Source organism: Pipistrellus kuhlii, unplaced genomic scaffold (assembly GCF_014108245.1).
Source record: "Pipistrellus kuhlii isolate mPipKuh1 unplaced genomic scaffold, mPipKuh1.p scaffold_m20_p_1, whole genome shotgun sequence".
NCBI lineage: Eukaryota > Metazoa > Chordata > Mammalia > Chiroptera > Vespertilionidae > Pipistrellus > Pipistrellus kuhlii.
The window spans coordinates 116,521,309-116,734,223 of record NW_023425404.1 but is presented as its reverse complement, the minus strand read 5'-3'; the positions used below and the strand labels follow the sequence as shown (position 1 = coordinate 116,734,223).

The window sequence follows — 212,915 nt, the reverse complement described above, 5'->3', positions numbered from 1 at the left end:
CAAAGACCACCATGAATTTAGATTATAGTTAAAGTCCTTAAAATCCACGTTTGGGTTTGGTTTCATCCAAGCATGCAAAGTAACATTGTGTGGTATTTCACATGGGGAGGGAGATCTGCACTTTCCAAGAACCTGAGGTTTTATGTTCAGTATTGATTCACTTCACTCCCAAAAGACCTTATTAAATATGACCAGAGCCATCCCAGATGTGTAAGACTGTTCCTCGGAATCATTAATGGAAACATTGGAACATAACAGAGATTGGCGGAAGTAAATGAAGCTAACTGTGTTTATAGGAACAGCTTCTTTACAAAAATCTTTATTGGTGAATTCCAGGCAGGAAGAAAACTAATCAGGCTGATTTTTATTATTTTAATTCTAAAGAGTAAATGTTTAGTATTTTGCTTTTAAGAGGGAAACCTGCTGAGAGAGTCCCCGCAGTGAAGGACATAAGGGGAAGTCTGTGGTGTAACAAGTGAGCGGACCTTTGGGAGTGAACGTTCTCACCGATAGGTGGCAGGTGAGTCCTTGCAGACTTTACTGACACTCCAGGGAGAAGCCCTTTGTCAGCTGCCCTCCAGAGGAAAGGTAAGTGGCCTCTCCCAAGAATTCCTAGGGTGCCCTGGCCAGTGTGGTTCAGTGGGTTGAGCGTTATCCCATGCCTTATACCCCAAAAGGTTGCTAGTTTGATTCCCAGTCAGGGTATTTCCCAGGTTTCGGATTCGATCCCTGGTTGGGGGTGCTAGATGGAGGCAACTGGTTGATGACTCTCTCATATCCACGTTTCTCCCTCCCTCTCCTCTCTCTCTTTAAAAATAAAAATACCACTGTTGCCCTGATTGATTTGGCTCAGTGGATAGAGCATGAGCCTGTGGACCAAAGAATCCAGGTTTTGATTCTGGTCAGAGGCACGTACCTCTGTTGCGGGCCTGATCTGTGTCTCTCACATCGATGCTTCTCTCTGTGTGTCTCTCCCCCTTCCCTTCCACTCTCCTTAAAATCAATGGGAAAATACCTTCAGGTGAGAATTAACCAAACACACACGCTAAAAAATCAATTAAGCCCTAGCCAGTTTGGCTCAGTAGATAGTCAGCCTGCGGACTTAAGGGTCCCTGGTTCGATTCCGGTCAAGGGCATGTACCTTGGTTGCAGGCACATCCCAAGTGGAAGATGTGCATGAGGTAGCTGATTGATGTTTCTCATGGATGTTTCTAACTCTCTCTCCCTCTCTCTTCCTCTGTAAAAAGTCAATAAAATATATTTAAAGAAAAAAACATTAAAAATACCCAGGGTCAGACCTAGGTGACTGGGGGAATGCTCCAAGATCCCAGCCCTTCGTAGCTCTTCCTAAGGTTACTGCCAGGGCAGTCACCTTAAAGCATTGGTTTTCAGAAGATTATTATGAGAGATCTGGCAGGAAGACTGGGGGCACGGAAGGGGTGGGGCGAGGGTTTTTGATTTCTCATTAGGCTAGATGCAACCTGGGTCTGCCATGAGTATAGATATGTACACATATAATACCTTAATTTAAAAAAAAAAAAAAAAAGTGCAGAGCAGCCAGCAGTGGTGAGAAGACACTATTTGCCAAAGATGGAGCTTAACTCATCTTCACTTACAAGTTAAATTTTTGCTCAGAGTGTCAACACTGGTCACAAGACTCATTGTCTGCACAGAGCACTGTGACTGGGAACTGTAAACATTTATCTTCTCTCCAGCCTGTTAGGGTGAAATTTCAGCGTTCCCAATCAATTAGATTGCCTGAAGGACCAAACCCATCAAAGGCATCATGCTTATGCCACCTAGTGGTGAGTGTTCCCTGGCCTGTTCATTAAGGAGACTTCACTGAATAAAGGGGTCCAGGGCCGCTCTTGGAAGACGAGGGTGGTGTGCCCAGAGGTGACCTGGACCTGCTGCTGTGCTCCAGGTGATGAGCTGGGACTGACATCTGTGGAGTTTCTGACTTGGAAATGATATGCTGAGAACAAATAATTCATTCTATTCTAACAATAATGTATTCCATTCTCAAAACTATATTAGGAAGATATTTTTATGTTTGGCACCTAACTAAATTGAGGCTTGGGGGTTAAGTAATTGAGGCCATTTGTCTAGAAGCTGTGTAAACAACCAGCTGTCTGGAAACAAATGCATGTAGGTTTACATGTTTCCGATTAAAGGACATGTAGGACAAATCCTAGCAAAATACATAATTGTAAATTCCATTTGACAGGTACTCTCACAGAATACTTTCATCGATTTTTGTCACATCTATTCTAGCAGTTGACAAAAGGATATAGCTCTGACATGAACATTAACGGATTTTTTTACATGAATGATTAAGATGAAACTGAAACAACGAAGATACATGTCAGAATATCACTCGTTTATCCAGCATAGCATGTCTTCTTAGCTGAGTCAGGTAATGGTTGCTGAATACTGGAAGAATGTTTGCTTTTTAATACTGGAAGACTATTTCCTCAACTTCCTGTGCTAGTTGCAATGTAATGGGTCTAGACATGATACTGATTTTGTTTTTTTTTTAATATATTTTTATTGATTTCAGAGAGAAAAGGAGAGGGGGAGAGAGAGAAAAACAACAATGATGAGAGAGAATCATTGATCGGCTGCCTCCTGCATGTCCCATATTGGGAAACAAGCCTGCAACCCAGGCATTTGCCCTGACCAGGAATCAAACCATGACCTCCTGGTTCATAGATCTATGCTTAATCGCTGAGCCATGGCAGCTGGGGTAGATATAATACAGTTTTAAGTTTAATCTGCATTATTAACATTTTCTTCATCGCTTTCTTAAACCTAGACAGTCAACAAATCAAGCATTGATTTGTGGCATTGCCCACTTCCATGATGTAAATACTCCCATGTGGCCAGATTCAAGCAACTAGAGTGACATCACTACACTCAAAAGTTGGGAAGAAATGTCCTGTAGCACACAGTTATATTTCCACCAGATACAATAGAGGTAAATAACCCCAAAAACATAGTCAGATATGTAGTTGATCCTCATTGTTTGCAGATTCCATTGTTTATAAATCTATCTACTTGGTAAAATTTATTTGTAACCACAATATCAATCATTGCCATTTTTTCAGTCATTCATGGGTGTGTGCAGAGCAATGAAAATGTGAGTTGCCCCCTGCCCATTTTCTCAGCTAAGGTTAACCAGCAATGTTCTGCCTTCTTGTTATAGCTTTCAATGTGAACAAGTGTCCCATTTTTGAAGTCTGTTTATTGCAGCACTTTCTACATTTTTATGCTTTTGTTGGTGATTTCACGGCTTAAAGTACTCCTAACGTCAAGAGGGCTTGTGATGCACCTGGTGGAGAAAATGCCCGTGTTAGATAAGCTTCATTCAGGCATGAGTTATACTGCCATTGGCCATGAGTTCAGCTTTATGGCATCAACACACAAAATAAGATTATGTATTGATCAGTTGATTAAAATATGAACAGTCTTGCCAACTCCTAACCCTATATTTCTCCCAGGAACAGTGATTTTACCATTGTATTCCCTAATTCAGTATTCATAGCAATTTATAGAACACTAGAGGCCTGGTGCACAAAATTTGTGCACTGGGGGGTGGGCCCGCAGCCCACCCTGCCTCAAACAGTCCTGGAGCCCTCAGGGGATGTCCTACTGATGGCTTAAGCCCACTCCTTGCGGGTCTAAGCCATCAGTAGGCCTTCCTTTGCACGAGGCAATCTGGCAGATCAGGGGAAGGCACTTCCCCCATCACCCTGCTGCTGCTGCCACTGCTGGCCACCACAGCCATCAAGGTGTTTTCATCAATAAGAACTTCATTCCCTTCACCACGGAAAAATAACAACTTTCTTTAGGCATTTTCAGGGTGTCTCTTTCATAGGATATGACATTTCCTTTTATCCTCTTTTTTTTTTTTTTTTTTTTTAAACCTCTCCTGAGGATATTTTTCCATTGATTTTTAGAGAGTGTGGAAGAGAGAGGGAAAGACAGAAGCATCAATGTGAGGGGGACACTGCGATTGGTTGCCTCCTGCATGAGTCCCCATCTGGATCCTGGCCAGGAAGGAGCCTGCAACCTAGGTACATGCCCTTGACCAAAATTGAACCCAGACCCTGCAGTTGGCAGGCCAAGGCTCTATCCACTGACCAAAACCAGCTAGGGCAGGATATGACATTTCTTAGCCCTCCAGCAGCAAACCTTCGTTTTTTTCCTCCTGGAAAAACCTAGAGCACCTTTTTAGATGCTTATTAGGCACAACACTGCGAGTGGCGTACAGGGAGCTTAGCCAATGATCAGTCAAAAAAGGTGTTTCCTCTGCAGCTCATGTGCAGAGGTGGGACTGCTGGCAAGCGCCTACCCTCAGCCGTGAGCAGACCTCCTCCTTTTCCCTCTCCCTCTCCCTCCGATCCACTCTCTCTAAAAAGCAGTGAAAAAACATCCTCTGATGAGTACTAAAAAACAAAACAAAACACAGAATAACAGGCCTTCTCCTTGGAGATGCTGAATATGTAGGCCTGAAAGAGAAAATTCTTGGCTTTATGAAGACCCCTACATGAGTTTTATTAACAATATTTGTAAAATTAGCATTCAAATACATAATAGCAGATGCAAAAGTTCTGTTTAACTCAGTGAAGGGACTAGCAGGATGTTAATGCTGTTCAAAGGAGATTGCCAAAGATGAAAACCTGAAGTAAAACTGCTAAATTAGATAACATCTGGATAATGTCCTAAGAGACAATAAAACCATCACTTTTGAACTGGTGTGTTTTCTAGACAGAAATTAGTTACATCTTTAAAAGCCTAAAAATTATTTTCATCTTTTCACTTTGCTGATCATTATAGCTAACTTTCAGGGCTGTCAAACTATATGGAACTTATTTAATTGTAAATAGTGTGTCAGAGTTATGTGCTTCATAGAAAAGGAAATGATCATTCTGTGGGCCTCTAATGCCCCAATTATACTGAAGGGACTTGCTTTCAAGGTTTTATTCCAGGTCCGCAATTGGCCCAGGAGGCTGTGCACAGGCCCACCCTTGCCTCTCGGGGTCAGCTATTGGCTGCAGAGGCTGTGAGCGGGCTTGCCCTCCCCTCTCCCAGCCTGCACTCCTCCACAAGGCTGTGGGCCAGTTCCCCGTCCCTGTCCATGTCTGCTCAGGGCCTCACCTGTGCGTGCAACCACCTCCTGTTCAATCGTGACCCGTTATGGTGTCCCAGCCTAATTTGCATATTAGATAGATGTTAGATAGATAGACAGACAGATAGATGGATAACTGACATAAATAAGAATCAGGTATAGTAACTAAATAGGAACTGTGAGTTTTAAGCAAATTGCCTTGGTTTTTAACATAATTATTTGGTCATAGGCTTACAAAATTTAATTTTTAATAACCTCTTTTTTTAACAACTGGCTTGCATCATTCCTGACATTATAGCCATCTTTCCTAAGTCTGCTCCGGCAAACCACTAGCCACAAGGTAGCAGCATGTGAGCAAAGGTCTGCCTGACTCCAAAGTCTGGTCTCTTGTTTTCTGAAGCGACACGTGGAGACACCTAATTAATACAGAAAAACCTAGGAGTAATTTCTCACCAGACATTGGTGCAGCTCCAGGTGCAAGGTGGCACCATTCATGGGAAAAGAACCACCTACCTTCTTGTGGTTCTGGTCTGGCTGCAGGATTGGGAAGAACTTGTGGGAGAGTGTGCCATAAACCACGACAGGAGGTAGGCAATGTCGTTTAGATGATAAAGACCTTGTGTTTTGGGGTTTTTACTTGCTATAAAGTAACAAAGTCAGTGAAGCAAAGCACTCAAGAAAATGAGACCAAAACCAAAAAGGAAATAGACCATGAAAGCTAAAAACAATCAGGCCACAAATATGATAAATTCCATGTGCTTTCTGTGTTCATCCTATTTAGATTTTACATTTTGCAGATCTCTGTAATTGGAGGACAGAAGATAAAAAATGAGTGCAGTGACTGAAATGCGTGGAAATTTTTCAGCTATCTTGTATTCCATGACTTCCTGTTTGCTATGTTGACACCATAAGTAAAGCAAGTTGCAGCTCTGTTTTGGGACCTTTGTGACAGCCTTCAGCACATTGGAGCCTGTTGAAGTGGGCACGATGTGGTCATGTTCATGGAGTAAGAGAAGGCAGGCGATGGAGAAGGACATGGCGGGTGTGGGAGAGCTCCAGTAGGCTCGTTAGGGAAGTAGAAATTGCAAGCCTTGTCTCCACCCCACACCATCCCCACCCCCTACCCCCCACCCTCACACACACACACACACACACTGTATTATCAAAGCTGTGGATATAAATACACACCAAAGTCCCTGGTAAGCTTTGTGTTATAATATTATTCACAGTGCTTATGGCCCGTGCCATGCTGGTGTTCTGGTGCCTGTGAAGTGGCTCATCATCCAGCACAACCATTACTCCGAGAGCCTGAGAACCTGGAACATGAAAGAGCCTTGATCTCACACAGGAGGGCACTGAAGTCCAAGGTGTTGAGATAACCTCTCCGCAACCCGGGTATGTGCCCTTGACGAGAATCAAACCCAGAACCCTTCAGTCCGCACACCAGCACTCTATCCACTGAGCCAAACTGGCTAGGGCCTCTTAATCATTCTTGTGTCTTGTAGATCCCTAATCCTGTTGCCACAGAGCAACAATGATCATCTTTGATTATACCAGCTGCTTCTCAGCAGCTTCTCTGGAAAATGGCGGACAAAACACCAGGATCTCTATTTCCCATGCTTATTTCTTCTACCAGCTTCTCTTCCTTTGTGTAGGCAACATGTTTGCCAAGAGAAGAGTGTTAAGCAGGAGGCTCGGGGAAGGTGCAGCCTTGGATACTGGTCTAGAAACCTGTATAAGGACACTGCTTACAAATGCTGTAACGTTCGGGTAGGAGCCCAGTAATCATAATCTACTTGCTACTAACCACAGAGATAAATATGTTTGTAAAACACAGCAGCAGCCTCTTCATTGCTTATTGAGTTGCTCGTAGAGGAAGATCACCATGAGAGGCTTGTACCTTTATAACCTTGGTATTCAACCTCAAGTGCACATTAGCACCCAACTCATTGGGCACCCCCACAGACCCATCAGAATCCGAATCTTTGCAATGGAACCTGTCACTGGGAATTTTTTAGGAAACACTCCCCAGCTGATGGTGGATTTCTCCTTTGTTTGCAGGGTGGGTTGTGCTGCCCTAGATTTGCATTTGGGGAGAGCATGAGTGTACAGTAGCAGACCCCCCCCAAGCTGGGTGGCATATGCCTGACAGATGTGGCCAGGGCTCTCCTCTGCTCTGTTCACACCACCTGTTAAGCATGCTTCCTGTGTTCTGAAGGTGCCACGCATTCCCCTCTTATCATACCCACAGCCTGTGAAGGACTCCCAGGGCTGTGTCTGCAGCCCAGATCTGCTGTTGAAATTTAGACTCCTGTTTCCAGCTGCTGACTGCATCTCTGCCCACATAACCATCCAGTACCTCAGACTCAGTTTGTCCCACAATGTAATCGTCACATATCATCCTATGGACCTCTCTGTCCCTCCAAGCCCAATTCTCCTAGTTTTCTCCCACATCCGCTGCCCCAGTAAATAGCCTTACCGTACACAAGTTCCCTCTGCACATTTCCCTGTCCAGGAGCCTCGGGTCACCCTACAAACCAATGTCAACCTCACCACCAAGTCCTACCAGTCCCACCTGCTGTCAGGAAACATGATGAATGTTTCCTGTGTCTGGCTGGCCAGGGCTATCTGAGCAAAATACTGGCAGCCTTGGTTTAAGGATGAGTTCATGGGAACCATTTCTTGAAAGACAGATAGTGACTATTCCAAGAAGATTAGCAGGTTTACCTGCCATGGAGCCATTCACTTGCCATTCCTTTATCCTCATTTACAGTCATTGTAATGAACAGGAACCACCATCCCCTAGAGCTGTGGTCAGCAAACTGCAGCTGGTGAGCCACATGCAACTCTTTGGCCCCTTGAGTGTGGCTCTTCCACAAAATAGAACAGCCTGGGTGAGTCTATTTTGAAGAAATGGCATTAGAATTTTAAGTTTTAAAAATTTGGCTCTCAAAAGAAATTTCAGATGGAAAACCAAAATGGCGGCATAGGTGAGCAACTAATCTGCCCCCTCGCACAACAATTTCAAAACTACAACTAAAAGACAAAACGTCTATCACGCAAAACCACGGGGAAGCTGGCTGAAAGAAAAAGGAGCACAAGCGCTAAAAAGCTGAAAAGCCTAGGTAGAGAGGTGTGCGAATCGGGCTGGTGGCGGGTGACTTGGTGCTCAGCTTTTTTTCACCAGAAGGGAAACAAGCTCCCGATCACTTTGAAATCCAGTTTCTGGGGTCACATGGGCGACCCAGACGCCTACGGGGAGGAGCTGGTCTGTCGGCCATCAGGTCTGAAAGTGAGGGTGACTTTTGCAGAGGTGTGCCCAGCAATCATTGTTTACTCCACTGGAGCGCGGGGACTTGGAAACGCTGAAAGGCAGAGATGGCTGATGGCAGCCATCGCTGTTTTCCATGCCCCAGCCTAGTGACATTCTTAGACCCCGCCCCACCCTGAGGCCCTGCCCTGCACATTCTACAAACCCACCCAGGCTCCACATAGCTGCTTTTGCAAAAGTAGCGAAAATGCTGAGAAAAGGAAGGAGATCTCAAACAAAAGAAACGGAGGAGAACAAAAGACTAGATATAGAGTTCAAAACCACGGTTATAAGGTTTTTCAAGAATTTCCTAGAAAAGGCTGATAAATTTAACGAGACCCTTGAGGATATGAAAAAAGAAATTAAACCAACTAGAAATTAAACATACGCTGACTGAAATAAAAAATACTATACAGAAACCCAACAACAGACCAGAAGAACACTAGAATAAAGTCAAAGATTTGGAACACAAAGAGGCAATGGACACTCTTCCGGAGAAGCAAGAAGAGAAGAGATTAAGTTTGCTCAGCTCTGCTTCTGTTATCTGCTATCACAAGATAGGTCCACATTCCAATGTCCAATTTAGAATTAAGGAAAATTTTTGTGGTTTAGACCTTTAAAAGGACTGCCTACACCTGGAACAGTGCTGTCATGAGTGTGGATTCCACCTGCGTGTGGTGCTCTCGCGGCCATCCTGGCCAGTTCAATAAATCCTTGCCTGCTTTTTTTTTAAATCAATTGGCAGCCTCTGGTGGTCTTATTTTGACTCCAGAGTTTGACCCCACAACAGCATGAATTAAGAGAAGGACTTAATCATTAAGGGAGATTTGGGAGGCAGGTGAAACAAGATGCGATATTATGATTTATAATAAGAAATATATTTGGTCTTCATCCCTGAACCTGGTACAGAGCTCCTGATTGTTATGCCCAGACTTCGTGATCCCCCAGGACCACCAGGGAGCCGAGTCCGATGCAATAAACAAAAGAGCCTGTACCATGCTAGCAATGGGCTCCTCCCACTCATGCCGGCAGCATGGCGGAAGAGAGCGAATTTCCCCTGGTCCAGGGGTTTTGAGGGCTAGGGATAACTCCGCCCTATGGGGCGGAGTCGGGAGCTCATCCTCGCCCCGCCCTGCCCTCTCACTGATCCCTTGGAATTTCCTAAGTGATGATGTTACAGAATTTATCAGGTGACCGAAAAATACACAGGAGTACCCAGAGATACAGGAAAAATCCATTTATTTCCAAATGAACTAGTACCGTGACTCAGGGGAGCCTGTTTCCAAATCCTGAGCAAACCAATATGGAAAAAGCTTTCTCTTTATCCCTTTGGTTTCTTTGTCCCCCATATAAGGACCAGACTTCCACACCTTTTGCGGGCTTTGTGAAAAGCCCCGTGTGTTGGGATGAGGGCCATGAGACCACACCTAAAGACCTGGCCTGGCACCAGTACTGATAACCCCCTCCGGAGGTTGTATATGGTTCATGGTTTATGGTCTCTGTAAAATGTAGTATTTAGGTAAACAAGTGTTGCAAGACCAGATGATTAAGGAAGGGGCAGTGACTAGACTATAGACTAACAGAAATGTGCATTAGGAATATTGATAAACTAGGTACAGAGTGAGACTGCTGGTCTCTGCCTCCCCTCCTCTCCCCCATCCCCCCAGAAAAAGTCTTATTTTCCTCATCAGTGAGGGAGTGTGATTGAGGTCTCTGATATTCACAACAAACCCCTTTAAGCCACACCAGTTTATGTTAATGAGGTGACTTTTGGAAAACAACTGAGGGTGGGGCTGGTTGCCAGGGGAGCCAACCATGAAATTGGAGAATTGGAACTTTTATTACCACTCCTCTGACCTCAGCAGACAGCAGAGGTAATGGAGGTTGAATCGGTGGCCATTGGCCAATGATTTAATCATATCTATGAATGAAGGCTCCATAAAAACCCAAAAGGATGGGGTTCAGAGAACTTCTGGGTTGATGAACACGTGGAGATTTGGAAAGAGTTGTGTTCTGGGGCAAGCACGGCGGTCCCTCACCCTTTTCCCTATGCCAGTGGTTGGCAAACTCTTTAGTCAACAGAGCCAAAGATTAACTGTACAACAATTGAAATTTCTTTTGAGGGCCAAATTTTTTAAACTTTAACTTTTTCTAATGCCACTTCTTCAAAATAGACTCTCCCAGGCTGTGGTATTTTGTGGAAGAGCCACACTCAAGGGGCCAAAGAGCCACTGTGTCTCATGAGCTGCAGTTTGCCCACCATGGCCCTATGCCATGTTCTACCCCTCTCTTCCATATGGCTTTTATATATATGTGTGTGTGTTATATCCTTTTATAATAAACCAGTGATCTGATAAGTAAAATGTTCCTCTGAGCTCAGTGAGCCATTTAGCAAATTAATGGAACCCAAGGAGGTGGTACAAAGCCTCAGATTTATAGCCAATTGGTCAGAAGCACAGGTAACAACCTGGACTTGCGATTGGCATCTGAAGTGGGGGCAGTCTTATGGAACCCAGCCCTTAACCTGTGAGATTTGATACTATTTCCAGATAGGTAGTGTTGGAATTGAGTTAAACCAAAGGGCCCAGCTAGTGTTGGAGAATAGCTTGGTGGTATTGGAAAACCCACAGCTCCTGTGTTGGGTAAGAACTGAGTAAGAAAACAGAACTGCAAAAGACAGAGTGTAATAACCCCGCGAAGGGTTATGTTTACAGACTTTTCATATGTGTTGTTATTTTTTGAGTCTCACAACTTCTCTATCATATACTAAAGCAGGTGCTGTTATTCTATTTTGGCATCCAAAGATACTAAAATTGAGTGAATTTGCCCAAACAGTGCTAAAGACCCTGATTTAAACAAAAACCCAGATGCTTTGCCCATAAGTTTGGTATTGTCCCCACTGCACCCTGCCTCACAGAGATTCTTTCCAATCAGCATAACAACAGCTAGCATTGAGCACTTCTGATGGATCTCTAGCAGGTTTCTAAGCATTTCCCATGGATCAACTCATTTAATCCTCACCATAACCTGTGAGATCAGTCCTTCTGTCATTTCACAGACAAGGAAACTAAAGGCAGTGTAACTTTCCTATGTTCTCTGCCACTCTGAAATCCATATGAAATAGTGCTATTTTCATATGGACAGCTAAAACTGTGTTTCCCAGAATGCTAACAATAGATAGTGTAACAAAATTATAAATTCCTTCAAGAAAACTGGAGATAGTAACTGAGGTCTTAAGTGATCCTATGAGCCCTAGACAGATAACTCGATACCTATTCCCCAAGGTGGGATATTTTCAAGTCCTATGATGTTAGTCAGACTTTAAGGGCCAGAGAAGGCAGGAAAATAGGTTAATGTGAGCTCAAATGTCCAGTAGTGGAAATTTTCACATTTGATATCAGGAGATACACAAAAGGGGAGTAAGTGATGATGAGTATAAAAGAACTACTTGGAAACAGAGAATAGCTCAAATTGCATTGGAGATCAACTACATTTTATATTGAAAGAGGCCAGAAAGACAGGTTTTCATTTTCTTGTGTGAGAGAAGAGGAAAAGTATTTCTTGGGGAGGAGGTTTGCCTTTTACTGGATTGGAGAGTAAAAGAAAGCTGGAGAGCAGCATCTTCAGAAAAGGAACAACCCAGCAGAAATGATTCATGGCCACGTAACATTTAGGTTCATATGAAAGATTGTTGTTTTTTAAAAGATTATCCTATATAATAAAAGTCTAATATGCTACGTGTCTGGTTGTCCAGCCAGCCATTCAACCAAAGCACAATATGCTAATGATATGCTAAGTCTGCTAAACCACTCGCTATGATGTGTACTGACCATCAGGGGGCAGACACTCCAACCTGTAGGTTAGCTTGCTGCTGGAGTCCAGCAGATAGGGACTGAGCTAGATGGGCTGGACATGCCCTGGAGCACTACTACGGTCCGTCCCCAGCTGGCCAACCTCCTGCATCTCTCCCTGGCCCCAATCGTGCACCAGTGGGTTCCCTCTGCCTGGCTTGTGCCCTCTCGCAATCCAAGACTCCTCGGAGGATATCAGAGAGCTGGTTTTGGCCCAATCCCGCACACTAGGCTGAGGGACCCCGCTAGTCATTGAATTCGTACACTGGGCCTCTAGTTATTCTATAAAACCAAAGCTTGTTCCTCTCAAGTCATTACTGTAATGAGATAGAATATTAATAGTCAAGAATGGCATTGTAAACTGCAACCAAGTTTTAAGTACTGTGAGCACCAGCTGTCCTTTAATATGAACTACAACTACAATCATTTCTTCTTTACTAGTAAACTTAACATTGTCATTGGACAAACAGTATAAAATTTGGACCTTAAAGATAATCTTATGGCTGAAAAAGGCATATTTATTTCCAGAGACTTCTTTACTGAATCAGTGATATGAGCTATTCAACTAAAATTGTAGTGCAGGGAAAGTGAAAATCAAGAGGGAAAGAGGAAATTTAATTGCTTCTGTTAACATAAGAAACATTCAAACTTGTAAATAATTTTTGTGAGTTTATTTGAGCCAAACTGTCAACAATTACTAGGAAGCAGAATCTCAGCAGATTGAGACAATGCTCTGGAGAATGATAGTTTTTCACCTTGTTTTATATATTGCAGTCAAAAAAGGAGACATAGCCCTTACTGATTTGGCTCAGTGGATAGAGCATTGGCCTGTGGACTGAAGGGTCCTGGGTTTGATTCCAGTCAAGGGCATGTATCTTGGTTGCAGGTACATCCCCAGTAGTGGGTGTGTAGCAGGCAGCTGGTCGATGTTTTTCTCTCATCAATGTTTCTGATTCTCTATCCCTCTCTCCCTCTGTGTAAAAAAAATCATATATGTGTGTGTGTGTGTGTGTGTGTGTGTGTGTGTGTGTGAGACATAAGTAGATTACACAAAATCCATTGGTGATCGATTAGGAAGGCAGGAGAAAACAAAGTGGGGGTGGGAGGAGATACCTCTGGGATTGGATAAAAAGTTAAATGATAGACACATGCTGCTTTGATTTTTAAAAAACCTTTCTTATTGAGAGTATTACAGATGTTCTCCCTCTCCCCCCTTGCCCCGCCTGCCCCCATTGCTCTCCTCCATCCTGTTTCCACCCTGCCCCTTCACAACCCTACTGTCTGTGTATATAGGGAAGATCTTTGCTTAATCTCTTCCTGCCCCACCCTCACCCCCTTTTCTCTAAGATTTGTCAAACTGTTCTATGCTTTCATGCCTCTGATTCTATTTTACTTACCAGTTTATTTTGTTCATTAGATTTCTTATTCATTTATTTTGATTTTTAGATTCAATTATTGATAGATATGTATTTGTTGCCACTTTAATATTCATATATTTTAACTCTCTTCCACCTTTTTCTCTTTCTCCTCTTCCTCTTCCTCCTCCTCCTCCTCCAATATCCTTCAACATTTCATGTAATACTAGTTTGGTTGTGATGAACTCCTGTAACTTTTTCTTGTCTGGGAAGCTCTTTATCTGAACTTCAATTCTAAATGACAGCTTTGCTAGCTAGAGTAATCTTGGTTGTAGATCCTTACTATTCATCACTTTGAATAATTCTTGCCACTCCTTTCAGGCCTGCAAAGTTTTTGTTGAGAAATCAGCCGATAGTCATATGGATGCTCTTTTTTAGTACTAACTGCTTTTCTCGTGGTGCTTTCAAAATTTTCTCTTTGTCTAACCCTTGACATTTTAATTATTATGTGTCTTGGTATGGGCCTCTTTGGGTTCCCCTTCTTTATGACTCTCTAGGCTTCCTGGACTTGTAAATCTATTTCTTTCTCCAGGTAGAAGAAGTTTTCTGCCACTATTTCTTCAAATAGTTTTTAATATCTTGCTCTCTCTTTCTTCCTTTTGGCATCCCCATAATGCAAATGTTGGTACACTTTAAGTTGTCCCAGAGGATCCTTACACTATCTTCATGTTTTTGCTCTTTTTACTCTTATGATTGGGTGTTGTGTGTGTGTGTTTTTTATTTTTTTTTTAATTTTTTTTTGTGGGGGGAGATGGGGTAGTTTCTTTCTCATATTCCAAATTGTTTTGATTTGATTCTCAGAATCCTCTACTCTACTGTTGAATTCCTTTAAATTATTCTTTATTTCAGTTAATGTATGCTTAATTTCTAACTAGTCTTTTTTCATGTCTTTGACACTCTCACTAAGATCTTTGAAAGTCTCACTAAATCCCTTGAAGCTCTCTTTGAGTCCCTTGAAGCTATCATTAAGATCTTTGAGCAACCTTATAACAATTGTTTTGAACTCTGTATCCAGCAGTTTGCTCTATTTCATTTCATTGATTTCTCTTTCTGAAGATTTCTTCCATTCTTTCATTTGACAAGTTTCTTTGTCTCTGCATTTTAGATGCTTCCCTGTGTTTCTATACACTAGGTAGAGCTGCTATGTCTCCTGGAACTGGTAGAATGGCCTTGTGTAAAAGGGGTCCTGTAGGACCCAGTAGTTTAGCCTCCCTAGTCACTTGAGTTGGGCACTCAAAATGCATCCCTGTGTGGGCTGTATGCCCAGTCTTATTGTAATTGAGCCTTGATTGCTATTGGTGTAACTGAGAAAAGTTGACGCCAATTGTCTATAAGGACCATCTGTGACTACAGTGCAAGACTTGCTGTGCAGGAAACACCTCTATGGAGCAAGATTTGCTTCTGTGGGGCTTTCACACTCACTGAGTCTGCCCCTTGGGGTGTCACTTATAGATATGTACAGTTGTAATCTGGTATGGTCAGAAGCTGTCTACCTCCTGGGAGGTACAAGTCAGTCACTGCCTAGGGCCACCTAGCAGGAGCTACAGAGAGATTTGCAGATGGCTGCTTTTTAGAATTGGGCTTGAACGTGCCCATGTGAGGTCAAGCTGTGAAGCAAGGCAGGCTGGTGTAAGTGCCAGGTTTTGGACCTCTTAATAGCTTTGGGACTCCCTGGACAAGCTTCAGGTGTTTTTTTTAATCTGAAGTCTGAGCCAGGACAGGCCATTTATATGGGAAAATCACTGCAAACAGCTTGGGTGGGGCTGCAAGTTGGGTGGGGCATGATCTCAGGGAATCACCAAGACTGAGTGGATAATGTGATGGAATCTCAGATATGGCTGCCAGTCAGTTCTGCAACTGAGGGAGGTCCCAGCATAGGAACAATGATCCCAGAGAGCAGCTTTGTCTAGGAGAAAGCCACACGTGAATTCCTGCCCTGATGCTAGACAATCCAGTTCCTCCTTATATGTCCCTGGTTCCCCAAAAGCTGCCTCCCATTGCTGGAGCTCAGAAGGAGCAGGACTCTGTAAGTTTGTGTGCTGGCCTTTTAAGAAGTAACTGCCTGGGACTCCAGCCGCTTCCATGTCACCCAGCCACTGTCTGTCCCTGCTGGTTTTTATAGCCCAAATTACGGGACTGGCACCCCTTGCTCCTCACATGAAGCAGCGGAGATATTGATGGGGAACATAAAACATATTTTGGGAAGGTAGCAATCTGAATCTGTCCCATTAACCTGCCTTCTAACACATACTCTTGCTAGCCAATTACTAACTCCATTTGTGAAAGACTGTAGGAAGTTAGCAGCCTAACTCTGTACCTAGTTAATCAGTATCCCTAATGCACATTCCTGTTAGTCCATAATTAAATCACTGCCCCTTTCTTAATTATCTGGTCTTGCAAGACCTATTTACCTAAATGCTCCCAAACTACAGGGTGCCATAAATCACGGATGCAACAGCTTAACTAGAGGAAGGTGACTGGCGCCATCCAGGATAGACATTAGATAGAATCTAAATTAAGCATTCTAACTGACTCAGGAAGGGCTGTGAAAATCCACCACAGAAGCTTGGTAGTTAGGAAACAAAGAAACTCAGAAATACCCTGTTTCCCCGAAAATAAGACAGTGTCTTATATTAATTTTTGCTCCCAAAGATGCACTAGGTCTTATTTTCAGGGGATGTCTTATTTTTCCATAAAGAAGAATATGGTACACATTTATTGTTAAATTAAAATAAAGGAAATTTATTACCTGTATACGGTATGATAGTACGGTAGTTGTCAACACAAACCAGAAAAACTGTGAATCCTACAATATCAAGAATTTACTCATTTATTCAATGACAATCATGTCATCATCTTCTGAAACATCATCATAACAACCAATTCCTGAATTTCCTGGTGAATTTCTTGTGACTCCATTTCTTTCAGAATCAGTGGACCAAATCTCTCATGTTTAGCCTAGGGGGGGGGGGGGGGCCTTATTTTCTGGGGATGCCTTATATTTCACTCAGAAGGAAACCTGTAAGTAGGTCTTATTTTCGGGAAAACACGGTATATAAGGAGAAAAATCTCATTGTCTAAGTTGTTCAGGATCTGGATCTTTGAGTCCCTTGAAACAGCAGCACTGCTTTGAAGAAAGGCTTCCTTCCCTGAACCTCTGAGTGTTCAACTGTCTCTTCTTCTGAGCCAATTCTATAACAATATCCCTCCGGATTGAAAAACACCCCACACGTGGGTTTCAGACCAGCCTGTTCTGTGCCTCTGCCCCTCCTACTAGTCTCGATGTACTTTCTTCTATCCTTCTCTAGTTGAAGGACTTCCATTCAGTCAGATTTCAGATGGTCTGAATGATGGTTGTTCTGTATTTTAGTTGTAATTCTGATGTAGTTATGGGAAGTGGCGAGTACTGGTGCCTTCTTCTCTAGGGATGATGCCCAATAGTCAGGGTGGGGTCCTTTGGCCAGGTCTCTGCTAAGAGAGCAGAGTGATTGGTCCACATCCACAGTGACTGATCCATATAGGAGCCAATCAGAGTTGCTGTTTTTATTCTTTAACTAGAACTGGGAAAGATAGGGCTAAATGTACAATATATGAAACTCAAATGTTGTTGTTATTATTAGTCATATTCCTTTCATTATTTGAACCACCCCAGCAACTTTCACTGAAGTTTCCATTTGGCTAAAGCCATTAGGCCACAATAAGCAAAAATAAACTAACATACAGAGAAGAGCTGAGAGGAGAGTCCTGGAGAGGTTCAACACTCAAGTTCTGATTGATTCCAATGCTCAACTGAATCACTGTCATTCCCATCATGTTATTATTCAGCCCCTTTCTTCCATTATTGTCCCCAAACCCTTCCAAAATATTTCCCTTTGTTTTCAGGTAGTTTAAGCTTCTCTGTCACTAGTATTTAATAGAACCTAGAAATAAAGCATCCTATAGGCCAGAAGTAGCCCAACAAACTGAGAAGTCCTCCTCCTAGTGAAACAGGAATTTTTAGGGGTGAAAAAGACAAATTTAGGAAATTTTGGAAATTAAGGGGACCATGGAGGAAGCACAGAGCTGCAGAGCAGTAAAATATATATTTCCATAGAATAGGGGAGTTGAAAAGCTGCAACAGGTACATTTCCACAGAGTGCGGGAACTGGGAACAGCAAGAGATCTATACAAAATAAAGGGAGAAGAAAAGAAGAAGAAGAAGAAGAAGAAGAAGAAGAAGAAGAAGAAGAAGAAGAAGAAGAAGAAGAAGGAGGAGGAGGAGGAGGAGGAGGAGGAGGAGGAGGAGGAGGAGGAGGAGGAGGAGGAGGAGGAGGAGAAGGAGGAGGAGACGAAGAAGAAAGCTCAAAGGAATAGGAAAATAGTAAGGAAGAAGTGGGGGAGAACTTCACACGTCCCATGTGAGGTTCGACCTTTGAGCCCAGGAGTTACTACAGTAACCTGTCCAAGGAAATAGTGACCAAATCAGAGGGGATATCAAGGCATCAAGACCTGCAGCCTTTATAAGCCACAGGGAAAAGGAACTCAGTAGGACTCTTTCTCCCACCCCACGAGGGAGTCTGTGATGTGAGAATCTTTCCCTCTCCTCATGTGGGACTCTACCTGTTCTTCAATAAAATTTCTACCTTTGCTATTCCACCTTCTGTCTGCGGATTCATTCTTTGATTCCCACAGACAAAGAGCCTGGGCACCAGTCTGCCCTGGGGAATACCACGGGTTCCAGTCCAAAAGTTACATTTCACTAGTTATAACCACTGTGTGATTTGTCAGGTCCAACCATAGGCAATTTACAAAGCTTTCTCCGTCAGGCCTCACCTCATGGGGGCAGCTGTTCTCCCCACCCCAGATTTGATGCCCTGCTCTCCCCTGTGCCCCTGGGTCCTTGAAATGGCAGGAACCTCTGTAGTAAGATCATCCCCGTGTCAGTGCTGACAGCTTAACTTTCCCCTAGTGCCATTCCATGTGGAAAATGGAACACGGGGAACTGGCACTTTCCCTGTCAAGCCTCTTGCTATACTATTGCAGTAAGTGATTAAAGACATGACTTATTTTCAGTTTGGCTTGTGGCCTTAATTGAGTACCTCCATACCCGGCAGCTCAGCTCTTCCTAGTCAGTGAAAATGGGATGTCTGCTTGCATTAAATTATGCAAATGCATCACATCACAGACATTTGAAGGCATTTTTGTGCTTAAGGTAAATACACTGGAATACATACTTCTAGAAGTTTTTAACTTGACTACTATAGAAATATATGGAAATTCTCATCATAAAATTCTAAATCACTCATGCTACCCAATGATTACACTCATAAGTCACCATAATAGCAATCAGTCACCACCACAGAACAACAGTTCTCATTTTACTGGATTGTAGGTACTCTCCATTCTATAAATGAAAACTAAAGAGCATTTTAAATATATATATGTGTGTGTGTGTGTGTGTGTGTGTGTGTGTGTGTGTGTGTATATATATATATATATATATACAATATATATATATATATATATATATATATATATATATATTTCATTGATTTTTATTTTTTTTTACAAAGAGGAAGGGAGATGGGTAGAGAACTAGATGAGCTAGAAACATCGACCAGCTGCCTCCTGCACACCCCCTACTGGGGATGTGCCTGCAACCAATGTACATACCCTTGACTGGAATCGAACCTGGGACCTTTCAGTTTGCAGGCCAATGCTCTACCCACTGATCTAAACCGGTTTCGGCTAAAGAGCATTCTTGACTTCCTCTGCCTTGGAATTATAGCATTTTCCCAGGATGGATCAGAAAAGGAATTTTGTGAGTGGTAATCAAAATCATTCTCTTATTTGCTTCAAAAAACCAGTCTCTGCTCTTGATATTAAGGAGGGAAGGAGAGAGAACAAAGATTTCTATCTAAGCTAAAAGAAATAAATTATCTGATTAACAGAAAGTGAGTTTTTAAATTAATTTTCTTGTCTTTTAAATCTCATTTTTTATTCATTTACTAGTAACTGTGAATGAAAGGAGCCACATGCCAACCTGCCAAGCTCAGGGAAGGCCTTCGTGGCAGTCTTGCAAACTCAAAGACCTAAAATAATAAGAAAAGATGGTTTGAAAATTAAATATTTAAACTACAAATAGGTTATAGTGGGTAGTCAAGTCCTAGGCTGATATTTTCCCTGACAAAGTAAACTTGCCTAGGGCTAAATCCATTTGTAACTGGTTTTATGATTGCATGTTGCCTTAACATGCACCATAAAATAAGCCCAAAGGACAGAAAATAAGCATACGACCAATATACTTGACCCAAACTTCTATGTCAATGTCAATCACAGCTGTCATTTTAAGAATAGAGAAAGGTAAATAGATAAGGGCTAAGGTGACAAGGAGAGCCTGGGACGTTGCAGGAGAACAGAGGGAAGGAAGATAGGAACCAAGGCTAGGATAAGGTTGGCTTCCAATCTATTTGCCAGGTCTTAGCTTCAGTTCCCAAATTGCATTTCTTTTGTTAGGGGCAAAAATAGAATATTGGGGACTAGTTATGGTTATGGGAAATATTAATCATGCTCTGTTAACTGTGATTGCCTTATTCTGGTTAAAGAAAAGACATTCTATCCTGGCTGGAAGTTGTATGCCTCCCAACCCCCCACCTGGGAATCAACCTTGGAATGGAGTCCATTCTCATTTAAGAAATGCCTATTATCATGGAAAGATTAACGACCTTGTTGCCAAACAATGGAGTCCCACCCCAGCCTGCATTGCCTACTTCCCATGCCTGTAATCCGTACTTTCCCATCTACTCTTTGCATTATCCTATATAAGTAGATGGTTTATGGGGGGGGGGGGGTTGCAGGGCAGATTTTTGTGGATGACCTGCTGCTCTCCCATACTGCCAGCATTATTGGAATAAACACTCATATATGATTCAACCCTGTATCTGCTTAATTGGCTCAAGTAGTGACAGGCAGCACGGACGTCTTAATTGTCCAATTACACTTTGGTTATTTTTCCTTCATGCCTAAGACTCTAGATAGATTTTGGAAGATGTAGAACTGAACTGACTACCATATAATATTTAGAACTTTTCAACTGTATCTTATTTATTTTAAATGAATAAAAACATAAATCCTTATATTTATGATAACACAAATGGACCTTGAGGGTATTAAGCTAAGTGAAGTAAGCCAGACAAAGACAAATACCTCATGGTATCACTTTTATGTGGAATCTATAAGAAAAACAAAACAAAACCACAAACTCATAGAAATAAAAGTAGTTGCCAGAGGCTGGGGAATAGAGAGAGGTTAATAAAAAGTATAAACTTTTTAGCTATATGGTGAATAAAGTCTGAGGATCTAATGTATAGCATGATGACTATAGTTGATAATACTGTACTATGCAATTGAAATTTCCTAAGAGAGTGGAACTTACCTGTACTCACAAAAAAAAAGGGGGGGGGGGAGGTAAGGTTATAAATGTGTTAAGTAAATGGTAAGAATCCTTTTACCAAAAGAGTTCTAAATTTGTTCTTGGAGCCGAAACCGGTTTGGCTCAGTGGATAGTGTCAGCCTGGGGACTGAAGGGTCCCAGGTTCTATTCTGCTCAAGGGCATATGCCTTGGTTGTGGGCACATCCCCAGTGAAGGTGTGCAGGAAGCAGCTGGTCGATGTTTCTCTCTCATCAATGTTTCTAACTCTCTATCCATTTCCCTTACTCTCTGTAAAAAAATCAATAAAATATATTTTTAAAATTTAAACTTGTTCTTGGAGACATTAACTGTTGGACAATGCATCTGTGAAGAGTTGGGACTCTTGGTTTTCAGGAACAGCATAGTAACTATATATTTTTTTCATTTGAGGATAACTGGGATAATTAGAAAAATGCCTCAGTATGACTTAATATTTTTTCTCCCTGACCACTGAGGCCTGTAACGTTGACCTTCCCTAGGAATTCAGGATTCCAGAAACCCTTGGTGGATTAGGTCACCACATTCTCAATGAGATTACTCAGAGCATGATTATTCCTTATCAGTTTTCTTTGATAGAGTCACTCCTGATTGCTTCAGTGTGTGGATCTGCAGATGAAAATCCTGCCAGTGCACTCTGTCATCTCTTCAGATGTTCCTGCACTGATGATTAAGATGTTAAGAGAGTGCTGACACCATCTGGCTTTCCTGGTCCAAGCATAATCAGCCCCGAGGTAGTGTTTAAGTTGTTTAAATGATTATGAATAGGAAATTCACATTCTTACTTCAGGCTGAGCAGTCCAAGGTCCCCCAAATCCTGTAGACTCAGCATTTGATTCTGGGGAAAGTGCTCCAATCACTTTACCCATAAAACTTCTGACCTCCAGAAGGCAGAGCTCTCATCCTCCCTTCTCCTAATAATTTACAAGTTCGCTGAGGACATAAATGTACATATTTGAGATATTAACTGTGCAAGTAGACAAGATGTATGTCTTTGATGTCTACATATGAAGCTGTCCCATACTGAACGGTGACTGAATTTAGGTTAATTCCCATGGAAAAACTAAAGGGAAAAAGCAGTATAGGTTTCACTTAGAATGGAAGCTCTGGACCCCTGGAAGATTGTGGGAATGCTTCTTTTTTAGAGTTTTCCAAGAACTTACAGTTGTGCGTCTTACAGAATGAGCATCTTTGAAAGACAAATTCTGACTGTTAGAGAAAAAGATGCTTTGGGATTACTGTTAGATAACCTCGACGCCAGCTGCTTGTGTGTGGAAGGGACAGAGAAGGGACACCTCTTGTTAAATAATTTTGCAGCCGTATGGGGCAGAACCCAGAGATGTCGGGAAGGTCAGGCACAGATTAATCCAACGGCCTGGGTCTCAGAGTCACATCTAGGTGCCTTTGAAAATAAATAAATGGATGTCCTTTCTATAACTTTGTAACCTGAGATCCATACCCATCTAGGATATCTTAAGACTTGATGGGCAGCCGAAACCAGTTTGGCTGAGTGGATAGAGCGTCTGTCTGCGAACTGAAAGGTCCCAGGTTCAATTCTGGTCAAGGGCATGTACATTGGTTGCGGGCACATGTACATGTGCAGGAGGCAGCTGGTCGATGTTTCTCTCTCATCGATGTTTCTAGCTCTCTAACCCTCTCCCTTCCTCTCTGTGAAAAATCAATAAAATATTTTTTAAAAAAAAGACTTGATGGGCAAAGTAATGATCAAGAGACAGGCAACAGACTGAGATATTCACCAAATTATAATTTTTAAGTACCAAGATTTCATTTTTGGTACTATTTAAAAATTATTTTCCCCCCAGAATATTTGTTTACAGTCATGGGATTTTAAGATGCCCTTGACTAGTAGATGAAGCAGGAGAATGTGTGTTTCTCTTGGTGTCCTGGACAGCCCTGGGATTGCCTGCCTGGCCACCCTCTTGGAAATTGCTCTCTCATAGCATCATATAAAAAGGTCAAGGAGATGTGCTACTGGCAGCCACATATGTAGAACATAGCACTATCCCCTTGATTAGTCCAAAAGATTCTCTAAGGGGTAGGTGTACATGATCGGTGGATTTCCTGCTTCCATTCTTCCCAGCCCCATCACATAGCAGCTATGAAGCTCAGGTAGAATTGACTGGAGACGTAGACCCTGATTTGGCCAAAGAAATAAACATAAGTTCACCTCTCCTTGCCTAGTAATTAGTTGAGGAATGCACATGTGGTCTAAGTTGGTCTAATCAGAATGAAATTAAACACTCTTTTGTTCAAAAGTAATTCAAGTTAAGGAAACACAGAGAGTCCCAATCAAGATGAACCCAAAAAAAACCACAGCTAGGCACATAATAATTAAAATGGCAAACGTTAAAGACAAAGAAAGAATCTTAAAGGCTGCAAGAGAGAGATAGAAAGCTCCCATTAGACTGTTAGTTGACTTCTCAATAGAAACACTTCATGCCAGAAGGGAATGGCATATAATATACAAAGTAATGAAAACCAAAGGACTGAACCCAAGACTATCATTCAAAATTGAAGATGAAATAAAGAGCTTCACACACACACACAAAGAATAAAAGAATTTATCACTACCAAACCAGCACCACAAGAAAAGATAAAGGGATTGTAGAAAGAAGAAGAAATAAAGAGAAGAATAAAGAATAAGAATGTCAATAAATAAGTACCTATCAATAATAACCATAAATGTAAATGACTTAAATGCTCCAATCAAAATAAAAGGGTAGCTGAATGGGTAAGAAAACATGACCCATATATATGCTGTCTATAAGAGAACTACCCCAGAACAAAAGACTCACACAAAATGAAAGTGAAGGGATAGAAAAAAATTTGTAAAGGCAAATGGAAATGGAAAACAAAACAAAACAAACCAAACAAACAAACAAAAAACTGGAGTAGCAATACTCATATTTAACAAAATAGGCTTCAAAGTGGAGGCCATAACAAAAGATAATGGGAATAAAGGGATCATACCTCAATATAATAAAGGTCATATATCACAAACTATAGCCCACATCATACTCAACGGGAAAAAACAAAAACCATTTCCCCTAAGAACAGGAATAAGACAGAGATGTCTGCTTTCACCATTCTTGTTCAATATAGTACTGGAAGTCCTACCCATAGCAATCAGACAAGAAGAAAAAATAAAGAATCCAAATTGGAAAGGAGGAAAAAACTCATTATTCAAAGATGACATGCTATTGTACCTAGCAAACCCTAAAGACCCCATAAAAAAACTAGATTTAATAAATGAATTCAGCAAAAAATGAATTCAGTTTACAAAATTAACACCCAGAAATCTATGACATTTTTACTCACCAGTAATGAACTAGAGAAAGAGAAATGAAAAAAAAACAAAAACACCAATCCTGTTTACTATTACAAAAAAAATTCAGATACTTAGGAATAAACTTAACCTAGGAGGTAAAAGACCTGTACTTAGAAAAGTACATGGCATTGGAAAAAAAGAGATAGAGGAAGATATAAACAAGTGGAAGAATACCATGTTCATGGATTTGTAGAACCAACATCATTAAAATGTCCATAATACCCAAAGCAATCTATAGATTCATAGCAATCTCTATTAAAATACCAATGGCAAGAGAAACCAATATGCGGCATAGGTAAACACCTGAACTTGCTTCCTTGCACAACAACTTCAAAACTAAAACTAAAAGACAAAACAGACATCATCCAGAACCACAGGAAGGCTGGCTGAGTGGAAATTCTACAACTAGAAGGGAGGAGAACAGCACACTGAGACTCAAGGGAGCTGCGGAAGTAAAGGCAGAGGTATGGAGGCGCACATGGAGAGGGCTGGCAACTGAGTATGTGGCTGGCTTTTTTCAATCTGGAGGGAGACACAGCTCCCAACTGCTCTGAACTCCAGTTCTGGGCGAGACTCTGGGGACCCAAACTCATACGGGGAGAAACTGGACTGTCTGGCAGCAAGTAGAACTCAAGGATGGCTTTCTCTCAGAAGTGCTTGCAGTGATTACCAAGGGACACTGAGACCTGGGGGCCTCTTAGGCCAGGGCTGATGGGAAGCCATTGCTATTTGCTCTGCCCTAAGACTCTGCCACATCCAAGCTGTGCTCAGAAGCTTTTGCTATAAATGGCCTGGTACTTTGAAATCTAAATTTACCTAACAAACTGCAGCTGAATCAGAGAGACCCAGAACAAACACAAGAAAGCCCAAGTCTCTACAGCAGCTTGCATTGCTTCACAGCTGTGCCTCATCTGGGCACCTCCAAATCCCAAACAAAGAAGAGGAATCTGCAGATCTCTCCATAGCTCCTGCTGGGTGGCCTCAGGCAGAGGCTAAATTAGCACCTCCTTGGAGATCCAAGAGCCAGTGTACCCAGTGGTCAGAGTAGGACCATCCAGATTACAACTCCTCAGATCGATAAGGGACACACTCAGGGAGCAGACTCAGTGAGCACCAAAGACCCACTGAAGCAAGTCTTGCCTCATAAGTGTCTCCAGCACAGAAGTTCTCCCATTGTAGACACATCTGATCCTCACAGCCAATTGGCCTGGAGATCAATTCCTCCCAGTGAAACCAACAACAATCAAGACTTAACTTCAATAAAACTGTGCACACAGCCCACAAAGGGATGTGCCCAGAGTGTCCACCTCAGGTGACTGGGGAGGCTGAGCTACTGGGCCCTATAGGACACTTAGCACACAAAGCCATTTCATCAACTCAGGCAAGCAGCCAAAATGTGGAGACAAAGAAATAGGTCACAAATGACAGAAATGGAGGAAAACAAACTATAGAGTTTTATATAGAGTTCAAAACCATGGTTATAAGGTTTTTCAAGAATTTCCTAGAAAAGGAAAAAATAAATGAGACCTATGAAGATATGAAAAAGGATCAACTAGAAATTAAGAATACACTGACTAAAATAAAGAATAATACAGAGATCCAATAGCAGACTAGAGGACCGCAAGAATTAAGTCAAAGATTTGAAATACAAAGAAGCAAAAAAACTCAACCAGAAAAACAAAAAGAAAAAAGCATTTAAAAATATGAAGATAGATAAAAAATATCCTTGGGGAGGATCCAAGATGGCTGCACAGGTAAACACCTAACTGCAGCCGCACACAACAATTTCAATGGAATACAACTAAAATATAAAATGGACATTGCCCAGAGCTGCAGGTAGTCGACTGACTGAAAATTCTACAACAAGAAGGAAAGAGAAAACCAGAAGGAAAATCAGAGGAGCTGAAAAAGCCTAAGGTACAGAGAGGACAGAGCCGGAGAGGAGGAGAAGGCTGGGTCCTGCCTGGCGTTCCCTAGCAGGAGGGAAATAAAAGCCCCAGACTGGGCTGAACCCCAGAACCGGCAGCACTGAGCCCCAGTTCTGGGCCAGACCCTGGGGACCCAGGCTCAGGCAGGGGGAGACGGGGCTGTGAGGCAGAGTCCCAGGGGAGCGGCAAGGGGCAGAGCCCCCAGAGTCGCTCACATTGCGCGCAGAGGACAGTCTGTTGACTCTGATGCTAGACTCCCCTAGTGGGAAGGAGAAAAAAGATCCAGACTTGGAGGAACGCGATGTTGAGCAGGAGTCGCTGCCGGACACCCGCCAGCCAGGCGACGGCAAGGAGCTGAGCGATGGGGCCCCCGGGGGCAGGGGGATGCCGCTGGGCCCTCGACCACTGATCGCGGGCCACAGAGCCGAGGCCGGGGGCTGCTTCTTGGGTGCCTACCCCGGTAACAGGCTGAAGCCGTGCAGGAGGCCAGGGAGAACAAAGGGGTGCCGCAGGCCAGCCTGCTGAGCTTCCAGGACGAGAAGGAAGAAACCGAAGAAGTTTTTAATGTGAAGAAATCAAGTTATAGCAAAAGATAGTAAAATTACTTAAGAAAGAATACAAAGAAGATCTTGAAAAATCAAAGACTAAGACAGAACTCAACTCAGCAGCCAACATTGCAACATAAATGCGTTTAAAAAAAAAAAAAAGACAGAATGTTAGAGCGGAGGTGGCCAGGCCCAGAGTGGCCAGGCACAAGGCAGTGGCAGCTGGGCCTGGAGCAGCAGCAGCCAGGCCCCAGAGCAGCAGCAGCCAGAACCAGAGCAGTAGCAGCCAGGCGTGGAGCAGCCAGACCTGGGGCAGTGGCAGCCAGGCCTGAGGTGGAGGTGGCCAAGCCCAGGGTGGCCAGGCCAGGAGTGGCCGGGTTGGGAGCAGCCAGGGTCAGAGCAGCAGCCAAGCCCAGAGCATCCAGGCCGGGAGCGGCCAGGCCCTGAATGGCCGGGCCCAGAGCAGCCGGGCTCAGAGCAGCCAGGTCGGGAGCAAACAGGCCCAGAGCAGCAGCAACCAAGCTCGGAGCAGCCAGGTCGGGAGCCGCCAGGCCTGGAGCAGCAGCAGCCAGGCCAGGAGCTTCCAGGCCCGGAGCGGCCGGGTCCGGAGCAGCTGGGCCCAGAGCAGCCGGGTCGGGAGCAGCCAGGCCCAGAGCAGCAGCAACCAAGCCCGGAGCAGCCAGGTCGGGAGCAGCCAGGCCCGGAGTGGCCGGGCCTGAAGCAGCCGGGCCCAGAGCATCCCGGTTGGGAGCGGCCAGGTCTGGAGCAGCAGCAGCTAGGCCAGGAGCTTCCAGGCCCAGAGTGGCCAGGCCTGAAGCAGCCGGGCTCAGAGCAGCCAGGTCGGGAGCGGCCAGGCCCGGAGCGGCCGGGCCCGGAGCAGCAGCTTCCAGGCCCTGAGCAGCAGTGGCCAGACCTGGAGCAAGTGGTTGTGGAGCGGACCAGAGCAACAGAGGCCAAGCCCGGAGCAGCCAGGCCTGGAACAGCTCGCTTCTCGCCTGCCCACACCCCAGGGCTGCTTCTCAGACATGGCTGGAAACTTTTGGGGGAACTTGAGGGTCTGCTGAATCAAGTGATGAAGGCTTAGATCTGGATGTGTTGAGTTAGTATAGCGCTGGGATGTTGATCTGTGAGTGCCTTGTGTGGGGCCTGGATGAGGTTGGTTGATCTATTTGGAAATGTCTTTTGTGTGAAGTGTATACTTGGGCATGTGGAGGTATTATTGATTTGAGAAAATGCTAAGTAACTGATTTACTATCTGAAAAATTTAACCTTCTGAAAGTTTAAGGTCTCTTGCCAAAAAGAGGTTTTAAAGCTAACACCTTAATTTTAATGGAGAAAGGGGAGGACAAGCCCTTCCCACCCAGAACAGGTAATTCAATTCCAACCAGCAGCTATCTTTAAACAATGTGTTCATTTACATTTGAATGGCTATAACTTTTGATAGCCTAAGGGCAAGTTTACATGTAAACAAGTTTGCTTCTCAATTCCCAGGGCAGAAAAAAACAAGGTTTAAAATTATTAGATTTTAAAATTTATTCTTAGAAGTGTAAAAGTTTATTATTAAAACAACAACAACAACAACAAAGTAGATTGAAAAACCTGATGAACAATATTAGCTGTTGATTGTAGTAGAGTCGGAGATACGGGAGGGGAGTGGACTGACAGTTCTCAGGGAAATGGGGAGTGGTGATGCGGAAAGAGACTGAATATAAACTGCACCTATGGATGAGGACAATGGGGGCTGTGGAGGGGGTGGAGGGTGGAGTGGGAACCTGGTGGAGGGGGGAAGAAATGAGGAACCTTTGTAATAATATGAACAATAAAGATTTTTTTTTTAAATGAAGATAGTGTAAGGAGTCTCTGAGACAACTTCAAATTTACAACATCCAAATTATGGGGTGCCAGAAGAAGAGAGAGAGCAAGATACTGAAAACCTATTTGAAGAAATAATGACAGAAAACTTCCCCCACCTGGTGAAAGAAATAGACTTACAAGTCCAGGAAGTGCACAGAACCCCAAACAAAAGGAATCCAAAGAGGACCACACCAAGCCACATCATAATTAAAATGCCAAGAGCAAAAGACAAAGAGGTAATATTAAAAGCAGTAAGAGAAAAACAGTTAGTTACCTACAAGGGAGCACCCATACAATTGTCAGCTGATTTCTCAACAGAAACTATGCAGGCCAGACAGGAGCAGCAATAAATATTCAAAGTGATGAATGGCAAGAACTTACAACCAAGATTACTCTACCCAACAAAGCTATCATTCAGAACTGAAGGTCAGATAAAGAGCTTTATAGATAAGCAAAAGCTAAAGGAGTTCATCACTGCCAAACCAGTATTACATGAAATGCTGAAAGGTATTCTTGAAAAAGATGATGAAGAAGAAAAAGGTAAAGATAAAGATTATGAACAACAAATACATATCTATCAACAAGTGAATCTATTAATCAAGTGAATAAAAAATCTGATGAACAGAATAAACTGGTGAATATAATAGAATCAGGGGCATAGAAAGAGAATGGACTGACAATTCTCTGGGTGAAAGAGGTGTGGGAGGTATGGGAAGAGATTGGACAGAAATCGTACACCTATGGATGAGGACAGTGTGGGTTAGGAGTAAGGGCATGGGGTGGGGTGGGAACCAGATGAAGGGGAGCTATGGGGGGTGGGGGGGGAGAGGAACAATTGTAATAATCTTAACAATAAAGATTTATTTTTAAAAAAAATACTAAGGAAATCAGAAATAAAATAAAATACCAATGGCATATTTCGCAGACCTAGAACAAACACTCCTAAAATTTATATGGCACAAAACAAACAAACAAACAAACAAACAAACAAAACCAAATTGCTGTAGCAATCTTGAGAAAGAACAAAGTTGAAGGAATCACAATACCAGACAAGAAGCAATATTACAAAGCCACTGTACTCAAACCTGCCGGGTACTGGCACAAGAACAGGCAAATAGATCAATGGAACAGAACAGAGAACCCAGAAATCTACCCAAGCCATTATGTTTAATTAATATATCTTTAAAAAATATATTTTATTAACTTTTTACAGAGAGGAAGGGAGAGGGATAGAGAGTTAGAAATATTGATGAGAAACATGTACTAAAATGCAGGATTAAATTTTCTAAGAGAATTTAAAAGTAAATATAAGTAAATTTACAAGTAATATATATATATATATATATATATATATATATATATATATATATATCTTGTAGCCATATATTTGCAGATATAGCTTCTAGGGCCGTGGTAGGCAAACTGTGGCTTGCAAGCCACATGCGGCTCTTTGGTCCCTTGAGTGTGGCTCTTCCACAATATACCACTGCATAGGTGAGTCTATTTTTAAGAATTGGCATTAGAAATTTAAGTTTAAAAAAATTTGGCTCTCAAAAGAAATTTCAATCGTTGTACTGTTGATATTTGACTCTGTTGACTAATGAGTTTGCTGACCACTGTAGGGCAAAGGAAATTATTTTGATGGGGCAACATCAAAATAAAAAGCTCTGTCTTGCAAAAGAAATCATCAACAAGAAGAAAAGAGAGCCCACATCATGCGAGAAGATCTTTGCCAATGATACATCTGATAGGGGGTTAATTTCCAAAATATTTAAGGAACTCATACAACTTAACCAAAGGGAGACAAACAATCCTATTAAAAAATGGTCAAAGAGCCTAAATAAACACTTCTTTAAAGTGGGCAGAAGAGCAAAAGACATATGGAAAAAATGCTCAAAGTTACTAAAAATAGAGACATGCAAATTCAAACAACAGTGAAGTATCACCTCGAACCTATCAGAATGGCCATCATCAGCAAATCAACAAATAAGAGGTGTGGTAAGGAGGTGAAGAAAAGGGAATCTTAGTATACTGCTGATAGGAATACAGACTCATTCAGCCATTATGGAAAATAGTATGGAGTTTCTTTCTTTTCTTTTCTTTTTAAATGTATTTTATTGATTTTTTACAGAGAGGAAGGGAGAAGGATAGTTAGAAACATCAATGAGAGAGAAACATTGATCAGCTGCCTCCTGCACACCCCCCACCGGGGATGTGCCCTCAACCAAGGCACATACCCTTGACCAGAACCAAACCCGGGACCCTTCATTCTGCAGGCCGACAGTCTATCCACTGAGCAAAACTAGTTTTGGCTGGAGTTTCTTAAAAAATTAAAAATGGAACTGCCATTTGACCAGTGATCCCATTTCTATGAATATATCCTAAGAAATAAGAAATACCAATCAGAAAGAATGTATGCACCCTATGTAATAGCAGCACAATTTACAATAGCTAACATTTGGAAATAGCCTACGTGCCCAATAGCAAATGAGTGAATAATAAAGCTGTGGTACATTTACACAACAGAACACTACATAGCTATAAAAAGAAAGAACTCTTACCATTTGACCATGGAGTGGGATGCCCCCCAAATCTCAGGACTTCAGCAAGATCCTGGTGGATATCTAGGCCCACTATAAGGAACTGGCTCTGAAGAACTGAGAGGATCTAGACAAATACTGGTCCCACTAGTTTAAGCAGAGCTCCACAGGGGTCACCACGCAGACTGCTGAAATAGAAGCTGCTGAGATGATACTCACAGAGCTGCGACATACAGTCCAGTCCTTGGAGATTGACCTGGACTCAATGAGAAATCTGAAAGCCAGTTTGTAGAACAACCTGAGGGAGGTGGAGATGTGCATGGAATCTATAGATGGCCATGCAGATAGAACAGCTCAGTGAGAGCCTGCTAAGGCTGGAGTCAGAGCTGGCCCAGAGCTGGGCAGAGCGGCAGCTCAGGCCCTGCTGAACATCAAGGTCAAGCTGGAGGCTGAGATTGCCTCCTGCCTCCACCTGTTAGAAGAAGGGGAGGACTTCTAGCTTGGTGCCACCTTGGACAAGAACCATTCAATACAATCCATCCAAAAGACCGCCACCTGCAGGATGGTGAACAGCAAAATGGTGTCTGAGGTCAATGACACCGAAGTTCTGAGGCATTAAAGGCAGCAGACATGGGGCACCCTTCCTTGGGGCAGGAGGACAATAAAATTGTCGGAGGTCATTGAACATCAAAAAATATGTATCTGAGAGTATCAAAATCTGGGATCTGATATGGTTGGAAAAGCCAAATTTCCACTTCAGATCAGCAGAGGAAATCTTGCCGGAGAGATAGACAGGATTTGAGGGAGGCATGATTCCCCTTCTAAACGCAGAGATAGTGGGTCTGGTTGCAGGAGTGGTGGGAGCAAAGGACAGAGCACCTGGTCTTCCCATCCCACATCATTATTTTGAATTCCCCTGTGGCAGAAGCAGAGATGGAAGCATGACCATTAACTTAGATCTGGGAATGGATAAAATAAGCTATCTGAAAGAAAGTTCCAGATTGAAAGACTGTGCTAGACATTTTATCTGGCTTTGGTTATAAGCCTATGACATTGACTCTATTCTTGTTACGCTCCAGTAGAGTTTGTTTCTGTAACTTCAACCTCATGCTGTGATGTTGGACATTTCCTGTTCATCATTCTTTTAAATTGGATCTAGTTCCATATGACTCACAGCTTTTGGCTTCTACTCCTTTTTTGTTCTTGATTTGCTTGACCCAGGTCATGATGCTTCCATAAATATAAATGGGTAAATGAAAGAACTCAAAGGAAACTCTCTTAAAAGGAGGCCTAAATTAATCTTATTTCCTTTTCCATACATTTATAAGAGCTAAGGGAGCAAGAAGAGTTTCTTCCCTGATGCTTAATTTTTCCATCATTTCTGTTTCTTCAGTATCCTAAGCAATTGGTATTAAAATTATTCCCAAGTGTTCTGGGGTTCTGTGAGATAGGAAGCTAGGACAGGATCTTACAATCCTTACTGACTTATATAGGGCCTTGTGTGATGGCTTTTTCTAAAATTACTTCATTAAAAAAAAAAAAAATTTGAAGACAATTGTCCTAGGCAGCAGCAATAGGATTCATTCTTAGCTAGCAATTGTACTGTTATGCTTTTTTAAAAAAGTATCAGAAGGAGAGAACTGGGGCCCTGGCTGGTGTGACTCAATTGGCTGGGTGTCATCCTATGCACTGAGAGGTTGCCTGTTCAATTCCCCATCAGGGCACATGCCAAGGTTGTGGGCTAGATCCCTGTGAGGGGGCATGCAGGAAGCAGTGATCTATGTTTCACTCTCACATTCATGTTTCTCTCTCTCTCTCTCTCTCTCTCTCTCTCTCTCTCTCTCTCTCTCTCTCTCTCTCTCTCCCCCCCCGCTTCTTTCTCTCCCATTCCCCTCCTCTATCTCTACAAACCAATTCCTTTTTTTTAAATGAGAGAACTGGGTAGAGAGGGGAAGTGGAGGGTGACCATAAAGGAGGGTATTGTGTTGCAGGTAGAATGGGGCTCACACCCAGAAGGATAAAAGATGTGGGGAGCCTGCACTGTCTTCTGGGGTAGAAGCAAGATCTGCACATTGGCTCCCAGGTAAGGATTTGGGAGAGCAGGAGTTACTAAAATTGAGCCACTTAAGGGATTTTAAATTTAACCTCAGCAACTGCCCTCAAAGCTGTGACTGAGAAATGGGGAAAAAACATACAAAGAAAGACATACACAACGCTCGTGCACACACACACACACACACACACACACACACACTCACACACATACACACACACACACACACACACACACACACACACACGGACTCATGCACATGCACATGCACACTGCTGTCATTTCTAGTCTGATGGATTCATGTCATCATGGAAAGATGACATCACCTGGTCCAACTCCCTCAGTCGCAGATTTAATGAAAGGTTAGACAGAGTCTGGCTTCACTTTCCATACATTCAGCTGTGAACAACAGTGGTGGGCAACCAGCCCAAGTTCAAGCCCTTTAGAAACAGATTTTCTACTCCAGAGACAGGATTATTTGAGGACCTTCAAAAACAATACATCAGGAACTTGAGATAGCTGGTGAAATCTTTCCCATACTATTTGCCCCACATATGGATTCCCTGGCATAATCTGTTTAAAGCTTTCACTACCAAATGTCTTTGGGGAGTTATGAGCACTGAAAAAATACATATATCTATGTTTCTATTTTTAATTTGAATTTGTGTTAACTACTCCCTATTCTCTTCTTCATTGGAGAAGGTGGATGAATTCTACTAAGCAAAAATTTTCTGTTGGATAATAGTTAGATTTGATCCATCTTTACTTTTCCAGTTTTTTAAATATTTTTTGTTGATTTTTTTTTTTTTTTTTCCGAGAGAGGAAGGGAGTTGGGGAGAGAAAGAGAAACATCAATGCAAGAGCAGAGCATGGATTGGTTGCCTCTTGCATGCCTTGCGCTGGGATTTGAACCTGAAACCCAGGCTCTTTCCAGTTTCTCTAATGGTTCCTCTTGCACATATCTACATCCTTAAAGGCTGAAGTACTAGAGAATAAGTTCTTAATAACTGTGTATGTTGTTTTAGTTCATGCAGTGTCATTCAATATTTGGAAGTTATTTCTCAAGTTCCAATTATGTGATAAGTACTAAACAAAGTCCTGGGAATCAGAGGCAAATGTGACAGGTTTCTGTCTGCAAAGCTCACACATGCAAGCAGTCATAGCATCAAGTGTAAGGGATGCTTCTCAAGTCTGTGATTCTCCCACCCTGTTGGAACCATGGAAGGAAAAGCAGTGTTCCTATGTGTGGGCTGTTCATGGTGTAAGTTGGTGTGGCCACACTGATGTTCATGGTTCATCTGGAAAGGTTTCAAGACACTCTGTGGAACATAGTGGTTAGCACAAGATGTACAGAGATGTATTGAGTTCTGGTATTAATAGATATTGTACCGCTATGTAAAAATAAATGGGATGGCAAAGGACAAGTTATCCCCATGCGCTGTACTTACTTGCCTTAGGGAAGAAGGGCCAGGAGGATGCTCTGAAGATCCCAGGCTGGGGAAGAGATCTATGAGAGAGCTGAGCCCATGTAGGGGTTGATGTAGCAACATCTTGCTTATTCAGATGATATCTTGAGAGCCTACTTGGCCCTCCCTAACCTTCCATAAGAACAGAAAAAGTATCAGGGAGCCGAAGCCAAGGGCAGCCAACTCTGGCATAAGAACGTCATTGCCATTATTGCATTCTTCTCCCACCAAATCCTTCCCCCAGGAGAAATGTCTAGCCTTTGAGAACCTTCACCTGTGGAGCCAGGGTTATGAAATTAGAATTGGGCCAATGCTTTTCATTTGCAATACTTTTCCTTTTGTTCACATCCTCATAATAGCCTTTTATTTTCCGAGAGCTTGGTGTTAAAGAATGCTGCATTTGAGTCAGCCACTTGGGGTACAAAAGAGAAGTGAAGTGGAATGTCTGTGGATTGTTCACACAAGCTCCCAGAAGTCACCTCTAATGCATTACAACTCTGCGGAACGCCACAATAGAGGAGGGAGTGCAGAATGTGCTACGTGATAGCGCGCGCTGTCACAGTTATTTAAAAAGAAGCAAAGTGTGATTGGAGCTATCAGTACAACAGGTAATTTAGAATATTTGATGAAAGTAAACCTTCTTCCCTCGTCTCTAATTACCGACCACACAAAGGATTTACTCTACTCACAGGCAGACATAGAGAACACTCTCTACCTTGTAAAAGAGAAAGGAATAAAAAATATATGGCTCATGGATGCTGCAGGTAAGACTCTGATATCCTTTCCTTTCAGCAGAAAGAAAGGTATTATACCCACATTTTTATACAGGCAGAAGCTACTATTTAAATTTCCTACTTCCTCACAATGACTGGAGGTAGAGACCTGGCTAGACCTTTTTAATGGTTGGAAGAATCATTCAAGTTGTATAAAGGTAAGGCATGTAGCAGCCACTGGCCTGGGAGGAAGGTCTAGTAGGACCTTTTGTCTTTGTCTTGGCAAAATTGTCTTCCTGGGGATCCTATCTACTGAAGGCGCTTAGCGACATTTGGCTGACTCATAACTTCCCTTTCCTGCAGAAGTTCAAGTTAAGGAGACCTGTGGAGAGGCCTGGGGTTTATGGGAGGAAAGACCCCACAAAGCAATAAAGATCTGAAAGATCTCTGAATAAAATGACCATGAGAAGTGAAAGAAATTCTCAGTGAGTAGGCCACTGCCCTGGGTCAGAAGGGGAAATCAAGGCAGGAGTAGTTCTGTCCGTGTAGTGGCAGAACCTTTCCTGGGGCAGGCTGACAACCCAGGCAATGGGGTTGTCCAGGAGAGCCCGAAATGTAGACCGTTCCTGTCAATGCCAGGGGCGGAGAACAGAATTCCCTCAATGCACCTGTGGGAGCAGAGCGGACTGTTCTGAAGTAACCACCTTCTAGGTGATGTTGAAACCTTCTCCAGCTCCATGTCTGAACACCCTTTCAGCAAGATGGGGTGGGGCTGGCGAGTCTGGGGCCCCAGATTCCTAGCCATAGTGGGGAACAGAAGGGCTTAGAGAGAGGGACAGGTTAGACCTTTTCCTGTTTATCATGTCATGTAGGGTGGACACGGAGCATGGGGACACTCTGGGGCTCTGGCCTTATTTTGTAAAGCTGAGCTTAAATAAAAGTCTTACGGGACTCTAGAGACATAGGGGGTGGGATGGCATACTGTCTTGATGGAATTCAAAGATGAAAATTCAAATGCCAGGAGTAGGAAGGGGCCAGTGCAGGCTCAAGCCCATCCCTTCTTTGTTAGCGCAGGCCTAAGGCCAGGGACCTGCTTTGGGCGCCATTGTCAGGCATTCTGCTGCCTCCATGACACTGTCTGTCTGACCAGGCTTTTGCCAATAATGTTGGCCTTTCAAATCCCCACCAGGGACTCATTTGAGACCTTGTACAGCTGCGACCAACTGTAGCCACTTATGGGGTGACTGGACTGAAGGATCTGAGGAGACTGGAGCTGAAGAGCCAAAATGCATCTTCATGGTTGTGTCCAGAAGCCAATTGCACAGTGAGCCAAGGACCCACATACTCACCAAAGACCTGGTTATGATTCCCAGTCCCGTCCTGTCAGAAACCAAGGTTGAGAATCCAGAACAGCAGGGAAATAAATCTAGGCTAGAAGATCAGCAGGAAGGAAGCAGTATCAGGTTCTGAGATCCAGGATCAAAGCCAGCAGTAAGACGTCAGACAAGGGTAAGCTAAGAAGCAGGCAGCTCAAAGCCAGGATTAAATGACCCTGACTGAGCAATCCAAATTCAAGGTGTCACGTCAGAGCCAGGACTGCTCAGGCGGGAGACAGGTGGTAAGTGGGAACCAGCATTTTAAACAAATATATCTTTATTGATTTCAGAGAGGAAGGGAGATATCAGAGATAGAAGCATCAATGATAAGAGAGAATCATTGATTGGCTATCTCCTACTGCATGCCCCCCACTGGGGAACAATACTGCAACTTGGGCATGTGCCCCTGACCAGAATGGAACCCGGGACCCTTTAGTCTGCTGGCTGGCACTCTATCCACTGAACCAAACCAGCTAGGGCGGGAACCAGCATTTTTGTCTACCCCAAGCTGCTCAGTGTCCTTACTTATACTTATCTAAGAATGAAGGATGCTTCACCAGAAATTTGAAAGAAAACTGAAAGTTCAGCTTCTCTGAAACCCACATATACTCTCTTTGTCCTTTCCTTCAGGCTTATCTGGGTTGAAAGCGCCAGAAGGACTTGTCAGTACCAGGCTGTTCTTCTCTGCTAAAGCTGCAGCAACCAGAGGCTCTGGGCTACAGTAGAAGGACCCTTAGGATAGCCAAACAAAAGCCTGAGCTTCACATAGTCAACTTGACCTTCACTATCTAGTATACTGTATGATAGGTAGGTCTGGTTCTAAGAATTCCAAAAAGTAGAATCACACCTGTCATCATTTATTTTACACTATTCAAAGGGAGAGAAAGAAGGGAGAAGGCTATGAGCAGGGCAACTACATGCTAGATTGAATGTGGAAAAAGTGAAAGTAAGAAAGGGCTTTATGTGAAATAATGGGAAGTAGACCATTCGATCCAAAATTGATTGTTAAGCTTAACACTGAGGGGGCATTTAGCTTGATTCTTAATAGCCCAAATTAGCTATTCTCGTAAGCCCCAAATATGCACAAGGGTAGGGTAATGGTATGCATTCAGATGTTGAAAGAAAAATAGAACCAATTTATCAACTAAATATAGAAAGTTGTGTGACATCATCAAAAAAGATCCTCTCTTAAAGCAATGTAAGAATTAAAAAACTAACTTCTTTTAATGAAAGAGTCACAGACATACACATACCTACACAGGAAGGAGCCCTCTTAAATACCCACACTTCCTAAAAGCTTCTAACTTGCTTAAATTTGTATTAAAAACTCAAAATATCTCATAATAATTTTCAAACACCACTGGCTCTATGAACAGATCCTTGGTGGATGTTGGAGGATGATATGATGACATACTGCAGTCAGCAGAGAGTGGGAGTGGAGTGCCCTTCAGGTTTTGAATTTCTTCACATTTAGCAAGCACTTTATCTTATCACTCTATCCAAATGTTTCCCCAAGAGTAGCTGTGGGTTTCAGTAGTTTTCTTAAGGAATTGTGTGTAGCTAAACACACAGCCTTTCATGTTATTCTCTTTTGGAAAACATAATGTTCTTAGAGTTTTCTCCTGAAATATATATATATATATGAAAATTCTGGAGTCATGCTTGCTCTCTGAAATATACAATACTTTTGTGAGTTCACTTTTTACAAATAATAAATAATTTTACATGAACAAAAAAGTGCCTGGCTGGCATGGCTCAGTGGTTGAGCAACGACCTACGAACCAGGAGGTCATGGTTTGCTTCCAGGTCAGGGAACATGCCTGAGTGGCAGGTTTGATCCACAGTGTAGGAAGTGCAGGAGGCAGCCAATCAATGATTCTCTCTCATCATTTATGTTTCTGTCTCTCTCTACTTTTTCTCCCTTCTTCTCTGAAATCAATAAAAATATATTTCCTTAAAAAAGAATAAAAATCAAGTTATAGCATAAGGTATGAAATGGGTACTAGTTGAAAAATATGTGTGTAAAGTTACACTTAGTTGTATAAAGAATTTACTTAAAATCTCATCATGAATAGTGAATGCACTTATAACTTTAAAATCATAGCACTAATGCCCTAGCAGGAGTGGATCAGTTGGTTGGAGTATCATCCCATGCACTGCAAGATCCAGGATTGATTCCTGATCAGGGTACATACCTAGTTGCAGGTTTTATCCCTGGTCAGGGCACAGACAAAGGCAGCCAGTTGATGTGTCTCCCTCACATTGATCCTCTCTCTCATCCTTCCTCCCTCTCTAAAATTAAAACAATAACAACAAAAAACCATAGCACCACATCAATAATCCATATGATTAAGAAATCTTTTCTAAGCTATTCACCATTGATTATCATAGCCATGAAATAATTCATTTTACTGGAAAAAGGACTACACTTTCAAGCAACTTTTAAATGGTTGGTTAAAATGTCAGAAATATTGGTCTCACTGAAAAAGGTTACTTTAGACTTTAAGATGTCATCTTCACATTCAGAATTTTCCAAAAATACTCTAGATCTTTGACCTGCTGTCTGGTCCTGCCTCCATCATTATCATCATCATTACTATTGTTATTATCAATATTATTAGTAGTAGTATTAGATTTACTTAGTTTTAGAGAAGGGGGGGGGGAGAATGCGAGATGTTGTTCCACTTATTCATGCATTCATTGGTTGATTCTTGTATGTGTCTTGACTGGGATCCAACTGGTAACCTTGGCATATCAGGAGGATACTCCAGCCAGGGCTGCCCCGTTTATTCTTGAACTCTTACCCCATGTTGCACTGCTGTCCAGCCCAGCTGGTCTCCTCACTGCAGCTGGGATCACATGCTAAATCTCAGACCTCCATCTCAGATCTCAAATCCCAAGGCTTTATGGTTCAATCGCCCTTCCTTTTTCTCTCCAAAGCCCCAAAGCAAACCAACCTCTTAGAGCCAGTTCCTGTCCTACCCCTTCCAGAACTTCCTCTGTGCTTCCCAATGGGCCTGCCCACCATGGCATGATACTTTGTAACATAATTTATCTCAATTATTTGTCCTGTCACCATAACAAGATTACGCTCCCAGAGCGCAAACCATGTTTTATTCTTTCTGAAACTCCAGCATTTGACTTGGTTGGAAGACCTGAGTTAAAATCCCAGCTCTGTCATTTCATTCATGACTTCCCTGAACTAGCATTTCTTGGGCACCTATGTATGTCAGGACTGTGCTCTGATGGGAGGCTAAAAGATGAATCAGGTATGGCTACCACTTTCAAGGCACCACAGACTAAATCGTGTCCCCCATCAATTTATACAATATATTGAAGCCCTATCATCCAATATGACTGTGTTTGGAGATGCTGGCTCTAAGAAAGAGATTAAGGTTAAATGATATCATAAAGGTGGGACCCTGATCCAGCAGAGACACGGGAGCTCACACATGCTCCTTCCCACTGAAGAAAGGCCATGTGAGATTGAAGCAAGAAGGGGACCACCTACAAGTCAGGAAAAGAGCTCTCACCAGAAACTAACCCTGATGGCACTTTGATCTTGGATTTCCAGCCTCCACAACCATGGGAAAATGAATTTCAGTCGTTTAAGCCACTTCTGTTATGGCAGGCTGAGCAGACTAATACATAAGGAGATCAGGGTTTAGTAGAAAGGGAAGACGAGTTGTTAGGCAGGCTGTTTGTGTGCAGGACACATCCCAGCCTACATCAGTTGGTAGGGCTTCCCTTATAGCTCCTGGTGACAGAGAAGCAAGCAAGAATAAGCCTTTCCTCCAGGCTTCACAGAGACAGCTGAGGAACTGGGCCACTGTTCTGGGTCCAACACCCTGGTAGCATCTGTGTACAGGTTGAAGGGCTGATTGAGATGATGCATGACATGGAAGTGTGAAGCTAATTAAGAATGTGCTGGTCTGGCCCTGATTGGTTTGACTCAGTGGATAGAGCATTGGCCTGTGGACTGAAGGGTCCCAGGTTCGATTCCAGTCAAGGAGATGTACTTTAATTGTGGGCACATCCCCAGTAGAAGGTGTGCAGGAGGCGGCTGATCGATGTTTCTCTCTCATCAATGTTTCTAACTCTCTATCCTTCTCTCTTTCTCTCTGAAAAAAACAAAAACAAAATCAATAAAATATATATATATATTAAAAAGAATGTGCTGGTCTGTTTAGATATTTGGCAAGGAAACAACAAAGTGCTGATGGTGGAGATGAAGACCTAGGAGTCCCTGACCTGGAGGAGCACTTGCCTTAACATCACAGAACATGGAGTGAACAGGGGTAACTGGCCCACTGTGATCCCTTCCCTCTGGTTATCCATCCTCCCCTGAACATCAGGGCTTTATGACTGGTATTCACTGGAGTGGACTGCTCTGCCTTGGCATGATTCAGCTTTTCGCTTAGCCTCTGTTTTGTTATTTTTCTTTTGATTTTATTACTCTCTCCTCTGCTGAGTAAACAACCATCTCCTTATATCTCCAATTCAAATTCCCCCCAAAGAGAACCTAATTTGGTCTTCAAACCTTCTTTTGGGAGATGCTTTCATGCAGGGTGGCTGGATGGCCTGCAGCTGTAGGCAGGCTGCCCTTGGTCTCGTTGGCAGTGACTCCTGTCTCCAAGCTGGTGGTGAGAATTCAGGCTCCCAGACAAGCCTCCCTGCCTCTGTGGGTAGAATGCTCTCAGTTGCAAGTAAGACAGTATCCAAACACAAAGAACCAAAACACCAGAAGATTCTCTTTCTCCCACAGAAGAAGCCAACAGATGGCAGTTCTACAGCTCAGAGGCTTTGTGACCTCTGAGGACCAATCTGTTCACATATGTCCCCTCTGCCAGGTGTCTGGACTGTATTGCCCCAGGTCAATGAAGAGCATCTTAAAGTTCCCCTGACAGCCCCCAGGGGGCGCCCTTAGTGTCACTAACAAAACAGGATCTAAAAAGAAGAAAGAGAAGAGAAGAGAGAGGGGAGGGGAGGGGAGGGGAGGGGAGGGGAGGGGAGGGGAGGGGAGGGGAGGGGAGAGGAAAAGAAAAACTGAATCTAAGTGCCACCTCAGAGTCGGGGAGAGTTGACAAGAGTGAGTAGTTGGCATTTGCCATGTCCACAGAGGCAAGTGGGTTCTGATGCAGGTGGCACATTGCGTAGACAAGTGTCTGCTCTAACAAGAAAGCAGGCAACTGCCACATTGTGCTGCAGTGCTGCAAGAATTTGCTAAGACGTTATTTTGGATAAATTATGTAACCTCTTTGAGGTTCAGATTCCAAAATGGAAAATAAGAATAATACCTACGTCACAGAGCTGTTGTAGAGATTAATATGAAATAAGCTATTTAGAAGTCTCTATTTTGATACCTGCCATGCACATTTGTTTCATCTTCCCCATCACCTGCAGAGAAAACATATACTTGTTAATAAAATAGTGCTTACCTTGAACACACCCTCTTGAATTTTATTATATATGTATTTTTAAAAATCCACTTGGCATGGAAAATAAAAGTAAACATTAAAAACTGAAAGGCTGGCATGCTAGGAATTAGCTTAAAATGCAATCGTGCCTTATTGTATTGACAAGAAAGCTCAGTAACCACATTTATGCATCCACATGTCCCCAGATCATCTGATTAACCATTATCACTCTCCCTCAGGCACAGAACCTCTGAATATCTCCCATTTCTTCCTCTAAACTTGCTCATTGCTAAATGTTAAGGGATTTTTGTTGTTTTAAAAATTTGCGTGTGTGTGTGTGTGTGTGTGTGTGTGTGTGTGTTCTTTTTCCTCCAGTTTCTTTTTCCTCTTTGGGACAGCCTGAAGTCATTTCTCACATGAAATAGATTACACTAAATGACAGTTTTGCATCCAGACTGTTTCTTAAGAGAGGTTCAAACACTGTAGTTAAACTCATTTCTTCCACCTGCATTCTTGACAACATAATCTGTGGGTACTTCTTCAGTGGATTCAATTTCTTCACATTTGATTTTGAAACTCTTTATCAAATTATCCTCATTACATCTCCTCCTGGTTGTACTCATGGATCTGTTCCCTGCCAATTATGCAAGAAACATTAGGTTTCCTCCTTTCTCCTCTGACATGCCATCAGAGCCACTTGCTCTCTCACCCAGGATCCAAGAAGTCTTTCTTTTATTCCAAACTCATTGCAAAGCCCACCTCCTCCAGGAAACTCATACCAGCAATGCTGTTATATCATATCTGTCCCACTGAACAAGACCATTTGAACGTTTATTCTTCAACAGGGCTACACACACACACACACACACACACACACACACACACACACACCAATGGACTGTGACAAAACGACAGACTTTGACTGGAAAATAAGTGTTGCCATGCTAGATATCATTCCTATTCTGTGTTGTCTATACATCTGATTGTGCTTGACAATCTCTGAAGTGCTTCTTTGGCACCACTTGAGGTATGAACAGGACAGCCTTATAGCAACCACATGGTATGGGTAGGGTAGCTAATATTGTCCCATTTTATAGCTAAGATAACTGACACTCCATAGGGTTAAGAGACTTGCAAAGGCCACATAGCTAGTAGGGGCTGAGTCTTGAATGCCTTTGACCTCCCACTGGGAGTGAGTAACACTCCCAAATACTTACTGTCCTCCTCTTCTGTCTCTAATCTCCCTCTGCTTCACGCTTAGAAGGACCTGTCATTGGATTTATGGCTCACCTGAGTAATCCAGGATGATCTCATCTTGAAATCCTGAAGTTAATTGCAACTGCAGAGATTTTCCCCCCAAATAAGGGCACATTTACAGGGGGATAGAACATAGACATATCTTTTGGAGACCACTATCAACTCCCCTCAGATGTGAATTATGGAAATGGTATGACATGGTTGCTGGCTTCAAGAAGATTGTGATGGGGTTGAGGAGATAAGGCATACTGTTCAGAGACTGTTCTACGGGGTTCACTTACATTCCTCCATGTCTTGAAAGCAAGGCACTGACTGTTCTTTGTTATCTTTACAAGGATAATTATATAGCAAACAGCCTTGGAAGAGAGAGATGGTGTCCCTCTTCAGACACATTTACTTCCCATTATTAAAAATTTGATTCACCTCGCCTTGAGCACTGTTGATGGGAATGTAAATGGTGCAGCTGCTATGGAAAACATTATGGCAATTCCTAAAAATATTAAAAATATAATTACCACATGACCAGCAATGCCACTTCTGTCTATTTACCCAAAATAATTGAAAGCAGGGTTACAGACATATATTTATACAACTATGCTCATGGAAGAATCCTATATAATAAAGATGTAATATGCAACTTAACGACTGATCATGGATCAGCAGGAGGTGGGGCATCGAGCTACAAGCAGGCAGCAGAGAGCTACAGAAGGGGGCAGGGCAGCAAGCTATGGGTGGGAGCAGGAAGGAGGAGGATGAAGTGGGAGGAGCTACAGGAGGGTGGGGCAACGGGGTGAGAGCTACTGGAAGGTGGCATTGAGCTACTGCTTCACAGATTTGTGTGCAGGGCTACTAGTTATTCATAATTGCCAAGAGGTGGAAGCAACCCAAGTGCCCATTGATGGATGAATGGATAAACAAAATGCAGTATTTACATACAATAGAATCATATTGTTCAACCTTAAAAGGGAAGAAAATTCTGACACATGCTACAACATACATGAACCTTGAGGACACTCTGCTAGGGGAAATAAGCCAATCACAAAAGGACAAATACTCTATGATTAAATTTATATAAAGTACTTAGAGTAGTCAAAATTGATAGGGCCAGAAAGTAGAACAGTGGTTCTTGGGGCTGGGGGGAAGGAAAAATAGGAATTGCTTATCCATATAGTTTCAGTTTTTCTATTTTTTTAAATCTTTTTATTTTTAAATATATTTTTATTTATTTCAGAGAGGAAGTGGAAGGGAGAAAGAGATAGAAACATCAATGATGAGAAAGAATCACCGATTGGCCACATCCTGTACACTTCACATTGGGGATCGAACCCACAACTCAGGCATGTGCCCTTGACTGGAATCAAACCCGGGACCCATTCAGTCCACAGGCTGAAGCTCTATCCGCTGAGCTATGCTGGCCACACTAGTTTCAGTTTTTCAAGATGAAAAAACTGTAAAGATTGGTTACATGACAACATGAATATACTTAACACTACTGAATTACAGACTTAGAAATAGTTAAGATGGTAAATTTTATGTGTATTTTACTGTCACTTTTTAGAAAGCAAAAAATATCATAGTCTAAATAAAAGAAGATCAATTATACAACTATGGTCCTATATCTGTAACAGCAGATGAGTCAGGTAGATAAGAAATTCCCAAGGGAATTTTAGCACACTGATAGCTACTCTAAAGTACTCTCTTTCCCTAAGTAAATCTTGGATCTAAGAGTCTGAAAGATGCCACTTGGTTCCAATCCCCCAAATTTTGGAAGTAAACCAAGAAAAGAAGCAAATATTTTAGAAGCATAGTGAGTTTCTATACATGACAATAGGATTTAGGATTATCTCCAGGTCACTTGCAAACTTTGTCCTCCTTCAAATTATTAATAATTACAAACATTTACTAGTATATTATATTAGAGGCCTGGTGCACAAATTCGTGCATGGGTAGGATCCAGCCAGTCCGCCCTGATCAGGGCTGATTGGAGCTGGCAGGGGGGATGGGATGCGGGAGGTTGTCCAGCCAGGGGGAGGGGCTGAGAGAGGTTGGCTGGCTGCCGCTGCCCCTGATTGGGCCAGTTGGCTGGACACAGTGAGTGTCATAGCAATGGATGTTCTGGTCATTCCAGTCGTTCTGGTTACTTGGCTTTCATATATATAGACTAGAGGCCTGGTGCACATATTCATGCACCAATAGAGTCCCTCGGCCTGGCCTGCACCTTCTCATACTCTGGGAGCCCTTGGGGGATGTCAGATAGCCAGTTTTGGCCTGATTCCCACAGGCCCGATCCAGACAGGAGGAAGCCTGATCTTGTCCCCTGGTGGTCAGTGTGCATCATAGAGACCAGTTGACTGGTCATTCAGTCATTTGGTCAGTGGGTTGCTTAGGCTTTTATACATATTCTAGAGGCCCATTGCATGAAGAGATTCGTGCAATAGGCCTTCCTTTCCTTGGCTTCCAGCGCCGGTTTTCCTCTGGCACATGGAACCCAGGCCTTTGCTCTGGCCAGAGTCTGCCACCTTTGCTGCAAACTCCAGCCAGAGTCTGCCTTCTTCATCTTCGCTGCCAATTCAGGCCAGAGCCCACTGTCTTCATCTTCATTGCAGACTCCAGTGGGAGTTTGCCATCTTCATCTTTGCTGCAGACTCTGGAGTCTGCAGTCTTCATCTTTACTGTAGCTAGAGTGTCGCTCCTGTAGATCCCTTCACCCTCCCACTCTCCCTCTCATAGCAGGTGTCCTGCCCTGCCCAGCCACTTGGAGCCTGGAGCAGCTGGGTGGCCACCATCTTTGTCCTATTTTGCATATTCTCTCCTGATTGGCTGGTGGGCGTAGCAGAGTGATGACTAATTTGCATATTTCTCTTTTATTAGTGTAAATATAGATAATACCTCAATCAAGTATGGAACAGACATCTGGAACAACTCTTCCATTCCAGGGAACAGATGTCCTCTCTCGTTGTTTTCTAGTGTTTAATTGGTTTTTGATGCTTTCATTTTATTTCTCTGAGATTATTTTTCTTATTGTTTTTGAGATATCCTTAGTCAAAGTTTCTTAAAAATTCAAATTAATGTATGTCTGCTATGTTTTCTTTGTATTTTAGAAATCTTTTATATTAAGAGAGAGAGGAAGAGGAAGAGAGAAAGAAAAGTATTGATGTTAGCAAAACACCTATCTACTACCTCCTCCTATCTCCCCTACTGGGAATTGAGCCTGAAACCCAGGCATGTGCCCTGACTAGAAATTGAATGGGAAACATTTGGGTGCATAGGACAATGCCCAACCGAGCCAAACCAGCCAGGGTTGCATTTTAGATATCTTTTAGAGACCCCTTCAGGTAGGCCATAGTGACTGATCTAATAGACTCAGTCAGGATCCTACTGGCTACTCAACCAGGTTACCGTTAACCCAATTCTTCATGTTTGCGGGAATAAGCTGCAGGAAATTCAGTGATCTATATTTGTCTTTATTCTAAAGTTTGAAGCCAGAGGCCACATGCAACTTCCTACCTCATAAATAGTTGCAATTGTGAAAAGCAGTATTGTATTACTTCAGGTTTTGGCCCCATTTTGCACTTCCTATGTTCAGAACCTCAACTGGCTTAACATCAGTCAGTCATAAAAAGCTGATGGACTTTGAAATTGCTCTGTAATTTTTGTCGTTAGCTACTTCTATTGCATTGCACTTTAAGGGCATAACGTCCCTTGTTGGGGGAAACGTCATAAAATGTTCCTAATACTTTGGGGGGGAGGGGAGTCAAGTGATTTTTAAAAGTCTAATTTCCCTCATGGCGTAATTTTTGATAATTATCTTTCCATTGCCTCTGTAAAACATTCTGAGACCTTGAACACCACTCAATACTGGAAAGCAAAGGAAGGGCTGCCTGTGTACAGATGGCAACAACAAATAGGAATCTGAACTTCACTTGCCTCTTATGTGGCAATTCATGGAGTACCTGTTTTTCCTCCTCCATTTACGGGAAGACATCGTTTTAACCTAAAGTGCCACGGATTTTTGCTTGGAGGTCTAGGTCAAGAACTTCACTTGGGGAAGCCCCACTGGGCTGCTTGAAACTGCCCAATCCCCTAGTCTAATTCCTCAGCGTCTGGACAGCATCCCCATTTCCCCCCAACAGGGTTGTTGTGGTCTGAGCCAACTGTCTTCGTCCAGCGAAAACAGGGGCTGCTCCAGAGCTTTTCTGTCAAGAGTTTAAAGATTTCGAGCCTGATTGGAACAGGTGGAAAGGCTGGAAGCCCAGTTTTGACTTTTTGATTTGCTACTGTATTGGAAATTTAGCTATAGATATATGGAATTTTTAAAAAAGTGTGCATGGGGGGGGGGACAATGAAAAGATATGTACACATATAATACCTTAATAAAATAAAATAAAATAAACCTGTGTATGGTGGGTGGTGCATGGGGAATGCTTCTGGAAATCTCTTGGCACGCCCGCTCCTGAGTCAAAAATCTCTGCAGTGGTTCAAAGCGCTCGCCAACATGTATCGATGTGAAATCGCATGGCCTGTGATCCAGAAAAATGAAGACTCGCAGGATTTGACATCTGCAGGTTGCGGCATTCAAAGACCAACAGGGGGCTGAGGTGCGGGACTGGCTTGGGTTCCAGGGCTCGTGCCTGGCGCCCCGCCTCCGATTCTCATCTCACAGCCCGCCGACCTCCCCCTCACCCGTTCCCGCGGTCCCCCCCTTCGCCCTCTGCCCCGGTGTCGGCCCAGAGCTGCGCGCGAACCCCAGGCCCGCCCCCGGCGCGGTGGGCGGGGCCCGGCCGGGCAGGGCGGGCGCGGTGGGCGGGGCCTGGCCGGGCGGGGCGAGGCGGCGCGCGCTGGGCTCGGGCTCCGGCGGGAGGCGGGCGGCACTAGAGGGAGCTGCTCGCGCCGCCGCGGCCGCCGCGCTGGCCCCCACGCTCGCTCGCGGCCCCTGGCGCCGCCTCCGCAGCCCGCGCCGCCGCGATGGCGGAGGACAGCGAGTCTGCAGCCAGCCAGCAGAGCCTGGAGCTGGACGACCAGGACACTTGCGGCATAGACGGGGACAATGAGGAGGAGGCCGAGCACGCCAAAGGGTAGGCGCGCGGGGGCCTCGGGCTCCGCTCGGCGGACCCGGGGCTTGGGGCGCGGGCGGTGCCGCTTCGCTCAGAGGGGGCGGGGGTCCCCGCGTGGGTGCGCCCGGCCCGAGGCCGCGGCGAGGGCGGGTCGCGCGGCCGGCGGCGCCGGGGCGCGGGGGAGGCGAGGCCCGCGGTGGGCGGGGAGGCCGGGGCCCGGCGCGGGTCGCGGCGACGCCGCTGTCACCTGCCACGCGGCCCCCGGCCCTCGCGCGTTCCCGCCGCCGGCCCGGCCCGGTGTGTGTGTGTGTGTGTGTGTGTGTGTGTGTGTGTGTGTATGTGTGTGTGACCGAGGGAGGTGCGGCCCCGTCCCTCTATGGCGGTCCGGTTGCCGGAGTCATCGTCGTTCTCTCTTCGCTCCGGATCCTCTCCCGAAGCCCTTCCAGACCCTCCACCCCTCCTCCAGCCGCCGCCGCCGGAATAAAAGGGGACCTGCCGGCCTGCGAGTGGTGCGGACCGGCCCCCGCGCCCCTGGCAGAAAGTTGTGTTTCCCCCGAGGCTCTCGCCCCGCGCCCCGCCGGGCAGGGGGCGCCGTGGGTCCCGGCCTGGCCGCCCGCAGGGCTGCCTCGCCGAGCGCGCCCGCAGACCTGGCTGCTCAGCTCCCCGGAGCAGGTCTCTCCCCGGAACTGGAGTCGGTCTTGGGGTCGGTTCTCCTCAGACCCAGCTTGTGGACAGGCTCGGTGCGTTTTCACACCTGCCCGGGTTTCTCCTGCCTCTTCACAGGGTCGCTTTCCTCCTCCCCACAAACTCGCTTTGCTCTCCGTGGGAGAGAGGATTGCTTCCGGTTAAGGGTGGTGTGGAAGTTCTCTTTTTAGCGGCGGGGGATCATTTTAAATAAAGACTGGCGTCCTTAAATGATGGGGTGTTTGCACTACCCTTTCCCCCTGCTGGATTCAAGCTATGCGCAGGCACGGAGGAACTCTTTCGTGCTGCCCCTTATAAGATTTTGTAAACTGGTGACCGATGAAGAAGCGGGTCAGCTTAAAACCATGATATGGGAGCCCGTAGTCGCAGATGGCTTATTTATTCAGTGCATGCAGAGGATTCTTTAAATGATTGGTGATGTAAAGTGTAAAGCATTTGCATTCTATTTAACGTCTGCTTGAAGATTTATTTAAGACAGGATCTTTCACTGAGCTTTAATGTGTTCTAAATTATTAAAAGGGATCAAGAAAAGGAAAAGCTGACTAGCTATATATCCTATTTGCGGATTGCTTTTTTAAAACTTATTATATTTGCAGTGAATACTTCAGTGGCAACTGCAAGTACCCTATGCTATAATTCAAGTCTAGAATGCTTTTTTAAAAGGGGGGAAAGGAAATTCTACAGACATCTGAGACTGAGTTTTGTTTACACAATGATAGAAATTTGCCTATGATAGATATCTTAGCATACACGTTTTTGAAACAACAGCAATTGCCAGAAATGGGCCCACATGCAAATGTGGTAGATTGTCCCAAAACTTCAGCACCTGTCCATTATCTTTCTGGATTAAACCTAGGACTTTCCTTTCCCTCCTATAATTTCTGCTTATTATTCTTTTCCTTTGAAAGTTTGTTTTCTACCTCGTTGCTTATTACACAGTAAAAAATATCATCTCTATGCCTGTTGATTGGGGCCTGTCCCTAGCAGCCTTGCTCGGCTCTGTGAAGTTCCCAAATTAGCGCCCAAAATCATCTCCATGCCCTCTTCAGTTTTTAGTTTTGTACATTAGCTCATTAAATATATGTCAGCATGCTGACTCAGAATTTAGGAACACCCAGTGGACTGAAATGTTTTAACCCAGAGCAGATAATGTAGCTCTTAGCCGGAGAGATTGATATCATGGTATATAGTTTATTAAGATTATAAAGAGATTAATAAAAATCCAAGTTGCTGAGCTTGTTGGGCTGTTTTGTTTTGTTTTTAATTTAGATAAATATCTGCCAAATTTGAGGGGGAGTTAATTATGGGGTTGTTTTTTGTTTTTGTTTTTGTTTTTGGCTTATGCATTGATAGTATGACTCAATAGAAACTTAGGTGTTTTTTTTTTAAATAGCTCATGTTTATAAATATAAACATTTGAGACTCGCTTTTTCTATTTTTGGCTTCTTTATTCTCCACCAATTTAGATTAAGTGACAAGTAAAGAGCCTTTGGAGAAATGAATAGGTTTTACCTCTAGGTATAAGTCAGTACACAAAGCGGTGATTTACTAATTAGTACTGTTGTCGCCTGAAACAAGTAATTTACCCCCACAATTGAATATAATATATTTACTAGTTGTTTCAGACATATTAAGTTAAAACTAGAGCCTCAGATAAAAAGGAAATTATCACATTAGATTATTTTGTTCCCAATATATATATATTACTGTATATGCTTTTCATAGGATTTTCTTTATGAATTAAAAAGATTATTTTATTTTGGAGTAATGGTGGAAGTTCAGGAATGAAATATGATTTATGTTCAATTAAAGGCAATGATTTGTGTATTATACTTGCATCTCTTTTTATATCTTACTTTTCATGAAAAAATGTGTTCTTTGTTTAGTTTTTTTTGGCTCATCAAAGTACAAAAGGGGCATATCACTATAAAAATTCTACAAAATTCTAAAAATCATGGACAAAGGGATTGCTCATTTTAAACAGACTATCTATTGCTGAAGAAGTATAGTTTTATTATTTTCAAATAATATGCAGCAATTAAAACTAGACTAACAGAAGGGTAACTAGAATAACTCTTTAAGTAACTTGCTTTAACAATTTACAACTAGGGGAAGTAAATAGGTCTTTGTAAAGGTCATGATGAACTTGAAAACTCTCAAGCAAATTAAAAGTTCTAAGGTAATCTTGTTTAAAATACTGTTATTTCCTTAGCAAGGGCTTTCTATAGGAAAAAACTAACTTCCGTTATCTTCCTTATCCTTGCATTATTGGTATGCGTCTTCTCCATTTGTCAAATGCATTGGGCCATGGTCATTCTCTCTTATTCAGCCCACCATCCCAGGAATTACATGGTGTGTATGTAATTCTGTGATTAAACATAGTTATTGCCCAGTCACAGTGGCCCCAAATAAAAATTAGCATTTAAGTTGGTAACAAAGCCAAAACTCCTTGCTTTACCAACACTGACTTTCAGAATGTACGTTTCCAGACACATTGATGTTTTTCATCTTTTTTCCATGCACAGAGCTTCTCCTCAATATTCACACTGCAGTAGGCAACCAATCGATGTGTTTCCCTCACATCAGTGTGTCTCTCTGTCTTTCCCTCTCTCTTCCATTCTCTCTAAAAAGCAATGGAAAAAACATCTTCGGGTGAGGATTAAAACAAAAAACAGTAAAGCAAATTCAGGGTCGGGGTACATGCCCTGACCAGAATCCAACCTGGGATCCTTCAGTACGAAAGCTGAGGGACACTCTATCCACTGAGCCAAATGGGCAGCTTTACTGTTTTTATTGCTTTTCCTCTGTTCCTTGTAAACCACACCCCTCTTTTTTGAGGACTTTTTCTCATTTTTTTATTAGAATGTGTAGGTAATTTTCTGAATTCTTGTATGTTTAAAGATGCCTTTCTTTTGCTCTCACAAATTACATGGTGTGTATGTAATTCTGTGATAATTTTCCTTCAATCTCCATAAACATTGTTCTGTTATTTTTTAGCCTTTCGTAGCACAGATGTTTTTCTGCCAATCTGCTTCTCTTTCTTATATAGGAAACCTTATTCTTTTTCTTTGCTTTGATTTGTGTTTAAGTCTAGCAGCCTCTAGGATTTTCTCTCTTTCTACAACCCAAGGGTTTCCACACCCTTTTACCTTCTAGAATTGCTCTTTTCCTTAATAAGTAAACAAAATGGCTCGGGGTCATACATATTGGTGGGGATTTCTTGGGGACTGAGGTTTTCTTGGTCCTCTAGCACATCCATGCTCTTGCTAGGTCCCCCATCACTAGCTCCATGTTTTGGGCCCTTTTAGTATTTCTCCTTAGACATTACCCTGTCTAAATATAGTTAGCTGTCTTTCATTCCCTCCCCAAGAATTACTAATATAAGCTACTTGCTTTTGCACATCATTTACTGATGGTTTTGTAAATGAGGGGGAAGGTCTGATTATAGCATAGGCAGGAAACAACTTCAAATTCAACGTCAGACATCATTGTCCACTAAAGGGAATTTATTACTGCCCCCGATGGACCATCTTTTCCTGCAGTGTTCTGGGAAGTCCTCTCTCCCTCTGAGAGCAGTCTCTTAATTGTCCAAAATTAATTAACTACCTCCACTGCTCTTTTCTCAAAAAAAAAAAAAAAAAAAAAAAAAAAAGCCCCACAAAAAAACTTGAAGTGATCTGCTGTGCAGTACATTGTTACTTCTGTGCATTGTTGAGATTGACTGTGAGAAATTCTTCTCCACCTCTTTTCGAAATTCAGGGTCCAGCTCCACTGTCCTTTCTATGAAAACTCCCTTAGTCATTATAACCCAAGGTCCTCTCGCCTTTACTGAATGTATCCTTCACATGGCACCTTTCCACCAGTCACGTTCCCCTGCCCCCATCTCCCCAGTCATCTTCTAAGGCAGATCATTGTCTTACTGCAAACTAATCTGTGACTCTTAGAGATAAGTGATTTGTCCAGGGTCACATGGTTGGTAATTGGGCAACAGAGTTTTTTTGTGATTGTTATTTAATATGTATGTGTAACATCATCTACAAATGGACTCAATTTAAAGATTTTATTTTATTTATATTTTAATTTTTTTTGGGGGGGGGGCTTTAATCCTCACTCGGGGATTTTTCCCCCCATTGATTTTAGAGATAGGGGAAGAAAAAGGGGAAGAGAGAAACATCAATGTGAGAGAGACCCAGGTGCATGCCCTTGACCAGGAATCAAACCCTAGACCCTTTGGTGTTCGGGCCGATTATTGAACCACTGAGTCACATCAACCAGGGCAAGGTGTTTTATTTTAAACTAGAGGCCCAGTGCATGAAATTCATGCATGGGGGTGGGATCCCTCAGCCTGACCTGTACCCTCTCCAATCTAGGAGCTCTCAGGGGATGTCCTGCTGATGGCTTAGGTCCACTTCCTATGGTTCTCTGCTCTCTGCGGGGCCTGCCTATCCACACCATGGCGATGGACAAGCAGGTCCTGCTGGGTGCTGCCTGTGGTTGCACTTGCCTGCTCCCAGGTTGCCACGGCAACAGCCAAGCAGGCCCTGCTGTCTGCTGTCAAGCACACCCCTGGACCCACTCCCAGGCCCACCTGGAGTTGCCTGTCTGGCCCTGCCTGGCTCCCCGGGCCCGGCAGCAGCTGTGGCCACTGCAGGTCTGGCCCTGCCTTCTTCTCTGTCCCTTGAAGCAGCCTCGGTGGCTGCTGACCAGGCCTTCCCCCAGTGCAGGTGCGTGGAGGCCCCGGCCGTCCCACCCCCAACACTGTGTGCGTAGCCTTCTCCTGTCTGGTTGACTGGTTATGGCATCCCAGTCAATTGGCATATTTCTCTATTATGTAGAGAATATGTACTAGAGGCCCGGTGCACGAATTCGTGCACCTGTGGTGTCCCCCGGCCTGGCCTGCAGGATTAGGCCAAAACCAGCTCTCCAACATCCCCCAAGGGGTCATGGATTGCAAGAGGGGGCCGCCAAGCTGAAGGACCCCACTGGTACACAGTTGGGGCCCGGGAGGGACCATGGGAAGGCTCCAGGACATGTCTGGCCCGTCTCGCTCAGTCCTGATCGGCCATACCCCAGCAGCAAGCTAACCTACTGGTTGGAGCATCTGCCCCCTGGTGGTCAATGAACTTCATAGAGAGCGGTTGAGTGGCCTTAGCATATCATTAGCTTATTGTGCTTTGATTGGTTGAATGGCCAACCAGATGACTGGACTCTTGCATATTAGGCTTTTATTATCTATCTATCTACCTATCTATCTATTAGGCTTTTATTATCTATCTATCTACCTATCTATCTATTAGGCTTTTATTATCTATCTATATCTATCTATTAGGCTTTTATTATCTATATCTATCTATCTACCTACCTATCTATCTATCTAAAATAGTCAGGATTGTAACATCCACAATGACCGAAGGCTTGGCCATGCCAGGCTAGGGAGCTGAGGGAGTGTGAGTTGATCAATCAGGGGTAGTGGTGATTGGCGAGCTGCTGAAAGTCAGACCTCTTGGTCCCTCCTCCCAGCCCTCAGACTCCAATCAATCAGTGGTGGAGGCAGGGCGGAACTGGGAACTGGCTTCCTTAGTAGTCCTCTAGGTTCAATCTCAAGAAGACAGGCCAGGCACCAATGAACCAGCACTGCCGGCTTCCTGGAACTTGGCCTCGGGCACTGTGACTGCTTCCCCTCCCTAGATGCTCCACAAGGTCACTTGAGCTCACACCACTCCAGACCAAGTGTGATCACTGCACATAGAAAAAATATAAAAAATTAAAAACCAATAACCAAGAGCCCACCTCTATAAACTCATGGGAGTCTCTGAGCACTGGGCACCCAACTATTTTAGGGGTTTCAGGTGAGTGGGGGACACAGAGGGGTCAGGAAACCTCCTGGAGGCTGGGCAGTAGGTCTGATCGAGGATCCATCCATCCTGCCAACAGCCACCTCCGCGGAGAATGGGAGAACAAAGGGAGGGGGCGGTCTGCAAACCCCAGAGGGAATCCAGGGCCCCAGGTACTCTGCTCCACCTGCTGACACTGTGGCTATGAGGGCACTGCAGCAGCCAACCAGCCTGTCCCATCCCCAACCCCCACCCCACCTGCTGGTTGCAGACACAGGAAGCACCTCTTCTGAGGGGAGATGCCCACCAAGTATACAGAAGACACTCAGCCAGGAGCCCCTACAGGTTGTGTTTGCACCTTCATGCTGTCCTCCTCCTCCCCCACCACAATGCTGATTCAGAAACACCCACATGCTGACCACCCACACAGAAAACAGTGTGTGACAAACATGTCCCCCAGATGCCTGAATCCGCTTCAAAAGGATGAAGCTACAGACCCGGAGTGGGAAGAGGGACTGAGACAGAAGGTCTGGGAAAAGCAGGGCTGCCCCACCCTGCTCCTCGGCCCCTCCGTGTGTACAGCACCGGCATCGCCACCCTTGGGCGGAGGCCTATGCAGGAGTGAAGAACTGTGGCTGTGCCTGTGGCTGCGCTCGGCCTCCTGCCCTCGTGGATAAGCAGGAAACATATTTATGTGCCAGAACCTAAAACCATCTTTATCGGTAACAGAGCAAATAATGCAAGACCTACACGTGTTTCTAAACAGGACTCTGTCTGGCTGCATGTGAACCCAGAGGCTGCAAAGGCTTCTCTCTCAAACAAAGGCAACCTGGAGAGGTCTAACGGGAAAGGAGACACAAATAAAACAAAATAGCAACAAGCTCTGAAGCTGCTGCCACTGCTGTCAAATCCTCCTCACAGAGGTGATGTCAGAGCCTGTCTCCCCATGCGTGGGACAGCCGAGCTGCTGGCACCTGCCTTATCTACCCATGGCTACTTTCAACCTCCTGCCAGCTCCTGGACGCTGGTGGGCTTGTGGATTGAGGCTTCTGTGTTAAAGCAACCCTGTTGGTGTAGCTTAGACACGTGTGTTTTGTTTTTTTTTTTTTTTATAAGAAAAATCAAAGACTTAAATTAACCCATAACATCCCTTCCCGAATGTGTTTTTAACTGTTCTGAGATCACGCTCCCAGCCTTGGTGACTCTCACTTGCCTGATGCAAAGACTGACCCAGGTTTCATGGAGACTGAACCCTCAGCCTAGAGCAGGCCGGGAGAGAAAAGCAGAGTCTGATCACAGCCCCATGGCAGTCGGTGCTGCGTCAGCATGGCGGAAGTCAGGCCTGCAGTTAATTAACATAGGGTCAATTAACATTAAGTGAACTTAGGGCTAATTCATATCTCTTTGAGAGGAGTTGAGAATATAAAGTACAGAGTATATCAATTATTTCACATAAAACTCTTTTCAACTAAGATAATTTTATTTATTTAAAATGTATCTTTATTGTTGAAAGTAGTACAGATATCCCTTTGTTTTAGATTTTTTTTTTCCTTCCCATTGATCTTCTCCACCCTGCACCCACCCCTTCCCTACCTTCGCCAGATTATTGTCTGTGTCCATGGGCTATTCCTATCTAATACATAAAAATCTAGAAAGATTTAGAGAAAATAAAAGATATGCCAGGTAAATATTGAACAGAAGAGCTGAAGTTGCTGCATGAATTCTAGTTACAGGCTTGAAGCCAAAATACATGAGATAAAGTTAGACATTATGATATAATAAAAGGTTCCTTTCACTAAAGAGTTAAGTGAAACTTTGTTCTTGATGACTTATACACAGAACAGTGTGAGGGTTCAGAATGAGGCTCACCAAGATGTGTCTCAGTGGTATGCAGATTTTTGAGCGAAGGACAATTTTAGCTTCAGGCTCAAGTGAAAATTCTGCCCCTCTCTTTACCTAAAAAAATTGAATTAGAGGCTTTGCCTAGAATAACACATTATCCTATATAATAAAAGGCTAATATACAAATCAACTGAACAGCAGAATGACTGGTAGCTATGACACGCACTGACCACCAGGGGGCAGATGTTCAATGCAGTAGCTGTTCCCTGGTGGTCAGTGTGCTCCCACAGGGGAGCACCGCTCAGCCAGAAGCCGGACTCATTGCTGACTAGCGCAGCAGTGGTGGTGGCAGCCTCTCCCGCCTCCGTGGCAATGCTAAGGATGTCTGACTGATGGCTTAGGCCTGTCAGACATCCCCTGAGGGCTCCCGGACTACGAGAAGGTGAAGTCTGGGCTGAGGGGCCCCCTCCTCCAAGTGCACAAATTTTGTGCACCTGGCCTCTAGTATAGGATAAATAGTTTACCTCAAAATAAAGTATGGTAGATCTGTATTAGATTTAGAATTGGGACCAGCAATCCACAACTTCAGGGTCTACCTATCTCTCTAGCGTTTTTCTGTTAACTGCTGATTGCCTGAAGACTGTTCCTTGGTTCACATTCTGCAGAAAGGACCTCATTGGTTTCTGGGCAGCAAGGCATGGTCCAGTCAGCTGTGTTGGAGGGCAGGAAGGTGGAGGGAGGGGACTTTCGTGTGGTACAACAAGGCCATTTAGGCCACACCTGTAGTGAGGTCTGTAGTCAAAGTAGTTATCACAGAAGGAGATAGTAAACAATGCTGTCATCTCAGAACATGAGCGTTTGTCTACCTGTCTACTTACAGGTAGACTGTGGGCACAGAGACTCCTCTCTTGGCAGTAGCTGGTACATTGCAATCTCCCATTCTTGCAGCATCTTATACTTTGCACATTGGTGGCTTAATAAAGATTTGTTGTATGTATTCCAGGGGTTCATTGTCCTTGTTGACAAATTGATTTCTAATTTTAAAAAATTTCTCTCTGGGTGCATTAGGAATATATGAAGGATTTTCTTTTTCTAATTGAAATTACTTGGACTGTAGAGTTTTGGATTGTATATTTCCTATAATGTATAGGACCCAGCATGGTAAAATAATAGTTTTATAAACTCCTGGTTTGTGCTTCCTACTTTGTGTATCCAGTTTTTCTTAATGAGTCACTAGAGGCCCAGTGCATGAATTTGTGCACAGGCCCGGTGCGGGGGATGGGTCACAGGTGGCTGGCTGGCCAGCCCCGCCCTCTGGTCAACCTCCTGGTCGAACTCCCAGACGTAGGGACAATTTGCATATTAGCCTTTTATTATATAGGATTACAACAGATGGGGAGACTGAGGCTTATTCAAGTTTAAATAATCTATGCAGACCACATCTCAGATTCAAACTTAGATCTTGGGCCTTTCACTGACTGTAAATTCTTGCCTTTGTAATAAACTACATGGTCTCATTGACCATAAATAAAATAGAGTAGTTTGTTTGATAATGTTTCAAGGTTATCTCCCCATAAGTCCTAGATTGCCAACTTGAGTGCCTCTGGAGCAAAATTCATCAGTGTAATGGGTACACTAATGTCAATGAATTTAAAATAAATGAATAAGTTTTCTTGTTTTAAAAAATATTGCAGCTTGACCCAGCGGTTGTCAGCTGTCCAGGCTAGTGTGATGCCTTGGATGGTGTAAAAAAGAAAAAGAAAAAAATATTGCAGCTTGATTAGAGAACCGTTTTAAGTGTCCCTTCGGGTCTCTTAAAGCAGTGTTTTTCAACCTTTTTTGGGCAAAGGCACACTTGTTTCATGAAAAAAATCACGAGGCACACCATTAGAAAATGTTAAAAAATTTAACTCTGTGCCTATATTGACTATATATAAAGTAATTCTCTTGAATAGGAATCAAATAAACACAAAGAAAGTATTTTATAATTACTTTATTATGAAATATTAAGTAAACAAAATAGTGAAAAATTATAAAATTCTTATCTTGTCTGCACCTACGGCACACCAGGCAACATCGTGTGCCGCGGAACAGCGGTTGAAAAACGCTGTCTTAAAGGACTACTTTTAATTATAGCATCAGTACAATTTGCGGTGAGATCTCCTTTCTTTCCCGGGTGTCTCATCTCCTTTTTGGATCAGGTTTAGTAGCTGCCCAAGTGTAGTAGCCTCATGCATATCAGCATCGTTTTCCTGGTGTCTCCTTCCCCCAGCACTGCAATCATGTAGGCCTCTACAGTGCCAGTTTCCTGTAAGAAGCAAATGGGCGGGGGAATGTGGTGTTGAGCATATCTGAATGACAGCACTTCTAGAGGAAACCTGTGCAGCAAGCAGGTACCCAGCTCTCATGTCCAGCCTGTTTAGCACTTGAGATGGGTGGGTAATGCTTTTCTTTTAAAATTTTTATTTTTCAATTACAGCTAACATTCAATAGCCTATGTAATAAAAGAGTAATATGAAGATTGACCATCACTCCAACACAAGATGGCTGACCCATGTGATCAAAGATCCTGTCCCCATGTGAACACAGATGGCCACCACAAGATGGCCAGTAGGGTAGGGCAGTTGGGAGGCACCAGGCCTGCAAGGGAGGGTAGTTGGAGGCAATCAACCCTGCAGGGGAGGGCTGTTAGGGGTGGCCAGGCCTGCAGAGGAGGGAAGTTGGAAACAAACAGGCTGTCAGGGGAGCAGTTAGACATCAATCAGGCTGGCAGGAGAGTGGTTAGGCAGAAGTGATTAGGGGCAATCAGGAAGGCAGGCAGGCGAGCAGTTGGGAGCCAGCAGTAATGGATTGTGAGAGGGATGTCCGACTGCCCATCTCACAATTTAACATCCGTCGAGGTGTCCCATATTGGAGAGAGTGCAGGCTGGAATGAGGGACACTCCCCTACCCCATGCATGAATTTCATAGTTATTTTATATTATTTTCAGGTGTACACCATGGTGGTTAGACAATTATATAATTTACAAAGTGGTTCCCCCCAATATTTTCAGTACCCAGCTAGTACCATACATAGTAGTTATTACATTATTGTTGAGTGCTTTTGAGTCCCTATAACTTAGTGGCCTGTCATGCTCTTCCAGCTGCAGAAGAAATTGCAGGGCACTCAGTGGGGTCCCTTATTGACTTGGGATTTAATTTTATAGTTTGTTTTATTAGCACATTGGGCTCTGTTACTGGCTTCATATACACACATCAGGGAAATATGGGCTCCTTTATTCTCACAGCTGTGTTCACTCAGTGTTCAAGTTCATGTAGTTCCTTCTGAGATAAAGGTGGTGATTTATTTAATATGATAATTTCCCACTGCATCTTCTTTCTCTTTTTTTTATGATGGGGTGCGGAGAGAGTAATAATTGTGTTTCACTACCCTCTGGGAATTGATTAACATTTTATGGAAAATGAAGAAAGAACCAGTGAATGAATTTTGTTTTCCCAAATGTAATTGTTTTTTAAAATCTTTTTGCAAAAGCACATCATTTTAAATATAGAGTGTTAGACTGTATCCTCAAGGAAAAAGACAATGCCGTGTCTATTCATATGTACATTTTCCTTTTTCACATATTTACAAAACTGCAGATACACCATTCCTATTGTCTTGGAAGTTCGTATTTGTCATTCGGTATACCTTGAACAATTTTCCAAGGCATTGCAAAGCCCTCTTCTGATCATGTGAAATTGCTGGCCAGTCCATCTGTGGCTCTATAGAGAGGATCATCATTTGCTTAGGTAGCTATTGTTGGGCCCCTTCTCCAAAGCAACCCCGTTTTCCCCTGGAACATGGAGTGTCTTTCTCCTCCTTCCCACTGGCTAGAGTGTGCATGCATTGGGAAGTCACTGTGGACCCAGGAGCCCAGCCATTTCCTGGGATGGCCAAGAGCAAGGTAGAGAGAGCCTGGCTCATCTTCTTTTTGCAGAATCCCCCATGAGGGAAACTGATACTTTTCTATGAAACAATTAAAATTAAGCTCCTGTGTCAGATGTTGCTGTTATTTTGGGACTCTACTACTCACAGCCCGACCTGTATGCTAAATAATATTACATCTGAATATTAGCTTTGGCTTTATCGACACCTTAATTTTTAAATTATTTTTGAATAGGTAGTATGAGCATATGGTACAAAATTCAAAAGGCACAAAAGGGTATCCAGTATAAAGTAACTCTCTCTCACCACTGAGTTTCCCTCCCATAGCAGCTATTTTTTAAAAAAAATATATTTCACTGATTTTTTACAGAGAGGAAAGGAGAGGGATAGAGAGTCAGAAACATCAATGAGAGAGAAACATTGATCATCTGCCTCCTGCACACCCCCTACTGGGGATATGCATGCAACCAAGGTACATGCCCTTGACTAGAATTGAACCTGTGACCCTTCAGTCCACAGGCCAACGCTCCATCCACTGAGCCAAACCCGTTAGGGCCATATGCAGCTATTCTTGCCAGTTTTTGGCTTGTCTTCTGGTGGTGGTCTCTACATAACCAGGGTCACATGTGCAAGCGCACTTGTGCTTGCACATGCATTCAATGTTCCATTGCTGCTCTTCAGTTTTTCACTTAAAGTGTATATTGGAAGTCATTATCTATATATCAAACCGTATAGACAGACCTCATTTTTAAAAGCTGAATATTATATTGTTGAATAGTTGTACCATTATTTTTAATCTGCCCGTTTTCACATTATGAAGTTACTTCCAATTTTTTTGTCCTAATAAAACAGTGCTGAAATTAATATCCTTGAATGTATATCACTTCTCCAGAATATTTCTTTTTAAATTTCAGAATATTTATTAATATCTTATTTATTTTTAATCCTCACCCAAGGATTTTTTCCATTGATTTTTAGAGAGTGGAGAGAGAAGGGAAAGAGGGGGAGAGGGAGGAAGAGATAAAGACATCCATTGATTGCTTCCCACAGGCACCCTGATTGCGGCCCAGGATCCAATCTGCAACCAAAGTATGTGTCCTTGACTGGGAATTGAACCGAAGACCCTTTGATCTGAGGTTGTACGCTTTAATCACTGAGCACAACTGGCCAGGGCCCATTTCTTAATATTTTAAAATCTTTTCCAGCTAACAAGTTTTAGGGAGGCAGTGCAATATGTTGAAATGAGTAGTAAGGCTGGAGGCAGGAACCTCTGCCACTAACCTTCAGTCTGATTTTAGAATAGTCACTTAACCTCTCTTTATACATGTCTTCATTAGTGAATTGAAGAGTTTGCCTCTCAAAGTCCTATGATTTAACTAGAGGGTCCTATGATTTAACTAGAGGCCCTATGCATGAAAATTCGTGCAAGAGTAGGCCTTCCTTTCCCTGGTTGTTGGCACCAGCTTCCCTCTGGCACCCGGGCTTCCCTCCTCCAGCTGCCTGCAGGCACCCAGGACCTGGGTTGCTTCCCTCTTCAGCTGCCTACAGATACCTTGGGACCCTGGTGGGCTTCCCTCGGGCCACCTGCAGGCACCCAGGACCCAGACTGGCTTCCCTCTGGCCCTGGTTTCATCAGGAGGGACATCCAGAATGACATCTGCTCTAGTTAGCATATTACCCTTTTATTATTATAGACTAGAGGGCCAGTGCACGGATTTGTGCATGGGTTGGGTCCAGCCAGCCTGGCCCCAGATAGGGAAGATTGGGGCTGGGCCTGTCAGGAGGAGGAGATGGTGGGAGGGTGGTCAGCTGGCCCACTCCAATTGGGGCCCGATCAGAGCTAGGCTGGCTGGGGGAAGGGGCTGGCTAGGAGAAGGGGTGATTGGATGGCAGGCTGTGCCCCTGATTGGGATTGCGGGGGGACGATTTGGGGTGGGACTGGCCATGGGGAGGGACTGTGGGCAGTGGGCCGGCCATCCCTGCCCCCAAATGGGGTAGGGGTTGCCAACTGGGGGCCAGCAGCCTTGAGGGAGGGGCCATGGATGGTTGGCCAGCTGGCCCTGCCTCTGATCAGGGTGGGGGAGCCGATCTGGGGTGGGGCTGGGTGGGAGAAGGGGCTGCAAGGTTGGCCAACCAGTCCCTACCCCCTGATCTGGCCAGTTCTCTGGCCACAGTGGGCATATAGCGACTGGTTGTTATGGTCATTATGGCCATTACGGTTGCTGGCTTTTTATATATATAGATAAGTACATACTTTGTCCTGGGCCCAATGCCTATCCTCAGGGATAACAGAGGCTGTGAAGAAACTGGGTTGAACAGTCAGTACACAAGCCCATGGGTGGACCATACACCTTGTGCCTCAGGTGCCCATCATGCCCCATTGCTCTTCTGGGATTAATTTTCTGCTGTCACAGCCCAGGGGTAAGAGGGAAAAGATAAATGTTGGCAAGAGAGATCCCAGTCCTGCCTTCTCTCTTGGCTTGTCCCAAGTTTAAGCTATCCCTTGAAGGCATCATCAGCCCATTTCTCTGAGTTCTGGTATGTTTCTGTCGTTGTCTCTTTACCGTCCCAAAATAGACAGTGACCTTTAACCCCTTCTGGATTTGCAAGGTCATATCCTTTTATTTTGGAAAACTCCAGATTCACCTCTAAGATTGTCATTGAAAAGTACTCTCTGCACAACCTCACCTTTGCCTGTCACCCTTTACTTTGCTTGTTTTCTTTCTTCTGACCTTTGTTCTTGGTCACATGTTATAGACTTACCTCTCAGTCCCTCTCATGCATTATCCTGTTTTCTCTCTTCTTATTATTCTCTACTTCCTCTGAGCCATCTGTCCCTAGAATCCCTTAGCCTGCATATGCTATGGATCTGTTCTGAGTTAGTAATTGACCATTATCTTATTGCTTATTGCAGTCTCAAAGATTTAACTGCCTGAGATGGCATTGTTCCTTCTATACCATTCATAGCTTGCCCCTTATCTCCTTCACAGGATTTTTCGGGGGTGAGGGAGAAAGCATTTTTTGTTTTTGCTACATTACATTCTGTAACTAAAAGGATTTTTATTTAAATGTGGAACATTTCTTTAATGAAAGAATTGACTAGATCCATGATAAGCATTGGGATATACAAAAGAGGAAGGAGGGAGGGAGGAGACAAATTAATTGGTTGCTTCCCAATCGATGAAATGAAAATTAGATATACAAGAAACTTAGAAAAACATTTGTGAGTATGAGTGATTAAAGGTTGTAGGAAATAGGGTAATTTTATACTGGATTATCATGAAGGATATACTCTGCCAATTCCCTCAAACTTTTATTTTTTTAATTGAGTTTTCTAATCGTTTTGTTCATCATTTCACCTTTAGAAAGCAGTTTTACTAAAGAGGCAAATAAGTAAGCCTTTAAGAAATTAGTTAGTTAAATAATTGAACAATTCATATTTAGTCTTTCAATTATATATGTGCTGATTTTAAAGATTCATAACAAATCTCTGGCATTTAAAATAAGTCCTCCTCTATTTTGATCTAGGACAATCTGCAAAGACAGGTCTTCACAAACTAAACTTCACACTAGATTAGTTTCTGGCCAATGAGTCTTGATCATATTTTATTATGATTTAACATTAACTCACTAGAATTGGGCTTTTAGGGTGCATTCATTTGTTTGTTGGTAATGGAATAATCAAGGAAGGAGAAGTCTAATGAGATATAACATATCCCATATTTAGATTATTATAAGAGTGGAAAGAATTGAAAACTTGGAAACAGCTCAGTATCTCAGAGGGGGATTACCGTGTTTCCCCGAAAATAAGACCTAGCGCATGGAAAGATAAGACATGCCCTGAAAATAAGATCTAGCGTAACTTTGGGAGAAAAAATTAATATAAGACACCGTCTTATTTTCAGGGAAACAGGGTAGTTAACAAAGTGTAGATCAGAAGCCAGCCAATAGAGTCATCCAGGTTCTACTCCAGCCAAGCCAGAATTGAATCCAGGCCTTCTGGTTCAGCCACTGTCCTGAGGCACCCTCTGTTCCTGACATCCATGTAAATATTGAAGTTGTTGGCATGACCACTGCCCAATGCTTCAGTCTCAGTAGCTGCACCTGCCGCTTTGCTGATCTTTATAATGATAAAGGTCATTATCAGGTTCCAGCCCTCACTGGCCATAAACTATAGGGCATCTTTGAGCTCTGAGCCTTCCAATGGCTTTTCTAGGACTTTCTGCTTTGACCAGAGATGTGGCTTCTAAGAGATTCTGACAGATGTTTTCTATATCAAGATCAGAAGGAGAAGGGCCATGCTGAGAAAGGGGTGAAGCTACCCAACCTACGAAACAGTTGAAATCTTACTTTAGGTCAGGCCATACTGAAGCAGGTGCTGGCAGCTGGCAGCTTTGCTTCTTACTCTGGGTTGTGCATTACTCTGGGTTTGGGAAGAAGAAGGTTGAAGAAGTTATTACTAGAATTGCAAAGATGAGCCAGTGACAGAAACTCTAATTTCTTCAAGAACCTGAACTGCAAGTAGAATCCATTATTGAATTGAGTGACTACCTGATCAACTTGTGTAAGATGGGTGCCCCTGACCCAGCATGAGGACAGGCTTGTGGCCGGTACATGGGAGAAATTGTGCCTTGGCCAGATCCCCACAGCTGTATGTATGTGAATTCTCTTCTGTGGTGCACCTTTGAGTTACCTCTGCCGTTTTAAATCTTTTTTAAACAATAGTTTATTGATTTTGAGAGAGAGGGGGGGGAAGGGAGAGAAGCATCAATGTGGGAGCACAATATTGATTGGCTGTCTCCTGCACACCCCCCACTGGGGATCAAGCTCACAATCTGGGTATGTGCCCTGACATGCAGCCAACTGGACCACACTGGGCTGGCCAGGGCTAGGCTGAAGGTCTGTGCAAGTTAGTAAGAGACAGTTAGGCGAATCAAAAGTGTTCAAAGATACTAAACAGTTTACAAAAGAAGACCTAAAAATTGCCAATAAATATCTAAAACAATGTTCAGCCAGTAGAAATACATAAACAAGAGTATAATGTAGCAATTACATGGATTCTGAAACCAGGCTGGCTGGATTCAAGTCCTGGCTCTGCCGTTATTAGCCATGTGACTTCTATAAGTTACTTAATCTCTCTATATTTCAGTTTCCTCTTTTATAAAATGGAAATAATAAGGGACTGAGCTCACAAAGTTGTGCCAGTTTATAATATTGTTGTCTGTAAGGTGCTTAGAACAGTGCCTTATAATAGTGTGTTTAATGTTAGCTGCTGTGATGATGACAGCAATGATGGTGACTGTGGCAATACCAGATTGTTCTCCAAAGTGGTTACATCAATTTACATTTCACCAGCAGTATATGAATGTTCCCTTTCTTCACATTTTCCCAATAGTATTAGACTTCAAAATGTTTGGCAGATCAGTGGATAAAAAGTAGAATCTGAGATTGTTTCCTTTTTCTTATTGAGATTGAGCATCTGTTCGTAAGTTTATTAGCTGTTAGGGTTTCCTCTTTTGTGAGTTGCTTATTCATATCCTCAGCACATTATTTTGTCAGTCTTTTGTCTTCTTATTGATTTTTACATTGATTTTTCATTCATCTGGCAAATATCTAGTGAAGACCTTTTATATGTCAAAACCTATTTTAGGTGATAAGAATACAAAGAAAAATGCTGTTCTAGTTAGAGAAGATAAATGAATAAATAATACATTTTTAGCTAGCAATAAGCTATACAATATGAAGTAAAATAGATTATTCATAATAATATCTAACTCAGTGGTTTCTGTATGTCAACTATTAATACTGATGTATTAATTTACTTTATACTCACAATATTTGTAACACTATTGAAAACTTCATCTTTTTAAAAAATATATATATTTTATTGATTTTTTTAGAGAGGAAGGGAGAGGGATAGAGAGCTAGAAACATCGATGAGAGAGAAACCTCGACCAGTGCCTCCTGCTGGAGATGTGCCTGAAACCAATGTACATGCCCTTGACCGGAATCGTACCTGGGACCTTTCAGTCCGCAGACCAACGCTCTATCCATTGAGCCAAACCGGTTTCGGCTTAAAACTTCATCTTTTTACAGATATGGAAACGGGCTCAGAGAGGTTAAGTAATATCCTGTAAGTCACACAGCTAGGAAGTAGTGGAGTCAGGATTCAAAACCAGGTGGTCAAACTCTAGATAATGCCTACAGTCTTGGTTAGGATATTATGTTCCTCTGTCTGCTGTACTGGAGGTAAAATGTGAAGGGCAAAGAGCTTTTTATATATTCTGACTATTAAAACTTTAACATTTATACTAATAAAAGCGTAATATGCTAATTAGATCAGATAGACCAGATGTTTTCTGGATGTCTTTCCAGACAAAGTCTCGGAGGGTAAAGCAGCTGCAGTGGCTGTGAGGGCCGAGGGCAAGGCAGCCATGACAGCTGGCAGTGGCAGCAGCAGCGAGGTGTTGGGGGTGGCGCCTTCCCCTGATTGGCCTGCTCACCTCCTGCAGAGGGAAGTCAGACTGCGGCTTAGTCAGTAGGACATCCCCTGAGGACTCCTGGACTGTGAGAGGGGGCAGTCCGGGCTGAAGGATTTCTCCCCCCTCCCCCCACCCACCAAATGCACAAATTTTAGGGGGGGTTAGGGGCAATCAGGTCGGCAGGGAGAGCAGTTTGGGGTGATTAGGCAGGCAGGCAGAGGCAGTTAGGGGTGATCAGGCAGGCAAGTGGAGGTGGTTAGGGGCAATCAGGCAGGCAGGCAGGCAGAAGAGGTTAGGGCCAATTAGGCAGGCAAAGGCAGTTAGGGGTGATCAGGCAGCAAGGCAGGTAAGTGGTTAGGAGCCAGTAGTACAAACTGACAGTCAGACATCCCCCAAGGGGTCCTGGGTTGGAGATGGAGCAGGCCGGGCTGAGGGATTCTCCCCCCTCTCATGCACGAATTTTATGCACCACACCTTTACTGTGCTTTATAAGAATCTTGCCTCATATTTTCATTTTAAAATTTGGTTTATGATCACTTTGATACAAAATGTTTAACTTTGATGTAGTTAACAATGATGTAGGTTATCCTCTTTTAGCCTATGGTTTTGTACTTTTGGGTCCTTGTTTAAGGAATTCTTTCCATCACTGACATTATAAAGTTATTGTCTTATTCTTTCAGTTACCCATTCAATAGATATTTACTTCAGCATCTACAATACTATAGGCCAGACATTGTTCTGGGCACTGGATAAATATTAACTGAGCCAACTAAAGTTTCAAGGTTTTGTTTTCCAAGTTTGGGTTTATAACTCATTTGGAATTTGTTTTTGTCATTTGTGGGAAATGGCAAAATAATTAAATTTTTCTCTATATAGGAAATCTGTGCTGTTTTGCTGATCTATTTATCTCTTCTTGAGCTTTGTTGTAATTTTAATAGTATTTTAGTTGCGATTAGAGGGTTTGTGATTATTAGACTAGTGACCTGTTGCAGGAATATTCCTGTAAGACTTCTGGGCTGCCACGGCTACCTCTCCCGCGCCCCCGCCACCTCTCCCGTTGTGGGGGGCAGGGTGGGGCAGAAGGGGCACGCCCTGCCCCCCCCATCCACCCCACCATGCTCATGACCACCACCAAAACCAGCTCCATGGTTGCGCGTGCCACTGCCACCACCGCTGCGCACCTTGCACCGCTGCCTCTGGGGCCACACGTGCCACTGCTGCGCGCCCCGCCCCGCCCACCCGACCCACCGCCCCCTCCGCCTCCCGCCGCCTCTGGGGCTGTGCACCATCACTGCTGCCTCTCCCCGGCCATCTGCGCCCACTGCCTCCATGGCCAAGCATCACCCCTGTGCACCTCGCATGCCTGCACGTGCTGGCAGTGCTTTTCTTCCAGCGCTTTCCCTCCAGCAGCCTCAGCTGCCTTGCTTTCCACTTTCCCTCCCTCCTATGCTGTCTTCAGTCTTCACTTTTCCCTCCCTCTGCGTATGCAAATTAACCGACATGTTTATTGGGTTAATTTGCATATTTGCTCTGATTGGCTGGTAGGCGTGGCTTGAGTAGTGGAGTGATGGTTAATTTGCATGTTACTCTATTAGGTAGGATAATTTAGACATCCTTTATTCTTTTTAAAAATATATATATTTTATTGATTTTTTACAGAGAGGAAGGGAGAGAGATAGAGAGCTAGAAACGTCAATAAGAGAGAAACATCGACCAGCTGCCTCTTGCACACCCCCTATTGGGGATAACCAGCATACATGCACTTGACTGGAATCGAACTTGGGACCTTTCGGTCCACAGACCGACGCTCTACCGCTGAGCCAAACCGGTTTCCGCAATTTAGACATCCTTTAAAGTACAGTGAAGATTGAAATCAACTATAATCCCACCATTTTCTATGCAGGAAATTGGAAACTAAAGGGGGAAATTGTAAAATAGTTATGATATCAAACTACTAATGGCTCTTGGGGGGTGGAGAAAGCTCATTGATTTCTCTGCTGGAATCCTATGAAATCCAAAATGTTTCTTATCTTTGAGATTCACATGCCATAAATTGAGCTCCTTTGATGTCATCCTTAAAACTGATGTACCATATTAGTGCCCCGGCCTATTTGCTCAGTGGTTAGAGCATTGACTTGAGGACCGAAGGGTCTCAGGTTCGATTCCTGGTCAAGGGTATATACCTCCGTCGCAGTATTGATCCCAGTCCTAGTTGGGACACATGCAGGAGGCAACCAATCAATGTCTCTCACATCAATGTTTCTCTTTTTCTCTCCTCACTCATTCTTCCCTTCCGCTTTCTCTAAAAATCAATGGCAAAAATATCCTTGGGTAAGGATTAAAAACAGTAAAAACAATTAATGTATTAGTTATGATAGTCTAATTGGCTATAACAAGTAGACCTTAACATATAATTGGAAGTTTATATACACTGGAGGTTTTCTTATTTACAGGTCAAGGTGTTCAGATGGATGGTTAAGGGACTTTCCTTTGTTCTTTCAGTCAGAAGCTAGTCTTCCTCCATCAGATGGCTGTGCCATCCTCTAGTGTCTTATCCTTCACCTGCATCCAGTCAGCACAGGAAAGGAGGAGTGTGGAGGAGCATGCCCAAGAGGGTCTCTGGGCCAGTGAAAAGACAGCTACTACTTCCACTCCTTTCCCACTGCCCAGAACTTACTCGCATAGCCATACCTCACTGCAAGGAGCTGGGAAATATCTTGATATGAGCTCAGGTAGAGAGGGTGAGATGGACTTTTGGGGGCAGCTAACAGACTCTGTCTCTATTATTTCTTTTGGAGCAACTGTAACATGTTTAACACTTTACTATAAAACTAGAGGCCTCTGATGCACGAAGGTTCGTTTAAGAATGGGCTTTCCTTACCCTGGCTGCCAGCACCGCCTTCGCTCCAGCTGGAGCTGCCTTTCCGCCTTCCTATGCTGCCCAGAGGCCCAGAGCGGCTAGTGTGGTTCCTGCGTATGCAAATTAACCCAACCAAGATGGTTATTTGCATATTCGCTCCTGATTGAATGGTGAGCGTGGCTTGTGGGTATAGCAGAGTGATGGTTAATTTGCATATTACTCTTTTATTAGATAGGACTTTTATTAGATAGGATGCTTGTAGTTTCTATGAGTAAGGAAGTTGGAAAACGCAACTTCTCACTTGGGGCATCTTGCACAGGTGCAGTCAGATGTTGCCTTTAGGAATCTTCTGCAGACTGACCCAGCTGATTATCCAAGAGTGCTCCCTCCCATGGTTGCTAGTTGGTGCCAGCTGCTGCCTGGAAGTTCAGCTGCACTATCATCAGCCCGGTGGTTAGGGCAGTCATACTTCTTATATCACTTCTGGCTGCCTCATCCCAAAGGAGCCAGGTAGAAATTTTGTGTTTTGTGACCTAACCTTAGAATCACATAATGTCATTTCTGTGTTAAGAACAAAGTGACAAGCCTGTCTATATTTACGGGAGGGGAAGAGAACCTACCTCTTAATGGGAGAAGTACCAAAGAATTTTTGGGCTTGTTTTGAATCTGCTTGCACCTGGAGCACTGTCTGGCAAAAAGAGAACTCACTATGAGATTGCATCCAAGAGGCATGTTTGCCTCTCTTAGTATATATGCTTGTTAGTCTTTGGGCAATACAGTGTTACTGCATTAATAATGAGTTATGTTATAATGGGGCTCCTTGTATTTACAATGTATTTTTTAAAAATAAGGACACAATGCCTTGGTCAGGGTGGCTTCATTGGTTAGGCATCGTTCAATGCACCAAGAGGTCATTGGTTCTATTCCTTGTCAGGCCACATGCCTGGGTTGCAGACTCAATCCCCAGTAGGGGCCATACATGAGGTAGCCAGTTAGTGTTTCTGTCTCTCATCAATGTTTCTCTCTCCCCATCTTCCTTTCTTTCTCTCTAAAATCAAAACATTACAGGCCCGGAGCAGCAGCTGCCAGGCTTGGAGCGGCCAGGCCTGGAGCAGCCGGGTCGGGTGCGGCCAGGCCTGGAGCAGCAGCTGCCAGGCTGGGAGCGGCCAGGCCCGGAGCAGCAGCTGCCAGGCTGGGAGTGGCCAGGCCCGGAGTAGCCGGGTTGGGTGCGGCCAGGCCTGGAGCAGCAGCTGCCAGGCTGGGAGCAGCCAGGCCCGAAGCATCCAGGCCCAGAGCAGCCGAGTTGGGTGCGGCCAGGCCCGGAGCTGCCGGGTCGGGTGCGGCCAGGCCTGGAGCAGCAGCTGCCAGGCTGGGAGCGGCCAGGTCGGGAGCGACAGTGGCCGGATCAGAGCAGCTGGTTGTGGAACGGACCAGAGCAACAGAGGCCAGGCCCGGAGCAGCCAGGCCTGGAACAGCTCGCTCCTCGCCTGCCCTTGCCCCAAGGCTGCCTCTCAGACATGGCTGGAAACTTTTGTGGGAACTTGAGGGTCTGCTGAATCAAGTGATGAAGGCTTAGATCTGGATATGTTCAGTTAGTATAGTGCTGGGATTTTGATCTGTGAGTGCCTTGTGCAGGGCCTGGATGAGATTGGTTGACCTATTTGGAAATGTATTTTGTGTGAAGTGTATCTTTGGGCATGTGGAGGTATTATTGATATGAGAAAATGCTAAGTAACTGATTTACTATCTGAAAAGGGATTTACTATCGGGGAAAAAGAGGGAGAAAAAGACTGAACATAAACTGTGCACCTATGGATGAGGACAATGGGGGAGGGGAAGGGGACGGAGGGTGGGGTGGGAACCTGGTGGAGGGGGGAAGAAATGAGGAACCTCTGTAATAATATGAACAATAAAGATTGATTTAAATAAATAAATAAATAAAATCAATTAAAACATTAAAGAAAATAAGAACACTATACTTCACATTATATGCCTTTATTCCAAATGAATTATGAAGCTTTTTTTTCCCTGAAAATTATATAGAAAGGAAAGTATAGAAGGATGTCTATGTAATTTCAGTAATGGGGATGACCTTTCTCAGCAAGATTTAAAAGCCAAGAACCCACAAGGGAAAATATTTAAATATTAGACTCAATAAAAATTTGTATGTCTATACAGGAAAAGATACCATAACTAAAACTCGAAGCAAAAAAATAAACTGGTTAAGTATTTGTAATCTACATAATAGACCACAAACTAAGCCATGTAATATAGACAAAAAGTATTATCTTATAGGGCTGTTAAGAGGATTAAATGAGCTTAGCGTGCCCAAAGTAAAAATACCTAATTATTATTTCTATCCATACTTTTGATTAAAGAACACCTACAAATCAATTTTTAAAAATATGACAACAAAAACGCCTATGAATGAGCAATTTGTGAAAAAAATAAAAATGGATGATAAACATGTAGTTTCACTCCTTTTTAAACAAAGAATTAAATCTACAATGGGTTTTCTTTCTACCTATAGGACTTGTGGAGGAAGGGGGTTATAAAGGTTGACAATATTTCAGTGATGGCCTAGAAGCAGGGAAATAGACATTCTTATTTACTGTTCTTTGTTCCTTCATAGACAACGTATGTGTGTGTGTGTGTGTTTTAACCCTCTCTGGTATCCCTCTGGCTTATTTCAGAATTTTTTTAGTTTGGGAGGTTTCTCTGAAGGTCTCCATTGCTATGTCCTTTAACTCAGAAGTTCTTTCCTCAGCTGTGCCCAGTCTGCTAACAAGCCCATTAAAGGCATTCTTCATTTTAGTCACAGTGTGTTTGATCTCTAGCATTTCTCTTTGGTTCTTTTTGGAATTTCCATCTCTGTGTTAATCTTGCCCACCTCTTCTTTTATGCTTTTTACTTTGTCCATGTGAGCCCTTAGCACAGGGGTCCTCAAACTTTTTAAAGTGGGGGCCAGATCACGGTCCCTCAGAGAGCTGGAGGGCCGGACTATATGAACTACTAATTCCTACTGTAACACCTCGGCTGCGCTCACTGCCCAAAAAACCTGGCGGGCCAATCAGACTCCTCTGCGGGCCGCATGTGGCCCGCGGGCCGTAGTTTGAAGACGCCTGTTAGCATATTAATCATAGATGTTTTAAATTCCTAGCATGATCGTTGTAAAAGCTTTGCTTCGTCTAAATTCTTATGCTTCCTGTCTTTTCCAATTGTGTTTTTTGTCTTTTATTGAGTAGTATGTCTTGTAATTTTTTCTTGTTAGCTGGACATGATATCCTACTTAATAAAAGAGTAATATGCAAATTAACCGCCACTCCGTTATGCCCGCCAGCCACTCCCATCAGCCAATCAACAAATATGCAAATAAACCCAACCAGGATAGCTATGACCACAGAGAGCAAGAGGGAGGCTTGGGTTTCCCAGGCAATGGAAGAAGCCAAGCTTTCCACCTGCCCTTGCCGGCCTAGGCCTCCACTCAAGGTTACAAAGTTTCAATTATAGAAGGTAAACAAATCCAAACAGAAATGGCAGCAGCCATGGAGCAAGCAGAAGACTTGGCTTTGCTCCAGGCTACAAAGTTTCAATTGTAGAAGGTAAATAAATTCCAGATACCAGGGCCTCTGCTTGGGTCACCAGGGGGCATGGCTGGCCTGCAAACTACCACAGGCCCCTTGCTCAGGCCACTCCATGCCCCAAGGGAACCCCCACTCTGATCTGGGACCCCCTTCAGGCAAACCAGCTGGCCCCTACCCATGCACCAGGCCTCTATCCTAACTAATAAAAGAGTAATATACAGATTGACCATCACTCCAACACACAAGATGGCTGCCCCCATGTGGTCAAAGATCCTGCCCCCATGTGGACACAAGATAGTTGACCCCACAGGATGGCCAGCAGGGGAGGGCAGTTGGGAGGCACCAGGCCTGTAAGGGAGGGCAGTTGAGAGGGACTAGGCCTGCAAGGAAGGGCAGTTGGAGGTGATCAACCCTGCAGGGGAGGTCAGTTAGCGGTGACCAGGCCAGTAGAGGATGGAAGTTGGGGGCAAACAGGCTGGCAGGGGAGCAGTTAGACATCAGTCAGGCTGGCATGGGAGTGGTTAGGAGGTGACCAGGCTGGCAGACAGAAGCAGTTAGGGGCAATCAGGAAGGCATGGAAGCGAGCAGTTTGGAGCCAGCAGTCCTGGATTGTGAGAGGGATGTCCAACATCTCTCGAGGGGTCCCAGATTGGAGAGGGTGCAGGCTGGGCCGAGGGACACCCCCCCTTCCGGCCCCGTGCACAAATTTTGTGCACCGAGCCTCTTGTATAGGATAAAAGGAACTGCTATAAAGAGGTTTTTAGTGGTGGTGAGGTGGGGGGGAGGGGAAGTGCTTTATCTATACTAATCAAAGGGCAATAAGCTAATGAGACTGGGAGACCAGACATCTTCTGACCATCTGACTTCCTTCCAGACAAAACCATGGTGGTAGGGGCTAAGGCAGAGGCGGTTAGGGGCGATCTGGCCAGTTAGGGGCGATCAGGCCAGCAGGGGAGGGCAGTTGAGGGTCATGAGGCCGACGAGGAAGGGCAGTTGGGGGCCATCAGGCTGGCAGGGGGAGTGGTTAGGCTATTAAGCCAGTAGAGAGGCAAGCGGTTAAGAGACAGTGGTCCTGGATTGCAAGACCTGTGGGATTGGGCCTAAACCCGAGATCGGACATCCCCTGAGGGGTCCTGGATTGGACAGGGTGCAGGCCGGGCTGAGTTCCCCCCACCTCCTGGTGCACATATTTTGTACATTGGGTCTCCTAATAGCCCTGTAATCAGGTCCAGTCTTAGTTAGCATGTGCCTCTAGACTAGGGGTGTCGAACTCAATCAGAGAAGGGGCCAAAATCTAAAATCCAGCCTAAGTCGTGGGCCGAATGGTTTACTGAACAGTCATAAACTGTCATTGTGATGGAAATGCAGCGGAGTGCAGTGATGACAGCGCAGTGCGGGCCACATTGCAAGGCCTGGCTGGACGGATTTGGCCCGAGGGCCTTGTGTTTGACACATGTGCTCTAGACTGTGAACTCACAAGTATTTCGGTTTTATCCGTCCCCCATAGGTGGCACAGAATGGCTCGTGTGGGTCAGAGTTGGGTATCTCCCTTCCCCAGGTCAGTTAGGCTCTGGTCATCTCCCAGCAGGTTAGGCTGTGGCTGACTAATCTCTCCTCAGGGCAGACCTTGTTAAGAAGAGCAGAGTGCTCTGGGTTTTTCAAGATTTTCTCTCCCCCCTGGTAGAAGCACAAGGGGACTTCTCCGATATTTATTGTGGGAACCTGTTTGGGGCTCCTGGAGGTAAAAATCACAAAAATGTGAGAGACCCCTACAACTGGGTCCCCTGGAGTTTCTAACTCTCAGGCTTGTCCACATACATGTAACCTCCAGCACTTGGTCAATCCCAGTGGATTTAAGAATTGTTGATTTTCCAGTTTGTTAGGAATCAGTAATGATTTCTAAGCTCCTTACATGCAGAACCAGAAACTGTCCGTTTTGCTATTGGTGGAGTGGAAATTGGTAAAGCATTTATTAAAGCAGTCATAATCTTCTACTAAAACTTCAGCTTCGCATGCCCCTTGTCTTAGCATTTCCACGTTCGGACATACTAGTATGAGGAACAAAAATATAAGTACCAGAATATTTTTTGGCAGCAGTATTTTCAATATGGGAATGAAATATGATACTAGTATATTTACACAATAAAATGCTATCCAGTAACTAAAGAGAAATAATGTAGCTCAGTATATCCTGACATGGAAAGAAGTCCAAGACATATTTTGAAGTGAAAGGAAAAAAAAGGAAGTTTCATAATGTTATGTTTAAGATTCAATTTTTGTTTAAAACTTAGTCACAGTAAAAATTAAGGCATGCTTAGGAAAGAAAATTTTGGGGGAACACATATCAGAAAAAACTATTGGTTGTCTTTAAGAACAAATGTTATAAGAAGGATGTTAACAAATTAATGACATTTGTGTTTTCTATGGTGCATATGTATTTTAAAATTAGGTAAAAATTCAAGAAAGAAAATGGTTGGGGATTGATAGAGCTAATTGAGAACAATGGAACAGAACTAATTATTCCTACATCAAGGCACAAGTGCAATAATAATCTCTTGACTCTAAATTTTTATTTAGAGTCAGAATTCTGTAATATTTTCCTACTTCAAGGCACAAGTGCAATAATAATCTCTGATCTAAATTTTAATTTATCTTCTGAGAATAGGTAATGATAGGCCGAAATAAATAGGAATTTTAAATCTGTGTTTCTTTTGTTCTTTAGAAGCAGCCATAGATGACAAGGGTTCCAAACAGAAGTGTCTTACCAGTGAATGTTTACATGTAGAATTTTTTATTGTTAATCTTTTTAGCAAAATTTTCATCAAGAAAAATTTCCCCCTCTGCTGAAAAGCAGTTTCTTTGGTTCTGTGTGTCAAGATTAGTGGTTTGTTGTACCCAAGAGATGTTTATAAGGAATTTTGACATGTATCTCTCCCTTTAAAAAGCTGCCTGGCCAGTGTGGCTAGGTTGGTTGGGTGTTGTCCTGTGCACCAAAGGGCTGCCAGTTCAATTCCTAGTTGGGGCACATACCTGGGTTACAAGTTCAACTTCCAGTGGGGGACATGCAGGAGGCAGCTGGGATTGATGTTTCTCTCTCACATCCAAGTTTTTCTCTCTCCCTCTCCCTTGCTCTCTCTAAAAATCAATAAAAAGTATTTTTAAAAGATCAATTTAAAAAGCTGACTAAGAATTAGATTAGTGGAGCAGCGATAACTGTGAAAACTGTTTGACTTCTGTTACAAAGTACTAGAGGCCTGGTACATGAAAATTCATGCACTGGAGGGGGGGTCCCTCAACCTAGCCTGCCCCCTCTCACAGTCCAGGAGCCCTCAAGGGTGGGAGGCAACACTCCCTTCACACCTCTGCTGCTGCCACTGCCAACAGGACAAGCCTTGGCTGGCCCTGGTTACCTGAGCTTCAGGTGGCCCTGGGTGGCTGGGCAGCCACCACCTGAGGCTTATCTGTGCCTCAGACTGGCCCTGGGCAGCTGGGGGGACGAGGGGACTGGGGGACTTGGGAGGCAGGCGCCCCTGCGGGGCTGAGTGACTGGGCACTGCAATCTTGTGGCTGTGAGCACTGCCATATTTGAGGGTGTGGCAGTCAGTTAGCATATTCCCTCCTTATTGGCTGTGGATGCTGCCATTTTGTGAGGGCATGACGGTCAATCAGCATATTCCCTCTTTATTAGATAGGATAGTTTAGGTCTACAGTTTTCCCGCTGGAATGACAACTGAGCATTCTGCAGGATGAATGAGTGTAGACTTCTGAATTACTTGTCCTGTTAACTTTCTAGTCTGACTTGTTTTCATTTTCTACTTAAATGCTATTTTGGGTTCCTGGACCCAATCCCAGCATGTGTGTAGTTGGGGAGAATCCCACACAACAAGCAATTCTCAGATACCAGCAGAGTATCCAAGAATTCAGCTCAATTCTGACGCTGTCTACTCAAAGGCAGCCTCGGATCCCACAGGTTAAGGTAGGGGTGTCGAACTCAATCAGAGAAGGGGCCAAAATCTAAAATCCAGCCTAAATCGCGGGCCGAATGGTTTACTGAACAGTCATAAACTGTCATTGTGATGGAAACGCAGCGGAGTGCAGTGATGACAGCACGGTGCGGGCCACATTGCAAGGCCTGGCGGGACGGATTTGGCCCGCGGGCCTTGTGTTTGACACATGTGGGTTAAGGGATCAGTCCTACAAGACTGCCCCCTCTTAGCCCACACTTTCAGACACAAGTACCATGTCCAGATTTTTACATGTATTTTTGACCAAAGATTCCCAAGACCCCGTCTTTGAGTTTGATAAATTTTCTAGAGTGGCTCATACAACTTTGAAATATTTTACTTACCAGATCACTAATTTTATAAAAGAACTAGAGGCCCCATGCATGAAATTTGTGCAAGAGTAGGTCCTGCTTCTCCCGACTGCTGGTACCGGCTTCCCTCTGGCACCCAGGACCCAGCTTCCCTCGTAGCCCCGGTTTTGTCTGGAAAGTGATCTGGAAGGACATCCGGTCTAATTAGCATATTATGCTTCTATTACTATAGATATAACTCACAACATCCAGATGGAAGAGATGCATAGAGTAAGGCCTGGGGAAAGGTATAGAGCTTCCATTTTCTCTCCAAGCACACCATTCTCCCAGAATCTCCACCAACCTGGAAGCTCTCTAAACCCCGTCCCTAAGGGTTTTTATGAAGGTTTCATTACATAGGCATGACCATTAAATCATCAGCTATTCTCTTGCCCCTCTGTCATCCCCGGAGATTGGGAATTGGCACTGAAAGTTCCATTCACATGAGTAACTCTATTAGCAACCAGCCCTTACTTAGGTGCTTTCCAAAAGTCACCTCATTAACATAAGAGGCATCTTTAAGCGCTCATCACCTAGAAAGTCCCAAGGGTTTTAGGACTGTTGGCCAGAAACCATCAACAAAAACCAAATATATATGACCAAATATATATATACATATATATATATAGGCTGTCCCAAAAATGAATATACACTTCAAATGATATAAAGTTAGTGTTTATTAACTGAAAAGGAGTGAAAATTAAGTGAGTTATCTGCTGTTAAAGTGCGTATGTGTTTCTATGTGTACACTTATTTATTTATTATAAATCACAATATCATACATCCTAACATAGTTTTTCCCTATATATTTTCCATATATTGTTTTAAATGATTGATTTTATATAATGATTGCTATTGTTTTATTCTCTGTGAATTTCCAAACAGAAGTTCCAGAGGGGACTTGGGGGCCAAAAAGAAAAAGAAGAAACAGAAGAGAAAAAAGGAGAAACCAAATTCTGGAGGCACCAAGTCAGACTCTGCATCTGATTCCCAAGAGATTAAGATTCAACAGCCTTCAAAAGTGAGAGCCCTGTTTTATTTTAATCTGTGTGGTTCCTCATGCATTTGAAAGCATGTCTGTGTAGCTGTTGGATCAGAGATGTAGTGAGGGTTTTGTGACTACTGTGACAGTAGCCAGTGGGTTCTTATAGCCTTGTTAAATCTGACGTCTGCAGCCAGATAACAGAGAGGGACATTTTGTGCTTTTGTGTGTACTAGGATACCGCCTGCATATTTCTCAGCAAATTAGTATATAGATTATAATCATAGAACAAAGTCTCAGCTGTGTTTTTTTAAAGTTACACTTAATATTTGATAACTATTAGTACAGAAGATATTCACATTTTAATTTTTCTGGGTGTCTGTCTAATTATCTGAATAGCACAACATCATCTGGCAGCAGATTTCAGCGGGAGCAGCCACGGGTAAGTCTTATGTTGACTTTGAATCAGAACAGTCTTCAGTGGCCACTCTTAATTTCATTGCCACGGGTGGGAAATAGTGCCTAATGTTTTCCCTGAAGAAGCACCCTTTTAAACCAAACCAGAAGTTATCTGCCTGGGCACTGTGCCAGCAGATTGGTACATCTGGTGGTGCATATGGCAGGCACCCTTTCTGGAGGGCCAGCCCCAGTCACCCTAGCTATGAATACAGGCTTTGTGTGCTGGGCCCAGCGAAACACAGAGCCTTCTTGATGCAAGAAATTCTGCAAAAAGAGGTAGAATTAGAAGTATAATGAAATAGTTATTTGATGCAGGAAGTGTGTGTCATGGGAGGGACTCAGGAGGTGCCATGGGAACCTGGGTTCCATCCTGACCCATAGCTCTCAAGCTTGGCCTTTGCACAGAGTTCTGCCCCTCCTTAAGCCCATTTCCTCATCTGCAAAATGGGTATGATGCCTTCTCCCCAACTCACAGGGTTGTTATGAAGTTATTAGATTAAAGGCCTGGTGCACAGAATTTGTGCATGGTGGGGGGGAAAGGGGGGTGTCCCTTAGCCTAGCCTGCAACCTTTCCAATCTGGGACCTCTCGAGGGATGTCAACTCCCCATTTAGGCTGGATCCTGGGGAGTCAGACATCCCTCTCACAGTCCAGGACTGCTGGCTCCCAACCGCTCTCCTTCCTGCCTGATTGCCCCTAACTGCTTCTGCCTGCCAGCCTGATCACCCCCTAACCACTCCCCTGCCAGCCTAATTGATGCCTAACTGCTCCCCTGCTGGCCTGGTCACCCCTAATTGTCCTCCCTTGCCAGCCTGGTCACCCCTAATTGCCCTCCCCTGCCGGCCATCTTGTGTCCATATGGGGGCGGCCATGTTGTGTGTTGGAGTGATGGTCAATTTGCATATCACTCTTTTATTATATAGGATCCTTTTTATTAAATGGTATTTATATAATAAAGCACTTTGTCTACCTGGCACTTATAAACCACTATGCAAGTTTTGTGAGGTTAAAATTTTTATTCTTTTACAAGTTTGTTTGCATTATATCGTGTGAAGTGAATCTTGCAGGTAGTTTTGTTGTTGCCTGTTTTACACTTAAGGACCAGGAATCACTGAGAAGGAAAATTACTTGCCCCAATTTTCCCCTGATTGCCTTTGTGGGGTGAGAAGAAAATGGAGTCTTCCTCCCTAGCTTTTCACCTTGGTTCTCAGGTAATAAATATTCTATCCACCGGACATAATTTCCAAGGTAACTCATGTAAGGTACACCATAAGCTTGCAAGATTTTTCCCCCCACATAAACATGTTGTCACATATATGCAGTTGTGACCATGTCCTTATTGCTTCTGTCATCACCATCAGCTTCTCATCTCTGAAACCTATGATTTTGAGCCCTCCTCCTGTTTCTGGTCACTCATAAGAAACTAGAACCAGCCAAGGCTGGAGGAACTGTTAGCATTATATGGTAGAGAAATTCTTTTCTCTTTAAAACTAAGAATAAGTTAAAATAGTTTAAATGTGGGCTATTCTTCATAGCATTTTTTAGAAGTTAGACTCATTTCTTTTAAGCTGACGTCAGCTCTAGATAACACCATAAATTGCAGTGGATCCTGCTTAAAGAATATTCTGATGTACACTCAAGAACCAGAATGAAATATTGGTCTGGGTTCTTGTAGATTTTCAAAGTATTAAATTTGGAAAATAACAGATGAAGAGAACAGTTGATATGCTTATATCACAGGAGGAGATAAGGAGGAAAAGACGCCTGCCTGACTCTTTCTTAGGAATATTTAATGGGAAGCTAATGCCGGTTGGTATACATTATCACGTTTCCTAACACTAATTCATTCCTCGCCAGGTGGTACTGAAGGTGGATAGGTTAAGAATTTACCATAGCTGAGTTTTCCTTACTGCTTTGTCACCATGGATTTGAAAATTGTGCTTGCTTTAATCTACTTTCAGAAAGAATTTAAATAAATCACATATTATTGGGATATAAATTAATCCCAATGGAATGTAAATTCATAAATGGTGATTTCATGTAAACACTACTGGTCAACTCATTGAGGGTAATTAGGTGGGGTAGAAAGCACATTAAGAGTGCCTCTTAATGGAGTTGAGATATCCTTGGCTCCTTTGGCACAAAGATGCTGACTCATGTTTGTTATAAAATAGTTGCAATTTGCAATGCTAGTATTAGGGGATTTAACTCGCATCAGGGAGGAAGAACTACCATGGCAAGTTCAGGGAAGACATTAGCGGTCTATTCTGAAAGAGTGGGTTCTACTCTGCCTTTTTAAAGATAAATGGGTGCATGTACAAGCACTATTAGCTCACGTGCTATGCTCTTAGTTCCTGTTTGAGGCATAGATCTCCCAACAGGCCGTGCTGATGGGGGTCCATTTAACTGTAGATTTCACTTTGCTAGAAACCAGTTACTTTATGTTGGAGGTTCCAAAGAGATGCAAATGAGAAATTAAGACACGCACTAGCCTTTTTACAACAGCAAAAGTATTTTGTTAAATTAGTATGTGTAATTGAGATGTGCCCCTTATGATTTAGACTTTAACCAAAATATAAGAACTTACAAAAGTCGTGGCAGTCCTGGCTGATGCTGTTAAACTTATAAGGGAAGGTGTTAAGACTATAACCTACCTATCTCTGGTTAGACTCTAGCACTTTGTTTCCTTGATTCATTTTAGTGGCAAGAATCTTAAGGGAATCCAGTGAGTAAAGCAACACAGGACGGTCTGTATTAAATAAACCCCATTTTGTACCTGGTCAAACAAGTAAGCGTCCAGGTTAGAAGATTTGCTTCAGACCACACACATGAGGGTAAAAGTTGAGCAGAAGTCTCTGTTTATACACTATTGAGGGCCAGTGGTCCCTTTCCTTGGTGTCCATGGTGTGTTGACATACAGGCAGCCTCAGGACTCAGACCCACTTCTGAACTGCAGGGAAGAGCTAGCATTCTGTGGATGGCCTCAAAAGCATATGGCAAACCCATATCCATATTCAGTCCTACACACTATTCATTCTCTAATTCTCGAGAATAGTTTCATTTTGCAGGTAGTATGACATTAGTAGAGGGATTTTCCAAAAAAAAACAAAACAAAAAAAAAAAGGAGCTGGGGAATCTTTAACGAAATATTGGCTTTGAGGAAGGAGCTTTAGAATTTGAAGGTATTGTCAGCTTTATAGTCTGAAAATATGTTTTACTTTATAAAAAGGAGTTTAGTTTCAAACAGGCTAGAATGGCCCCTGATTTGAATTCCTAGAGGACACGGCTGGTTCTTGTTGGAAGGTTTGTTTCTAGAGGTGTGTCAGGGTGAAGAGAGGGAGGTGTGGTCCAGGAGGAAGGCATCCCTAGAGGTTTCCTTTCCTGATTCACTTTTTTCCCAGCTCGTACTAAGTTCAGATTTTGTTCTTTCTTCTTCTTAATGAACTTGTCTGCCTACTTTCCATCCTGGAAGTTATTTCCTTTGTGCCCACATCACTACTGCAGAGCATTAACCCTGACAATGAAAGCAAGGCTAGTGGCTGGCTGGCTGCTGAATGACAGTAATGCATGTGTTGCATGTCACCCCTTTTTGCTGCTGCGTTCAGATGAGTAATGGTCGAGACCATTTGCAGATGGGTGGGAAACTAGAGTGAAGGGTAGTTCTACTTACTGTAGATTTCCCAAACTATCAAGCCCCAGTAAAGCTATAGTGGCTGTCTTTAACATAATATTGCTTAAATTTTAATGTGTTAGCATACATGAGCCCAAGGCCCTGACAAGGTTTAGAGGAAGACTACTCATTTTTCGGTGGTGTAGTCACCGAGGCAGATGCAAGTGTCTCTGCCCCAGGTATTAGAGCTGTGGCAGCGACCTCACAGTCTGTGTCTGTCTGTCTTTGCTGTTGCAGAACCCTGCCATCCCAATGCAGAAGCTGCAGGACATCCAGAGAGCAATGGAGCTGTTGTCGGCGTGCCAGGGCCCCACCAGGAACATCGGTGAGGCTGCCAAACACAGATACCAGTTTTGGGACACACAGCCAGTACCCAAACTAAGTAAGCTTCCTGCTTTTCTCCTCCGCCCTCCCCAGAACAAAGCTGGTTAACAACAATCAGAAAACACAAAAGAAGCTTTATTTTACTTATATAACTTGTTTCATACCACAGGTTAGAAATTTATACAAAAGTAATACTTCTTAAAGTTAATATCCATCACCACACACGGTTACAGAATGGTTTTTGTAATGAGAACTTTTAAGATTTATTCTCTTAGCAAACTTTCAAATATGTAATATGTTATGAATTATAGGCTATACATTAAAGGACTTATTTATCTTATAACTGAAAGTTGGTTCCTTTTGACCCCCTTTACCCACTTCTCCACCCTCCATCTCCTGCTTCTGACAACCACCAATCTCTTTTCTGTATCCATGAGTTTGTTTTGGTTTTCTATACTTTTTAAAATTTAATTTTATTGTTTAAAGTATTACATATAGTAGTGCATATATCTTCTTTTTCCCCTCATTGACCTTCCTCCAGCCTTCCCTATCCCCTGTCATCCCCCCTCCCAGTGTCTTGTGTCCATTGATTGTGCTTATATGCATGCATACAAGTCCTTCCATTTTCCTGTTTTCTTAGATTCTACATATAAGTGAGATTATATGGTAATTTGTCTTTCTCTGTCTGACTTTTTTCACTTAGCATAATACCTTCAAGGTCCATCCATGTTGTCCAAATGGCATGATTTCTTTTTTTTATGGTTGAATTATATTTAGCAGATATTTGTTGCGTGTTTGTTATTAAATGTCAGGCACTGGGTACTTAGTGGCGTGAAAGTAGGGTAAGTGGTACCCAAGTAGGGGTTGGGGGGAGGATATGCTCCAGGTGGGAAAAAGCTTTAGTCAGGGAAGGATGCTGTGAGAAAGCTATGTGTAAACTTAATATCTGAAAGAATTTTTTAAGTGGCCAGCCGAGTAAAGAGTATGGCAAGGACCTTGCAAAGGCTCTGAGCTGGGGGCAGCATGAGGGCAGGCAGTGTCGCTAAGGCTGGGAGCTGGGCCAGGTGGGAGTCCCAGGGTGGCCAGGCAGGCAGTGACATGGTTGGAGTCTGGGTTTTATCCCAGCCACACTGGGAAGCTACAGGGAAGAAATTGGAAAAGGGCACCTTTGTGGAAATTGCTAAGACGTTGATGACTTGAACTGCATTGCCAGCGATCCAGGTGGAGAGACATTAAATTATGATAATTTTAGATTTTGCTGGAAGTGGTCAGTAGTCTCTGCAGCCTTCTCCCCTCACTCTGTTCCTCTTCCCCTCTCCCCCAGTTACTTGACGTGCAGAATAAAAGTCTGTCATCAAACCTCTGTTATCGCCCATGGTGCTGTACAATTAATCTGTAATTTTTTTAATATGTTTTTATTGATTTTTTTGCAGAGAGGAAGAGAGTTAGAAACATCGATGAGAGAGAATCATCGATCAGCTGCCTCCTGCACACCCCTACTTCACACCCGAACTAGAATCGAACCCAGGACCTTTCAGTCTGCAAGCCGACACACTATCCACTGAGCCAAACTGGTTTTGGCAAGGGACTTTTTCTTTTGGTGGTGAAACAGCTGTTATTCTCCACCACTACCTAGCCACCCCTTTTCACTCTAGAGTAGCTGAAATAATAGTCCATTAATAATTATATTAGCCCAAGGGCCCTAAATATGATTTAGCACTCTGGACTCTGATTTTGTTTTATGTAACGGATCATTTTGGATCATCAGAATGCTTTGTAACTGAATATTCTCTCTTTTTGTCTTCTATCCTCTCCTCTTCAGATGAAGTGATAACATCTCATGGTGCAATCGAAGCAGATAAAGACAATGTGCGTCAAGAACCGTACTCCTTGCCACAGGGCTTTATGTGGGACACTTTAGATTTGGGTAATGCTGAAGTGGTGAGTAAAGCTCTTAAATTCAGCACTTGTGTTCATTCAGATTGCTTCTGGGTGGGTTCCGAGCACCATAAACCCACACCTGTTTGGTCTTGCAGCTCAAGGAGTTATACACTTTGTTAAATGAGAATTACGTGGAGGACGATGACAACATGTTCCGGTTTGACTATTCGCCTGAGTTCCTGCTGTGGTGAGTCTTGCTGGTCTCCCTGGCTGTGGTGGGGCGGTGGGCTGGCGGTCTCTGTCCACCCCTGTATTCTTGGACACTCACTGGCGCCTGTTTTCCTTGCCTACGTTGACTTCAGGGCTCTGCGTCCCCCTGGCTGGCTTCTTCAGTGGCACTGTGGAGTCAGAGTGTCTTCGAACAAAAAACTGGTAGGGTTCATAAGTGCCATCCCAGCAAACATTCGGATTTATGACAGGTACATATGAAAGCTTGCCCATGTCAGTTTTGATGTGTTGCTTTTTCAAGGATTGCAATTATAAGAGACTTTTAAAAGTGACTTAATCCAGGCTATTGATAGAGGTGGAGGTTATGTGTATATGGGGGGAGGGGGGGGAGAGGCAGGAGTATGTGGGAACTCTGCACATTCTGCTCAGTTTTGGACTTAAAACTGCTCTAGAAAATAAAATCTATTAATCTTTTTAAACATTAGTCTGTGAACAACAAAAAGGACAACTCTTCTTTTTCTCCCTCTGCCGCTCAGTCTCATACATGCACACACACAGATATGTTTTGTGTACATATATGAATATACATGTCCATGTGTATATTTATGTAGTGGAATAAATAAAGCTATAAATAGGTATTTTAGTTTTATTTCTGGGGAAATTCCTTTAGAAAGTTATAGGAGAGGTTTTTTAAAGTTTCTTTAATAGGATAAGTGTGTATTGCATTTATGCTCTGGGTCTTTAGTGAAGAAAGTCAAAGACTCAACTCTAGAAAGTAAAAAATCTAGTGCATAATAGATGGTTTTACCTTTCAATACAATGGGTTGTTTATTGCTAAAAAACATTTGCTCCCAAGGAATACTGTGTGCTGAATGAAATGCCTGCATACCTGCATACCCGGGAACGGGCTTTGAAGCTCTAGAAGGTTTAGTGTAGCACCTTTTAGGGTCCTGGGGATTGCATTATATCCAGAGCAACATCTTATCAGATTCTGCGTGTGGTGACCAGTGATGCCATAATTGTACACATTACAGGAAAAACACATAGAGAAACTTTGAGGCACCTCAGGTCCAGTTTCTAAACCAAGAACTTATAAAAGACCAAAGTTCTAAAATGTATTTAGAATAAGAGGTTTGCATTTCTGTAGTCTAGAGTTATAAAGTAGGGGCATATGGGAAATAGTATATGGACCTGAATTTGTGAAATGTCTAGAGGAAAGAATATATTTCTTTAATATTATATATACGGAGGTCTTTCAGTTTTTATTCTTTGAAATTTTATGGGTGTTGTCTTATTTAAAAAAAAAAAAAACGTTCATCTTATGTTTGCTCTGATTTTCTTTATTTCTTAGTGTGAAGAAGATGGTCGAAATCAACTTTCTTTGTGTTCATAAAAAATTGAGATCAAAACGGGTAGCCCCAGTGTTAATTCGAGAAATAACTAGGAGGGTGAATCTGGAAGGGATTTTTCAGGCCGTTTATACTGCTGGTGTGGTTCTTCCGAAGCCAGTGGCCACTTGCAGGTAATACCCTTACCTTGCATCTTACCTGTACCTAAGCATTGAGCCTTCCCACCCTGTTGCTAGAAGTGTTATTCTCACTTGGGGTGAGTTTATAGCTCAGGGATTTTGGCTAACCCATGATTTTGTACTTGGTTGATAGCAGAAGTGGAAATTGAAAGCAAGAACCACTTAAATCCAGTCTTCTTTCTAATTACCATACTGCTACTTGTATGCCAGTGATCTGGAGCTGCATTTCAGGGTCTCTTCTATTTGAAAGACTGGAAGGTCTGGTATGGTTGAGGCACCTCTCATGGGTCCTGGGATTGCATTTATATACAGAACAACATCTTATTAGATTCTGCATGTGGGTGACCCAGTTATGCCATTATGTGTTTTCTCTATGTGTTTTTCCTGTAATTTTATACATTACAGGAAAAACACATAGAGAAACCCCGGGCATCGTGATGTGGAAATATCCAGGGTACACTTCCTTTTCTCCTCTAACACTCAGTCTTACACCATGCTCTGCAGTGCTATTCCAAATGTCTGATAAAAAAGCCTATGACTCAGTCTGCTCTTACCAAGCTTTCAGAGGTTAATCCAGGGAAAAAACTGAGTGATGGATTGTTACTTGACTAACCTGTTTCTGAAATACAGTATCTCTTCCCTCCACTATTTTCATTTATTCAAATAAAATAAAACTTCAGGTAAACATAAAAAAGTAAGCCATAAAATTACTTTGTCCTATGAAATTATTCATAAGTAAATAGGATAAATAAGACTTCACAGGTGCATATTGGGGCTCTTGTGGCACAATCAGGTAGTGCTTGGTACTTATAGATATACTAGAGGCCTGGTGCACAAAATTCATGCTTGAGGCGAGGGGTTATCCCTCAGCCCAGCCTGCACCCTCTCCAATCTGGAACCCTCAAGGGATGTCTGACTGCCCATCTGACATTGGACATCCCTCTCACAATCCAGGACTGCTGGCTCCCAACTGCTTGCCTGCCAGCCTGATCACCCCCTAACCACTCCCCTGTCAGCCTGATTGATGTCTAACTGCTCCCCTGCCAGCCTATTTGCTCCCAACTTCCCTCCTCTGCCAGCCTGGTCACCCCTAACTGCCCTCCCCTGAAGGCTTGATTGCCCCCAACTGCCCTCCCTTGCAGGCCTGGTGCCTCCCAACTGCCCTCTCCTGTTGGCCATCTTGTGTCCACATGAGGGCAGGATCGTTGACCACAGGGGGGCAGCCATCTTGTGTGTTGGAGTGATGGTCAATCTGCATATTACTCTTTTTATTAGATAGGATGTTAATACAAATCAGCCCAATACCTAAACTGGGATCACGTAAGAAGTTCAAGCTAGTTTCTCGAAAAGTTGTTTTCTTGTCCTGGTTGGTGTGGCTCAATTGGTTGGGTTTTGTCCTGTGCAAAGGTCGCCAGTTTGATTCCTAGATGGAGCACATGCCCAGGTTGCAGGTTTGGTCCCCCATCAGCGTGTGTGTGGGAGACAACTGATCAGTGCTTCTCTCTGTTACCCTCCCTCTTCTTCCCTCTCTGAAACCAACTTTTAAAAAAAAGGGGAAAAAAAAGTTGTTTTATTGGTTGTTAGATAAATATGAAGGCTCTACTAATTTAGGGCGAATATTTTCAAGTTTTTAAACTTTTGGGTTGCTTTCTATAGAATCAGGGATGGTTATGAAATACTTACAAACTAGTCATTTAAAAAAAATGTATTTTATTGATTTTTTACAGAGAGGAAGGGAGAGGGATAGAGCGTTAGAAACATCGCTGAGAGAGAAACATCGATCAGCTGCCTCCTGCACACACTCCCTCCCCCGCTCTGGGTATGTGCCTGAAACCAAGGTACGTGCCCTTGACCGGAATCGAACTGGGACCCTTCAGTCTGCAGGCTGACACTCTATCCGTTGAGCCAAACCAGCCAGGGCCAAACTGGTCATTATTAATAAGACTGTTACAATTTTAAGATACCTCTATAGTGAAAGAGATGAAAGCTCACAAACTACAGAGGAACATAACTAGGGATGCAGGACATACTGTGGAGGTAAAAAATGAGTGATAAAATAATTGCATTGGAAGAGGGACCGCATCCAGCATTGTGCCAGGCATAACATAAGTATTCATTAAAATGTTCTACCACAGCTGAGCTAGACAGAGTAAAAATTCGGAGAGTAAGAAATCAGTCCGACTTTCAAACTTTATTGTATTCCAGATACTGGCATCGATCACTAAACCCCAGAAAATTGGTAGAAGTGAAATTTTCTCACTTGAGTAGAAATATGACTTTACAGAGAACAATGAAGTTGTACAGACTTCCAGATGTAAGTAAAATCAATTTGCAGTTTTTTAAGATTGTAACGACTAAAACATTCAATGTAGAAAGGAATTGCAGGGGTCTAAAAAACTGACTTATGTATCTGAAGATATGAATAGGTAGCTAAAAGGTCTGCATAGAATTCAGGGGCAAGCAAAAATAAGGGAGTTCATTTGGAAATACCAATTTTTTTTTTTTAAGTCTAAGTTATTCAGTTTTTGGTTGGATGGAATTAAACTCAAGGCATACGTTTTTAAATTTTGAGTATTTATGGTTTGTTAATAAAAGGGAAGAAAAGTTTCAGGCTTCTGATGAAATCTTAACGTAATAGAACTAAGGTATAAGGTTAAAAGGAGAGATCTGGGGGAGGAAATAATGTCTTATAAATAAATTATCATCTTTTTAAACTAGCAAATTCCCAAAATGAAAAATTGTCTGTATTTGTTCTTATTTAAACTTTTTGTTTTAATTTCATCCATCCCCTCAACACTCTTTCCTTTGGGAAACATCAGCTTATTTCTATATCTAAACTGTTTTGTTTAATTTACTCATTTGTTATTGGCTTTCTTTTTAGATTTCACATATAAGTGAAATCGTACGGTATTTGTCTTTCTCTAACTATTCCACTTATCATAATACTTTCTAGATCCATCCATGTTGTTGCAAATCGCAATATTTCATTCTTTTTTATTGCTGAGTAATATTCTGTAAAAATTTAAATGTTTGCCATCTTGGCTTGGATGGTGTATTAGTTATCTCTTGCTGTGTAACAAATGACTATAAATGTAGCAGCTTAAAACAATACACTTACTGTCTCCCAGTTCTGTGGGTCAGGAATGAAGGCACAGCTAGCTGAGGCCTCTGCTTCAGGGTCTCTCATTAAGCTGCCACCAAGGTGTCAGCCAGGTCTCATCTGGAAACCTGCAGGGATGGATCCATGTCCACACTCACATGGCTGTTGTCAGGCTTGAGTTCCTTACAGGCAGCTGGACGAGGGCTCGGTTCCTTGCTGACTGTCCACCCTAGCCGCCATCCGTTCTTTGCCGCCTGGGATTCTCCCCACGAGGACTTACAACATGGCAGCTTGTTCATCCAAACCAGTGAGGAGAGCGTCCATAGAGACTCTCCTAGCAAATGCACATTAGAACCTTACTCTCAATTCACAAAAGTGACATCCAGTCACCATCACCACGTCTCATTGGTTAGACACCAGTCACAGGTCCACCCATACTTGAGAGGAATGGATCCCAAGGGTGTGAGTACCAGAAGGCCATCTAGAATCTCTCTGCCACAGAGGGGGTCTTTTGTTTGAAGTTTGATTTCTTCAGAGTTACTCTGTTTTGGGGGTATTTACAAAGCAATTTAGTTGATATTTTAACTTGGTTGAGGGAGTCATGTAGAATATAGTCATGTTCCTCTAGAACTGTGGCCACTCTGGGTGTAGCACACTCCAGTTCTTTTTGCCTTTTGGCCAGTTGTGTTTGCCAAATGCACATCATCAGTGGCTGCAGAATTGATGTCTTTTTTCTGATAATAGATTAGAATTACCTAATGTCTGATTTTAGGCAGAATTTATTTATTATTATTATTTTTAAAATATATTTTATTGATTTTTTACAGAGAGGAAGAGAGAGGAATAGAGAGCTAGAAACATCGATGAGAGAGGATCATCGATCAGTTGCCTCTTGCACACCCCCTCCTGGGGATGTGCCCACAACCAAGGCACATGCCCTTGACCAGAATCGAACCTGGGACCTTTCAGTCCACAGACTGAATCTCTACCACTGAGCCAAACCGGTTTCGGCTGATTTTAGGCAGAATTTAATTAGGAGAGAAGTGGAGGTGAAGGAAAGCAGGTGTTAGAAGTGTCAGGGTCTGCCAAAACCAGTTTGGCTCAGTGGTAGAGCGTCGGTCTGTGGACTGAAAGGTCCCAGGTTCAATTCCGGTCAAGGGCATGTACCCGAGTTGTGGGCACATCCCCAGTAGGGGGTGTGCAAGAGGCAGCTGGTCAATGTTTCTTTCTCATCGACGTTTCTAGCTCTCTATATCTCTCCCTTCCTCTCTGTAAAAAATCAATAAAATATATTTAAAAAAAAAAAAGTGCCAGGGTCATCATTCTTGGGTTTCACGACCTGGCAGTGGGATCAGAAGCATGTTCTTCTCTGTGTCTTAGCTGTTGTTACGGAAGTGGAGCTTGAACTAATGAGCTCACTGCCTCTCTGAGAGGGCTAGCAGGGAGGGGCAGTGTAGATCAGAGCAGATGGAAATAAAAAACGCAGTGACATGAAGAAGGAGGGCGCACACAACCTGGGGAGGAAGGAGCAGGCCTCTCAAGCTACGGGGCAAAAAGGAAATGAAGAAATAGGAAGATGTTCAGAGAAGTCACACTGTTATCATGACAATCAATATTTACTGATTCTTTTGAAACAAGAAACAGTTTATGGAAATGGCCAAGACCCAGAGCAACTGAGGGGCACGGTCACAGGGGCACAGATGGCAGTGAGAAAAAAGAGCACCACACCCAGCTGAGATGAAACACGCCTTCTGTAGTCATGTTCATTCTCAACATCCCCCTTGCCAGTTGTTTACTGCTTTGCTACCTGTGAGTTGAATTTAAAACTTGAAGCATGCCTGTTTTTCTCACTAGAGGCTAATGCTCTTCTACTTTGGTTTCCCCAGATTTCAGCTTGTTGATTAAGGCACTCTAGTTTGTATCTACGGAAAGCAGCCACTTACATGTAGGTTGCCCAAAATGGAATGAAGAATAAGGAGTTTTAGTACCTATCATGGGCTTATTCAGGATGATTAGAATTTGAGCTGCTAACAGTGTTTTGACTTGACTTTGTCCATTAGCCTTTATATTTTTGAACAAGAATCAATCAACACAGATAATAGTTGGTAAAAGTCACTGTTAGGAATTGGTTTTTATTTCCCCAATAAACTAAAGTTTATAAAGGGTTCTCACATATGTTATTCAGTATACTAGAGGCCCAGTGAATGAAATTCGTGCACTGCAGAAGGGTGTCCCTCATAGCCCAGGACCCCTCAGGGATGTCCACCTGCCAGCTTAGGCCTGCAGTCAGACATCCCTCTCGCAGTCCGGGACCCCTCACTCCTTACCACCTGCCTGCAGCAGAGGCAGGCGGGAGAGGCTCTTGCCAGCTGTGAGCCAGGCTTCTGGCTGAGTGGTGCTCCCCTTGTGGTGCACTGACCACCAGGGGGCAGCTCCTACATTGAGCGTCTACCCCCACCCCACCCCACCCCCATGGTCAGTGTGAGTTCCACTGTTTGGTTGATTTGTATATTGGGGTTTTATTATATAGGATAGGATTCTTACAAAAACCTTTTGAAGTTGGTACTTCTTATTCCCATTTTACAGATGAAAAGACTGAGGCTTGTGAAGTTTGACACTTAGGGCATGTCATTAATAAGTGGTGGTTTTGGGATGCAGGCCCCAGACTTCCATTTTTTTTGCCTGTTAGATCTCTTTGCTTCTGCCATTAACTCTAACACACCTCTTGGGGGGCATCATTGCTCAGTCCTACCAAATGTCTCTCTGTATAGACTAGGGGTGTCGAACTCAATCAGAGAAGGGGCCAAAATCTAAAATCCAGCCTAAATCGCGGGCCGAATGGTTTATTGAACAGTCATAAACTGTCATTGTGATGGAAATGCAGCAGAGTGCAGTGATGACAGCGCGGTGCGGGCCACATTGCAAGGCCTGGCGGGACGGATTTGGCCCGCGGGCCTTGTGTTTGACACATGTGGTATAGACATTAGAGCAGGCGTCTTCAAACTACGGCCCGCGGGCCACATGCGGCCCGCAGAGGAGTCTGATCCGGCCCGCCAGGTTTTTTGGGCAGTGAGCGCAGCCGAGGTGTTACAGTAGGAATTAGTAGTTCATATAGTCCGGCCCTCCAGCTCTCTGAGGGACCGTGATCTGGCCCCCACTTTAAAAAGTTTGAGGACCCCTGCATTAGAGTGTAGGTTAAGAAAGGAAAGGATGATTGTCCAGGTCCAAAAAGTTCTCATTGGCACGTTCCAATCATAGAGAAGGGAAGAAAGATAAAGAGTACATAAATGAGAGAAAAAAAAGAGGGGGTAGAAGAGATGAAAGTATAGAATTTGGAAAATTGGAAGGTGCCAACTGCAGTCTCTTGAGTTAGAAGCTGGACAATGCAGCATACACCAGACCTCCTCCCTCATGGGCTCAGATGGATGCTGCCTCCGCTAGCAAGCATGTCATTTAAGAATAGGTTTGTATTATTAAGCCTAAAGAGAACAACTTCGTTGAATGCAACTTTTGCTCTGTGAATGTCTTATTTTCTGATTCATTATTACTGTTTCTGCTTATGATGCTGCTTTATGTCTTTTCGTAGACTTCTGAATACAAGTTAACATTCATTGTGGCCAGCATCATGCTAGACATTGCGCTTCTGTAGACTCATTTATTTATTTAGAACAATCATAGGCGGGCAGATCCCTTTCCCTGTTTTGTAAAAGAGGACATGGAAATACTAGACTCGTTTGCCCAGTTTAAAGTTAGGACAGAACTACCCAGGAGCCCATGCCATTAACTACTGCTAACTCAAATACTAAAGTTTTTCCAAGAGTAATGCATTTCTCTACCCTTTAAATGCTGGTTTGTTTTTAATTTGTTGTTGAGCATTTCCAAACAAAGTTGTATTCTTTTTGTTAGATTATTTAAAAACAGGTAAAGAACGGGATTCAGATTAATCTCCCAGCTTTCTGCTGTGTTGCAAGGACACGCTTGTGAAGACATGTGAAGACACGCAAGATATTCTAGATTTAGTAGCAGTAGACAATTTTTTTTTAATGTTTAGTGTTCTACTGCTCCTTTTTTTAATCAAATAAATAACCATAATCACTGCTTACATCTCCACTCTGGAATCTTGCCTCTAAAACAGACATGCCTCATAGTTTGACATACAACACTGCTTCTGTTTTTTGACAGACTCTGAGCTTTATTTCCTTATGCTCTTGTAAGCAAATGTTACACACATTTCATATACAGATTCCAATGAATAAATGCATATTAGTTGGACTGTGGAAAAGTAAGTCTGATTGAGATACAGAATTTGCTGATGAAATTTAAGATTTTCTCAGTTACTAGAAAATAGTTTTTGTGTTTTATTAAACACTCAGAAAACATTGCCACTTCACTCTTTCAGATTATGCCAAAGTTACCATTTTTATCTAATTTTTGTGTTCTCCCCATCTCTTCCTGAAGACAACAGCTATAATTTGAGTGTTTCTGGTTTACATTTTAAATTTTATTTCATGCTTCTCTAGATTTTTTTTTTTTTTTTTTTAAGAGTGTGTAACTTCACAATGTCAGAAAGAAGCAGGTTTAGGCCCTGAGATCCATAAGCCATTGTTGGTCAGCAAAAGTAAATATTCTCCTGTTTCTTAGGTCCTTTTATAGCTGAGTAGTCTATTCTCTTCTGCTTTACTGCTTGTGTGAAAACTTGGAAGTGCTTATAAATTGCTAAGTTTATATACTTTCTCCTGACTATTTGCCCAGGCTTACTGTTTCATTGTGTTTCTCATCTACATCCTACTACCCAATTTTCCAATTTTCAGAGTCTTGAGGTAGCAGTTCTGAAAGTGGTTGATATGAATATATGGGTTTTAGGTGTGGGCTTCTATGTTATAAGATCTGTATATTGCACCATTTGTCCACCACCCAAAGTCAGATCTACTCCTGTCTATTAAGACCCCCTTTCCCCCCCACTCCTTTTCCTCTGGTCACCTACTGCTGTTTGTGTTCACGAGTTTCAGTTTTATATCCCACATATGAGTGAAATCATAGGATTCTTAGCTTTTCCTGACCAACTTATCTCTCTTAGCATAATGTTCTCAAGGTCCATCCATGTTATTACAGATGGCGTTATTTCACCCTTCCTTATGGCTGAGCAGTACTCCACTGTGTGTATGTACCACATCTTTATCTAGTCCTCTATTGCAGGATACTTTGGTTATTTTCATGTCTTGGTCACTGTGAGTAATGCTACAATGAACATAGGGTGCATATATCTTTGCAAATACATGATTTCGAGTTTTCCAGGTATAAACCCAAGAGAGGGATTGCTGGCTCATATGGTAGCTCTATTATTAATATTTTTAGGAATCTCCCCATAGTGGTTGTACCAGTCTACACTACCACCAGCACTGAATGAGGGCTCCCTTTTCTCCACAACCTCTCAAACACTTGTTGTTTGTCTTATTGGTAATGGCCAAATCTAACAGGTATGAGGTGGTATAGCATTGTAGTTTTAATTTACATTTTCCTAATTGCCAGTGAGGTTGAACATCTTTTCATATATCTGTTGGCTGTTTGTATTCTTGGGAGAGGTATATTTTCAGGTCTTCTGCCCACTTTTTGATTAGGTTGTTTGTTTATTTGATGTTGAGTTTTATTAGTTCTTTATATATTGTGGAAATTAAACCTTTGTCAAAGCTACTGTTTGTAAATGTCATATCCCATCTGGTTGGCTATCTCTTTGTGTTGTTGTCAGTTTCTTTTGCTATGTATTAGGTCTAGTAATAATTAATGTCGTTTTCTAATACTTTTTTAAATAGAATTTATTTAAACAATACAACAAAATTTAATCAACAATATAGTTGCCGTTGTTTTCTACTACTTGTGCCCAACGCTCAGGAAGCATTTTAATCCCTCTGTTGTAAAATTCTTGTGATTTTGATGCAAAAAATTCGGTCAATGCATTTTTGAGGCATTCTTCATTATTAAATTTTTTTCCAAGAAGAAAGTTTTGCAAAGAACGAAACAAATGGTAATCGGAAGGGGCAATATCAGGAGAATATGCAGGTTGAGGGAGAACTTCCCATTCCAACTGGCGCAATTTTTCAGCAGTGATTCTTGCAGTATGCGGTCGTGCGTTATCGTGGTGAAGAATTACGCCCTTCTGATTAATCAGCGCAGGTTCTTTTTCTCTTAAAGCTTGGGCTAACCTTTCCAATTGTGCACTATACACTGCACTTGTAATGGTTTGGGTAGATGGTAAAAGTTCATAATGAAGAATTCCTTTAAAATTCCACCAAACACACAACATCACTTTTTTCGCATGCAAGTCAGGTTTTGGCGTGGGCTGCGGAGCCTCATTTTTGTCCAACCATTGAGGCCGCCTTTTCAAATTAACATACAGCACCCATTGTTCATCTCCAGTAACAATTTGCTCTAAAAACGGCAAACGGTTTTGACGAGAGAGGAGCGAACTGCAAATTGTGACTCTTTGATTACGGTTTTTGTCTGTCAGCTCATGAGGAACCCATTTTCCAAACTTTTGGACTTTGCCAAGTGCACGCAATTGATTGGAAATTGTTTTTTGTGAACAATTTAAAGTTGTCGCAAGCTCTTGTTGGGTAATTTGAGGATTTTGCACCAAAAGAGCTTGAAGAGCTTCTTGATCAAAATTGGACACATGGCCTCGACCACTCTTGTCATCTAACGAAAAATTTCCCTCGCGAAATTTCTCAAACCAACGCTGGCATTTTCTGGCGCTAACTGCATCTTGACCAAGAGCACTACAGATGTTTTTTGCAGCCTCACTTGCTTTTCTTCCTAATTGGAACTCGTAAAGCACGAATATGCTCTTCATCCGCCATCTTCTTAGCCCTAGTTTTGCAACAAAACCAAACCAAACACAAACTTTTTCAAGCAAAACTTGTTAATTGCACTTCACACGTTCTGTAGATACCACGTGTTTGAAGGTTATGTCAATACAAGTCAACGCCAAGCAAGATTTTAAACGAATGTTAAAAAACAGCATTAATTATTACTAGACCCAATAGAAGCTTTTTAGTTTGATATAATCCAATTCATTTACTTTTATGTTTGCTTCCTTTGCCTTCAGGGCCAAGTTCATAAAATGTTCTCTATGACAAAGGTCCATAAGTTTGGTACCTATATTTTTTTCTATGTAACTTATTGTTTTGGGTCTTATATTTAGGTCTTTGATTCATTTTGAATTAATTTTTGTACATAAGGACAAACTGTAATCCAGTTTCATCCATTTGAATGTGGCTTTCCAGTTTTCCCAGCATTATTTATTTAAAAGACTGTCTTTACTCCATTGTGTATTTCTGGTTTCTTTGTCAAAAATTATCTGACCATATACATGTGGTTTTATAGCTGGGCTCTCTTCTGTTCCACTGAGATGTGTGTCTGTTTCTCTGCCAATACCATGCTGTTTTGATTATTGTAGCTCTGTAGTATAATTTTATTTTAAGTCCAATAGCATGTTACCTTCAGTTCTTTTTTCTTAGGATTGCTTTGGCTATTTGGGGTATTTTGTGGTTTCTCATTCTGTTTCTTTAAAAAATGACATTAGAATTTTGAGGAGGATTGCGTTAAATCTGTATACTGCTTTGGGTAATATGGCCATTTTAACTATACTGATTCTTCCAACTATGAACACAGGCTATTTTTCCATTTTAAAAGTCTTTCACAGTCTTTGTTAAGTTTATTCCTAGGTATTTTATTATTTTGGTTGCAATTGCAAATGGAATTTTTTCCCAATTTTTTCTAAAGTTTTTTGCTAGTATACAGGTAGACAATGGATTTTTGCACATTGATTTTATCCTGCAACTTAACTATATTTTTTTATTGTTTCTAATAGTTTTTTGGTAGAGTCTTCAATTTTTTGGAAAAGTTTGAGAAGGATAGGTTTTAAATCTTCTTTGAACATTTCTCTGGTGAAACCATCTGATCCTGGACTTTTTTTTTTTTTTTTTTTAATGGTGGTTTTAATTTCCTCACTGCTGACTGTTCTATTTATTTTTTCCAATTCTCCATGATTCAGTCTAGGATGGTTATATATTTCTAGAAACTTACACATTTCTTCTAGGTTATTGAATTTTGTGGCATATAATCTTTCATAATATTCTAGTATCCTTTGTATATCTGTGATGTCTGTGGTAATTTCTCCTCTCTCATTCCTGATTTTGTTTATATGGCTCTTATTCCTTTTTTTCCTTAGTGAATTTAGTTAGGGGTTTGTCCATTTCATTAATCTTTTCAAAGAACCAGCTCTTCGTTGTATTATTTTTTGTATAGTCTTTCTGTTTATTTAATTCAATTCTGCTCTAATTTTTATGATATCCTTCCTTCTTCTGACTTTGGGTGCTTTTGTTCTTCCTTTCCTAGTTCTATAAGGTGTAATGTTAGGTTGTTTACTTAGGATTTCTCTTGTTTCTTGAGATAGGCCTATAATGATATACACTTCCCTCTTATTACTGCTTTCCCTGCATCTTAGATTTTTTGACATGTTGTATTGTCATTCGCATTTGCCTCTATGTATCTTTTGTTCCCATCTTGTATTTTGTATTTGACCCAGTCATTTTTAGTTGTTTGTTGTTTAATTCCATGTATTTGTGGGTTTCTTTACTTCCATTTTGCAATTGATTTCTAATTTCAAGGCATTGATATCAGAGAATATGCTTGGTATAATTTCAATCTTCTGGAATTTATTGATGCTAGTTTTGTGACCTAATATTCTTGGAATATTCTTAAGAATGCTCTACATGCACTTGGGATGAAAGGTTCTGTAAATGTCAGTTATGTCCATTTGGCCTAGTGTTTTATTTAAGGCCAATATTTCTTTATTAGATCTTTCTAGAGGAGTATTAAGATCCCCAACTAGGGTTGTGTTTTGATCTGTTTCTCCCTTTACTTCTGTGAGTAGTTGTTTTATATATTTCAGTGCTCCCTGGTTGGGTGCATATATATTAAGAAGTCTTATGTTTTCTTGATGTAGTGTCCCCTTTATCATTATAAAGTGTCCATCTTTGTCTCTTATTATCTTTACATCTATTTTGTCAGATATAAGTATGGCTGCATGTGCTTTTCTGTGGATGTTATTTGCTTGGAGAATCATTTTTCACCCTTTTACTTTGAATCTATCAGCTTAGCCAAGAGTTCCCAGCTGCAGGGCTGCATCTGCGGATCAGGTGCACTTTCCTCCCTTCTCATCTTCCCCTTTATTCTCAGATGCCCATCTTTTGATGTTTCAATGTGCAGGTCTCTCAAGGGTGTGTCTGTGTTAACCTGTTAACCAGGGAGTTCCCTTTTTAATTATGCAACCTGTAATGGGCGCATACTCTTTCACTAGGGCTTATCAGTACGTCACACCCGGAGGACGTAATTTTATATTATTATTTTTTTATTTATACTTAATTAAAATAAATGAAATATATATTTTTTCATTTATTTATATAAATAAGCACAAAGGAAAATACAAAATTACAAACAAATAGAAAAGAATACCAACAACAAAATGGAAACATCGAATTAAAAAATTATAAATTTTACAAACAATTATAAAGATTACAAAAAATATATACCATCCCTCTCAGGGCGCAACATATATTTCAAGGACGTATTCATACGTCCTACCCGTTCCCGATATTGTTTACGTTTGACGTATTTATAGGTCCCGCTCAGTTAACAGGTTTTAAGTAGGGATTTCTTTGTTGAATTATAGTTGGTTAATTTGTTGAAATTTTAGGGGGAAAGAACAAGGTGCACTCTCACACCGCCATTCCTCTCACATCACTCAACATGAGAGCCTTATATATTCTTTTGTTTTAAAATTTCTGACTTAACTTCTAGTATGACAAATATGGGTGGATATAATCACGTTAGTAGAGCTCTAGGGAAGTATGCAATAACCTTTCATAATATAAAGGGGAGGCTAATAGTTGCTTTCAGGATGTGGACTTTGGTGATTGCGCAGTGTGAATATTGAATGCATGACAACTATGTTGAAGAAGAATGTTTTGCTTTAGAGAGAAGCTGGCAAACCTTTTCTTCATTTCTGAATGTTCTCTATTAACATATCATGTGTCCTATTGCTTTCATTGATGAAGCTAAGTGCTTGGTATTGTTGTTACTGAACCAGTAACAAAAGAAAAATGTCTAATATTGAGAAAGGCTATTTAAAATTTCCAAAGTCATCCTCATAGCAGAAAATAATCTTTTTTATTAATGACTGCAGTATGTATCCTATAAGGTTTTGCTCTTCTGACTAGCATTTAGAAATATATATTTATTACATTTAACAGTATTTGGAAACACATAGGTTCCCTCTTCCCGTGAACTGCAGTCTAAAAATAATACCAATACTAAAATTGGCTTAGTGGGGAAACAAAAGAAAAATGTAATTTCACACCTGGTTTGCATATAAATGCCACACCACAGAAGTGTCATCTTTACTTAGCCAATGGTGACTTTTTTTCCATGTAGCCTTCACCTCACTTTGTAAATGATTGTGATACAAAACATAGGAATTCATTTAACACATATCCAAGCTGTTATTGCCCTGCTTACCTGAAGGATTAGCCTAGGATGGAAACCTGGACCTGGAGATTTCTTGTCCTTTGGCTTTGAGATCCACAAAAAGCCTGAAGTACAAGTTCTCTATTAAATGTTAAAGACTTAAATTCTTTCCATTTTGACTATTAAACTGTTTTAGCTGCATTACTATGTATTTATGGATTACATAAATCACAACTGAGTTGTACATAGTAAATACTCAGCGAAGAATTATCGAGTCTGTAAATACAAAGAACACACCTGCCATCTCCTCCCCCCCAATCAATAATCAATCAGCATTCTTTGTCACAGAGCCTTAGAAACATCAGCACAACTAACATCAAACAGAGCCGCATGCAGATGAAAACCTATTTTCCACCTTGGGCTTCTGCTATACCAGTGTTTTTCAACCTTTTTTGGGCAAAGGCACACTTGTTTCATGAAAAAAATCACGAGGCACACCACCATTAGAAAATATTAAAAAATTTAACTCTGTGCCTATATTGACTATATATAAAGTAATTCTCTTGAATAGGAATCAAATAAACACAAAGAAAGTATTTTATAATTACTTTATTATGAAATATTAAGTAAACAAAATAGTGAAAAATTATAAAATTCTTGTCTTGTCTGCACCTACGGCACACCAGGCAACATCTCGCGGCACACTAACAGCGGTTGAAAAACGCTGTGCTATACTACTGATCTAATTTTACCAGTAGAGGCAGCTTTTAATTTTCATATATTTAGAAATATTTAAGATGGAAAAGATAGAGTAGCAATACAAGTTATCGCTTAAATGTATCCACTATTTCTTCAAGAAAAAAAAAAAATCAAGTGAACTGGGAAAATGAAATTGCATGTCTAAGTTTTCAGTGTTTTGTTTGTACAAACTAACAAATGGCATGGGTTTTTCACTTCCAGGTTTAAGTGTCCTGGTGTCCAGACAGTTCCTAGAGAGCTAAGTGATGTCTGGAGCTCTTGTCAGGATAGGAAGTTGAACAAATGCAAATGTCCTGACCTTTAGGTTTATCCCTGTGACCTAATGGGAAAATTGTGATGCTTTGGAAGAAAGGACTCAAATGTATATTTGATCACCCTTAATCAAAAGAATGCATGAGAGAACCAAACAGTCCTTGGCAGCCAGCCATTTGCCTTCAGAAAATTCTTGGCTATTCAAACACTTTCCTTCCCATTCTGATCAATATTATTTCATTTTTGTTGCTCACGAGAATAAAATAGCTATATCCTGTTCACAGGCCATTGAATAAAATGTTTCTCAACTCTTTTTGGCTGTGTTTTCAGACTGTCAGACAAGACAGTGTTAAAGCCCACTACTCCAGAACACATGCTGAGCTTGCTCTGCCCTACCGTGTAGGCTGCTAAAATTCTTGGCATTGGTATACACATTTTGTTTGTGTCCTGGGCAATATTGACTAAAGACCTGGCACACAGAGATAAGGTATAACACATGGTCTAGCACAGTGGTTGGCAAACTCATTAGTCAACAGAGCCAAATATCAACAGTACAACCATTGAAATTGTTTTTGAAAGCTGAAACCGACCTCTGCGCATGAGCCACAAAGTTTCAATCGCACTTTATGTGTGCACCCGCTTGTGGTATTTTGTAGAAGAGCCACACTCAAGGGGCCAAAGATTTGCATGTGGCTCACGAGCCGCAGTTTGCCTACCGCTGGTCTAGCATATAATCTAACTTAGTGCTCCTCATACTTTAATGTGTATACAGATTACAAGGGAAGCTTGCTAACTTGCAGGTTGTAACCTGATGAGTCTGGGGCAAGGCCTAGAGTCTGCAGTTCTAACAGGCTTCTCTGTGACGCTGACACAGCTGGTCTGCAGATCACAGGTTAGCACAAAGTGCTTTTTACTTCTCTATATTTAAACTTCCCAATTGGTTTTGTTTTCACTCCTACAAGGTGACAAAGACTTCAGGCTTGAGACCAATGGAACCGAGAGATGTCAAAGCAATTCGAGAATTAACCAACAGTTACCTGAAGCAGTTTCACCTTGCCCCGGTGATGGATGAAGAGGAAGTAGCCCACTGGTTCCTCCCCCAGGAGCACATTATTGACACGTTTGTAGTGGAGGTAAAGATAAGATGATATGATGGTTCAGAGAAATATGAAGATACTATATGCCACTGAGTTAGGTTTCCAGAAAGATCACTCAGTGCCATCTTTCTTCTTCCATGACTTGCTGCTTCTATACCAGATTTCTGCTCACCCTGCTAGAACCAGGTTTTCTTACCGTTTCCATTACTAGAAAAAAGCACACTTTACTACTTATGAATGGGAAATCACTATACTTTTCTGTTGCTACTGATCTTTTAATTGCTTTTCTCATTTTGCAAAAAAGCCAATTTGGATGACCTCCTTTGTGATAGATACATTCCAAAGTTTAATATTCCTTTGGTTTTGCAAAACTGGAACTAAACTGCATTTGATTGAGATTAAACCACTTAATTCAACCCTCCTTGTTCAAGTGAATGAAGGAAAAGTTACAGTTTAGATTTTCTGATTATTGGTTCTATGAGTTTAACAGTGATTTTTAAACCATGTTTTCAAAAGCTTAGAATTTGTTATGCAAATACTACTTCACTTAGAAGGTCTTTTGGTTGAAGTAAGTTGAAGTTGAGAAGTTGGGATTTAAACTCGTAATTACCTGGAGGAGAGAAAGAAGCAAAGAGTTACTGTAGTGGTCCATTCGCTATTTGTTATGAGAATTGAGCTGGAAGTGTATTTTCAGCATTGTCAGGCATTGTCTGAATGTAAAATTACAGCTAAGTTAGGGCAGTAATGGTAGGAGTAGACAGAGTGAATTCAAGGACTTTTCTGAAAAACAATTGAGCAGTCTTTGTTTTTAAACTTTTAATTTTGAAACAGTGCTGGAGTGGATATCTTTGTGTACAAACCTTTATGCACTTACACAAGTTTCTCCAGAGCAGCAGTTCTCAGTTTTCTTTTTATCCCAGGACTCGTTTACTCTTTTAAGAATTATTGAGCTTTTTATTTTTGTGGATTATATCTACAAATATATACTATATTCAAAATTAAAACAAATTTTAAATATTATTTTGTAAGTCAGATAAAGCCAAATATCATATATAATGTCACTTATATAGGGAATCTTTAAAAACAAAACAATCTCATAGGTTCAGATAACAGATTTTTGGTTGTCAGAGGTGGGAAGAAGGGAATGGATGAAAGTGGTTAAAGGTATAAACTTCCAGTTATAAAATAAATTGAGTTCTGGGGATGTAATGCACAGCATAATAACTATGGTTAATGATACTGTATGTATATTTGAAAGTTACTAAAAGAGTAGATCTTAAAAGTTTTCATCACTCGAAAAAAAACTTGTAACTATGTGAGGTGATGGATATTAAGTAGACTTATTGTAGTGATCATTTCATAATATACACATATATCAAATTATTTTGTTCATATGAAATTAATATAATGTTATACAACAATTATATCTCAGTAAAAAAAGAAAAAAAATAATTGGGGAAAAATCTATTATTTAATGACCATATAACAATAGTAAATCATTACATTTACCTAAATGACATATTTTGTATGACAAATAACTTTTCCAAAGTAACAAAATTAGTGAAAAGAATGTATTATATTATTGCAAATATCTTCTTAAATGTCTGATTAATAGAAAACAACTGGGTTCTCACATCTTCTGCATTTAGTCTATTGTGATATATTATTTTGATTGAAGTGTATGAAAAAAAATCCTTCACACAGAGTACTGAAAATATGAAAAAGAATGAATATTTTAATAGCCTTTTTAGGTAATTGTGGATATTATGTATCTCAAATCATATTAATGAACTTTTGATACTGTTAGATTAAAATCCATTGGTTTTTTTGTTAATCTTCACCTGAGGATATTTTTTCTACTGATTTTTTTTTTTCGCTAGAGTGGAAGGGAGGAAGAGAGAGAGAGCAAGAAAGAGAGAAACATCAATATGAGAAAGATACATTGATTGGTTGCCTCCTGCATGATCTCCCGCTGGGAATCTAACTTGCAACCCAGGTACATGCCCTTGAACTGGAATTGAACCCTCAACCTTTCAGTGCATGGGCCAGTGCTCTTAACTACTGATCCATGATGGTTAGGGCAGTTCTAATAGTTTTTTGGTGGAATCTGTTGAGTTTTCTATATATATCATGTCATGTACAAATAATGATAGCTTTATTTCTTCGTTTTCTATTTGGATACCTTTTATTTCTTCTTCCTGTCTGATTGTTGTGGCTAGGACTTCTAGTATTATCCTAATACCCTGTTTCCCCGAAAATAAGACAGTGTCTTATATTAATTTTTTCTCCCAAAGTTGCACTAGGTCTTATTTTCAGGGGATGTCTTATTTTCGGGGAAACACAGTATATAAAAACTCAGGGTCTGTATCATCCAAAATGACTGAAGTCTGGACCAACCGGAAGTCAATCCTGTAGTCAGTGCTAGGTTGCCATAGCGACCCGGCACTGACTGCCTCCGCTGCAGACGGTGACCCAGCACTGACTGCTGAGGGGGCTGTGGATCAGGCCCAGAGAAATACCTGGAGAGAGAAGCAGGGTCTGATCTGTAGCCTCCGTGGAAGCTGTTGATCAGCCCTAGCCTCTCTCTCTTCCTCTCTGGGACTGGCCAGCAGCACACCTCTCTCTCTCTCCAGGCCTCTGCAGGGACTACTGATCAGCCTTGCCTCTCTGATCAGGGCAGAGCTTCTGACACTGACTGGCATAAAAACCGACCAATCAGATGTAAATCTGGGTGAACTGCGAAGGCAGAACCTAAGGTGGAGGCTGAGGAGGGGTTTTAAGGGCAACAGCTGTTTGGTGTAAGGTGTAAGAAAGCGGTTCAATTTTTTAATGACTGGTTTGGCAGTATACTGCATATGGCTGGCTATCAGTCCAGATATAGGGATTATGTATTTTTGTCTGCCAAGAGCATCTTCTTCTGGACATTCGACTTCCTTCCGGACAAAGCCATGGTGGTGGGGGCTGAGTCAGAGGTGAGTTAGGGGTGATCAGGCTGGCAGGGGAGGGCATTTGGGGGCGAGATCAGGCCAGGAGGCAGGTGGGCAGTTAGGAGTCAGCGATCCCATATTGCAAGAGGGATGTCTGACTGCTGGTTTAGGGATGTCTGATTAATCTGCAGTCGGACATCCCCCAAGAGGTCCCCGATTGAAGAGGGTGCAGGCTGGGCTGAGGGAAGCTCCCCCACCCATTCACAAATTTCGTGTACAGGGCAACTAGTGTTGAATAGTGGTAAAAGCAGACACCCCTGTCTTGTTCTTCATCGAAAGGGAAATGTTTTTAATTTTTTACCATGGTGCTATCTGTGAGTTTGTCATATATGGCCTTTATTATGTTGAGGTATGTTGCCTCTATCCCCACTTTGCTGAGTTCTTATCACAAGTGGGTGCTGGATTTTATCAAATGATTTTTCTACATTTATTGATATCATGTCATTTTAATCATTCATTTTGTTTATATGTATCAAGTTAATTGATTTGTGGATATTGTACCAATTTTGCATCCCTGGAATAAATCCCAATTGATCATGGTGTATGGTCTTTTTAATGTACTGCTGGATACAGTTTGCTAATATTTTGTTGAGGATTTACGCATCTGTGTTCATCTATGTTCATTCTTTGTAGTGTCTCTCTGGTTTTGGAATTAGTTTAATGCTGGCCTCAAAGTTAGCTTGGGAGTCTTCTCTCCTCTTGAATTTTTTGGAATTGTTTGAGAAGAATAGGACTTAATTCTTTGAATGTTTAGAAAAACTTGCCGAAGCCGGTTTGGCTCAGTGGTAGAGCGTCGGTCTGCGGACTGAAAGGTCCCAGGTTCGATTCTGGTCAAGGGCATGTACATTGGTTGCGGGCACATCCCGGGTAGGAGGGTGTGCAAGAGGCAACTGGTCGATGTTTCTCTCTCATCGACGTTTCTAGCTCTCTATCTCTCTCCCTTCCTCTCTGTAAAAAATCAATAAAATATATTTAAAAAAAGAAAAAAGAAAAAAAGAAAAACTTACCTGTGAGGCCATCCAGTCCAGGACTTTTGTTTGTTGCGAGTTTTTTTTTATTTTATTACTGCTTCATTTCACTAGTTGTAATATGCCTATTCAGATTCTCTGATTCTTTCTAATTTAAAGATTATATATTTCTAGGAATTTATCCACTTTGTCCACATTGTCCAATTTGTTGGTATATAGTTGTTCATAATGTTTCTTACAATCCTTTTTATTTCTGTAGGTCACTTGTTACTTCTCTTTCATTTCTGATTTTATTTATTTTGGTCCTCTTTTTTTTCTTGATGAATCTGATGAAAGTTTTGTCTATCTTGTTTATCTTTGCAAAGAACCAACTCGTGGTTTCATTAATCTTTTGAAATTTCCTTTAAACGTAAAGTTAGATTGAGAATTTTCTTGTTTCTTGAGGTAGGCCTGTAATGCTATTAATTTCCCTCTAAGAATTGCTTTCACTGTGCCTAATAGATTTGGGGTTGGTGTGTTCTCATTTTCATTTGTTTCAAGGTATCTTTTAATCTCTTCTTTGATCTTATTGTTAACACGTTCCTTGTTTAGTAACATATTGTTTAGCCTTCATGTTTTTGTGTGTTCTTCATTTTTTTCTTATGATTGGTTTCTAATTTCATACTATTATGGTCAGAGGTGCTTGATATAATTTCAATCCTATATTTATTGAGATTTATTTTGTGTCCTAACATGTGGTCTATCCTAGAAAATTCACATGAGAAATATGTGTATTCTGCTGCTTTGTGGTGAAATGCTCTGCAGATATTAATTGAATCCACCTGATCTAGTATGTCATTTAAGGCCACCATTTTCTTGTTGATTTTCTGTCTGCAAGATCTATCCATTGATGTCAATGGAGTGTCAAAAAATCCCCTATGATTACTGTATTACTGTTAATCTCTCTCTCTTTATGTCAGTCAGGATTTGCTTAGATGCATAAATGCTCACAAAGGTTATATCCTAATGTTGGGTTGTTCCCTTTATCATTATTTAATGTCCTTCTTGTATTGTATTTCTATTTATTTTTTAAAATATTTTTATTGATTTCAGAGGAAGGGAGAGGGGGAGAGAGATAGAAATATCAATGATGAGAGAGACTCATTTATTGGCTGCCTCTTGCATGCCCTACTGGGGATTGAGCCCACAACCCAGGCATGTGCCCTGACTGGGAATCGAACCCAGGACCTCTTCGTCCATAGTATGATGCTCTATCCATTAAGCCATCACAGCTGGGCATAAATGGTATTGTGTTTTTAAATTTGGTTTCTGCATGTTGATCATTATTATATACAAATACAATTGCTTTTTTTGTGTTGATCTTATATCTTGATATCTTGTTTAAATCACTTATTAGTTCCAGTTTATTTGTGGATTTCTTAGGATTTGTATTTACATAGCACATGTCAACTGCAAATAGGAATAATTTTATTTCTTCTCTTCCTATCTATATCCCTTTTTTTGTTTGTTTTTTTGTTAATCCTCACCTGAGGATATTGTTCCATTGATATTCAGAGAGAGTAGAAGAGAGAGAGAGAGAGAGAGAGAGAGAGAGAGAGAGAGAGAGAGAGAGAGAGAAAGAGAGAAATGTCAATGTGAAAGAGACACATCAATTGGTTGCCTCCTGAATGCACCCTGACCAGGTCTGGGGATCAAGCCTGCAACTGAGGTATATGCCCTTGCTCAGAACCAAACCCATGACCCTTCACTCTGCAGGCCGATGCCCAATCCACTGAGCTAAACTGGCCAGGACCTATCTGTATTTCTTTTGTTTATTTTTCTTGACTTATTACAGTAGCTATGTCTTCCAGTACTCTTTTGAATAAGAGTGGTGAAGGTTGACATCCTTGTCGCATTCTTCATATTAGGGGGAAAGCATTCAGTTTTTCATCATGAGGTGTGTTAGCTGTAGAATTTCTGTAGATGTACCTTATCAATTTGAGATAAGTCCCTCTACTCCTAACTTGCTGCGAGTTGTTACCATGAATGGGTGTTAAATTTTGACCAGTGTTTCTGTTTGATTTAATATGATCATATGAGTTTTCTCCTTTAGCCTGTTGTTTTGGTATATTACATTGATTGATTTTTAAATGTTTGACCACTCTTGCATTCCTAGAAAAATATCTTAATTGTTTATGGTGCATATCATTCTTTCTATACATTTTAAAATTTGAATTACTGATATTTTGTTGAATTTTTTTGAGTTCATGAGAAATATTTGGTCTGGAGGGCTTGGGGTATGTTTTGTGATTTTTGTTTGTTTTGTTCCTTTGTACCATGTTGTATGGTTTAGACATGATAATACTGGCTTAATAAAATTAGTTTGGGAAGTGTTACTTCTATTTTCTAAGAGATAATGCATAGAATAGGTGGTAATTCTTTAAATATTTTCTAGAATTCTTCAGTTAAAACTATCTGACCTTAGAGAACTATTTTTGCTAAAATAATGGACTATTCAGATAATCTATTTCATCTTGATTGAGTTTTAATGCATTGTGGTTTTTGAAGCATTGGTCCATTCTAACTTGTCAAATGTAGTTATATTTTTTATTGATTTTTTTTTAAGAGAGGGAGGAGAAAGAGAAAAATGAATATGAGAGCAGAACATTGATTTGCCACCTCCTGCACATCCCCTATCTGGGATCAAGCCCACAAACCAGGCATGTGTCTTGACCGGGAATCGAACCAACAACTGCAACCTTTTGGTACAGTTTGGATGATGCCCAACCAATAGAGCACAATGGTCAGGGCTAAATTTTTCAAATTTATAAGAGTAAAGTTGTTCATAATCACTTCCTTGTTATTCTTTTCTTTAATTTAAAAAAAAAAAATATATATATATATATATATATATATATCGATTTCAGAGGAAAGGAAGAGAGAGAAATAAAAACATTAAGAATGAGAGAGAAGTGTTGATCAGCTGTCTCCTCCATGCCCCTCACTGAGGATAGAGCCTGACCAGGAATCGAAGCGTGACTTTCTGGTGCGATTCCTGGTCAGGGCACATACTTTAAGCCACACTGGCCAGGCCCTAGTTATTCTTTTAATGACTGCTGGATAAACCTTATTTCATTCCTTTTATTGATGATTCATTCTTTATCTTTATTTTTGTCAGTCTTGCTAGCATTGTATCAATTTTATTTTTTCCAGAGAACCAGATTTTTGTTTCATTGATTTTTCTCTATTTTCAATGTCATTGACTTCTGATTTTATGATTATTTCTTTCCTTTTGCTTGCTTTGAGTTTATTTTGCTCTTTTTCTCATACCTCAAGGGAGGGACTTAAATTATCGAGATCTTTCTCTGCTACAATGTAAATATTTACTTCTATAAATGTCCCTCTCTATACTGCTTTAGCTTAATTCTACATATTTTAGTATATTCTATTTTCATTTTCATTCTGTTGTGTTTTTTTTTAATTTCCTTTGAGACTTTGTCTTTGACGCATATACTTAAATTCTGTTGTTTAATTTTTATGTGTTTGAGAAGTCCAATTGATTCCTAGTTTCAATCTATTATAATTGGAGAACACGCTTTATTGTTTCAACTCTGGTAGGATTCTTTAGGTTTTAGGCACATGTGGTCTATCTTGGTGAATGTTCTGTGTTTATGAAATGTATATTCTCTTGCTTTTAGGTGGCATGTAGTATGTATACCAATTAAATACTGTTGATTGTATTCAGATTTTTTGTATTTTTGTTGATTTTCTTTCTAATAGTTTTGTTAGTTGATGAGAGGGGCTGTGAAGTCCGCAACTATAATTGTGTTTGTCTATTTCTCCTTGTAGCTCTATATCATTTTTTCTTGATGTTTTGGAAGGTCTTGTTGGTACCTATACATTTAGGACCTTTGTGTTTAGAGAATCAATCTTTCTATCATCATGTAATACCCCTCTTTATCTCTAGTAATGTTCTTTGCTCTCAAGTAACTTTACTTGATATTAATATAGTCACTTTTAAAATGTTTAATACATTTTTATTGATTTTAGAGAGAGAGAAACATTGATGAAAGAGAAACATCAATCAGCTGCTTTCTGCATGTCCCTTACTGGGGATTGAGCCTGCAACCAAGGCATGTGCCCTGACTGGGAATTGAACCATGACATCCTGTCTCATGGGCCAGTACTCAACCACTGAGCCACACCAGCTGGACGCCACTCTTTTTAAAAATTAATGGTTGCAGTCCTTTTACTTTCAGTCTATTTATGTCATTGAATTTGCAGCGAATTTCTTATAAACAGCATGTAGTTGGGGCCATGTTTGTCCACTCTGCCAATCTTTTATTTTTTAATTGGTATATTAGGCCATTTACATTTGACAATTATCAATACACTAGAGGCCTGGTGCATGAAAAATCATGCATTGGAGGTGGAGCAGGCGGTGTCCCTTAGCCTGGTCTGCCCCCTTTCACAGTCTGGGAGCCCTTAAGGGCAGGAGGCAATCCGGTGATCGGGGGAAGGCGACACCCGATTACACCTCTGCTGCTGCCATGCTGGCAGTGCAAGCCTCAGGCAGCCCTGGGCAGCTTGCCTGTGCCTCATGCCAGCCCTGAGCAGCTAGAGTACTGGGGAGACTGGGGGTCTCTGGAGGCAGGTATGCGAAACAGCTGGGCCCACCTGGGAGTGGGTCCGGCCTTGCCACACCTGCCACCCCAGCGGGGATGAGGGGACTGAGCGCTGCCATCTTGTGGCTGTGGGCACCGCCATCTTTGAGGATGTGGCAATTAGCACATTCCCTCCTTATTGGCTATGGGCACTGCTATCTTTGTGATGGTGTGAGGGTCAATTAGCATATTCCCTCTTTATTGATAGGATTAGAGCTTAACTGTACCATTTTATTATGCTTTCTATTTGTTTCCTCTGGTGTTGTTCCTCTTTCTTTTTCTTTGCCTTCCTGTGCATTGCTTGAAGAACTTTTTAGGATTCTATCTTGACTTAGTTTTAGTACATTTGAGTGTATTTTTATAGTTTTCATGATGGTTGCACTGGCTATTATAATATACATGTGTGACTGATCATAGTCTATTGATATCAACATTTACCACTTCAAGTGACTTCACTTTCATTTAGGTCCCTTTACATTCTTGACTTTTAATTATCAATGTCTTGAATATCAGATGGCATTTTAACTTTTGTTTCAATCATCAAGTAAATTTATAAAACTTAAAAGTTGAAGCATAATTTATAGTATACAGTTGACCCTTGAACAACTCAAGTTTGAACTCTGTAGATCCACTTACATACAGACTTTTTCAGTAAATATGTACAGTAATATAAATACACTTTCCTTCCTTATGATTTTAATAACATTTTTCTAGCTGATTTTATAATAAGAATATAGTATATAATACATATAACATACAAAATATGTGTTAGTTGACTATTCATGTTATTAGTAAGATGTCCAGTAGGCTATTAGTTAAGTTTCGGGGAAGTTAAAAGTTATATGCAGGTTTTCAACTGTCCAGGGAGTCAGCTTTTACAGAAATAAGAATGTTAAGGACTCCTATTTTGTTCAAGGATTTAACTGTATACCAGAATTTCTGGTGTTTCTGTTGTTTGTTCTTCCTTCTTGATGTACCAAGATTCCTTATTATTTCCTTTCTACAATACTTGAAGAATTTCTTTTGGCTAGTCCTAAAGGTATTTCTACTAGCAACAAATTCTTCTAGTTTTCATTTGTCTGAGAATGTAATTTCCCCTTCATTCCTGAAAGATAGTTTCACCAGATATAGATTTCATACTTAATGATTCTTTTCTTTCAGCACTTAAAAAAAATATTACTTCCTTCTGGCCTATATGATTTCAGATGCAAAATCTTCTGTTAGTCTACTCTAATTGGGTATATATATGTAATGCATTGGTTTCTATGGCTACTTTCAAGATTTTTCTTTGTCTTTAGTTTTTGGAACTTCAACTATAGTGCATCTTGGAGTGGATTTTTTTTTTTTTTTTTTTTTTTTTTTTTTTTTTAGTTTATTCTGTTAAGGCTCACTCAGCTTCTTGAATCTGTTGTGTGCATTTTATCAAATTTGGGGAATTTTTAGCAATTATTTCTTCAAATACTCTTTCAGCTCCACACTTTCTCCTTTCCTTCTGGGATTTTAATTATATGAATGTTGGATCTTTTGTTACTGTCCCACAGATCCCTGAGACTTAATTCATGTTTTGGGGGTTTTTTTTAGTCTGTTTTCTCTTTTTTTGCTCAGATTGGATTTATTCTACTGAATTCTTCGAGTTCAGTGATTCTGTCCTCTGTCATCTCCACTCTACTGTTAAGGCCATCTATTAAGGTTTTTAATTTTTTTTTCTGTTAAATTACTTTTTAAGTTGAAAATACAGTAGATCCTCAGGTTACTTCAGAGATCCGTTCCTAGGCGCGATATAATGTGATTTTCGCCGTAAGAACCCACCTATATAAGCACCTACGTCACTCACATGGAGCACATACACAGCAGTAATGAAGTGAAACAGTAAAACAAATGTAAAAGAAAGATAATAATTCCTGACCTTTACTTATGGTAAATAAATAATAAACATAAAGCACATACAAAAGTACATATGTTGAAATGACAGAACTTTTTTTTTTTTTTTTAAATAAATGGGAGATGGCGAAATAACCACGAAACGACATACATTGAGTCTGATGTAACCTGAGGACCGCCTGTATTTATTAACGCTGATAGTTTAGGTGTCTAATTCATCTCTAATATACTGAGCTGCTAATACAACACAATAGAGAATAGCTTAATGTCTCTAACTTCTTGATGTCTAAAACATGGTTTAATAAATCAGAAAAACTCAAAGGTGAGAAATTCCATCCCTATAGAAATGTCTTTTCTGCTTAAAGAAATACTAGCAATAGCATGCATGTGAACTAGCCTCCTCAGCTGTGTAATTCAAACATTTTCATTTGACTTATAGGCAAAATGCATAGGTTACCACAGCTCTTAAAACAACCCAAATGGCACCAGCTAATTTCTTGTATTAAAGAGTATACCAATGATAATGAAATAAATATCACTATTATATCCCTTTTAATTTTTGATAGCTTTATTTTTTCTGTTATATATGTATATTTTGGTATAATACCAGTACCTTCCATAAGCTTCTAAAAACAGATCCCAAACTCTATCCAACTTTGCTTTAAGCTAATAAAATTCTCCCCTTGTGCCAAGAAGATGTTAAATTTTATGGTGTCTGTTAGCTGGAAAAGGCAGCATCTAATCCTTAACACTCTTAGTTCTGTAAAAGCAATTATTTTATTTTGATTACTTTTCCATAAGTCTGGAGAGACTCTAATCATCCCAAGGAAAGCTTTCCTTTTAAAACTTTCTACTGGTTAAGATATTTCTGCAAATCATTAATTAGCATTTAGCCTAAGTTACAACCCCAAACGCTTCTCGACCTCTACAGAACGTATTCTATAAGGCTCCATATCAGACTGCTGAGGGAGAAGTATGACTAGTTGCTTTTATTCTAACAGAAAGTAAGTCAAAGATCAAAAAAGTTAGCTTAAATGCATGGATAATAGAAGGTATTTACTTGATGCTACCTTTGTTCTTTAGAACTCCAGTGGTAAACTTACTGACTTCCTGAGCTTCTACACACTCCCCTCCACAGTCATGCACCACCCTGCTCATAAGAGCCTCAAGGCTGCCTACTCCTTCTACAACATTCACACAGAGACGCCCCTGTTAGACCTCATGAATGATGCGCTCATTATAGCTAAATTGGTAAGCAATTCATTCCTTTTTATCCTGTGTTTTTCCAAATATGTGTGTCAAAGTACATAAAGCATCTTACTGTATTTTCTTTCACAAAGGAGGAATTAATTTGAGTCTTTATTTATTACTTTGATCATTAGTCATAGAAAGAATTTTGATAAGTTTCTTGTAAAACCTCAGTGGCTATTTTCATCAATAATTCTATTGCTACTTAACCAAAAAGTCATTTTGTATAAAGTAGATACTTTAAACATTTACATAAGAGTACATAAAACCCATAAGAAATATTAAATTAATACATGATCCCATGATAAAATGAAATACAAGTTTGCTTTGTAGTGAATAGTTAGCATCAATCAGTTTTTTTATTTAAATAAATGGTCTCTGAATTTTAAAATTAAAGGGACTTTATTTTTAAAGGGGATTATTGTTAAAATTAAAGGACTTATTATTTTCAATATATTTTATTGATTTTTTTTTTTTACCAGAGAGGGAGAGGGATAGAGAGTTAGAATCATCGATCAGCTGCCTCTAGCACACCCCTCCCCCCCAATGGAGATGTGCCCACAACCGGGGTATATGCCCTTGACTGGAATCAAATCTGGAACCCTTAGTCTGCAGACTGACACTCTATCCACTGACCCAAACCAGTTAGGGCAAAATTAAAGGACTTTAAAATGAAAGGAATTAAATTCAAAATATGCCTTATATTATATATACATATTTTTATTTATTCAGTGTCATAGTTAGGACAATTTAAATTATTGCTGCAATTTAAATTAGACCAGTTCTGGAGATGGAGCCATCTAGGTGACTGTTCCTTCTAAAACAGGAACAAATATTTTCTGAACTTTCAATAGATTTTTTTATGTCACTGTTAGCCGGTACACTGTTTTTAATTCAGCATTGCTGGATAGCTGACTTCATCAGATTCACTGCTAGTTATGTAAGGTAGATTCACTGCTAGTTATATATAACTCAATTCTTAACCTATATTATATATATTACAGACATTGAATCTTATTATAAGTGCATATTCAGGTTATTATAGGAATTCAATGTTATGCTGAAATAATACAGAAAACACTCTAGTCTTTTGAAATTTTCAATCCTTTTTACATTGGCAGAAAGGATTTGATGTATTCAATGCACTAGATTTGATGGAAAATAAGACATTCTTGGAAAAACTCAAGTTTGGAATAGGAGATGGTAACTTACAGTATTACTTGTACAATTGGAGGTGTCCAGGAACAGATTCTGAAAAGGTAAGAAAAGTTGATATATGCTTTATAAACTTAATATATTTATCTAGGAAATTCCATACTTTCCTTAGAATTATTAATTTTTTTAGTAGCTTTAAAAGAATACAGTTCTATTGTACTACAGTATAAATTGAGGCCCAATGCACGAAATTCGTGCAAGAGTAGGCCTCCCTTTCCCTGGCTGCTGGCACCGGCTTCCCTCTCACCCTTGGGACCCAGGCTTCCCTCTGGCCACCGGCAGGCACCCGAGACCCGGACTTCCCTCACAGTCCCGGCTATATCTGGAAGATTGTCCAGAAGGACGTTTGGTCTGATTAGCATATTATGCTTTTATTATTATAGATTATTATAGATTTCTCTTTTGCTTACCTGTTCTTACTATTCCATTTCTTCCCTTCCTTTAGGTTGGACTTGTATTACAATAGATGGATGTTTCCTTTCCTAGAACTCTGATATCATCCATCATTTGTTAATATTCTATTTAATGATTCCTGGAACTGTCAATCCAAAGAATAAAAGCACAACCTAAGTGAAATCGATGCAGTCAGTAATAATTGGAAAAGATGAAAAACATTCGTATGTGACCAATACTACATATGTCTAGCTAGAATGTTAACATTCTTCCTTTTTTTCACTGTTTACCCATTTGAAAGAGGGATGAAAGGGTACAAAGAGCACATTCCTCTAGTTTTCAAACTTTTGACCGTCTCTTAAAGGTGTTTTTCCATTCTCTAGAAAGGGACTTTTATGGACAGAACTGAAGTCAGAGTGGGTAAGAAAACCTTTGCTAATGTGTGGAGATAAACTGCTGCATTTCTGTTTATCAAGTGATGGTCTTTTTGTCCATGTAACAGAATAAAGAATCCAATTGGGAAATTTTTCCTCCTATCACCTTCCATGCTATCACTGGAGACATTTCTGAAATCGCACTTCCACAACTCAATGATGAGTGGTGGGTGTTTGTGTATAGAGCAAGATAAAAATGTACTGGTGAATAGTACAATTATTTCTCCAGAAGCAAAGTTGCCAAATCAATAAACACATATTTGTACTTTAATATTCAACAGGTTGGTGGATGGGTTCAAAAGCAAAGTTTTGTGCAAACATGAAATGTGCTCTCTGTAATATGCACCCATGACTAACTAGATTTTGCTGCTGCTGCACAAACTCGTTTCTTTTCAGGAACAGCAAGGATATGTGAGGAAAAGAAAATATAAGTGCTAAAGTCAAAGGAACTGCCCAGTGGAATTTATTAATGCTATCAGGATACTGATATATAGTTTGAATGTTTTATTACTTATGCAAAATTGCACAAATTCCTTAATGCTGACTTTAATTTATCATGAAAGCTGTCATGCTAATAGAAAATGTCTTATTTGTAAATAAGTATTCATACTTTTGTTACTGATGGTGTTTTTAACTAGAATTTTAAAAAACAAGTTTCACAGTGTATTATATATATATATTGCCAATAGTCCAAGGAGAAAAAAGATGCTAAATGAGGCCGTATAAACTGGCCTTGACTCATTCCACGAAGTAGTTACTTTTTTCTGCCTTCCCTCTTCCAGTGCCTAGGCTGTTCTGTCCAGAAAATTTAATTATTTTCAACAATATGATGGGTTTTTTTTCTCCATGATATAAGTAGTCAAATGAAACCAGTCTTATACCAGGCAGGGGCTAGCAAGTATGGCCCATCACCCTAATCCAGCCCATCATATGTTTTTGTACACCCTAAGCTAAGGATGGTATTTACATTTTTGAGTGGTTAGAGGAAAATAGTAACATTTTAGACATGAAAATTGTATGAATTTCAAATTTCAGCATCCATAACATTTATTAGAACACAGCCAACCCCATTCACTTATATACTGCCTGTGGCTGCTTCATGCTAGAAAAGACAGACTTGATTTGTTTCAATAGAGATTGTATGAACCAAAAGCCTAACATACCGTATATGCTATCTGGCCCTGAAAGAAAAATTGTTGATCCTGATTTACATTAAGGAGCTGGAAGCTACTTTCTGCAGCTTGCCATTAACCAACAGGCCAACCCAGGGCTTGTGGTATCTTTGAGACTACCAGTAGAGGGCGCGCATGGGCACCTCAGTAGAGTGTACTTAGATAACTCTGTTACTTTCTAGAAGACAGAGGGAAGAGTTCTTAAGATGATTCAACCCAATGGTATTACTATTCTTCCTTAAGAGATGAAAACTTCAAGAAGCAAAACTGAACCAATTCACTGAAACTTTTTTTGAGATACCAGAATTAAATAAATGAGATTTTAACTTAATCTGAAGCCAAGGCACAGTTGGGAATTATGTTCCATTTATTTTTATAGCAAAGTCATACAAAGAGAAAATTCTGCATTTCAAATAATTGCAGAATTGCCAGTCGAAAATTTTGTCACGGGCTAAAATTTCAATTTTATAGAAATCTTTTTTCTCATTTAAAAATAGCACATTTGCCTCTATAATTTAACCCTATGCACTCCGCTGTCCCCTCTCAGGGTACATCAGAATTCTAGCATATCACTCGGATGTCCCCTCTCAGGGGACATTGCAGTTTATTAGTGATTACGGGGAATTGAGTTAATTCAACGCACGTTTCCGCCGTTAGCGTCGAGTATCTGGTAGCCAATGTCCAGAATGGTTCGGAGTGCAAAGAGTTAAGATTATCAATGAATATTTAAAAATAATCAGTAAAACTACTGTGTTTAAGTAGCTATTAGAACTAAATTTCAGTGTAGTGTAGTATTTTACATATTCAAGAGACCTACATTTGTCCTGCATTCTTTGTCAATAATAAAAACACTCAATTTCTTAAGGGTTTTTTTTTTTTTTTTTTTTTTTTGCCATGATAGTATTCAGTAAAATTTAAATGAGTGGAGAAGACATAATTCATGCATCAAACCGAATTAAAGCTGAAAATAAACTCTGGCCACTCTTCCCCTTAAATTAGAAAAAGTTACTTTTCCAAACACACTGAAGGTAGCAGACACTGTCATAACCATAGAGTACCGATTATGCTCCATTTCCTAACATGAAGGATGCCATCATTGTACAGACCTGCCTCTGAGAATCCAAGCTCCATTTTTTTATTTTCTTCCTGCCTCATTTCACCTAATTACCATCACTTTTTATACATTTTTAAATTTCAAGGAAATGTTAACCATGTAAAGGGGTGAATTCTAGTCAAAAGACCTTATCTGGCTTTTCCTATAGGTGTCAAGCCTTCTCCCAAGCCAATGCTTAGACCTACCCAAAGAAAGTAAAATAGAAGGAAATAAAAACCTGATGTAGTGTTTCTGAAGACAGTTGTATTGCTTAGCATTTAGTATCTTTCCTTTAAAACTGATGGTGTATCTGCAATCCAGTTTCATCTACTCTACTAATTTGAACCATGTTTACTGTGGTACAATTTCCAAGTTTGAAAGAAAGATGTTAAGTGCTGTAGGATACAGATGTTTTTGCTCACAAGCATTGTACCAACTTTAAAAAAGTGAATCTATACAAGCATGGACATTAGTGTCAATAAACTTTTGATATGCATACTTCTGAATATTTCCTGCATTTAGTGTTTTTTAAGCTTCAGCATATATGTGCTATCTAAAAAGTCTTACACATTTGAAAGGAACATTTACCAAACAAACTTCCACAAATCTATGTAAAAGTAATTCAGTTTATTAGCTTCAAGGTTCCTTTTACAAGGTGTCATTTTCCAATTGTATGAAGTGTTAAGTTTATACATGATTACTTCGAAGTAATTTTTTTACTTTTGGGTGGTTTCCTTTTTTTATTAGGGTTTGGAATCAGTTTCTTTATTTTAAGGGGTTGTAGCACTGCAGCCTGCTGACCTTCAGTGAACTTTCTCTTATGTTTAGAGAGGTCTTCAAAGGAAGTGTCCCAAATCTCTTTGTCTTGGCTTTCCAAAGATTCGGACTCTGAATTTTCCCTGGAGTCTTCAAGTCTGTCTTGGAGCCATGGTACATTTAAAGTGGGTACTCTGGGGATTATAGCTTTCACTTCATTGACAAAGTCAGTGGTGTTCTTTTTGAATCCCAAAGCCAGGACACATTTTAAGCCGATGACAGGCGCAATTCTCTCACTGAGACGGGGAACCTGACAAGCAGGAACCGTTCTGCTTAAACTTAACTGAATCAGGTGTGAGGTGATGATCGCAGGCTTGACTGACTTACACACTAGAACCAAAAGCAGTTCGTTCCTTTCCAGAGCCCTGGTGACTTCATTAACGCCAATGGCAAGCTGCTTCCTCACATGGACAGAAGTCCACCCTGATACTTGTTCGTTATCTTCTGTTTTTTTCTCCTTCAGATCCTCACTCATATGAACATCTATGCTACATTTGTCTCTGCCTTTTTTAAAAAACTGCTTTTTACTTCTTTTCTTATTCTCAATTTTCTCAAGTCCAATTGATTTAAATCTGTCTTCAAGTGTCTGTAAGATGAAGTGCAAATCCTCTCGATCCAGAGCACTCCAGCAGATAGTATACGGGTTGTTCAATGATGTCTTCACAGTTAAAGGTCTTGTCTTCCGAACCGAGCCCCTCGCTGGTGCCTGAGGAGCTGCAGCCATTATAAAAATCTTTCACTGAGAAGCAAAACAACAAAGGAAAACTGTTAACTAGCAGTGCAGGTCTTAAGAATATCCTGGTTATACTTGTTCTGATTCTTTACAGGCTACAGCAGGCCTAATCATAGAGGACCAATTATGTGACCATACACTTGACCTCTCTTTTAAGATTCAGTAATTTATTTTCCCCATTTTTTCCCATGACTTTGTTTTTATTCATATGTAGGCCATATATGAATGTTTTGCATTATTGCAATCACAGTGAACTTCTATTTATTTAGTTTATTAAAAATGCTTCATGTTGCCCTGACCCGTGTGGCTCAATTGCTCGGGTATTGTGCCATGCACCAAGGGTTGTGGGCTCAATCCCCAGAAAGGGGTATGCAGGAGGCAGCCAATCAATGTTTCGCTTTCACATGGATGTTTCTCTCTCTCCCCTTCCTCTCAGTAAAAATCAATAAAAATATTATTTAAAAATCAATAAAAAATGTTCTTGTTCAGAATTAACGGTTATCCTCTTAATGGCTGTATGATATTAATCTCATAGATTTGTTACCATTCTGTAAATTCCTCTCCAGTTAGGTTTCCATTCATCCATTCAGCAAATATTCACGAAGCACCTCCAAACGTGCAGGCAGTGTTCTAGGCCCTGGGGTTCAGTGTGAACAGGTCCCCACATCCACCCACATAAGTCCTTTTGGAGCTCACAATCTGTGAGGGCCCTGAAAGCTTCTGCCATTTATGATTAACTACATATGATTTTTTTAAACAACTGCAATAGTAACATGTGCACATGATTAAAAATTCAAATGATACTTTCATTTTATGACTCTTATTAAGTCTTCCTCCCTGGACTCTGAGCTTCTTGTATATTCTCCCTAAACATTTGATACACATGCAGGTAGACAGTCTCCCTTCCTACAGTTATTCCAAGCCAACTCCTCCTCCAGCTGGCAATTTGATGAAAACTAGCAAGATTTTGTACTGAAATTTAAAGATACTAATCCATTAGGGAAAAATAACCAGAAGGAGCCTTATTGGGAAAATGTTATAAAACACTAGACTAGCCCAGCCAGTGTGGCCCAGTGGTTGAGCATCGACCCATACACCAAGAGGTCTGTTCAATCCTCAGCAGGGGTCCTGTAAGAGGCAGCGGTCAATATTAATTTTTCTCTCCAAGGTTTCTATCTCTCCCTTTGAAATCAATAAACAAAAAAACCACTAGGGAGTATATCGTGTTTCTCCTTCTTTCTCTTCACTCAGTTTACTTAGTCACATTCTTTCTGGAGCTCAGGTAACAACCTTAGGGACCCACGTGGCAAAACTCAAGGAAGTGAAGCCAGCTGTGGAGACATCTGGAGTTTGGAACTATCCCTACTTTCAGGTAACCAGATTTTCTCATTCCAGATATTCCCTCATTTATACCACTGAGGCCTGCCCTCCCTGAAACACTCCGTGCAGGATTAAGAATTAAGTCCTCTCCAATTGAACTCCTACTTACTGGGCTGTCTACTGATGTTGACAAGCAAGTGTCTGTGGAATGTCAGAATTTTAAGGTACTTTCTCCATGTGTTAACTTGAGTCTCACAAATTGCCTGTATAATTGCTCAGCATGTGGATGAGGAAACAGACTCGGGTCAAACACCTTGCTTGAAGTCACAGCTGGTTTCTACATCTAAATTTCATGCTCTCCCAATCCTGGCTGCAGTTCAAAAATAATCTGTGGCCTTTAAAACAGAGATGGTTGGTCCTTGCACTCAATCTACTCAATTGGAGTTTGAGAATAAAGCTGATACATCTGGACTTGTAAAAAGTTGGCTGGGTGAACATGATACAGAACTGTAATTAGGAACCACAGATGTAGGACAGGAGACCTATCCACATTGGATAGCTCTAAAAATGGTCTCCTGACCTCTTCCTGGTCTCCACAGTTCCATGGGGTGAGTGGCCAGATCTCATTCATATCAGTATCATGTCCACTGCTAGAGACTATCTGCAGTCTTCAAACCAACCACACTGCACAGCCCGCCTCTACCCCCATTCCCTACATGCTCCTCTCAAGCTCAGAGAACTGGGAAGTAGCTCATTCAGATCCTATGCTGGTAGCAGGTGGGAGGTGGACAGGAAGACAAGCAAGACAAAAAATGATCTAACAGAGCTCCTGCCCAACTGCAAGTCAGTTAATGTATCAACATTGAAACACAGAATAAATACTTACAGATACGTGCTCTGGAGACACAGCAAGATATGCATTAACTCCTTCTGTCTTCAGAATCTGGTGGGGGAGATGAGAACCAAGTTCAGATAAGCAGAATCTTAATGCCCTATAATGCAGAACGACTCACTGGTAAAGAGTGCAGCTTTGGAGGAGAAAAATGCAAAGCCCTTGTGAGGTGCCTATGGAGCTAACTGGAGGCTTCTACTGCCTCTATAGGATCAAGTGCAAACTCTTTAAGGCCCCCTCCACACACACACACACACTGGCCCCATCTCCCCACCAACCTTTCTCTTTGTGCCCCATCACACATTTCATCCCGCCATTGGACCACATGCTACTTAATGAGGTCATCAGCTTCTCCTCTCCATGTCTTTATGCACATTATTTCCTCTGCCTGACAGCCCCCTTTTTTACTTCAAGTACTTCTGGATTACCCACAGTAATAGTACAGAAAAACAGTCACTGGCCTCACTGAGCTTAGAATCTATGAGGAAGACATATCAGCAGATAATACAGTAAGACATTCAGATCAGGGAACAACAGGATTCTAAGGAAACAGCAGTTGAAGGGCCTCCTGGAAGAAGTGACCCTTTGACTAAATACCTAAAGAAGGCCTACCAAAGGGAGTACCAAGTACGTGTCCAAGGAACAGCATTAAAGGAGATAGTAAATGTCACGGGCAGATGCTAGAGAGAGGAGTGAGATACTAGGAAAGGTGGGTAAGGACCAGACGGTGAAGGTCCTCGAAGGCCTTACAGTGGGAAGCACTCTGTCTCCTTAAAGCAGAGGAGGGACAGGACCAGACAAGCACTGCAGAAAGACCTTTGTGGACTGGGGTGTATAAGGGTCTTTTGCCAAGACTGGAAGCAGTAAAGAGGCTCCCGGAAAAGTCCTAGTGAAAAATGATGGTGGGCCCCACCTGGCTGGCTCAGTGGTCAGAGTGCCCGCCAGCGGACTGAAGGGCTCCTTCCCCGGGATGTGGGCCCCATCCCCAGTGAGGGGTGTGCAGGAGGCAGCCCATCAGTGATTCTCTCATCATTGATGTTTCTCTGTCTCTTCCTCTCTGAAAACAATAACAATATATTTAAAATAAATAAATGATGGTGGCCTGCAGATGAGCAGCTGCAGAGGGAATGGGCATAAATACGTGCTAATTAAGAGCTAAGAGGTGAAATCTACCAAACATAGTGATCAACCTGGAGCCAAGCAGAGGATGGCCGCGGGGAGGCCTCCCGGCTTCTAGATTCTGCGGAGGAGGGAAGGCCAAGCCCAGAGTTAATCCCTCCCCTGGTGCCTAGAGCCTGCAGTACTTTACCACTTAGCATACCCGATTGTGGTTATTTTGTGGTCCGGCTCCACTCCCAGGCTGTGGATACTGTAAGGCCAGAGAGAGGCTTTATCTTACAGTTCTCGTACCCAAGACACTCAACACCGGGCCGAGCACGGAGCGGGAGCCGAGGCCGGGACAGCCTGGGCAGGGCGGCCAGGCGGCGGAGGCGGGGCCAAGGGCGAGCCCTGGAGACCCTGCGTGCCTTCCAGCCCGCACCCCGCGAGTCCCAGCCCGGACTCGGCCCGAGGAGCCCCCTCCCGCGACCGCGGCGCCCGCTCCCTCTCCCGAGCGCGCGTGCGCACAGCCCGCGCCCTCCCCGCTCCGCCTTCCAAACGCTCACCGAATCACTCTACACCGTTCCGCGTTACCTCACTTACAACAGGAAATGTCGGCTCACAGCCACCCGCGGCCGAAGGGGTACGGAGGGCGGACCGGGCTGTAAACACGTGGAGATTGGGAGTCTGGTGGGGGTGGGAGGCTCCTGGGGGCCCAGCCGCAGCACTGCGCAGGCGCGATGTCTGTCTCGCGAGATCTCACGGTTGCCATGGTAACCTGCTGCTAAGTGCTTGACTCCCTCATCTGGGAGCCTGTCTGAAGCCAATAGTCTCTGGAAGGTTGGTCCTCCCACCTGCCACCCTCTCCTTCTGGCCCAGTTTCTACTTTTCAGCGCCCGGCAGTTGCAGCCCTCTGTCTCTCCCCGCTTTTCTGTATCTGGCTGCCTAAAGGCGGCCACAGTCAACCCCGGCCCTGTGCCCTCATCTTCACAGAATCCCCGTGGGAATCCCCAGCTCCATAAAAATCAAGATAGAGGACCCAGGAGGGAGTGGCACACACACAAAGAAAGATAAATGGGAGATGAGGGTGATTTGAGGGGGAAAAAACATGCCTACTTTTGCTCACTCCTGTATATCCGAAAGAATTGAAAGCTGGCACTGGACAGATACTTATAAGCCAGTGCTCATAGTAACATTATCCACAATAGCTAAAAGGTGGAAACAACTCAAAGCACCGATAGGTGAATGGATGAATAAAATGTGATCTATACACACAGCGGGACATTATTCAGCCATAAATATAAGAATGTCGTACTGACACGTTCTATAACCATGGATGAATCTTGAAAAACATTATGCAAAGAGAAATAAGTCAGTCACAAAATGACAAATATTGTATGATTAAACTTATATGAGCTACCAAGAATAGGCAAATTCATGCTGACAGAAAGTAGAATAGAAGTTACCAGGACTGAGAGGAAGAGGGGGTGGGAAACTATTATTTAATGGATATAGAGATTTTGTGGGGGAAGATGAAAAAGTTTTGGAAATAGATAGATGTGGTAGTAAAACAGTATTGTGAATGTATTTAATTCCCCTGGGTTGCACATTTAATAATGGTTAAAATAATAAACCATTATATAAACTTTATATTATGTGTATTTTACCATATACACTGACAGTACTTGTCTGTGGTCCCAGACTTTGTCAGCCCCTCACTTGACAGGAAGCCTTGGGCTGGAACACAGTAAAGACCCTACTTGCCAAAAAGGAAAGTGGGGAACACTTCGTTGCATAGACTGTGTTTCTTCACACCCACATGTGCCACCTGTGTAAAATATAGTCTAAGGGTGCATGTATTTCCATCCAGCTGGAGGGATGACGATGCTTTCAAAGCATCCTACTGAAAGTGGTTATTCAATAGGGGTTATTATCTGTCACAGAAGTCTGGAGGTTTTCCAGAGCTGGCTCATTTGGCTTCGCAGCAGTTCATCAAAATCCCAAGGGCTTTCTATATTTCCATTTGCCATCCTCAGAATGTTGGCATTTACCCTCAATCAGCACATCCTACACAATCACCTTGTATAAGCAGTAAGCTTTGCCTCATGAATTTCTTTCTTTTTACCAGAAAAAAAGAACCAAAGAAGTCTAAATATACTTCCCTTCGTGGCTTATTGGACAGCCCATGCCTAAACCAGTCACTGCAGAGGTGAATGAGTCAAGCAAGAATGACTTAGGCCAACTATGATTTTTCTCCTGAAGATGGACCCACATTCCCTGAGCATCTTTTGGCTCCATATCTAAGCAGAAGTAGGGTTGTTAACAAAATAGGAGGAGATGGATTCCAGGTGGGGAGCAGTGGCTTCCCCAGGAGGAAGACATAACTGTTTTCTGGAGCTCAGTTGCAGAATACATTAACTGGATGTTAATAGGTAAGACACATGCAATATTATAATCAAAAGAGCAGAATGGAGACAAAATTATAAGCCCTATGTACTTTAATTCAGTCCTGGTTACACATTATTATTGAAACTAAAGGCTCTAAAGAACATTATAAAATGATGAACAAAAGAGATAGGCAGTAAAGCATCAAACTATCAAATTACAGCAGGAAGGTTAGGGAGAGGTGGGGGAGATAAGAGATCAACTGAAGGACTTGTATACATGCATATAAGCATAACCAATGGATGCAAAACACTGGGGGGTGAGGGCATGTATGGGAGTGGAGTGTGTGGGGGAGGGGCAATGATAAGATTTATATACATATAATACCTTATAAAAAAAGAAACTAAAGGTTAAAAAAATAAATTTTTAAAAGGACCAAAAATTGTCCTAACTGTAATTGAAAAACAAATAAATAAAATGGTTCTATCTTGGTCAAAGAGTAGATGAGATAGAAAGAATAATCTCTTTAGGAATTCGCTCAGGTGTTTCACAATATTCAGCTGCTATATCCAGCCATGCTTGTCTTGCCTGTGTGCTGGAAACCTGCCCTGCTTTGTACTTGTTGTTGGAACTACATAAGTTTTACTGAAATGACTCTTTTCTGGCCTTGACACTAAACCTCTCTAACCTGCTCTGGAAACACTGTCTAGCTTTGGGCCAGTATCCAAAGCAAGTTGGGTCTCCCCTCTAAAATTTTCAGGTCTTTATAATTATGTAATGTTTTCTGACTATCCTCACAGTCCAACCTATTCAGAGCAGCAGCAACATGAATTCATGTACCAGAGGGGTCCCTAGGCCTGGCCTGTAGGATTGGGCTGAAACTGGCTCTCTGACCCCCCCCTCCCCCCCTCCCAAGGAGTCCGGATTGCGAGAGGGCACCGGCCAGGCTGAGGGACCCCACCGGTGCACGTTTGGTGCCAGGAAGGAATGTGGGAGGTTGGCCAGCTGGGGAGGGACAATGGGGGTGGGTAGTGGGGAGGCTCCAGGGAATGTCTGGCCCATCTCGCTCAGTCTGGATTGGCCAGACCCCAGCAGCAAGCTAACATACCAGTCAGAGCATCTGCCCCCTGGTGGTCAGTGCTTATCATCACCAGCAGTTGAGCTGCCTTAGCATATCATTAGTATGTTACTCTTTGGTTGAATAAGATGACCAGACACTTAGCATATTGTGATTTTACTATATAGGATGTATATGTTGATTTATAATTAATATTTAATAAAATAGTAAAGAAAAAAATAATTTATTTTCTGTCCAAATTGACTCACCCCTAAGGGTTCCAGAAAGCTGTTTCTACTGTCCCTACTATACTATTAGCACTGGACAGAGGGCATCAATATTTCTATTTTCTTCCTTCCTTTGTGTTCCTGGAGACAAGACACCCATGGCTCTGGCATTCTGTCCAGGAATGGCAATTCAAGAGAAGAATGTGCTTTGAAAATAGTCTTAAAAGAACATTCTAGATTAGAGAATAAAACAGAGCAGAAGTACCTTTTCTCTCTCCATTTCTCCTGGTTTCTTAAAATGGCTATAAAGCCCCAATGCCTCCTTTGCACAGTCACAGACGTCGGCCCTCACTGCAGGATCTCCCTGCTGATGCGCCGGCGGGCTCTCCCCACCGAGGCAGCTTGCCTTTGAATCAAGCGTGTATTGCCCATCACCCAGGAATTTAGAAAATAAAAATACAGAAATCGTGTCCACTAAGTTTTTCTGACATTTGCTTTTTGTTCTTTACTTGGAAATTCAACCGATATCACTGTGGAAACATTTTCAAGGAGAAAATCACAAACCAAGGGATTTACATGAAATGGTAGCAAATATTTTTTAAATGTCATTTTGTGTAAAAACAAGCTAAAATCTGTTGAGGCTTTTCTTCTCTGTCCCCTGCATTGTCAGACTTCGCTGTATCCTTAGATGTTTCAGATCAGTAACTTCCTTGACCTGCTTTTGTGGATTCTTCCTGTCGCCTTGCTGCACAGTGCTCCTGTTTAAAGGAAGGGCTGTCAATCAGCTCCTCAAATGACAGAGAAATGCGGTCCCCGTTCTTTGAAAATTTAATCAATGTGGATCACAATCCAATTCTATGTGTCTGCAGTCAGTGTGACAATGACCCCACCCCACCCCCCAAAAATACGGTCAGGCTGCAATCTTGTGCCCGTGAAAGTTGTTAGCGTGGTTGCAGCAGTGCTCAGAATGTGTTTTTGCTTTTCAAAGAAAAGACCCAAACTACCAGCCTTTTCCACTCCTGATGAAGTGTGTCTAAGAGGCGGCTGGGGAGACGTGAAAGGTCTGAGCAAACGCTGTCCACCGTCCAGGCTTCCGGGCATCATGGGGAGGACGGAGATAAGTGAGGTCCGTGCCAGGGAGACCTCGCTGGGTTTCCTGCCAGCAGGCTCGCGAGGCCAACAGCCTCGTGAGGAAGAACCGGGCAGCGCGCCCAGAGTGGAGAAGAACGCATTTAAATCCCCTCCTTTCGCTTTTCCAGGTGCAGCCGCACTCGCAGCTGCCCATCCTCCAGAGACCAGCGGGGCCGGGAGGCAGGAGGACAGCGGGCGCCTTCCCCCCCCCCCCCCCCACCTGCGGCCAATGGGAGCCGGGGGCGGGGCCGCGCTGCCCTTTAAATGGGATTTTTTTACAGAGAGGAAGGGAGAGAGAGAGCTAGAAACGTCGATGAGAGAGAAACATCGACCAGCTGCCTTTTGTGCCCGCAACCAACGTACATGCCCTTGGCCGGAATCGAACCTGGGACCTTTCAGTCCGCAGACCGACGCTCTACCGCTGAGCCCAACCGGTTTGGCCGCGCTGCCCTTTAAACATCCGAGGCACTGGGCTCCTGGAACCGGCCTCCGGGTGCAGCAGCTGTGAGTGCACCACCATGTCCCTGCAGGTGAGCCAGGGGGTGGGCAGGCCGCGCGGGGGGACAGCTCCACAGAGGGTAGTGCTCAAGGGGGTGGGGTGCATCTCGGACCCTGAGCTTTGGGCCGCTGCTGCCGGCTGATCCCGAGGACACTCCCACCCCTTCGCCTGCGCCCGCTTACTGCAGTGGAGACCACACCGGCGCCCTCGGGTTCTTTCAATGACGAGCTGGGGCTCCCTATGGCAACTCCTGTGACCCCCAGGGACTGGTTAAACGCAAGGTAGGCACCAGCCCCAGGGAGGGTGGATGCGGGGGATGGGGGCAGGAGTATCGGGGAGGGAGGAACTGCGTGGCCCTGTCCTGCCTCCTTCCTGGACGTGGAGGCGAGGACATTTGGGGTCTCGCTCGAGCCCCTTTGCTTTTAGTACAAACAAGGGTTCTCTTGGGCAAGGGCAAATATCTGTAAAATTTCAATTTAACAATACTGTTTCTCCGATATGTGAAACATATATGTTCAGGATGGAAAAAGAACAGATATAAAGTAAATTTAAGAAACCTCACTGAAGTGATCATTGCTGTTAACAGCTACTTACACATGTATACCAGAAATACGTATGTGCACATGTATGTGCCTGGAGGCAGTGAGCCCTGACCTTGCCAGCTTCCAGCGGACCCTGGGCCACATCACCACGCTGCTGAGGCCCCGGGGGCGCCTCCTCCTCATCGGGGCCCTGGAAGAGTCCTGGTACCTGGCCCAGGAGGCCAGGCTGACGGTGGTGCCCCTGAGAGAGGAGGACGTGAGGGAGGCCCTGGTGTGAGACCTCCGCACCTACACCATGCCCGCCCATCTCATAGCCACTCACATAGTCATTTACTCAATGAGTAGCACACAGGCTGTACCACTTGCCAACACTCTGTAAGGCCCGGCTCTTGCTACCAAGATGAATATTTAGTCTGCCCTCTATTGTGGATCTATGAGGGAACAAGCATTACAGTCCCACCCAGCTTTCATGTTGAGCCCTAATAATTGCTGTCCATGCTGCCTGGAACCCCTCCCTGTTCCAGACCATCCCACAAGCGCTGACCTCCAGCTCAGTTCAGCTCTATCTCCTCTGGGAAGGATTCTCCTATCCCTACTGCTGTTCCCTCCTATTTGTTCCCAGAGCACCCAAATATCACATGACTAATGGCCTAGCGCACGAAATTCGTGCACTTTTCTTCTATTAATTAGAAGAAATATTTTAACATTGCTGTTTGCCCTTTCTCTATAACAGAAGTGTCAGAGATGAAAGGAAATTAGTAAAAATCTATATAAAATCTCCCTCCTGTCAGAGTCTGGGACCGCAGGACCTAGAGTCAAGACCCCCTCCCATCACCCGCACACACTAAGAAAATGCAGGAGACCCAGACCCGGCTGGCCCCACCCCGACTGGGTGAGACCCAGACCTGGCAGCTCCACCCCTACAAGCCCCTCCGGGCAGGGGACACATGTGGTCTCCTGGCCTGAAGCCAGGGCGGGGGCGCGGCCTGAGGTCCCCTGTCAAGCCTTGTGGGGTGTGTGTGTGTGGCCTGAGGTCTCCCATGAAGCCCCGCTGGGTGGGGGGCCCCCTGCCTGCCTCTCCTCCTCATCCCCTTCCCCCCCACCCCACCCAGCCCAGGGTCAGGCATCGCTGAACGGGGACTCACTCAGGCAGTGTCACATCCCTCGCCAGGGATGCAGGCAGGCAGCTTCACCTCAGCACTGGGCGAGGACACACACAGGCAGCCTGACATTAGCGCTGGGGGGGACAGTCCCCGTCCCCGTCCCCACCCACAGACTGGTTGAGCCTGAGACACCTTAATGGACAAATTAGCATATTACCTCTTTATAGGTATAGTTCATTATTACCTGCTCATCTCCCAGGAGTCCCTGAGCTCCTTGAGAGCTGGCTGCCCTGTTCATCCCTGGCTGCCTCGCCAATATCTGTGTTAAATAGTATGTTACATGTGAGGAGCCCTGGCAGGCAGAATCAATAGAATAAAATAAAAAACATTTACATTCTTAATTGTATTTAATCCTAACACCTCCCTGCTTGAGATTGATAGGATCTTTTTATTTTTCCCAGCAAAAGCTGAGTCTCAGAGGAGCCTCGGTGCGCGTGCCGAATCCCATGGCAGCGTGTCTCTCGCAGTGCTCCTTGCACTAGGGCTCAACACGGCTGGACGGGAAGGTCCTCAGAGAGAGGGCACATGGGAGCCGCACCGTAGAGCAGGATGGTACCGAGTCAGGGTGCCAGGGAAGGGCGTGCTGGAAAGAGAACGATCCTGGGCCCTGCCCTGGAATGGGTTTCTCTGCCTGGGGAGGAAGGAGGGGCGAGGACCCCTGACACTGCCTGGGAGACTGCGTCAGGGGCTCACCTCCTCTGCGGAGAGGGTCTGAGATGTTCATTAGCCTGTCCAGAATATGAAGAACAATTTTCCGGAAACTTCTTCCTAGAAGGCAGGTGCCGAGCCTTAGAATTCTAATCAAGGCTTGGCTTGCCAAAAGCAGCTGAGCTGCGGTTACTGGAAAAGGGCATGAAACTCCACAACAGGACACGGAGACTCCTGGGTAAGCCGGGCGGGGAAGAGCCCAGGCCTCTCTGAATAGCCCTGCCCTGCCTTGCCCTTCGGGAGCCCCGCCATTAATGTAGCGTTTTTATTTTGTCCCAATTATAGACACAATGCATGCACATTATAGAAGATTTGGAAGGTATAGAAAGTATTAAAAAACCACATACACACAGAGAACTTACCAATAATCAAAGGTGATTTTTACATGTTTTATTATATTTCTTTCTAGTCTTTATTTCCCCCCCATATTACTTACAGAGTGAGTGTAGGAAAAACGGTTTTGTATTCTTTGTTAAATTATTTTTAAAAAGTATTTTTCATGTCTTGCTTCATTGTGAATACTTTTTTTTCAGTTTTTTTTTTTCTAGGACTAGTTTATTTTTCCTCAAAGCGTCTTGTAATAAAAATAATAGTAGTTAAAATTTACTTACCACTCACTATGTGCCAGGTACTATTTTAAATATTTTACATGTGCTAACTTATTTAAATCTGCCTAACAACTTTGTAGATAGGGGGTGTTATTGGCCCATATTCCAGATGAAGAAACAGAGGGGTTAAATAACTTGCCCAAGGTCACACAGCTCTGAAGTGGTGAAGCTTAGATTCAAACCACTCAAGTCCAGTTCGAGTCTGTGTTCTTAACCATGATGTTATGTATAATGGAGCTGACAATTTCTTAAAAGCATTCAGGAAGATGAGGCAGGGGTTTGTCACATGCACCCATGGTTCTCAGATTCCTGGGATAAATGGGATCATTTTCAAGGTTATTTAGGTTGGAGACTCTGGTCTCCCATTTGTAAGGGATTTTTGTTCATTACAAAACAACTGTCCAGTTGTGCTAATGTCCTGTCTTTGGTGCTGGATAGAAATTTTATCTAGCAGCTCTGCTGAGATCACTGGAGTTCTGAAATTACAGTGGGGCTATCTTCTTTCTCTACCAGGCATTTGGTTCTTTGTATCAAAAGGGAGCTCTGGGTTTGGAAAAAGAAAATGCAGGATGGGGGTAGAATGCCTCACTGAGACTGTCTTGTTTGATACTCAACAATTACTATTTATCCCACGTTTAAAATAAATAACATTAGGTAAAATATAGTCTATTTAAAAAAGTAGAATGGGAACTTAGCCCAGCCGGTGTGGCTCAGTGGTTGAGCATTGAGCTATGAACCAAGAGGTCATGGTTCCATTCCCATTCGGGGCACAGGACTGGGTTGTGTGCTTGATCCCCAGTAGGGGGCATGCAGGAGGCAGCCAGTCAATGATTCTCTCTCATCATTAATGTTCCTTTCTCTCCCTCTCCTAGCCTCTCTAAAATCAACTAAAAAAAAAAAAAAAAAAAAGATGGTGGCTTAGGTAAACACTTGCCTCCCTCCACAGCTACATCAGAATTTAAAGTACACAACAATCATTATTCAGAACTGCCTGAAATCTGGCTGAATGGAAGTCCTACAACTAGGGAATTAAAGAAGAAGCACATAGAGACTGGTAGGAGGGGCAAAGATGTGAGAGCTGGTCCCACACTACCCTATGGTAGATAAAAATTGGGAGGGATATCCCTGTGCTGAGGTACCCTTGAGGAGCAAGGGGCCCAATCCCACTCCACGCTCCCAGCTCAGAGTTTCAGTGCCAAGGAAGAGAAGTCCTTATAACTTCTGACTGCAAAAACCAGGGAGATTGAAACTGAGGGAAACAGAGGGATGCTGGAATCCCAGGCAATTCTCTTAAAAAGCCCTCACAGAGACTTACTCCTACTCCCTCTGAGCTTCAGCACTGGGGCAGCAGCTCAAAAGGGACATATGGGAATGAACTGAATTGTCTAGCATCACAGCGAGAACTGGAAGGACATCTTCTTTCCAGACAGAAGTACTAGTAGAGCCCATTGTTCCTTTGATGAGCCTGCAGGTGTGAACCATATCTAAGACTCCATCAACCTGGCTCATACAGTTTGCCCTGATGATTTCCTGAGGCCCTGCTCCACCCAACTTTCAGGACTACCCAGGCTGTTTTTCCAGTGGCTTTTTCATATGAATGGCTTGTTGCAACTCATGCTTCAGATTTTTCTGGGGGGAAAAAATCTATAAAACAAGAAGCATTTAGCATCAGTGTGCCCAATACCTCTCATTAAGTGGCCCCAAGCCCAGCACAAGTAGCAGCCACCTGCAGATCACTTTGTAGTTCATGCCAAGTGGTCCAGAGCAGAATACAGGTGGCAGATGATCTTGGTCTGCACCTCCTGGGAGGCCCCAAGGTCAGTGCACCCAGTAACAGCTTTAGACCATGTCAAAGCATCACCACCCAAACACCTCCACAAGAAACACACTTGACGGGCACCAGAGCCCCATTGAAGTAAGTCCAGCTCTGTCGAGTGGGATCCTGCACAGTTGATCTTCAACAGGGATTGGAGGTTGGTGGTCAGAGCTCAGTGGTTGATGGTTGCAGTCAGTCCTTACAGTTGATTGGCATGGGGGTAAATCCACCCATTGACATGCCAACAGTAATCAAGTCTCAACTATAATAGACCACATCAGGAAGGGAGGGGGAACCTCGAATGCGCAACTTGGTGATCAGAGAGGTTGTGTCACTGGAACCTATAGAAAACCTAGAACACCTTCTATATTAGGACACTCTACCAATCCTGGAAGACATAGCAGCTCTACCTACTGTGTAGAAACAAACACAGGGGGGCTGCCAAAATGAGGAGATAAAGAAACATGTCCCAAATGAAAGAACAGTCCAAAACTCCAGACAAAGAACCAAACAAAATGGTAACAACTAATCTACTAGATGCAGAGTTCAAAACACTGCTTATAAGGATGCTCAATGAAGTTAGTGAGAACTTCAACAGCATAAAAAATGACCAGTAAGAAATTAAGGCTACACTAACTGAAATGAAGAATAATTTACAGGGAATCAACAATGAAGTTGAAGCCAATAATCAAATCAGTGATTTGGAATATAAGGAAGCAAAACACACCCAATCAGAACTGCAAAAAGACAGTGAAAGCAGAAATACTGCCCTCAGAAACTACCTAGTCCATTATACGGGTACAAATAATATAGATACATTATATAGGATAGGAAGGGAGCCTTTTTCAGCAGGAGGAGAGGTCTTGGCAGACAAAAACACATAATCCCTATATCTGGACTGATAGCCAGCCATATGCAGTATACTGCCAAACCAGTCATTAAAAACTGAACTGCTTTCTTATACCTTACACCAAACAGCTGTTGCCCTTAAAACCCCTCCTCAACCCCTTAGGTTCTGCCTTCCCAGTTCACCCAGATTTGCTTCTGATTCGTTGGTTTTATGCCATTTAGCATCAAAAGCCCCACCTCCTAGGCAGCCATTAGCTCCTCGCAGTTCACCCAGATTTGGTTTTGATTGGTCAGTCTCTATGCCAATCAGCATCTCTGGGTCTATCTCTGGCCTGATCATAGAGGCAGCTGATCATCAGCCACCTCAGGCTGCTGGCAAGCAAGCTGAACTGCTGACCTCTAGGAGAGAGAGAGGCTTGGCTTCTCTCTCCAGACCTCCCAGCAGCTGGTTGTGCTGATCAGCCCTGCCTCTCTGTCTCATAGAGGTCAGCAGTTCAGCCCACTCTCCTGCTGCACATGCAGTCTGGTGTTCTATTGAGCCTTCTGTCATTACGCCCCTGGCTCTTTATATATATAGATCTTTTTGACAAAAGCCATTGTGACAGGTGTGAAGTGATATCTCATTGTGGTTGTTTTTTCTTATTCATCTTTATTGAAAGTATAACAGATGTCCTCCCCCCCCCCCCCCCCCCCATTGACCTCTTTCTAGCCTGCTCTGCTCCTCACCCCAGGCCTTCACCACACTATTGTCTGTGTCCATGCATTATGTATATATGCATATAAGTTCTTTGGTTAATCTCTTCCCACCCGCACACTACTCCTGCCTTTCCTCTGAGATTCCACAGTCTGTTCCATGCTTCTGTGTCTTTGGATCTATTTTGTTCATCAGTTTACTTTGTTCTTTAGATTCCACATGTGATTGGGATCATATGATACTTATCTTTCTCTGACTGGCTTATTTCATTTAGCATAATACTCTCCAGCCCCCTCCAGGCTGTCTCAAAGGGTAAAAAAGCCTTCTTTTTTACTTCTGCATAGAATTCCATGGAATACTAGTAGATGTTAACACTCCTTTAAAAAAAATAAATATTTTGCCAAAACCAGTTTGGCTCAATGGATAGAGCGTCTATCAGTGGACTGAGGGGTCCCAGGTTTGATTCTGGTCAAGGGCATGTACCTTGGTTGCGGGCACATCCCCAGTAGGGGGTGTGCAGGAGGCAGCTGATCGATGTTTTTCTTCATCAATGTTTCTAGCTCTCTATCCCTCTCCCTTCTTCTCTGTAAAAAAAATCAATAAAATATATTTTCAAGTTTTACGTTCAAGTCTTTGATCCATTTTGAGTTGATTTCTGTGTACAGTGTTAGATAGTGGTCCAGTTTCATTCATTTGCATGTGGTTTTCCCAACACCATTTGTTGAAGAGACTGGCTTATTTGTTGTAAATCAAATTGACCATATATGCATGAGTTTCTTTCTGGGCTCTTTATTCTTTTGACCTAGGTGCCTGTTTTTATGCCAGTTTCCTACTGCTCTAATACAGTTTTGTATTATAGTTTAAAATCAGAAAGCATGATGCCTCTGGATATTTTCTTTCTCAAGATTGCTTTGGGTATTTGGAGTTTTTATGGTTCTATATAAATTTTAGGATTGTTGTTTCTATTTCTGTGAAAAATAATACTGGGCTTTTGATAGGGATTGTATTGAATCTGTAGGTTGCTTGGGGTAGTATGGACATTTTAACAATATTAATTCTTCCGATCCAAAAACACAGGATATTTTTTTCCATTTACTTGTGTCATCTTCAATTCTTAAACATTGATAAGTTGAACATTTTCAGTGTCCAGAATTATATTTTTTTCACCATATCTTGTCTATGTAGCACATAAGTACCTGGAATGGGTCCATGAATTAGTTATAATAATTCTGGTCAAGCCAGAGCAATAGTAGTATTTCTATCTGCATCTTCCTTTTCCTGCTCCTCTGAGTTCCCACTGCTTGGTGGTGAAAGCCCCCAGGCAGACGGGCCCGCATTAGGTAATGCACTGTGTGCCTCTTCTCCTTCGCTTTAGGCTGATTTTGACAGGGCAGCGGAAGACGTGAAGAAGCTGAAAGCAAGGCCAGAAGATGAAGAACTGAAAGAACTTTATGGGCTCTATAAACAATCTGTAATTGGAGACATCAATATTGGTATTTATTGTCATCTTTAAAATAGTGATATACTTCCATCAATGTTTACAGAAGCTAAGAGTAAAAAGTAAACCTGAAAATATGTCTATTCTTCTTTTGGCAGAGTGTCCAGGAATGCTAGATTTAAAGGGCAAGGCTAAGTGGGAAGCATGGAACCTCCAAAAAGGTTGTTAATTCTTAAATTCAGTGAACTTTCTTAACTTCCTAATGCATCTGTTAGTGAGATGATCTGTTTGTATCTTTCTAGGATTATCGAAGGAAGATGCCATGAATGCCTATATTTCTAAAGCAAAAGAGCTGATAGAAAAATATGGAATTTAGAATTCAGCGTATGAGAAAACTTTTCTTTTGAAGCCTTCGTAATGGTATCATGACCTAACATTTAGGGGAGAAATGCACTGTTAACTCATTACATCTGTTGAAAATTTTTGCTAGTAACATGAATTATAATCTTTAATTAGAGGTATGATTAAACTGTAATGTTAAGAAAATTTTACTTGCTAAAAACCAGGTAGTTTTTTTTTTCTTTTACATTTAAAAATAATTTATTTAGGTTTCTGATTCATCGCCTGTCAAAAACTAATCAATATAAAGAGATGATTCTAAACCTTGTTTTTAAAAATTATTGCTCTGGTAGTATGTGCATAAAAACATTAACAATTGTTTGTTCTTTTTAAAAAATAAATATATTTTTATTGATTTTTGAGAGGAAGGGAATGGGAGAGAGAGACAGAAATATTAATGATGAGAATCACTGATTGGCTGCCTGCTATACTCCCCTCACTGGGGATCAAGCCCACAACCTGGGCGTGTGCTCTGACTGGGAATCCAACCATGACCTTTTAGTTCACAGGTTGACACTCAACCACTGAGTCATGTTGGCTGGGAACAACTGTTTGTTTTTTTGGCTTGTCTGTTTGTCTACTGTGGTGTAATCAACAGCTTTGAAAGAACCAATAACAAAGCTATTCCTTTGTTGCACCATGCAGCTTTGGGGTCGACACTGGCACGGGCCTGATTCTAGTCCTGAAATATACTATCTAGTGGTAATATACCTCTTATGTTGAGTTTTATCAGCGTGAAAGTGTAGAGTCTGAAATATATTGGCCCAATACTCAGTTTTTCTTGCTGGTACACAGATTCTCTGAAAAAAAGATAGTTTCTTCTGTTTAATGCTTATTTGAGGATATGTGTTTATTGACTTTTAGAAAGAGAAATATCAATGTGAGAGAAATATAGATTTGTTGCCTCCCGTACACACTCTGATCAGGGATCGAACCCACAATCTAGGTATGTGTGCTGACTGGGAATGGAACCCACAACCTTTTAGTCTGCAGGACACGACTCCAACCAACTGTAGCCACCCAGCTAGGATGAAGATAGTCTCATTTTAATAGTTCTAAAATATGTTTGAGATTTCATAGGCTACAAATCTACCGGAAACAGTGTACCTTTATTGCCTGCATGAGAGTTCAGGTTTGGTATGGTATGACCAGAGGAATAGATTGATTTCATATGACTTCAAAAAAAAAAATCTAGATTCAATAGATCAATTTTTAGGGGATTATGTGGAATGGGGGGGGGGGGGGAAAGCCAGCCAATCCCTAAAGGTTACATACTGCCCCATTTCTGTAATATTCTTGATACAGACCTGAAAGGCCAAACAGGGATTGCCAGGGAGGCGGGGCACAGGTGTTGTTAAAGGGCAGTGGGAGGAATCCTGTGGTCTAGGGATGCTCTGTATCTTGATGATGTAAATGACCATTTCCTGGTTGTGATGTTGCACTAGATGTTTGTGGGATGTTAATATGAGGAGAAACTGTTTCTATATTATTTCAACCACATATGAATCTATAATACAATTGTCTTAAAATAAAAAGTTTAATTAACAATAAATCTAGCTTGATTTCTAATTTGAAAAATTTGTGGGTTTAACAATGATTCTCATTTCTAGTAAGTTTTGCCCAAAGATAGAAGTCTTACACGATGAGTCAACATTCAAACCCAACAATGAGAATACATCAGCAGTGAAGGTCTGGTCCTTCCAATGGAGGCCTTGAAAGCTCTCAGAGCTCTTCCCATGTGGACCTCACCTCCCCAGGAGGAGAGGCAGGTGAGAAGCTCACCCCAAAGCCTGGCATTGGCTCCCTTATGGGATTTCCATTTGTAGACTATAATAACTAAAAATTATTTAAACTAATAATCAAGAATCTAAATCACTTTAGTACCTGTTCATCTGTAAGGGAACCCTGGAATTCATATACCAGAGAGTAAAGCACAGCACAGCCTGTACTAAACATTTAACATCATTTGCTTGAGGCCATTTTTAGCCCAAATTTATTATTATGTGAATTCCACCTCACAGCTCTTTCTCCATATCGCATTTTATATTATTTGTACTTTCTTAAAAAGTACTGGTAAATTCTGAAAAATATCCCCTGTGTGAATTTCCTTTGATCTTATTTATTTATTAAGATTTTATATATGATTTTAAAATTGCTAAAAAACATGAACCCATATTATGTGATCATAAACATACCAAAGCTTTAAAAGTTAACATTTTAATGTATGATGATGCTGGTCTAAGCAGTTTTAGCCATAAGCGAAAGACATCAGTTACATCAATCAAGTACAAGAGTTTATAGTGAAGATCCACAGGAAATAAGGAAATAAGGATGTCTGAGAGAATAGCCAGGATTCCAAGGACAAATACAATAGTTTGGGAATTGCCGGAGCCTGCAGGATCCACACGGCTCAGAGACACGGGGCCTCTTCTCATCAGAGCATCTGCAGATCCCATCTGTAGCCTGCACTGTTTTGACCCAGCTCATTTTCCCATCCCTGCTTTTCCCCCTTTTAGCTCCTGTTTGCTTCCAGCTGTTCTGCTTTCTTTTCACATCAACATCAGATAGTCACAGAGTGAGGCTGAGGTGCCTATGGGTCGTGGCATTTGTAGTTGGCCACTCCATACTCGCCCTGGGTCAGTCAGTCATTGCCAGGGCAGCAGCAGGGCCACCCGGAGCCACAGGGTGGGACAAGTGCTGTAGGAGGAACCCGCCAGCAGAGGCACTCTGAGCACCAACAGAGCAGCCGCCAATGATTGCTCAGGACCGTCTGGTTTTAACCATGCAGTAGGCTACATTTTCTTATTAAATGGAATGAGCCTATAATTCAAAAGATTAGATCAAGCTTTGAGCCCGTGTGCAGATGAAACAATAATTTAATTTCAAGCAAGTGCCCTATCTGACATTTTTACTGTTAAAATAGTTGAATGTAAAAATGGATCATTTACTAAGCAGGAATTTTGTTGACAAACTTCCCACAGATGAGACTCAAATGAGATTCTAATACAAAGAATCAGAAGTATGCTTGACCCATCTGTCTTTTGTCCTTAGATGCAGGTGTGTGTATATAACAAATCCCCTGACAGTAATAAATCTATAACTTTCCAATTTCTGAATTAAAACAATCAACTACTTCTGAAAAAAAAAATTAAGTATCATATAATCATTTTGACTTTTTAAGACCGGAAAAATGTCTAGTTAGGCAAGCATCGATATTTCTAGACACTTGGTTATGTAGTTCATGATGAAGGTCTCATTGGAAGTTTCCATGAGATAAAAATGATTTCCTGGACGCACATGAATATGAAAACTCCCACTGCTGACATCTTTCCAGGCTAGAAATAAACAAAATTATAAATTTAGTAATACATGACTCCAAAAACAACAAAACACATACTTTCAGATATTACCTTTCAAAGATCTGACCCCAGTGGCAAGTTGGTTTCAATGTCTCATGTTCTATAAGTCCTGAATTTTTAATTTCTCTAAGACCTATCAGTATACAGTAGTAGTATCTGCAGACTCTCATTTTACACATGACTGACATCTCTCCACTTATATTAAATAAAACTTGGTCCCGTTTTCTACTCATTGCAGTAACTGCTGTTTGAACTATATGTCAATAAAATACTCAAAATTATTTCACCTTCCATATGCTTTACTATATCTTCAGATCCAACAAAGCATGTCAAGTCACAAGATAGAATGGCCTCAGATGGTGCATTAAAGCTGTAAACAGAAGAAAAAAAAATAGTAACTTTTCTCAGGATCTTTCCTGAAGTATTACCAGTGTCTCTTGAAGGTAACAGGGTGTGTCCTCATTTCTTTCTCTTTTTCTATTTCTAGCAATTCAAAACAAAATTTTATCAGCCATATTTCCACATGTCAGACTGTGGTCCCAGCCATTTTCTAAGATCATCTAACTTCTAGAACAGTACAGATGGCAGCTGGCTGGCACCTGGGCCCCCAGTCCAACTCAGATGAGGCTGGTTACCCCCAGGCCCTTTTGCTGCCATTCCCCAGAGACAACCAGCTCTCCATGGTCCAGAGAGAGTTGCAACCAGCAGGACAAAAACAGCTTCCCTGCATTGGTTCCACCCATTCTTAGTTTGATCACAACAGCTTATCGAGTGTGGTGCTATCTGCTGTGTTGGCCACTAAGAACCTGTGGATACACAGGATCTCTTTGCCCCTGCAGTGTGTAAGTGCTGCCAAGGAAGGCCTGCGAACACTTGACAGTTGCGGGTGGCATTAAGCAAGGCCTCAAGGAAAAAGAGTTCAATCTGGGACCGGTTTAGCTCAATGGATAGAGCGTCGGCTTGGGGACTGAAGGGACCCGGGTTCGATTCCGGTCAAGGGCATGTACCTTGGTTGCGGGCATATCCCCAGTAGGGGGTGTGCAAGAGGCAACTGATCGATGACTCTCTCATCGATGTTTCTAACTCTCTATCTCTCTCCCTTCCTCTCTGTACAAAATCAATAAAATATATTTAAAAAAAAAAGAAAAGAAAAGAAAAAGAGTTCAATTTGAGATCTGAATTAATATGACAAAACTTGGCAAAGGCAAGAGAGGCAGCAGGGAAGAGGGAAGAGTATGAGCACCATGACTTATAGAGAGTAAAGGGGGGATGGGGACAAAATAAGGTAAAAGAACTGGGTAGTCTAGGCCTTATAAAGGATTTTGGTCACCCTTAGAAAGACAGGAAGCCACCCAAAGGATTTAAAGCAAGTGCGATGTGGAAAAAAATGATTTCATACATCTGGGTATAATGTGGGACACGGGGTCTAGGATCAGCTCTAAATAAATAAATAAATAAATAAATAAATAAATAAATAAAAAATATCCGCACTCTTGCCCAGAAAGTAGAAAACTGGAAGTGCCTCTCTGAACCTGATGATGAGAAAAAGCCCAACAAACTACAAGATGATAACTCCTTGAACTCGTCAGGGAGCTGGGTCTGCAAGGCAAACTAGAAAGAAGGGCCAGGCACCTTTAAGGAGATGTGAGGCGAGCAGACGGGCTCAGGTGCACAAAGCACTGGAGGAAGGGGTGTCTGCTGGCCATTCGAGGGAGATGAAATCCGCTAAAATGTCACAGAGTGCTGGAGCTCAGGCAGGAAGGGTAGGGGTTTGGGGGTGGGGGGTGCTGTCAGAGAGCATCCGCACTGCTCGCAGGCCTTTTCCCACGGCCTCAAGAATGACCGGGAAGGCTGTTCCCGCCGCCCGCGGCGGATTGAATCTCTGCAAATCCGGACCAAGCAGAGCTTCCGCGGCCGCACAGGAGGCGCACCCAGCCCGCGCGCGCGGAGCCACGGCGGGAAGAGCCGGAACCGGAGCCCGAGCCGGAGCCGGAGCCGGAGGCGGCGGCGGGGGGCAGCACCGGCCGGGGCGCACCGGCCAGAAGACATCGGGGGTCACAGCTCCGAGGGCGGGACCCGCTAGGAGAACTGGGGTCCCGGCAGTCCCGGCGGGCGCTGGGCGGCAGGGCCGGGGGCGGGAGCGCTGCCGCCGGGAGTGCTTGCGGCGCGGCCCGGGCTCCGGGCTGGCAGGCGGCGTGCGGGGCCTCGGCACCCCCCCCTCCCCCCGAGGAGCGGGTGAGCGAGGGGCTGGCACTGCCCCACACGGGCTCTAAGTGCCATGGACACCCGGGCCCCGCACCCCAGACGGTGCCCCAGTCCGCGGTGCTGAGCGCTGCCCTCGGACGGGAGCACCACCGGGGCTTTCTCTGCAGGCGCGGCCCCCGCCCGGCAGGCCCAGGGCCACATCCTCCCGGAGATCCCCCTCCTCTCCCCAAAAGCGTGTGTGCTTGGCCGGGGGCGGAGGGGAGGAGTGCCAGGTACCTGGGAATGGGCGCCCCGTCTCGATTATTCACGGTAGCTGAGCAACCTGCTCTCCTGGCTGATGGAAACCCACAGGTCACCCGCGTCCTGGTCTTTTCTTAGCAAACCCTCCCTTTGCTCGGCCTGGGCTCTGGCCGCGGCCCAGTGCTGCCTGGAGTTCCTGCTGGTTGTCTGGTGAGATGGGCGTGGGGAGGAGGGGAGCACGGGCACCAGCAGACTGATGCCTCCACGAGGCAGTGGCCTCTCCTTTGCTGTCGCCGCCCACGCAGCGTGTATTGTCTGTGGCCCACTAGGGGCCTCCAAGAATTCCCCCCTCAGAGGCCTGCAGGGGCCCTTGGCGGTGAGACACAGGGCCCTCCTGACTAGGCTTCCCGCTGATCTTTTCTTGTCTGTTGCTGGGGCTTCTGTAACAGTGACCGCCAACCACGGGGCTTAAAACAGACACTCTCCAGGCCCCTGTGGCTCAGGGTGAGGTTCATAGGTCAGGGCACATGCCAAGATTAGGGGCTCGATCCCCAGTGCAGGAGGCGGCCAGTCAATGATTCGCATCATTGATGTTTCTCTTTCTCTCTCCCTCTCCCTTCCTCTCTGAAATCAATAAAAATATATTTAAAAAGAAAAAGAAAAGAAAGACTGGGAACAAGGCAGGAGGCCAGAAAGAGCCCCCTGGGTGGGGCAGGTGGGCAGATAAGCCATAAAATGGGCACAAAATCCCAGTCCTTACCCAGGCCCTTCTTTCTTACTAAGCAAAAGCCTCAAGCTGTTGGAAGCAGGGCATCAGACACTCCAACTCCCCTGCAGGTGAGGGCCCACGTCTATACCTACCACAGACACAGGGAGAAGGGGCAGGCATGCTGCAAGTCCCATCACAAGGCCCAAGCACAGGGACCTGCCTAAGGTGGGAGCTGAAGACTCTAGGACGTCCAACAACTCCCCATCTTACCCCAGAGGCTGACACCACACGTCAGGTAACAACTGTCTGTCAGCGGGGACAGACTGTCCTGTGAGGCACAGGAAAGACCAGTGCATTGAGGAACACTCTCCAGCAGCCCAGTCGCCATGCTGAGCACACAGTAACACTAGGGGACTTGAAAGCTGGCATTGCCTGAGGAACAATAGTAACAACAAAGGCCAAGCAGGTCATCTCCAGTCTAGATGGACTCAACTCTCCGTACTTATAGCCAGGTGTAAAAATATGTCCTGCAGTCTCTGTTTATGCATGATGGCTGGCTCTCAATAAACAAAAATTATCAGACATAAGAAAGCAAAGAAATAACTCCATCGTCAAGAGGCAAAGCAACGAAAAGAATCAGACTCAATAAGACCCGGATGTTGGAACTATCTGACAGGGACTTAAAATACCTGTGTGTGAGATGTCAAAGGGTTTTGTGAAAAAGGTGGAATACATTTGTAGGCAAATGGGAAATTTGTTAGAGAGGTGAGAACTACAAGAAAGTCAAGTGCAGATTGTAGGAACAAACTGTAACCCAAATAAATTCCTTTGACAGGCCCATCAGTGGACTGGATACAGCTGAGGAAAGAATCACTGGACCTGAAGATGGTCAACAGAAATTATCCAAACTGAAAAGCAAAGAAAGACAGTTTTAAAAGGCAGACTATTCCAGAGCCAAGGGACAAAACCCAACAGCCTTGCGTGTACGAGTACACAACCAGGTTCTAGGAGGAGACAGGAGAAAAGCATGAATGCTCAGGCAGGAGATGAGCTTGAGTGAGTGGGGAGCTGTCACAGCTCTCACCTGCCACAGATTTCCATTCTGGCCACCAGGCTCTGAACCCAGTGGTCATGGAAACAGAGAAGACAGAGAGGGGAGCTATAGTCCTGATTTTATTTATTTATTTATTTATTTATTTGTTTGTTTGTTTGTTTGTTTGTTTATTGGAAACAGCTGAGAGCTGTAGAGACCAGAAGAGAGAATAGACTGAGAAGGTAGAAGGAGAGACTGAAGGAGTGAGAGTGAAGAGTGGAGGAGAACCCAGAAGGCAGGGTTCGGAGAGAATTGTTGGAGTTTGGAGAGAGAGGGGGCATATGTTGTGAGTAGCTATTACACTCAGATTTACGGGGGGTTGGGGGGGGGTGGGGGTGAGGGGAGAAGAGTGCTGAGAAGGTTTTCTCTATGATATGAGTGCAATATCCCTGTGAGTGATTTTGCTTTCACTTTGGCGTTGGGAGGTTTCTCCTGAGGGCTGTTGAGAGTGTGGCTAATGTTACTGCCTTGGCTAAGCAGCCTGCAGCAGTCCTGAGTGACACTAGCCTAGAGGACAGCTGCTGAGTCACAAGTATGGGTAAGTCCCCCAACAGCCTTTGTGCTTCTCTCCTGCCTCCCCGAGCCTTCCCCTCAGGCATCCCTCAGACAACACCCCTGGGAAGCTTACCAAAACCCCACTTTTCTTTTCGTTTGAATTGACCAATCTGGCCTTGGCCCAGGAACCCCAAAGCACTTCACCACAGACACTATAATAAAGGTGTGTGTCCCCGTCCGGCCACACTGTCTGCCCACACCTGCCCTGACCACCCTGGGCCCTCCAGGCGTGCCGTGGGCCTCCTCCAGGGCCCGTGGCAATAACCCTATTTCACTTCCTCTGGCAGGCTGTGGTTGACCACGGCCCACCACCGACACCCTGAGGCTCTGCTAAGATGTTAAAGCCACAGCAACCTTTGGTGTGTGTTTTTAACTGTAGTAGTTAGTTATGCTGGCAATCTGACCTCATTTAGTCCTCACCGCAACACCTGGAGAGAGTTTTTACTCCTTCCTCTGACAGGTGGGACTCAAACTGTTAAAGGAACGTGCTCGGAATCTCACAGGTGGTAAGCCATGGGCAGAGGGTTTTGATCTTGGGAGGCAGACTGGACAGACAGCATATTTAACCATTGTGCGAGGCTTAATGATTAAACCAGCTTTTGCCTACAGTATTTCACTGAATGTCCACAGTGACTTGGATTACTTTTCTATTTGGGGGCAGGGAAGGGCGTGATGTCAGACTGGTTTCTCTGATTCTGACTCTGTGCTCAGCCAGCGGCACAGACAGCTTATCCCTGTGAGACTCACACTTGGGCAAAGGTGGTTGGGACAGAAATGGCAAGAGAAATAGACTTCGGTCACCAGGCGGACTTAGTGCTAGATCGGAGATGCAGTGCACAGAGGGACGTGTCATAGGTGAGTGGGATTGTCTGTTCTCAGGGTGCTTCAAGTACTACGTTCCACTTTTCGTAGATATTTGTATAAACTTCTCATCACAAACATTGCTGTGGTGGCCCTATGCCTAGTTCTAGCCTTTGTGGAGGAAATAAAAGTAACATAAAAAAAAGGCCCAAGCATCTGCCTTCTAGGGACCTACCTGAAGGAGACAAAGCCCGGGAAAAATTGGAGGAATGCGTGACAGAATCTAATGGCGACTAAGGGCCAAAGGCTGGCCCCTGCTCACTGCGATGGGGAAGTTAGAGCCAGGGGCAGGTTTAGATGACTGGGGAAGCTTTACAGAATGTTAGGTCTCCAGGCCCGCAGAAGATCCAGCCTCAATACATATTAATACATCCCAAGGCGACGGTCAGATGCCTTGGGGTTAAAAGAGGTCTGGAACAGAATTCACAAAAAAGCCAACCACTACTTCCTCTCAGGTTCACCTCCACACAACTCAGGAAGTAGGGCTCTGCTTCTGGCCCTTGGAGCAGACTAGGGTGCCTTGTGTTAGTTTGTTCAACAAATATGTGTTATGTGATAAAACATGTGTGTTGAGCCACACACAAATACACACATATTGTATTTAAAGCAAAGATTTGCTCTATCTTTCATTTATATCATTTCTGTGTCCACATTCCATTCTAAGCCAGTAAAAATATCACAGTGGCTCCAAAGGAAATAAAATCAAACTCTTAGAATGTTATCTTCCTGAATAAGCAATCTCAGAGTACTGCCAACCCGTATTTTTCTTCAGATAATTATTTATTTTTTAAAAAGCACCTGTCTCAGTTACTTACATGAGCTTGTGAAGAATGCGTACATCTGCCACCAGTCTGGGCAAATATTCTTGAGAAATTTCCTTGTCATTAATGGAATCTGTGGGAGTGACCCTCAAGTTCAAAATGAAAGAGTGAATGTGCTCTTCTGACAATTCTTCACCTTCAGGAAAGTGATACCTGGCCTTTGACTTGAAACATGAACAACGTAAGTCTAATATTTCATAAAACACACTTGTTCATAAACTGAAAGCTCCCTCTCCAGGGACATGCCATCAAGTCAGGGTCAGAAGTAGACTTTTTTATCTACAGGTTTTGGGGCAGACCTCTTTTAATAATAATAATAATAATAATAATAATATATATATATATATATATATATATATATATATATATTATTGATTTCAGAGAGAAAGGAAGAGGGAGAGATAGAAACATCAATGATGAGAGAGAATCACTTATTGGCTGCCTCCTGCACGCCCCCTACTGGGGATTGAGGCCGCAACCTGGGCTTGTGCCCTGACTGGGAATTGAACCCCGGACCCTTCAGTCCACAGGCCAACGCTCTATCCACTGAGCCAAACTGGCCAAGGCCAGACCTCTTTTATTAAAAAAAAAGCAGGGAGAAGAAAGTTCCCCTGCACTACGACTCAGTGTCATAATGCTGCTGTGTGGGCCTTCCTTCCAAGGGGGAAGCAAGAGCCAGGCGGGAGTGTGAGCAGCACTGATTTGAAGAGCCAGGGGGGTACGAAATGTTGAGGTCCCTTTCCCCTTTGGCGATTTCAAGTATTCTTTCCTGGCTCTGATCCAGTTTCTTAGCTGGAAGTTCCCACCTGACCCAGAATGAAAGAACAAGCACTTTGGGTCAATAATGACTTGGGCCGAAAACGGTTTGGCTCAGTGGTAGAGCATCGGTCTGCGGACTGAAAGGTTCCAGGTTCGATTCCGGTCAAGGGCATGTACATTGGTTGCGGGCACATCCCCAGTAGGGGGTGTGCAAGAGGCAGCTGGTTGATGTTTCTCTCTCATTGACGTTTCTAGATCTCTATCTCTCTCTCCTCCTCTCTGTAAAAAATCAATAAAATATATTAAAAAATACATTCAAAGTTAAATTTAAAAAATGAATAAATAAAATAAATAAACATTACTTATATAAAAAAATTAATGATGACTTGGATTTGCCAGGGACTGACCAGGAAATGGTTAAAGTGTGTTTCAGAGAAAAGGGGAAATGATATTGGAAGAAATCTGAGGGTGTTTTCATGAGCCAGTAGGGTCTCAACATCTTCCCCATACTGGACCAGAATTCACCATGTAGGGAAATAGCGTCGTGATTTCCCACTCATTTCCCTCCTATCACCACTACCCTAAGGAAAATAAAATTACTTACATGAGGAGTTGCACTTGACACAAATAAATGCATCGGTTGTAACTTATGTTTTTCTTTTAGATGTAGTGCAGTCATAAAAGCAATGTAGGCCCCCATACTAAATTTGGGAAAGAAAAACATGATAACTGTTCAACAAAGTCATGGTATTCCACTAAAAGCATATAAAGACAGGATCATAAAACAGCAATGACCATGACATATGCAAAGAAAAGTATGAGTTATTTAAATAATAAAAGCGTTTATGGAGGGTATACTTTCAACAAGTTATATCAGCATCAAAAGTGTTTTTAAGACATCCTAGATAGTTCAGGCTAAAATTTAGTACTTACTTCCACAATGCCTTGAAATTTATTTCAGTTTCCTTTTGTCCCGTCAGCTCTCTATCACTAGGCCTTTGATAGTATGTATCAGCAGTTCTCAAAGTAAGGGCTGGGATCCCCTGGGAATTCCTGAGACTTTTTCATGTGGTCTATAAGGTGAAAGCTATTTTCATGACAATGCCAAAATATCATATTCCTACTCTCAGTCTCTCCTGAGTGCATAGTTGAGTTTCCCTGAGGCTATGTGACTTGGGATATTGCAACAGTTTGCATGAAGAAGCAGAAATGAGAATCCAGCTGCCTTCTATTCAGCCAGACAAAAAACAGATTTGCAGAAGTGTAAAACAATGCCTTGCCTCACTAATTTTGAGAGGAAATACAGTCTTTTACTTAAAACTATACTTAGGACTACATGCAACGGGTTTATTAATATTATTTTAACATATGTATATTTAAATGTCTTAGTTTTAATTTCTAATATAGTAAATATTGACATAATATCATACATAAGCAAAAGCTCTCTGAGGTCCTCAATGTTTTTTTTTACCCCAGCTTTTTTTTTTTTCATTTCCATTCGTCTGGAAAACCTTTTTCCATCCCTTCATCCTCAGTCTGTGTGCATCTTTTTTTCTGAAATGGGTTTCTTGTAGACAGCAGATATATGGGTCTTATTTTCTTATCCAATCTGTTACCCTATGTCTTTTATTGGAGCATTTAATCCATTTACATTTAAAGTTATTATTGATAGGTACTTATTTGATGCCATTTTTATTCTATACCCCTGTGTTCCTTCTTCGCTTCCTATTTCTTTATTTTTACAGTAGACCCTATAGCATTTCTTACATTGCTGGTTTGGTAGTGATAAATTCCTTTAGTTTTCTTTTGTCTGTGAAGCTCCTGATTTCACCTTCAATTTTGATGGATAGCCTTGCTGGGTACAGTATTCTTGGATTCAGACGCTTCCTTTGCATGACTTTGTATATTTCATCCCATTCCCTTCTGGCCTGATGAGTTTCTGTTGAGAAATCAGTTGCTAGTCTGATGAGGGTTCTTTTATATGTAACTTTCTGTCTCTCTCTGGCTGCTTTTAAGATTCTTACTTTGTCATTGGTGTTTGCCAATTTAATTATAATATGCCTTGGCGTTGGTCTTTTGGGATTCATTTTGCTTGGGACTCTGCAAGCTTCTTCTATTTGTGTGGGTTTTTTCTTCTCTATCTCAGGAAAGTTTTTTGTCATTATTTCTTCAAATATCTTTTCTATGCCTTCCTCAGTTTCCTTTCCTTTTGGAACCCCTATTATTCTAATATTGTTTTGTATTGTATTGTCCCAAAGTTCCCTTAGGCTCTCCTCCTGATTTTTAATTTTTTTCCCCAGAAGCTGCTCGAATTGGGTATTTTTTTTCCATCTTGTCTTCTAGCTCACTGATGCAGTCTTCTGCTTCTTCTAGTCTACTCTTGATGCTTTCTATTGAGTTCTTTACAGTAGCGATGTAACTTTTCATTTCTTCTTGATTCTTCTTCATTTCCTTTTGGTTCTTACTCATATTGTCAAATTTGTCTTCCATTCTTTTTAGCCATCTTATGATCATTACTCTGAATTCTTGCTCTGGTAGGTTGCTTGCCTCTAACTTGTTTACTTCCTTTTCTGGTGATACCTGCTTTTGTTTCATATGTCTCCCCCTGATCTTTTTTCAGGATGTCTGGTAATGTAGTTCTCTCTCTCCTGCGTTGATTTAAAGGCACAAAATACAGCACAACCAGGTACAACACACAAGGCAATGAACAGAAATGTGTTTGCGATATTAATAACCTCCAATAAAGGTGACCATTAGAGAAAGGCACATTAGGGGGTAGGAGAGATAGAAGAGAAAAAAAGAAAAGAAAAAAAAAAAAAAAGAAAAGGAGTGGCAAAATAAAATTGGGAGGAGAGAAAAAAAAAGAGAGAAACTAGAACAATACTAAGAGAGAAATGAGGAACTAACTCTATATATGGGAAGGAAACTCCAGTAGAACAACCCTTTATCCAGTAGAACAACAGTGAATGCCAGCAACAAGTATCTGTAGATTAATACAGTTTACAACACCAACTAATATCAAGCGAGGAAAGGGAAAGCAGAAATAATAACTAAAACACAGTTAACAAAAGCATACAATCAAACAAAAAGAATAAGCAAAACAATCTCACAAAAAAGCATAAAACTTCAATATAGTTAACATTCAACATACAACTTCAAGGAAATAGAAAAAAAGGCTTTTATTTATTTATTTATTTATTTATTTATTTATTTTTGGACAGCGGAAAGGGGTGTGTATATGGGCTTGGAGCAGGGGGTTGGAAATTAGATATACACAAGTAGGGTGAAATTTTAGGAGGTGGTAAACAGAAAGAATAGGGAAAATCTAGAGCAGGGGAGGTAAACAGGACACCACAGAAGGAAAGGTTAGAAAGAGAGTGATGGCATAAAGGTAGGATTGAGATAGAATAAAGCGTTGGTGAAGGAAAGGTAAAAATAGACTGTAGAACACTAATCCTGAAGTAAAATAAAAAGCATATAATATGACACTTAAAAAAATAATAAAAATAAACAAAAGTAAATAAGATAAAAAAAGTAAAATAGTACAATAGTAATAATGCTGATTACAAATAAAAATGTATTAATTGAAAAGGTAAAATCAAGTGAGGAAAAAGAAAAAATAGTTTCTTGAGTAAAAGTTGCAAATAATGAAAATAAAAAACAAAAATTAAAAAATTAAAAATTAAAAATTAAATAAAATTTGTAGTAGTGAAGGTCATTCACTTTCTCTATCATTCTGTTTGGCACATCTGTTTCCCAGTCCGGACAGTATTGCAGTTCCCTGCGTTTCACTGCTCCTCAGTGTTGTAATCCGGTCCTGATTTTTAAGCAGGTCTTGCTTTGATTTTTTGTTACACTAGGGTCCGTTTGTGATTTAGCTTCTGGGTGACAGTGTTTCTGGTTGACTTCCAGGGCTCCAAAGCCTCTCTAGCTTTTTTTCTCTCTCTCTGTGACACTGATCTGTGGAGGGGGGGCAGGGGCAAGTCTAAGCCGACTGCACTCCCCTGTAATTCTCCAGATATGCCTCTGAGTCAGATCAAAACGTGTTGCTCTTTAGGAGCCCCGACCGCATTCATGGGTGACACCAGCCCAACAGCCGGGGGCTTCTCCTCGTAAATACGGCCCCAGTCCTCCGGCTTCCGCCCCCAGGCACCCGAGGCTTCTGTCTTCCGCAGCGGGCACTCACCCTATCTCCGCGAAATCTGACCTTTTCCTTGTGCCGTGGAGCGCTCCTTTGAGTCCAAGTTTTCGCGCTGCCTGGGATCAGCGTTCTGGGGCTCACAGTCGCTCTGCAGTCCCTGCAGCTGTGAGTATTCAGGCCTCTGACAAGATCCACTCTTCCTTTAAAGATGGCGAGATTTCCCTGTCCACACCCATAGGTAGCTCCGCGAGGGCACCCAGCCCCACCGTGGGTGCTTCCCTGATCAGCAGACCCCCACTTTCTCCGGGAGCCCGCCTGTCTCTTAGCTTGCTAATAAACACTCCCAGCGCGACCCCCAGCTGCTCTCTCCTGCTGCTTTGGGACAAGGCTCAGAACCCGTCCATCTAGTCTTCCGCCATTTTGTCTCTCCTGCTCAATGTTTTTTTTAAAGGTATTAAAACAGTGTTGGCACCAAAACATTTGTGAGCTACTCTTCACATTAAGAAAATATGTTTTGTAAACAATGCTGCCAGTGACAGTGTTTCGGGTTGACTTCCAGGGCTCTAAAGCCCCTCTAGCTTTGGTAAATATCTTAGGGGAGGAAAAGGGAAACTCACTCCCATGTTCATTGCCCCTGAAGCATAAATTGCAGGTAATTTGGAAATGTATATTAGGAGCTGTAACAATGGGCATATCATTTAACTGAAATTCTGAAGATTTATATTAAGAAACTTATGAGATATAAGCAAATTATTCTACAAAAATGTTCATTGAAAAAATTTTAGACATTTCTTTTTATTTTAAAATTTTTTTATTTATTGTTGATGCCATTATAGATGTCCTCCTTCCCCGCCTTTACCCACCTCTTCCCAGCTCCCGCCCTTCCCCTCCTTCCTTCGCATCACCACACACTGGTCTGTGTCCATGGAGCATGCATATATGTTCTTTGGCTCACAGCATAAGATAAAAATAACTATGTCCACAAAGGGAGATTGATAAAATGATAAAACAGGTCATGAAACAATGTGACCTTCACAACCATAGTCAGTGAAAGAAAGTCCAGAAAAGATACAAAGCAGGACCATACATATAACATATTATGGAACCACATCAAAATTTTAAAATACTTTCTAAGATGACACTTTTTATTTTTTGCCTGACCATCTCTATAAATATTATATAGCATGGTAGCTAAAATTTAGTGAGTCCTTATCACATACCAAATAATTTATGATCATTATTAATTTAATCCTCATAAGAAGAAATTATTATTTTTCTAGCTTTACAGAGAAGGAAACTAATTCAAAAACCATAAGAATGTCTCACAGGTCAAACCGACTAAGAGGCAGTCAAAACTGCAGGTTTTATGTTATAACCTTAAAATTATACATCTAGCACATACTATTTATATAATTGTTAAAATTAAAAATAAGTGCAATGTAAGTTACTGCTATAATCTTGATTTTACAAATCCTAATTTATCATTATTATTATTATTATCATCATTATTATTATTATTATTTGCCTAAAGATATAATTACTATATGAATGGCCAATTGTAAGAGTTGTGACGTCATAATTATTCAACATTCTCCTTTTCCAATGAAAAGATGCCAGGAGCCCAGGATTTTCACAATTCATTTGGCATTTATATCTTTATGGTCCCTATTGCACAATTTCTTCCAGTCTAACTTTCTTGTCTGAGAACAGCTATAGCTATATTTAATCACTCACTCCTTTAAGCAGCAATGAAGCAGTGTAACCAATACAAAAGGTATGCATCTCACAAGACACAAAGAACAACCTTTGCCAAGGATTCAGGATTGAGGAAATGGCTTTTAAAACAGATTTTAAATACCTGTGGCCAAAAAATGCAAATGGCTTATCCTGGAGGACTGGCAGCAGAACACAAACAATTTCATCAACTACCTGGTAGATGTCACTGGCAAAAGGCTCTTCAATTCGACTTTCTCTCCCAGCAAGCCTTATGGAGTGCACTGGAGCTCGGAAAACACAAGTGAATGCATGCAGAAAGTGAGTGAGATACTGTGATGTTGTAAAGGAGTTTAAGTTAACACTAGTGGCCTGATGCATGAAAATTCATGCACAGGAGGGGGGGTCCCTCAGCCTGGCCTGCCTCCTCTCACAGTCCAGGAACCTTCGGGGGTGGGAGGCGACCCGGAGATCAGGGGAAGGTGAAGCCCCATCACACCTCTGCTGCTGCCTGGAGGCAGTGCAAGCCTCTGTCAGCCCTGGTTACCTGAGCCTCGAATGGCCCTGTAGGAAGTGTGCAGGAGGCAGCTGATCAATGTTTCTCTCTCATCGATGTTTCTAACTTTCTATCCCTTTAACTTTCTCTCTGTAAAAAATCAATTTTATATATATATATATATATATATATATATATATATATATATATATATATATATATTTTTTTTTTTTTATATTAAATGCACCCAATACAGGAGAACCCAAATACATAAAAAAAAAATTCCTGGAGGATATCAAGGGACAGATTAACAGCAATACCATCATAGTAGGAAACTTTAATACTCCACTATCACCATTGGACAAGTCCTCTAAACAAAAAATCAGCAAAGAAACATCAATCCTAAATGACTCACTAGACCAGATGGAATTAATTGACATCTTCAGAACATTTCACCCCAAAGCCACAGAATATACATTCTTCTCAAATGCACATGGTCTATTTTCAAAGATAGACCAGATGTTGGGGTATAGACAAAGTTTCTTCAAACTCAAGAAGATAGGAATTACATCAAGCATCTTCTCAGATCACAGTGGCATAAAATTGGAAATCAACTACAATAAAAACAATCCAAAGAAATCAAACACCTGGAGACTAAACAGCATGCTGTTAAACAATGACTGGGTTACCAGAGAGATCAAGGAAGAAATAAAAAAAATCATGGAAACAAATGACAATGAAAACACAACAATCCAAAATCTATGGGAAACAGCAAAAGCAGTCTTGAGGGGGAAGTTCATAGTTCTACAAGCCTACTGAAAAAAAACAAGAAACAATGGTAATAAATTACATAACCCTACAAAGAGTTAAAAAGAGAGCAACAAGAAAAGCCCAGTGTAAGCAGAAGGAAGGAAATAATAAAAATTAGAGCGAAGATAAACGACATAGAGACCAAAGAAACAATACAGAAGATCAACAAAACCAAGAGCTTGTTCTTTGAAAAGATAAACAAGATTCATCAATCTAGCCAGGCTCACCAAGAAGCAAAGAGAGAGTACACAAATAAGCAAAATCAGAAATGAAAGAGGTGAAATAACAACAGAACCCACAAAAATACAAAGGATTATTTAAAAAATACTACAAAAAACTATTCCAACAAACTGGATAACCTGGAGAAAATGGACATATTCCTAGAAAAATATAACTTTCCAAAACTCAATCAGGAAGAATTCAAACAACTCAATAGGCCAATAAATATGGAAGAAATTGAAGCAGTCATCAAAAAGCTACCAGCAAACAAAAGCCCAGGGCCAGATGGCTTCACAGGAGAGTTTTACCAAACATACAAGGAAGAACTATAACCTATCCTCCTCAGACTATTCCAAAAAATTCAAGAGGAAGGAAAACTTCCAAGCTCCTTCAATGAAGCCAGATCACTCTAATAACAAAACCAGATAAAGACAACACAATGAAAGAGAACTATAGGCCAATATCCCTTATGAACATAGATGCCAAAATCCTCAACAAAATTCTAGCAAATCAACTCTAGCAGTACATCAGGAAGATCATACAGCATGACCAAGTAAGATTTACCCCAGGAATGCAAGGATGGTACAATATTTGCAAATCAATAAATGTAATATATCACATAAATAAACTGAGAGATAAAAACCATATAGTCATATCAATTGATGCAGAAAAAGCATTTGACAAAATCTAACACCCTTTCTTGATAAAAACTCTCAACAAGGTGGGAATAGAAGGATCATACTTCAACATAATAAAAGCTATATATGATAAACCCACAGCAAACATCATACTCAATGGGCAAAAACTAAAACAATTTCCCCTAAGAACAGGAACAAGACAGGGTGCCCATTCTCACCACTCCTGTTTGACATAGTACTGGAAGTACTAGCCATTGCAATTAGACAAGAAGAATAAATAAAAGGCATCCAAACTGGAAAAGAAGAAGTAAAACTGTCCTTATTTGCAGATGACATGATAATGTACATAAAAAACCTGAAAGACTCCAAAAAAAACTAACAGACTTAATAACTGAATTCAGCAATGTAGCAGAATACAAAATTAATGCCAAGAAATCTATGGCATTTCTATATACCAATAATGAACTTACAGAAAGATTAAAAAAGCAATCTCATTTACCATCACCCCCAAAAATTAATATACCTAAGAATAAACTTAACCAAGGAGGTAAAAGACCTATACTCGGAAAACTACACGACACTGAAAAAACAGATAGAGGAAGATGTAAACAGATGGAAGAACATACCATGTTCATGGATTGGTAGAATCAACATCATTAAAATGTTCATACTACCCAAAGCAATTTATAGATTCAATGCACTCCCCATTAAAATACCAATGGCATATTTCACAGACCTAGAAAGAACTCTCCAAAAATTCATTTGGAAAAAATAAATAAATAAAAAGACCCCAAATAACTACAGCAGTCCTGAGAAAGAAGAATAAAGTAGGTGGATATCTCAATATCAGATTTCAAGCTGTATTACAAAGCCATTGTTCTCAAAACAGCCTGGTACTGGCACAAGAACAGACATAGAGACCAATGGAATAGAATAGAGAATCCAGATATTGACCCAAACCACTATGCTAAATTAATATTTGACAAAGGAGGCATGAACATACAATGGAGTCAAGACATGCTCTTCAATAAATGATGTTGGGAAAATTGGACAGATATATGCAAAAAAAAAAAAATGAAAGTAGATCACCAACTATACCATACACAAAAATAAACTCAAAATGGATACAGGACTTAAACATAAGATGGGAAATCATAAAAATACTAGAAGAGTCCACAAGCAGAAAAATCTCAAACATGCCGAAAGAACTTCTTCACTGATACTGCTCCTAGGGCAATGGAAGCTAAAGAGAAAATAAACAATTGGGACTACATCAAAATAAAAAGCTTTTTTACAGCAAAAGAAACCATCAACAAAAAACAAGAAAGCCCACTGTATGGGAAAACACATTTGCAAATGTTATCACTGATAAAGGTTTAATCTCCAACATCTACAGACAGCTTATACAACTGAATAAAAGGAAGATAAATGATCCAATTGAAAAATGGGCAAAGGCCCTAAATAGAATCTTTTCTAAAGAAGACAGAAGGAAGGCCAAGACATACATTAAAACATGCTCAAAGTCACTAATTATCTGAGAGATGCAAATCAAAATGATAATGCAGTACCATCTCACACTGGCCAGAATGGCTATCATCAACAAATCAAAAATGTCAGGTGTTGGCAATGGAGCAGAGAAAAAGCAACCCTTGTGCACTGCTGGTGGGAATGCAGACTGGTACAATCACTGTGGAGAACAGTATTGAGTTTCCTCAAAAAACTGAAAATGGAACTCCCATATGACCCAGTAATCCCACTTCTAGGAATATATCCCAAGAAACTAGAAACACTAATCAGAAAGGATATATGCACCCCTATGTTCATAGCAGTACAATTTACAATAGCTAATATTTGAAAACAGCCTAGGTGCCTGTCAGCAGAAAACTATGGTACATCTACACAATGGAATACTATGCTGCCATAAAAAAGAAGGAATTCTTGCCATTTGCAGCAACCTGGATGGAACTGGAGAACATTATGCTAAGTGAAATAAGACAGTCAATGAAAGAAAAATACCACATGATATCACTCTTTTGTGGATAATAAAGAACATTATAAACTGATGAGCAAAAAGATAGATACAGAGACAGTAAAGCATCAAACAGAGTGTCAAATTACAGTGGGAAGGTTAGGAAGAAGTGGGGGAGATAAGAGATCACCCGAAGGACTTGTATGTATGCATATAAGCATAGCCAATGGACGCAAAACACTGGTGGGTGAGGGCATGTATGGGAGTGGGGTGGAGAGGGCCATGGTATGATATGTACACATATAATACCTCAATAAAAAATTAAAAATAAAATCAATAAACATATTATCAGGTAAGGATTAAAAAGAAGGTAATATTGAAAGGCAGGTAATTGGTACACTATGGTTTGTTATATTATTTTATACAACCATCTTTTCACTTTTGGTTATCCAGAAGTAGTTCATATTAGACCAACACTCTGGTTGAATAAATAGAAAACAGAATCATACACACACAAACACTCACATGCATGCATGCACACACTGTTTGAAAGCATCTGTAAGCTGCTGATGCCATCAGGACTTTTCTGGAGAGAAGAGAATGCTAGAAAAGTGAACTGAGATTCTTCTAGCCTCTTTTTCATTATTGAAATATGTCAATTATTCGGCACAGGTCACAAGTTCTGTTCTCCAGGCTGAGGGCTACCTCTAAGAGACCAAGATACCAGCAGAGCTTTCTGCATTCCCACTGAGCTAGAGAGACAAAAAATTGAAATACAGTGGCTTTAGAAGCAGCTAGAATTTAAGAGACCATGATCTCAGAGAGACATGTATAATGCTTTCTCCCTTAAAGCATTTGGTTTATTCTTAAATTAGGCATATTAAGAGATTAAGAAAATATAAACAGAAAATTATTGAAAAAAAGAATGGCGTTTGAGTTTCACAATTCTGTGAGAAAAAAAGTTTACAACCCACCAACAAGAAAGATCTTAGAAAGGTCAGAACAATAATTCAAACTGAAGCACAGAGAAAAGTGGCTTAAAAAATGAACAGAGTTCGCCCTGTCTAGGTGGCTCAGTTGATTGGAACATCATCTCATACACCAAAAAGTTAAGGATTTGATTCTTGGTCAGGGCACATACCTAGGTTTCAGGTTCAATCCCTGCTAGGGATGGGTCTGGGAGGCAACCAGTTGATGTTTCTCTCTTATCTGTCTTTCCTTACTCTTCCCCCCCATACCCTGCTTCTCTCTCTCTCTTTCTCTATCTGTCAGATTAATAAAATTATCTGTGGGTTTGGGTAAAAAAAAATGAAGCACTCCAGTGTACTGTTGGATAGAATCAAGTAGTATAACATATATTTAATCAAAATCCAACAAATTGAGAAAGGAGAGATATAGAAAATACTTTTCAAAGATACAATGCCTGGAACATTTTCCAAATTTAATAACAATTGTAAATCCACAGATCCCCCCCCCCCCTGCAAAACAAAACAAAACAAAAAAAAAACTCATAAAGCACATCATAACCTTTTTCTTAAAATTAAAGACACAGTCTTAAAATAAACTACAGAAAAGACCATTGCATATAAAAATAAGTATTCCTGACCGCATAGAAAAGGTCAGAGAACAACATTATATCATTTTTAGAATGATAAAGGAAAAAATGCCAACCTAGAATTTTATAGCCAGACTAGAGGCCCAGTGAATGAAATTTGTGCACTTGTTGGGGGGGTCCCTGAGCCCCACCTGTGCCCTCTTGCAGTTGGTAGCCCTTAGGGGATGTTGTAAGCTGGCAGTCAGACATCCTTAGCACTGCTGTGGAGGTGGAAGAGGCTCTCGCCACCACCACTGGGCTCACCAGCCGTGAGCCCGGCTGTGGCTGAGCAGCACTCCCCCTGTAGGAGTGCACTGACCATCAGGGGGCAGCTCCTGCATTGAGCAGGATCAGGTCAAAATGGGCTTCCCAACATCCCCCAAGGAGTCCCGGATTGCAAGAGGGTGCAGGCCAGGTGGAGGGACCCCACCAGTGCATGATTAAGGCTGGGGAGGGACGTGGAAGGTTCACAGCCAGGGAAGGACTGTGGGAGGGTTCCAGGATGTGTTGGGCCCATCTCACTCAGTCCTGATCAGCTGGATCCCAGCAGCAAGTTAATCTACTGGTTGGAGCATCTGCCCCATGGTGGTCAGTGCACATCATAGGGACTGGCTGACCAGTTGACTGTCTGCTCCTTTTGGTCAGTGTACATCATAGGGAGCGATTGGGCAGCCTTAGGATGTCATTTGCATATTACACTTCGATTGGTTGAATGGACGACTGAACACTTAGCTTATTAGGCTTTTATTACATAGGATTATATAGCTTTCAGAAGTCAAGGCAAAAATACAAAAAACTGCAGTCTCCTTAGAAAATTTGTTGCCAGCCAACATGCACTACAAAAATATTTCTTTCGGTCTGAAGGAAAATTATTCTAGATAGAAATTCAGACTATTCAAAAGAAAAGGACAAAACAGGGAAAATGGAATAACTCAGAACAAATTGAAAACAATTGTAAGATAGTAGATTCCATTTTACCGTATCAATTACATTAAAAACAAGTGCAAAAAGAACCCAAGCCCTGCAGATGGCATAAACCTTATGAAATTTATTAAGAAAACAAAAAGGAGGAAATGCTGAAGGCTAAGACCAACAGTAGTTAGCATATTAATGCGATATTCATCAGGGCTGAAAATCAGCATAATATTGCCATGCTGTTGGCCGGATGGCTCAAGGCTATCCCCTTACCTGATGGTCCTCTTACTGTTTACCAAACTTCATTCACTTTGGCTACACCTGTATGCATTCCTAAAGAGCAAATGTGTATTCAATTGAATAAAAGCAAAGGGGACCCAGAAATCAGGGAACTTCCCCATCAGAGGGCAGTTTCCACCTGGCTCCCCCATGGCTTCTAAATTCAAAAAACAAAACAAAACAAGAGCAAGGTTAGAATACCATTTCCTAAAAAGTACTTCTAGCTCCAATAATAACAAAATAAAGGTAACAGGATTTCTTACTTTAGGAATATAAAATTTGTTATTAAAATGTAATCTTGAATAACTTACTATTATGTATCTCTCAATATGGAAAATCTTTACTGTGCTTCAAATTCCTATAAGTGTGGTCATCTGACCTTATAAATTGCCCTGATGGTGTTGAAAATTAACATACCTTCCAAAAAGTCATTCATCTTTTTGCCCCATTGGGCAAAATAAAGGGAGCCACTTCCTGCCCAAGGAAAGCAAATCAGCCTAAAAACTGCATTAGGCTTTTGGTATAAGCAGCTCACAGCTTTTTCATTCCTGGGAAGAAATAAAAATATAGTTAACATTACACATATCAATTAATTCACCCAAATGGAACTAGGTATGTTTTAATGGAAAGCATTAGTAGTTATAAGGAGAATATGTTCAACTATAAAGTGAGTGTCAATTTTTCCAATAAGAAAGCCCCCACTCCTCCCCACAAAAAGGTATTATGGTTTGTTCTTGAGAACTTGAATATGTAAACTTTTAGAGTATAGGTATAATAGTCAAGTATTTCTATATAACATTTAGCAAGTACATCTAATATGCACATTTAAAATGATAAAAATGTTAATTCAGAAATTGCCTTTTTCACAATTTAGGGAATAGTTTTAGCTAAACATGTTTATGGGCAGCTGTGAGGTCAGTGTCCTGACTTCACCCTTTCCCCATATTCTCAGCAGCAATATACAAGAAGGCCACTAAGTGGCATGAATGGAGAGCATATTTGGGAAGCTTTGGATTAGAGAGCCAGGGACAAGGACTTCCTCTCCACTTTGGTGTGAAAAGTGCACCTCACCTTCACCTCTCCTCATCCACACAGGCGCTTCAGCCAAGTCGTGGATGTATACGTTCACTTTAAATCATTACCAATTCAGCCAGGACCGGTTTGGCTCAGTGGATAGAGCGTCGGCCTGCGGACTGAAAGGTCCCAGGTTCGATTCCGGTCAAGGGCAGTAGGGGGCACATCCCCAGTGGGGGGTGTGCAAGTGGCAGCTGGTCGATGTTTCTCTCTCATCGACGTTTCTAACTCTCTGTTCCTCTCAATTCCTCTCTGTGTAAAAATCATATTAAAAAAATAAATCACTACCAATTACCACTTTGAGTGGGTAGTGGCATTTTCAGCCTAAAACAAGGTAGCCTCGCCGAAGCTGGTTTGGCTCAGTGGTAGAGCGTCGGTCTGTGGACTGAAAGGTCCCAGGTTCCGTCAAGGGCATGTACATTGGTTGCAGGCACATCCCCAGTAGGGGGTGTGCAAGAGGCAGCTGGTCGATGTTTCTCTCTCATCGACGTTTCTAGCTCTCTATCCCTCGCTCCTCCTCTGTAAAAAATCAATAAAATATATTTTAAAATAAAATAAAACAAGGTGGCCTCACAGAGGCAGAGTGTCGGAGCACCTGGGGTGGGGCAAGGACCCGGCTGCACCCAGTGCGTACCTGGCTGCCCCAGCTTTGTTTTCCTTTTGCATGGTGTGAGGAGATGTCGCCCAGTTGCTGGTGGTGGCAGCTTGCGGGGCAATGGCAAATTCAGTACCTCTTGCACCCACAGAAGAATGACCAGATTTCTTTTTAAATCTGTTGACTGTGTTTACTGTTTCAACCCCTATTTAAAAAAGAAGTGGATTAGAAGCAACATAACTGATGGACTCCAAGCACAACTGAGCCTCCAGCTAATAGAGAGAGAAAAGGTGCAACATTTCTAAACTCTAACAACTGAACAGCCCTGCAGGTGAATCAAGCAGAAAATAGTGCCTACCAGAAAACTGGCATAGGAAGGGGATGTTTGTTTTTAAAATAGAAATATTTTGGTTTCCTAAATAGTTATATTTTCTCTAAAATCTTAAGGAAGAGATTAGGAAGTCCAAAAAAAGACTTCACTACTCTGCCAGATTTCCAATTTTGTGAGCAGCAAATACTCAGAAAAGAGAAGAAAAATAATTAGCAAAACGTCTGCCATTTGTAAAAGCTTTTACCTCTTTACACATAGGAACTCCTCCAATCTCAAAAACCTCGCATGTCTCAGCCCTCGGCTGCGAATCTCAGAACAGTCCTCAGAGCCCAGGCAGATCCCTCAACTTATAAAGCCCTCAGGGTGGTGTGCGGGCCAGGAATTCCAGGAAGACTTGCTTCAACAGAGGCAGCGATTTCGCACAGACAGAATCTGGAAGAACAACCTGAATGACTCATTAGGATTTCTTCTCAGACAACGGTGTAAAATACAGAAAAGATGGCTACTTCTAGCAAGGAAAATAGGCAATCAAGAGTGATATATACATACATTTTCAGTGTTTACAACTGAGGGCTGTTATTGATCTATAAATCTTCCATAAAATTAGGCTAACGTTACCCCACACGTTCCAATTAAAATAGATAAAACCTGTCTTTCTGATGTCCGTTTATTTTTGACTGGCACATCTCATAACCAGTTGGACTTGTATCAAAATGTAACCCAATGTTCAAATTTATTTAATAGATGTTTCCTGAGGGCTCATGATCAAGGTCCAGGTCATTTCTTAACACTGGAGGTATCTTCATGCAAATATAATATTGACTCTTCTCAAGAGAAAACCACTAGAGTCCCAGAGGAGAGAAGAAAGGGAATCAAGGAGAGGCGATTTTCAAGAGGCAATGGCTTAACTTTGACCAGTATTACTCAGTGGTTAGAGCACTGGCCTGTGCACTGAAGGGTCACACGTTTGATTCCCAGTCAAGAGGCATGTTCTCTCTCTCTCTCTCTCTCTCTCTCTCTCTCTCTCTCTCTCTCTCTCTCTCTCTCTCTCTCTCTTTCTCTCTTCCTCTCTCTCAAAATCAAATATCCTCTGGTGAGGATTAACAATGGCTTAGCTTTTTCCAGAACTGAAGCATGATACCAGTCAAAAGGTAAAAGATGCCCAGTGAATTTCAAGAAGAATAATTTAAAAAGAAAGAAATCTTTATACAGAGGCATTATAATAAAACTGCAAAACAAAAAAGAAATGAAGACAAAGAATATATATTGAAAGCAGCCAGGCAATAGGAAGTGAGGATGGACTATTATCTTGGAAGGAAGAGCAATTAGACAAACAGAAATATATTATTAAAAAGGTAGAAGAGAGTATAATGATATCTTTAGGCGCTAAAAAGAAAATTGCCAAATTAGAATTCTCAAAACAACTTTTAAGGAAAAGGGTAAACTAAAGCCATTTTCAGACAAGTAAAAACAAAGTTTGTTGCTAGAAGACCCTCTCTAAATAAAAACATTAAGAAAATACTTGGGCAGAAAGTAAATGATAGCTTATGGAAGATGTGAGATGGAAGAAGGAATGAAAAACAAAGCATGTAAATATTTGAGCAAGTGTAAAGGACATTGATTGTATAAAATAGAAGTATCTAATGGGTCTTAAAATATATATGGAATTAAAATACCAGACATAAAGAGCTTCACAAATAAAAAAAAGCTAAAGGAGTTCATCACCACCAAACCAGAATTATATGAATTGCTGAAGGGGTTTTTTTAGGAAGAGGAAGAAAATAAAGATAAAAAAAATTATAAACAACAAATACGTAACTATCAACAAGTGAATCTAAAAACCAAGAGAATTAAAAAAATCTGATGAACAATATTAACTGGTGAATATAATAGAATCAGAGGCATGGAAGGGGAGTGAACTGACAATTCTCGGGGAAAAGGGGGGTGGGGGGGTGCAGGAAGAGACTGAACATAAACTGTGCATCTATGGATGAGGACAATGGGGGGTGGGGAAAGGGCAGAGGGTGGGGTGGGAACCTGGTGGAGGGGATCAATGGAGGGGGGAAAATGAGGAACATTTGTAATAATATGAACAATAAAGATTTATTAAAAAAAATAAAAAATAAAATACCAGACAAAAATAATGTATGTCAGAAGTGAGTAAAAAAAGATCCTTATATTATTATCTTAGAGGTTTTATGAAATGCAGACCTTAATAAATATACACGCTTTGATTTGTAAGTGCAATAATAAAAGGAATATAAATGGTATAATGAGGGCTTTGAGCCCAAGATGTTTGGGTCCATAGCTTGGCTTTAACATTCAGACAGTTCTGTGACCTGGAGCAGGTTGCTGAACCCATTGTGAGTTTATTGTGAGAGTTTGTGAGTCTTAAATGTTAGCTATAGTCCTTTTTTGTCTGTTTGTTAAGCCTCATCCAAGGATATTTTTCCATTGATTTTTAGGGAGAGTGGAAGAGAAAAGGAAAGACAGAGAGAAACATCAATGTGAGAGAACACATCAATTGGTTGCCTCATGCATGAACCCTGACCAGGGCCCTGGCCAGGGGCGGCCTGCAACCGAAGTATGTGCCCTTGACCGGAATCCAATCAGGGACCCTTTGGTCCACAGGGTAGTGCTCTATCCACAGAGCCAAACTGGCTTTTGATCAGAAAGAAATATAACGAAATGGTAATATATTTTGTTTGGGGCATTGAACCATAAGTGATTTTTAATTTTTCTACTCAGGGCATTTTCTTAAATGTTCTTTAATAAGTATGTATCACTTTCAAATGAAAAGAAACAAAAGAAAAGATATTTATCCAATGTTTCCATTTTGGTATTCACTTGGATTCTATGTTCCAATGTATCCAACTCATTCTGGTAAAACATTTATTTCATAGGGTCCTATCAAAGTTTTAATAATCCTCCTATATAATAAAAGGCTAATGAGCAAATTATCCCCTCAACCCAGAGTTCAACCAGGGGACTGGGATGGCCAGCCACCCATGGCTCCTCCCCCTGCTCGATCCAGCTACATTGGCCCCGATCAGGGCCGGCCAGCCAGCCCCTACCCATGCATGAATTCATGCACTGGGCCTCTAGTAGAATTATGTTTTGTTACTCATTAATAATAGGTAATGTTATTACTAGTTTGTTATTATTTCTATTATTTATTTATCTACCTGCCCACCCATACTAGAACTATGGTGCTAAGAGATGCAATGACAGATAAACACCGTAGACTTCTATGTCTGTGAACTCAGCCCTATAGGGAGGCAGGGAACATGAGAAAATAGACTTTTAAAACAGAATGTGCTGAAATAAAATAAGTAGTGTGAGAACATGTCAAGGGAAGGAGTTGGAAAAAACGAGGAAAGGCTGCCTCTGAATTAATGCCAAGTTAAGCGAAGAAGGAAGAGTGGGACCAACATGAACGAGCTATTATCCCTGCCCTCCAAGAGACCTCCCAACCCAATTTAAGATTTACTTGGTAAGTCCTAGGGAGTTCTGCACCTACGACTAGTTCTGATCTGTTCAAAATTCAGCCCATGTCCCAAACTTTCCAAAAAGCTTTCCCTAATTTCTCTAGTGTATAAAATTCATGTTTTTTCTCTTCATGCTACTGGGTCCTGTTACTCATTTCATCATGAATTTACTTTGTTATCTTCACTGGGTTGTGGTGTCCAGGAGGGTTGTATTATTTGGGGTTCTCCAGAAAAAAAGAACCACCGGAGGTAAGGAATTTCCTATGAGGAATTGGCTCAGGCAGTCAGTACCGGAACCAGCCTGAAGAACCACCAGCCAGATCTACAGGTCCTGAAGATCGGGCTAGGTGGCTCAGGAAATCAGACAGGAGTTCCCCCTTCCTCACAGGAGGGAAGCCTTTTTGTTCTAGTTAGGCCTTCAAGTGATTGGACAAGGCTCACCCACATTAGGGAGGGCAACCTGCTTTACTCAGTCTACCATGTCACATGTTCATCTCATCCCCAAACACCCTCTCAGACATACCAGAATAAAGTTTGACCAAATAGGTGGGAACTCCATAGCTGAGCATAAAATTAGCATGACAGGGTCTACCAGTGTTTCCCATTTCTTAAGGAGCATGAACTTACATGCCATGGACTTAATGTTTAGTCTTTTTTCTTCCCCCTGGAAATGTAAGGCCTGGGCTCAGCCATGGTATCAGAGAACCTGGTAACATTCACAGTTTGGGGCAGTCTCAGCTCTTAGGCTGCATGGAGCCATGGGCCAATCTAAGAAGCAGTATCTTAAGGGAGAAATGATGCTCTGAATTAGAATCAGACTCACAATCCAAAAAGGTTATCAATGCAGAGATGAAGAATGTGGGTTCAAATCCAGGAGAGCCCTGGTCAGTGTCTCCACGGATTGGAGTGTTGTCGCTGTACACCAAAAGGGTTTCGAGTTCGATTCCCAGTCAGGGTGCATATGGGAGGCAACCTATCGATATTTCTCTTTCACATTGATGATTCTCTCCCTCCCCCGCCCCCAACCTCTCTCTCTTCCTCTCTCTCTCTTAAAAAAAAAATAGTCCAGGGGAGAGGGAGATAATTCAAAGCAAAATGTATGAAGCGGAGCCAGAAGAAATTCCCAGATTTGGGGAGTGTATGAGATGTTTTTATTTTTGCTGGAAATGGGTAGGGGCTCATAGAGTCACCAGTCTGAACCTGATGTCTTCCTACTTTTGTATCACCCTCTGTGGTATCATGTCATCTACAAAAACTGACAATTTTCACTTCTTTCTTTCAAATTTGGATACCATATACATATATAGTCTGATTGCTATGGCTAGGACTTTGAGTACTATGTCAAATAAGAATGGTGAAAGTATTGTAGAAATCATTGTCCTGTTCCTAATCTTAAAGAGAAAGTTTTCAGCTTTTCATCATTGAGTATGGTGATAGCTGGGAGTTTGTCATATATGGCCTTTTTTATGTTGAGGTACGTTCTCTATCCCCACTTTGCTGAGCGTATTTTATCATAAATTGATTTTTTCAAATGCTTTTTCTGCATGTATTGGTATAATTTTTACCCTTCTTTTGTTTATGTGTATATCATGTTAACTGACTTGTACATATTGAACCAGCTTGCATCTTGAAAATAAATCCCACTTGATCAACTCAGATACAGCTGCAGGTGCCTGAAGCTTATTTCTGCTGGGAAATGGGGTGTCAGTATAAAACAAACACTTGAGATGGATTCCTGCCGAGGCGTTAGGTTGCTGGGCATTTATCCATCTCCTCCCCGCCAGTCATTGGCTGAAGGTTGCTCCCAGAGGCCATCATCTCTTGACATTTTTGGTCTACTCAGCAAAAGGTAAAGGATTCCTGAAGCAAGAGAAAGGATTCCTCAGCCTGCAAAATGCAGATCTGGCATTTAAAGTGATGGTCTTATAAAGTGGTAAAGGCTGAAGGATGTGAGGTAGAGCAGTAACCTATACATAATAAGCCTAACCAGGGGAATGGTTTCTAATGGGGCTATTTTTCCTGTGCATGATGGCTATTTTGCCACAGTTAAAACAATCAAAAGAACAGAACCAAGACAGGTACAATTTTAATGCTTCTGCAGTTATATTTTAGAACAGAATAGGATGATTAACAGATACCAAGTTTCATGGCTTCTGTGTTTCAGAACATTCAGTTGAAGTCTGCATCTTGAATTCTTTTGTAAATGGACATTTACATGATGCAGAATGAAAAAATGAAATATTAAAAGATGATAAGTAACACAAACAACAGAGGCTTAGTAAGCATAAATTTTCACTTTGTGGACTTCCTTGTCCTCACATTCCCTCTGTTTGTTGTAGTAATAGAAAGTATTGTCCCTTCTTTGAAGTTTCTTCACATATCCTGTCTCTGGCCAACGATCTACCTACACATCAAAAACCAGAATACAAATATTGTCATGCTGGGTTTATTTTATATAATATTTTACTACCAAATAGTTAAAAGTATAACACATAAAAAGTTAAAGTATAGAATTAAGTTTTAAAATACTTGACTTCGCCGAAACCGGTTTGGCTCAATGGATAGAGCGTCAGCTTGGGGACCGAAAGGTCCCGGGTTCGATTCCGGTCAAGGGCATGTACCTTGGTTGCGGGCACATCCCTAGTAGGGGGTGTGCAAGAGGCAGCTGATCGATGACTCTCTCTCATCGATGTTTCTAACTCTCTATCTCTCTCCCGTCCTCTCTGTACAAAATCAATAAAATATTTAAAAATAAATACAAAAAATAAATAAAATACTTGACCTCTTAGACAGTATTACACACATCCCAAAACACATCTTAATATATTTTTACAGCAAAATAATTAATTTGGTGCTCTCTAGATTCCAATTTTTAGATTTAAATTTAATTTTCTACTCATATAGAAAAAAAACACATTTTAAATATTCTAAACTTTATTTATATGTTTAAAAATGATTCCAAACATTATTACTTTTTAATTTCTAAAAATAATACCCCAGGAGGGATTAGGGCTAAGCCCAGACCTCATTCTGAAAGCACCTAGAGCTGACTATTGATGGTGCGAGTGACTAAAGGAAGCAGCTAGACTTCATGTATTTAAAGAGCTGGGTGTATTTTCTCACATTTATATTTCAAGTTTACTTGAAACTCAATTTTTAATAGAAATTGGACTGTGAATATAGTCCTCAACAGTCTTTCTTACCTTCCCCCACTATTCTTTCAAGTATGTCCTATTGCTTGAGAGAGCTGGAGAAGAATTTCCTTTCAGTTATCCTCTAGTTCTGTTTTATTTTAAACCTGCACCATTGAACAAACTCATTTTGAGCTCAGATTTATATAGGAATAAAACTTACCACAGAAACTTGTTTTACTTGTTTATATTCAATTTCATCCCGATATCCTGCTTGTTGAAATCTGTACAGATTTTCAATCTCTTCTGACCATTTTTTGGCACGACTTATTGATTTGGGTTTCATTTCAGAACTAGCCATGGCTACAGAGATCTTACTGCCAATTAATTCTGAAAGATGTTAAGACAAAATTAATAGATGACATAATAGTGACAATTTGAAAGTCCCTTTAAAATGAACAAAGTTAGCATTTAAAAATAATTAAGAGTCCAGAGTGATTGCCAGAGTTGGAAGAAGAGTGAGGGAAGATAGGAGAAGGTAAAAGGGAGATAAAAGGTAATAGAAGAAAGCCGAAACCGGTTTGGCTCAGTGGTAGAGCCTCGGTCTGTGGACTGAAGGGTCCCAGGTTCGATTCTGGTCAAGGGCATGTACATTGGTTGTGGGCACATCCCCTGTAGGGGGTGTGCAAGAGGCAGCTGGTCGATGTTTCTCTCTCATCGATGTTTCTAGCTCTCTATCTCTCTCCCTTCCTCTCTGTAAAAAAATCAATAAAATATATATTTAAAAAAAAAAAGGTAATAGAAGAAGACTTGACTTTGGGTGATGAACTCATGATGCAATATAATGTATTATAGAATTGTACACTTGAAACCTGTATAATTTATTAACCAATTTCACCCCAATAAAATGAATAAAAGTTAAAATACATATATTAAAATATAATCATTCAATTCCAAAATTGAGAAGGATTCATGCTCTACACTAATAAAAGAGAAAAATGCAAATTGACAGTACCTCCATGATGCTGAGCAGCCAATTAAGTATGAGTATGCAAATTGACCCAACAAAGATGGCAAGTTAATTTGCATGCACAGGCGTGCAGCAAAGACTGAAGGCTTCACCTGAGCAAAGACTGAAGACTGAAGGTTCCGCTGCGGCTGGAGCCAAGCCTGAAGGCTGAAGGCTTGGCTCTCTGTGGCCCAGGTCCCAGGTGTAGGAGGAAAACCAGAGCTGGTAGCCAGGGGAAGGAAGGCCTATTGCATGAATCTTTTTGCAACGGGCCTCTAGTTTTAGAAATAAAATAAGTCCTAAAAGATACATAGATAACTTATTTCCTCATCAAAAAAAAAAAAATTGTATTCATAGTCATGGAGTGATATCCTAAAGGCTTGATACTAATTCTGTTGTTCCAGGCAATGGTTTACAAACTTTTGAAATCACACATTTTTTTACTGCTCAGTAGAATGTTATAGTATCCCACCACCTGTGCTCACTTTAGCAGCACATATACTAAAATTGAAACAATGCAGAGAAGATTAGTATGGCCCCTCACAAGAAGACATGCAAATTCATGAAGCAAGTCCTGCTCCATAGAGGTATCACCTGCACAGCTATAGTCACAGCTGGTCCTCACAGCCAATTGGCCTGGAGGTCAATTTCTCCCAATGATGCCAACAGCAATCAAGGCTCAACTACAATAAAGACTAGACACAGAGCCCACACAGGGGTGCACCAAGAGTGCCCATTTCAGGTGACTGGGGAGGCTACAAGACACTTAATATAGAAGGCCACTCAACCAATTTCATAGAATTAACAGCTCGATCCAATACATAGAATTAAACACAGGGAAGCAGCTAAAATGCGAAGACAAAGAAACATGTCACAACTGAAAGAAATGGAAGTAAACAGACTACTGGATACAGGGTTCAAAACAATGGTTATAAGGTTGCTCAAGGATCTTAATACATTTCAAGAGACTTAATGAGACTTTCAAGGATCTTAGTATGAATGTCAAAGACATGAAAAATGTCCAGTAAGAAATTAAGCATACACTAACTGAAATAAAGAACAATTTACAGGTATTAAACAGTAGAGGATTCTAAGAATAAAATCAGTAATTTGGAATATGAAGAAGCAAAAATAAATAAATAAATAAATAAATAAAAAATCCAATCAGAAAAGAAAAAAGAAAAAAGAATCCAAAAATATGAAGACAGTGCAATAAGCCTCTGGGACAACTTCTAGTGTACCAACATTAGAAGTAGGGGGGTGCCAGAAGGAGGAGAGAGCGAGCACAATATTGAAAATCTATTTGAAGAAATAATGACAGAAAACTTCCCCTACCTTTGAAAGAAATAGTCTTATAAGTCCAGGAAGCACAGAGAGAGTCCCATACAAAAGAAACCCAAAGAGGCCCACACCAAAACACATCATAATTAAAATGCCAAAAGTTAATGACAAAGAGAGAATCTTAAAAGCTGCAAGAGAAAACAGTAGTTACCTAGAAGGGTATGCCCACACAACTATCAGCTAATTTCACAACAGAAACTTGGCAGGCCAGAAGGGACTGGCAAGAAATATTCAAAGTATACTAAACCCTATGTATACACTATTAGAGGCCTGATGCATGAAATTTGTGCACAGGTAGGGTCCCTAGGCCTGGGCCTTCCTTCATGCTGCACTGCCCCTTATTCAACGCAAGTTGTAGTGAGCAATCGTACTCCAAGTCTCCTGGTGGAACTCCCAAAGGGACACTTTGCATATTGGCCTTTTATATATATAGATGTTTTTTTTCCCCCTATACTTAGCTACCTATGATAAAGTTCAACTTATAAATTAGGCATAAAGATTAACAACTAATAATAAAATGAAAAAGTTATAACAATCTACTATAATCAAAGTTATGTGAATGTGATCTCTCTCTGTTTCTCTCGCATTATGGGCTGGATAACCCAGAGGGCTAGTAAATGACGAAGGGGCAGGGAGCATAGAGCGTGGAGACACTTGGCAAAGGGATGATTTATGTTCTGGCTGGGATGGAGCCGGCAGGCAAGAGATTTTATCACGCTTCTCAGATTGGCTTGCAATTTAAAATTTATTAATTGTTTGTTCTGGGATTTTCCACGTAATATTTTCGGACCATGGTTAACTGTAGATTAACTGAAACCACGGAAAGCAAAAATGCGGATAAGGGGTGGGGGGAAGGGAGGGAACTATTGTAATTATTTTGTGTGTCTGTATCACTTCTGGAACCCTGAAATTTATCGGGGGTAAAGTTTATGAAACATAAGGAAAGTGATCAGGAGTCTGCAGGAAAAGCTTTCACACCCTGATGCACCCCTAACACCTGTGAAGGGAAAAAGAGAAGGAAGAAGACTAGGGCGGGGAGAGCTGCAGACTGCCCACGGGGATGGAAGAGACATTAAAAGCTGGGAACCCACTGACTGGCCCCTGGGAGGGACCTGAACGGAGGCCCCAGAATCGTGGCCCCTAAAGGGAAGGGCGTGAGGGCAGCTGGGAGACTATGGAGAATCAGGATCCGAAACTCCAGAGATCAAACCCGAGGTAATATCAACTCAGAAGCAGCCAGGACGCGTCCCCAAACGGACGAGGAGCGCAGACACGGGAGGGGCGAAGCCGGGCTTGGAGCGGGAGGAGGTGCGGAGGCCCCCCGCGGAGCCCCGCCTTCCCCGCCCGGCCCCGCCCCCGCGGTTACCCTCCCCGGGCGGCCTGGAGAGGCGGGCGCCCCACCTGGAGCTCGCAGGAGAGCGCGGAGGTGCCTGTGGTCCCCACTCGGGATCAGTGGGCTGGGCAGCCGACCACCTTGGTTTAGGAGGCCCCTGCGTCTCCTAGCAACGAGCGGAGCGCGGCCGCCCAAGTCCCGCCCCCCGCAAGTGAGGCTTAGTGCGCAAGCGCACCGCGTGGGCCGGGCTGCGGTCTCTGATGGGACGCTCTGAGTTGGATCCCTGGGTGCGAGGGACCCGAAGGGCTTCACCCCCAGAAGGGGGAGAAAAGTGTTATTTGCTGGTCTTCAAACCCAGACAGAATTCCTTGTTAAAACTGGCTCTGAGAGCAGAGACTGTTGTGGTTCTGTCCCTGATAGTAAATATCTGTCCTAACTCCCTTCTCATTTTATTGGGATTAAATGAACCAACCCACAGGATCCTGCATAATTCTTGACAATTAATAAACCTACAATAAAAGACATCTACAACTTTATTTTTTCCTGACATTACCTTCATTATTACACTTAAAATAATCCGTTTATTCACATTTTCCAAATTTATTTCCTCAGGTTTCTAGATCTTTCTCTCTCTCTCTGAACTCTAGATTTGTATATCCCAATCCACTTAGTTGTCCAAAACAACCCCTTTTAAACGCTCCCACACCAGTTCCTTACAGTCTTCCCCTTTTAGTAGATGCCTCCCAGAGTTCACTTTCTCTTACCCTCCATATACATCCATCAGCAAAGCCTGCAGGCCCCCCTTTTTTTTTAATCCTTACCAGAGAATATGTTTATTTATTAAAGAGAGAGAGAGAGAGATGTTGTGAGAGAGAAACATCACTAATTGCCTCCTATATGTGTCTAGTGATGGAACAAAAACCTAGGTATGTGCCCTGACTGGGGATTGAGTCCATAGACTTTGGGTGCAATGGATGAGGCTTCAAACAACTGAGACACCTAGCCAGGGCAAAAACATACTGGCTTTACTGCTGCCACCCAAGTCCAAGCCACCATCATTTTATCCCCTCTGGTTATTGCAATAATCATCAACAGTTCTCTCTTGATCCCCATAGTCTATTCTCAATACAATGATCAGTGAGATTTGTTTAAAACATAAGTCAGGCCCTGGCCAGTGTGCACAGTGGTTAGAACATAGGCCTGAACACCTCAGGTATGATTCCCAGTCCAGGACACATATTGGATTGCAGGTCCAAACTCTGGCCCAGACAGGATTTGTGAGGGAGACAACCAATCGATGTGTCTCTCACATCAGTGTTTCTGTCTCACGCTCTCTCTCTCCCTCCCTCCTCCTTTCCTCCCTTCCACTCTATCTAAAAATTAATGGGGACAATATCCTCAGGTGAGGATTAACAAAAACAAACAAGATACAAGTCAGGTTAGGTCACTCCTCTGTTCACAATCCTGCAATGGTTCTTCATTTTATGGAGTAAAACCAGAGTCTTTACATGGCCAGCAAAGCCCTGTACCAAGACTGGTGCACAATCTCTCCTTCCTTGCTCTGTAGTCCTGGATCACTCCTCTCTAGCCATCATGGCCTCCTGGCTGTGCTTAGAGTAGTTCCCATATTGGGCCTTATTTGCAGCTCTGCCTGGAAGGATCATCCTCCTATTATCTCTTTTGCTAACTTCCTCATCTTCAAGTCTTTGCTAATATTTCAACTTGCCCTTCCCTATCTCTCTATTTTGCTCTTCTAACATGTTCTCTATCCTCCTTACTATATTCTAGTGTTTCTTTTTTCCATAGTAATTGTCATCCAATATACTACTTAAATTGCTTGTTTTCGAAAAAAATAAATAAAAAATAACACACACACACACACACACACACACACACACAAACAAAAAAACAAACAAAAAAACACAAAAAAACAAAAAACAAACAAACAAAAAAAACCCCCACAAGATGGAGGCCTAGGTAAGTGTCTAAACTGCTGCCTCGCACAACAATCTCAAAACAACAACTAAAAGACAGAATGGACATCATCCAAAACTACTGGAAAGCTGGCAGAGTGGGAAATCTACAACCAGAAAGAAGGAGAGAGGCTCATGGATCAGGGGAGCCACAAAGCACTTAGGTAGGGAGACATATGCGCAGAGGAAGGGCAGCCGAGTGCCTGGCTGGCAGGAGGGGAAAGGAAGCCCCCAACTGCACCAAACCCCAGTTCTGAATGCAATGAACCCCAGTCCCGGCCGAAACCCCGTGGACCCAGGCTCATACGGGTGGAGTTTGGACTGTAGAGAAAGGCACCCGGAGACTCAGAGACTGGGAGCGGCAGCAGGCAGGGTCTAGAGGTGCATGAGTGAGTGTGTGCAGAGAGGTCTTACCGCAGAGGTTGCTGCGGCCTCTCCATAGCAGAAGAAGTTGGAAGCTCCTGACTGCATTGAATCCCAGTTCCAACTGTACTGAGCACTGAAACCCAGCTCCTGGCGAGCAGAGCACCCACATTCTTACAGGGGGGATTTGGACTGTCAGGCAGAAACTCAGGGGAGCATGGAAGGCAGAGGTCTGAGGTGTGTGTACAAGGGCAGGACTAACAGGAAGCCAAGATTGTTGGCTCAGCCCTGAGATTCCACTTCATCCAAGCTGAGCACAGAGGCTTTTGCAATTTTGCAAGTCTGATCCTATAAGACTGTCTCCAATACAGAAGGTATCAGCTGATTCATCCAATTGGCCTGGAGGTCAATTCCTCCCAGGGATACCAACAACAATCAAGACTTAACTACAACAAGGCTGTACACGCAGTATACAAAGGGGAGCACCATAAGTGTCTACCTCAGGTAACTGGGGAGGTTGACCTATTGGGCCATATAGGACATCAAACACTCAAAGCCACCATACCAACTCAGGGAAGCAGCAAAAATGCCGAGAGAAGGAAACAGATCTCAAACAAAAGAAATGGAGGAGAACAAAAGACTGAATATAGAGTTCAAAACCACAGTTATAAGGTTTTTCAAGAATTTCCTAGAAAAGGCTGATAAATTTAATGAGACCCTCGAGGATATGAAAAAGGACCAACTAGAAATTAAACATACACTGACTGAAATAAAAAAATATTATAGAGACCCAAAAGCAGACTAGAGGAACGCAAGAATCAAGTAAAAGATTTGGAATACAAAGAGGCAAAGAACAGTCCTCTGGAGAAGCAAAAAGAGAAGAGAATCCAGAAAGTTGAAGATAGTGTAAAGAGCCTCAGAGACAACTTCAAGCATACCAACATCAGAATTATAGGGGTGCCAGAAGAAGAGAAAGAGCAAGATACTGAAAACCTATTTGAAGAAATAATGTCAGAAAACTTCCCCCACCTGGTGAAAGAAATAGACTTACACGTCCAGGAAGCACACAGGACCCCAAACAAAAGGAATCCAAAGAGGACCATGTTGGGAGCTGCCCTGAAAACAGGGGACTTTTTCCTCGGAGCTGCCCTGAAAGCAGGGGTCTCTTGGTGGACACAGCTCTGGTAGGACAAAAGTCATAGCTCTCATGAGAACGTGCTGTTCAGCTTGTTTTGCAGCTTGTTAATGTAAAAATACTACTGATCTTTCTAAAGAATAACATATACTGTTTAACCTGCTGCTTGCGTATAGATTAGGAAACAATTCTCTGCTTACATACAGAAACAAAGATGTGGTGCTGGGGAAATACTTAGCCTAAAGGCCAGCAGATATTTATCTGCTGACCTGTATCTTGTACCTCCCTGCTTTTGCTGTATAAAAACGAGCTAAGAAATAAACTCGGGACAGCAGCCAACCCAGACTCCATCCTCCTGTTCCCAGCTTGTTCTTGTCTGTCTTTTCTTATCCTCACCTCCTCATTTAGGTCTGGTACATTGCCGGCTGGCACTGGCAGGACCATACCAAGGACCATACCATCATAATTAAAATGCCAAGGGCAAAAGACAAAGAGAGAATCTTACAAGCAGCAAGAGAAAAACAGTTAGTTACCTATAAGGGAGCACCCATAGGATTATCAGCTGATTTTTCAAAAGAATCTACCCTGTTTCCCCGAAAATAAGACAGTGTCTTATATTAATTTTTGCTCCCAAAGATGCATTAGGTCTTATTTTCAGGGGATGTCTTATTTTTCCATGAAGAAGAATACGGTACACATTTATTGTTAAATGGAAATAAAGGAAATTTATTACCTGTATATGGTACTGTAGTATGGTAGTTGTCAACACAAACCAGACAAACTGTGAATCCTACAGTATCAAGAATTTATTCATTTATTCAATGACAATCATGTCATCATCTTCTGGAACATCATCATAACAATCTAATTCCTGAATTTCCTGGTGAATTTCTTGTGACTCCATTTCTTTCAGAATCAGTGGACCAAATCTCTAATGTTTAGCAATAGCACTGTCTTTAAATGAGTACTTCTTGTCAAGGTAGCCTGCTCGCAGTGCATTTGCAATGCAACTGTCAGTGATTTTCTCCCATGAATTCTTCACCCAACTCACAACTTCTTGCAGTTTTGGTTTCACAAAGTTTCCACGCTGATTTCTCTCCATTCTATTTTCAATGTAGTCATTAATTTCCATGAACAAATTATCTTTGAATGGCTTGTTTAATGCAATATCAAGAGTGTGGAGATAGGCCGTCATTCCTGTGGGAATCATTATCTGATCTATTTTTCTTTCTTGAAGAAATGTCTTCATGTCTTTAGCTTGGTGAGTTCTGCCTGCATCCTAGACTAGCAGACCTCTTTGGCTCCCTCGCATAACAAGCGGCAGCTTTAAATCGACTCACTTCCTTATAACTGCTTGTGTGGCCCAGGCTTTTTCAGTTTCAAGAATAAAAACTCCCCAAACACGTTCAATCTTTTCCTTCTTGCCCTTAGAAATGATTAAAGGTGGGATTTTAGTGCCATCCAGACAAATTGCCAAAATACAGGAAACACGTGCACTTTCATAAGCAGTGGAGGAAATGTACACTAAGGAGTACCCCGCTGTTCAATTGTTGTTTGAGATGATTGGCCCATAAACACTGCAGTTTCATCCATAGCAATCATGTTGGAAAGACTGTATTTAGAGAAGTCAGCATCATCAATGAAGGACTTGAATGCAAGTGCTCGCTTAATAACTTGAGTATCTTCCAACCTAAACAATGTTGTAGATCTTTTTAAAGACAGTTCACTTCGCTGAAGGAAATTATCCAGCCAGTGTTGTGATGCTTTGAAGTCTTCGGGGGCTATGTCAAACTGTGGTGCCATTGCAAGGGCAAATTTTTGAATCTGAGCCCTATTCACAACCAAAGCCTTTGCTCTCCTGTCAACAACCCATTCACAGATCAGGTCTTCCAGCTCACAAAATAATGGTTGCCAACCTGATCCACACTTGCGCTTTTTAGCATTTCCCTTGTCCACTTGTTCAATGAGGTTACCATACTCTGCTCGCCATTTTCGGACCAATCGGATACTCAACATCTTCTCTTTGCAGAAAGCAGTAAGATTTTGGCCCCAAGAGTCTACCACAATTCCTTTCTTGTACACTTCGGAGTAGCTTTTTCTTTTTGTGCTCATTTCAAGGGGTAAAAAAAAAGGAATTGAGGTATCAAGGTGGGGAGAAGGGATCACTTAAAATGACACAGGGGGGATCAGAGGGGAGAATCAAAATGGCACAGGAGAATCAGAGGGGGGATTACCATTTTAGTAACCCCTTTTGATCCTCCTGTGTCATTTTGATTGCCGCCTCTGATCCTCCTGTGTCATTTTAAGTGATCCCCCTCCCCCCACCCCTGTGCCACTGAACACTTTCACCCCCCTACCCCTTTATCGGGCATTTACCCCCTGGGGCCTGCCTGGGGACTGTCACTGAGCTTGCTGGGGCCTGGGTCTGGGCTGGAGCAAGGTCTGTCACTGACTGAGAACCTTCAGTCATCATGAGGGCGGCCACAAGCATCAGGTAGTGTCACCAGAGACAGATTAGCACTCAGCACCTTCGCAGCATCCAGTCTGCTCTAATCCTTCTGTTCTTCTCCACGCATCTGTGAAAGTCTCCTCCTCCCTCCAGCCCCATGCTCACCGCTCACTCCGACCTCTGTTCCGCCTCCACACAGCAGTGATGTCAGGACTCTGCATAATGTCACTGGTTGCTAGACGCCAGTCAGGGCAGCCCTAGCGACCAGTTTAGGGTAAATTAATTTTCATTCTGAGACAGAGCCTGGGGGGGCCTTATTTTCAGGGAGATGCCTTATATTTCACTCAGAAGGAAACCTGTAAGTAGGTCTTATTTTCAGAGGATGTTTTATTTTCGGGGAAACACGGTATGCAGGCCAGACGGTAGTGGCAAGAAATATTCAAAGTGATGTATAGCAAGAACCCACAACCAAGATTACTCTACCCAGCAAAGTTATCATTCAGAAACTGAAGGTCAGCCGAAACCGGTTTGGCTCAATGGATAGAGTGTTGGCCTGCAGACTGAAGGGTCCAGAGTTCGATTCCAGTCAAGGGCATGTACCTTGGTTGCAGACACATCCCCAGTGGGGGGTGTGCAAGAGGCAGCTGATTGATGTCTCTCTCTCATCGATGTTTCTAACTCTCTATCTCTCTCTCTTCCTCTCTGTAAAATAAAGACAACAAAAAACAAAAAACAAAAAAATCAATAAAATATATATTTTTAAAAACCACAGAAATTGAAGGTCAGATAAAGAGCTGCCCAGATAAGAAAAAGCTAAAGGAGTTCATCACCACCAAAACAGTATTATATGAAATGCTGAAAGGTATTCTTTAAGAAGAGGAAGAAAAAGAAAAAAAGTAAAGATAAAAATTATGATCAACAAATACATATATATCAACAAGTGAATCTAATAATCAAGTGAATTAAAAATCTGAGGAACAGAATAAACTAGTGAATATAATAGAATCAGGGGCAAAGAAAGGGAGTGGATTGATCATTATCAGGGGGAAAGGAGTGTAGGAGGTATAGGAAGAGACTGGACTAAAATCATACACTTATGGATAAGGACAATGGGGGAAGGTAAGGGCAGAGGGTGGGGTGGGAACCGGGTGGAAGGGAACTATTGGGGGTGGGGTGGGGGAAGAGGAGAAACAATTGTAATAATCTGAGCAATAAAGATTTATTAAAATTAAAAAAAATAAATTTCTTGTTTTCTAATTTTATTGTTTATTTTCTGCTAGCATGTAATTTTAAAATGACAGAGATCTTAGCCCAGCCTGTGTGGTTCAGTGGTTGAGTGTCAAACCTATGAATCAGGAGGTCAAGGTTCAATTCCCTGTCAGGGCACATGCTTGGGTTGCAGGCTCAATTACCAATAGAGGGCATGCAAGAGGCAACTGATCAATGATTTCCACTCATCATTGATGTTTCTATCTCTCTATCTCTCTCTCCCTCTCCCTTCCTCTCTGAAAAAAAAAAAAAAAAAAAGGACAGAGATTTTATTAATGAAACTCCTAGAACAGGCCTATTACACAGTAAGAACTAAAGCAATACATATTAAATGAATCTGTTTTACTACCACTACTACCATCCCCACCAATGCCACTATGACACGTGGAAGCAATATACCATGGTAGCCAGTAGTATGGTGTCTAAGTCATGACCTTAGATTTGAATCTGGGTCCTAACACTAGCCACATAACTTTCTGCAAGTTACTTAACTGCAGTTTTCTTACCTGTAAAGTGAAGACAAAAACTGTACCTAACTGATGGAGTTGTTATAAGGATGAAATAACAAATATAAACCATTTTGGACAGCATGTAGAACTACATAACTGATAGGTGTTTTATTTCCATTAGAATTTACACTCATTACCACATAGGTATTTCTCTGCTTTGTTCACTGCTGTATCTTTAGTGTCTAGAACAATATCTGGCACATAGTAGATGGTCAGGGACTATTTGTTGAGTGAATCAGTGAATTCCCACTATTTTAAAAAATATATATTTTATTGATTTTTTACAGAGAGGAAGGGAGAGAGATAGAGAGCTAGAAACGTCGATGAGAGAGAAACATCGACCAGCTGCCTCTTGCACATCCCCTAACGGAGATGTGCCCACAACCAATGTACATGCCCTTGACCGGAATTGAACCTGGGACCTTTCAGTCGACAGACCGACGCTCTGCCACTGAGCCAAACTGGTTTCAGCTGAATGCACACTATTACATTTCCAGGATGCCTCAGTCTGCATGATGAGGGTTCAGGATCTGAAGGAGGAGCCAATGCACAAATGAAAATACTATACAAGAAATATGAATTTAGAAGGCATGGGCGTCCAGGTGGAGACCTCTCTCTTGGAGAGGCACACTGAAACCTGGCCTTATCTGCTTTTTATTTAATTTTAGATACTCATTTTGCCCTCAGTAAAGCACAACACATAAGTAACAGACAGAGTCTCTAAGATCAATAAAGATCAGTAAGGTTCAGTAAATATTTACTTTGAGGCTAGTAGGCCAGGAAATTGCTTCGAGCCACCACTATCTCAACTGAACAATGGTGCTTGGTGTCAGCCTGCCAATGCCCAAGGCCCAAAGGCCTCCCACAGCCCTTGGTGCACTCTTATGACAGTATTGGGAACGGTGCTATTGTGATAACTTCCTTCCCAGACTCTCTGTCCCACATTGCCTAAATGTTCTTTCTAACTCAGCTCCAGTGGTTCTTAAATTTTAGGATCTATCAGAATCTCCCGAAGGGTGAGTTAAAACAGATCGCTGGGCCCCATATCCAGACTTCCTGATTTAGTACATCTGGACTGGGGTAGAGAATTTTTATTTCCATCAGTTTCCCATATACTGTTGGTGATGCTTTTGTAGGGTCCACACTTTGGGAAATACTGCTCTAATCTAACGTAACTACCCAGGCTTCCCACTGCCACTCATGTTAAAGTTTAAAGTCTTTGGTTTGTGTACAGGCCCTCCTGGTCTATTCTCTTCTTATCTGGTTTAGCCTTGACTACCCTTGTTAAGTCTCTCTTATTTAATCTCTTTTGAGCCTAGCACTTTGGTTAAAAAGAACTATTTTCAGTGCCAAGACTGAATGAAAGCTCATTCCAGGGACTTCCACTGTTCTGGATGCTGAACTCTAACTCACTTTCTCTGCTCAGTTTTTCTTTTTTTTCTTTTTTTTTAAAAAAAATATATTTTATTGATTTTTTACATAGAGGAAGGGAGAGAGATAGAGAGCTAGAAACGTCGATGAGAGAGAAACATCGACCAGCTGCCTCTTGCACACCCCCTACTGGAGATGTGCCCGCAGCCAATGTACATGCCCCTGACCGGAATCGAACCCGGGACCTTTCAGTCCGCAGACCGACGCTCTACCCCTGAGCCAAACCGGTTTCGGCTGCTCAGTTTTTCTGATGGCCCTTCCTTCTTGCAGAATTGAGTTTTCTCCTTGGTCTCCATACCACACCTTGAGCGCACTTCCATTCAAGTACTGTAAAACTTTTTTCCATGAGGTTCTTTTCTGCCAGACTGTGAGCTCTTGGGATGCCATAGCTGATTGTTGTATGTACTTCCAGGTTCAAGTGCAGTGCCTGGCACTTAGTGGATGCCCAGTAAATAATAATAGTTAGCCGAAACTGGTTTGGCTCAGTGGATAGAGCATTGGTCTACGGACTGAAGGGTCCCAGGTTTGGTTCAGTTACAGTCAGGGTCAAGTACCTTGATTGCGGGCACATCCCCAGTGTGTGTGTGAGTGTGTGTGTGTGTGTGTGTGTGTGTGCAGGTGGCGGCTGATCGATGTTTCTCTCTCATCGATGTTTCTGACTCTCTATCTCTCTCCCTTCCTCTCTGTAAGAAATCAATAAAAAATATATTTAAAAAACTAATAGTTAATATTTATTGAACACTTACTATTTTCCAGGATGTTGGATAGCTCACCTTCATCCTCCCCTCCTTCTCTCCCTCCCTCCCTCCTCCCTCCCTCCCTTTCTTTCTTCTTTTTGTCTAGTTGAGATAATCATCAGAATGGATTGTGCTGATTCACTCGGAGAACTCCCCCCAACCCCCTGGTTTCTTTGTCCTGCTTTCCTCCTCCCTTATGAAAACAGCTGCCTGCACTGAGATGTTAAGATGGTCTTTAGGATGGGAGTCTACTATCTTCTCAGGCTAATGGCACTGGAATAAACCATCTTACCTTACACCAGCACCTGTCTCTCAAGTATTGGCTTTTAAAGTGGTGGTCAGCCAAACCTGAGTTCAGTATCAAGTGGACAAATAAGAATATGAGTATTTTCTTCACCTGCCTTGCCAGGAGCTCCAAATTCTGTCAGAGGTAGATACGCTAGAGTCTCTAGCTACCAGGCTCACTGCAGAATTTGTCTTTAGGTATAAACAACATAGCCAAAGGGATAGCCCTCTTTTATTTAAGACAAACCATCTTATACTGAATCAAAGGTGTTGGTGATAATGTACTAGCAGAGTGCTTTAGTCAAATTAGTGATTATGGTGTCTATACCTCTTTATCACCACCACCATTCTTTTTCTTCTTTTTTTTCTCCACCTTCACCACCTCCTCCTTAAACACACACACACACACACACACACACACACAATTAATGAGAATCTGTATTTAAATAGAACTCTGAGTAGCATGGCTTCAGGAACATATTGATAGTCTCTGAGGGTGGCATTTTGATTCCTGATTCCCCTGGTTAGAATTCAATTGTTTCTGAATTTATTTCTATATTATTTTTTGTCTCTGTGGAAACATTCCTTTAGCATGTTCTGCAAATTTGTTGTCTCGAAATAGATTGGTAACTACTTGAAGGCACATCTTAGTTTCCTATGTAATCACTGCAAGGCTTGTCACTGTGCTATGAACAAACAAAGTGTTTGAGTTGTTTGTGATTGTGGTGTGTGAGATGTGCTGGAAAGGGCACAATATATACTTTTGTGACTATTTGGTGAATCAATATTTTAACAAATCTTCTTATAAAGTGGTTTTAATGCTTAAAATCCCCCCCCTCACCCTACCATTTCTTTTTCTTTTATACTGAGTAGGCTAAAAAGGCTAATTCCAACATAACCCTGATATTTGTGTGTGGGGGGTAGCAATCTGAATCTGTGCCAGCAAGCCCAGTGTACATTCTTGATAACCTATAATTAAGTCATTGCCTCTTTCCCAGAAACTGGTCTTGCTGAACCTGTTACCTAAATGCTCACATTTCACAGAACCCATCAAGTGTGAACAGTGCACAGCCATGGGGAGGAAAGGGATTATTAGTGCTGGTGCCAGGCCAGACCATTAATATGGCCTGGAGACCCCAACACCTGTGGTCTTCTTGCAAACCCCATGAAAAGGACCTGAAGCTAATCCATATTTGAGGGACAAAGACACCAGAAAGATATAAAAGAGAAGCCTACTGCATGTTACTTTTCTCAGATTGCTGAAGTTATTCTGATGAGTCCGCCAGTGTAAATAAACAGTGTGACTCCTTTTCTCTAAAAGTGTTGCTTGGTTTTTCTCTGGTCTTCTGCAACAGTACAACTTTGAAAAAATAAGAAGGGTGGTGGAGAGGGGAGGGAGGTTGGCAGCTAATGTATCCTAGGGATCTTTACTACATGCCCTAAGAACATGCAGCTGAGTTGTGATCCTCAGAGGGCGTGTATTTATTTACTCAGTTTGGAGTTATAAATGGAAGCGGGAATTAATAGTTATTGAATCTACCATGAGTCAGATACAATTTTTTTCTCATACCATCCTCATGGTTATTCCATACGGTTGTTGCTGGGAAAAGAAGAAGGGAAACTGAGCTCGGTTTCAGGCTAACAGTGGATAAGCAGGAAGAGGTACACAGTCTGATTTCAAGAGAAGCTCTGCATCTCCCACCCCCTTCTCTTCCTCTCCCCCTACCCCCCCGTCCCCCATGCATCTCCCCCCTTTGCATCATTGTGTGGAGCCGCCTGCTACAGTGCTCTTTCCCTTTGGGCTTGTCTCCCTGCACAGGCACCGACAACTCTTCACCAAAACTACACCGTGCTGTGTCAGTGGTTTCCGGCAGAAATCACACGCCTAGCTACACCCTCAATCTAACCCAGCCGCCCCAGCCTCGCGGGAGCGAAACGCAATTCTGACATTTAAACCCCCAGGTTCCGGGACAGCGGAAAGGCTCCTAGGCACCGCCCCCTTCGCCGGGCTTCTATGATTGGGCGAGGCTGAGCCCGGCTGGCCAATGGTGAGGCGGAAGCAGCTTCCCGGAAGTGGAAGCGCGGCCAGGCATTCCTGGACCTGGGCGGCAGGCTTCCGGCGGACCTATTGCTCCGGGCTTGGCGGGCGCTATGAGTTCCTTCCAGGGACAGATGGCTGAGTACCCAAACATCTCCATAGATCGCTTCGACAGGGAGAATCTGAGGGCCCGCGCCTATTTCCTGTCGCACTGCCACAAGGGTGAGTGAGTGCGGCGTGCCGTCCGCTCCCTGGGGACCCCCCTCCCCCCGAAGTCGCCCGGGGGCCGGAGAGGAGGGACGTCGGGCGCGGGTCCGGGGCCTGGAGCGAGGGGCGGCGGGCTCTGGCAGCCCCGAGGGAGACTAGCAACTGCACCTTGTCCCCATCCTGGCTCTTCAGTCTCTGAGGCTTTATTTTCCCATCTGTACAACTGCCAGGTGCGCACTGAACCCAGGCAGCTTATCTGGCACGACTGTTAGGTTCTGGAGGCGCTCCTAGCGGCCAATAGGCAGAGGTAGGCGAGGATTACTTTCTTCTTCCACACCCTCGCTACTGCGTTATGAAGGAGAATGTGATGGAATTCTGCCACACTCCCCACACATTAACAGGTGGGCACACTGTCTCTGAAAACAAGCTTCCTGTCAGCAAACTCACCAACTGCAAGCCACCCCCAAAAGACACACCACCCCCTCTCTTAGATAATTTGTCCACATCCAATAGAAAAGGTTCATTTTCATTTGCCTTGTAGATGGCCAGGTCAGGCAACCAGAATGGTAAGATTTCACAGCTGGATGCGGTTAGGGATGAAGCCTGAAGCTTCCACCCCTAACGATAAGGCCTCCAGACTAGATGCTCCCGGCAGGGCAGAGTGTCTCTAAAACATTTTAGCCAATCTCCAGAGGTGGCATACTGCTAATTTCACAGCCATTGTCCTGTCTTTAATATCTGTTATGCTGATTAATGAGTCACTAACTTCACCGTGGAAAAACAGTTTTAACATTCATTATGCTAATTAGCACAGCCTAAGGCCTGATGAGAGGTGAAGATAAGCTTACAGCACTCTAGTAGCTGCTGGCAGGACTGTGGGCTTCCAGAGTGGCTTGAGAAGGATATCCATCCACTCTTGAAGACTGAATTAGAGCATACCAAATGTATACACACGCATATCATACGGTGTAATTTTAAGGTAAATTATTGTACAAATATTGAGCATTTTCCTTCCTCACAGGTTGGTGTGAAGACCAACTGTCGTCTTGTGTGGAATCAGTCACTTTAATCTGGTGTAAATTGTTGACAGTAACTGCTTTGGGGAAACACTTCTTTCTTGCTCAAAGCCTCCAATTACCTGTCTTTAATGAAGAAAATCTGAAGCTTCTCTCCATTTGCTAAATAGCTCTGTGAGCCTCTTTAAGGGTTTTTCTACTTATTCTTGAGAGTAACTTTTTGGGGGTCTTTTTTTTTTTTTTAATTGAGAATCTGCTGCTGGATGCAGATGCCCCTGTTTTTTCCCTTTTGTGTTAAGTCTCACTGGAGTTTTTGAATGTGTTAGCTGTGATTAAAATATGGCAAAGGGGCTTACCTTTGGGCTTAGGAGTAATGAGTTTGGAGAAAGAATTCATCTAAGAATTCTTAAAAGAATTCTAAGAATTTGTGAAATCATCTTAATTTGTATGTTAAAGTCAGAAATTGCTTCTCAAGAAATTTATAATGTTCCCTGTACTTGAATTATGTGTGGGTCTGTTTGCTCAACCAGGGCTGTAAACTCATCAAGGGCAAAGCACTCAACTTCTGCTTTTGGTGTTTTCCTATGTTGCCTCCTGGTGGTTTATAACAGAGACATTTTGGATGTTCTGTGGATCCCCCTCCCCCAATTCATATGTTGAAGCCTTTAACCCCAATGTGATTGTATTTGGAAACAGGGCATTTAGGAAGTAATGAGGTTAAATGGGGTCCTAATTTGAAGAGGAAGAAATCCCTCTCTCCACACACACACACACACACACACACACACACACACACACACACTCACTCCCCTACCCCTAGGAAAAGTTATGTGAGTAGACAACAAGAAGGTCTGCAAGCCAGGAAGAGAGGTCTTATTATTGTAGAATCCAACCTTAGACTTCAGCCTCTAGAACTCTGACAAATTTCTGTTGTTTAAACCCCCAGTCTATTGTATTCTGTTATGACAGCCAGGACTAGTCACCCCTTGTTGGGGAGAACCCCTCTGGGGACAGCTTATGATTTATTCTGGCCAAGGAAGAAGGGAAGGGCCCAGAAAGGAGTCTCTGGGTGCACTTCTAGCAGCACAAAGCCAGGGCTGTCATAACAGAATACCATAGACTGGGGGTTTAAACAAACACCCTTTGGTGCAAATGTTACCCGTGTTTAAATGTCATCTTTCTGTGTCTGTTAATTTGGCAGACTAATACATAGTATCTGATAAAATCTATGAACCAGTTTGCTAGAAAAGTTGCACATAAGCATGTTAATATCACATTTTGATACAATTTGGGGTAAGCCATGGATCTGCACTGGACCATCTGGAACCCAGTGCTGTGCTTGGAGTGGGATAGTCTTTACTAACCATCGGTGAGGCCTGGTGGAAGAGAGGGACCCATGGCCTGAGATAGTCACCCAGTGCTGGGGGGGACCCCTTCAGGGGACAATTTGTGATTATTTATTCTGGTCAAGGGAGAAAGAAAAGGCCCCAGAAAGGAGTCTCTGGGTGCACTTCTGTCAGCACAAAGCAAATTCACTCAGGCTCTGCTGGCCACTAGTCAGGAAGGGACCTGGAGAGTGAGTGGGGGTCTTGCTGAAACAGAGTGCTGCCTACTGACTTAGTTCCAGAGCAGGAGCAGACTTCTGAATCTGCCTCTTTTTTGCCATGACATAAACTCTCTGGAAACCCTAATTACTGAGATTCCTGCCCTTTGGTCACCTGTTGGCCCTAAACACCTGTGCCAGGAGTGATCTGAGAAGATTCACCCTCCAAGGGGGCAGGTGGATTGTCCTTTGGAGGCACCTGTCTAGTGAAGGCCTGCCACGTGTGGTGTGGTGACTGCCTTGTGTTCACTGAAGTCAAGGATCACCACATAAATACCAAGTCACGTGTATAGGTGGTAATTAGGATAATTAGAATTTGTTTGATTTAACTAAACAATTTAGAAGTATTTGGTCATTGTTATCTAGGCCCTTTGCATGCTCAAGGTCAAAGTGTATTAGAATGCACTCTATATTTAATGTGCTATTTTGTGTATATGTTAATTGTGTTTAAATGTCATCTTTCTGTGTCTGTTAATTTGGAAGACTGTGGAACAAGCCTGTGTGGATAGAAATATCCCACTTTTCAACCCAGCAATCACAGTAGGCTTGAAGATAACACAACTCTTCTTATTCTGGGCTAAGCCTGAAGGATTTCCTAGAGAATTCCATGGAAGCAAGCTTGAATTTCAAGATGGACTAACTTAAGTGATAAATTGAATGGGTTACAGAGAGCAAGGACTGAAGGGTGATTGGATTGAAGTGAAAGAAGGGGGTAATGGAAGAGGCTGGAAGCCGTTCTGAATGAGACCCTGATCACTCTTTTTCTGTGGTTGTTCAGAGTGATTTAGACTCTGCCCTAAGATTCAGGGAACCAGTCTTCTTTTAAATGGCTTCTGATGGCTCAGAGGAAGAGATGGTCAACTTTTAGTGGTTCCTGTCCTATTTTCAGATGGATTCTCAGCTGGAGAAGAAAGAGTCAGTAGCCTGTATGAATCAATTCTCTGATAAAAGTGAACCTGTCATGTGTTTTCTCTTTTAAAAGGAAGTAAAAAAAGAGCAGACAACTGAGTTTCCTTGGGCTAAGTAAGCCTTTGAAAATGTAATGTGCTTATGATATTTTGTTTTTAGATCACATGAAAGGGTTAAGAGCCCCTGCCCTGAAAAGAAGGTTGGAGTGCAGGTAATTTTTTTTGCTACTTATTTGTGTATGTATCTGTCTTCAACCATTTTAATTAAGCCATAAAATCTCTACTGGAGAGTACATACATTATAAGTGTATAATCTGAAGAACCTTTACAAGTGAAGCTTCCACCCAAATCAAGAAATTGAGTAGAACCAGTATCCCCGTTCCTCCTCCCAGTAAGTGCCTTCTCCCTAAGATCACCTCAGTTTTTTGTTTTTTGTTTTTTTTTTAAATAAATCTTGCCAAAACCGGTTTGGCTCAGTGGATAGAGTGTCGGCTTGGGGACTGAAGGGTCCCTGGTTTGATTCTGGTCAAGGGCATGTACCTTGGTTGCGGGCACATCCCGGGTAGGGGGTGTAATAGAGGCAGCTGATCGATGACTCTCTCTCATCAATGTTTCTAATTCTCTATCTCTCTCCCTTCCTCTCTGTACAAAATCAATAAAATATATTTTAAAAAAATAAATCTTTATTGTTCAGATTATTATAGTTGTTCCCCTTTTACCCCCCATTGTTCCCCTCCATCCGGTTCACACCCCACCCCCCGCCCTTACCTTATCCACTGTCTTCATCCATCGGTGTATAATTTTTTTTCAGTCTCTTCCTGAAACCCTCACACTTTCTTTCCCCTGAGAATTGTCAGTCCACTCCCTTTTTATGCCCCTGATTCTGTTATATTCACCAGTTTATTCTGTCCATCAGATTTTTTATTCACTTGCTTTTTAGTATCACTGTTGATAGATATCTATTTGTTGTCACTTTGTTGTTCATAATTTTTATTTTTACCTTTTTCTTCTTCCTCTTCTTAAAGAATACTCTTCAGCATTTCATATAATCCTGGTTTGGTGGTGATGAACTTCTAAAGCTTTTTCTTGTCTGTGAAGTTCTTTTTCTGACCTTCAACTCTGAATGACAGCTTTGCTGGGTAGTGTATTTTTGGTTGTAGGTTCTTGCTATTAATCACTTTGAATATTTCTTGCCACTCCCTTGTGGCCTGCATAGTTTCTGTTGAAGAATCAGCTGATAATCGTATGGGTGCTCTCTTGTAGGTAACTAACTTTTTCTCTTGCTGCTTGTAAGATCCTCTTTTTGTCTTTTGCCCTTGGCATTTTAATTATGATGTGCGTTGGTGTGGTCCTCTTTGGATTCCTCTTGTTTGGGGTTCTGTGTGCTTCCTGGACTTATAAGTCTATTTCACCAGGTAGGGAAAGTTTTCTGTCATTCTTCAAATAGGTTTTTAATATCTTGCGCTCTCTCTCCTTCTGGCACCCCATAATTCTGATATTGGTATGCTTGAAGTTGTCCCAGAGGTTCCTTACACTATCTTTATATTTTTTGATTCTTTTTGCTTTTTGCTTTCTGGTTAGGTGTTTTTTGCTTCTTCGTATTTCAAATCTTTGACTTGAATCTTGGGGTCCTATAGTCTGCTGTTGGATCTCTGTATATTCTTCATTTCAGTCAATGTATGCTTAATTTCTACTTGGTCCTTTTTCATATTCTTGAGGGTCTCTCTGAACCTCTAGAGCACATGTGTCAAACACAAGGCCCGCGGGCCAAATCCGTCCCGCCAGGCCTTGCAATGTGGCCCGCACCGTGCTGTCATCACTGCACTCTGCTGTGTTTCCATCACAATGACAGTTTATGACTGTTCAGTAAACCATTCGGCCCGCGATTTAGGCTGGATTTTAGATTTTGGCCCCTTCTCTGATTGAGTTCGACACCCCTAATCTAGGGGCTGACCTGAAGGCTTATTCTTTCCATATGTGACACCTGGGCTGAGAAGACTCACTGGGGTTTCTTAGGCATTCCTACCCTGTTTCCCTGAAAATAAGACAGTGTCTTATATTAATTTTTTGTCTTATCTTTTCATGCGCTAGGTCTTATTTTCGGAGGATGTCTTATTTTCAGGGAAACACGGTATGTCCAAAAAAGTCTCTTCAGCATGGTGTTTCATGATAGCTGGACTTCTCCCCTTCCCTCTACCCCTCCTCCTCCTCTTTTTTCTCCTTTCCCTCCCCCTCCCCCTTCTCTTCCCTCTCCTCCCCCTCTCTTTTCTCCTCTTCTCTCTTCCCCCTTCCCTTCCTCTCCTCCTTCCCTTCATCCTTTTCCTCTTCTTCCTTCCTCTTCTTTCTCTTCTTTCTCTTTTTCCTCCTCCTCCTCTTCCTCCTAATCCTTAAAAAAATTATTTTTTTAGATAGTTAGAAACATCGATGAGAGAGAAACATCTATCTGCTGCCTCCTGCACACCCTCTACTGGGGATGTGCCCACAAACAAGGTACATGCCCTTGACTGGAATGGAACCGGATCTTTCAGTCCGCAGGCCGACCCTCTATCCACTGAGCCAAACTGGATAGGCTTTCATGTCCATTTTGTAAGAAGACTGTATGGATGGGGCTATGTATTAGTGTGGGCATCTTTGGAAAGTACAATCTGCCACAGATTATTTTCCTAACCTTTAAGTTATACTCTTGAATTTTAAAAATTTATCATGAAATTGACCTCTGCTCACTTAAACAAAAAAACCCAAACAAACAAAAAAACCCTCAAACAAAACAGAATAGACGTGTATGAAGCAAAATACAGAAGTCTTCTGTCCCTCCCACCACACCCCCTTTCCATTTCCCATTTGGTGGTATCTTTCTAGACATACCCGATCATGTACAATAATGCATCTTTAACATAAAATTGGTGAGGGCCAACCTTTTGAGGAGATCAAGGACACTGTTTTTTTCTTCTTCCCCACCCCTTTACACTTTCGATGGGACTGAGATAGTTACTGGGGTGCTGGCCTGTTGGGAACGACACTAACACTTTGTGTGCCAGCTCACATTTTGTATTATTCGATATGAACTGATATATGATGAAATGTATTTTCTATTCACCAAAGTGTCTCATTTTGGATCCTACTGAAGTAGCTTTTTTTCCCCTTTCTTTTTCAGCTTGAAGGTTTACTTATACTGTTCACCTGTTACTAAAGAGTTGTTGTTAACTAGCCCAAAATACAGGTTTTGGGAGAAAAGAATTGTAAGTTTTATTTTTTGGATAATGCCAATTTTTTTTTTTTTTTTTTAACTGGGAAATACTGTTTGAGGTAGATTGAACAAAACATTAGAATTATTCAGAGCCCAATTCCTCGCACACTATTGTTCATTATAATATTGATATTTAGCCTTTATGATTAAGAAGTTTAAAAGAGGACAACATTTTATATTTGAGTTTGCTTTTCTTGTCCCTCAATAGTTTAATCTTGGTTCTTAGTTTTATCTCTGAATCTCTGTCTAAGTTGCATTTTACTACTCTAAAGTGTAAAATGGTCATTAACATAATTAATAAATCATTTATTTAGACCATGGGATAGTTTAGGGAAAAAAAATAAAACTTATGGGTTAAGAACCAGAATAAAAATAGAATGAGTAATTTTGAATCTGGCAGAATAAAATGAATCTAATTAATGGAGGGGAGATACAGTAATGGGGAGAAAAACAGAAGTATGCTACTTTGAAAATGTGAAGACGCCAGGAAAAGTTTTGCTATAACAGTAATTACTATAAATATCAATGGATTTAATTTAATTATTGATCAAAGGTAAATTCTCAGTTGAGGTTAAAAAATAAGAAAGATCCACTAACTTTAGTCTGCAAGAGATATAGTTAAAACAAAAAGGATAAATCGAGGTTAAACTGGAAATAAAAAGGGAAAACTTGTAGTAAACAATTAGATTCTAAAAATGCTAGAGTGGCAATTTTTATATCATACCAAGTAGAATTGAAAGCAAAAAAAAAAAAAAAAAAAAAAATTTCTTAACTTTCAAAGAGGATAATATTTACTATTAAAAGGAACAGTGGATCAAGAAGATATGAAGGTACATGCAATTGACAAAGTAACATCAAACTAGATAAAGTAATAACTAATCATCCATACTTGGTTAGAGAAAAATAACCACAGTGAGTGAATAGAATTAGGGCTCATTATGTGGCTTAACCCTAAGTAACTGTGGGAATTGGCAGATAAGTCTGAACAAGTTTGTAATCTGTTTGTTCTTAGACTGCTGACAGCTTTCAATTTCCCCCTTCACACTCTCTGAAAAACAATGGGAAAAATATCCTTGGGAGAGGATTTGCAACAACAAAAAAGATGCATATAAAAATACAGAATGATAAAAGAAAATTAATAACCAATGCATTTTTTGATAGTTGTTATAAAAACTATTTGATACGTATTGTATTTGATAATTTAGACAGAGTGGATAGATATCTGGAAAAGTAGGAAAATATAAAATTGAGGCAAGAAAAGTGAAAAACTTGAATAAATTAGTAACCATCCAAAAAATTAAAACAATTTTTAAAGATTTCTTCTTAAATAAAGCCCCAGGCCCAGATAATTTTATAGGTGCATTTGCCAAATATTAGAGAACAAATAATCCATGTACTAGATGAATTGTTGTAGGAGATAAAAAGATAAGTCACTCAACCCTGCTGCCAAAATCCTATATAATAAAAGTGTAGTATGCAAATTGCCCCTTCTGCCAGGAGTTTGACCAGAGGGTGGGCCAGCAGGGGCAAAGGAGGGAGGCCTCAGCACTGGCAGGCAGCTGGGTTAAGGGAGGGAAAACTCGGCCGGCAGCTGGCAGCCACTAGGTACCCTACAAGTGCGTGAATTTCATGCACTGGGCCTCTAGTAGATAATAATAGTACATGGGAGGGTAAGGCCATTGCATATCCTACTATATAAAAAGCCAGGGGCTGTGACGACCTAAACAGCCAGACAACCGAAAGCAGGCTGTGTAGGATAGCATGGCCTGCAGGGGGGCAGTAAGGGACAACCAGGACAGTGTGGGAGGGGGCAGTTCAGGGCGACCAGGCTGGCAGGGGGTGGGGGTGGGGCAGTAAGGGCGACCAGGCAGGCAGGCAAGAGAGCAGTTAGTTGCCAATCGTCCAGGATTATAAGAGGTTTGTCCCAACTGCCGGTCAGGACATCCCTTGAAGGATCCCAGATTGGAGAGGGTGCAGGCTGGGCTGAGGGGACCCTCCACCCTCCGTGCATGAATTTTGTGTACTGAGCCTCTAGTGTAAACTTAAAAAGGTGAAGAATTACGGTCATTCGTTCATCATCTACTTATTGAATGCCTCTCTGTCTTAACTATTGTTTTAGTAAAATGTGCAAGTACACCTTGGAGCACTCTATAGCAGCTCAGATATATGAATTAGGCCAACATATCAGGGATGGATTCACACTGTTCTGTGGCACAAAACCTAAACACGTAGAACACATAACTGTGTTTTACAAAGACTCAGGTTTAAGAGATGGGGAGGTGAAGGGGGATAGGTTGAATTCATGGAAATACAATTGCTGACAGAGGAGATATGAGTTTATAAGGCACTTAATATATGCTACCACATTAACCTCAGAAAGGTATTATTTTAGCTAAATCATGTTTTCAGGCTGTTTAAAATATTTATTTTAGTGAATATTATAGAGAGCCTATAACTTCTTCTCTTAGTCCCCTTTCTACGTTTGAGATGGCAAAGGCCTATAAAGCAATGAAAAACTATGGAAATATATAATATGATGTATTTATGACCTCTTATTTTATTTTAATAGATATCAATTGAAATTGAAACTCCTACCCAGATATCTTTAGTTGATGAAGCATCTGGTGAGGTAACTAAATATTAAATGTCATGTTTTTGAAAATTAATACTTAGTGCTAAAATGATTATTTACCTTTCGCCTTGATTTTGAATGTTCATTTAACTATAAATAAAAGTTATAATAATTGAGTGAGTTTGTGGAAAAATACACCATGTATAACATCCTTATTTTTTACCTCCCAAGGACTGCATATAACTTCTGCCAGGAGGGCTCCTTTCTAATATTACATGTTAATGATGGGAATGCCAGTTGTTGATATTACTATGAGATGTCATTGTCACATTTAATAAGCTAATTATAAATGTTCAGGATATAAAATGGTACTTAATATTTTTGCAGCAAATTTATGTATATTATGATTTTTTTTCTGAATCATTGCATTTTCTTTTTCATCTTTTTCTCTTTTCTTCCCCCCACCTATGAATCTTTTTCCTGTTCAAGAAAAAAAGCTGGCCCAAGTAGATCGAGTATTTATTTTTTGTCCTTAAATTTAGAAGAAGGTGCTTTTGTGTTGTGATTTTATTATTTTAATAATAAATAGGACTGTGGACCTACCTTTTATTTGCTGTTTCTTTTAAAAATATATTTTTATTGACTTCAGAGAGGAAGGGAGTGGGAGAGAGAGAGAGAAATATCCATGATGAGAGAGAATCATTGATTAGCTGCCTCCTGCACACCCCATACTGGGGATCGAGCCTGCAACCTGGGCATGTGCCCTGATCGGGAATTGAACCGTGACCTCCTGGTTCATAGGTTGTCGTTCAATCACTGAGCCACACTGGCTAGGCTTATTTGCTGTTTTTATCTAAAATTATACCTAAAGCTAGGAGGTATTTTCCTAATTTTTGGCAAATCTAGTGAATATTTGTTCCACAGTCTGATTACCAGTATAACCTGCTTTGTAGACATGGTGAACTCTGAGAGGATCCTTTGTTGTGAGACTGTGATCAGACAGGCCCTGACTTTTCACATTTCCTCTTTGGCAAGGATCAGGCATTTGAAGTACTCTTCATCAAATCGTTGTCCTGAGGGAGGACTGCATGGCCAATTTAGGGTGGGTTAAAGGATGGCCTGAACCTTTCTCAGTGCCAACCTGAAATCAGTTAGCTGACATGTTTTGAAGACTTAATCTCATTGCCTTGCTACCTTATGACATATGTTGGTGAAAGGCTTTCTTAAAATTGGGCCCTAGGCAGCAGATAGCTCTCATTGAGCAGACTCTTATGTCCCTTGCAGGCCGTTTATGTTTCTTTTTGTGCTCTGTGGCTTGTGTGTGTTGTGTTTCAAGCTCTAACCAGTAGGAGACCCTGTTTTAAAGGTGCCTTCGGAATGAATGAAGTTAGACTTAAGGGAGAAGCTGGTGTGTCCAGAGCTCTGCCCACTTCATCCCCTACTCCGTCCCCATTCTGCCCTGAGGACTGAGAGGCAGTATTGCTCATCAGGCTCAGTTCCAACAGGATGGTGTGCAGTATGGTGACTTGGGACAAGGCTACACCAAGCTAGCTTGCTTGCTTGCTTGCTTTATTTATTTATTTATTTATTTATTTATTTATTTATTTATTTATTTTTAAATAACAGCTTTATGAGATAGAATTCACATACCTTAAGGTGTACATTTCAATGGTTTTTAGTATATTTACAGCCATATCCATCACCATAATCAATTTAGAATATTTTCATCACTCAAAAAGAAACCCTCTACCCATTAGCAGTTACTCCCTAATTCTTCCTCCCCTCTGCCCCTAACAACCACTATTTCACTTGAAATCTCTATAGATTGCCTATTCTGGAAATTTCATATAAATTGCATCAGACAAATTTGACTTCTTTCACTTTACCTAGTGCTTTCAAGGTTTATCCATGTTGTAGTATATATCAGTATTTCATTTCTTTTTATGGTCAAATACTATCTCATTGTATGGAGAGACCACATTTTGTTTATTCATTCATCATCTGCTAGACCTATGGACTGTTTCTTCTCTTTGGCTAGTATGAATAATGCCACTTTGAACACTCATGTACAGGTTTCTGTGTGGACCTAAGTGTTCATTTCTCTTGTGTATGTACACGAGTGTTCATTTGCTGTAACATATTGTAACTCAATGTTTAACTATTTTGTGGCAAGGATTCCACTTGTTTTCAGAGTTTGGAGAGAGAGAGAGGAAATAAGGAGAAAAGGCACATTCTTGAGAAGTACTTGAATATTACTAAGGAGGGATTTATTTCGCCTGATCCTAATGATTATTATTTTTTCTTTATTTTTCTTTTTAGAAGGAAGAGATCGTTGTGACTCTCTTACCAGCTGGTCATTGCCCAGGATCAGTTATGTAAGGGAACTCATCTATTTAGTCATTTTATTATATGTAGAATTGTCTAATATTTGTAGAAATACGTTTTTAAGGTCTAGCAACTAATATGTATAGGGAGGTTTGATTATTTTTATGCCACTTTCTTTAATCTTTGTTTCCAAATTGAACTTGGGGGGGTGGAGCTGAGGTGAATATCAAGTTTGAAACATGGGTTTCTTTACCATGGAAGTCTTCAGTAGCTATTCCTCCATTATTGGTTTTTACAATTTCCTATCACATGGGTTTTTTTATCCATGAAAGGAATGATCTCAATATATAGTTGGGAGTGCTGTCATATTTCTGGGGACATCGATTGCAAACTCAGTGGACTTTTCATGTGCCATTTTTTCCTACCCCATGGAACACATGTGCCAGGTGTGGTTTAGAGCTTATTAAAATTCCATTAATTCTAGGTTATAGTGGCTGTCTTTGGCAGGAAACATTTGCTGTGGAATTAGCATTTGCTTTATTAGGGTTTTGTATGAAACTGAGACATCACTAATATATATATTTCTTTATAGGTTTTTATTTCAGGGTGATAATGGAACTGTCTTGTACACAGGAGACTTCAGATTGGCCAAAGGAGAAGCTGCCAGAATGGAGCTTCTGCATTGTGGGGGCAGGTACTGGGCTTTGTGTAAGGCTGCACCAACGAAAAAGTTTTATTGCCCCCTTTGCCCCAAATACAAGCTTTTGCTTTTCTTAGAAATCAAATTTGATTGTAATAGTAAAGCTAATTTTTACTCTTGAAGCATTTTTCTTCAACAACATTCTGTGTGTTGATTGGCATAGTAGATAAGAGAATTTTTCTAAGTTCACTGAATCATATCAACCATATGTGCAAAATCTATATATTTTATTGTATGTAAATCACTTCTCAGCAAAGTTGTTTTAACAAAATACTCCAAATGAAATGGAACATCCTGTAAAATAATTGAGGATTTAAACTTTCTAGATGCTTATTTCATATTAGCTTAACATCAATTTTTTTCCCCTCCCAGGGTGAAAGACATCCAAAGTGTGTACTTAGATACTACTTTCTGCGATCCCAAATTTTATCAAATTCCTAGTCGAGTAAGTCTCTCTGGAGGAGTGGGGTGAAAACCTGGGCATGGCATATTTCTAATAGAAAGTTTTTGAGATAACAAATCAGGTCATAATTGTCCCCACTGGCATTAATGTTTGTGGAATGTTGGGAATGGAAAGAAAGTATAAGTGTGATATTCTTTTTTTTTTTATACTTTCATAATCTCAGATTTATTTATTTATTTGTTGTTGAATTTATTGGAGTAACATTAATTAATAAAATTGTATATGATTTGGGTATAGAGTTCTATAATACATCATCTGTATATTGTATTGTGTGTTCACCACCCCAAGTCAAGTCTCCTTCCATCACCATTTAATCCACCTTTACCTTCTTCTACCTCCCCCATTCAATAACCATACTTTTCTCTGTTCATGAGTCTTTGCTTAATCTCTTCACTCTTCTCACCCAGCTCCCAACCCCTGCTCCTCTGACAGCTGTCTGTCTGTTCTCTGTAACCTTGAATTTGTCTCTACTTTATTAGTTTATTTTTTTCATTTGATTCCACATAGAAGTGAAATCATGTGGTACTTGTTTTTCTCTGAATGGCTTATTTCACTGGGTAAGTGATAGTCTTAAAGTTGTTAAATGCCGTTTAATAAAACATCTTGCCAGGGAGAGTGTTTGAGTGGAATTTTGGAGCTGGTTCGGAGCTGGATCACTCGGAGTCCATACCATGTCGTGTGGCTGAACTGCAAAGCAGCGTACGGGTATGAGTATCTGTTCACCAACCTCAGTGAAGAATTTGGACTCCAGGTATGGTGGCAGCTCTTTCTTTTCTGCTGCTCCTTTTTATCCTTCCCACTTCACCTTTCCTCCCCCTCTCAACCCCACCAAAACGGAAAACAAAGATGGAAACAGCCTGTCAAAACATGTGTGTGGCCCAGGTTGGCAGCCCCTCTGAAATAACTTCATCTTTGTTTATTCATGTCCACATGGGAGAACTTGGCAGTGACCCAAATAGCTGGGAAGCACTCTTTGCTGAAATGTCCCATAGAGAAAGTATTTTTTTCAAAATCCATGGCCCATAAAATAAATTTAATGATTATGATCAGCATTGTGAATAAATTTAACTAGAGAATATTTGAGTATATTGCTTGCAGTCAGAGTAATTACTATTTTATGAACATTTATGAGAGAGTTGGACACAATACACATATGTATATTGGGTTACTGTGGAAAACATATTTCTTACTGTGGGTCATGGTAAAAAAAATGTCCAAACAAACCTGTCCCAGAACACTGATCTCTATCTAATCAGTCTGGAAGGAAGTTTTCCTTTCCCTTCCAGATGACCCAGTGCAGGGCTCTCAGCACTCTGGGCCGAGAACCTAGTGTGTGTGTTGTGAGTGCTGTTGAGCAGGGAGCCCCTTCCCGCTGAGCCACATGGAGCCTGTGGCTTCTGCCCTTGTCCCCTAAGACAAGATTTTTGGTAACAGTGCCGAATAAACGAAGTGCCGGATTACTTGGGCATTAAGTTGTACCTTGCTTAGACCCCCCAGCTAACTTGTGCAAAGAACTTAAGGATTATATACAATGTAATTTACTAAAATAAAAAGATCCAGTTTTTTTTGCATTTGAGATTTTAAAATTCTTCTATCCCTTCCTGCCTTCATAAGTCTTTGACTTCTTAATTCCTTTTTTCCTTAATTTATTCCTTCCTTAAATCCTTCTGTCCTAATATATTGGTGTAAAGTTGCCAGTTCTCCATTTTAGGAAGGATTTACATTCATTCTGAGATTTTTGGTGTTAAAATTGCCTCCCCCCCACTTCATAACTAATTTTTTTTTTTTTTTTTTTTTTTTTTTTTTTTACAACAAGCTGAGCCTTTCAGTGAGGCCATCAAGAAAATATTTTGTATTCACGAAGGGCTGTGTAGCAGCACTATTCAGAAATTTGTGCATAGGTGTCAGTAATATACTTTAATCTTATAACAGACATGATTGATTTAAAAAAAACCCAAAACTTCAGAAATATGCGTCTGAATGGAATTAAGTTGCTGCAGACAAAAATAGTTCTTGTTGTAATCCTCAAGTAAGAAATCCAGTTTTGTTGTTTTTTTAAATTTATTTTTACAATTGAGAGTATTACAGATGTCCCCCCGTTTCCTCCCTTAGCCCCTCTCCATCCGGCTTCTGCCCACTCCAGGCCTTCACTGCACTGTTGTCTGTCCATGAGCTATGCTTATATGCATGTACATTATTTGGTTAATCTCTTCTTGACTCCCCCTCCTTCTTTAAAATGGCCTTTTAGCTGAAACCGGTTTGGCTCAGTGGATAGAGCGTCGGGCTGTGGACGGAAAGGTCCCAGGTTCGATTCCGGTCAAGGACATGTACATTGGTTGCGGGCACATCCCCGGTAGGGGGTGTGCAGGAGGCAGTTGGTCAATGTTTCTGTCTCATTGATGTTTCTAGCTCTCTATCCCTCTCCCTTCCTCTCTCTGAAAAATCAATAAAATATATTTAAAAAATAAAATAAAATAAAATGGCCTTTTAAACCAGAATCACAGTGAAATAGGTTGTGTGTACACATGTATGTACTATCCACTATTTTCCCCCTCATGCCCTTTCTTGGCAGAATATACCGGTAATAACTATTTACCAGTCCCAAATCTGTTTTGCAGATTTTAGCGGTGTGTGACATTGAGCAGGCTGGAAGCTCCTGCTCTGCATGCCTTGCAGGAAGAAACCATGGACTGAGAAGGGCCTGGGGATGAGGGAGAGCATCCCTTCACTGAACCTCAGTCAGCCTGCAGGGAGTCCCTCTTAATCTCTCTTGGGGGAATAGAAACAATTTCAGATCAGGATTTTAAAAAGGGAGACCCGTGAGGCTGTTCACTAAGGAACCTCAGCGATGACCTATGGCAGTTTTTTCAGGTTTCTTTATTGTGAGGATGAAAGTTTCTATATTATCCTCTCCTCCCCCCACCCTTGCCTTTTTTAATCTCCTTTTTGGAGAGGCCAGAAAAGCAAATTCATTGTTACTTCTTAGTCCTTAATAGACAGGGAGTGGAACAGGCCACAGGATAAGTGTTTATGCTTTGATTCTTTTTATACCTTTCTTGGTATTAATTGCCACAGCAATTTGGCATTATTCTAATCTGTTTTGTTCAAAATGAGAATACATTTAAAAAAAATAAATCTTTATTGTTCATATTATTACAAATGTTCCTCATTTTTTCCCCCTCTATTGCTCCCCTCCACCAGGTCCCCTCCCCAGTGTCATCCATAGGTGCACAGTTTTTGTTCAGGCTCTTCCCACACACACCCCTCCCCTTTTCCCTGAGAATCATCAGTTCACTCCCCTTCCATACCTCTGATTCTATTATATTAAACAGTTAATATTGTTCATCAGGTTTTTTAATTCCCTTGGCTTTTAGTTTCACTTGTTGATAGTTACGTATTTGTTGATCATAATTTTTATCTATATCTTCTTCCTCTTCCTAAAGAACCCCTTTCAGCAATTCATATAATTCTGGTTTGGCGGTGATGAACTCCTTTAGCTTTTTTTTATTTGTGAAGCTCTTTATCTGGCCTTCAATTCTGAGTGATAGCTTTGCTGGGTAGAGTATTTTTGGCTGTAGGTTCTTGCTGTTCATCACCTTGAATATTTCTTGCCATTCCTGTCTTGCCTGCCTGGTTTCTGTTGAGAAATCAGCTGACAATCGTTTGGGTGCTCCTTTATAGGTAACTATCTGCTTTTCTTTTGCTGCTTTTAATATTCTCTCTTTGTCTTTTGCTCTTGGAATTTTAATTATGATGTGTCTTGGTGTGGTCCTCTTTGAATTCCTTTTGTTTGGGGTTCTGTGCGCTTCCTGGACTTGTAAGTCTATTTCTTTCCCCAGGTAGGGGAAGTTTTCTGTCACTATTTCTTCCAGTATTCTTTCAGTATCTTGCTCTTTCTCTTCTTCTGGGACCCCCATAATTCTGATGTTGGTTTGTTTGAAATTGTCCCAGAGGTTTCTTACACTATCTTCAACTTTCTGGATTCTCTTATCTTGCTTCTGTGGAGGAGTGTCCTCTGGCTCTTTGTGTTCCAAATCTTTGACTTGATTCTTACGATCTTCCATTCTGTTTTTAGTACTCTGTATAATATTTTTTATTTCAGACAATGTATTGTTTATTTCTAGTTGATTCCTTTTCATATCCTCATAGGTCTCATTTATTTTATCGGCCTTTTCTAGGAAATTATTGAAAAACCTTATCAGCGTGGTTTTGAACTCTATATCCAGTCGCTTTTTGTCCTCCATTTCTTTTTTTTGTGTTCTGTTTCCTTGTCTTGGCATTTTCACAGCTTCCCTGAGTTGGTAGGGTGGCTTTGTGTGCTAAGGTGTCCTATATGGTTCAGTGGGTCAGCCTCCCAGTTACCTGAGGTGGACAGTCTTGGTGGAGCCCTTTGTGGGCTGTGTGTGCAGTATTGTGGTTAAACCTTGCTTGTTGTTGATATCACTGGGAAGCGTTGATCTCCAAGCCAATTGGCTATGAGTATCAGAAGTGTCTCAGCTAGGAGGGTTTCTGTATTCTGCTTGGATGGGGCGGCGTCTCAAGATGGCACAGCCAAGCTTTGGTGAATCCCGCAAGATTGGTTGCAGGCATGTGCACCTCTTTGGTATAGGTGCAGACAAGCTTTGGATTGCTGTCTGTCCCTCCCTAGGAGAGTCCTATTCGTGGAGAATGAGAAAGCTAGCCACTGGAAGGGCTTCTATGCTCCGCTTGGATTGGGGCGGAGTCTCGGGTGGTACAGACAAGCTTTATTCAGCCCCTCCCTACGAGGGTCTGGTGTCTGAGTCCCGCAGTAATGGCCGCTGGCTTCACACACCTCCAAGAGATCTCTGCCCACTGCCTGACAGTCTGGCCTCTCCCTGTCTGGGACTGTCTATCAGAGCAATAGGGTGTTTCTGTTTTCTTCCCAAACTAAAAAGCTAGCCGCCACGCATTAGCTGTCCGCCCTCTCTGTGTGCAGGGAGTAAGCCAGCAGCAAATTCGGCTCGCCCTCTCCGTGCGCTGCAAGCAAGTGAACTCTGGCAGCTGCCTTTTGGCGCACATAGTTCTCCGCGCCTTCACAGTTCCTGAGGTTCAGCGGCCTTCTCTCTCCTTCCCAGATGGTAGAGCCCCCTCTCAGCCAGCTGTCCAGCGCTTCAGGGCGATGTTTCCCCTGTTTTCCAGTTCTAAATTCAATTTTGTTGTGGTAGGCTGTATTCAGGTGTCTACTCTATGCCACCATCTTGGTTTCTCGAGAATACTTTTTTTGGTGCCATTTCATAATCTTTGTATCAACTTAGGTAAGTAGGTTCTTGAATAATATTTCTTTCAATGTTTCATTATGTCAATAAGATGCCTTAGGAACTTTTGTTTATATCAGCTAATCTATGGTAAAAAATTGATTTTGTTGTATGTAATTTTGCTTAGTTCCAAGAACCTACTGATGATGTTAAGAACTAGCTGGGAGCTTTAGATAAAACTGATACATTGGCTTTAGTACTTAAAATGTATTAGCCTTAAAATTCTAAATGGGACCAATGTTTTTTTGTTTTCTCTGCTTCTGCCCTCCCTGTTTTCATCTAGTAAAGAGGTGTGTGGTAAGGGAGGATGGGTCTCTGCTTCCTAGGCCAGCTCTCCTCCCCCTGCATGTATTAATATGTTGTGTGCCTATGTTTATGAGTGATTCCTTTTTGTTTTGTTAATCCTCACTGGAGGACACATTTTCCCCATTGTTATTTAGAGAGAGTGAAAGAGTGGAAGGGAGGGTGAGAGACAGACAGAGAAACATTGATTGAGACACATTGATTGGTTGCCTCCCACAGGTGCCCCAACTGGGCCGGTGATTGGGCCTGCAACCTGATATGTGCCCTTGACAGGAACAAACCTGACCCTTTAGTCCAAGGGCCAATGCTCTATCCACAGAGCAAAACTGGCTAGGGCAGATTTTTTATTGCTGCGATCACTGCTGTATACCTAATCTATACTAATAAAAGGTTAACATGCTAATTAGGGTGGATGTCTTATGGATGTCCTTCCAGACAAAGTTGCAGCAGCTGTGAGGGCTGAGATGTGGCTGTGAAACACACATGGGTGGCTTCAAAGAGCCAGGTCGCCTCCTGCAGAGGGAGGCCAGACTGGCTTAGGATGGGGGCTGAGGCAGAGGCAATTAGGGGTGACCAGGCCAGCAGGGGTGCTGGCCTGGTCACCCGTAATCAGACTGGCAGGAGGGCAAAGTAGGAGTGATTAGGCTGGCAGGCAGAGGCAGTTAGCCTACACCGGCAGTTGGACATCCCCCGAGGGGTCCCAGATTTGAGAGGATGCAGGCTGGGCTAAGGGACTTCCCCACCTATGCATGAATTTCATGCACTGGGCCTCTAGTCTATAATAATAAAAGCGTAATATGCTAATTAGACCAGATGTTTTTCTGGACTACCTTCCAGATGAAGCTGGGGCTGCAAGGGAAGCCGGGTCCTAGGTGCCAGAGGGAAGCAGGTGCCGGTAGTGGAGGGAAGGAAAGCCTACTTTTGCATGAATTTCATACATCGGGCCTTTAGTATATAGAATAAAGCTTGATATATAATAAGTGTACAATAGATATTAATCCACCAATTGGATCTGAAATCCACCAATTGAATCTGCAGAATTTTTTCTTACCACCAACAATAGGTGGTAACACTGACTGGTGGGAATATGACGTTTGTCCTTTGCCTGTTGACATCCTGACAGAATACTAATGTGCACTGAAATCCAAAAACTAGGTTTCAAGAAAGAAGAGTTCCCTAACTGGATGATTTATCCCTGCATAATTACTCTCAATTAATTTATTTGTAGGAATTACAGTTCAAATAATTTTCTTATCTAATTTTCCTCAGGTTCATGTGGATAAATTAGACATGTTTCGAAACATGCCTGACATTCTTCATCATCTTACCACAGACCGCAGCACTCAGATCCATGCTTGTCGCCATCCAAAGGTACAAAGTAAATTGCCTTTTATAGTGTTTTTATTTACTTATATATTTAAAAATAATTCTTTATTGTTGAAAGTATTACATATGTCCTCTTCTTTCCCCATTGATGCCCTTCAATCTGTCCCAGTCTCCTGCCCCAGACCCTCACCTCCGCATTGTCTGTGTCCATGGGCCATGCATATATGCATACAAGGTCCTTGGTTGATTACCTCCCACCCACACACCCACCCCTGCCTTCTATCTGAGATTCCACACTCTGTTCCAGGCTTCCATGTCTCTGGAACCACTCTGTTCATTAGTTTATTTTTTACTTATATTCCACATATGAATGAAATCATGTGATACTTATCTTTCTTTGACTGACTTATTTTACTTAACATGATATCCTTGAAGTCTCTCTATGCTGTCTCAAAGGGTAAAATATTCTTCTTTTTTACTGCTGCACTGTATTCCATAGAATAAATGTACCACAGCTTTTTTTATCCACTAATCTACTGATGGGGACTTGGGCTGTTTCTAGATCTTAGCTATTGTAAATTGTACTGCTATGAACATAGAGGTGCATACATTCTTTCTGATTGGTATTTTGGGTTTCTTAGGATATATTCCTAGAAGTGGGATCACTGGGTTAAATGGAAGTTCCATATTTAATTTTTTTAGGAAACTTCATACTGATTTCCAAAATGGCTACACTAGTCCACATTTCAACTAGCAGTGTACAAGGGTTCCCTTTTCTCCACATTCTTGCCAGCATTTGTCATTTGTTGATTTGTTGATGGTAGCCATTCTGATAGGTGTGAGGTGATACCTCATTGTTGTTTTAATTTGCATCTCTCTGATGATCAATGACTTTGATCATTTTTTTATATGTCTCTTGCTCATTGTATGCTCTCTTTGGAGAAGTGTATCTATTTAGGTCCTTAGCCCATTTTTTAATTGGATTATTTGTCTTCCTTCTGTTCAGTTGTATGAGTTTCTTATATATTTTGGATATTAACCCTTTAACAGATGTATCATTGTCAAATATGTTCTCCCATACAGTGGGCTCCCTTTTCGTTTTCTTGATGGTTTCTTTTGCTGTGCAGAAGCTTTTTATTTTGATATATCCCATTTGTTTATTTTCTCTTTAGTTTTCTTTGCCCTAGGAGATGTATATGTAAACATATTGCTACGAGAGATATCTAAGATTTTGCTGCCTATGGTTTCTTCTAGGATTTTTGTTGTTTCATGACATACATTTAAGTCTTTTATAACCATTTTGAGTTTATTCTTGTGTCTGGTGTAAGTTGGTGGTCTAATTTCATTTTTTTTTACATGTATCTGTCCAAATTTCCCAAAACCATTTATTGAAAAGACTGTCTTGACTCCATTGTATATTCTTGCCTCCTTTGTCAAAAATTAATTGAGCATAATGGCTTGAGTCAATTTGTTCTGTTCCATTGATCTATATGCCTGTTCTTGTGCCAGTATCAGGCTGTTTTGATTACAGTGGCTTTGTAGTATAACTTGAAATCTGGTATTATGATTCCTCCAACTTGGTTCTTCTTTCTCAAGATTTCTGTGGCTATTTGAGGTCTTTTATGATTATATACATTTTTGGAACATTTGTTCTGGATCTGTGAGCTATGCTGTTGGTCTTTTAATAGGGATTACATTGCATCTGTAGATTGCCTTGGGTAGAATGGACATATACATATACACAACCAGAGAATTTGTGGATGGATAAAAAAAATGTAGATACAAAATGAAACTCCTTTTTCTGTTGGACTTAGTCTTTGATTCCCTAATATCCCATAAATCTTATAATTGGCCAATTTCTTTTTTTCACTCTGAGTTTTCTCACATCCACAAAGTAGCTTAATTTGTAACCTACACCTGTAATTTCCCACACGGCTACTTGCTTTGAACAACTTCTAGCAGCTTAAGAGATTTCTTAAGTTTCATCGTGTCACAAACACTGAGCAGAGCACAGCTCACAGAGCCCGGTGACAGCTGATAGGAAGCCTCAGAGGAGGCAGCACTAAAGGCTCTGGATGATGTGTGATAAATGAAGTGCTTGTGGTTTTGAAGGATCCTGATCTAAACATAATATTTTGGGGACAGTAGTCCCATTGTTTTTCAACCTTTTAAAGACACTTTTATTTTTTTCCTCCAACTTTATTTTGAAAAATTTAGAAACTATAAAGTTATGAGACTGGATTCCCCAGTCTGTTAACATTTTGCCACATTTGTACTCTCGCTCCCTACCCCCCACTCTAATCTGTAATCTGCCTCACTCTACTTCCAACCCATTTGAGGGTCAGTCACAGACTTCATGATACCTCACCCTAAACCTTCAGCATGTATCATTGGAGAAAAGATTCTCCTGTACAACTACAATACGCTTCCCACACTCCTGAAATTTAACACGGTTATGATATGATTGGGTATTTTATGGTCCTTACAGTATTCAATTTTCCAAAATTGTCCATTAGTATCCTTTATAGCTTGTAGAGTGGAAACAGGGCATATAGGATTTAATGAAGAATCATTAAAGATGTCTCTTTTGTATCATTTAATGGAAGTCACATCTCCAACATTTTGCTTTTCTTCCATCACATTGATATTTTGGAGATTCCCAGCCAGTTGTTTTGTAGGAAGTTTCTCACTTTGGAATTAGCTGATTGTTTCCTCATGTCTCCATTTCTTTCTTTCTTTTTTTTTTTTCACGTCTGAAAATTTATCTATTTCTTTTGTTATTGAGACCCTGCCTGCAAATATATTTGTTAGAGAAAAAAAACCTGCTTTCCTATATTTTTAATTTCTTTTTTTTTTTTAGGCAGAGGAATATTTTCAATGGAATAAGTTACCCTGTGGAATTACTTCCAAAAATAGAATCCCACTCCACACCATCAGCATTAAGCCATCCACGATGTGGTTTGGAGAAAGAACCAGAAAAACAAATGTAATTGTGAGGTAAGAAAGCACTGCTATAGGTCTTCTGAGAGAAATCCTGCTTTGAGGTAAACTGGCTGATTTATTTTAGTTTAAATGCAATCTAGCGTAAGCCTAAGCCTAAGAAGAGGATATCTACAATAATAAAAGTGTAAGATACAAATTGACTGTACCTTTGCAATGCCCTCAGCCTATCAGGAGTATGCAAATTAAGCCAACAAAGATGGTGGTTAATTTGCATACGCAGGTGCTGAGCGGTGTGTGTGTGGGGGATGCTTGCGTGGTTGCCATGGTTATGATGCAGGTGTTCCGCACCATCCCAGCCGCTCCAGGCCTCTGGGCAGCATGGAAAGGTGGAAAGACGGCTCTGGGCCAGAGCAAAAAGGTGGCTCCGGGCCGGAGTGAAGGCGGTGCCAGCAGCCAGGGGAAGGAAGACCCATTCTTGAATGAATATTATAATATAAAAATAATATGCAAATTGACCCTAATAGCAGAACAACCAGTCGCTGTGATGTGCACTGACCACCAGGGGGCAGATGCTTAACACAGGAGCTGCCCCCTGGAGGTCAGTGTGCTCCCAGAGGGGGAGTTATGCTCAGCTACAAGCCTCGCTAACGGCTTTGAGTGCAGCGGTGGTGGCGGGAACCTCTTCCATTTGTGTGGCAGCACTAAGGATGTCTGTCTGACCACTTAGGCCTGATCCTCCAGGGAGCAGGCCTAAGCAGGCAGGTGAACATCCCCCAAAGGCCCCAGGCTGCCAGAGGGATGTCTGAATACCACCTTAGGCCCAATACCCTGGGAAGTGGGCCTAAGCCGGCAGGTGGACATCCCCTTGAGCAGTTCCGGAATGTAAGAGAGTGCAGGCTGGGCAGAGGGACTCCCCATCCCTCCCTCCCCCGAGTGCATGAATTTTCATGCACCGGGCCTCTAGTGTATTATAATTGTAGAAAATAACTTCTGAAATTTAAACTAAAGAGAAGCTGATTCAAACTTGTATCATAGTTAATACCATCAGCCAGTATTTCCTGAGGCCCAGCTAGTTGGTAGATAACGATGGTTGGAAACTGTGAGTGTCTTGCTTGGCAAGAAGGTGGTAATGGCTTGATGTTAGAGGAAACAGAGCCCTTGAAGTGAAATATAGGAGTACCATAATGATTATCATTTTGGGGCAACTTTTCCTTAATATTAGCTGTTCAGAAAGTCTACATATATTTATATTTCTGAAAAAAGTCCCTTTCGTGTTCCAGGAATAAATTCTTAATTGTAACTTATTTTTGCTGGAATAGCCTAATGGAAATGCTTGAAATTAAGAACTTTGCTTAGTTTTGATAAGTGTCCTTTTAATTCTGTGTTTTCATTTCCCTTTAGGACTGGAGAGAGTTCATACAGAGCTTGTTTTTCTTTTCACTCCTCCTACAGTGAGGTAAGAGGATCTCATATACTCATAACCCTGTTGCCAACTGCTCAGCAGCCTTCAGGGTTGTGAGCAAGACTCCTTGAAGACTTGGTGTGGCTTTTCCTAAAGAAATGCAGGGGAAATATTTCAGTAAATGAGTACGTTAACTAAGTACAAATGAAATTGCTGTTATTACCTGTTTTCAGCCTAAACATTGAAGACTACATATATGATTAAAGTTTTCTTCCTGACTTGCTTCCTAACTCTAATTTAACTTCCCCACTTCAGTTGTATTGTTCATCTCATAAAAAAATCGTAAACATCATTTGAAGGAGTACTACAGATAAGATCTCATTATAGGCAGCCTTAATGTCCAGATTCTTGGGCTCTTCCAAAATTTGATTGTATAAAAATCCACTTTAAAAATATCCCTTGAATATTCAGCAGTGGGGAAGAACAAAAATGATTTGAGCTATAGACCTTGTCTTTAAGAAGGATGTAGTCTACTACATCTACACAGTTTTAAGAGGGTGTAAAATGGTTTTTTACATATGGAAAGTTGACTAGCTAGAATGGGAACTCGATATATGTAATTTATTTGCAAAATCATTATGCATGCCACAGTAAATGCTAGATAGTATCTAGCAAGAGATTGAGTAATTTAATGTTTGGAGGAAAGCAGTATAAAAGCAGGCTTTTTTTTTTTTTTAACACTTTAAGTCATATATAATTTTAAATTCACCATTTTTGCACTTAAAAATCCGTTTCCCTGATAACTGTTATTTTTGTATTTGGGATACATGGATACAGCTCTGCAGCAGTGAGCCGTGGACGTGTTAATGATTTGAACAGGTGGATTCTTCCAGGACTCCAGGTAGTGGCATTCTTACCAAGTCAGCCATATTATAAATAATTCTTCATGTTATCAAAATATCACAATGACATCTCTGTTAAGTAACTGACCTTAACTTCCAGGTACAAATAGGTTATCTGAGAGTAGCTTGGAAATAATTCATTTTGGTGGTATAATATTTCTTATTTATCAATTTCTTCTGACTCTTAAGTTGTTGTCAAAGTCCTTTCCTGATTATTTGTCCTTGGTGTAGTATCTCTCAGCATCAGAGGCCCTTCTTCTTGGTTGACAAAGTATCCTTCCTATGTCACCTCCAGGGAGGTCATCTAATCAGGGAAAAAGGACAGGGTAGGTCTTACTTTTTTAATCAGATCGACTTCTGTCTTATTTCTCTTCTTCAGTATAGTTAGTAGCCACGTTGGGAAGCACAAGCCTTCATGGGACTTTATAAAATTACCTCCCATTAAGGATGTATTTATTTCTCTGCGACTTGAGTAGAGATGGTTGACCCACTTCCTCTCTTCCCATTCTTCTTAGATCAGAGCCAATTATCAGACACATAGTGGGACTACTCTGAGCTCTGCTTAGTGTTCTTTCATAGTATTTGATGAGAGACTGGCTTTCCTGAAAATTGGTTTATTATGCCCATATCCTATATATAGGACATGAACTATATTTAAAAATGTAAATAGTAGGTTTAAATATAATTTCCTGTCAGTTTTTTCTAAATACAATTGATCTTTGTTCATGGATTCCTTATTTGTAAATTTTCCTACTCATAAAAATTTGTAAGTCCCAAATTAATACACTAAGTGCTTTGTGGTCATTTGCAGATATGCATAACAGAGTGGTGAAAATTGCAGTCACTTGCCGTGCACATTCCCATCTCACAGAAAAGGTTGCACAAGAGGTGTTTTGCCATTTCAGAGCATGAGCAGTTATTCTTTTTGCGGTCTATTTAATGCTGCATTTGGCATGTTTTTGTGCCTTTTGCTGATGATTTCACTGTTTAAAGTGCTGTCTAGTGTTCCTAAGTGTAAGAAGCTGGGATGTATCTAACGGAAAAAAAACATGTATTTAATAAGCCTCATTCATTCTGGCAGTGCTGCTGTTGGCCATCAATTCAATGTCAATTAACCAACAATATATTTTAAGTAAGGTATCGTTATTAAATTTTTTTTTAATTCATTTCAGAGAGTGTGGGAGAGGGAGAAACAAAAATGATGAGAGAGAATCATCGATTGGCTGCCTCCTCCACACCCCACACTGGGGATGGAGCCCGAACCCCAGCCATGTGTCCTGACCAGGAATCACACTGTGACCTCCTGGTTCATAGGTTGACCTTCAATCACGGAGCCACTCCAGTTGGGCAAATAAGGTATCTTTAAATAGAATCACACATAAAACAACGCAATCTATTGCTTGGTTGCCAAAAACACTGTGACCAGAGGTTCACAGAACCTAACCCTGCATTTCCCCTCGAAATAGTTGTTCAGTGTTGGCTAATTTAGGATTCATGGTAACGTTATAGAATACTAGAGGCCCAGTGCAGGAATTCTGGCACAGGTGGGGTCCCTTGGCCTGGCTGGTGATTGGGGTGGGGCCAATCAGGGCCACAGGAAGTTGGCTAGCCAGGGGGAATGGCGATAGGAGGTTGGCTATGGGAGTGCACTGACCACCAGGGGGCAGCTCCTGAGTTGAGCATCTACCCCCTGGTGATCAGTGTGTGTCATAGCGATCAATCGACTGGTCATTTAGTCACTTAGGCTTTTATATATATGGATTACTACTGTGAATAATGAAAAGGCATCATGTTGTACAAGTGAGAGGGGTTGCCCTAACTGTTGGGTGTCTTATCTCCTGTAGCCACTTCATCTCTAATTAGAATAAGTGAATTATTAGTGGTACAGGCTTGGCCTTACTTTCTTTCTTCTTACTCCCTTCAAAATCCTTCAATTAATACCAGCCTCAACTTTGGATTGATTATGCAAATCATACAGGTTGTAGGCAGCTAAATAATGGTTTCTGCTTGTATGCCTGCTCTGAAAATATTAAGGAAATTATTTATGAAAAATATCTGGAGAATGGATCTTTTTGTCTTTTCCCATCTTGATTAGGGTAGCCACCTTATTTTAATATGAAGTTATTGGTAATTCCCGGGTTCCTGCCTCCTTTGATTTGGTCCTTTATTTGAGAAAGTTGGATACTAATAATTACTTTATGCCTCAATCTCCCCATTTGCAGAAGGGAATAAATATATTTGTGTTCATTATCAGCTTTGCAATGGATAATTTTATTGAATGTTAAACTAGGTACTAGGCAAAGCAATTTACATGCTTTAGTTCATTTATACTTTTAGATGAAGAATTGAA

The 212,915-nt window shown here is 41.8% G+C and overlaps 6 protein-coding genes, 1 long non-coding RNA gene and 1 other non-coding gene across 22 annotated transcripts in view; 5 read left to right on the top strand and 3 right to left on the bottom strand.

Annotated features, from left to right (window-relative positions):
* The first annotated feature begins 48,502 nt into the window (after positions 1–48,502).
* On the top strand, positions 48,503–116,970 carry NMT2 (N-myristoyltransferase 2). 11 transcript variants are annotated; one of them, XM_045588331.1, is made up of 14 exons: positions 48,547–48,728; positions 79,179–79,314; positions 79,651–79,717; positions 83,641–83,785; positions 85,550–85,668; positions 85,764–85,855; positions 85,971–86,087; positions 87,188–87,358; positions 89,570–89,678; positions 102,962–103,132; positions 113,300–113,383; positions 114,659–114,826; positions 115,945–116,082; positions 116,484–116,970. In XM_045588331.1, exons 1-14 carry the CDS (start codon positions 48,701–48,703, stop codon positions 116,502–116,504), a joined length of 1,566 nt encoding a protein of 521 aa, XP_045444287.1. In that variant the 5' UTR covers positions 48,547–48,700; the 3' UTR covers positions 116,505–116,970. The 11 variants fall into 11 exon arrangements, with proteins under 11 accessions (XP_045444284.1, XP_036316549.1, XP_045444287.1 ...); XM_045588329.1 differs by lacking the exon at positions 48,547–48,728 and adding an exon at positions 67,196–67,262 and having other exon boundaries at positions 79,675–79,717; XM_045588323.1 differs by lacking the exon at positions 48,547–48,728 and adding an exon at positions 67,196–67,262.
* A 2,772-nt stretch (positions 116,971–119,742) lies between these two features.
* RPP38 (ribonuclease P/MRP subunit p38) lies at positions 119,743–120,670 on the bottom strand. The gene has a single exon (XM_036460731.2). The coding sequence runs from the start codon at positions 120,668–120,670 to the stop codon at positions 119,828–119,830; it is 843 nt and encodes a 280-aa protein (XP_036316624.1). The 3' UTR covers positions 119,743–119,827.
* An 8,539-nt stretch (positions 120,671–129,209) lies between these two features.
* On the top strand, positions 129,210–137,885 carry ACBD7 (acyl-CoA binding domain containing 7). Its single transcript, XM_036460797.2, has 4 exons — positions 129,210–129,319; positions 137,044–137,161; positions 137,265–137,327; positions 137,409–137,885. The coding sequence occupies exons 1-4, from the start codon at positions 129,308–129,310 to the stop codon at positions 137,480–137,482; spliced, it is 267 nt and encodes an 88-aa protein (XP_036316690.1). The 5' UTR covers positions 129,210–129,307; the 3' UTR covers positions 137,483–137,885.
* LOC123653212 lies at positions 129,925–131,837 on the top strand. The gene is made up of 3 exons (XR_006742884.1): positions 129,925–130,103; positions 130,980–130,982; positions 131,825–131,837. It is a non-coding gene; the product is annotated as an uncharacterized LOC123653212 (long non-coding RNA).
* Positions 137,886–139,777: 1,892 nt separating the features above from the next.
* Positions 139,778–162,718, bottom strand: OLAH (oleoyl-ACP hydrolase). The gene is made up of 8 exons (XM_036439380.2): positions 162,590–162,718; positions 161,299–161,429; positions 154,107–154,245; positions 148,712–148,808; positions 147,343–147,512; positions 142,708–143,345; positions 141,152–141,322; positions 139,778–140,840 (listed from the first exon to the last, which is right to left on the bottom strand). Exons 1-8 carry the CDS (start codon positions 162,619–162,621, stop codon positions 140,704–140,706), a joined length of 1,515 nt encoding a protein of 504 aa, XP_036295273.1. The 5' UTR covers positions 162,622–162,718; the 3' UTR covers positions 139,778–140,703.
* Positions 162,719–168,442: 5,724 nt separating this feature from the next.
* Positions 168,443–173,381, bottom strand: MEIG1 (meiosis/spermiogenesis associated 1). The gene is made up of 3 exons (XM_036460791.2): positions 173,252–173,381; positions 169,724–169,890; positions 168,443–168,773 (listed from the first exon to the last, which is right to left on the bottom strand). Exons 2-3 carry the CDS (start codon positions 169,859–169,861, stop codon positions 168,645–168,647), a joined length of 267 nt encoding a protein of 88 aa, XP_036316684.1. The 5' UTR covers positions 169,862–169,890; positions 173,252–173,381; the 3' UTR covers positions 168,443–168,644.
* Positions 170,987–171,091, top strand: LOC118710102. The gene has a single exon (XR_004985306.1). It is a non-coding gene; the product is annotated as a U6 spliceosomal RNA (small nuclear RNA).
* A 12,014-nt stretch (positions 173,382–185,395) lies between the features above and the next one.
* The window catches only part of DCLRE1C (DNA cross-link repair 1C), a 43,112-nt gene continuing 15,592 nt past the window's right edge, over positions 185,396–212,915 (top strand). Inside the window, exons 1-11 of one of the 5 annotated variants that reach the window (XM_036460590.2) lie at positions 185,396–185,594; positions 189,267–189,318; positions 192,261–192,345; positions 194,923–194,982; positions 197,245–197,300; positions 197,843–197,944; positions 198,323–198,395; positions 199,024–199,164; positions 205,262–205,363; positions 208,179–208,315; positions 209,663–209,717. In XM_036460590.2, the coding sequence (XP_036316483.1) occupies positions 185,486–185,594; positions 189,267–189,318; positions 192,261–192,345; positions 194,923–194,982; positions 197,245–197,300; positions 197,843–197,944; positions 198,323–198,395; positions 199,024–199,164; positions 205,262–205,363; positions 208,179–208,315; positions 209,663–209,717 (972 nt within the window). In that variant the 5' untranslated portion in view covers positions 185,396–185,485. The remainder of the gene's footprint in view (positions 185,595–189,266; positions 189,319–192,260; positions 192,346–194,922; positions 194,983–197,244; positions 197,301–197,842; positions 197,945–198,322; positions 198,396–199,023; positions 199,165–205,261; positions 205,364–208,178; positions 208,316–209,662; positions 209,718–212,915) is intronic. The other 4 variants (XM_045588270.1, XM_045588275.1, XM_045588271.1 and 1 more) reach the window with 4 other exon arrangements.

Excerpts from the sequence above, each read along its gene's own strand:
- OLAH (XM_036439380.2), bottom strand. The coding sequence starts at position 162,621 with ATGCAAAAGGAAAACAAAGCTGGGGCAGCCAG. Across the intron at positions 161,430-162,589 it reads AACAAAGCTGGGGCAGCCAG|GAATGAAAAAGCTGTGAGCT; the intron begins GTACGCACTGGG and ends ATTTCTTCCCAG. Across the intron at positions 147,513-148,711 it reads TGTCAAGTGCAACTCCTCAT|TCAAAGGCCAGGTATCACTT; the intron begins GTAAGTAATTTT and ends TCATGTTTCAAG.
- MEIG1 (XM_036460791.2), bottom strand. The coding sequence starts at position 169,861 with ATGGCTAGTTCTGAAATGAAACCCAAATCAATAAGTCGTGCCAAAAAA. Across the intron at positions 168,774-169,723 it reads AAGTAAAACAAGTTTCTGTG|GTAGATCGTTGGCCAGAGAC; the intron begins GTAAGTTTTATT and ends TTTGATGTGTAG.
- NMT2 (XM_045588323.1), top strand. The coding sequence starts at position 67,211 with ATGCCTACAGTCTTGGTTAGGATATTATGTTCCTCTGTCTGCTGTACT. Across the intron at positions 67,263-79,178 it reads CTCTGTCTGCTGTACTGGAG|AAGTTCCAGAGGGGACTTGG; the intron begins GTAAAATGTGAA and ends ATTTCCAAACAG. Across the intron at positions 113,384-114,658 it reads TGTTAAGGCCATCTATTAAG|AACTCCAGTGGTAAACTTAC; the intron begins GTTTTTAATTTT and ends TTTGTTCTTTAG.
- ACBD7 (XM_036460797.2), top strand. Across the intron at positions 137,162-137,264 it reads AATTGGAGACATCAATATTG|AGTGTCCAGGAATGCTAGAT; the intron begins GTATTTATTGTC and ends TTCTTTTGGCAG. Across the intron at positions 137,328-137,408 it reads AGCATGGAACCTCCAAAAAG|GATTATCGAAGGAAGATGCC; the intron begins GTTGTTAATTCT and ends GTATCTTTCTAG.
- RPP38 (XM_036460731.2), bottom strand. The coding sequence starts at position 120,670 with ATGGCTGCAGCTCCTCAGGCACCAGCGAGGGGCTCGGTTCGGAAGACA.